At 35.8% G+C, this 288,358-nt stretch overlaps 1 protein-coding gene and 1 pseudogene across 2 annotated transcripts; both read left to right on the top strand.

Annotated features, from left to right (window-relative positions):
• The first annotated feature begins 59,123 nt into the window (after positions 1-59,123).
• Positions 59,124-239,097, top strand: Col11a1 (collagen type XI alpha 1 chain). Its single transcript, XM_048352067.1, has 67 exons — positions 59,124-59,566; positions 84,456-84,623; positions 86,694-86,907; positions 89,498-89,660; positions 105,655-105,783; positions 111,670-111,786; positions 112,412-112,504; positions 115,520-115,765; positions 116,388-116,450; positions 118,867-118,908; positions 119,815-119,877; positions 120,837-120,911; positions 121,960-122,043; positions 124,558-124,614; positions 128,258-128,311; positions 130,197-130,250; positions 130,355-130,408; positions 130,547-130,600; positions 131,702-131,755; positions 132,010-132,054; positions 133,854-133,907; positions 134,327-134,371; positions 134,596-134,649; positions 135,151-135,195; positions 140,181-140,234; positions 141,352-141,396; positions 142,784-142,837; positions 142,917-142,961; positions 146,275-146,328; positions 148,341-148,448; positions 153,934-153,987; positions 154,735-154,788; positions 154,916-154,960; positions 155,055-155,108; positions 155,212-155,256; positions 159,710-159,763; positions 165,159-165,212; positions 170,284-170,337; positions 172,836-172,943; positions 173,354-173,443; positions 173,797-173,850; positions 183,672-183,779; positions 185,661-185,768; positions 186,037-186,090; positions 188,462-188,515; positions 189,002-189,109; positions 191,309-191,362; positions 192,867-192,920; positions 194,367-194,420; positions 200,357-200,410; positions 201,103-201,210; positions 201,473-201,526; positions 202,227-202,280; positions 203,462-203,515; positions 213,337-213,390; positions 213,511-213,618; positions 214,392-214,445; positions 224,299-224,352; positions 226,690-226,797; positions 227,882-227,935; positions 228,034-228,069; positions 228,176-228,229; positions 229,842-230,091; positions 233,642-233,754; positions 235,149-235,217; positions 236,904-237,134; positions 238,387-239,097. Exons 1-67 carry the CDS (start codon positions 59,461-59,463, stop codon positions 238,531-238,533), a joined length of 5,409 nt encoding a protein of 1,802 aa, XP_048208024.1. The 5' UTR covers positions 59,124-59,460; the 3' UTR covers positions 238,534-239,097.
• A 24,039-nt stretch (positions 239,098-263,136) lies between these two features.
• Positions 263,137-263,665, top strand: LOC125354396 (annotated as a pseudogene). Its single transcript, XR_007211487.1, has one exon. The product of XR_007211487.1 is annotated as a V-type proton ATPase subunit G 1-like (transcript).
• Positions 263,666-288,358: the final 24,693 nt, after the last annotated feature.

Genomic DNA, 288,358 nt, shown 5'->3' with positions numbered 1-288,358 from the left:
TCGTATATTATATACTTGACTGTCATCAGAAATCCAAATTCTATGATTTATGGATTGCATTATAGTACAGCCTGGAATATAACTGTTGGAGTCAGTTGTAAAGCATAAAGGGGTTCCAATGCCAGAAGCTTCAAAGTCTCCCATTTTAACGTGTTGGACAAAAGGGTCTGGAGCTGTACCATATGCTGATCTGTTCACATGGACGAACACCTCAGCTCCTTCCCAAGTCGCAGGGTGCACAATGAGTGGATCTGGCACATAAGCCCAGTGGGTCAGCGCTTGTACCATTCTGATGAGTTTCCACAATCTGAACGCAATGCTCAGGTAGCCAGCGGGCATCATTTTCATCCTGTGAAAAAACATAGACATGTCTTCGACCCCATGACAATACCGGATCGGGCCCATGCCAAGCACTTGTTAAAGGATCTTTCCACTTAACTTGGGCAAAAGCTCTTTGCTCTCTCTTTTCCCAGAACCGCTGTGCTGCGGAGTGGCCATTGAAGTCCAAATTTTAAAAATTTAGTACGAATAAAGCATGAGAAAGTATATTAACAGGAGAGAAGGGGTATAATTCCCCCCCTTTTAATTTAGAAATTTGGTGTTTTAACAAACCATTGGCTCGTTCAACAATTCCTTGACCATGAGGATTACAGGGAATTCCTGTAGAGTGAACAATTTGGTAAGATTTGCAAAACGTTTGAAAAGCTTGTCCAACATATCCCGGACCATTATCAGTTTTAATTTGTTTAGGATGGCCCGTAGTAGCAAAGCAGCATAAGGCCTGGGAGATACAATGTTTGCCAGCTTCCCCGCTAAGAGGAGTAGCCATAATTAAATTAGATTAAGTGTCTATGGTAACATGGACATAGCAGAGCCGTCTAAAAGAGGGGATGTGGGTAACATCCATTTGCCAAACATGGTTGGCCACTAAGCCTCGAGGGTTAATGCCATTGGAGGGCACAGGTAGGAAGGTAGTACAGTTGGGACATGTTTTTACAATTTGATGAGCCGCCTCACATGTGATATGAAATTGCTGACGTAAGGCACGACTGTTTTGATGGTGGGCAGCATGTGATTGCTTTGCTAAGTCAATTTGAGTGAGAAAAATTTGAGTAGCCTCATCCGTAATAGCATTGCCCTCAATTAATGGTAAGAAGAGGCAAAGTGAAGTAATTTGTTGGAGGGACAATGATGTGAAATTGTGCCCACAAAATTGGCCCAAGCAATGGCCCAGGAATCACAATGAATATAAAGCCATTCTTGCTGCTGTAAAGTATAGAGGATATAAATAACCTGTGGATCTCATTCAAGATACTTACAAGATTCCACACAGCACATATGGACAATGGTGGCTACCAATTCATAATAAGGAGTTAACACTTTTGAAGGAGTAGCAGGCAATGAAAGCCATTAAAAGGGTCCCTTCTGCCAGAGGACCTCTGTTGGAGAATGAGGTGTAGTTAAAATATCTGCTTCCCAAGGGGCTGAGTAATCAATATAATTTACATGTTGGGAAGAAATGGCAGAATTTACTATCCTTAAGACTTTAGCTGCTTCAGTTGTCATTTCTCTGGGAGATGTAGGGTCAGGGTCCCCCTTTAATAGATCAAATAAGGGTTTTAATTCAGCTGTGGATAATTTAAGATAAGGGTGAAGCCAATTAATATCTCCCAGAAATTTTTGAAAATCATGCAAAGTACGCAAATGAGAAGTTTTAATCTGTAATTTCTGACTAGTAAAATAATAAGGACCAAAAATATGACCAAGAGGGAATTTTATTTTTCTTTGCCTGGGCTGGCTTTGAACTGTCCAAGGAGTCTTAGCCATAAAAGTCCTTTTTATTTCCAATTAAAGCAACAGGAGAACAAAAGGAGTAGAGTTTATCTGTAAGTTGTTAAGAATTGACCAACAAATAGTTGCCAGAGTTTTGCTGTAACACTTAAAGAACAGCAGACTTAATGGGATCCATGTGCCATTAAATCAAATCGTATTATTTAACCTTACCTTACTGGCATGTGAAAGAGAAAACAAATGAATAACAATAAGTCTCAGCTTCAGTGGATCTGAAGTGGCTGTGCCTTCTGTTCCAAATTAGCAGGCCAGCAGGAGAGATGGCTTGCATCTGGATAAGGCTGTAGTAGAGTTCCCTGGATAGGCTGTCACATTTCCTGCTTGTTGCCTGTAAATTTCTACACAGACTGGTTAAGGGCATTTTCAAACAGATTTTAGAAGGCTTGGGTCTTTAACCATCTTCCTAGTCACAAAATCCACACAGATCGAAGGCCAACCAAGTCTGCTCCCTGTAGCAGCCAGGACAGTTTGTGAGTCATGGAGGGAGAAGACATCAATGCTACCCCAATGCAACCCTGTGGTCGCCAAACACAACTCTGATGCTTTTAACCTTGGAATAAGTCTCGGTTGCAACTCTGTCATGATAGGCCTGCTATAAACCCAACTCTAATCTTGGGACAGGCAGAGCCAGGGTAGTAGCCTTTGACAGCCTGGGCAGGTCAAAATCCTCACAGAACTCCTAGATTTCCTGAGCAAACCAGGCAGTTTGCGAGCTGACTGTGGAGGCAGCTTTCTGTAGCCACAGACTGCCACGGTCCACTCAGCTAGCACACATGTCAACCTGCATCCTATAAAGCAAAATGTTAATTTTGGGTCAGGAAAATTTAGGTTAATAGTCGCATTTGTGCAGTTGTTCCAAAATGACTCTGGTCCCTTGATCTTAAAGAGTTTATGAGAGCACAGCAAAAAATAAAGGGAAAAAGAAAAAAATGGAGAAGCAAAATCTTAGTCTATACCAAAGAACTCTCAGGATTAGATGTACATAGATAGATATAAAGACACAAACATAGCATAGATAGACATAAAGAATAACACACTGGTTTTAAATCATTGCACTTGTATCATGTGCTGCATATTAGAACCTTTTGGAGTTTTTTTTTTTTTTTTTAAGACACATTTGTTTGCTTCCAAACATGATCAGTTTGGGTTTAAAACCTGTTTTTTGTTTTGTTTTTACGTTTTACCAACACATAGACATAGACAGACATACATACACATACAGACAATGTGCACAAGCTTTGGGGCGCGCTTAGAATTGTTCTTTAATTGGCCATGTAAGTTTTCTGGAATTCCAGTGGCAAATGATATTATTTTGCCTATATTCTAGAACCACGTGGTTATATAGTAAACAAAAAAACCTTTTCAGCAAACCAAAATTTTCAGATCATCCGAGAAGCCACATTTTGAGAAACCAGTTTAGCTCCCAAGGGGAGCTTATGAGAGACAGGACATGAACACAGACAGTGAGCTCACAGTAAGACACCTTCATCTTCCAACATTTGAATTGCAAGGCACCTTTGAAATGCAAGGCCACAGGACTCCAAGTCCCTGCCCAGCCTCCAGGAATTTGGCATGCTTGTCACCTGGGGGATGGGCAGGCTTTCACTCCAACCAATCCTATTGTCAACCATGTGCTCAATGCTAGAGAAAGCTTACGATTTAGCCAAACAAGAACAATTTAACTGAGTCTCCAAACTTAACATCAATAACAAGAATAGAAAACCTTTCTTTGAGTCTTTCAAAGTAGATGTTAAACAAATATCGATACCCCTCCTATGTCACAGGCAGGCAGGCAGAGTTTAGAGGGAGGCAGAAAAAGAGACAGAGAGAACTTTATCTGCCTGAGCACTCATAGAAGTTAGGTAAGTCCTGCAAAATATTCCAAATATATAAGATTGGGCTCAAACTTGAGCAGCTTTCCTGAAGCAATTTAGATTTGATGAGCAACCAGCTGAGCTGAACTAGAGATCAGTTGTCTCCAAACACCCACAATTGCTGATCTCCTTGACCTAGCCCAGTGGCTTTATGGAAAATATAAGCTCCAGGCTAATGGTCACTCACCCTGGTTGGGGTTTCAAGTCTGTAGTTGTCATGGTGGAAGGAAGTAAAGTGCTGGGTCAGGAGAAGTTACCTTGGTGGTGTTAGCATTTCCCTAGCTTCAGGTCCCTCTCCCCTGCAAGTAGCCTGCACCTAGGAGAGCTGTAAGTCTGCCAGGACTGTCTTCGGCGGCTCACCAGTATCACCCTATAAAGGAGTTTTTTGTTCTGGATGAAACTGTGACAATAGAGCTATACTGATTTCAACATATTCTCAACATGGGTCAATCTATCTTTAGTACGCTCATTGTATAATTTCTCTTTGGTGTCTGAGCCATCTGAGTCTTCCTTAATGTCTAGCCTAGTGGGTTCAGGTCTTGTTAATTTTCTCAGCTCTTCCCGGGCAGCAGAATACGCTCCCGGGGCCTCGCAACACTCATCAGGTCCATGTTCAGTTTCTCCAATCAACTGATTGAATATAATCTGTTCACGTCTAGGATCTAAGCAATCTCGGACCAGATACAAAGGAATAATAGCATCCAATGAGGTTCTTTCAGGGCCACTTGCATCATAATGTTGCCTTTTTTTTTTCTTTTCAAGTTTTTAGCAAGTTTCTAAGTTATTGGTTCCTTCCTCCAGGAACTGGGGGCATGCGTCCTCAATAAAGTAAAAGAAACGTTCTAAGTGACTTTGGCCAACTTTCACTGCCCAGGCATTAAGCATGCTTTTGGGGGCCTGCACGTATAGCATGCAGCCTGTACTTTATCCCATAATTTCTTACTCCCGACAATACTCTCTCTCTCCCACTCTCCTTCCCAAGTGATCGGACGTCCTTACCTGAGCAAGGGTCCTCTGCCGTCATCCCAGGAATTCAGGTCCCTGTTCCAGGCGCCACACCTGCCGAGCCAGCCGGCAGTGAACGGGAATCCTGAATGAGGGAGGCGAGGATTATGGAAAAGGAAAAATAAGGCAAGAGAAAGAAGACAAGAGACAAAGATGGGGTACGGGAGGTCTACATCTTGAGATTGTAACTCAAGACTGCAGCCATGTTTATTCTTAAATTCCAGCTTATATACAGTTTGACAACCAGGAAATAGCATAGGATTAACTAAGGTTTAAGAAAACAGGAAGGCCCTGAAATTGGTAAATAACAGACAGTAAAACAAGATATGGTTGAATGGTTTACATAACAGACTCTTGTTGACATAATAAAACATCTTGGGATTAGTACTGTCCTTCAAGTAAGCCATGTCCTTGCATGTCCTTGAGATAACAACATAGCCAGAGGTTAGGATGAACTTTGTTGTTGGCTCCCTAAGCCATGACCTTGCACGCCCTTGAGAGTAAACCAGAAGTCAGGGTGAATTTCGCTGTTGGCTCCCAACATGTTGCATTGGTTGGTCTTTTGAAGAGCACAATAGCTCAATAGCAATGTATATATGATCACATAAGATGATCCTAAGTGAACTGAACTACAAAATTTGGAAATAAGTAGTTTATCTTTGATGTTGTTATCTCCAATGTACCCTATGAAATTATGCCTTTTTATTTTGTCTTTCTTCCCCATGCTTTTACCCCTGTTGTCACTGTAACTGATTTTAGTATAGTGGGTATTGTATGTATGTTTATCATAACGAAGGAAAGGGAACACCAAAATGGGGAGATGAAGGGTAAAAGGTGAACCATTTTTCCATTCTTTAAAAAAATACTTGAAAATGCTAACCTTTTTTTCTGAAATTCATTTCTAGTCTGTTTCAGCAGCTCTGTTATTTAATATTATTTCACATTCAGTTTGAATTGTTTCAGCAGTTCTACTCCTCAAGAGATAGGGAATAATGATTTTTATCCTGCTTCATTCCAAGTAAATATTTGTACCTTATCAAAACTGGCAAGGCCTGAAAGCAATGAACAAACATTGATCAGAACAACCAAACAAAAATGACCATGATGATTTCTACAGTTCTTATCAGTAAAGAGAGAACAGTTTGTAATGAGAAATGAGAAGCTGATACATAATATTATTCAATATCATTGCCAGAGATTGCTCACATATACCATGCTTGTTAGGTATTCATGAAATTTCATTTGCTGGAATAAATTGATATTCGTGTGACCATGAGTCTGTCAGCTGATATTTCTGTGTTGGTTCTCCTCTGCTTTCCAGAATTCAGTGACCATATTGGTTTTCCATAGTGGAATTAGCTATAAATATGTTTCATTTTAGGATGTTTTATTTCTCAAACTGGATGGAACTGATGGAAGGGAACTAATGAAACTGAAAGGGAAGACATTGTGCACAAAAAGTCCTGGGAGCCATGTTGAAACTGGATTCTGTATTTCCACTGAAATGTCCAGTCTCATTTTCATGCCTGGTGGCTGCTATGTAGCACTTTCTGCTCCTGTGTGTTCACCTTATAGAGTTCTTACCATGTGCTGAATATCATCACAAATTCCAGGGTGTCTAAGGTGTCTACTTGCTGGATCTTCCCTGAAGGAACTTGTGTTTGATTGGGTATAATAGAGATATGTTTTGCATGAAGCAGGAAGAATGCCTCCATCATTTCTCCAAGGACTGGATTTCAATACAAACTTCCCCAAAATATGTATAGAAATTCTACAAAATTTTAACATGATATTCACATCTATCATAAAGGAAGTGTAAATGAGGGGTAATCAATAATGGATTGTGCTATCTAAGTGCTCTCTTGTCCTGTTTCGTTAAATGTGGCAGCTTTGAAATATAAAGATGCTACTCTCTTGGTAAAATATTTTGTAGATTAATGACGTGTTACTTTTTATTCTGCCTTAGAAATGTCATTATAATAATTTAGTAATTTGGATTGCATTTATCAAATAATAATCAAGATGCTTGATAATTTGGTTATTTGTCTTTAGTCTGTATCCATATTTTCTCCCTCTTTTCCTTCTGTTTTTCCTTTCCTAGTTATTCCTTGTCCTCTACCATAGAAGCAACCATCTCAGCACCTCTGAGTCTTACTCTGTAAGTACTGAAACCCCCTTTCAAAAATTCTTAATAGAGGAGGTCTGTCTAGAAAATCATTTGAAAAATGTTAGGAACAACTCTTTTTCCTGTCTCCTTGACATTATGAGAGTTGCCAGTTAGCCTCACTGTGGTTCCCTGAGTGGCCCACAGTTTCAAGAACTGAACTGTGGACCCTTGTTCAGTATTCCCTGCTGAAAATCAGAGTAAACAGCTCAGATCAAAATGGGCTTTCTGAACTCACATTTCAGAATGTTGAGCCACCACTATGGAATGTTTGAGATTCTATTAATACAGAAGCTTTGTAGCTTTAAAAGAAAGTGTGCTTTCAGTACTGAAAAGGTAGCTGCTTGACTTTTGAATATTCACAAATGACAGGGAAATCTGGTCTTAGAAAGACAAAGTTGGAATATCAGAATTTCTTAATTTAATAAAGTGAAGAGTCATTTTAAAACCTGTAATTCGAAGACATACTAAGACATTGGAGAAACATATATGTCTTGTGTTTAAAATCTGTGATCTGAAGATATAGTAATGGTGAGTAAATACATAAATGTGTGTATGCACGTATATGTATAAACATATACACATTTGCATGTAATAAAATGAATGTGTATGTGCATATATACATGCATATTTATGTATATACATTCACACACCTGCATGTACTTCTACATTAACCTATATCTATACAGCAAGAAAATGTGAAAATACTAGGACGTAGAGGAGAGCACATATTTGGATGCATATGTGATCTACGTGGAGTAATGACCTCTGGATTTCATTTTCCAGTACTTCTTAAAAAGCTTAAATAGCAAATACATATTTTTGGGCAATTCCTATATTGTCACATAATTACTGAAGTTAAAAATAAAATTGTTCTATACTTTTTGCAGAATATGGTATTAATACTGGTATTTCAGTAATGCAACTAGTCAACAAAGAGAATTGTATGTGATATCCACTGCTGGAAGTTGGACTATTCCTAAAATATTTCCATGGTATTTTATTGGTATAACATTTATCACACTTGTTATACATAAGTTCTACTATTTATGTTGATTTTATTATCTCCCTAGCTACTCTGCCATAAACAAGACAAAAATCTCCTGAACTTTCAAACTCACAGTGCCTACTTCAGTGCTTGTTTCAATCAATTATTGAACAAGCATTGGAACTGAATCAAAGGCTCATGGTCTGAGAAGGAATGAGAGTTCTAATTCCAGTCTGAGTGATACTGAAGCAGATATACACCCTCTAGTATGTAGTGCTAGAATACAAGACAAAAAAGAGGAATGGTGTATGTAATATGTTGTTCTTTGATTGGTATTGATAGATATTCTGGTTTGTGTCACAAGGTAAATAAAGTGAGATTTAGGATAAAAACAATTTAAGATTGATTTCCATTGGTCTATTTCAGAAATAGGACTGAAAATTACTATTGAAGGAGACTTGAATATGAACTAAAAGGTACACACACTATGAAATAATGTATTGTTTCTTTCTTTTATTTACAGATGGGGAAGGAAACCCATGATAGAGTCTAACTCTGTGCACACTTTCACATATTTTTCTTGGCAATTCTTTCCTATGATGTTAACTGGCTATTTTTTTAATGCCAATTATTAATTAACAGTTTTGTTTAGAATTTAGGGTCAATTGTCCTTTCTACCATCTGTCTCAGTGAAATCTTTCATAGTAGATACAACAACTGTTCATGTTAATTTTATGGCTGATCATCAATTAGTGGACTATTATATTAGGGACGAATAAATTCATTACGTTTAAAGCCAGACTTGAGGCTGGCAATACAGCAACATAGAGCTTTTGAGATGAATCTTAAGTCACATCAATAACTGACACAATTCTCGCCTTTGTGAGAATAGACAGGTTGGCAGGGCAGCCTTAAAACTCCTATGGTTCCCTTCAGTAGAGTTACTGTTGAAACATGGGTACTGTAGGAGGAGGTGAATTGAAAGAAAGCAGGCACATTATAGAGAGCATACTGAATTCTCCTGCTAGTCCTTCTCTGTGTAGTCTTAGCCATGTTGCCTAATCTCACTGGATCCAAGTTAAAAAGAAGACTGAAAATTGAAGGAACCAGTCTACCCTTTCTTACCCCAGAGATCTCAATTTAGTTAGAATAATTTCTGTGGGTAGAGAAATGAGTCAGCACATAGTTAGAAACATAGGATGATTCATTAGGCCAAACATTTAACGGTTAAACCATCTTGTTTCCCTCAAGTGGGATAACATAAACCTCAGTGCCGCAGATTCACTGCACATCATAGCATGTTATTATCTTGGATATTCGAGCACATGTTTGATTTGAGAAACATCATCTGGAGTTTTGTTTGTCTTAACATCAGAGGACATATTACAATCACCTGCCATTTATCTTGTATTTTCCAAAAGTTCTTTCAACAGTGAAAGAAGCAGCTTTAGAACTTTCTTTAATTTTTTTTTTTTTTTACAGTCCTGGGCCTTGGATTTGGGGCCTGAGCACTCTCCCTGGCTTCTTTTTGCTCAAGGCTAGCCCTCTACCACTTGAGCCACAGTGTCACTTCTGGCTTCTGCTGTTCATGTGGTGTTGAGGAATCCAACCCAGGACTCCATGCATACTAGAGACACACTCTAACTCTAAGCCACATTCTCAGTCCCTAAAACATTCTTTTTTTTTTTTTTGGCCAGTCCTGGGGCTTGGACTCAGGGCCTGAGCACTGTCCCTGGCTTCTTTTTTGCTCAAGGCTAGCACTCTGCCACTTGAGCCACAGCGACACTTGACACTTCTGACCATTTTCTGTATATGTGGTGCTGGGGAATTGAACCCAGGGCCTCATGTATATGAGGCAAGCACTCTTGCCACCAAGCCATATCCCCAGCCCCCTCGAACATTCTTATTGTGGACTTTTTGTTTTCTTTTTCTTTCTTTTTGCCTTCAACACACTTTGGAAACCACACAAGTGCTTTGGATATGTTTCACTGATTTATTGGTACCACATTATTTTAGTTTTATTTTGAGAGAAAGAGAGAGAGACAGAGAGACAGAGAGAGATAGAGACAGAGAGACAGAGACAGAGATCCTCAAAAAGACAAAAGTTGATTTGTGAAGAGTGAATTTTCTGTAGCATTCCACCCAGAAGAAGGTGGCCAATTGACTCCATCCACCACCTGAAGCCTCTGCCATATTAAAAGCACATGGGAACCATCCCTTGTCATTCCAAGAAGGCTGCTCAGATAAGAATGTAAGTTAGTGTGGGAAGGACTTGTAAACCTAAGTGGGTTTTGCTGTTATTAACCACAGCATATACATCCTGTTTCAAAGTCTCTGTTTTGAACAAATGTATGTGTGTTCACTTCGTTTAATTTCCTATTTCCATTCCAACACAAACTAAGTAGCTGACTTTAGGTGCCTACAGCTCTACAACTGCAGAGGAAGTGGAGCCACACTTCTGATGCTGTTTAAGTGTTCAGGTTCATTTCCTCTGCTCATCGAAGAACTACAGGACAGAAAAAATGTAGAAAGATGGAACAGATTTCTTTAAAAGTGAGAGTCCTTTGTCTTTCTTCCAGGACACTATATATAGGATCCCTTGCCTTCTCCCAGTTAGGGAGTCCTTCTGGTCTGATTGGTTGAAGGGTGGACATGTGCTGCTGCGTAGAGTCTTGTGATTGGTTCTTTTACCTCTGCTCAAGCATCTTCCCCTCCCTCCCAGTGGGCACATGGGTTTTTTTTTGTTTGTTTTTATTTTTTTAGTCCAATCCCCTAGTGCATGCAGCAGAGCCATGCCTCATATCCCACAGTGGAGCTGGTCTGTCTGCCATCTTTTACTTAAACAAAGAGGAGTAATTTCCTGACAACTTTTTTTTCTTCATCACAGACTGACTTTTGATGTGTCTGGTCTAACATCACCCAAGAAAACTATTTGTGCATGGGTTCATTTAATCCAAAAGTCTCTAAGTACACTACAGGTACCACTTTTCATATAAACTGAAGTTGTACACCTTAAATTCAACATAACCCACTGGTTATCACTTTAAAAGAATCCAGATTTCTCATTCCTGCCAAGACTGACTCACATTCCTGGCTGGAACGACCCAGTTGGAATGTCTAGCCTTATGAATTCACATTTTGTACAATTGTTTCTATCTCTTATATTTAATCCGCACTCTGAGTTTTGTAGAAAACAGCAGCAAGTCTGTTTCCAATTAGATGACACACTTAGGATTTGGTGAGAGACCATAGGAAAAATAGAGACAGAAATATAAAGGATTTGAAGTACAAAATCGAAATCGTCAGTGGGAAAGTCACCTCATTTTTCCAACTATCATTAGCTTAATTTTTGCATAAATCAATGTTACAAGAACTAGTCATCAACTAGAAAACATCAACCAATAAGCTGTCACCTCATTCCTGGTATACTAGTTACTCAGGAGAAAGAGAACTGAAGAATTATGGTTTGAAGCCAGTCTCCTTCCTAAATTCCAGCCCAGATTCCATCACAAGAGCATTAATATATGGATATATTGATATTTATCAAGGATAAATTCTTCCAGTTTCTAAGGCATTGGTTCACATTTAACCCAATGTTTTTTGTGTTTCAATGACTGTACACTAGTATTAACATAAAAGTTACAACTATTATATTTTAGAGTGTAAGTTTGAAATAATGTGGAGGAAAAAAAAAGATGTAGGAAGTTTAGACATTCCATTCAAAGGGACATAGCATTTCATTTGAAATTAAATTAAATTAAATATCTAAAATCTAATTGATTTTCTGTCTTTTCTTGGGAAAAAACAACAAAAAAAACCAGAGAAAACAGGTAATTTTTCATAAATAAGAACCAGTGAATCCAAACCAAAATAATCTGATGACATTTGTCCTGGGTAAGTAGGAGAATCTGAGTGTTTTCTGAGATTTAGAACCTTAAGACATGTTAATAGGAGGACAATGGCTTCCCTAAACTTTGCAATCATGTGCAGGTGGCTCCTTTATCCATTCAAACAGAAGAGATTGGAGAGAAGGGCTTTCAGACCCCTGAAAGCTTACTTTACAGTACATCCACTTTGTTGTGAAGGAGTGAAAAGTGTATTAACTGATATTAACCGCATATTTCTCTTCTGTAAACCTGCTTGCTGCTTGCTGTCCCCACGCCCCCCCCCCCCCTTTCCCCTTTTCCCTAGAAGCAAATAATACGGTTCTGATCGCTGGGTGACAAATACCATTAGAAACCCTTCCAGAAAGAGCCTCTGGACGAGTTTGGAGTTTCGAGAACAGCAAAAAAATGTTCGGAGAACTACCCCACCTCGGAGGAACAATCCGGAATGCTATCAGGTCGCCTTAATCCTAAAGTAACCCGAAGTTAGGAAAAACCAGATGCCGGCAAACATAGATGTGAGTCAAGTTATGGAACCAAGAGACCCCCTAGACTTCCTAACCAATCATGTAAGAGTACATTTTCCAGTAACCAATCCTGTAACGCCAAATGCATATGAAATCATGCGGCCCCTGCTTATGAATTTTTGTCTTTAAAAATCCCCCCGCTTTGAGAGATAGGGGCCGCTCATCCACATCCTCTGCGCCGGAGTCCTGGGGACAGCCCGCGCTTGCTTTCAATAAAGTCCCTTTGCCTGTGCATCGGGTCTCCTTACTCTGAGGGGAATCAAGTCATGTGAACACATTTTTGCATGGGATTTTTTTTCCTTATCTGTGGCTTTTTTTTTTCATGAATAGAAGCCAAAATTGTTCATAAATTCATAAATGCAATACTACAAAAAGATAACATAAATACATCATGTATTATCTAAATCAATAAAACACATTTGTAGAAGAATTCCTTTGGTTTGCAAAAATTTTAGAAGTCTCATGTATTCATGCAGGATATTTTGATTTCCCACTTAATTTGGGGGGGGGGATCTTTAAATCTTCCAACTCACCCATTTTTTATTTATTTATTTAATATTTTGCATAGATCAGGATTGAAAATTTTTTGGTTGAGACTTGAACAGGGAAATGATACTGATACAGAGCTAAGTCCACAGAATTTCATTTCCTTCTAGGTGTAAATCTCATCAGGTTACAAACAGGAATGACTACATTTCATTCAGAATCATAAAATCTATGTATGCATGTATTGTGTGTGTGTGTGTGTGTGTGTGTGTGTGTGTGTGTGTGTGTGTTTGGTGTTGGTCCTGGGGCTTGAACACACAGTCTAGGTCCTGTACCTGAGGTTGTTTTGCTCCCAGCTAGCACTCTACCACTTGAGCTATAGCTCCACTTCCAGATTTTTGGTGGATAATAGGAGATACAAATCTCATGACTGAACTTTCCTTCCTGAGCTGGCTATGAAATGGGATCCTAAGATCTCAGGCTCTTTGAGTAACTAGGATTACAGGTGGAAGCCACTGGTGTCCTGCACATGAATTGTTTCAACAACATATTCACATATTGCCTTAAAAGATAAAAGGTAACACTTTCCTTTCTTTCCATTTCCTTTTCCCATTCTTTTTACAGGGGCCTTGTGCTCTCACTTGGCTTTCTCATTCATGACCCACACTCTGTCACCATGGCCTGAGCGCTTCCACTTAAGCTACAGCTACCATCAAGCATTTTGCTGGTTAATAGGCAAGAGAATCTCATGGATTTTCCTAGCCAGGCTTCCTTCAAACCTAAATCCTACAAAATTCAGTCTCCTAAATAGCTCTGGATGTAAGTGTGAACCACTAGTACCAAACAAGCACTCATTTCTTAAAGAATGTGTAGAAACTAAAACAGAATTTTCATGAGCACCAGCAGAGTTGATGGCACACAATGGTCAAATAGTTCTTTATTCTAAAAATACTTTTAACAGCAAAATTAAAGATATGTGAATTAAAATATGTGATTAACATATATATCTGTAGAATTGAAACATTTATACCTGCATGTGGTTTAAAGTAATAAAATAAACATTGTAATGTGAACACTGACACCACAGATATAAACATTGCATTTTACTGAATATTGTAGCCATCTTGCTAAGAATTTTCACAGCATCTCACTTAATTCTTATTTGTAGATTTTCTTAAATCTTCATTTATGCTAATATTTATTCAGTAAATGGTTACATAAGACTAAAAACAAATTGAAGATGAATATTTTTTAAGTACTGGCCTGCATTTCCAGTTCACAAGGAGATCTTTGAGAAACTACTAATTATGTGTTGAACTAAGTTTTTCTTTTTCTTACATATTAAGCAAATGCCAGACATGTTCTTTCACTTTTTTGAAACCCCATATACACAAGTCATAAATTCAAGAAGACAAAATGATACTGAGAGAACTGATTATTTCTCCTGCTGTTTTCCAGGGGAAAATAATCTAAGGAAAATGTTATCAAAGAAAATTGACTTGATGAAAACAGTAGTTCATAATCTTGAGAATACATTTTTCTGTGATTACACATGGTAATTGCTTTACATTTACAAAAAACCTAGTCATGAGTGATATTCAAATAATGTCCCAAATTGGAATGCTTCTATTCTCATGTTTATGATAATTTTCCTGACTGATCCATAATTATCCTACAATGCCTTATGATATCTTACTATTCATTATGGCATCTTTCGCCAGTGTATTCATTTACATACACTCACCACGTAAAGTTTGTGTCTATATATGAACACATAGTAGGTATGGGTAAGGAAGCCATGTCCCTACCTTTCTAGTTGCCCATACATTATAGGAATGGATTGGCTTGCTAAAAAATATTACATAATTATACAAATACTCTTTGTGTTAACACCAGGGTTATAGCAAGAACACAGAGATCTTTTCTGAGAATTTTGTTTTTAATTTACTCTTGAAAGGAAGATAATTTCATGACCAGAAACAAACATAAATCATAAACATAATGTTTTCTAAGATACTCTCTGAGAAGAAACTCAACATCAGATAAAATTGTGTTCTTACAGCCAGGTACTACTGGTGACTTACACTGTAATCCTAGGTGTTCCTTGACAAGGCTGGGATCTGATGATCTTTGTTTGAGGACAGCCTAGCAGACAAATTCAAGAGATTGTAGCTCAAAATAACCTGTGAAGAAAAGAGCTATAGTCCTGAATCAACCATGAATCACCTAACTACAAAACTCAAGTCTCTGAGTTCAAATGCAAGGACTATGACAAACCCATATTAAATCAATATGGTTGGATTGTCAAATAAGATACTATTAGTAAAGATTGATAATAAATAATACATTCTAAGAAATAAGACTGAGGTTGTATTTAGGACATTTAGCATGTGATTTGATGTTAGAAAATAAAACAAAACCATCACTCATGGCTCTCTAATTAATGACATGTAAGATTTAAAAATAAAAATAAATGTAATGAGCATTCAAGGTTAGATTATTTTATGCTCACAAAATGCCAGTAGCTGAAAAAATCAGGAAATGAATGACTTTTTACTCTCACCTATTTTCACTCTCATTTATAGTTTATGGATATTAGAATTCCCAAATTAAGTACAACAAAATTAATTTCAATTCCCATAATAAAATGGGAATGAGTAAAAAGGAATGCTGTAAGAAAAAATAAATTTTTGTATCCCTCTTAATCATTGAAGAAGTTACTAACGCTGAGCTCAAATGCTTTGCTTTGTCAGAGCCTTTTCAGATCAAATTGGCTCACATTTATTTTCTCCTTTATAATGTTCTGTAACTATAACAGTGGATTCAGTGAGTGAGGTCTCATCGAATGGGCCTCATTATCTCCACCTTTGCTCTATCTTGGGCTCTCTCCCTTTATACAGAGTCAATTTTGGAAGCATAGTTGTCTTCACAGCAATTGACTTAATTTGGTCTGTGGCCAACATACCAAACATTCTTCACAGAAGCTCATAATGACTGAAACAAGAAATTGTAGGAAGTACAGCAGATTGTACAGGTGCTGGCTGCTCCTATAGTCCTCAGGTAGAGGTTGAATCCACACTCGTCCAGCATTTATTAGCCAGTCTGCAAGTACTATTGACTCATCCACTGTGTGTGGTGTTTCATTGTCGACTAAGGCTTTGCCTTCCATAAGTCTTATTTTCCCAAGTGGGACAGAAATAGTGATGATGAGGATATTATTTGTTCGGTTGGTGTGTCATCTTTCCATATTCTCTTCTAAACTATTTCCAAACAGCAAAAGGCAAGCCTTCTTCTTCTCTTTCAACAGGATTTCTCTCTATAACTTAGTAGAGAGATGCTAAATTAATCCACCTTCATAAAAACAAACTTGTGATTTCAGGAAATGATGCCATTTCTAGCAAATAATAAGAACACATTTCAAGACTCTTGGAGTGAAAAGATAAGCTTAGAAATAAAAAAAAAGATAGGATAGAAATGAAAGGAAGACAGGCAAGATTTAGAAAAATTCCACAGAAACCATATACATAAGGAAAAAAAGGCTGTGATGTGTGCATCAAATCAGAAAGGGAGAGAAGGGAGAAAGTACTCTTTCTAAAGTCTATTTTACAAGACAGATACAGATGACTGGATATGATTTGCATTGTAATCAAATGTCTGCCACAATACCAAAAAAGTTCCTACTTGTTCCATAATTAGAAAACATGATTTTAGAGTTAAATAAATGTCATCTAATTTAATTTACAGAAATAGAAATAGGCTAGAAAAAGTTAGATAGAAAAAGTTAGTGGCTATTGGGTATTGCCTGAATTAGCAGCAGATTTATGCAAACATTTGAGTAGCTTCTTAGACTCCAGGATACTTCTTGTTGTTTTCTTGTTTCGTCCTTTGCTTTTTTTTTTTTTTTTTTTTTTTTTTTTTTTTTTTTTTGGTGTTCCTGTCCTGAAACTTGAACTCAGGGCCTGGGCACTGATCCTAAGCATTGTATTCAAAGCTAGCACTCTAGCATTGAAGGCACAGCTTCACTTCCAGCTTTTTGGTGATTATTGAAGATTAGAGTCTCATGGACTTTCTCATGGACTGTTCAGACTGGCTTTGAGACACAATCCTTTGATCTCAGCCTTCTGAGTGAGGAACTAGGATTACAAGTGAGTTCCATTGACAACTGGCTTCAGTCAATATTAAATCATGTTGGTCTTGACTAAAATAAAGCAGATACATTTTTATGTACAAGTTGTAAACTTGTTCTATACATGCCAATGTCTGTCAGTGACACTAACTATGAGGTACTATCTTGGATTTCAGTATTCAAGAATAGCCTCCTGAGTAGTAATATGCCAAAAAAATCACTGCTATGATTTTTCTATGATCAGGAATAATGTTTAAGATATTGTTAATGTCTACAAGGCAGATTGGAAGGATCACATTATAGACCAGCAAAATTGTTAACAAGATACTATACGCCAGGTATGGTGACAAACACAGCTGTAATTCAAGGTAACAGGAAGCATGAGAAGATTAAAATCTTAGTTCAGCCAGGCAAAAAATGAGATCCTGATTAAAAAGTAGCCTGAAGTGGCTGAAATCTTGACTAGCAAACACAAGGGTCTAAGTTCAAACTCCATTACCATACATTGTGTTGAAAGTAACAGAATCTTCTCTAAAACAGTACTGTTTCTAAAATTAAGACAGGACCATAATATTTAATCCACAAAAAAGGACAGCCTTTGATGTAAATCTCCCAGTTTCTGAATTTTTTTCCCCTGACTGCTTGTAGCTTTTGACTTTTGGTATTATTTTTTCTTTTTCTTTTTGAAGGTTTACTCGAACTGTATAGAAAAAGAGTCATTTCCTCCCTCCAAACCCAGTAAACCAATTATTAAATGGGCAAGGGAGCTAAAGAGAGACTTCACAGGAGAAGAAATAAAAATGTCAAAGAAACATATGAGGAAATGTTCAACATCCCTGGCAGTAAAGGAAATGCAAATAAAAACAACCCTGAGATACCACCTCACTCCAGTTAGGATGGCCTATATTCAGTAACAACAAATGCTGGAAGAGATGTGGGGGGTATGGAGAAAGAGGAACCCTTCTCCACTGTTGATGGGATTGTAACCTACTCTGGACAACAGTATGGAGGTTCCTCAAAAAACTCAGCATAGACATATCCTATGTCCCAGCCAGACCACTCATAGGCATCTATCCTGAACAACAGGATCCAGGATACCAAAAAGACACCTGCACATCCATGTTTATCACTGCAAAATTCACAATAGACAAAATATGGAAACAACCCAGATGCCCCTCTACAGATGAATGGATTCAAAAACTGTGTTACCTGTACACAATGTAATTCTACACAGTGATTTGGAATGATAAAATAATGTCATTCACAGGGAAATGGTCAGATCTTGAACAAATAATGTTGAGCAAGACAAGCCTAGAACACAGAGAACAAAGGTGCATGGAAGGGGGAGAACAGTAGAGATCATGTCTTTAAAATATCAAACTTATTTACAAATGGTATTTCCACATGCTTTGGTCAGTGACTTTACATTATGTGTCTAAAACCAAACAATTTCTAAATAAACATAAAAGGGTATAGGATAGACCTATCAGAGGATCATAGCTCAACAGCTACATACATATGATTATATAAGATGAGGCTAAGAAAAATGAACTCCAAGAGATGGAAACAGGAGGATTCTATTGTTGTCATTATGTTGAGTGTACTAGGTGAATTTCCTATGGAATACCCCCTGTGGTTACTGTATATGATTTTGGTACACTGGATATTGTATATATGCTTATCTGAACTTGGGAAGGGAAAGAAAAATGAGGGAGGGTGTAACAATATGACAAGAATTATACTCACTACCTTAAGTTTGTGACTGTAACCCCTTTGTACATCACCTTGACAATAAAATTTAATAATAACAAAGAATCATCTCATTACCCGGTCATGATGGTTCATGCCTATAATTTGACCTACTAGAGAAGTCAAGAGGTGGAAATCATACCTGGAAGCCATCCTGGGTACAAAATTGAAAGGGCCTCATCTCAACCCATAAAAAAAGTTTGGTATACCATCCAAAACCTGTTGTTCCAACTAGACAGCAAGCATAAACAGGAGGTTCAAGGTCTAGGGTAGCCCAGGCCAAACAAACATGAGACTTAATTAAAAACTATAACTAAAACAAAATGCGCTGGCAGCATACCTTAAGTGGTAAAGTGACTATGTAGCAAGTACAAGGAAGGCCCCAAGTTCAAACGTTGGTACCACAAAAACAATACAAAACTTAATTCACAAGTTTCAACAGCAAAACACACACACACACACACACACACACACACACACACACACACACAGAAATAGTCCTCTTCTACAAATGAGGATGTTCTATAAAGCTATAAACTAGAAAATGACAATCAGGACACTGTGTGCCAGGGGCTTGTGCTTGTAATTTTAGCACTCAGGAGGCTGAGATCTGAGGATCATAGTTCAAAGCCAGCGCCTCTAATTAACCACCAAAAAACCAGAAGTGGCACTGTGGCTCAAAGAGGCAAAACACTAGCCTTAAGCTGAAGAGTTCAGGGACAGTGTCCAGGCTCAGAGTTCAAGCTCCATGACTGACAGGAAAAAAAAACAAAATGGCAACCAGAGCTTCCTGCCAAACACATCCAGTGCATACACACACATATCTTTTGGGCCCTTGTTTGGTTTAACTGAGCTGTTAGTAAGCATGATTTATGGAGTATATTTCCCATTTTTTTAATAAATAAATACTGATTCACTCAACTCATTAATAAGTTCTTGGAGAAGTATTATCACCATGCTAAAGACATGGAAACTAAGCCAGGTGCTAGTGGCTCATGCCTGTAATCCTAGATACTCAGTAGCTTGAGGTCAGAGAATGGCCATTCCAAGGCAGCACAGGCAAGAATGCCTATGAAACACTTATCTCCAATTAATCACCAAAAACTAAAAGTGGAGCTGTGACTTAAATGATCGATTACTAGCTTTGGACCAAAAAGCTAAAGGACAATGGTAAGATCCTCAGTTCAAGCCCCTGGACTGGCATCAAGAAGAAAAAAAGACACAGAAACTAAGATTAAAGGCATTGAGCCACTCTCACATAGTTTTTAGAATCAATTATATTAGTAAAGAAGTCATTAAAAGAGGATTTTAATAACATGGAAAAATGCTCTCAAAAATAAGTCAAGTTTTAAAATTAGCATTCCATGAATTGTATTAAGTGAATCCAATTTCCTTCCATAGGCACTGCAAATTTTTCACAAAACTTAAGCCTTCATTTGATTTGGCCAGTAATAGTACTCACCAGGGCTATGACTTAGTGGTCAGGTGCTTACTGAGTTGGTGTGAGCATGTTCAAATTACTGAGCAGACACTAAATCAGTCAGTGACCACCTACTTTCTTACAAAAATATTGTTATAGTTTTATGATCATAAGCAGAATACACTGAAAATAGTAAATTTAAGATTGCACATAGACAAGTTAAATTTTTCGCAAATATCTTATACTACATAAAATGAGCCAGAATTAGAAAGACAAAGGGAAAGTGTTGTTTTTTTTCCTCATATGTAGATCTCAGACACAAGATACAACTTCATGTATAAACACACATAGTACCATATGCTCGCATACAGTATTTATTTGACTAAAGTGTATTCTACACAGGAGTGAACCTCCACAGAGTAAAACTTCTAGACTATTAACAGTTTAAAAAATTATCCGGAAACTAAAATGAAATTGTAACTAAAGGATATTTAAAAGTGGATAGATACATGAAAAAAGGAAGAGGGGACTAATATAACATGACCACTGAATGGATGTATGTGATTTTTCAAGAAGAGGGAAATGGTTCTGGGGGAAAGATTAGATGAGATGGAGGAGAATGAAAGGGGTCACTGATCACAAGGCAACAGATGCTAAGATGCACACATTAGATTGCAACACCTTTGTATATTCTTTCAATGTTCAGAAAAAATATGCAAACAATGTGATTCCACAATAAAAATAAATTAGCACTTTTTTCTCTTCAATTATCATTTTAATAGTCGTATACTCTCCAGAAGATACTGTCTTTAGAGAACCAAATAGCTTCCCCTTCTACTGGGTAGCATGAAGGTTTTTAAATAGATAAGATTTTCTGAGTAATTATGTCGGAATAGATAGTTTATAAAATATTGTCCATGGATTAGACTTCCTATATCTGATGAAATCACTTTGAAACTGTCATATTTATTTGACAACTTCCTGACTGAGGAGAATGAATTTAAGATGATCTGCCTATTTTGATGACAGATATACAGCCCCCAAGCCAGGCATTTCTTTCTCCAAATCCTTATTCTTGTGTGGCTAATCCTTGTAAATGACCTTAAATTCTGTGGCAGAAAACTCTTGGCAAGGAATCTTAATTTATTCACTCTACTTGCTAAACCCCTGTACATTGTTTATTTTACACTTTAGAATCATCTACAGTTCTTGGTTCTGCTATTTATCAGACAGCTGTTATTTTAGAAATAAATTATGAATACACATTTCAGTGGCTTCCATTAAGCAGTCATCTGGAAAAGAGAACAAAGAACTGAGAAGTTCACAAACAACAAAAGCACTAAGTAATGATGACTTTACAATTTCTGAGCTTGAGAAATCTTGAAATTTTAGAGCCACTGGATTTTTAGATCCCAATTGAATTCATAGTGTGCAATTTGTGAATAGATTTTTTTCCAGACAAAAATATCTTTGACACGTCAAATGCTACAGAAGTTTCTTTTAATTCACTTGTTTATTTTTTTGTAATGTAGGAGTGCATCTTTTTGGAGCTGTTCTAAAGAGGGTATTTGGACATTTATTCAAACCATTTTGGCAAAACTGGGTTAATCTCCTTTGGTGGCAATCACTTCTGACTCTGCTAGACTCTCAAAAGTCACCGATTTATTATTTAAATTTGTTAGATTAAAAAAAAAAGTCAAGGGGCTGGGGATATAGCCTAGTGGCAAGAGTGCCTGCCTCGGATACACGAGGCCCTAGGTTCGATTCCCCAGCACCACATATACAGAAAACGGCCAGAAGCGGCGCTGTGGCTCAAGTGGCGGAGTGCTACAGCCTTGAGCGGGAAGAAGCCAGGGACAGTGCTCAGGCCCTGAGTCCAAGGCCCAGGACTGGCCAAAAAAAAAAAAAAAAAAAAAGTCAAATGTCATTACAGGACCAAACTGCAACCATCAAACAGGAAGCAACCAAACTGGGAAAAAGCATTTTTCAGACACTGCTTATTTTCTTTTGTTACATATGTAAAATAAAATCCTATCACCCTATTGTATCCCACATTTTAGTAAAACATTGCATTCACAAATGAATTCAATGAATCCTCTACAGTTAATTATATAGAATATATGGTACACATGATTTTAGAATTACATTCTTCTTAATAGTTCTCTTCTTTTCTCTGATGGAAGGCAAATGTGTCACATTTGTGTCTCCTTCACTTACATTCACTTAAGTAGAAAAACAGAACTTGTCAACTTTTAGGTTTTATATGAATTGTTTTACTTGTTAAAAAATAAAACATACTATATTATGAGATGATTGAGGATTCATAACTGCAAATCCAGATGTGCAAGCATGTAAAGATTTCATATGTGAGCATTCTTTGGTTACACAATACTTTATACTACAACCAATTAAAGATTATTCCTTTACTATGCACCTAATATCTTAAAAAACTGAATCCTATATATCAAGCCCAAAAGAATGTGTCAAAATAGAAACACTGACTTAAACTATTACAAATGACATCCATTATTCATTATAATTCATTTCATTTTCATTACAGTGAAAAATATTCATGGCAAATGTATATAATTTATAGAAGCCAGTGTGTGAAATAACAGCCAGGCTACTAAAGTTCAAGTCATAAAATCTGAGTTACCTTTCTTTTCCATGTGTGGAAGCATGAATTCACTCTTTGTTGTATACAATAAGGATATACTGCGGGCTGGGGATATAGCCTAGTGGCAAGAGTGCCTGCCTCGGATACACGAGGCCCTAGGTTCGATTCCCCAGCACCACATATACAGAAAACGGCCAGAAGCGGCGCTGTGGCTCAAGTGGCAGAGTGCTAGCCTTGAGCGGGAAGAAGCCAGGGACAGTGCTCAGGCCCTGAGTCCAAGGCCCAGGACTGGCCAAAAAAAAAAAAAAAAAAAGATATACTGCAAACTTTGATCTGATTAACAAGACAAAAATATTTGTAATCCCAGTGACTACACAATAACTAAAAGATCACCATATACATGATTTTAGTATCATGTTCAAAACAACAGTTCTTCCAAAAAGTTATCTAAAGTTTGATTTTCTTACTTAGTTAACATTAAATGGTATACTCCAAAATTGATTTATTTTTCCCCAAGGTGGTAAATCTGTCTTACTCCAGAAATGCTATTTTTATTACTTTCTTTAATTTCACAGCACTATAAATATTTTACCTGCTGAGATGCTTCTCTTTGCCTGGTAGCTTATAACTGTAGTTCCTATCCACCAAGACCACATTTCATTGTCGAGCCTATGCTTTACATTTTTACTACTAGGTCAATTTTATCCACTTTTTGATGCTATTTTTCTAATCATTTAGTCTTTTCAAGTTTTATTTTATAATTATTGTCAATTTACCAGAACACACAAATACCGTACAGATGACTGATGTAGCCTTCACTTAGTGTCCTGCAGTGGCAGTATTTAACATCCCTATGGTGCAGTACAAAACTCAGGACACTGCCACAAGCACAAACCCCAGATAGGTTTAACATTTTATTAGGATCCATTTTTCATTTTAAGTAATTGTGTGTATACTTCTATACAAGTTATCAAAATAGACTTGCATGACTACTACCAAAATTAATGGAAAAATAAACTATCTCAGCACTATAAAAATTCTCCTAAATTACTCCCTTGCATGATTAGCGCTGTCCTTCTTAGCTTAATTAGAACTGTCCTTTCTGTCCCAGATTGGTAACAATCACTAATTTGCTCCTCATTTCTACAGTGTGGTCAGTCTCAGAAGATTTTGTTAATAAAACTATGTGTTATGTATAATCTTTGAAAGTAGACATTATTCACTCAATACAACTTTATTGAGATCAGATCAAGTTTTTGTGTGTATCAATAGCACATTCATTGGTACTGTGTATCAATAGCACATCTGTTTTTACTATATGGCATAGATGTATCACAATTTGATTCATATTTAGGGTTAATACAGATAAAACACTTGTAAATTATTGTGCATATGTTTTCTGTGGATATACATTCAACTTTTTGGGATAAATGACTAGTAGTGGTATTGTTAGTTTGCATGTCAGGCACATCTTTAAAGGGAAATCCCAAGATATTTTCCAAAGTGGAAATCGCATTTACATGGTGTACTGGTAATTTCTAAGTAATTTCCTTTCTCCATTTCTGCACCCCATTTGGTATAGTAACTGTTTTACAAATTGATCTAATCATTGCAGCTTCAATTTCCATTACCGTAACATTTAACAATGTCAAAAAATCTTTTTATGTAATAATTTGACATGTATTCATTGTTTTTGGTGAAGTGTTTGTTTTTTACTCATGTTATAAATGGAGTTTGTGTGTATGAGTATGTTTGTGTGTGTGTGTGTGTGTGTGTGTGTGAGATGTGGGGGGGGGCTACTGATGCAACTTGAAAGTTCTTCACATAGGCTAAGCTGTTTTCTTTCATGTGTTTCACTACCATGTTCAAGAACATTTCACCTAGTCTTATATCCTAAATTTTAAAAAATATTTTTCTTCCATACATTTCACTGTTTTACCTACCTTCCAAGGACAGATCTTTTATCCATTTAATTTAGTATTTGCCTAAGTGTGGGTTCAAACTGATACTTCCTCTTTTAGTATATGGATATCCAGCTGTTCAGCAATATCTGGTAGGATTAGTTTTCTCATAAATTACCCTTATATTTAACATACTTTGTGCTTTTATTTATAAGGAAATTTGCATAAGCCTATTTCTGTGTTCTCTGTTTAGTTTTAGTGATCTATGTATGATCTTTGTTATAGTACACCGCTTACTGTACTGGAAGTTTTAAAATTGTGTAGAAGCAAGGAATGTGGACGATGGTTGTAGTCCCTGCTACTCGGGAGCAAGAGACAGAAGGATGTCTGGAGTCCAGGAGTTTGCAGTTAAACTTGTCATCATAGGAAGAAGATGGTATCTTGAAACCAAAAATTGAATGGTGATCCATCCCCCTTCATTTACAGTTTTCAAAATCACTTTGGCTATTCTAGTTCCCTTTCCTTTCTATGTACCTTTTTTGTTTCTACTTTATTTGGTTTCTGAGACAAATTAATGTTGTGTAATCACTAATGCTCTGGAATTTAATCCACCCACAAGTGTTCAGATTATAGGCTAGCACCTTGCCTGACCAGAAAAATCTTTTCATATCTACAAAATGTAAGACTGGACTTTTGACAGGAAATATATTAAACCTGAAATCAATGGATATCTTCACTGTGTAGTTTTTCTACATGATGAAAATAATATGTGTTCTCGTGCATTTATATCTTTGCTTTTATCTGTCAGTATTTAGTAATATTTGGTATACAAAATGCACAATATATTTTAAGTTCATATTTATTTATTTTATTTATATTTAAGAGGTATAGTCTATTTAAATATTTAATAAGTATTTATTATTTCCCATTATTGCTGGTATTTAGACAATACAATTATTATTGTATTATGTGTCAATCCTCAGCCTTGTAGTAGGGCTTGGATGTTGTCCTTAAGATTTTTTGCTCAAGTCTAGCACTCTACCATTTGGACCACTGTTCTACTTCCACCTTATCTTTTATTTTTGGTAGTTTAGTAGAGCTGACTTTCATGGGATTTTCTGACAAGAATAACTTCAAACCAGAATTCAAAAATCTCAGCCTCCTATTAGCCAGGACTACAGGTGTATGCCACCAGTGACCTGCTAATACAAAAAACTGTGGGTTTTTTTTTTCACTTTTAAAGTTATCTTTAAATAATTACACAAGAGTTGCCATTTAGTAAAACAATATAAATAAATATATATACATATATGTACATACATACTTATATATGTGCATATACATGTAGATATATCAACTTGACCCCTTTTAATATTTTCACACAAATTTCTCCCATCAACCCCCTCCCTCATCTTCTTAATTTTTTATTAGTAATTTTATTTTTTATTAGTAACTTTTGTTTTCATATTCCTTGACATGGTGCTACGTAGACTTACAATGTCTTCAACGAGCTATGGAAGAATTATAACTTTATTTCCTGTTTCATTTTTTTCTTTGCTGAATAATTAGCATATTTAATGCTAGGTTCCACAAGAATGATGGTTAAGAAAATTAATTTTCTGATTCCTCAAAAACTTCTTCAGAGATGAACTGCAAAACATTATTGTTAAAATTCATTTGAATTATTAATGAAAACTTTGATGCAGGCAGATTTTTATCCTGCCAGTTTTAACAAATCTGAAAAAGTTCAAAATGGTATTTATAAATTTTTTTAACTTCATTGACTCCATGACTAAATTTCACATTAGTTAATGATGACAAGCTAGTCATGGTAATGTCATTTCATCTGTTTCAAAGTGAAAAAACACATTTTTCCTACACAAAATATAATCATCAAAGAAATTTGGGTAGACCAAAAGTAAGTGTAAACACATTCAGCCTGCAACATGACTCTTTCAGCCTTACTTGCTTGTAACACTCTTGGATGTCCCATACTAACTCTTCATGAAGAGTGGCTCCAAATACTTACCACATGTCATAAACACCATGCTAGAAACTTCATGCAGACAAAGAGAATATCCACCACTACACAGTGATCATATTGCATGGCAAATCTAGTGTTTCTCTAGCAGATGCAAGTAGGTTCAATGTGGCCACCAGATGAATTAGTCAATGCATGTATTGTGAATGCACATGACTTGTTACTTTCAGATTTAAGTATGCATTTGTGGAAGTGCTCTCTCTTGGATGAAGCTATTCACAACTTCCAGTATAGTTGTTTCTCCACAAGGCTGTATTACAGTGAGTAGCTAACATGTAAAATCCAGGCAGTCCAGGCCAGACATGAATCTTAAATATGAAAGAGCTCTTCTGTTAAAAAACCACTGAGGTTGGCAGATTGTCTATTACTGAAGCCTAGCTATAGACTAATATTAACTGTCTTATTTAAACATGAAAATAACATACACAGCTGACAAAAGACAAAATGGAGACATAATTAATCAAGCCTGTTGCCAAAATACATATCTCCCCTACACATATTTGTACCCTCTCCTCCTTTCACCAACATGTAGACATTTGGTCAACAACATTTTGAGCCCTTGAAAATACCTCAAATACTTTGTGATTTCTGTAGAACACTAAGCTCATTTCTCTCAGAATGCAGTAAAATGTATAATTTTTCTTAGGCTTAAATTCAAAATTCTGCTACTGTTTAGATTTAGCATAAGGAGGGCATTGAAATTTATGTGGAACAACACAGCCTAGTTTTGATATTGCATAACACCCAGCTGCCCACCATATGACAGAGTCACACCAAGCACTGCAAACACATAACTGAGAGTTTCACTAAAATAAGTGAGCTCTACCATTTGTAGCAATTCTTCAGCTTTTTCAATGGCTTAATAATGAATCTTGGCAGCTTATGCACAGTAGACAATTCCAAATGTTTCTTTGTTTGCATAAAATATTATTTTCATAAACAGAAAATTTCTTGCTGTTTTTATCCATTTTCTCTTAAGATAAAAAATTGGAAAGAACAGTGGATATCTATAGCTATATATCTATATGTTTTGCTTTGTACCAAAACACTATACTAAACAGCAGATTCTTGAGTGATAGCATTCTGATGAATAAAGATTGAACTTTCATTATATTTTCTAAAATTAAAAATTTAACTCCTAAAACATTTAAGAGTTTGTTTTACACCTGTATGATCAGTGGTGACTAAAAATATTTGCTAAATACTACAAGTATTTTTGCACTTTGTTATTGTCCCTATAACTTTCACTGATATTTAGTGTGCTCAAGATTTTCTTCGTATAGATTCTTTGAGGTTTCACAGTTTTTAGATAGGGATTTATCAACAGTCATCTTTTTAATAAAGCCTTCACTTACAAATTTTTTAATTTCTACTTATTTTTATCTGTGCATGTATGAGTATATGTGGTAATCATTTATTTGTCATTTGCAGAGATTCCAGGATGTAAGAAGAATATAGACAAGACCTTTTCTCATTTTTGTTCCTCCACCAATACTCATGTAAGTCCTAGGCACATGGCTGCATTCATTTGGAATGAATTAGTTATTGCATTTTTTGTATTAGCACAGACATTACTACATACAACCATTACATTAAAAAGGAAAATACATATTAAAAAAGAAATTGTAGGAAATCCTTACACTCTGTTGATTGTATGGGAGCCCAGGCAAGAAAGTCTATGAGACTTTTATGTCCAATTAACCACAAAAACTCCAGAAGTGGCACTGTAGCTCAAAATGGTACAGTGCTAACCTTAATAAAAAAAAACACAGGAATAGTGCCCAGGCACTGAGTTCAAGTCTAGAACCATCACACACACACACACACACACACACACACACACACACACACACACACACACACATTCTATTCCCAGTTCAATCTCCTTTCATTTGTCTTTCTACAGAGATTTTTCACCGCGAGGTGAAATGATTTATTCAATGGCAACATTTTTACATGCTTTGGTGGTTCAAGTGGAAGTAGGAGCAGTGAAAACCATAAATACATTGTAAGCTATGTTGATTTTAAGCACATATTATTTTTGTTTCATGTTACATTGACAAATCATCATCTCCCTCCAAAAAAAGGAAGAAAAAAGAATATTCTTGTAAAACACAAGCTCAGAAGAAGCAGGAGGGAGTATAACTGTGATGGATCTCATACTGGTCAAATACATATATGTATGTATATGTACGTATATATGTATACATACGTATACATATACATATGTACATATATACATATATACGTATATATACGTACATATATACATATAAACATATATACGTACATATATATACATATATATACACACACACATATATAGTGAGTCATTTGGGAAACTGAACAAGAGGTTAGTCATTCAACTTAAAAATGTTCAATACACATCTTAAAAGCCAGACACCAGATGCCAGTGGCTCAGTGTGTTTTGAAGCCAGCCCAGAAAGGAAAGTTCCTGAGTCTCAGATCTCAAATTATCCATCAAAACAAATGAACAAACAAAGAAAAAAGCTGGAAATGGAGCTTTGGCTCAAGTGATAAAGTGCTAGCCATGAACTAAGTGACAGAACCCAAAACCTGAAGTCAAGCCAAGGACTAGCACATATATGCACAGGCACACGTGCACACACACATTATATATATATGTACATATATGTACATATACACACATACATTCGGACATAAACACACACACATATATACATACATCACATTTTATAGATACATTCTAAAGGTAATTTTGTACAACAGTTTTAGTGCACCTGAATTGTGCCTATGTCATCGTGTAAAACTCATGTCAACACTTGAAAGGTGTCTTATTTTGAAGCCTGTGGGATTTAGGGTTTTTAGATTACATGTGATTGGCCTATACTATGAGAGTTTTTACGAAGCTTGGTGTATATTCATAGTACTAGGGGAAGCAATATTCCAAATCCTTATACCTCCCTGTGATTCTTTCCTATTTTTGTTTCCAGAAAAGCATTTATAGTCAATTCCCCTTTTAATAATCGTCCTCCTGCCATGTTACAAAAGAAGGGATATTCCTATTCAGACAGAAACATTATAGACCCAGCTTCCAAAATTCTCCTGAGTATCAAACAAAGGAATGAATGTCTCTCTCAGTGAAAGCTTAGGCAAAGATTGGCTCATCAAGGCTCTGGAACTCTCTCTGGCCAACGTCCTGTGATACTATTTTCAGTTTCTTCTCTCTTTCCTTATCGGTTTAGAATTAGATTCAAAAAGGAAGGTTTTCATATGGATTTGTGTTTATGTACAGATGGATAGAAAACTATATTGAACTGAAACCTGTGTATGTATGTATTTGATTTGAATATAAAATATGATATAAAAGGCAAAATTGATTTGGCTATTTGATTCAAGAATTAAGATTGACTGCAGTTTGATCACATGGCAAACTGAGTTGAATCTGATGTTTGAATATTGTGATGAAACACAATTGAGTCATTAAAGTTTACATAGTATAAAGGAAAATATATCCCTTGTTATTTGCAGAAATTTTAAATGAACAAAAGATTGAATCATTTTGCTAAATTGTCTCCCATGATATACAAGCAAAAGTTTCACCTGCAATATGGGAATGCAGGAAAATGAACTGTCAGGTATGAAACCTTGATCCCATCTTCAACCCAATTAACAATTGCCCAAAAAGCTGGCCTGTCTATTCCTTGCCAGGAGCTAAAGATTTTTGACCGAGGTGTGAAATCTTCACACACAAAACCCTTCATGAAGGTTTTGCAACGGATGTCTCTCAAGATTTTAGTCTGATGAGCTGTTATAGGAACAGGATATCTGTCTGCTGCAATATAATCACAGGAAATGTAACATAATGATAAGGATATAAATGTCATAATAGTCTTCCAAACTTAAATCATGTAGTCAAGGTTTTCAGCATCTATATCCACACATGGTAACCACAGTTCAGTTTCGTTTTGAGCCTGTATAATAAATCACTTAGGCCTGTAATGATTGAATTACTGGGCACAGCATCACCCAGCTGAGAGTGTGATTAAATACAATCAACCTGAAAATTAAGGATCTATGAAAGGATCGCTACTGTCTGTAAAACAGTCTAAGTTTTCAGTGTCTATGGGCATATACTCAAATATTTTATGTACATATTTTCAAAATATTTTACACATGATAGAGTTCATTGGCTTAGATTATCGCCCCTCTTCCAGCCACACAATACTAGTCTTATTAGAAAAGCTGTATATTATAACAACTACCTTCCACTTTAAAGCTGTCCTTCTGCCTTAAATTTTTTTTCAAATTTTTATTATCAAACTGATGTGTAGAGAGGTTACAGTTTCATACGTTATGCCTTAAATTTTAAAATGTGTTCTTACTCTTGCTTTGGAGCCACTAGTTAAGACTCCAGTTCAGATACTACTGTCATGATGCACCTGATTCTATCATTCGCTTGTCCTGTGCCAAGGAGCCCAAGAGTTTCTCCTACTGCTTCTTGTAGTGTTTTCAGGGTATCTTTTTATTTTGAGGTCTTTGATGCATTTGGAATTGATTTTGATGCAGGGTGATATATAAGGATCTATTTTTAGTTTGTTGCAGGTGTTGAACCAGTTTTGTCAGCACCGTTTGTTGGTGGGAATGTAAACTGGTTCAGCCACTCTGGAAACTGGTATGGAGATTCCTCAGAAGGCTAAATACAGAGCTCCCCTATGTCCTAGCAGCCTCATTTTTGGGCATCTACCCAAAAGACCACAAACAAGAACACACTAAAGCCACCAGCACAACAATATTTATCGCAGCACAATTTGTCATAGCTAAAATATGGAACCAACCCTCGGTAGACGAATGGATCAGGAAAATGCGGTACATATGGAATATGGTACATATATAAAATGTGGTACATATGGTACATATGATACACAATGGAATTTTATGCATCTATCAAAAAGAATGACATTGCCCATTCATAAGGAAATGGGAGAACTTGAAAAAAATTACACTAAATGAAGTGAGCTAGACCCAAAGAAACATGGACTCTATGGTTTCCCTCATAGGGAATAATTAGCACAGGTTTAGGCTAGTAGTCACAGCAGAGGATCACAAGAGCCTAATAGTTATATGCCCCTATGAATGCACAAGATGACAGTGAAACAAACTCCATGTTATAGAAACGAGTGTTCTATCATTGTTGTAATGATTTTCAACATGCCATGTGAAACCATAGCTTCTTTTGTTGATGATCTTCTTGTATCCCCTTCCTGTGGCTGTACCCGCACTATCACTGTATCTCATCTGAGTACCCTGGATACTGGACATACTGATATTAGTACTAGGGAAGTGAAAGGTAATACCAAAATCGAGAGACAAAGAATAAAAAGACAAATGACTCCAAAAGCAATACTTGCAAAACCATTTGGTGTAAAACAACTGAACAACTCATGGGGGGAGAGGGAAAAGGGGAGGGGGTATGAGGGAAGAGGTAACAAACAGTACAAGAAATGTACCCAAGGCCTAATGTATGAAACTGTAACCTCTCTGTACATCACTTTGACAATAAATAAGTATTTTTTTTAAAAGAGTTTCTTGCTCAAGGCTAGAGCTCTAGCACTTAAACACAGCTCCATTTTTGGCTTAATGCTATATAAGAGTCTCATGGACTTTCTTGCCAAGCAGGCTTCTAACTGAGATCCTCAGACCTCAGCCTCCTATGTACTGGGAGCATAGGTATGAGCCACTGGTAGAATATTTTTGATAATCACACATTCTTGATGTTTATTTTTTAAAATCAGAGACACATTGCCTTAATATTGCTGGTATAGAACTACGAACTCTACCCCTTCATGGCTTTCTCTTTTTTTCTCTGAAGAAGATATCTCTCTGTTTTCTCACTTCTGTTATATATGTTTCTACTATGTATGAATAAGCAACCAGTCCATGTTAGTCACTTCTCTCAGTAGACTCAGGGTTGATTGTCATGGCCACAGAAATCATTTAAGCCACTTCAGGGCCACACTGCCCTCTTGTTTATCTGATTCTGTAGTAGAAGTATAATTATTTAAGAGTTAGATATACATGCTACTCACGTTGCTCTACATGGAAACAGACATCATTTCTTTTCGTTCATTCATTTTCACCACAGGACTGTGTAATGCCTAAACAAACAATTGGATTATAAATAATGACTGTGTTATCTCTAAAATTATAGCTTTCTAAATTTTACACATTCAAGGAGCTATCTATTAGTTGTAACCTTTGTTCTGAGCATACTGGTTATATGGTTTACTTTCTTCAAAAATTTAGGAAGACTATTTGTATAAACTAAAATTAACTGCTGACTAGTTTTAAATGGCTAGTTGATAAAAAACTTAAAACCCCCTGGTATTGCTGGATCATGCCTATATTTCTAGCTCCACTTCTGGTTTTATTGGTTTGTTGTTGCTTTTTTTTTTTTTTTTTTAATTTAACTGGGTAGAAGAGCATCATAGACTTTCCCACCTGGGCTGGGTTTGAACTGCAGTCCTCAGACCTTTTCTTCCCAAATAGCTAGGATTACAGGCATGAGCCACTGGCATTCCACTTCGAATTTTGTTTATATTTTATCCTTTAGAATCTTAGACTATATGCTGCTATTTAGGAAAACTCCAAAATGTAGAAAATTAGGATCTTGCTGTTATTAATTGCTATTTAGATTTTTTAATTTAATTAATTTATTTTTGAACCTCATCTCTCATTAATATATTTCCCATTGACAGGCCAACATGGTTTTTAAAGGGAAACTTTAGATTAATTTAACAGAAATTATTTGAGCAAAGAATGATTCATGAATCTGGCAATATTCAGAACCAGAAAATCAGAGTGCTCCACCAAGCTATGTAAGTAGTGAGCTTTTATAGGCCAAACACACAAGCAAAGCACAGACATCACCTGACTGGCTCCAAATAGGCATTGACCTATTTTGGCTGTGGTGTGAAAGGGTATGTGCCTAATTTGGGGCATGGTCTGATCAGCTGACTGCTTCTGATTGGCTATAGTTCAGTTATTTGTTACACACACACACATACACACAAATTTATAACAGGTTTTAATTTACCAATGTATTAAGTGAAGAAACAATTTGTAACTTAGAAACTCAGAGTACAGAGAAAATCTCAAACTGTGGCCTGCTGCTTATTAAAAGTGAGAAATAATAATATTGTCATTCAAAGGTTACCACCTACTGTGTTAAAATCTTGAGTCTGCTAATTACTGACTACATCTTGATTCCCGAATGTTTATCAGACAGCAGGGAGAGCAGAGACTGCTGCTGCTAAAAACTATATTGAGAACATTAGCTTTTTAAAAATAGTTTGAAAGCAAACTGGAGTGATACTGAGGTGCCTTTGTTTCCTTAGATTTTCATGGCAGTATTGATCTTCCTGCTTGCTTCCTAATAGATTCCTACAGTCAAGCAGATTTGGCTGTAGTTCTGCTCAGCAACCATCTCAGGAAAAGCTTACAATGCAATAGCACACACACACACATGCACACACATACACAGAAGTGAAAGTCCCCTAAAGGTTTTCCAGACCAGCTCATTTTATTTTGTTGAAAGATTACCATCACATGTCTAGGGCTGTATTTTCCTGCCGTCAATTCCTGTGGTTGCAATAGTTGGAAGGCAATCAGAAGAAGTAGGAAGGACAGCAGCTTCACATGTTTGAAATCATATTGCGGTTTGTTCTGTTTGATTTTTATTGTCTGTTTGGACTATATACTTACCACTCTCATTGTGAAGCTAAGAATAATAAAGAGCTGAGTTTCTACATATCACATTGCTTTAATACCTCACTGGTACGATTAATGCCATCCAGAAGACATTCAAAAGAAGGACCACATGGTCATGGAGCTCAGGAAAAGTTCACAGCTCCTCCAGGGTCCATTGCTGACTTTTAAAATGATGCTCCTGCAAGGACCAGTTGCTTTAAAAGACACTGCAGCTCACTTTTCTGAAATATGTGCAGGTAATTCTTTTGTTGTTGGCATTTCTGTATCATCTAGTCTGGTCATAAACTCATGTTATATGCTAAACTGCTTCAGCCTTCCCAGTGCAAGCATTGCAGACTTGCCCTACCATGTTCAGATTCAACAGGAGATTCTATTAACCATGATGATGAAAATCTAATAAACTGCACACAAACAATATATATTCATAATACCCTGTCCCTACACTCTTTTGTTTGCCCCAACTCAGGAACTTCAAATTTATATCACATAGATTAATCATCTGTACTTTTCTCTTTATTAGTTGTATAACCTAGTGGATACTACATTTACACTAACTTCATTGAGCATTGCTTTCTGATTATATAGAGTTATGGTCATCAAGAAGGGTAAGGGTGGCTCATGCCAGTAATCCTAGCTATTCTGGAGACTGAGATCTGAGGATTATGGTTTGAAGCCAGCTTGGGAAAGTCCATGGGACTAATCTCCAATTAACCAGCAAGAAGGTACAAGTGGAGCTGTGGATTAAGTGGTATAGCCCTAGCTTTGAGTGAAAAAGCTAAGTGACGGTGCACATGTCCTGAATTCAAGCTCCAATACCAGTGCAAAAGAAACATCAAAGATTAAGGGGGGCTAGTATTTTACCCTACTTGCAAGCCATCATATCAGTATACCTCCTTTGTAAGGATCCAGCAGAAGAGGCAAGACAGTGGTAAAAGAAAAAGGAGTGTTTATTATACATAGACAAGACAGTGTCTGAAGATGATCTTTCTCTTGTCTCAGCTCTCCTGAAGACCCAATTCCCACAAAGCAATGTTGCTTCAGATTTTAAGAAACAGAGGTATAAATTTTTACTTGATCACCTACATTTTTTACAAAGCACAATTATTTTGAGCTTACTCACATTTTCTGCTTTATCTTTGAGCACAGAGATTTTCATACAAAATCTATTCTAGTTTTGGGGGGAAGGTAGGCATGGTAGCAAAATCTGGAAATTTTTTATTTTCAGATGAAAGAAAGAATCAGGTGCTTCTTGTAGAACTAATGCACATTAGGATCCCTTCTGAAGAGATGCCTAGTGCCTTTCAATCCTTGGAATTCATGCATGATTAGAAATGAAAGCCTGACCTACTGGCTTTCTTTTCAGTCATAGGTTTTATTTCTTCCCATCTTCCAAATCAAGCAACATCTTTCATGCATTTTTTTCTGGATCCTAGAATATATCAACAAGGCATGATTGTTATATTCACTTTGTTTGTCTTTTTAGGTCTATGTCTATCTTATTCTCTCACTCTCATTAATTTAATTTTTAGGAGAAACATTATAAAAAAAACTACTCTAAGTATCTTTCCAAAATTCATATATTTTACAGCATTTTTATATTCTTCCAAGTACCAAGTTATGAATTTGAAAATACAAACTAAAAATTTTCTATGGTGTTTGATTATTGTATTGTATCTTTTCTTTCCTTAGAGGTAAAAAGAAAATTAAAACCACCCTCTTTGTTTTTTCAATGGAGGCCTCATGACACAAATATATTTTGTTTGTTTGTTTGTTTTTTGGCCAGTCCTGGGGCTTGAACTCAGGGCCTGAGCACTGTCCCTGGCTTCCTTTTGCTCAAGGCTAGCACTCTGCCACTTGAGCCACAGCACCACTTCTGTCCATTTTCTGTATATGTGGTGCTGGGGAATCGAACCCAGGGCCTCATGTATATGAGGCAGGCACTCTTGCCACTAGGCCATATCCCCAGCCCTCACAAATATATTTTTTATGTTACTTAAAGAACTACACTTATTTAGTCTTCAAAGTAAATTTAACATCAAATGATTTTATGTGAAAATTTATCCTGAGTCTTTAATTAATTTGTCAGCTTTTGCTGTGAGGCACATTGCAATTGAACAAAATCACAGCAATGTCCAGTTTTCCATTTTCCCAAGCACATGTAAATGGCTTATGGGAATTCAAATATTACTTTACTTGCATGAACAGAGCAATCTGTGTTAAATGAAAAATCCTGCACATCAGACACACTTAGAAATTCCTTCCTACCAGTGATATTTTAAATGGAACTTTGACCTTTAAGTTATGTATCAGTTATAGTAGACAATTGGACAGAATTGAAACTGTTATTTGATAGCATGCACTTTGAAACCTCTTTTAGTTTAAAACCTATTCTTGAATGTTCTTAAGATTGTGGCTAAATGGGATTTGAGAAGAGGGTAATGGAGTGGATCAAAAGCACTGGCAATTGAAAGGTCATAAATCTAGAATTTAGAATGGGTGGATATGAGGAATCAAGACTATCTAAACCTAAAGACACAGATTTTCTATAATTTATGTATATTCTAACATTTTACCTAAAATATTTTAAAGATCTTATCAAAAATGAGAGACAAGGATAAAAAGACAAACCAATGCAATAGCAATACTTATAAAACCATGTGGTGTAAACCAACTGCACAACTCATGGGGAGGAGAGGGAGAGGGAAATGGGGAGGGAAAAGCAGGGAAAAATAAGGGAGGAGGTAACAAGTTGGATAAGAAATGTACTCATTACCTTACATGTGAATCTGTAACCCCTCTGGACCTCACTTTAACAATAAAGAGGATAAAAAGGACTTTATTAAAGTTACATGTAATAATATGCAATATATACTATAAATTATATTCATTGTGCAATATTGCACAGCATTGTATTAAAAAAAAACTTAACAGATTAAAAACAACACTTACACTAATGAGATGGAAAGAGAATCAAAGGACTCTAGAATCAAACCTCTCCAAGGTGCTCGTGATTTTATGGAAGATAGGGATCAGTCTTCTCCAACCTATGGTTGAAAAACAAAGTAGAATTAATCTCACTCAGCTTCTAGGCTTCAATGTGTGGGACAAATCAGATGCCCAATTTCAATCAGATGATGAGAAATGAACAATCTTTAAGAGAATGATGATGAAAAATTTCTGCATCACTAAAGTAGAAAAGCACAAGATAAATACTGTGAGAAGAGGAGCAACTGGAGGTTATGCAATTAAAAAAATTGTAGTGTGAATGTTTCCCAGAAGATGAACAGGAGATAGAAGAACAGGTGAAGATTGTCAAACAGCCTGAAAGATTTTAAATAAAACTCTCAGTTGTTTCCTTGTCTGTGAGGTATCAGGGGCCCAATCTCTCAAGGCCCATAGAGATGTCAATTACATGACCATATTATGATTTTTTAGTTGTATAGTTGTACAAGAGTATTGTAGTTCTACAAGTCAGGTCATGAGTACAATACATTTTGATCATTATCTCTCTTACCATCATTCTCTCGATCTTTCCCTGTGCATGCCTACCTTCAAGTCACAATTCAAAGTTTGCATAGTGTACACTAAATGTAATAGCTACAGTTGCTCACCCTGCCTCCCACCATTCATATGTTTCCTCTTTTTGCTCTCCCCCAACCAATTATGTTTTAAAAAAAACTCCTTTTATACCTGTGATTCATCTTGCATTCACAAGAAATAAATATACAGCAGTTTCAGTTTCAGTTGTTTGGAAAATTTTATCTTTTTTTCTCTCTCTCTCTCTCTTTCTCAACCTCTTATTTTTTATAAAATTATCAGATCTGGCTAACTTTCACAGTGAGGTACCATAGTCTCCTTGTGTCTCTAAGGTAGATATCTTGACATCATTCATTATACAGTAACACCTAGCATGGATAACCAGGTAACCTCAAAAATCTTATCACATTAAATTAAAAAGCAACTAAGATGAGCTATTTTTTAAGGGTTTTAGCTCATTTTTTGTTTGTTTTTTTTTTGTTTTGGGCCAGCTTTTATGTGTGTGTTTGTATGTGTGTGTGTGTGTGTGCGTGTGCGTGTGATTAGATATTCTAACAATGTGAGTTCATAGCTCATTGTGGTTTTGAGTTGCATTTTCCTTTCATGATGTTTCTTCCACCTTTGTCATATAATAGGGGTACAATGGATTGTTACTTAACTGTTTAACTGCATAAGAAAATGCCACTATGTTATACTGACGTTCTAACCTAGCCATCTGTATTTCACATATAAAAGGAAGTCAGTGTGTTGGTGAATGACTGGATGGATGATAAGTACAATTGTAACCCACTATAGCTTTGTATTTAGAACTTCCTTCAGAAGATTGCCTGCCTTTTCACATACCTGGCTAGGATCACAGTCAATTCTGCTAGATCATGAAAACAACACCCTAATCTCTACAGCCAAAGAACACATCCTGAGATGGAGATGCACACATGGTTGTATCTATAAAATGTGGAATATGGAGCTTAGAGGAAGAGGCATGGAATTCATGACAGCAGACCACAATATTGGCAGTATTCCAATGGAATCATTTGTTACTTATTTTCCTTCCAAGAGCCAGAATATGGAAATATTTTATGAATCCTCTCATAAAGAATGAGATGGGTAGACAGATTAAATTAAAATTTAAAAAAAAACTTACAATCCTGTGAGAATCAAATTTTAGAAATACGAGCAGTCACAACATCCCTTTTTCAGATAAGCAACTCAGAATAAGCTTAAGTGTAAGTAGCCATCCCACACCCCAGGGTTTGCCAGGACCCAGCCAAAAATAGAACATCAGAATCTGAGCTAAGAGAGCCACTCTCCAACCACAGACACCGCTCCCTTCCTACAGTACATTCAGTGTGAAATAGTTTTTAGTTTTCTTTTCAGACTTCTAGTTAACTGAAGTAGGGTGGAAAAAATTAAAAACAGGTCAGGCACTAAAAATGCATTTTTCTCCTTTCCACTTAAGGTCCCTAAATTAAAAAGAAATAATTTAAGAAATTACATGGGAATTAGGCGCCTAAAGTGTACTTTTCTTTTTCCCTACCTTTTATGTATATATAAAAATACTGCAGCTCTCTAAAATTAAGCCGAAGAGACTTCATCAGAACATGAAACCAGACTATCTTTCATTTCATTGGGAAATAGCATCTTTCAGATTAATAAATGGATAAAGATCTTCATCTTACAGACTCTGGCCAGATTAATCTTAAAGAGCAAATGGATGTTAAAAATAACTAAAAACTTATATGTGTTTAGCTATATTGGACCAGTAATTTGTTGGATGTCTTTCCATTTTTTCAGTGTGAAGGTGAATTAGCATATTCCCAGGCACAGACACTAGAGGTAAAGGCAACTGGGTGTCTAGAAGTTCAGCAACTCATGAAAGAACCTCTTCCCCTCCCCCGCCCATCTCCTATTTTTCCAAATTCTTCCACTAGCACCATTCAAGCAAAATGGAATACTGTGCTTCAGCACAAATACCTGAAAGTGACATTAATTACTTTATTTACTAACTTTTTACTTTTCTGGACATCCTGCCTGGGAGATGATGGGATTTGGCAAACTGCATTACTTTGCAGACTTGCTAACTTCGATCTTCCTACCTTCCTTCCCTTCTATCCTTCCTTCCTTCCTTCCTTCCTTCCTTCCTTCCTTCCTTCCTTCCTTCCTTCCTTCTTTCCTTCCTTCTCTCTCTCTCTTCTCTCTCTCTCTCTCTCTCTCTCTCTCTCTCTCTCTCTCTCTCTCTCTCTCTCTCTCTCTCCAGAGATGATAGGTAAATGACCCTAATTTAAATTAGACAAGATCTGTGACTCTTGTAGTACTACTTATTATTTGTCTGACTCAAGGCCAAACATTTAAAATAATCTTTCTTGTGGCCATATAGTTATTGCATTTTGAAACTTAGGTGGAAACAAGTGATTAAATAGTATTTTTGAGATTCATCATTTCACAACTGTAGAAACAACATTAATTTAGTGGGTCACAAAGATTGATATTTTAAAGTACACTTCATTATGTAAACTGGTGCTTGTGTTCTTAAATTGAGCATCATGTTTGGTTATGCATGCAGATGCTAATATTAGCTTAGAGAATAAACTATAAACTAACTTTTAAAAATAAGGATATCTTCACAAATTTTATATGGGACAAAAACTTGTGATTAATGTAAAATAGGTGAGATTTAAGTGTGTCAATCATAAATAGTAATATTCAGTATATCCAGAGTCCATAAAGGGTCATTTTAGGATCTCTGTGATTTCCCAGAGTTCAAGCTCATGGTAAATTTCTTGGGTGTTTCAAACCTCACATTCTTTTCCTCACCTCAGAGCAGCTCTGCTTTCAAACCTTTGAATTCCTCTTTCATATGTTAGTTCTTCAGTTGCTTTGAAGTGCATATTTTCCAGAAATAGAGTACTAGAAACAAAGAAAGGACTTAGTTTGGTTTCATAATGAGAATCTCTCCCTGCCCCCCCCCCTATATTTAGGGTGTCCGGTAATGACTGAATGACTGATTTTTGAAGCAATGCAACTGAATTTTTAGGCTCAGTTCATCCTGAATGGAAATTTCCACCTCCTTTTACCTATTTGGACTAGTTTTGGAAACTTAGTTCAATTTAAAGCTTTGTTGTCCGCAACATATATATACTTTGGAGATAAAATATTTTCATATTGCAAGTTGTATTTTATGATATTATTCTCTCTGACCTACTTTCACAAGCATTTTCTGAACACGAAAAAGTTAATTTGTCAAGCAGGCCATCAAGAAACTCTGAACTTATTAAGGAAAGTGATTTTGTCTTCCTGTATAATTTTAATCTCTGGTAGGTATCTCAACACATGACATAGAGTCAGTCTGAAATGAATATTTGTTGAATTCTTCAATGAATAATAAATACATCAATAAAAGTTTCATTAATATTTTGGAGCATTTTTCAGATGGAGCATTTGACTATTGTGATGGTGGCTGTTGGAAAGTGTAAATAATTTACATATAAAATCTCAGAGCTAAAAGGAATATTTTAAATATTTGAAATTCAGTTTACTTTATAAATGAAAGAATGATCTTTACCAATGTTGAACAAGTACTACTTATATAACATTATATACTGGATAACTAGCACTGAACTCTGTCTCATTCTCTCTCCATCTCTGTCTCTGTTTGTCTCTGTCTCTGTCTCTCCCTTATTCCTCCCTCCCTTTCTCCCTTCTTTCTCTTTATGGTGGGACTGGGCTTTAGCTTGCTTTCTCACTAGAAGCCTACCACTAGAGCCATGCTTCCAGCCTTGCTTTTTACTGGTTAATTTGAAGATGGATTCTGCTGGACTTTTCTGCTGTAGCTGGCCTCAAACTGTGATCCTCCAGATCTAAGACTCCTGAGTAGATAGGATTACAGATGTGAGCCATTGGTGTCTAGCTAGTAATTTTGTTTTTTTGCCAGTCCTGGGGCTTGAACTCAGGGCCTGAGCACTGTCCCTGACTTCCTTTTGCTCAAGACTCGCACTCTGCCACTTGAGCCACAGCACCACTTCTGGTGGTTTTCTGAATATATTATGCTGGGGAATTGAACCCAGGGCTTCATGTATAGGAGGTAAGCTCTCTTGCCACTAGGCCATATTCTCAGCCCTAGATAGAAAACCAGGTTGGTATAGTTTCTACTGTGGGAATATTCTTCTTTTTTGTATTTTACAATCTAGCTAAGCAAATATAAAGCTACTTCAAACACACACACATACACACAGGATTTATAAGAAAACTAGTTGTAGAAATACATTCCTTTTACTTAAATCACATTTTCCTAGTGACTGCCTATGAATAAAACATTAGGGAACTTCTGTTTCTCTTAGGTAAATCATATTTTCGCCATTACCATAAATCAGTGTTTCCCAATATTTTCATTCCAAGACACATCTACGAACCTCCTAAGGCAAACACGAAAGAGAAGGAAAGTTACGTTTCCCGGGCTAGGTAGCTAAGAATAGAAAATGGCAGCCAGATTGCCTCCAATATCGCAAAGAAAAGTGATGTATCTAATAGTACTTATTTTGCTCATTTCAGGTCTTTGGTCCTGGCACATGAGCCCTTTGTGGCTGTGTTCTCGCAGCTTCCATCCAATCTGGAGTTCTTTCTTCGTCTGTGCATAGAGGTGGACATCCAATCAAAGGGAAGCTTTTAAACTTAAGCTCTAACATGCAGAAACCAATCGGAGGATTCTCATCAATGTGTGCTTACCCTTCTGGTCAGTCCAACCAGGAGCATTCCTTAGCAAGAGAACCTAAAAAATAGACCTAAAAAATAGGTATCAATACCGGGGAAGGTCGAGAGAATACCAAAATCGAGAGACAAAGAACCAAAAGACAAGCTTTTCAAAAAGCAACACTTACAAAACCATTTAGTGTAAACCAACTGCACAACTCTTGGTGGGAGAGGGGAAGGGGGAGGGGGAGGGGGAAATGAGGGAGAAGGTAACAAGTAGAACAAGAAATGTACTCACTGCCTTTCATATGAATCTGAAACCCCTCTGTATTACTCTTTGACAAAAAAAAAAAAAAAGAAAAGAAAAAAAGAAGCCAAAAAGAAATGGGGAAAAAAAATAGGTATCAAGAGGAAGTAGCATCACTTGACATTGTCTGATACTACTTCTACATTAATTTCAACTTGTAGTATTCCTGCTCCTACTCTCTTTGTATGTCTCTAAATTCTACCACATGAGTTACAATAATGACACTCTCCTTATTCTTAAGGTTAGAATATAGGATCAGTAAACACCAAGAGGTGTGCTTATGGATAGGAAAGGCTTTGTGATGAAAACAAAAACTGAAAGTTGAGAAAACTGTTAGACGCATGCATATATGAAGTTATCTTAATGCAATCCATGGTTTTGTATAGCTAATAAACACTTAGATAGTAAACCTCTATTAAGCACCTACTATTTTTTATTAAAACAAATATATTTTGCAAAAGACTGTATCCATACTAAAGAAATGTATAGATTTAAAATAATCTCAAGCAAACTGAAGCAAAATGTTTCTATTATTTACCCGGAAAATTGTATTAGATATCTTTGTTTTGAGGGATTATTATAGTGAATTGTTCTATATAGTATTGTAATGAAGTTTTAATATTTATTCATTTATAAAATCCTACCAATTACCTGTTTATGCAATGGACAAGGACCATCTGGTATGCCAGCTAGTGCCCTGATTAGAAAAATGTTAGATGAAGAAGTATAGGATTGGTGCCTTTGACCCAGAGCATTAGAAAATGATGACGTTTTAGGATATGTCTTAGAAAAAATGGAGAAAGTTATGATCCACATGAATGAAAAGACTGGACTTTTTTCTACTTCTACAGAAAACAGTGAAACGTATTTATCAAAAGACTCAGAGAAATAGGCATACTAAAATAGACAGTCTACACTGAAATATGCACCAGCCAACCATGCTTTGTGAGAAAAGACAAAGGATATTCCACTGACCAAAGAACTGACAAATGCTGCGACAAAGCTATATGTCCCAATTTTGTCTAGGCTCCTGATGATAGTAAAACATACGATTGCAGCCAGCATTTGAACACAGCTGCCTTATAGTAAGTGCAATAGTGAGGTCCAGATAGTGGCATTTTACCACCAAATGAAAGGTGGGAACCGATATAGGACAGTTAGGAAGTGCAGTTAGGAAAAAGACTGCAGTTTCTAATACGTTTCTGGCTTGCAAAGAACTAGACATGGCTTATAATGTATAGCATATGTAAAGGTAAGACAAAAAGATGTCTTGTTCAATCTTTAACAACGAAAATCAAGATGGATGGCTGGAGAGATGACCTAAAGACTAACAACAGTTCTCTTTCCAATAATTCTGGGCAATTTTGTAGAATTAAGGATATTTTTATAAGTGGACTTGATTGAAACACACACACACACACACACACACACACACACACACACACACACAAAATCATGCCTTCATAGTTAGAGAATGCCAAGTAGTTCACGAATCTGGAACCCAGTGTTGAGATTGCAAAACAAATGCAACAGTACCTCACATGTACCTCATCATGTGCTACAATTAAAGACAAAAGATGCAAGTAGATCTTGGAGAAGCCTATATCCACACCTACTACAGCATCTGCTGCTTCAGCTATGCTTTGTTCATTGGATAGATTTTTTGTGTTACTGGCCATTGAACCCAGAGTCTTACTACATGTGCTTTATAGGCAAATGCTGTACCACTTGAGTCATAACCCCAACCCCAGAAATAGCATTTTTGTTACAGTGCATTAATGTGGCCTAATCTGCAATCAGTGAACCAGGTGCATGGCTTGTAGTCAGTAATCTGATGAATCTATTCTTTCCATTTCTGTCAGTAAGAGTGGTAAAAATCATGGTGAATTCAGTGGGCATATAAAGTAGTATATATTTAAGGTTTATCCCCAAGGCCTTATTAACTCTTCTGCCTTCTGTCATGATGGAGCCAAGAATTCTGTGTCACCTGGCCATACCATACAGTGTCACACTGGCCCACTATCTTGTTTTGTTTTGTTTTTTTGCCAGTCCTGGGTCTTGGGACTCAGGGCCTGAGCACTGTCCCTGGCTTTCTCTTGCTCAAGGCTGCACTCTACCTCTTGAGCAACAGAGCCTCTTCCAGCCTTTTTTTTATGTGGTGCTGAGGAATCGAACCCAGGGCTTCATGCATGCTAGGCAAGCACTCTACCGCTAAGCCACATTCCCAGCTGGCCCACTATCTTGATAGCATTATATGAAACAGAATGACAGCGGCATGGTGCCAACTATGTTGGAGGTTTTGAGGAAAGGTGTGTAATCCAGAGGCTGTTATTAAAAAATTATATGTCCTGGAAGCCAGATATATTAGTACAGCTTTTAGACATCCAGTTGCCTGGAAATCTACTCCAAAGTATTACATAACTGATTGCATCTCATGCATTTCACCTTGAACAAGGAAGCTTAACACTTGGTTGGCTGTCCATTCCACCCTCATCTGGTCCAGCCAGTGACACAAAAGGCTCTGATCTTCCGATAGGGCCTAGGGCAGAAAGGATCTCTATAGTAGATTTAATTCCACATGCTTAGTACCTCAAAGTCTTCACAGTATTTGAATATTAGTAGTGGCAGAAACATTGTTTGAGAGTTTCATGAAAAGCCCTACTTGAAGAATCTGGAGCTATAGGGGTAGGAATGTAGTTTAAATATCTCTGTATTACATGTTAATATACACAAGAGAACATTCACCATGAAAAAAAATTATGTCTAATTAGACAAAATGACTTGGCCAGTTGACAAAAGCTGTCATCTATAATTTGCCCCCCCCAGGGCTGGCAGAGTGAGGACAATAATGAAAGCACTGTGATGACAGAAATGGAGGCTCTACACAGACCCAAGAGATGAGGCTTCCTCTAGCTCAGGAAGATAAAATTACTGTCACAGATGACATCCAATCAGAAGTATGGTCACTGCTGAGTCTTCCGAATAAGAACATCTTTCAAATAAGCCAATCAGGACTTGGTAGCATGCTAATTATATTGTACAGCTCCTATTCAGAGAGTCACTCAGAGATTTAATTCATCTCAATTGTGGTAAATCCCATCCCTCAGACATGAGTTTATCTTTCCTGCCTGAGTGGCGTCAGACAGATTATGGAGTAGTTGATCTGTCAACACTGTATCTATAATATTATGTCAGACAAGCTGCACAGAAACAAAGAAAATTTAGTGTCAGGTACATGAGTATGCAATCCACCAGTCTTATACATTACATTGCATGAAGAATTGCTGGCCTACAACAATGATGGCCCAACTTTGTAATGTAATAACTAGGGTAGCAATTTGAGATTGACCTCTGTGGAGATATTTGTATATATGTAAACTGAACTAATAATATGTGTATAAATGGTATATACAGACATATACATGCACAGATCTCATGCTACATATTTATGAAATGTAAAATAATATATACTAAAAGTTTTTATATATTAAATATATTTTATATATAAATATATATTAAAGCATTGTAATGGACTAAATAGCAAGAATTACCTAATACTTTCTCTCTCTCTCTCTCTCTCTCTTTGGATGCTATAGCAAGGAATTATTTTAATATGGCATGATAAATTAAGGACAATGAAAAACAATGGAGAAACATTTCTTGCTTTCCATGCAAGAAATAAATGTAAAGACTCCATTTTTGTTCTTTATTTTATATATTTAGTGTGTGTGTGTGCGTGCATGTGCGCACACGCGCGCGCTGGTACTGGGCCTTGAACTTGAGGCCTGAATGTTGTCCTTAGTTTTTTTTGCTCGAGAATGGCACTTTACACTTGAACTACAGCTCCACTTCCTGTTTTGGGGTAGTCAGTGGAGATACTAGTTTTGAGGACTTTCCTGTCTAGGCAGGCTAGCTTTGAACCTTGATCCTCAGCTCACAACCACGGAGTACCTAGGAGTGAAGGCGTGAACCATTAGTTTCTGCTCTACTTTTTTTTTTCTACTCTAGTTAATAATGAGATATGAACTCAGAGCCCAGTATTTTGCTCAATGTTTTTTCACTCAGGTTTGTTTGGGCTGGTGCTCTCTCAGTCACACAACCACTTTCATTTTTCTTTTTCTTTTTTCCCTTTTGTAGAATGACTAACTGGAGATAAGAGTTTCTCAGACTTTCTGTGCACGTTGGCTCTAAACCTTGATACTCAGATCACAACTTACCCAGTAGCTAGGATTATAGACTTCACAAGCTCTCAGCACTCAGATTCCACTTGTTATTGTTTATTCATGACATGCATTTTTCTCTATCATGTTAGTATTCAGTCTCTCCAAAAATATGAAAGAATGGCAGTAAAGTCAGTAAGACTCATGAAGTGGAGATCCATTAATTACTTTTGAAAATCTTTACTTCACCTGCTGACATAAAAACATCAAAGATATGATATTAAAATTGTCTTTATAGTTTCAAAGATGACAGTAGATGGTGTGTGGGAGATACATACTTGTCATAATTAATTATAATCATCACCTCTCAATCCTTTCTACAACTTCTAGGTTTTTTTAACTGATGATGTTCTCCATATTTCAGAATGGTTAGAACTTATTTAATTGTTAAATGATTTGAAAATCATTAAAATTCTGTATCTGGAAAATGTTAGACAGTAGAAAATAACAGAAGGAAGTTTCTCTTTTTATTTGCAGAACTGAGTTTTGCACCAATAGACATGTGTTTGCCAGGCAGTTACTCTCACTTGAGCCATGTCCCCAAACCAATTTTGTTTTGTTATTTTTCAGATAGTTTCTCAAAATTTTACTGGGACAGGCCTCAGTGTACAATACTCCTACATATTCTAATTTGTACTTGGAAGGGGATACTGTGTTGAAAAAACTAAAACACTTGACACTGACCTCAAGATGCAAGGTGAGACATTCTCACTGGTGCCCACAAAGCAGCTCCTGGAAGCTGTCCCTTCTCCCTTTGCCAGAGCAAAGTGCCATCTTTGACACTGGTATAGACCCGGTCAGACCAGTCTGGAATTAAAGCAGGCAAGGGAAAAGCAAGGACAAAGGGGCCATCTTTGAAAAGGGCAAGAGGGACTGAATTGTGAGAGCCAACCCCAACCAGGCAGGATGGTCATTACTGGGCTGAGGCTCACAGACTCAGGTAAAGTCAGCCAGAGGTGCCCCACCCGACCCTGCCCTGCTCCACTGACACTGCGGCTGCCAACTCTCCAGCAGCCGGAATTTCTGAAATCAAACTGAAAGCGGTGAGCAGCTACTGGTGGCACAGAACAATCAGATGGGAAACTAAACAGTTCCCAAGAAAGATAAACAGCCCCATTACAGAGGTAGCCCAATTCCCACCTGCAAATGGAGTTGAATTCCAGAGCCAGCTCTGCCCAGGAGAAGGTTGCGCCACCCAGGAGAGAGGAACCTCCCCCAGGGCAAGCAAATCTCAGCTGAAAAAAAAAAAAGAGTTGGTTCTTTGAAAAAATTAGAGCCTAACAGCTATGCCCCTATGAACGCATAGGTTGAACTCCATCTTATGGAAACGAGTGTTATATCTCTGTTGTAATTACTTTCAACAAGCCATGTGAAGCTGTAGCTTCTTTTGCTGATGATCCTTTTGTATCCCTTTCCTGTGGTGTACTCGTGCTATCACTATATCTCATCTGAATACACTGTATATTGTATATACTGGTAGAACTAGGGAAGCGAAAGGGAATATCAAAATCGAGAGACAACGGATAAAAAGACAAAAGACTCCAAAAGCAATACTTGCTAACCATTTGGTGTAAACCAAATGAACTTCTCTTGTGGAGAGAAGGAAAGGGGGAGAAGGGAGAGGGCAATGAGAAAGGAGGTAACAAATTGTACAAGAAATGTACCCACTGCCTTAAGTATGAAATTGTAACCTCTCTGTGCATCAATTTGACAATTTAAAAAAAAAAGATGCAAGGTGAGGAGTGTAAAGACAACAGAAAATTATGTAATGTTAAACAGCAGTGAGAAAATTGCTATGGGAGAAGGCAGAACACAAGTTTTGTGTTGAAAAAATTAGTGAGGTCATTTTCCATGATGATTAAGAAGATAATAACATTTTATCGATGACAAAGCTAGGAAGATGAAAACTTCTTTTCCACTTTCATATTCAAGCAACACAACCTGTAGGGCAGCAGATATGCAGATATTTCCCGCAAACACATGAAGTAAATGACTAGTTCTTTAGTGGAAGGCAAGGCAGTATCCTACACTTCAACTCGTTTTTGCTATTATCTGTCTGGGGATAACATCAGATCCCATTCATTGAGTGCTACAATTCTCAGGCCTCCTAATCAGATACCAGCTGCATGAGGTAGTTTGTGAATTAACTTTTGTTTATGATTCTGGGGTTCCTACAACCCTTTCTTTGGGTTCAGCTAACTTGTTAAGAGTAAATGACTCTGAGTTCAACTCATTTATTATAAAGCATATGGAGGAACAGCTAGATACAAGAGATGCATATGAAAAGGCCCAGGGGAAGGGCTTGAAACTTCCAAATTCTCACCTGGTGTGTCTAGGCCCTTACCGTTGCTCTTTTTTTATTTTGTAATTTATTTTTATTGTCAAGGTGATGTACAGAAGGATAAGGTAGTGAGAACATTGCTTGTGCAAGTTGTTACCTCCTCCCTGCCTCCCTCATTTTTCTCCCACCTTCCCTCCTCCCCAACCCCCCTTCTCCTGTTGTACAGTTAGTCTACAACATATTGTCTTGTAAGTATTGCTGTTGCATTGGTTCACCCGTTGTGTCACTATTCTGATGTTTCCTTTCCCTTCCCTTCTCTAATTCAGATACCCAGGGTACCAAAATCAAATACACTTTAAGTATAACTATTTCTAGCTTCTGGGAGAAAGTGACCTCTTTTACCTGGCTGAAATTTGTAATTTTTATGGGCGGATACTTTGTTTCTTTGGAATGAGAATGGCTTTTAACAATTTATTTATTGTCAAAGTAATGTACAGGGTTACAGTTTCATATATAAAGCAGTGAGCACATTTCTTATCAAACTTGTTACCTCCTCCTTCTTGAGACAGATAACTTGTCTTTTTAGTTCAGAAGACCCTGGATGGGTACTCAAATCCTACATGCATCTAGAACTCATTGGGATCCTAAGCTACTGCTTTGAGACCAATGCCATCACTGACAGAGACTGGGGAATTTTAGATAATTTGTACAGATGGCCAGCAAGACAAGTGAGTCAAATTGCCTTCAGCAATGGCTATGGTTAATTCCTGTTGTAGTTGTGTATTTCCTCAAATCTGGGCTTGTCTTACTGTTGGTTTTGAGATGAAGACTCTAGCAGGGGTGAGAATTGGGACCCATTCTTAGTTTAGTGTATAAGATGTCTACAGCTTCCGATTTGATTCTCTTGAAATAGAATCGTAGGCCCTAAGGAGCCCAGTCGGTGTAGAGATTTTCCTGCCACCACCATAGGAGCCCAACACGTGAATGTGTTCATGTTTTACATTTCAGCTCTAGCCAAAGTCCAATTCACTGCAGTTCAAGGAGTGACACCCTATCTGCTATCACTGTGAACGCAGGCCTGCTAGTTGGGTCTCCCAGGATCATGAGAAATGTTTAGTTGTCGCAAGCTCCTAAATAATAAGTTGGCTTGCAATGCCCTTCTTGAATCAGTGTCTCAGGAGACTCTTCCCGCCTCTAGCAGCTCTCCTTTCTACAGGCTGCCACCCATGTCCTCTTTCCTGTCTCTATGCAGTTTCTCCTTGTCTCTGTCTCCTAATTCCTTAGTATTTTGCTTTGAAGGGTACAATATTCTCCCATGCTGCCTGCTTTTCTTGAAAGAACATTCAGCTCTATACTCCTGAGATTTTGAGAAATGAGCAATACAAGACTTAGGAAAATAAATTAGTTGTCTATCTGGAATAAAATGGAATTAAACATGTCCCTATAACACACAAAAGACGGCCAGAAAGCTATTTTTCATGAATATGCCCCAATTTTCCACAATTAAAAAATATGATGTGTTATAGAAAATAGACAAAGTTGCTAAAATATAAAAATATCAACTTTTTTTGTTGTTAGGAACACAACACAAACAAAATATGTACCATCATTTTTCCTAAACAATATCATAAATCTATCTATCTACCTCTCTCTACCTTTCATTAAGGTATTTATTTGACCCATCAAATTACTGATTCTATTCATTTACATGTATGTGTATGTGTATGTGGCTAAAATATTTCCAATTGTCATTTTATTTATTTTTATTTGATAAAATATCAAAGAAAATTTGTACTTAAGACTGTATTAATGAATGTAGATTTTGTAAAATTTTCTTGCAAATCGAGACTTGTTAGAGGAAGTGAATTCTTCCACAGATATTTAATTAACTTAATAATAGAATATTTTTTAAATACAAGTAGGGCTAAAGATCTAATATTCTATTCAAATAATTGTGAATTTACTAGTTATGTAAGTGATATAGTATCAAGCATAACTAATGACACCATTTTGTTGTTACTCAAAGATGAATTTATTAACCTGTAATAAGCATAAGTACCTTTAGATTATTTGCAATTCAAAAGCTGAAAGTCCTAAGATGAATTCTTTGATATTTTCTCCCCTCCATCCTTAGCCATGTATCAAAATGTATTAAGAAGTGTGCAGTTTCTGAATTACTGGAATGAGCCAGAGAAAAATCATAGAGATTACAGAAAGCAATGACTAGCAGTTGTCAAAATTAAAGTTCATGCGAGCATAAAGAAATGCTGTGGGGAGTCTTTATGCCCATGAGATCCTAGGAATGAAGAAGAGATCTGAGTTCAATAGGACAAGTAGTGATAAAGTTGATCCTTCTGAAGTTATGAGCCCTAATTTCATTTAATATTTCCACCTATTTTGTTGAACAGAATATGTATTGATTTTCTGCATCTGAGCAGTCTAGTGTCACAGATAGCACAGGTATTTCTCTCCTATCTAGGTTGAGAGAAGCTTGAGACTGTGGGCCTTTCTCATCTAGAGGCTCCAATCTAGGCCCAAGTTTTAGGGACACAGCAATTAAGAGCTAATGAACCCATACTTTAAAATACAAATGGAAACATGAACTTCCAGTGGCTGTATTTTTTGCTTCAAACACAATTTAAAAGGACAAGTAAGGTCAAAGTCAAACACCCAGAGCATAATGTAGGGGAAAGCAGGACATTGGAGATAACAGCTCAGAATGAATTTGAAGGATAGAAAAAAAATGTTTTCTAAAGACTTAACCCTATGTTCCACTGAAAGTTTTAATGTCTTGGTTTAGAATGTGGTGTTTTCTCTCTCTCTCTCTCTCTCTCTCTCTCTGTGTGTGTGTGTGTGTGTGTGTGTGTGTGTGTGTGTAGTGCTTATGATTTTCAAGATGAACTGGGTATTTACAAAATATTAATGCATTTTTTATTTATATTTTTCCTTGTAAAGACTTGGAATACTTTTGTTTCCATCTTATTTTTGGAAAACATAGAATCACTTGAAGTTAACTTTGGTGAAATTTTCCCTTTGTCAAACCATTTAAGATTAATTTTAAGTTCCAGACTAGAGTGAAATTGAAGCTTGGTACTACACTAAAAACCACTCATGCTTATTTGTCTTTAAAAAATATGATGATTTAAAAAAATATAAATACATTCAAAAATTTAATTCTCTAACTATATTCATAGTTAAATGTTCAGGCTCTAAACATGGTTCTGACATTATATACTCTTAATAAAACTTTATAGTACTTTGGGATATTGTTCATATTAATAGATAACCTATATTTCACAAAATATATTACAAAAATATTATCTTTTTGTTGGGCACAGTTGGGTCACAAGTAATTTTAGCTACTCAGGAAGCTGAGACCCGAGAGCTGTCATTCAAAGCCACCTGGGATGGAAAGTCAGTGAGATTCTTACCTCCAGTTAACCAGCAAAAGACCACAAGAGGAGGTATAGCTCAAGTATTAGAACACCAGCCTTGAGTGAAAAACCTAAGGGACAATAGCAGGCCCTGGGTTCAAGCCCCCAAATGTGCATATATACAGAAGCATGATTTACAAAGACAATATCCACCATAAATATTTTCTATCCATTTCATCAAGTTCTGTACTCCTAATTTGAATTTTGAAAGTTGCAGAATTTAACCAGAAAATGAAAGTATTCAAATTGCTACATTCCTAACTCAGGAAGATGTTATGAAGACTAACCAGAAAAGAAAAGCAAATCTACTATGTATTACAAATAAAAATATATCCTTCCAGTAACAAGCAGATTCCATTTTTAAGCAAAAAATGTTCTAGATTAAATATTGATTACTTTGCAAACTTTTTTATCCAAAAGATTTATAGTGTTTGTAGATTAGATTGTGAACACTTTTTAAAATACTATCTATTGTTTATCCAGTATTTGAATGTGTAATAATTTGACTATACCAGTGCTGGCAGAAAATATAAAGGGTTATTAAACACTGAGAATCTGCAAAATAAACTATGTTGAAGTTATTCAATGCAGATGTTTTAAAAATCAGATCCATTTCAATAGTTAACTATATTCACCAGCCTTAAATCTTTTATTTGGCTTTTGCTGTGGAATATATAAGACGGTTATGTAAAAATAAAAAAAATGCATAGGCTTCACTCATCTGTTTTACATGAATCTTCAAACTTTTGGAGTATGTGCATTTGATTTTAGAATTAAATGAGTCCAAATGGTCGAAACATAGTCTAATTGCATATGATTGCTTGGAAATGAAAGTTTCCAATACTCTGAAATAAAGTTGGTGTGGATCAGCCTAAGAAGATTTGATGGAGTTGGAAAAGAGAAGTCTGGTCATTTTAGAAAATGCAATGATGTATTTGACATTGTGTTGCTTTTTATTTGTTAAGGAGTTGTATAAAAGGAAAAGTGTATATTATCATTTTTTTCTAATGAAGATAATTTTTAAACGTGTATAGTTTTCATGAGTAAATATGTTTTCAATACTTTTTTCAATTAAGGGACACACAAATATATATATATATATATATATATATATATATATATATATATATATATATCTCAGGATTGATTCTTGTCTTTGCCACCTGAGCATCTGGGATTACATGTACATCAGGCCTGGTTTGTTATGAATAAATTTTTATGAGTCAATAATACCTTTCAATAAGTTAATAACCTTATCTTAAGCAGCATTGCTTTTTTAGGGGTGGCCAATATGAATCAAGAAAATACTATTCAAGTGGTAACTGGATTTCATATAAACATTATAGTTAGGTGATTTTCTGAACCACTTCCTTTTTCTAGATAATGTGGCTCAATAAACAGTTAATGTGCTTTCCTTTGCTTCTTTTAATAGAGCCTCTGGATGAGAAAGGCCCACAGTCCAGATCTTCTCTCAACCTAGACAGGAGAGAAACACCTGTGCTATCTGTGACATGAGAGAAACACCTGTGCTATCTGTGACATGAGGTATGAGAGACTAATTTCACTTTAAAAGAGACTTTAAAAAAACAAAACGTGTAACAGAAAAAGTATAAATGAATAGCAAAGTGCTTAGTTATCCCTTCCTTGAAATAGTTGGCTTAAGAAAATGGAACGTGAGACAAACCATAAAATGCAGTATGATAAAGATCACATTCAAAAGAAATTTTCTTGAAAATATTTTATCGTGGCTGATAAGTACCAAGTCACCCCTTTCTTCAATTATTTCTCATTTAATGGTGTAATAACGTACCACTTCTAACATTTTGTTACCTAATTATGTTCTTCTTTCCCCTAATTGATCCTGCAATAATTTAAGGATTATTGCATAGGTTTCTCTGCTTCAGTTTTTTTTAATGTTGTATTAGGCACATATGCCATGGATGGCTCTTCAGTCCTCCAATGGATTCAGGTCTCTGTATTTTAAACATTAGTACTAAACTCGACCCCTAAATATATGAAAATAAAGGGGTCTTGTGTGATTTTCACAATATTTAATCAAGCTCCACAAACTCTGAAGATTGTTTAGAACACTCAACTTTTCTGATGTCCCAGTCTATTATCAAGTTATTACCTTATTTTCTCTGAAAACCAATATAGACTAATAGTTATTTTTAAAATATCGATACAAAGGGAACTGCTTTTCACTTGATTCCCCCTCCTTGCTTTTTTCCTCCCCCACCCCACCCCCCGCACCCCCACCCCCCAGTCCTGGAGCTTGAACTCAAGGCCTGGGCACTGTCCTTGAGCTCTTTTTTTTTTTTTTTTTGCCAGTCCTGGGGCTTGGACTCAGGGCTTGAGCACTGTCCCTGGCTTCTTTTTGCTCAAGACTAGCTAGCACTCTGCCACTTGAACCACAGCTCCATTTCTGGCCATTTTCTATATATGTGGTACTGGGAAATCGAACCCAGGGCTTCATGTATATGAGGTAAGTGCTCTTGCCACTAGGCCATCTTCCCAACCCCCTTGAGCTCTTTTTGCTCAAGGCTAGTACTCGACCACCTGAGCTACAGCACCACTTCCAACCTTTTTCTGCATATGTGGCACTGAGGAATCAAACCCAGGGTTTCATGCATGCTAGGCAAGCACTCTACCACTGGGTGAAACTCCTTGTCTCCTCCTTTTTTTTTTTTTTTTTTTTTTTTTTTGGCCAGTCCTGGGCCTTGGATTCAGGGCCTGAGCACTGTCCCTGGCTTCTTCCCACTCAAGGCTAGCACTCTGCCACTTGAGCCACAGCGCCGCTTCTGGCCGTTTTCTGTATATGTGGTGCTGGGGAATCGAACCTAGGGCCTCGTGTATCCGAGGCAGGCACTCTTGCCACTAGGCTATATCCCCAGCCCCACCTTTTTTTTTTTTTTTTTTTTTTTAAATAAGACTTGTATCATCCAATTCTCTAAAGCTGAATAAATGTGTCTCATTGACATTTTTTAAATGTGACAAAACACACATGATTGAACTTCAAATTATGCCAACTTGCGTCAAGGTACTTGTCACATTCGATTCCATGTTAAATCTATGTGTGCAAACTTAGGGAAAACTGTCTGAAATAAATCCCCCAGTATGAGGCTAAAGGCAGTGGAGATGGCTCTCTCCTGGTTTCCCTCTTCCACTTTTACTGTACAGTTCTATCCTTTCTTTGAATTCCTCTGTCAATTCTTAGGTTTCTGGGAGACTTTATAGCTTGTAGTTTGCTACAGACTACAGAAGTTAGACATAATTATACCTTACCATGAATCTCCTATGTTTCCTTCCACAAGTATTAATTCAGACCCAGCTTATGCTTAGTTGGGCAATGTCCCGAGGAATTTAGACCACAGGGTACAAGAGTATAACGTAGTAATAACTCTATTCACCCGAGGTGCTTTGCTTGAAAGGATCCTTTCACAGGCACAGAGAAGGTCTGAGATGTAACCAGAAAGTAGAGCCTGCTACCATGACTGCATCATCTCTTATCTTCTAAAACAGTATCAGAGCATGGAGTATTTTATACATCAGGGCAGCTATAAACAACTAGGAGTGTCAGCTCTACAAATTGAGGCCAACACTGTAACTCTCCCTAGCTACTGAATTAAGATTCTGACAACTTCACACATAGGTATTTTTCAACTTGCATTAATTTCATTGTTTTTTGTTGTTGTTATTGCAAAGGTGATGTACAGAGGGATTACCTGTAATGAGTATATTTCTTTATGAACAGTCTCACATCTTCTCTTGTTTTCTTCTACTTTTCTTCCCTCTTGACCCCCACAGTTTGTTTCCAACGTAGGGTCTAATTAGTATCACTGCTGCATTTGTTCACCCTTTCATTGCTTTATTTTTAAGAGAAGACCTAGACAACGATTTGACACATATACAAGGAATTAAAAAAGTTAAGTTTCCAAAAGTTTGGAAACTAAAAGCACATACAAATTTTCTCTTTGTGCACATTTTGAGGCATAAAAAAAGATGAGGAGGAAGGTGCCCGCTAGTCTGGTAGTGTTGGCCAGCCACTCCTTGAGACTACTCCGGTGGCTCTCAGGGCTTCCATTTTTTTCCTTGAACTCTGAACCTGAACATAATCCTTTATTTAAAAAAAAAAATTGTCCCTTATAACAGAACATCAGCCTCTTTTCTACTGAACATGAAAACAGAATATGTGCCTACATCAAGACTATTATTACATAGGCTTAAAAATTCATCTTCTTAATTTTGTTATGCACTGAAAAAAGTCACAACTTTCCTTCATGTATTTACATCATTGTATAGATGTATTACAGTATCATACAGACTGTACTCACCATTTTCTTACAATGCTCTGAAGGGATATTATTTCAATTTAAAGTATTGATAAACTTAAAAAGAGATGGTCAATTGATCTATATTTCCAGTGCAGAGATTTTAGTGTGATATTACATATTCTGAGTTCAAATGTAATATGGTATTGATTTATTTTAGTAAATGATGTTTACAATGTGAGGTTCTAATTTGAAAAGGTGGCCATATTTCTCTAATCTGATAATTGGATTAGAAATATGTGGTTCTTGATCACAGATCAAGACTTTTCTATAGAAGATAATTCCAGCTCTTTTTCCCTTTTTAAAATGTCTTTCTTCCAGTTGTTGAGGAATTCCATTTGGTTTTCAATCACTTCATTGCCTATTCCCCAACTCTTATGCCATATGGATGGCTTTGAATAATCTAATGAGTCATATGCTGGAGATGAATGGAAAAAGCGAGGTCCTAATGATTAGAGAGGCAAATACAGAATTAAACATTATGTGTCTGTTAAACTGAATTGAAGAAACCCCCTCACACATTCAAATGTCTTAAAAACTCAAAGGCTGTCCTAGACAAGCCTTCCAGTCTCCTCTGTAAATAGACAAGGGGTGTTCATTCACTTCTGTGCATCTTTACCGAGTGGCTAATATATGTCAGCATCCTGTTGGACACTCTTCTGATTGCTGTCCAATATGAGGCATTCTTTTCAATGTTTAGGAGAAATAGCTGTAGATTTCAATGGAATGGGCTCATTTAAATGTAGAAAAAAATGACCAGGCTAACTCAATTCCAAGTTTTAAGAGGATTACCTGGAGGCTGGAGGAAGTAGACATTACTTTTACTGTGGAGTGACCACGTTTTTCCTTCCTAGTTTCTACACAAGGCTAGGCCCAGACCCTCATGAGAAACTTCAGGCATTTGGCGGTGTGTGTGTGTGTGTGTGTGTGTGTGTGTGTGTGTGTGTGTGTGTGTGTGTGTGTGTGTGTGTGTGTGTGTGTGTGTGTGTGTGTGTGTGTGTGTGTGTGTGTGTGTGTGTGTGTGTGTGTGTGTGTGTGTGTGTGTGTGTGTGTGTGTGTGTGTGTGTGTGTGTGTGTGTGTGTGTGTGTGTGTGTGTGTGTGTGTGTGTGTGTGTGTGTGTGTGTCTCTTCCCAGTGGCTTGCTTGCATGAGGGATCAGGCAGAATCAGCCAGGAAATTGAATTACTCAGCCCTTACATGTCAGCTTTCATAAATATCTTTGTTCTCTTTCGGAGTACAGTTCACTCTTTAAGATGTACCTACGGCTGGGTTTCAGCTTTGAATTGGGAAATCTACCGGTGGTGTCTCTCCAATGAGGATTTACCTACAAGCTCATGGGTTTGAACCTCCAAGGTCCCCTCACCTCACCTTCAATCCTTTCTGGTTGTAGGATTAAAGAATAAAAAGACGTTTTTTCCCCCGGGCAGGGAATATGCCCTGAGTCTGCAGGTCCCATAGCCCTCGGAGGCCTCAGGGTAAGGTTACCGCAGCGCGGGCGGCGGGCAGTCCGGGACTCCCGTAGCGCGGTGGCTCCGCCCTCCCCCCTCGGACAGACAGAGCCCGGCATACAGATGAGTGGTACAAGACCAGGAGAGCTGTTTTCATTGAAATACAGAAGCTTCCGGACCAACGCCATGCGCCCCCGGACCACCAGGAGTCCCTTTCATTCCCAAAGTGCAAGAAGTGCAAGCATGCGTCCCGCCGAGATCCCTGGGCATTTCCTCCAGGGGTTTTGGGGAGTAGAGGCAAGGGGAGATGGGGGGTGGCCGGTGGGCTGGGCACACCGATAGAGAGAGGGCGGGCTCGGGCGGCCCTGAAAGCGTGTGATTGGGCCCGACCCTGAGCCTGCCAGTCCGTTTCGCCCCGGGTCGCTGAGGGGTGGGGTGCGCAGGAGGGCGGGGAGGGCAGTGGGCGGGGGAGGGGGCTGCCGCGCGCCTCTCGTCCGGCCCACTGACGGCATGAAGCCTTTAGGGGTACGCCGGGCTCTAGGCTTTTTGGTTGAAGTCCCTCATCGGCCTTCAGTGTGAAGGCAGGGCCCGGGAGAGGACAGAACTGAGGGTCGCTCCCCGGGACCAAGCCAGAGTGAAGGCAGGAGGCCGAGGAACAGGAAGGAAGCACAGCATTACATTTGAAAAGAAAAAAAAGAAAAAGAAAACTTTATTTTTTTTTTTTAAATCTTCTCCCTTCCCAAATGGCTGTGTAGCTAACACCAGCGAGATCTTGGAAGGGACGACCTTGCTCTGCAGTTGCAGTTTGTGGGGTTGGAGAAGGGCTCAACCATGGAGCCGTGGTCCTCCAGGTGGAAAACGAAACGGTGGCTGTGGGATTTCACCCTGACAACCCTCGCCGTGACGCTCCTCTCCTCAGCCAGGGAGGTCAGAGCAGGTAAGCACGGCCGGGCGTGGGAAGGTGGGCGACGCCGGGGGGTCTCTCTCCTCCAGGCGCCCCTCCCTCTCGGCCCCTGCCCCCTCCCCCAATTCTCCTAAATAGAATCCAGATTGCAGCTGCTGCCGCCAGGTTGGAAGTAAAAAGGGAGGGGGGAAGGAGGGAGAGCGAAGGAGAGGGATGGGTGGGGGGGGGAGAGGGAGGGAGAGAGAGAGAGAGAGAGAGAGAGAGAGAGAGAGAGAACAATACGAGGAGAGGTAGGTAGTAGAAAAAGAAAAAAAATCTGTCAGGCAGTGCTGGGTGAAAATGCTCTTTAATACTTTCCCCTCCCTTTGACAAGAGGGGATATTTATACATATATATTATATATATATATATATACACATACCTTGAACAGAAAGGACAGTTTACCAAGCTTTTGTTTGAGGTCCAGTGCTCAAATTTGCTTTTTGAACAAATCTTTTAATTTCCTCAGGGTCTAACAAATGGAGCTATCTTTTTAAGGGTGAGCTGAGGAGAAAAATATAGAGGAAGGGTATAAAATGAACCCTGATAAAGTTCTTTGTCTGCCAGGAAGTGAGAAACAGGCTGTTTTTGCTGATTTTTTTTTTTTTTGAGGGGCTTAAAAGAATGGAAAGGAGGAATGAATTCAGGATTTGAGAACACAAGTGTGTGTGTGTGTGTGTGTGTGTTTCTGAAAAGATTTTGCTGGAAAACATTGCACAGATTATAAAACAAAAGGTTTAGACTGAACACTTTCCCCTAAATTTCAGCACCCCCTTGCCCTTCTCTTTCTCTCCTATGCTCCCCCCGCCCCAAACATATACACAACTACTTCTTATTTCTCCTGGATAAAAAGTTTTTTAGCAAATGGAATGGGGGCGGAGGGACAGGGATTGGGAGGGGAGGGGAGGGGGCTAGGGGTGGGAGGAGAGAGGTAAGGAAAAGTTCCTACGTGGCACCATCAAATATTGAATGAGCAAGCAGACCTGCTTGGAAGACTGCATCCCTAACAGTACCAGAGGAAGGAGAGTGACTTCCCTCTCCCACTCAGCCTCCTTCCTCCCACTCCTGCCCTGTCCAGAAAGAAAGGCATCTGGCTGCAGCGCTCGGTGCCTTAGATGCTGTCCCTGGAAGGCCATAATCCCTGGAGTTCAGTGAGCCCAAGCAATGCAGAGTAGACCGGAAGCTTTGCCAGGTGGTGCAAAGAAACCCAGGAATAGAAAGGAGGATGGAGAGGGAAGGAGAGGCTACAAATGAGAGGGGGAGGCTCAACCCTGCTACTATGTCTGACCATTTGGCTTTCACCATCCCAAGTAGCAGGTAACTTCTAGATGACTAGTGAGTTCAAACAGTCTTATGGGGCTAGATTTGCATTGTGAAATGAGTTAGGTAAGGGATGTGGATATATTTATTTGCATAGTTTTGCGAGGATATATAAGTTATCTTTCAAAGTGGAATACATTAGAATTTACTGTTTCACCTTTGGTACCTGGTCACCAGCTAGACTAGTTCCCCTGGTCAGCAGCTCTGCCCTCTGCTGGTTTTGCTTATAGCCTGAAATTCAGTCCTCTGCCACAGCAAATGAGGTCTGTTAAAGTTCCTCAAACTAAACACAAAAATCTCTTAATGAAGAGTGGACATGTCATTTCTTTTTCAGTCAAACACACATAGATATAGAATTGTTAAAACAGCCATGTATTAAAAAAACCTGAAAATTCTGTAGTGATAATAGATGAAATATAAGTTGAAGAAACACTATGGTGTGAATTCTCTGATGGGTTATTTACATGTAGGTATTTATATTTCTTTCTCATATTTTGGCTTTTTATTAAAGTTCCAAAGAGAATATAAAATCAAATTTCTACACTTTTAATGCATCATTTTCTACTTTCAATGTTGCCCCACATCTGTAACCAATTTATCTAAGTACTACATCAAATAAATAGAGAAAAAAATAACAAAAAAAAGCCTTTTCATAATAAAACTTAAGGTTATGTTTTGTTGGGTTTCTGATTGTCATTTCAGGTGGATGCTGTGACTATTATGATACTTTAGATATGCATATTGTGAAGATTTTAGTATTTATTTTCTCAGGTTTTTTGGTGCTTATTACTCTGTGGGTGGTCACATATTGTCTTCAACATGTCCTTGCAGGCTTTCTATTCACCTAATAAATGCCTGAAAGAAAATAAAAATAGTGTATTGATGCTTGAAAAGTGAATAGTGATTTCAAAGCCTGAATGACCACATGGGGGAAAAATGAACTCAGCCTCCAGTTTTAAAATGAGCCTTTAGTTTTTCATTTGAAGGAGTAAGATTTTGTACCAGTTTCTGAATTAAAGTATTATATTCTAACATGAACCTATGACTTATTTCTTTGTGGTGTGGTGGTGTGCTGCAATTAGAAAACTTGCAACAAGGCCTCTCTTCATATAAAATTATCTTTAGATACGATTAGAACATTAAAACCTTAAACAAAAGTTCTGGGTTTTTTGGAACTATAGACTCTGAAGGAAATTATACAGAAGAGTTTTGTTTTTTTCCTTAGAAGTTTAAAGGATTAAAGATTTTTATTTTACATAGTCATATTGCTTTATTTTGGAAATCCAAACTCACATGGAAAAGTTAACAGGCATATTGAAAATACTTCAATCTCTTCTAGGACGTTTGCATGTAAGATGAAGTCTTATTTTAATAAATATCTAATAACATTCGATATAATGCTGTATTTTGTATAATTCATCATGACTTTATGGAATTATTTTAGTGTTAGTCCATCACTTACTTTAGATAGGATGTTAGAATTTAGCTGAAATTTATTGTAACTGTGCTATGACTATGTTATGATATATAGCTGACTATAAGCAGTTTAAGAAGTAATTTAAGCAACAGCCAGATTGAATTGAATACGAAGAAAGATATATTTAATAGCATCTCTTTTTGTTGTTTTACTGATTAAAACTTGTTTTTGCCTTTAGGCAGTAAGTCAAATGTGTTTTGCAAAATGTTGGTGTGTTTTAGGAGAAGCTTCAGTAACTTAGTAGCCATGGGCAGTCAGTCTTGCAGAAATACTGTTTTGAGTGCCCGGGATCAGCAGGTGAAATGGTGCTGTTTCCCAGAGTGTGCTTTATCCAACAGCAGAGAGCCAGTGTGTCCCTTTAGTTACTTAATTACAAGTCAGTTCAAAAGTCACACAGGCTTCTGCTAACAAAGGCAGCATTTGGTAAGGTTATTATTATTATCATATCTTTTATTAAAGCAATCAGAGGTGTCTCACCCTTTGTAGAGGTAAGCCTCAGTTGAGAGGGTGCATATTTAGTTAACTGCAGACATGTTAACTAGTTGCCATTTAATGTTAAGCTCATTAATACTGTAGAATGACAATTTGCTTCATAATAAATACTATACTGAGGTGTTATTTTGTGAAAGTTACTCTCTAAAAGGTTTTTGAGTAAGTTCAAGCAAAATACCAAAATCAGAAATATATTTATATATAATATGATGGGATTACATATAATTGAGCTAATTTCTTTTAGATTCTTTGTTTCTTTTTTGTGACCCAAATAAAAGGACCACATTATTGTTTATTCCTAAAGTATAACAAAGCATCCATCACCTCTTTTTGTATTTGTAGGCAGATATCTATCTGATGAAAAGATATATTGTAGTCATAAACTGCTTTGTTAAATGACCAAACTGTACATATTACCTTTCTTTTCTAAAAAATAATATTTGAGAAAAGATTTACTGTAATGGCTTTATTGAGGCTCTGAGTTATCATTTCTATTAAGTAACAATAAGAATTCAAGTTAAGATTGGTTGGGAGTATCTGTAACAAAATAATTTTCTTTCAAAGTAAGCAATGGCATTTTTATGAGATTACTCTCCTCAAAGTGCTAGAGCTATGTATGAAATAGATGAATTTCTAATTAATCTTACTTGTTCAGTTTATTAGTGTGAAAACTAAGATATAAAAAGAATATGCTTTCTCATAAAGTGTCTTTCATAATCAAAATTTTTCTGAATAGTGTAAAGATCTGTAATGATGATAAGAATAATCTTTGAAAGGTATAGGTCTGAGACTTGATGGATTAACCAAACTTTGTATATGGTGGATTAAATGGAAATGTCTGATTAAAAAAATAAGATCAGAAACCAAGTTGTAGATGCAGTTTCACAATTTCCTAAATTTGAGAAAAGTGAATTTTTATTATTTGATCTTGTCAGCATACCTAGTTATGTGATTGTGTAATATTATATGCTTTCTAGTAGAAATGAACTTTTTCTAAAATATTTTTATGTACATTTATGGCTGGATGGAGAATAAAGTCTTTATTCCTTGTGAAATTGTGAATAGAGAACCAAGCCAATTAAGACATATTGAAGATGCTATGAAAATTAGACATTTACTTCAAATGAGGACATTCTTGTCACATTTCTGATCTTTCTATCTTAACTTTAACTGGCTTTATGACATGTCATATGCATAATGTGGCTTTAATTAGTAAGCCTAATAATCGTTATGCATTTTCTAAGTATTAGCCATCTTTTTTCCCAACTAATAGTCAGATTTAGAAAAATATGGGGAGACTTTTACCATGCAAATTTTAATTTATTTTGGACTGCCAGAACATCTTCAACTACATAAATACTTTGTACTGTAAGACTTCGGAGACAGTTTGTTTCTAGGAAGCATTCAGTCTTATCAGATTGTCATGATTATCTTTTATGCTAGCAACATTGGGGAGAAACTTCATTGCACATGAAAAACTGCCAGAAAGCAGGGGAATTTAGTGTATATGATTACATTTATTTCTAGAAATCTAATCTTTAAGAGCAAGGATATGTTCCAAACACATAGTCATTCTATTTTTACATGATAAAAAAACCCAAAAAACATTTATTCTCTTAGGAACCTAAAGTTGATATGATGCTCTTGTCACATTTATAAGAAATTCTTGCAGTCATAAAGAAAAACTTGTATTAACAAGGAGTTTAATTATGAGCCATCCCTATCAATTTACATAATTTTTAAGGTTTTTTTTATGTTTTTCAAATCCTGCATTTCTTATATGAAATAGACTTTACTTCCCCCTTGGAGAAATAATTAAGGGCCATTGGTGTACTCATTAGAAATTCGAATCAGCCACAAAGTGGGGCCCCCAGACTGGTCTTCATTTCTGCTTTTACTCCTGTACTTCCCTCATTTAATTCAGGAGAAATGTGACCCGAGTTGGGAGTGCTGAGAGGAAACCCAGCTTTTTTATTCAACCACTGAAGTTTTGTTTGTTAGCAAAGAAGAAAGAGGTATACATAGATGCTATAAAAAGTTGCAATGTTCCCCAATTTTTTCTTTAATAGTCAACTTAAGAATAGTTTTCAAAGTCACTTTCCATATACTTCTTTGCTGTCCCATCCACAACTTGGGACTTTTTTTCCCCCTCCTAATTTCTCATGCATATTAGTTCAAAACTTAGGAGCATTAAAAATGTTAAACTACTTTTTAGATTACAATACATCTACTACATTTATGTCTCCTTATTCTAAAATCTTTGTGTGATTTTAAGTTATAGGTGCCTTTTATTCTTTCATTGTGTCGGGACCACATACATAATACTAGCTTGTAGAGAAGATGAAAGACAAATTTAAAGTGATTTAATGAGTAATATCTATTTACCAGGTGCAGTTTTTGGCCTCCTATTGACTTGGCTAGTGGGTCTTTAGACATTGGCTGATCACCAGAACTACTGTTATCTGGTAAAAAAAACCTCTTTGCTTGCTGCTCTTGGAATTAGAGACAGGGCTATTAATTTGGGAGAAAGAACTCAGAGAAAGAAAGGTTATCATATTTCAGTGTAAGAGACCAGCTTAAATACAACTTGACAGTTGAGAACTAAAACAACCTGTGTAAAAGTGCTCTGGCACAATCAACTTTTTGCAAACTCCTCAAACCTTTTTTTTTTTCCTTAAAAAGCATTTCTTTCTTATTTTAACTAAATTTAATTGCTCTTGAATGGCCCTGGACTGTACAGCAATTGAAGGTCTCTATTCATTGAGCTTATAGAGTATCAGTGGTTGCTTCCTTCCTCTGTCTGGCTGGTAAACTGACATCCGGGCTTAAAGGAATGAACATCAGACTGTGTGGGATACTTGGCTCTCCTCCTCAATTAGATTTTTCAAATACAATTTCCTGAAAGGATGACTGCTAGAAAGAGGTGGTTGCAGGCTTGGAGTCAGTGGCTCACACCTGTCATCCTAGCTCTTCCAGATGCTGTGATCTGAACATCCTGGTTTGAAGCCAACCTGGGTAGGAGAGTCTGTGAGATTCATTCTTACTTCCAGACAGAAGTGGAGCTGTGGCTCATGTGGTAGAACACCAGGCTTGAGTGGAAAAGGTAAAAGACAGCTTCCATGTCCTGACTTCAAGCCCCAGTACAGGAAGATGGGAAGGGAAAGAGGTAATTGCAAGGTTTGCAATCCTTGACCAGCCTAATGAAAACTCAGCTGCATATTTCTACATGCCCCTAGCAACTCTGCAGAAGAACAAGAGCCATAATATTAAAGAATGTGTTTGCTTCTCTTTTGACAAAAGTCTAGCGGAGCAGCATACTCCATTAACAGTTGGCCATTTTCCTTTTGAATGTACTTCATTAGTGTTGAGGACTGGGCTTACTGTCCAAATGATTTAGCATGATGTAGCGTGGTCTTCAGATTGTGCCCATCCTGTGTGTTCAGGACATTGCTTGTCATTTTTCACCTTTGCAGGCAGCTTGCTTCTACTCTGCACTTGAGTCTTGGTAAAACTTTCCATACTTTCCCTGTCACGAGCAGCCACCTGCCCCTTGAGCACTGTATACCTCAGTGTTTCTCTAAATGTCACAGCCCCATGAGGCCTTCTCATTCAGCTTCAGGAAGAGTACACAGTGGGAGTTTTGCAGTATGAGGTCCTATGGTAACTTTTGGACCCAGGGTTGAAAGGCAGTCTTAAACCCAGGCACCTATGGCTCATACCTATAATCCTTTCTACTCACGAGGCTGAGATCTGAGGATTGCAGTACAAAGCCAGCCCAGGCAGGAAAGTTTGTGAGACTCTTATCTCCAATTAACCACAAAAGAAAGAATGAAGGAAGCCTGAAGTGGAGATGTGGCTTAAATGGCAGAGTGGGAGCTTTGAACAAGGAAATGGAAAGACTGGGAAAAAATTTTACTAAGTGAAGTGAGCCAGATCCAAAGAAACATGGTCTCTATGGTTTCCTTCATAGGGAATAATTAGTACAGGTTTAGGCTAATCACAGCAGAGGATCACAAGAGCCCAATAGCTATGCTCTTATGAACACATAAGATGATGCTAAGAGAAATGAACTCCATGTTATGGTAACAAGTGTTATATCACTGTTGTAATTATTTTCAATATACTATGTGAAACCGTAGCTTTTTTTTTGTTGTTGATGATCCTCTTGTATCCCTTTCCTGTGGTTGTCCCCACACTATCACTGTATCTCATCTGAGTACCCTGGATATTGTATATACTTGTATTAGAACTAGGGAAGGGAAAAGGAATATCAAAATCGAGAGACAAAGGATAAAAAGACAAATGAATCCAAAGGCAGTACTACAAAACCATTTGGTGTAAACCAACTGAACAACTCTTGGGGGGAGAGGGAAACGGAGGAAAGGGGGGGGTAAATGAGAGAGGAAGTAACAAATTGTACAAGAAATGTACTCACTGCCTTAAGTATGAAACTGTAACCCCTCTGTACATCACTTTGACAATAAATAAGTAATTATTCAGGAAAAAAAAACTGCTTAGGGACAGTGCCCAGGCCTGGCACAAAAACAAACAATCTTGTTACAGAGCTCTTTTTTTCCTGACTCTTTGTTCATGCTTACTGCTTGGGTGTTCTAATGTCTTTAGAATATCTTTGTTTTGTCATATAATTATGAAGCCTCTGGGCCCCTCTAATGCACTACAATTATTTCTAATTATAATTAAAATGATCGATTAATTCTAATGGGTAATTTATTATTAATGAGTTAAAATTAACTTAGTGACTTAGTTTTATTGTACCACAATTAAGGCAGTTGTACCACAGTGAGCATTGTGTTAATTATGCCAGTAGAAACTTGAGCTTCAACAAGGAGACTTGTGAAATGGTTGTGGTAATGGATCATGTTATTCAGATAGGTTCTCAGCCTCCATGTAAGTCCTCTTATCCTTTTGTGGATAAACTAAGTTCAACAGGTGATGGAGAACCTAACAGCAGTTGTTGGGAGCCACTCAATGCAAGTTTGTGTCTCAGATAAGAAGTTAATAGATGGGACTGTAGGTGTTCAAGATTTTGTTTTTTGGCTCTGATTTTGTTTCATTAATTAATAAGGCCATGCAGAACTTGCCACTTGTTCTAATAAGAATCTGTTACAATAAACATCAGTTTGTATTCCACTTTTGGGTATCGATGGTTACAGTGTGTTTATTATCTTCAATATAAAAGTGCCAGACATGTTTACTAGAAAGCTATTTGGAAAGGAATCAACTAGAAGACTGTAACTGAATGACATTGTTTATCTTTACTAAGCCCTAAAATGAGAATAACAATGCCAATTATTTTGATAAGTAATATTATCTTTCTATTTAAAATTACTTCTTTATCTGGGTACTTGGAAGGCTGAGGCTAGAGGATCATGAGTTGTCTTAAAAAATAAGCAAATACCCCGTACTAGTGGCTCATGCCTGTAATTCTAGCTACTTAGGAAGTTCGGATATGAGGATTCCAGTATGAAGCCAACCAGGGCAGGAAAGTCTGAGATATTTATCTTAAATAAACTATTCAGTCAAAGCTTAAAGTTGAGATGTGGCTCAGTGTTAGCCTTGAACAAAATGAAGCTCAGGGATGGAGCCCTGAGTTCAAGCCCCAGGACCAGCACGCGCACACACACACACACACACACACACACACACACACACACACACACACACACACACAGAGATAAAATAAAGTAGAAAACAAACAAAAACATACTCATTTTTGTACCAATTTGTCTTTCAAAGTTGTTGGAGTCATAGCAACTGCAACATAGATTTATTTGTGTCACTGGTGTCTACCATGGTGGCTGAATGTACAGTATTTGAAAAGGTGGCTCTAAAGTGGGACAAAATTCAAATAGAGTTAACTTGGAGTCATGCTGAAAGTGCTGAAGGATCTTCTCATGGCATGGTATTAACAGAGATTCCATCCCCTGCCTATTTTTTCTTTTCTCTAAATGTAAATAAGGTGGAATTTATTTCTAAGCTTTTCCATCTGGAAAACTATTTTGCACATTCTTTCCAGATATGCCTCTGTATATTTGGAAATATGGATTGACTATATGACTGCTAAGGCTGTGCCTTGCTTTAAGAAAGAAAGTGATATTTTTAGTCTGACAGGGACATAAACCTTTTTTTTTTTTACTCAAGCACTGACAGAGAAATTTTAGGACAAGAATAATGATCTGGGAAATTGTTAATTGGAAATGTTCCTGTCACATACTCACTTTTGAATCTTTCATCTTCTCTGAATTTTCGTTGAGATAAATTAAGTTTGCTTAATAACAATTTGAAATAGGATCCTATTTATATGACTATTTTATTTTATTTGGTCTAAGACTGGGACTTGAATTTGGTACCTAATGCTTTTGCACATTGGCTAGAGATCTACCAACCCAGTCAAGACTCCAACCCTTTACATGATTACAAATAACATCTCAAAGTTGTGCCACATCTCAACTTTGAGCTTTGACTGAATATTTAAGATATTATTAACAAATTATTATTTTGGCTTATAATTTAATTTATATGCTATATACACATTATGGTCATCATATTGTGAAGTAGCATCTTCAAAAACAGGAATATGTTTCAAAAGTGTTATAAGATTGATGGACCATTTTTATTGAATTATTTTTGAAGAAAATCAAAAGTTTATGTTTTATTTCTATCATTGTACATTTTAGCTATTAAAATAATTATCTTCATCTGTCATATTCCATGTTCTAATCTAGACTGTATATGCATGAGTTTATTGAATGAAGTAAGGGTGTTTTTCACAGTTCTAATGCATATTCTTCAACTAAAACCATAGATCAGAAATATGTGGTGATGTGTATCAACCCAATCAGTGTTTGCAAAACAGTACTAAACCTATTTATCCTGGTATTATTGTGGCATTCTAGAAATATCAGGTTCTGCTTGCCAAGCTATGGTTTCATGCTGAACACACTTGCATTTTGCTGACTGATCACTGCTTTGTACCCAGGATTTACCTCTCATTTCCTTTATAAACACTACTCTTATTCTCATAAATTCAGGGATGGTTGACCCTGCTTGACATCATAAACCACACTGTACATACCTCAAATTTAAATACTTATAACAGGGGGCTGAGAATATGGTTTAGTCGTAGAGTGCTTGCCTGGCATGCATGAAGCCCTGGGCTTGATTCCTCAGCATCATGTAAACAGAAAAAGCCAGAAGTGGTGCTGTGGCTCAAGTGGTAGGATGCTAGCCTTGAGCAAAAAGAAGCCAGGGACAGTGCTCCGGCCCTGAGTCCAAGCCCTAGGACTGACACACACACACACAAAATATTTGTAACAATGGGTTTTGATTCAAAAAACAAAATTGTATCTATAAAAGAAATGCTGGTGCTTAGCACCATATCTGAAGCATACTAGATGGTCAAAAATATTTGTTGGATGAATGATTTTGAATGCACTCATAAGAAAGGGATTTTCACTACAAAGTAAAGAGTTGTTTCTGAATTAATATATTACAGCTATCTCTAACCACAACTTTGGTGATTTTGCCTGAGTAGATTTTGAATGAAAACCAAGTATAGATACTTGTGATGTTCTACAGGTAATTTTGATGCAGTAAAGAGTTTATAAACCCTCAGCCATAGTACATAAATGCCTCTAAAAATGGGATGGTGTCTGGCTTTCATAACATGACAAAGTAAGGTCAAGTGTACCGTAATCATTGCTCTGCTCAAGTCATTTTCTATATGTTCTACTGCCAAACAGCAATGATTTGGTAAGAACTGAATCATCAGACACATTGGTCACAATGAAGGATAACTTATGCTCATCCTCCTTTCCAGAACATGTAACGAGTCAGATTATCAGTAACTATAATTCTTTTCAACACTAAAGCCTGAAATTTATATTGGAAATAAAATTTCTTCATTAATAGTCCAGTTTAAAATAACCTTAACCATTTTTTAAGTAAGAAATGCTGTACTTTCCAAATCCTCATCCTCACTTGTTTATTTCATTTCTGTTTTTGGAATTTTGACATTATTTCTGCTTTCAGTTTTCAGTTCATATTTGCCTTTATTATATGACACATTTGAGGATGACACCTATCCAATAACATCAAGTATTAACTGACTACCATCTCCAGGGCACAGCCATTGTCTTGGGTGCTGAGCCACAGTAGCAAACAGCATGTCTATCTATTTTTCTCATGGGAAATTTCTGTTACTATGAGGGTGAATGCAGTGTATGCTTTATTTATTTTTTATTTTCTTACAAACACTTCCCTGTTATTTTTATTATTTTTTAATTTTTATTGTCAAACTGATGTACAGAGAGGTTATAGTTTCTCATACCTTAGGCATTGGATACATTTCTTGTATTGTTTGTTACCTCCTCCCTCATTCCTCCTTTCCCTTTTTCCTTTCGCCCATGAGTTGCTCAGTTGATTTACACCAAACAGTTTGGCAAGTATTGCTTTTGTAGTCGTTTGTCTTTTTACCTTGTGTCTCTCAATTTTGGTATTTCCTTTCAGTTTTCTAGTTCTAATGCCAGTATACATGGTTTCCAATGTACTCAGATAAGATACAGAGATAATGCAGGTACAACCACAGGAAGGGGATACAAGAGGATCATCAACAATAGAAGCTACGGTTTCACATTGCATGTTGAAAGTAATTACATCAGTGATACAACAGTCATTTCCATAACATGGAGTCCATTTGACTTAGCATCATCTTATGTGTTCATAGGGTATAGCTATTGGGTTCTTGTGATCCACTGCTGTGACTTGCCTAAACCTGTGCTAATTATTCCCTATGAAGGAGACCATAGAGTCCATGTTTCTTTGGGTCTGGCTCACTTCACTTCGTATAATTTTTCCCAAGTCCTTCCATTTCCTTACGAATGGAGCAATGTCATTCTTTCTGATAGAGGCATAAAATCCCATGTGTATATGTACCACATTTTTTTGATCCACTCATCTACTGAGGGGCATCTGGGTTGGTTCCATATTCTAGCTATGACAAATTGTGCTGCGTGAACATTGTTGTGCTGATGACTTTAGTGTGTTCTTGTTCGTGGTCTTTTGTGTAGATGCCCAGAAGTGGGGCTGCTGGGTCACAGGGGAGCTCTATGTTTAGCCTTCTGAGGAATCTCCATACTGCTTTCCAGAGTGGCTGAACCAGTTTACATTCCCACCAACAATGATGTAGGGTTCCCTTTTGGCCACATCCCCTCCAACATTTGTTATTGTTAGTTTTCTTGATATAGGACATTCTATTCTTACTAGGGTGATATTGAATCTCAATGTTGTTTTGATTTGCATTTCTTTTATGGCCAGTGATGTAGAGCACTTTTTCATAAATCAATGGCCTTTCTATATGCTAATGACCCGAGGCTGAAATCAGGAAAGCAACTCCTTTTGCAATAGCCTGAACAAACATAAATTACCTAGGAATAACCTGAACCAAAGAAGTGAAAGACCTCTATGATGAGGACTTTAAAAACATGAAAATTGAAATTAAGGCAGAACTAAGGAAATGAAAAAACCTCCCATGCTCCTGGATTGGGAGGATTAATATAATCAAAATGGCAATATTGCCAAAGGCTATCAGCAAATTCAATGCAACACCATTTTTTTAATGAAATAGAGGAAACAATACAGAAATTCATATGGAACAATAAAAGACACAGAATAGCAAAAACAATCCTAAGCAGAAAGAACAGTGCTGGAGAAATTACAATACCAAAGTTCAAGCTGTATTATAAAGCTATAGTAATAAAAACAGCTTGGTATTGGCACCGGAACAGGCCTGAAGACCAATGGAACAGAATTGAAGACCCAGAAATGAACCCACAGAACTATGCCTACTTAATCCTTGATAAAGGAGCTAAAAAAATAGGATGGAAGAAAGATAGCCTCTTTAACAAATGGTGCTGGCAAAACTGGTTCAACACATGCAACAAACTAAAACTAGATCCTTATATATCACCCTGCACCAAAATCAATTCCAAATGGATAAAAGACCGTGAAATTAAAACAGATACCCTGAAAACACTAAAGGAAGGAGTAGGATAAACACTTCGACTCCTTGGCACAGGACGGAACTTCCTTAACAAAGACCCAGAAATGCTACAAATCAAAGTAACTATGGACAACTGGGACTGCATCAAACTGCAGAGCTTCTGCAGGGCAAAGGACTTAGCTTGCAAGATAAACAGAAAGCCCACAGATTGGGAAAACATCTTCACTGGCCATACAATGGACATAGGCCTCATCTCTAAAATGTATTCACAACTAAAAAAATTACAGTCCTTCAAAACAAAATCGCAAAAAACCAGTAGCCTCCTCAACAAGTGGGCTAAAGACTTAAAAAGAGACTTCTCTGATGAGGAAATGAGAATGGCAATGTATGCTTTAACCAGTTGCTAGATAAAGACAATCACAATAATTAGTAGCATAAGGGTATTTAAATTTATAACGATGATAGATGCTTTAGAGGATAGATGTGTGGTTGTTGTAAAATACAGAAGAGAAGCTCAGTAAGGACAATAAACGTTGGACTATTGAAAAATCAAATGAAGAAAGCATGAAAGAACATTCCAGGCTGTGTCAGGACAAAAGACTTGAAGAAAAAATATTTAAGAGCATAGCTAAAGAAATAAAAGTATAAATGTGAGATAGTTTTGGTGAAGTAGGCAAAGGACAGAACCTAAGACCACATGAATATGTATTTCTACATACTGCAGAAGCATGTGAGTAATTGAAAAGATAGTGTGACTGCTAAGTTGATAGGGTTGATGCATACTTGGAATCTGTCCATGCAAGGTGGTCCCCATTGATGGTAACTATTGGATCATCTGACAAATAGACAGGGTCATGGGTCCATGAGACCTTTTCTGGAACAGTTTACTACTCTCAACACTGATTTGTACATTTCAGCCACACTTTACCTGGAGTCAGGTAATCAGAAACCTACAGATACATAAATGTGTTATCTTCTTATTTTGTAATGATGTTCATGAAACAAATCTGTATACACACTTAATCAAATCTTCTGTCAGAGAAATAATGCTTTACATGACTGTCCTTGTGATTATCCCAATACAATCTTTTTTTTAGAACACAAAATTGTATTTGTGATCTTTTGTTTTCTAAGCGTTGGACTATAGCTGTTATTTTAACTGAGAGAACAAATTCTTGTATTTTTAAGGAATAATGATTTCCTCCACTGATGTTAGGCCAGTGGTGCTTTAAAATAACTTCATTGTTGATGGAATGTTGGCTTGGGTAACCTTGGTAGATTACCTCACTTAAAGTTTTATTCTAGTTCAAATTTTTTCCCCTGAGTTTTAGACTCAGGAACTTGCCCGTCCATTTAACCTTTCCTAATGGCATTTAAGTTGTCATAAGCTTATCATGTCTCTAATTTACTTCCCTCTGAAAATCTGTTTTTCTCATTTTTCTCAATGTCATGGGTTTATGATAATAAACTCAATCCTGATTTTCAAATAAAAAAAACTTGAAGCCTTTCAAAAATTGGTGCAAACAGTTGGGCTTGAACTCAAGGCTTGGGCACTATCCCTTAGCTTTTTTGCTCAAGGTGCTCTGCCACTTGAGCCAGCTCCATCTCCAGCTTTTTTTATGCTAATTAGAGATAAGAGTCTCAAAGACTTTTCTGCCAAGACTATCTTCAAAGTGTGATCCTCAAATCTCAGATTCCTGAGTCGTTAGGAATATAGGCATGGGCTACCTATGTGTTGGCTTGCAGTCATTTTTGACTATTATTCTCATAGTCCATCTCTAATCCATGCACATCTCCTGTCTGCTGTGCCTTCAAATATCTTCAGAGGTCTACCCAGCACTTTACCTCATAGTAAGAGAGCAGCATTTCTTATCAGTAGGACAGCAAATATTTCTCACTGCTGTGTGATTCTGCTCCAGTGCCTCTCTGTTTTGTTTTCAACACAGTTTTTTCGGTGGTCTGAAAATATTAGTTTAATGGGAAATTTCTTCTCCTTCCTCTCAGTCTGTTTGTGAATCTAAATCTTCCCCGAAATACCGTCATTGAAAAAGTTGGTTCACATCACCTGTCTCCCTTTAACCATCTAGGGGGTTACATATCACTTGGAATGAAATCCAGCCTCTTTGTGATTCCTTAGCATTTATATCATCTGCCTTCATTGTGTCATTCATTTCTCTGGCCTAATTTTTCAGTTCCTTTAGATCTTTTTTCTAGAGACATTTATCTCTTTGCCTTTCCTCCAACAATCTGCGACACAAGATATAATAATGTAAACTATAAAACTATAGGGATTTTTATATAATTTTATTTATTATGAATATAGTAGGAAGCTCATTAATCCAGCTGTGCTGTTTGGTGTTATCTTCTGTTTTCTCTTTTTACTTTGTTGTTGTTGTTATTGGGTTTTGTGTGCGTTAGACAAGGTCATGCATTCTATCCCAGGCTGGCCTTAAACTCATGATTCTGTCTCAGTTTCCCAAGTTCTAGCATGTACCACCATGCCTGCTGTGCTCTGTTTCAACTACAAAAATAAGATTTTAGGATAAAAATAGAAGGTTGTTATATAGAACACCTACCCACATGACATCTGTTGAAATTATATATAGCACATGATCATCAAGAGATGAAGAGATGCTTCTTTCTAAATTTAGCTCAATATTCTTATTTTGCTACTAGTTCATTTTACTTTATAATACAATGTTCATGCATGGTTTATATACATATAAAATAAATGAAAGAGCTGGCTAGAATGGCTCACATATGTAATCCATGGTACTTAGGAACTTGAGGTCTAGACGATAGCTGTTTGAAACTAGACTTGCCAGGAAATTACAGATGACTCCATCACCTATTAACAACAGAATGCTGCCTGAGGCATGGCTCAAGTGGTAGAGAACCAGCTTAGCATGCAAATTGAGCAAGCCTAAGATCTGAGTTCAAACCTCAGTATTAGTAAATAAGTACGTAAATAAGTGCATAGTAGTGCCAGAGAATAATCAGCTAATACTCTAAACTATTAGACTATTCAAACCTTGTAAAGTTATGCACATCTGGGTTATTGTGTATAAGCTATAGTTGCAGCAATTTTATGCAGTACAATAAAAATATGAAAAGAATAAACTGCTATAGTGTAGCTATATTGACATTATATAATGCTGGATGTTGATACTGGAGTGCTGGACATAATTTTGGTTGTGTAAGCTAGGTTCCAGAAAACCTCTTTAGTCATATGTATCTGGAATAACAAATGAGTATACTGTATAAATTGGTAGCCAATACTTGCATTTTACAAATGATGTATAGTGACCATTTAGCAATAGATAGCTGTTGAGCTTCTATTCCTCCCCAGACCCGCAGAGAAAGCAGATACCAGGAATCGAGATAAATATGGCTCTGGGGAAACATGGATGGAGCTCAGTGGAAATATCCTATTGAAAATATCCTGAAACTGGTAATTCCATTAATAATATAGTTGTTATTTTTACTGAGCATTTCACTATGAATTAGAATCTAAAACTAATACTTGGAGGTTAAAGTAGGCTAGCTAAAGTCACACAGGTAATAAATACTGAGCTGGAGTTAGCAGTTGAATGGTTTCAAGTACAGAAACTGACTTGTTAATTATTGTATGAAAATGTGACAGATCCCAAGTTATAGACAATTTATGAAAACTTTTTATGAGTTCTAAATCTCGAATATTGTTGATAGTAGGTATATTGTAATAGTCCCTTTTCTCACTTGGTACCTGCCACTACTACATGCATACATGTAAACATTGTCTTGCCTTTGATACTCATATAGAATATGGAAGCATTTTGTGTCTCTGGTGGAAGATGACTCAGAATTCTTTCTCATTTTAAAAATTATGTATGTCTTTCTATAATGATGTGCTTTATACACTGCCTTTGATATGAGGTTCACAATCAGGAAAAATATCTGTATCAGAAAGGCCACTTCACATTTGATTTATTATTCTTACTATTATCTGAATTTTAGAAAAGGACATAATCAAATCTGGAAACTTCCACCCTTCTCAGGTGGGAAAGAAAGATGCTTTAGTTCAGAGGCAGGATGAAGCTAATCATTCATTCATTAAATACCTCCCTACTCATTGTGTTTTCAGTGTCTATACCTTGGCAACAGTTAAGATTACCAATACTACTACTATTCACTATTACAGAGTTACCCATCTAGCATGAAAGAGAGAAAAAGAGAGACATGGGGAGAGAGGTGGAGAGGGAGAGAATTAGAAGAAAATAGATTAGCATCTGTATGTAATTGGGAAAAAATTGTACAGGAATCTAGGAGCATATAACTTGCAACCACAATGAGACAATTTCACAAAAAATAGTATGTGGAATGCTTCAAAGAGTATAGGGCATTGTGAGAGGGCCACATGCCCACACGACAAGCAGAACTACAGGTTTCTTGGAGATCATGTTTAGAACTAGATCAAAAGTAGACTCCATCTGAATCGAACAGGTTTCATTCATGGCTGTGCACTGGATTCCTTTGGGAAATCATGAAAACACCAGGATGCTTGAGACCCACCCTGATCATTCTAGTTTCCTGGTTGTAGAGTAGGATGTAGACACTTTCCTCTTTAAAGAAAAAAAGTTATGTAGGTAAGCTGGACATAGTGGTTCATGACCATTAAACTAGCTACTTGTGAGGTGGAGATTGGGTGATTACGGTTTAAGGCCAGCCTAGACAGAAATTGGTGAGACTCCATCTCAACCCAAGCCTGAGTACAGTGGCCCAGATCTGTCATCTCAGCAACACTGAAAATCACAGGTAGGAGGTTCATAGCCTCATCCAAATCAGCCATAAAGTGAGACCTTACCTTGGAAATAACCAGTACAAAATAACCAGTACATAAAGGAGCTCAAGGAGTAGCTCAAATGGTAGAACACTTGTCTGTCAAAGTACAAGGCCTTGAGTATAATGTGTGCATATATGTATAGACACATTCTAAGTGATTCTAGTGACAAGGTTAAGAAATCAATTCTTAACTAATAGATAAGGCAGAATGGGGAAGCAATTCCCCCAAATAAAATTATCAAGGTACATTTTAGAACCTGAAAGAAGTTTGTTCTAGCTGGAGTGTTAAGTTTGGAGGTGGACAAATAGACAGGTATTGTGAAATGAAAAGCTTTAAGGCCCCAGTGTGCACTAGGAGTTTTCAGCTGGCAGTGAATTCATAGCAGCAGAGAGCTCTGCCTCTTTAGAGGAGCTCAGCAGCCATGGGTGAGGCTTACTGGGGAGAATTTGGAAGCTGAATTTCCTGGGTTGATGTCTTACTGGCAAGCTTGATGCTACCATTAGCTTAAACTGTGCTTTGTTACATCGGTGCTGTGGAATTTGGTGTGTCTTTCCCTTCCTCTTCACTGATTATTTCTATTTATCCTCTAAGACTTAGTTTATAAAGGACAGATAAAAGATATGTTAGCCATTGCAGGCTGTATAGACTCTACTGAGGCTAGACAGCTCTGTCATTTTAGTGTAGAAATGAGCTATGAGCAATAAAGAAATGAATGAGTGTTCTGAGTCCTAATAAAAACCTTACATAGGAATGCTCCAGTTAAAATGCTATAGTTTAAATGTCTCATAGAATATTTTTATTTTTGTTTATCATGGGGCTTGTACTCAGGGTCTGAGCTCTTCTGCTCAAGACTAGCACTCTACCACATTGAGCCACCACTCCATTTCTGGTTTTTCAGTGGTTAATTGGAGATAAGAGTCTCATGGGGACTTTTCTGCTTGCGCTAGCTTTGAACCATGATTCACAGGTCTCAGCCTCCTCAATATTTAGGATTACAGGTGTGAGCCACTGGCACTCAGCTTATTTTTTTTAATTCATTTAGAAATGTAAAACTATTCTTATCTCATGTACCTTATAAAACCAGGCATCAAGGAGGTCTTAAGTCAGAAATAGTTTTCTCAGAAACTGTTCAATGAATGATGTTGATAACCAATATCAACTCTTTTCTGGCAAAATCTCTTTTTAATTGTTCTTATTTTATAGATGTAGAAATGGAGGCAATCACATTTACCATCACGAAGTTTAGTATCTTAAGTGATAGGGGTAGAATTCAGAGGCAGCCTGATTTCCAACATTATGTGGATTCTGTTGTTCACATGTCATGGGGATGGGCCAAGAGACTGAGAAGAGCAATTAGAGGAAGTGATATTCTGAGTCTGAAATCAGTCACACATGTCAATGCTGAGAGCCACATGGTGAAGGGATCAAAGACTTGTGATTAAATGGGTTGATAAAATGGGGGCATTCAGAAGGTAAGTAGAACCCAACAGGAAAGACATCTGTGAGCCATGCAAATTCTTCTTGACTGCAAAAGCCCTGTAGTCTTCAAAGAAAGCTTACTACCATGTACTTTTACATGAGAAGTACATTCAGTCAGCATTTCCACAGTTCAAGTTATGTATGTATGTGTTGGTAGGTGTGAATGTGTATGTATGGGGGTGGGTGCATGTATGTGCATATGTGAGCAGACTTATTCTTTTCTAGATTGAGGGCAAATGAAAGAATCTGCAAATCATTAAAATCAAGAATGCATGATGCCATGCTAGAGGTTTTTGTATACTCAAGCCACCCATAGGAGATGAGGAAATGTTTGCTGGAGAAAATTGTGCATATAGTATAGACCATTCCTCAGGTAGGGTGGAACAAACTGCTAGAGAGAGGCAGAGTAGGATTTATAGAGGGCCCAAGGCAGACAAAGGAACATGGAGATTCAGTCTGAAATCAGTATTACCAGAGCACTGCACAAGGAAGGAAATATACAACAATGAGAGATCACGGCCATATTCCACATTCAGCTAAAGAGGGCTGCTATGGTAAGTGGGTGTCTCCAGTTCCTAGAGAGTTTATATGCAAGGAATGTGGAATGTGGATCCCATCTAGAAGTCAGTGGGTTCTCTGAAGGCATTTGAGTAGTAGAGTGACTTGAAGCCTGGAGTTTTGGAAGCTCAATCAAGCAGTGATATGCAGACTGGTGGGAAAAGATAGGGATCCAGTTAAGTGGACTGGTACCTATTCTCTATTTACTTAGCCTATAGCCAATAAAAGATTGAAGCCTCTTGCTCAATTAAACATACCCAAATTAGACATTTCTCACATGCTGTATTGAATTAGACATACCTGAAATGCTTAACTGTGGTCTGTGAAGCTATTTGGAAATAAAATATGAAGGCACTGATGGATTGCTTTGAATAGTGAACTTTTAAAAATATTTCCTACCCTCTCTACATCACCTTTATGATAATAAAAGTTAATAATTCTCATATCAACCACAATAAATTTTTATAAAATTTTTAATTTTTAAAGAAAGTTAACAAAATCTGAACATTAGTTTTCTCCACATACATATGTGTGAACATAAACCATAAGGTCCAGATTATGAGAATTTGTTCAACGCTGATTATGAGATTTGTAAGATCAAATAACAGGGAAAGTATCAGCTTAGCTTAGCTTAGCTTAATTTATTATTTCCTTCACTTGAACCAAAGAAGAGAAGAAATCTTTAAAATCCAATTAACTATTATTGCTTTGTAATTTCATATGTCTTTTTAGAACAATAATAACTTAGCTAAAACCTTTACTATGTGTCTCTATTTTCTTTTTTTGTTTTTTGGAGGGAATTATGATTTCAGATCATGTGTCTCATACAAAGTACTTTGTCAGACTTTAAAAGCAGTGCCCTTGTTTTGAACCCTGTAGAAGGAGTTCTTTTTTTTTTTTGCCAGTCCTAGGCCTTGGACTCAGGGCCTGAGCACTGTCACTGGCTTCTTTTTGCTCAAGGCTGGCACTCTGCCACTTGAGCCACAGCGCCACTTCTGGCTGCTTCTGGCTTCATGTATATGAGGAAAGCACTCTTGCCACTAGACCATATTCCCAGCCCAGGAGTGTGTTCTTATCACACCGATTTCAAATTAGATAGGAATAAATGTGACAAAGTCTGTGCTCTTTAAAAGGTCATTGTGCTCAAAAGGAACGTTGTGGTCTATTGTGGGTGCCATTTACCTATGGCAGGTTTTGCCCATGACCCTGTGAGGCGACGATCTTTTCTGTCAAACTTCATGGCTGTGCTTATGTCTGTGCTGGAGCCTTAATGCTGTCCAGGGCAAGAAGATAAAGTAGAATAATGCTGTGGTTTTTCAATAACATTTGCCTTCACCACAATTTATATCCTGCAACTTTGAATCAAGTTTAACTTAAAATTAATATCTACATCAAGCTCAAGATAGCTCAAGATAATTTTAGGCTATTATATGTATGTTTTTAAGTTCTGCTTTGCAAAGTTTTCATTTGTGGCATGTAGCAATGAAGGTGGTGAACTGGAAAAAGCAGACTGGGCATTTACACATACCGGGGAGGGTATCTTTACTTTGTTCTTTGATGCTCCATTATTGTGAATATTAATGTCTTCAAAGAGCCTACTCAGTAATTGACACATACTGGGCTATCTGACATGGAAGGTTCTATAGACATTATTTTCTCAGTTTTATGGTCTCAAAAATAAGGTAAGAATACTTAGGTTTCTTATTGGTCTAAACATGACCATTGCAACTAGGACTTGCAAAAGATATGTTCCAAAATACTGTTCTGATTTTTTAAAATTCTCCAAGATTGCACTAAATATGACCACATTCAACAAAAAAATACATTTTTTTTCTAAAATGTCTTATTTTCACAAAGTATCTGTTCTTTTCTTCATGAGTTTTCTTGGATTTTTTTTTTCTTGGTGGTATTGTAGATCCTGGGGCTTGAATTCATGGCCTACATGCTGTCCCTGAGCTGTTTTTGCTCAAAACTAGCACTCTACCACTTGAGCCTCAATTCTACCTGTGGCTTTTTTGTGGTTAATTATAGATACAGTAAAAGTCTCACAAATGTTTCTCATAGCTGGGGTTTGAACGGTGATCCTTGTCTCTCAAACTCCTGAATATCTAAGATTGCAAGTATGAGCTACAGGTGCTCAGCTTAAAGTATCTCTTCTCTTTCAGTAATTTGGAATTAGTATTCTACTCTATAATATGTTGACTTTCATTCAGAAACTTGATACACTAAATCGATCAGGAATTATTGTTGTAATTGTCACTTGTTTTTAAACTTATTCCTGGCAATGCTGGGGACTGAACTCATGGACTCACAACATATCTCTGGCCCTTCCCCCATCCATTTTTTTTTTTTTTTTTTGCATTGGTTATCTTCAAGGTATGTTGAGGATTCAGCTTGGCCTTAAGAGGGGAAGGGCAACTAGGGCTCCCTTAGAGACGCTGCCCTTCCCCCAGCCCTGGGGCTGTGGAAGGTAGTCCTGCCCACCTTCAGGCTTCAACCGGAAGAGAAGCAAAGCAGCCCCCGCCCCTGTGGGCCAGCACGTGTGCAATGGCTGGCATCCCAGAAACCCAGTCCTTGGGGGGCTGTGGTCTCCGCCCATAGAGGAAGTTCTATGACATCACCTTTTAGTCCTTTTAACCAATCATTAAGCCCCTCTCCTGTGCGCCTCTGGGGGTATAAGTTGTTGGCACCTCCTTTGAATAAACCAGAACACCCCTGAGGCTTTCTCCAGGACTCCCAGTCCCGTTCAGCCATGTGCACTGAGGCTTACCCGTGTCCCTTCACTCCACCTTGGGCGCCCGCTGGTCAGGCGCCCAGGGGAGAGGGTGAAAAGGTGAACACACTTAAGAGGGAGTAATCTTAGCATCCCCGGACCCAGGGGAGGTGAATCTAGCCCGGCAAAGGTATGATTTCTTTTTATGCTTGGGTCAAGCTGTATTGCATTTTCTTATTTGTGCTTCTTGTTGTCCCTGGGATTACAGGTTTATATCATCATAGCCAGCCAGTGGGTGAGATAGAATCATGTGAATTTACATTTCCAAGCTGACCTCAAACTGTGACCCTCTGATCTCTCCCTCCCAAGTTGCTAGGGTTATAGACTTCTTGGTAGGTCTTTATTATTAATGAGAATTATTATTTTTTTGAAGGTTCATAAGGAGGTTTATTAGTGGTACCATGGTTCCCACAGGAGAGGGAGCTACATGGTTTCTGCACCTTATCCAGGTCTAATGAGAATTATATGTGTTAAACGATATAAAGCATGATTTGCACATCTTCATAATTTTTTGTACATAAGTCAGTATCCCCAAAATGTATTATGCAAAAATCAGATGCACATGGTTCAAAAGCTCTCATTTCAAGATTCATATATCCTATGATACACTGCTAATTACTGTACATAAATACAGGTGAAAATGATCATTTTATCTCACCATACACATTCTTTTGGGTATATACCTACTAGTGGAGTTATGTGGTATTATTATATTTAGTGCCTAGGTGAATATTGCTTGATTCCGTTTACATGAAATTTCTAGAATATGCCACTTCAAGGGGACTGAAAGTATATTATAGATGGAAGGTGAGAATGGGAAGTTTTCGAAATTGAAACTAGTGCTGGTTGCACAATACTGTGAGTATAATTTATGCTAGAGAATTGGATGCTTAATATGCAGATTTTTATGTTATATACATTTGTCACAGTTGAAAATAATAACATTACAATATACTATAAGTCATTGAATTGTATATTTCAAATGGGTGTATGGTATGTGCATTATATCTCACTGAAAACCTATTTATAAAACTAAGTCATCTCTCTTTCTTTCTCTTCCTTCCTTCCTTCCTTCCTTCCTTCCTTCCTTCCTTCCTTCCTTCCTTCCTTCCTTCCTTCCTTTTTTAAAATTTTGTGCTAATCCTTAAGCTTCAACTCAAGGCTTGGGTACTATCTCTGAGCTTTTTTTGGTCAATGCTAGTGCTCAACTACGTGATCCACAGCTCCACTTACACTTTGGGGGTGGGGGGCAGAGAGTGTTGTTTATTGGAAATGAGTCTCACAAACTGTCTTTACAGGGCTGGCTTCAAACCATGATTCTCAAACCTCAGCATTTTAGGTAGGTAGGATTAGAGGCAGATAAGCAAGTCACTGTTCAAGCAGAAAAGTTGAATATGCCAAATCTATTTAATACTGATTATTCCCTGTTGCTAGAGGTAGGTGGAGTGATTTGGATTTAGGAAATATAGGCTTTCACCAAGAAGCCTGGTACTACACATTCTAAGGCTCTACCTATTAATGGGAAGATGTATTGGCTTTCAATGTCCATCCTAAAGCATGAAAAGTGTTCAGAGAAAAATTGGAAACATTAGTGGGTAAATTAAACTGCTTATATACATACAGGCTACATATTACACAAATATAATTACACACACACCACAGAATCTACATAGTCTCAAATATATTCATTCACAACTTCTGTTTTGCTTGCTGTAATTTTCTTTCAGATTTACTTTATTTTGAACTGTAGAGTATCATAAGCTTTGTATTCCTATCTATATTATCAACTCTAAATTGACTCAGATGTTAGGGAGGCATGGTAAGTGACAGGTTTGGAACATTAAATGAATTGCTTTTCCCTGTGTTACAAAAGCACTCATTTTTATTCTCATTTTACATGTTCAATTACTGATTTGTTTTTGTTTTTTTACTATGTTTCAGCTGCTCCAGTTGATGTACTAAAAGCACTAGATTTTCACAATTCTCCAGAGGGAATAACAAAAACAACAGGATTCTGCACAAACAGAAAGAATTCCAAAGGGTCAGATATTGCTTACAGAGTTTCAAAGCTAGCACAAGTCAGTGCTCCAACCAAACAACTCTTTCCAGGTTTGTTTACCTTATTATTACTATTGCCACTATTATTGTTGTTACATTGCCTTACTTATTACTATTTCTTTTGACCATGGTATGTAATACCCAAGTCTAAACAAGACAATTTTTATATATTAAGCACCAAATAAATTGCAATCATAAGATGAAAATCACTAATTGCCAGTCCTAGCCAGCCGTTATAGAAAATATGCTTCCTTGTATTTCACAATCCATTATTTCAAGATGACTAAATACAAAGATAATAAATAAGTTTGTGACATTCCTATGTGCAGAACATATTCAATGAACTTAAGTGAAGGTGGGGAAAATTTTCCCTTTAATGACTATGTAGGTTACTTTTACATGCATGTGAATTTTGGTATATTTAGTTCATACTTCTAAAGGCACTTGTTGAAAGAAACACTTGTATTGAAGGGGTAAGTTCTGCATTATTTTTTGTGCAACATTCTTACATTGCTGTGAGTTCTGGAACTACAGATATTTTAGGTCTTCACTTGTTAGGCTTGCTTATGGTACTAAAAAAAATGTAGTGTTACCTTCTCCTGTGAAAGCACTGATTGACATAAGACTGTTGATTATTTAGAAATCACAAGGAAATGGAGGTGAGATGTACATTTCCAAGCATCATACTTTCTAATATTTTACTGACATGAGTCAAGATGGGTGTCCTTACAGAATACATGGTGTTTCATGGACTTACTCTGATTTGATCAAGTTATGTTTAATCCAGGTCTGATTTATTTTTAGGCAAATATTTTATGCATTATTAAACATGGCTTTTTGGTGCCTTAGGGTCTTTTGTCAGCAATTTAGCTCCAGTTACATCATTAGCCTAGTTAATGGATTGGAAGCCAGCTAAGAATTATTCAATAATTTGCTTAGTTCATATGGTAAGGAGCCAAATGAACTGACAAAATCCAAAAATGGCAATTGAGATATTGTCTGAGCCTCCATCTGTCTATCTTATGAATACATTTGTAACTTAATATACATATATATACTTATTACTCATTATTGCGTTATTGTCCTTTTTATCATACATTTCTAATAATTTCCAACTCATAAGCATCTTTGTTTTACATTATTTTAAATGACCTAATTAGATTTTACTGGATAGGTATTTTCTGTTTCTTTCACCCAGCCTCAATCATTGCAACTCATTCTTAACATTTTATAATTATAAGGAGTGCTCTGATTAATTGACCAAAAAACTATTAATTCAAAATATTCTCACACATCTGTTCCCTTTTCTGCTTAGAAGCAGAATGACAGATATCATTCAGTCTCTGAATGTGAATCTGTGATGGTGATAGTCATAATATTTTTATCATCTTTTACTACTATCTGTAATAGAATTTTGGATGAATGGGTTGAGTAGGGAAGCTCTTGACCTTGGCCCAGATATTGTAAAATGCTCAACTTTGCAACTGGAAAATTTATGAACTGAGTTATCTTATGCCTCAAATAATGTATTCCATTTCACTTATGTGTCAGAGTATTAATAAGTTCAAATAGTGTATGTCATATATTATATTTGTTATAATGTGTGATATATAGTATATATTATGTCCATAGCTTATGCATAGATCTGTTTTGAAAAGTAAAATACATAATTTAATAAAGTTATGTGCAGTATTTTTTCTAAAAATGCAATAAGATATTGCTCAACAATTTAAAATACACTTGTAGTAATCTCTAAATGGCATGTTTATTAGATATTTATCAAGTACATGTGTAGTTAAGATAGTGTGAGGGATAATTGCATATTTGGGATATCCATTTTCAGTGTCAAGGAAAGAGAAGATGGAAGGATAATGGAGTATACACTTGTGAATTTAGAATAACCATATGTAAATACATAAATAATAGCATCTGATTTAAAGTGATATACACATTTATTAGCAAAACTGTATTGTGTGATCAAAAACTCATTAGCAGTTGTTGAAGGGAAAATAAATATAATACTTTTCATGGCACATCATTACAATGGCTCTTTACTGAAAGAATGTTTTGCGAACCATTTGCAAATCTGAACTTTCTAACTCTTTGTCCTTCTTTTCTCAGGGGAAACTTTCCCTGAAGATTTTTCAATATTATTTACAGTCAAACCCAAAAAAGGGATTCAGTCTTTCCTCTTATCTGTATATAATGAGCATGGTATTCAGCAAGTTGGTGTTGAGATCGGAAGATCACCTGTTTTTCTGTTTGAAGACCACACTGGAAAACCAGCCCCAGAAGACTACCCCCTCTTCAGAACTGTTAATATCGCTGATGGGAAGTAAGTAACAAATGTTTTGGCTATGCTGAAACTAATGCTTCCAGTCCATCATTTAACAACTGTGCATATCATTTATGATGAAAAAAAAGTAAAATATTGGCTATTGCTCAGTTTACATCACAAGGCAGGCAAACAAAGACAATTTTTAAATAAAATTATTGATCAGTTGTACATCTGATATAAACAAGAGTAAGTGGAGCACAGGAGAGGATAGGCAATGGCAGGGATAGTGCAGTTCTTGATTGTCAAAGTGAAGTGCAGAAGGGTTACAGTTTCATATGTAAGGCAAGTACCTTTCTTATTCAACTTGTTACCTCCTCCCTCATCCTCCCCCATCTCCCCCCGAGTTATACAGTTGGTTTACACCAAATGTAATTATTGTTTTAAAAAGAGAAACCAGTAAATTAATTCTTCACTAAGACAGTGCCCATCAGTGAGTAGAGGCATAGCACAGTGAGAATTGTATGCTATTACAGGAGGGGAGAATGCAGATGCAACATCCTTGTTTCTAGTGCTCCATTTGTACTTAGCAACATCAGAAAGAGTAGTGCAGCAGGATGATGAGAATGGCAAGCCAGTGGATAGCTAGATGGGATCAGGATGAACTTGATCAGAGTGCATGACATGCACATATGGAAAAATCACCCTTTACCCAATCCTTCATACAGTTTAACCCTTTATACAACTAATATACATTAATAAGAATTAGAAAAAAAACAATTGATTTTTGGAGGGTATAAATGAGTGCTATATGAGAACAATAACATGAAATGTTAAATGTTCATTTAACATTACGCATATTAAGTATGTGATGACTTCTCATTTCCACAATTCAATTATTCAACAAGAGGTCAAGTTTAAAGATCTAATCAGCTTTTACTAGTGAATCTATTTTTAATTTTTGCTAATGAAAAGCACATACCAACCCTACTTGGAAATATTTAAGTGAAGACACGGGCTTCTTGGCATTCACTATGTGTAAATTTGACTCTCGGTGTATTAAGTGGCTCTTTATATAAATCTTTGCTCTATTCAATGAAGCAGGTGTCTGCTTGTTGAATGTGCTAGTGGAAAGAGCAAGAGATTAAGTGTGTATGGAAATATATTTGGTCCTCATCAGTAGCTATGCCAACTATTGGGAAACAGACATTTGAGGAAGGTTCCTGCATTTTCGGTATTTCCTTTTATGGATCTAGTCCTAGACACTTCTGGAATATTAATCTTTTCCATTTGGAAATAAATAGAATATAAACCAGAAACGCTTACAGAATCCAAGTGAGCTGTACTTAGTGGTTTCTGTTAGCACCAGATATGGCTAATAAAACCCACCTTAAAAAAAAAAAAGGGCTGGGGATATAGCCTAGTGGCAAGAGTGCCTGCCTCGGATACACGAGGCCCTAGGTTCGATTCCCCAGCACCACATATACAGAAAACGGCCAGAAGCGGCGCTGTGGCTCAAGTGGCAGAGTGCTAGCCTTGAGCGGGAAGAAGCCAGGGACAGTGCTCAGGCCCTGAGTCCAAGGCCCAGGACTGGCCAAAAAAAAAAAAAGAAAGAGAACAGAAAGGGTATGAGCGTTTCCAAAATGTTGGCTTGGTTTTCCCTGTATGTTTGTCACCATCTCCCCTGAACTACACCCAGCAGTAGTTGCAGAGTGAATCTTTTCTGTCAGTCCACACACACCATGACCGTGCTTTCTTGCAGTGTCCCCCCACTGCCTGCCAACAACTCTGGAAAGAAGGAGAGATACTGTGTCTCAGTGTTGGATCCTGCTCACAGTCGTGATCTCTAACAGTCTGGAAATTGAAGTGGGAAAAATAGAAAATGAATGCCATGGAACTGGGAAGAAAGACAAGAGTAGAGAATTATGCTTTACAGTTAGAAATGTTCAGGAGCAGGAGATGGAGGGCAGTCATTCAATCAGAAGACTATCTTTGATGGGAAATCTCACGGGAATCACTAGAGTAGAAGTTCTTGTTTCCTTTTTCATAGTGGAATTCCACTTTGAAAGAAAAGCATTTACACACAGAGCAACTATTCCATATTGCTTGCTTTAATCTCTATCAGAATACAGCCACATTACCTCTTGTTACTGCCACAGAAAGTCAAGAAAAGGATAGACGCTTCCTGCTCAGCAAATCCTCTAGTGCACTAAAGGCATTTGTGCATTCTTTAGAATTTATCATTGTCCTAGATAGATGGCACAGTCATTGCTGACCAAACTCCTCCATATAGGAGCTGAAGATTTGTTTTATTTTTAATTAATTAATTAATTCATTCATTCATTCATTTGCCAGTCCTGGGGCTTGAACTCTGGGCCTGAGCATTGTCCCTGGCTTCTGTTTGCCCAAGGCTAGTACTCTACCACTTGAGTCCCAGCACCACTTCTGACTTTTTCTATATATGTGGTGCTGAGGAATCGAACCCAGGGCTTCATGTATATGAGGCAAGCACTCTACCACTAGGCCATATTCCCAGCCCTAGATTTGTTTTATTTTTTTAATTTGCGTTTCAGCTCAGTTTTGAACTGCACTGTATGCAGCATTTTAAAAGGTCTTGCAGACTTACCAAAGAATGACTTGACTCTCTTAGGTGGCATCGAGTAGCAATCAGTGTGGAGAAGAAAACAGTGACAATGATTGTGGATTGTAAGAAGAAAATGACCAAACCCCTCGACAGAAGTGAGAGATCCATTGTAGATACCAATGGGATCACAGTGTTTGGAACAAGGATTTTGGATGAAGAAGTTTTTGAGGTATCGATAAGTCAAACTTGCTTAAGCTCACCTTTGGGAAATCTGAGGACCTGCAATCAATATCTGTTATAAAGCAAACTCTGGAGCATGACCTACTTTCCTCTTTTGTGGGTATAGCGTGGGTGTTTTCCATTGTTGGGTAGGAAAATCTTTAGGCAATGGTGACTAAGTTCTAGGAAGACAGTTTAGCCATGGGATGATTTGAACACAGGCCTCCTGGGAAGAACAAATGACTTCACTCAGCACTGTGCATTATTTTCTCTGGAGGAAATAATGTTTTCTTCATTTCTTTGCGTGGAAGATTAATTCTAAACAAAAAGGCAGCAGTCATATATTCAGCCTTGCTTTCTCTTTGAATAGGTACATGGTAGAGATAACACTTGCAAAAGGTGAACTCTAAGTATTAAATTTTTCTTTTTTAAGTAAGGGGAATGTTATGGATAAAGCTTCTACTTATTTCACTGATTATTGCAGAGACATTTTTTCTTTCAATCTTTTAAAATTTTTATTTAAAGATTGGATATGGTGATTCATGCCTTAAATTTCAGGATTTTTGTAGCAGAAGAAATGAATCTGAGTCCAGGCCCATAAATGGATCTTCTTTTGAGACATTAGTCATTAATTCCATGATGGTTTTAGCACAATTTACAACTCATTACTTTTTCAGAGCACAGCAGAGAGTAAAGCTGTGCTCTGCAGTTTAGAATGAGAGTTACAGTGTATATGGAAGGATTGTTGTATTTTGCTAAATTGTGAACCAATGCATATAATAAACACACACATATGTGCATGGACATGTATCCACACATATAGGTAGTACGCATATTTATAAAAATAGTGTAAACTCACATTATCAACTAGACTTGCATTTCTGTATGTTTGTACATAACCTATGACACAAAGCTAAATGTAATTAATATTTATGACATTTTGCAGGTTTATATGACTATTTGTTTCTCATATGTTCCATTAGTATATGTAATTATGAATTGGATTACCAATAAAGTATTTTAATTCACTGCATTATGCTGAATGAAGTAATAAACTAGCTCTAGTTATTGTACAGATTCTTCAGCCATTCATTGACCATACACACATTGCTACATAATTATTTAGCAGATGAATGAACATTAGAAAAATTATTATATAACTTTTGGTCTTGCAGTCTTATTTTAAAAATCAAACCATACATAAACACTAGTTTCACAAGCTAGTAAATTTTGTTTCTTTTTTAATAATCCATCTAACATCTTCTAGGGTCATAAATCAATAATATAGAAAAACATCACTGAATTTCTTTGCTCTTCTCTTGAAAAACATCAGTGAGCTTCTTATCTTCTCTTCTGGACTTTGTTCCTCTCCCTTCCATCTACTGTTTCACTCTATCTATCTATCTATCTATCTATCTATCTATCTATCTATCTATCTATCTATCGGGGTTTTTTCAATGCCAAAATACTACATGAAGAAAACAAATGATTTAAATGCACAGGATTTTTTTGGGGGGAGGTTGGTCCTGAGGCTTAAACTCTGGGTCTGGGTGCTGTCCTTGAGTTCTAGCGCTCTACCACTTTGAGCTACAGCACCACATCTGGTTTTCTGGTGGTTAATTGGAGATAAGAGTTTCACAGACTTTCCTGCCTGGGCTGGCTTTGAACCACCATCCTAAGATCTTAGCCTCCTAAGTAGCTAGGATTACAGGCGTGAGCCACCTGTGCCCAGCTAAATACACAGGATTTTAAATTGCAATAATACTCTTCCATTTTGTGAAATTAGTTCATCCTATGAATATGATTTAATATATGAATATGATTTAACATATCTTCCTGTAAAAATGTGCTCAATTTTTGTGCTTGTTTTTAATCTTTCAAGTCATATATTTATTTGCATGAATGATTTTAACAAAGTTGTATAATATAAGATTTACCTAAAATATAACTTATTTCGTATTTATATATTAACAATAGATAATAGAAAGAAAGCCCTGAAAACAATTTTATTTTTCTTAGCACCGAAGAGGATGAAACATTTAGGAACAAATTATGTCCTAGGCATATATCCTACAAAGTAGAAGAAATCCAGAGAAAAAATTTAAAAAGCACCAATAAAACAAATAACGATAGGATATTCAGGAGATAGAAAGCTTATAATGTTTTCCCCAAATTTTAAGTAGTTGTGCAAAGAGATTTCAATTCAACAACTTAAATTATTAGTACAATATATTTTGAACAATAGAAAGAGTGGCCTCTCCCATCAATCTTCCCATCTTTCCTGATGCCATTGTACCCTCAAGTAAACCTGCTTCCAGTTTTATATGTACACATTGAATAAAATGTCTGTCCTTTCTCTATTCTCGTTGATCTGTAGTTCAAATGCAATACTAGCTCTCAAAAATCACAATTCATTGTCTGATTTTTCCCTTTCTTATCTTCTAACACAGGCAATTAAATGTAGTAAATTTCTATTTAAGAAGTGTTCTGTTTCTGTTTACATTTTCAACACATTGAAAAGTTCTTTGGTAATATTTACCTTGATTCATTTATTTAGTGGTATAACTTTTTTTCCCATGATCTTGCCATTTGAATGCAGAGGCTGGACTCTGTTCTTAAGTACTTTTGCTCAAATCTAGTGCCCTACAATTTTGAGCCACAGGTCTCTTTCCGGTTGTTGAGTGGTTAATTAGAGATAAGAATTTTATGGTGATTTTTTTGTCCAGACTGGTTGTGAAATGGAGTCCTCATATCTCATCCTCCTGAGTAGCTAGGATGACAGGTGTGAGCCACCAGCACCTGGTACAGCATAACTTTTAGTGATGAAGTGTTTGGGGTTTTACTAGCTAACTTTCTGTAAAACTATTCTAGATTAATTCCATTTTTGTCTGAGAGAAAACACTGATATCTTTCAAATTTCTTAAGAAGTATTTTGTTGCCAAGAATGTGGACTATATTGATGAATGTTCTTGTAAGTTGTAGAATGATGAGTAATTTTCAACTTTGGAATGAAGTGATCAATGACAGTCATACTAATGATCATTGTTAGTTACATTACATCTTTTCCATTTCTGCCTTTTCTTTTTGCTCTTTTATGATAGAAGGATATTAAAGTTCCGAGCAGCCAACAGTGTATCTATCTACTCATCCTTGAACTTCTGTGAAACTTGGTTTTCTGTATTTTACATCCCCTTGTTGCCCATATGCACTATAGGTTGTAACTTGTATTACAACATTGATTGATCTATTATTATTATTACATAATGACATTAAATAATTGTAATTACTATTTAAGGAATAATATACATTCTGAAAACTTCCTTTGCTGTGAAATCTGCTTTATCTGAAGCCAACACAACCACTTCTGATTTCATTTGATTAGTGTTAACATGTGATAGCTTTTTACTTTTGTTCTCTATATGTACTTATTTTTAAAGTTTGTCTCGTAGGCAGCATATAGGTAGCGTTCTTGGATCTATGAAGTTGATTTGTGTTGTAACGGGTATATTCATGTAACAAAGTTTTAAATTGATTAATTATATTTTGTTGATAGCTATCATATTTGTTTTTATTTCATATTGATTTTTCTTTTCCCACTTTCATCTTCTCAAGTGTTTGTTTTGTATATTTTGCAGTTCCTATTTTATTGTTAGCTCAGTAGCTTTGTCATTCTATTTCCTGTCTTAGTATGTCAATTATATTTTACAAACTTATTTTAGAGCCAGGCAAGTAAGTACATGCCTGTAATCCTAGCATTGGAGAAGGTGATATGTTCAATTTCAAACTCCCCACTATACTTCACTCTGGTTTTGACCCTGGCTTAATCTCCTTCAATTGTATATTTTCCTTTTTCACTTGCCTTGTAATTTTCTGTTGAAAGTAGAACATGAAATAATAGAGACAAAATAATTATGGTGAATTACTCTATTTTTTTAAATAGAGTAAGTGTAGGGGGAAAGTTAGAAGTAGAATAAGTGTAGAAAAAAAGAAATAGAAAGTGTAGATATGTCTGAATGCATGGACTGGAAAAATTCTTCTTTGTTCCACCCTCGTTGTAGATGGTATAGCTGGAGTGGTGATATTCCCATTGTTCCACGTGAAAGGCTAGAGGAGACTGCAGTTGAGCATTTCATTTTTCTGACAGAAGTATCTTATGCTGATCAGATTTGGTGTTCAACCTCCTGTGGTGATGAAACCCAGTTTGAGCTGGTGATGAAAACTTACGTGTTGGTAAAACCCCCATAGGTTACGCTGTAGTTAAGCAGTTTCTCCTGAAGATATGTTTCATTAAGTACAACAGAATATTTTTGACATACTTAAAATTTTATCCTTTCCCCCTCTTAGGATATCTTGAAAATGGAAACCTTTGAAGCATATTAATTCTTTCTGAGTGACATATATACTGTAGAAACTAGGGCATGAAACTTGGTCATACTCTTGCCTTACAAATTTCTAAAATGGGTAACATTTTATTATCTTAGAATTCTACTATTTTCTTCCTCTGATTTCACTGTGAAAGCTCTCTGAGTAAAAAGCATCCTGTCTGGATACTTTCTCACATAGAAAGTTACATCTCGTAATCATTTCCTTATATTTTATCTGTGCTGTGTCAATATCTAGAACATATAAACATTAAGAACAAAAAGTTGGAAGGGAATGGGCACTGATGATAAAATTGCAAATACTTCACTTGGGAAATTACACTGATGCTAATGGCATCAATTAGGATATAAGAAATGTAAGAATGATTAAGTGAAAAATAGGATAATGACAATACTTAAGCTTTGAAGGACAGAAACATCTCTTCAGTATTCCACATTTGAACAGTTTAGGCTGAAATCACCTGAGAAACCATTACTGCAGGAAAATCCATTTTCTCTGTGTTAGTGGGATGTGTCCCCTCCATATCAAGTTGAAGAAACAGCAAATGGGTTGTAATTAAATTCAGTATATAAATTCTTACCTTCTAGTAGGTTTTACACACTTCCATATACCTGGATATTGTAACATCCTGAGATCAATTTTCTTTTCCTTTTTCATAAATATATTTATTTTATGGGTAAAAATATCCCTATTTACATACATAAATTATATAGATATAATTAATTTACATGTTGTTTTAGCCCTTCTTACTTGTAGTAATTCACTTTTTAGAGAATGTGTAGTAGAGGAATATTTTTTCCTTCCTCAATAGAATTTTTAACAACATGCAAGGGAGGAAACTGTGTTGGCTATTGTCAGATAGCCCTAGTTCCCTGTTGAGAGTTAGAGATTATCTTGGAGATAATGGCGATATATTCAACTGCTGTCTTGCTCCTCATTTGCAACATCAGATGACTTTCATTTACCTCCCATAGTAATTTGAACATTAATGGAGATAATGTTTGTGTAGTATTTGTATGTGTGGCTGTATGTATTGTACTGATATTCATAATTAACATGCAAATCGTAATGTCAATTTTCTGTTTTAAGAGATGCTTAGTTTTTAGTCCAGCTGTTGGTGGTAAATGTACAACTTTGTTTTTTCCCTTTTTGAAAGTTTTCCTTAATGACAGCTGTAAGGAGAACCTCTTTTGCTTGTTTGATCTTCAGTTACTCTGTGTGTGTGTGTGTGTGTGTGTGTGTGCGCGCGTGTGTGTGTGTGTGACAGAGAGAGAGAGATGTTTTGGCTGGAATTATTTTAAGAAGCCAAATAAAGTATTTAAGAAATGTTCAGTTCTGAATTCTACATAGATCCAAAGTGCCACTGGGTACAAGATACTCTGCTACTTGTCCTGCAAAAGGCTCATTGATTTAATTTACTTTTTTGTGGATTAGTGCATTACTGGATCATCTCCTACTATCCTTGAACAATAGAGTATCACATTTAATTAAATGTGTGTCTTCACATGAATTAAAATGAAATCATTTGTTGCTCAGATTCTTTTTCACTTGCTTTATTAACACATATTGTTCAGAGGTAGAGGCATGACTTAAGTGATAGAGCACTTGCCAATTTTTCAGTCATTAATACCCGATAGACAGAGACAGACAGTCAGATAGACAGAAAAATAATTTATATAGATAACAAAGCCCCTTATTAATCTGTAACTTTTTAAACTTTCTGTACAATTGGCTGCCTTTCATTTAGATTCTTATTTTTGTCTCTCAGAGTACTATCCTGTTATATAATTATCAGTATAAAGCTTTCTTTTTTAGATTCCATATTCTTTGAATGTGTCTTTGTTTCTTAACATTCCATAGCACAGCACCAGGTGGAACATTTGGAAGTATTTATAGCCAATGAATAAATCTGTTGGAGGCATTGGAGTAGAAAGGGTGAGGAAAATGTAGGATAGCAAAAATTGTTTAGGAGTTACATGTTTATTTGCCAAACATTGTGTTTAAATAAGGGCCATGAAACTGTAATATAATAGTTGTGATAAAATGCAATTTTACCCATAAGAAGTCATAAAAGTGTTCAGAAGATGTAGCAGCTAATCCAGAATGATGAAAAATAACATGGTTTAAAAATGAAGACATGTTCATAGAAATGACATGTGTATATAAGTATGAGCATTTGGAATAAATAGAGTAGCTCTGAGAAATATGACTTAGAAACATTCAAGAGATGACCTGGTCTGATGCATAAGGATCTCATTGCCTTTTACATCATGCTAAAAGTTTGAACTTTAACCTGGAGGCCCTGGGATCTTGAAGTAGAAGAATTAAATGTTCATCTATATAGTGTGGCTGCATGAGAGTTTGCAGGTACTAGTAGCCCTTGGGTTGTGTTTGTTAGGCTACATAGGGTTTGGGTAAAGATAATTTTTTACTTTAGATTTCTAGCAATAATATATAACTATTACATAAGAGATACGGACACAAACTCCTTGGGAATTTTGCTAAGCTAAGGAGATTTAACTACCCTTTTATGATTTATGAACTGTGATTTGATTTGTAACATACTTTTAAAAGTGTTTTAGACAAAATATTATTTAACATGTCTTTTATATTTCCTGATTTTATAGTAAATAAATTATTATTATGAAATCATTATTAACTCAAGGAGTTATTTAAATTCTTGCTTAGATTTTTTTTTCTTATTTATTGTCAAAGTGATGTACAGAGAGGTTACAGTTTCATATGTTAGGCCTTGGGTACTTTTCTTGTACTGTTTGTTACCTCCTCCCTCATTCCCCCCTCCCCCTTACCTCTTTCTCTCCCCCCCCCCATGAGTTGTTCAGTTGGTTTACACCAAATTGTTTTGCAAGTATTGCTTTTGGAGTCGTTTGTCTTTTTATCCTTTCTCTCTCGTTTTTGATATTCCCTTTCACTTCCCTAGTTCTAATACCAGTATATACAGTATCCATGGTACTCAGATGAGATACAGTTATAGTGCAGTTACAACCACAGGAAGGGGATACAAGAGGATCATCAACAATAGAAGCTACAGTTTCACATGGCATGTTGAAAGTGATTACAGCAGTGATATTTTAAGATCTTTATATGTTAAGTCTGTTTCTAGTCTATTGTTTTTTTTTTTTATAATAATAGCTATGTCTAGGATTTTAATCAGTGGGAGATATACAGCAAGTACAGCCCACTAAGTGCTGTCTTTGAATGCAACTACTAGTCTTATCTGCTTTTTAAATTTCAAGAGCCTGTTAATTGATCTCACTACTTGTGCCTTATCTGTTGGTTTGTTCCCCAAGCAGCATTGTCTTGACCAGCAAGCCTGTACCTATCATGTAATGCACAGTGGCTTGCTGAATGATGTCACCTTTTTGTTCAAAACATCCAGTGACTTTTCCTCTTATGGGCATAAGTTCAGGATCTTCCAAAAGTGTGCCCAGGTTCTTTGTGATCTATACCACACCCTCTATGCCTTCTCTCCTACTTTAACAAGGGCTCCTTTCCACACTCTTCCCCTTAGCTCTCAAAGTGTCTCTTTGTGGAGTATACTAGTCACACTGCCATCAAAGAAAAGCTGCTCTATCTATGTGTGAAGGAATCTTCTTTCATGAAGGCCCTTTTTCAGATATGTGCATTTTCACTTCTTTTCTCTATCTTAATATTCCTTAATCCATGAAATGTCCAAGAGAAATTCCCACTTCACAGATAGTATCCTATCTTCTGAACATTCTCCCTACTCTTTAGTGATTTATAGTCTTTACTTCATTTGTCATTGTTTGACATGCTACAATTGGTTCATTTTGTTTCTTCCTCTAAAATCAAAGTTCCACCAGGGCAGGAGCATTATATTGTATCCTCAAAGTCTAAAGTGGTGTCTGCCATGTAATATTATTTTATTAGTGAATGAGAAATAAATATAATTTCCAGCTCTAACAAACAAGAAATATAGATTATGTATGGCCCAAACAGAAATGGGTGTGGATGGAGGAGGGGGCAGGAGTACATTAGTCTTTTTTTAATCATTATATTTCATTATCCTTTATTTTATTATTGTATTTTATTTGTTTATTTCATTGAATAGTACTATAGTGACAGCCTTGATTGACATGGATTGATTATTTAGAAGGTGTAAAAGACAGGTATACTTTTATAGAAGTGTTATAACATACTGTTAGGTGTTTTCTGTAAATATTGAATTAGAGATACATTGAATCAGTGTATGACGCTACTTTTTTCTTAACATTGGTGTCTTAAGTTGGTCTGAGGACTCTGGGTAACACGAGGGCTGTGTGGGTAGCATTTCTTCTGTGATTATGTGATTTCTTTCATTCTTTCCTTTGAATTATGGTTGACATACAATCTCTGATACATTTTTTCAGCTTCTAAGTAGTTTGGCAACTATCCTTTACCATACAAAATAGCTGAGAAAGAATCATTAATTATATGGAATGTTTGAGGGAAAAAAACTCTGAGGAGAGTTAATATCTTGGCAAATTCAGAAGTTTGAGTAGACAGGAACCATAGGTTTTCAATTAATCTTCTCATAATGGTAGTTATTTTAAGGATTTTCGGCCATGTTTCATATTCAGGATATGCAATCAAAAACCTCTATTAGGGCTGGGGATATGGCCTAGTGGCAAGAGTGCCTGCCTCATATACATGAGGCCCTGGGTTCGATTCCCTAGCACCACATATACAGAAAATGGCCAGAAGTGGCGCTGTGGCTCAAGTGGCAGAGTGCTAGCCTTGAGCAAAAAGAAGCCAGGGACAGTGCTCAGGCCATGAGTCCAAGCCCCAGAACTGCCTCCTCCCCAAAAAAAAACCTCTATTAAGACCCACTATGTTTCCAACAAAGCTCTAATATCAAATGTGAATAGAAATTTTGGTATGCAGGGAGTATCTTATGAATATCCTGTAGAATTGTGTTACACTCTGCTTTTACAGGAACACATGCTAGGCTACTTAGCTAAAGTAGTTTTCATTTTCATTCTTCTCCAGCCATTACATTTTTTCCCTTGATACACTTGGCTTACAGAGTAATGACTTTGAGACTCCTCAAAGTGAGGTCTTTTGTTGTTGTTGTTGTTGTTGTTCCAATACATGGACCTGAACTCAGGGTCTGGACACTGTCCCTTAGATTTTCCTCTTAAAGCTAGCACTCTGCCACTTGGGAGTTGAGCCACATCTCCACTTCTAGCTTTTTGGTGCTTAAATGGAGACAGGAATCCTATGGACTTTCTTGCTCAGACTGGCTTTAAACCATGATCTTCAGGTCTTAGCCTCTTGGTTAACTAGGATTACAGGCCTGAGCAACCAGTGTTTGGCTTTTAAAACTGAGTTTTCTTTATATTTTTACAACAAATATAAATGAATTCTATAGTAACATTTCTTACATTTTATAATACTGTTATACACATCATCTAGATGTCAATGATTGAAACTTGTGTTATCTTTTAATTGACTCCAAATGCTATGACTAAATATCATATTTTATATATAATTTTAAGTTTGCCAAATGCTCAACATTTCAGGACTTCTTGGGAACACAAGACTTCTATTAATATTCACTACTTACACATGCAGTGATTGAATCTTTTAGTTGTGTAATAATTTTTCTCAGAGAAGGATTCATTGAATGTCTACTGAGAATCTAGTAAATGCAAGCCTCATTAAGCACTATGGCAACTACAAAGAACACAACACCTACTTCCATGAACTTCATATTCCAGAGAACTTAATTGAGCCAAACAGATTGACTCATAGTTGAGAAAGCTTGGATTCTAAACACTTAACCTGTGAATTGACATACAGACTAACTAATCCTTTCACATAACTTGTGTACTTATGATGAAAAATACCAATTAAAATTTTATAGCTTCAAATTGGTGTAGATCTTTTGATTGGTGCCTCTCCTCCTAGGACACATAGGGATGAGGGGCAGGAATTTATAGCTATATTTGTCAACTTTGCAGTGCCATAGTGAAGTGCCAGGGGTAGTTAACCTATAAAGAGAAAAGGCTTATTTGGGTTAGTTTTGGTCCCATTTGTTTGACATCTGGTGAGGACAGCTGGTTCAATCTCATCATGGCAAGAATTCTAACTGAAACAGCGATTGAGAATGACCAGGATTCCATAATCTCTCTTGAAGGCCAATTCCCAAAAACCTAAGTACTTGGTCCCTTCTCCTAGAGCTGTCTTCCACCTCCTAGTTGTGCCATCCTGAGGAATAAACCTTTTTGGAAGAAAGGTGTTAATATTTAACACGTAACATTTTGCTCTGGCCTTCAGTGTCCATGCCCACATCACAACACAAAATCCATCCATTGTATCTCCCACTCACCCAGCATCTTAACTGATTTAGCATTGCTTTAGTTCCAAGGGCAAAGTGTCCTCTGAGGTAAATGCTCAGCTCTGAGCCCCTGAAAAACATGAAAATTGAAGACACATATTTCAAGGCAAAGGGTTCAAATTTAAGACATGTAGTAATGTGGAGTGTCTATCTCTAAAGAGGAGGAAAAGAGAAATTGGCTCACAGTAAAATTACAACCCAATAGGTCCAATGCTGCACATTCATTTTTCAACTATCTGGTATCTGGGCATCCTCTAAACATCCAAATCTGCTCCTGCTCGCTTGGCAGCCCCAGCTTTACTGTCATGCTGGTCACTGCCGAGGTGAAGGGATGGTTTAACAGAGCATTGTTTGCAGATATTCCCAACAGGTATTGCAAGTTCCTGGGACTTTTGTCTTTCTGGGGATTTTACTTTGTCTTCAGCTTCAGTTCACTCCTACTAGGGGCTGGGAATATGGCCTAGTGGCAAGAGAGCTTGCTTCGTATACATGAAGCCCTGGGTTCAATTCCCCAGCACCACATATATATAAAAAAAAATGGAAAAGAAAAAGAACTTGTCTAACTCCAACAGTCCTATTGACTGCTTATTAACTGTATTAGTTATTATACACTTAAGTAACCAAAATGTATGTACTTACAATTTGCAAATATGGGATGCTGATATTAAAACTGTCATTCATATTTGAATGCCACACAATTCTCACATTGGTGATAAAAAATGTTCCTAAATTTCCCTGCAAAAGACAATAATAAAACATAAATCGATTAAAAAAAAAAAAAGAAAGAAAGAAAGAAAACGGCCAGAAGTGGCACTGTGGCTCAAGCAGCAGAGTGCTAACCTTGAGCAAAAGGAAGCCAGGGACAGTGCTCTGGCCCTGAGTCCAAGGCCCAGAACTGGCAAAAAAAAAAAAAAAATTCTTACAGTTCACTCCTACTTCACTCCCTTTCTCTGGATCCAACAGGAATGATGGGGACTCTAACACTGCAGTAGAGTACTCTGCCTGTCTTTCTGTGTTCTATTATATTTTGGTGAAAGCTGCCATCATTCCATTACTCTTTCATCTGGTCAGTGCAAAACCAGATCCACATGGAGAATGGTAGTTGGTCTCCAGAATTAGCTGCATCCAGGCCCAGCTACAGCAGACCTGGTATACTCATTGTCAGGGCATCAAGATGACCCAGAACACGCAAAGTTTACCACACTTGTTCTTCAAGCATATTTGACTGTTTATTTTTATACCTTTCATGGTTGTGTGATAGAATTTAGGGCCTTGAGAAATGTTGAGAATGTCTCAAGGCACCTTCCCTATTGCCTTAATGATTAATGGTGAATGATTCCTGGTAGTCTCTTTAGGAAATGGCTGTCCAATTAAACCCTTCTTGGCTATATTTTTTTCCCTCAAACCTGCTTTTTCTTTTCAGCTTTCTTGGCTAGGCTGAAAATTTCCCCAAATCTTTCTTTCCTGATTCATTTTGGTCATTATTCATTTAACTAAAAGTAGCCAATAATGGCCAGTGCAATATGAATGCTTTGCTGTCTTAAAAATCACCTCTGTCAAATAAATTAGTCAATCAGCTTTTAGTTTAGCTTTTCAAAACTTTTAGATTATAAATGCAGTATATCATATATCTGGCAAGATGTCAGCAGGAAGACTTTTACTGCAGTCTGTAGTTGAATCCTCATATCCATCTGCATTCCACCAGCCATAACTTACCTATTTGTATTTCTTTTAGCATTTTGGTCCTGGGCCCCAGCCAGAATGATATGAAATGTTCAGTGTACAGAATTCTAGGCTTTCTTTACCCTGCTCCCTTAAAGTATTCCAGCTTCTTTCAGTTAACCTGTTTTAAAGTTTTCTCCTTCAGTATCGTTAATGACAGCACTCTTTGGTACTGAAATTTCTACTTAGATATCTTCATGTTATTAAAAGAAAATCCAGGAGGTAACTAATATATAGGAGGAAGGATATGTGCAGCTCACAATTTCTTGTAGCTCAAAGTCTTCTTGGGTGACTCTCTTGGTTTGGCATTTGTTGAAGGCAACTGTGGGCGGCCTATATAGGAGGAATAATCAAAAGGTGAGCTAAAGTGGGAAAGAAAGAGGGTTGGGGTCCTAAATTACTTTCTAAATCCTAAATCCTGGGTACCAACCAGGCTTTTAATGCATGGGCTTTTTGGATACATTGGATATCTGAACTGTGTCAGGAGGTCAGTGTTAGCTGGTGTTTGACAAAAATATTCTACTTCTGGCTTTTTGAAGTTAGTGGAAGAAAAGAGTCTTCAAGCCACCATCTTCAGATCTCAGCCTCCTTTGTAACTAGAAGAACAGGCATTAGCCATAGTTGTTAGGCTTGTTTCAATAGTGAAATTTCAGGTCTTCAATGATACAGACTGGTATTGGTAGTCTGTGGGAAATGCAGTCACTATTTGCTAGCTTGGCATTCAAGATGGACCATTATATTTCAGTTAGAGTTTGAAATGACCTACCTTCTGCATTAGCTATATAAATTTGCCTGCCTATCACCTGCCTTTCTTTCTTTTTTTTTTTTCTACATCATGGATCTTTACTCTATCACCTGCCTTTCTTGTGACACTATTATGTTCCAAGCCTATTTCTGTCTGTAAGGTTGTAATGTTCAATCAGATGAAGTGACTTTATCAGATGAAGTGAATTTATCAGAGCTGTGATCTTCATTGCATATTCAACAATCAGCTCCTATGCTTTCCAATTTAGGGAGGGTCAGACTGATGTCCATCAAGTATGGTTGCATTGGTAGGATGAGGAGCTGAATTTGAAAATCCACATACTGAATATTGACACCTATGGTCCAATGTTCTATGCCATAGTCTATCAGTCAATAAATATGATTTATTTACCCACATATGCATGCACAAAGTCACAATTTGATTTAATTGTGTCTTATATAGCATGTGAATCATCTTGTGGCATAGAAAATACAGAGCAGTGTTCCTTACAAATTCTCTGTACAAATAAGTGTGTTTGTGCATATAAATCAAAAGACACAGAAATTTACTGTGGGCTTTGAAAGAATTGTGCACTGTTATTCATTTGCTTGGCAGTGACATAAAATGTAGTGAGCTTCTTTTGCAATGCACATGACCTTCATCTGTATACACAGTTTCTTTCTGATTTTCTTTACATTTAGATGCCTATAAAGAAGTTCATAGCATAGACCAATTGACACAACTGTAGATCCTGGATGATTGTATCAAGTCAACCTTAAATCTTGGCGCTGTAGATTATTATAGGACCAGGATGGGTTTTTCATGCCTTGCATGTTGCAGATGCCAATTTTACATGGTAACTTCACCCATTTCCAGCTGTGGAAATTTCTATAACACTATCAACTCTGAGTATTTACACTTGTCATGATGCTCTTATTTACAGACTGTCTCACACAACATAACCTATGATTAAAACACTGTAAAATACACTGTGGGGAAAAATTAGTACAACTGATTTTTTTTTTACTGAATTTTAAAATTTCTTCCCAGGACTACATTTTATGGATAACTATTAAACACCTGAAATAAGAATTTATAGTGGAAAACTTGGCAGCTTTCCCTTTAATGAGGTCAAATAGCTTAAATAGAATAATAAGTATAAGCGAATGACATTGCTCTGAAAAATGCAGTAGTTCAAGAATACCATCTATACAGGTGCACATGTGTATATTTGCGTTATCACAACCATTTGCCTTGCTTCATTGTAATTTCTATTCAGTTAAGCAAAGAGGTCTAGAATTGGTGTGGTGAGGGAGCACCTTAGTTATTATTTCTCAAGGCATTCATTTCAGTTAGCTTAGAGGATTCAGAGTTCCAAGTCCTTAATGAGAAAGTTTAGGAATTAGAGTTTCCAATGGAAAACCATCAGTGATGCCATTAGCCAATGATGTAATGAATATTTACCGATGTCCCATTTTAAGCAGCAGAGTGGAGAACTGTATATCAAAATTCATTTTTGTTTCATGTGGTTATTCCTTTTCAATCATTGCTGTTTGACGGCTCGGGATTGAATTAAGTGGGGGTTGGAGAAACAATATCAGTATATTTCAGGAAGATGCATTTATTTACTTTGAGCAGATCCAGAACTTATAGATGTCAACAGTATTGCTTACCTAATTAGAACTAGGAAATTGAAAGGGAATACCAAAATTGAGAGACACAGGGTAAAAACAAACAAACAAACAAACAACTACAAAAGCAATACTTGCAAAACTGTTTGGTGTAAGTGAACTGAACACCTCATGGTGGAAAAGGGAAAGGGGAGGAGGGAGGGGGGTATGAGGGACAAGGTAACAAACAGTACAAGAAATGTATCCAATGCCTAACGTATGAAACTGTAACCTCTCTGTACATCAGTTTGATAATAAAAATTTGAAAAAAAAAATAGCCCCCATAGGGTAAAAAAAAAATCAGTATTGCTTGCCTACATAATTAACCAAAACTGGCCTGTGCAGGAAAATCTGTGAAATTGCTATCTCCAATTAACTAGCAAAAAGCCAAAAATAATAGAGGGCTAGTTTTGAGTGGAAACAGCTAAGGGAGTGTACCAGGTTCTGAGTTCAAGCACCAATACAAGTGTGCACACATAGACACACAAAATAAAAAGCTCTTGAAAACACTACATTATTTTAGTGTGTCATCTTATGAAAATTATAGATTTCTAATATGTGACTTTCAATATATGCTTAAGAACTTTTTTCATAATAAAAAGTCCCAAATTAACTTTGATACTTATAATTTCAATTTTTTCTAGTATTTGCCCTTCTCACTCTTCCTTGTCAGTAAGAATTTCTTTTTTAGCTAGTTGAATAGAGTTAATCGAGATTATTTATGTATGTGTATGTGTGTATGTATATATTTAGAACTGTCACACAGTAGTACCTAAATAACAAGTCATCACTCTTTTAATATTGGAAGTACCGTGATTTACTGATGTTTCATTTGTCCTTCTCTAGGGGAAGTTCACTTTGGATGTAGGGTATTGGGTTTTAATGAACGAATGAATGCATATCTCACAGATTTCTTGCACTAGTAAATAATATAGAACAACAATTTTCTATTGTTGCTGATTTCTGAAGTGTGAGTTTCTCTCATACTTTGTCTTTATATTAAAGTAATAGTGTGTGGGTTTTCTTCACATTTTGACAAATGAAAGACACACTGACTTTGGGAGAACTTGATAGTTATGCGTCCTTACTTGTTCTGATGATATCTGTGTCTGTTTGTTCGAAGGGCGACATTCAGCAGTTCTTGATCTCCAGTGACCCCAAGGCTGCGTATGACTACTGTGAGCATTACAGCCCAGACTGTGACTCGATGGCACCTAAGGCTGCACAAGCTCAGGAGCCTCAGATCGACGAGGTAAGGATTAACCCTGGCGCTTCCATCTAACGACTTGTACATAGATTTCACTTTCCGGCCTTTATTTCAATTAAACTGTACTTTATACTTAATACTTCTTTAATATTTCCTGCAAGAAAGGACTCCAAGATATTTAGTATTTTTTTCTTCTTGCTTAAATACTTTGCTGCTTCATTTTTATTAGAAATAGTATTTCATTTGGGTACATCCATAGACTTCAGTGGGGGGGGGCACTTTTTTTTTTTTTTTTTTTTTTTTTTTGGCAGTCCTGGGGCTTGGACTCAGGGCCTGAGCACTGTCCCTGGCTTCTTCCCGCTCAAGGCTAGCACTCTGCCACTAGAGCCACAGCGCCGCTTCTGGCCGTTTTCTGTATATGTGATGCTGGGGAATCTAACCCAGGGCTTCATGTATATGAGTCAAGCACTCTTGCCACTAGGCCATATTCCTAGCCCCCGGGGATACAATTTCTTACAGCTGTATTTCTCTTCTTTATACTTAAATAGTTACACACACTCAAGATAAAAGGAATGTATTTTCAAGGTGAAAATTGTGTCTGAGAGTCTTTGAAAATTACTATTGTAAAGCTTTCAAGTTCCATTGAATGAAATATTAGAGGTTTGCTTTTTCTCACGTTTTATTACTCATAGGGTGGCTAAAATGAAGGCAAAGAGATTTATGTTTTCATTGGTAGAAATAAAATTATGTTTTGAAATTTAGAATGGACGTGAAAATTTGAGAACACTCAAATGGTTCTAAAAGATAGCTCGACTAGTTTTTTTTTATTTCTTTTAAATATGAGTTCCCACCTTCTGAGTTTTATATAGTTAAGATAGCTGATGAAAGTGCTTTTAAAATGTATTGTTATTTCTGATGTGAACTCAAATTAGAGCTTATGCTTAAGCCGTGAAAGTATATCTTTGACATTAATACTTTATTTTTAAAGACAGAAAAATTTTTTGTAATCATTCATTCCATGGTTAAATGTCAATGTTTTCCTAAAACAGGTAATATCTTAAGAAGCCAGCAGGAAGAAAAATATTAAAGAGCAAAGAATAATTATTTGGATATTTTGTTCACTTGCTTCATGACTCCCAAGAACTTCATTCTGCTCATTTCCTTAAGATTCACTAAATGGTTTTTCTCTGTTCTCCAAGGCAACAGTGAAATGCCTATAGATTTGGGTTCTTGTTTTTCATGGGCTATGTGAAGGTTCAGTTTAAATGTAGGACATTTAGTGGACAAGGTCAAGGCTGATATATAGATTTACTTTGATATTTTCTCCTTTCTCTTTTTTACTGTCTTTCCCTCCCTCCCTCCCTCTTTCCCTCCTTCCCTCCCTCCCTCTCTCTCTACCTCCCTCCCTCCCTTCCACCCTCCCTTCCTTCCTCCTTCCTTCCATCTTTTTTTCTCATTTTTCTCTTTATTTCCTTCTTTCCTTCCTTCCTTCCTTCCTTCCTTCCTTCCTTCTTTCTTTCTTTTATTTCTCTCTCTTTTTTTTTTTGCTACCTCCCCTCCTCTTGCCTCCCCCCTGTCTCTTTTTATTCCTTTTCTTTCCCTTTTCTTTCTTGTGCCAGTTCTGCATGGAGCTTGAATTCAAGGCTTCATGTTCTTACTTATCTTTTTTTTTTTTTCATTCAAGGCTGTTACTAAACTATTTGAGCTACATCTTCATTTTCATCGCTTTGTTGGCTAATTGGAAAAAATAGTCTCACAGTCTTTTCTGCACAGACTGGCTTTTAACTGTGATCCTCAGATCTCAGCCTCTTGAGTAGCTTGCATTACAGGGGTGAACCACCATCACGTGGCTACTTTCTTATGGAAAATGATGCTTATTGTTTTCAGTGACAGCTGTGGCTCTGATTTTTGGAAGCAGGATGGTATGCACTTTTAATACGTCTTTGGATGATTTGTTCACATGTTTTTATTGCTTATATGTCATTTCTGCTGTACTATTTGAAATTAGCATAGTCTTTGTTCAGCTTGTAAATTTTATTTAAAAATAAGCTTTCTTTATTTCTGTTTTAGTTTAAATGTATATTTACATGCTTCTGTGATGACAAATTTGTTTTTACCAGAGAATTTGATGAGAAAAATTACACCTGGCTATAGTACAAATTGGTTGAGTAATGCAATAGAAAATTACATTTGTTACTAGTTTCTTTGGTGAATGTGTGACATGTTTGTTACTTTTTTTAATGAAAAATTAGTTTCCACTTTCTCCTATATGCCTAGATTCGATTGTCATTTCAAAAAAATAAAATAAAAACCCACTCTAGAACTTAAAATGCTAGTTAATTAGCTTAGTAGCCATCCTTACGTTAATTTTGTATAGTGTCCATACTGTGTCATTTCTGTACATATGTTTTTTCAGAATGGATAGTCTACCTAAGCAAACAACAAAACAAGTTACTTGGCAGTGATTAGTGAACATAAATTGCATAATATAATAATCACTCAATTTGTACTTTATATTCTTAAATAGTCCATCAATAAGTTTATGACATTACATTTTTGTAAACTACCCCCCTATGCTTTTCCTAAGTTGTATTTTTGTCCAGGTGCTATATTTTTATAACTCACTCTAGTCCACTAAAAAAATTCCACTGTGCATGTGCTTGACACAAGATTGTGTCATATCATGGAGTGAGATGTGTATATTATTAATAGACTTTAATTTTATAATTATGTCATCAATTTTAATTTTACTTGAACTTACTTGTCACCTTAATTACAATTGTAACTAGTATTGGATGATGCTATTTGTAGTCTTTACAGCACTAAGTTATCCTGTTACTCTATTAAGAAGTTACATGTTATATTTATATATGAATCATTCTATTACAAACACTACATATAATGCCATATATAATGTAATTTATATAATTTTTTACAAAGATTATAAAAGGAAAATAAAGCAAAGGAAAGACAATCTTCATTAAGACTGACTTCTCCAAATACGTACCTTAATCACTTTTCAGTGCATATAAATCTTCAGAGATATGCAGGATTTTACTGGTGGTACTGCTTATCTGATGAACTGAGGACAAAGTTTGCCACATTTCTAGCAGATCCTTTCCCATCATCTATTCTAATTTCTCCTAAACAAGTCAGAGCTCAGGGTTAGAATCAGTCTGTCTCTGTGCACCTTCCTGCATGTATGCATCAGCCATTCTCAAAATAATACTGTGATCAGCATAATCCCCAAGACTTATAATGCTTTCTGTATACCAAAGATGACCTACGTATACTAAAAATTCCTTCTCTCCCCTAAAAGTGATGCTGGGTAAATAAAAAATTAATAATAAGGAAGATGATTTTTTTATTGATTCCTAAATAAGCCCTAAAAGAAAGATGGTTTTTGCTATTTCAGAAAATGTGTATGCTCTGTCCTCTGTTTCCCTCATAACCACACTGACATTTCCTCATTCTGAAAGACTTCCAGTAGAAGAGAAGATTAGAAAGGTTGGAAGAGATTTTCCTCTCAGGATAGCAAAGCAGAATATAGTTAGTTACTCTCCTACGGATTTCAAGCTACAACTTTTCCCATGCTTTTGCTGGTTTAAATTTTTAAATGGAGTCTATAAGGGCTAAACTTAAAACTCTAAAGATTAAACTGGAAATATCTGCCCTCTTTCCCCTCCTTTCTCCTCCCTTTCAAGTCCTTCCCCTTTCTTCTCCTTCTCTTCCTCCCTTCACTTTTCCTCCTTCTTTCTCCTCTCTTCTTATTTATATTTGATATGGTCTCACTATGTAGCTGAGGCCTCAAACCTAACACCATCCTGCCTCAAATTTACCACCATCCTTCTTCAGTTTCTTGAGTACTAGAATTAGAGCCTTGATACCTGGCCTGCAAATTTTCCCCCATTTTATTTCAAGTTGGTACCTAGTAGTTATAGAAATGGAGTATTTTCTATTCCAGCATGGATGACTGTACCTATAGGAGAATTAGTTATTGGTAATTGTTCAGTCACCATTAGTATTTTTTAATATGTAGCTAAATGTGATGTTTAATTTTATTTACTCAGTAATGTTATCAATAATGATTTGTATTATATTCCCTTGCAATTCATGGCACTTTATTTTGCCTGAAATGAATGAAAACCCCCAAATCTTCTGTCTACATGCATTTTTCATTTTAACAAATGCAGGGAAATTCTAATAAGAATTTGTTGAAATTCTTCCCGAGAACATTCGTTGCAAATGAACTTAGCACTAAAGGGGAAACATCTCAGTCTGTTTATTAGTCATATCGAATTGGAGTTTTTGAGAACCATAAGGAACACAAAAGGAATGTCCTGTTTATTTTTCCATAAACTTTTAGATGGATCACCTAAAGCATTCACTCTGGTGGATTTGATTTCACAGAGCCCAGATGAGCAAAAAGGCTACAGGATCAGTTTGGACATATCTCATTATGTCTGTGAAATTTGTATTCATTTGCATTGCTTTCTCTAATATAGCCTGTTAGCTGGCTTTGTACAATACTTCCTAAAATACTTGTTATCTTGCTGGGGGATTGAAAGACATTGGAAGAAATGCTAAGAGAATTCCAGTGGAGATATTCATTCCTTTTTTTTTTTTGCATTTATTTGGATGTATATAATTTAATATTTATTTATTTATTTCAGTCCTGGGGCTTGAACTCAGGGCCTGAGCACTGTCCCAGGCTTCTTTTTGCTCAAGGCTAGCACTCTACCACTTGAGCCACAGCATCACTTCCGGCTTTTTCCTGTATATGTGGTGCTGAGGAATCAAACCCAGGGCTTTATGTATATGAGCCATGCACTCTACCAGTAGGCCATATTCTTAGCCCTGGACATATATAATTTAGTTTGAGCTTACTGAATTTACAGCTTAAATATTTATGCTGTGTATGACATTAGCATTTTTATAGTTATTTTAATTTAAACCAAACATTCATATTTATTAATATTTGTGTAGTTGATGGAAAATTTTTTTAAAAATCATGAATATATTTAGCATCATAAGTGAACACATTATTTCCTTCTTTTAGCATGTAGGGTGTTCTTTCGATTCACATGATTATGAAATATATTAGTTGAATTAAATTTTTTCATACACAGTATCTAGGATAAATTACTATTTTTCTAATAGGAATTCATTTTAAGGAGTTTAAGATACTGAAATGTTATGGTCTAGTTTTCAATAGAGAGAAAAATAACTAATTTCAGACTGAAACAATGTGCTAATTTTTAAACTTGAAATATTTTCATGCTTTGTAGTATTTTGTGTTCATTGTGAAATAGGTAATTCTACAAGAAATCAGAAACTTCTAAATAAATTTTATATCTCTCTTTTCCATTCGTTATAGTATCTAGAAATACTCTTTTTCCATTTCATGTTCTTTGTATTCCATTCCCTTCTTTTCTCATTCTTACAAAGCAGGCATGATAATTTCCTTTTAGAGATGATTTCTCTTTATGAATTCATTGTTAAACAGAGTGTTTAACAAAATATGTACCTATTGAAATTACTACAAAATCCTTTTAGTGGAATGTTGCCTAAATGTTTTTTGCATATCAAAACTAACATGAATATTTATAGCTATGTCCAAGAACATGCTATGTTGAAATTAATATTCAGTAACTAGACATTTTGAATTGAGATCCAAACTCATTATTTTCCTTACAATCATAACATCTGCTCTGCTCTTTGAAACCCTGCTTTTTCATTCCTGTGTTATTATACTCTGCAGGAGTCAGTATAATACTTCCTGTATGCATTATAAATTTGAAATAACAGTATTTCCCTGTCTGTCTCTTAACTTTTACCCAAAGTAAAATGTTAAGAACAGCATTCCCACTTTGTTAATGGTATTACTTGCAACTAACCGAGACACCTGGTATTTTTTCCTCTGCAACGTAGTATGCACCTGAGGATATTTTCGAATATGACTATGAGTATGGAGAAACAGAATATAAAGAGACTGAACTTGTAACAGAGGGACCCCCAGTAACAGAGGAGACAGTTGCACAAACAGAGGTAAACACAAAGTAGTGTCTTTGTATGTGGTGTTCCACTCTTCGTCGTCCTATGGTTCTTTGTGCCAACTATTCCTCAGACTTATCACAAACCTGTCATTCATCTTTGTATTTTTTTCTGTGAAATAAAAATGAGGATTTATTTTTTCAACAGTAGTTTCCCTGGAGGAGTGCTGACCATATTGGCCTTTGGTTTGCTCATCTTTTCTTTCAGCCATGTTCTTTATTTCTCTTCTTACTTTATTTATGTTGTCCATTCCATCTTTCATCACATTTTTACAGAAAAAGAAATCCAATTTCAAAAAGAAGACGAGGACAGTGACTACTTCCTCAAAGGAAAAATCAAAAAAGTTTACACCCCGCAAACCTGAAAATTTTTGCATCCAAGAAGAAGAAAAGTTATCAAGCAACAGCAAAAGTCAAACTAGGGGTAAAGGCAGCAAGGAAAAAAGCAATCAAGATCTATCCTAGATAAACTGAAGATCTCTGATAAACCATAAACTTAACCCAACTATATAAATTTTCACTTAGCTAATGCTATAACCCAATTAATTAATGACTTTTTTCACCTGTTTGGGATTCCTTTATATATTTACTAATTGTTTATCTTTTGCCTTTATCATTAGGCCAATATTATAAACGATTTCCAAGAGTATAACTACGGAACAATGGAAAGTTACCAGACATCATCTCCTGGTCGTATGTCTGGCACAAATGAGGTAATACACATAGGTAGCCTTACCTCAGCATTGACTTCTTTTCTTTTCAATGTTCAGTAATTTTTGATGTGCTTCACTCTGGAAGAATTGATAAGCTCTAAAACATGGGATGTATTTATAGTTTCATAAAGAGTCAAAGAAACCATAACATTGGTTTGTTTGCTCTTGCTATAAGCTATTCTCAGTGGCAATTCAGGATTTGCATAACTTTGCTTTATGTAAACAGAAATCTGGTGAAACTGAATTGGCCTATGATACATTTTCTCTGTGGCTTCTCTGACATTCTTACAATGGTTCTGAGAAGAGCCTTCTGAAGTGAAAATTGTATCATTCACTAATACGATATGTTTAAAATTTTATTTCAGCTGAGCAATAATTAATCATGCATAATTCTAACATCAGCAAGGATTTTGAGTGAATATACTTAGTGTATTTTGATAACAATTTTTGTTTTCAAACTTGTAAAGAATGTAAGAGCAATTATACTTGAGCAGTATATGTTAATAATTTCATAATTTTCTATGAAAAATATTTAAGTGCACACAGATATAATTCTTCTGTCTTGAATTTTGTATGTTACATGCATTTTTGTTGTTGTTGTTACTGATACTGTGCCTTGAACTCAGATTTTCCCTTCAGATTCTTTGCTCAAAGCTGATGTTCTACCACTTGATCTACACCTCCAGTTTTACCTGGTTGTTAGTAGATAAGAATCTCACAAACTTTTCTGCCCAAACTGGCTTTGAAGAACACTCCTTAGGTCTCAGCTTTTTGAGTAGCTAGGATCACTGGGAAGTGCTTGGCCTGTACACAGAATGTGACCATGAAAAAATCAGAATACAATCCAGTTTACTTTTCTTTAATACACGTTCTTCAGATTGTATCAGAAAATGAAATTAAGGAGTGTGTAAATAATTTACACACTTAAAATGTACTTAAAACTTATATAACAGGCTAAGAATGTAGCTTAGCGGTAGAATGGTTACCTAGCATGCATGAAGCCCTGGGTTTGATTCCTCAGTACCACATAAACAGAAAAAGCCAGAAGTGGCGCTGTGGCTGAAGTGGTAGAGTGATTGCCCTGAGTTCAAGCCCCAGGACTGGCAAAAGGAAAAAAAAATAAAGAATGAAACTTATATAACAGTTGTCCAATTGTGACAAATAATCTCAATGATATTTCATATGCAAGATTTTTTAGAATAATATTTTGAGTGTAATTTTAAGGTTTAACATTCAAATTCAACCAGAGCTTTTAATTCAGAGATATAAATATTTATGTTCTGATCTTCCCTATTCTTTGTCTAAGAGTACAAGATATGATTATTGGGCATTTTATTTTAATTAATAATTTCTAAATCAATCAAATTATGATAAATGTGTGCATATTTTTTATTCATATAACTTAATATGTGATTACTTATGTACTCAATATTACTATATCATCTGTTTTCAATTACCTTGATAAACATGCTATTTAAAAATAATTCAAAAAGTTATTTAAAATTTTCCTTATGAGCAGGGCTGGGGATATAGCCTAGTGGCAAGAGTGCCTGCCTCGGATACACGAGGCCCTAGGTTCGATTCCCCAGCACCACATATACAGAAAACGGCCAGAAGCTGCCCTGTGGCTCAAGTGGCAGAGTGCTAGCCTTGAGCGGGAAGAAGCCAGGGACAGTGCTCAGGCCCTGAGTCCAAGGCCCAGGACTGGCCAAAAAAAAAAAAAATTTTTTTTTCCTTATGAGCAACAAAAGGTGTAAAATTCACTATATATGTATGTATTTGTGTGTATATATAATATATATTGCAGAATTTATGCTATCCAAAGAAATTATTATGAGGAAAAGAAATTCATTCTACTTGTTATACATATATTTTACATATATGGAAACAATATGAAATTTACATTTACTGTTGACATATTATTTCTTTCCTTTTTTTCATTATGAGGTTGATAAATAAGTACTCTCTCACTTCAGCCATGCCCCTAGTCCTTACATTTTTTAATGGTGTTTTTGAGATAAGGTCTGTGATTTAGTACAAAATTGACCTCAGACCATTGTTCTCTTTTTCTTTCTAACTGAATATGTAGAAATAAAGGTGTGTACAACCATACCCAGTTTACTTCTGTAATTTTTGCTCATCCTTGTACTCAGGGCCTAGGCACTGTCCCTGAACCTTTCTGTGTTCAAGGCTAGCACTCTACCACTTGAGCCACAACACTACTTCTGGATTTTCTGAGTAGTTTATTGAAGATAAGAATCTCACAGACTTCTCATACTAGGCTGGCTTCAAACTGCAATCCTCAGATCTCAGCCTCCTTAGTAGCTATGATTACAGGCATGAGCCACTGGTGCTCAGCTCCCAGTTTGTTTTTGAAACTGTCTCAGGGTTGTTCCCAGGTTGATTTGAACCATGAATCTCTTAAGTTTTTGCCTCCAGAGTAGCTTGCATTATGAGATTATGCACTATCAGGTCTGTCATACTCTCTAACCCTTTGTGAGTTCATTTATAAATATTTTCTATTTTATTGTCATAAATTGTGAGAACTATCATTTATGTTTTGTTTACTTCTGGCATATTGCTTCTCTATATAGACTATATTCTGAGTAATCATTGCAGTCATAGATTTCATTTTATACTGCATTGGTATTTTATTTCAGGGACCTGAATATCACACTTATAGGCATTGTATTTCAAAATGATATCCTGTGAGATTTGAAAATTAAGCAACTTTTACTGATGCAACTAGTTAAAATTTTCAAATCTGACAAATTCCTAAAGTTGACTAACAAGTGATTTTCTGGGAAAGCAATATTTTTTTGTGCATCTCAATGTACAAAGGTATTTCTTTTAATGAGACTAAAAGACTGAAAGCCTTCCTGGCCTTCAGTCTTGCTTGAGTAGTAATAAAATCTCTTCTTGTCACATGCCATAAAGCTGTCATCGCAAATGCTTACCTTGCTTTACTAACAGTAAACGTCATATTCTCCAATCCCTTACAATATACATGAATAGCCATATCCTGTTGAAGAAGGTTTTACTGAAGAATATCTTACTGGAGAGGATTATGAACCCCAGAGGAAAAATACCAAGGATATACTTTATGAAAACAAAGAAATAGACGGCAGGGATTCTGATCTTCCGGTAGATGGAGATTTAGGCGAATATGATTTTTATGACTATGAAGATAAACCAACAAGCCCCTCTATTGAAGAATTTGGGCCAGGCGTACCAGCAGAAACTGATTTCACAGAGACCAGTGTAAGTCAGCATTAGGCTGTGTGTCTTTGTGTGTCTTGGTGGATTTGTCTGTTTCATGTTGATCTATGTCTAAATGTCTTTTCAGGTTTAGAAATGCAGGTTGAGTTTGCATGTCAATGACAAAAAAATTGTGTCTTAAGCCTCACTGGTAATTTCCAGTGGGAACCTTCAGGGGGTGTATGTCAGCCCTCTTCCTTTGAATGTATAATCTTGAGAAAACTTAAACCCACCATTTCTTGTCATTGATAAGATTAAAACATAGCCATTGGTACTATTATTAGTAAGCCTAGTTTCTGATTTTTAGATTACTATTTTTAATTTAACTCAATGATATTGAATCCATCAATCATTAATTAACCATTAACCAATCACAGTATTGTGGAATAATAATTGAGGTTACAGAAATCTTAATGTTTCTCTGATAAAACGTTACTCTTTTCTCATATTTAATATTCAGTATTTATGTTTATTTCCACTACTGGACTTCAATCAGTTTCTCTCTTACAAAAGTACATGCTTAATGATAATTTTAAACACATTAAGGTGATTAAATTTTTATTCAACTCTTGAAAACTGGATTGTATCAAAGTCATTTTGGCTGTTTGAAATTTTCATCCAACAGATAAATGGCCATGGGGCCTATGGAGAAAAAGGACAGAAGGGAGAACCAGCCGTGGTGGAACCAGTAAGTTGTGCTTAAATACCTTGTCATGTGTGTTTAATTCACCCAATAAACCTCTGCCATCCTTCATTACATTTGTATGTTCATGCATTCACAGTGAGAATATTTTGTGGCCTGATGTCAATACTCTGCCACTAATAAGTAAGTCAGAAATATCCCTTCTGGTAAATGCAGTTTCAATGAAACCAAAAGGTTATATAGGTCTGTCAATTTGGATTTTGAAAGTACCTGAGGGTTTTTGTTTGTTTGTTTGTTTGTTTGTTTTTACCAGTCCTGGGGCTTGAACTCAGGGCCTGAGCACTGTCCTTGGCTTCTTTTTGCTCAAGACTAGCACTTTGCCACTTGAGCCATGGCGCCACCTCTGGCCTTTCTATATATGTGGTGCTGAGGAATCGAATCCAGGGCTTCATAAATATACGAGGTGAGCACTTTACCCCTACTCCATGTTCCCAGCAGTACCTGAGATTTTTAAGAAGTCAAATTCTGGGTTGGGGATATAGCCTAGTGGCAAGAGTGCCTGCCTCGGATACACGAGGCCCTAGGTTCAATTCCCCAGCACCACATATACAGAAAATGGCCAGAAGCGGCGCTGTGGCTCAAGTGGCAGAGTGCTAGCCTTGAGCGGGAGGAAGCCAGGGATGGTGCTCAGGCCCTGAGTCCAAGGCCCAGGACTGGCCAAAAAAAAAAAAAAAAAAAAAAAGAAGTCAAATTCTCTCATTTTCCAGCAACAAAAAGAGAATCTAAATGATCTAAAACAATTTTCTTAAGTGAGGGAGCAAGTTGGTGACGGATAAATGAGGAAGGGAACAGAGGACAAATACAGTCAAATGTTCAGTGTACATATGTGGCAGAGTAAGTGTGGAATGTGAAATGAGTCTGGGGAAGAGAAGAAACAAGATGGGTCGAAAGATGAAGGGGTGACTCTTTTCAAGAATCAGTGAGCACTTTTTTGGATAAGTTAAATTGTGACCCCTCAGTGCAATCTCTTGAAGTTCAGATTAAAAAAATAATAAAAAGTATGTGTGTGGCTGAATATATACATCCTGGATATATATAATGTATGTGTGAAATCTGTCCATTCAAACAATTTACATTAATGTGTTTCTTTCAAAAATCCCCCCTACAAAATAAAGTTTCAAATGTCAAATAGAACATGACTTTTAGCTTTCCAAATTTTTAATCTTAAGATTTTTCCCTTTCAAATATATTACCATATTAGAAATGTATTAGTTGGTACATTTAATTCTTTCAGATCCAAACTGTATTTTGTTCTACTATAAAAAATTTTTCACTCACCTCTTCAACTTCTATGATGAAATAAAGCTCTATTTCCTTCCAAAGTAAAAATTTTAAAATTTAGATTGTTCTTGCCACTTGTAATATCAATGACGAACATTTGACTGAGAAGAAATTTTACTATTGTTCTTCTAAGGGCACACTTGAGGAAATAAATGGATTATCATTGGAAATAGCATATTTAACTCTGAGCCATGGTGTCATTGTAGAAACAACAAGGTTACAAATGTTAAAAATACAAACAACACAGATAAAGTTTAAAAACTTGCAAATTCTGAGGTCTTCCATTGCCCATATCAATGAAAGGCTTAGAGATTTTTTTCTCCAAGTGAATTTATCTCTGTAATAACACATCACCAATGATATTTAAAGGAGATATTATCATTTTCAACTTCAATTCAAGGATTTCTCTTGAATTTAAGTGCTCAGGGAGCACTTCCACTTGCTCCTTCACACACCCAGATTTGTTGAATTCTTATCTAGCTCTAGACAGTATTCTGAGACCCTGGGAAACCCCCAGTTGAAAAGTCTTTTTCTTGCGAACAATTGTGCTGTTATAAGTCCATCTCTATCATACCAGTTGTCCTTAGATACTATTGAGGGGAGGAACCCCAAGGCCCAATATTTCTGTCTTCAGTAATTCTCTCTTTTCCTGTGCAAACATGCTTGTAGTCAATTTTATAACCACAGGAATAGAAAAGTCAGGTTTTGTGTTTATTTTTGGCAACATTGAAATTCGAACTCAAGACACTTGTAGGTGTTCTACCACTTGAGCAACACTCACAGATTTTTCTTTAGTTGTGTTTTGGATAAGGTCTATGTTTTGCCCATGGTAGAATAGAACCCTACACAATCTGTGCCTACACCTTCCAGATAGCTGGGATCACAGTTGTGTGTCACCACCTTCGCTTGAGTAATTGATTTGCAGTGTTGCTAACTTTTTGTCCACTTGTCCTCGAACTTCGATTCTTCTGATCCCTGTCTTCTGAGCAGCTGAGGATTATAAATGTGCAACAGTTTTTTAAAAAAAAATATAATAGAGTAGTGTTCTCCTATAATTACTAAGTTAAGAGATTGCGGGTAGCATTTGGGGGTAAAGGCTGCTTGTCTTTTCTTGCTATAGGGAATGCTTGTTGAAGGACCACCTGGGCCAGCAGGACCCGCGGTATGTAAACCATTTAAAAACACTGTTGTTCTGTTATTTACAGATATTGGGTATATAAGATTCTTCTTGTATTATTAGATTTGCATGTTTTAGAGAAATCAGAATATCAAGTTCTAAAGACAGATCTTTTAGAGGACATGGTAGATTTGCCCTCTCTTCTGATTTGCTATGTCTTTGGCTCATTGGAATTAGATCTGACTTTTGTCACTTAGATTTTTTTCACTTAAATAAACCTACATCTTCTAACTAATTATCAAGAAAACTGTAAAAGTATAAAAAATGTTATTCTTTTATTTATTAAGAAGATATAATGTCTCAGTACTTGGAAATGAGATTTCTAAGTACACTGGAGCTGTTTTGTTCTTGTTGTTTGTTTTTGTTTTCTCCCAGTCCTGGGCCTTGAACTTCTACCACATGAGCACAGTGCCACTTCTGGCTTTTTCTAAGTATTTTGGAGAGGAGAGTCTCGTGGACTTTTCAGCTCAGGCTGGTTTCAAAACATAATCCTCGAGTAGCTAGGATTATAAGCTCAATGATATTTGACATGCTTAGATAACAAAGTATACAAAGGCTCACATTTCCAACATTCTATCACATTTTTCAGGTCACGGTTAGAGGTAAAGCATTTCTTTAGGAATCACTAGCAAGCAGCATTCCCCTCTGGGCCTGTAGGCTACCTTGCTCTTCTGTCCTGTTTTCCTGGTGATGTTAGCCTTCACCAGAGAGCCACCATGTAGAGGAGCAGCTGTGCTAAGGAAGCTAAGTAAGACAGGTGTTTCCCAGACAAAGCTCTATTTACAAAGTATAAATGAGAAGTATGCTGATGTTAGCAACTTGAATGTGCATGTATACTAATGAAGTGAGAGTGTGTACTGAGATCTTATTAATATGTTTTCTCTGCTATAGGGTCTTATGGGTCCCCCAGGTCTACAAGGTCCTTCTGGGTCCCCCGGTGACCCTGGTGATAGGGTGAGTGAAGAGGTTGATAGATTTTATACACAAGTATACTCATGTACCTATGTGTGATATTCTCTATAACACATGCATAGCTATGTCAAGTGGCATAAATGTCTCCAGGCTCCCATATGTTTCCATGCATTCTTCCACATACTAAGTATACTTTACAAATGAGATTTTGACTAAATTGGTGATGATCTGTGAGTAAATTTAACATATTCTCAATATTTTAAGATTAATGATTATATTCAGAAAATATCGGTTTTAAAGATGATGTATGATGTAACATAAAGATGAACATAAAATATATAGTCTATTAGATTCTCTCTATATATTAAAGAATATTTAAACATATTATAAACTCATCAATTTTATACATAATAAAATTTTTGTTTACTTAATTTCTGTGTTTGTTTTCTGTCTGATGTTTTTTGGCTTGGTCCTGGGGATTAAACTCAGAGCATGAGTGCTGATCCTCATAGTATTGCTCAAGGCTAGAGCTTGGACTTCTCTGAGTGTGTGTCTGTGTGGTTAATTGGAAGTAAGTTTTATGGACTTTCCTGACCAATCTGGCTTCAAACCATGATCCTAAAATCTCAGTCTCTTGAATAGTTTGGATTACAGCTATGAGCCTTTGGTATCCAGCTTAAATTTTGTTTTGAATTGTAAGTTTATTTGATTCCCTAATTTTCCAATTAGGGAAATGGTCCCCACTTTATCTTCTGCAGTTTGAAGCTAAATTCAGAACAGAATTCTTACATTGATTGCACTGTACACTAATAACCAAGGGTTAGTGAAATGTTGGAAACTTGTGCTATGAAACATGGTTCCTTTGTAGGTATATTAATGAAAAGGAGTTTTATTAATCTACCAACCTGAAGAAAGCAATTGAGAGTTCCATAATGTACACTTGTGTTGTTCCAAATTATTCTACTTCTGACAAATCTTGTTTATTTCATTTACTGTCCTAGGGCCCCCCTGGTCGCCCTGGCTTACCAGGCGCTGATGGCCTGCCTGGCCCTCCGGGGACCATGCTGATGTTACCGGTATGTGGTGTTTAAGAAGATAATTTGATGAGTTGTCATTTTTGTATCTGAAAAAAGTTTATTGCCTGTACCCTTGACAAAACAACCCCCCCCCCGACCATCACATTTTGTGAGATAGAAAAATAGGAAATCAAAGAGCCATTGGAAATTAGGATGATTGTAATATAATTCTGTTAAGCAGTCAGAATGTCTGCACTCTAAGTGTTAAGCCACTTGATTATGGCTTTGTCAAAGGTTTTCTTGGTATTTCTGGTAAGGAAGTTTGTTAAAGTGACCAGTGGCACTCTAATACATGTTTCCTATGTTATTGAACATCATATGACTAAACTATTTGCCATGATATTGACAAGAGTTGGTATACTTTTAAGAAATCATATCTTCTGTGCTATTTTTCATTGTTTAAATTTATATGTTTCACTGCATGAGTCCTTTGTAAAACTCTGGATGCCATCATGCTTTGGAGAATATTTGATTATTTTAAATGAAATAAAATACAAAGAAATAATTTCTTGGTGTGAAAAATTACTCACAATGAGTTTGCAATTAAATCAGATCTTTTAATTTTTATGAAGAAATGTAGGATCTGTTTTCCAGTATATTGATCAAGAATTAGCAAAATGAACACGTTAGAAGGAAAATAATACCTTTTTGTTTGTGAAGATACTTTTAGTCAGCATGGAGATCAACCATTACTTGAATTAGTTCATTAGGAATTTTTACAAGTGAAGGGGTAGCATGAGTAGAATTACTGTAGATAAAAATAGCACAGTGTTTTTTTCCAATATATCAGAAGTTAAAGAATTTAAACTTTGAAAATATTTTCCAGTCTCTTTTACAAATGAAAAATATTCTAGAAGATTTTTTTTTCCAGAAAAAAATAGGAGTTGAATTTTAATAGAATTTACATACTATGGTTTCCTACTATGAGTGTGTTCAGACTTTATAAAATTTAGCACATCAGATAAGTCGTTTTTGTCTGGTGATTAAGGCAGTGGACTTAAGTTCAGTAAAGGTCAGTTTTGACTTTTCATATGTTTTCTTATCTTAGTTCCGTTATGGTGGTGACAGCTCCAAAGGACCAATCATCTCTGCTCAGGAAGCGCAGGCTCAGGCCATTCTGCAACAGGCTCGAGTAAGAAACAATGTTGAGTCTCCTAACCTTACACTATGTCAACTACTCAGGCATGCCTATGGAAAATGTTACCATTATGAACAGTATGCATGCATAGTACATGGAGTTTAGGTAGAAGAATGGTAAAATTATATATTTATCTTTTCTGTAGTGATACATAGCCATTACATAATAAATAACTGACCTCTGTACTTTTGTAATTCTGAGAGTCTCCTTCCACACACACACCATTTGCATGGATTACTCATCCATTAGAATGACATTGTACCATTTGTAAAGATATGAAAAGACCTGTGAAAAATCATGGGAAGTAAGTCAAGCCCAGAGAGAAAAAAGAAGCATGTTTTCCCTTATATGTGAAAGCTAGAATTAGCTTATAAATTATAAGTAAGGGTCATTTGCAAATATATATAAATGATTTAATTGAATTATGGTAGATTCAAGGGTGAATTCAAATTATGTAATTCCTAGAAAATTAAAGTCAAAATTCAACAAATTCGAATACCAAGGACCAGGTACTTGAAAGGGGTTGAGTGGGATCATGAGAAGAGGAAAATGTCATAAAAAATTCAGTGTACAAAATTAAAATTAAGATAATTCTGAAAGTATGACATTGATTAGGATGCATTGTATTTACAAACTGGTTTGTTAAATTGCAACTACTTTGTATAGCTACTTAGAAAATGGAAATGTATATGTATAAACATATATATGTATATGAGTGTAGATAGATTTCCATCTAGTATTTGCCATCTTTCACACCAAAGTTTTCCATGTGAAGGCAAGAATCAGTGATTAATTGCTTGATGTAATTAAGAGAATACAGTCTGAAAGTCATTTCTTTATTTTATCCTTAACGGCTATTTAAAAGATGCAAGTAATCCATGAAACATAACTACTTTTGTAAACTAGCTAAGTTAAAAATATATTTAAATTAATATGTACATACTCATACATATATGTAATAAGCAAAAGAGTAAGCTAGAAAGGAATAAAAATTACCTAATATTTCATTGATATTGTTGTATTTCTTTTGAAGGAAAAAAAATAAGTGTAGAGTTTATGATTGACATAAATATGGCAACCATATTCACATTATGTCAGTAATTACCTCTTATTCCTCAAATTGTTAGACACCAGAAACCATGAGGGAAATTATAATTCATTCTCAATATTTGTTATGTACTTCCAAGTTTATTAATCTTTAAAAAAATCACTATTTGTATTATGTGTAAAGGTAGCAAAAATATTTTGTCATTAATATAATTTAAACATACTCGTGATGATTTATCAATGGGTTCTTATCACATAAGCTATATTATTTTTAAATGGATAAGGTGATTATTTGTGTGTACATGTTTAAAGGCCACAGAATTCCAAATTTTATTCTTATCTTACTTGAAAAATAGGTAGCAACCATATAATTCTAATTTTTGTAATATTTAATCTCAAGGACTAAGAAGTGTATTGTCAAAAGTCTTGGTGTTAGTTCTGAAATGTTGAAGTTCCCACTGTTTTCATCTCATACATGTTCTAATATAATGAGTCCATCACAGTATTTTTTTTTATTTGTTGTGATTTGCCTCAGTGTTCATCTTTTGGACTAATATTCAAAATACCACATCACTACATCATACTAATGTAAATTTTCCTTTCTACTCTATGTTTTCCAGTTTATTGAATATGCTGATTTCACATTCTAATAGCCAGTGAAACAATAGCATGCAATAATTCTATTATGCTTATTACTATATAAAATAAATACATTAGTAAATAATAATAAGTTGACGCATATTAAAATCATAGCATTATAACACTTCTAGTTCAGTCTTGTTTTGTGCTGCTTGATTTTAAATCATTTTTCATAATATAATTCTAGAAAAAGATTTTATTCCAGGAACAAATTTCCAGAAAAATTAAATATTTTATTTAAAATACTTAAAATTGTAATCCCTAAAAATATTTTCAATGACAATTCTGTCATACACTTAAGAGGAAAAAGATTTTTTTTTCCATTATACTTCATAGTCAAAAACTATCACTGGTTCAATTTGCTGTTGTTAAACCAATATTAACTTTTATTAATGATGGGAGACAGAAAGGGAGAGGGGGATGGGGGAATGAGGGAGGAGGTAACAAACAGTATAAGAAATGTATCCAATGCCTAACGTATGAAACTGTAACCTCTCTGTACATCACTTTGAAAATAAATAAGAAAAAAAGAAAAAAAAAAGAAAATGATAAAAAAAAACAACAGAACAACCCATGCCTTGTAAGTTTCTGCATTTTGAAACATGGTTGAGAATTTCATAGGATATTTCATTCCTGAAACTCTCACTTTTTGTGTAGCAGCCATTCTCAGTAGCATGTCGCCATAATACGTGTGCTGATCATGTATTACTTAATCAGCATAAATTAATTGTACAAGAAGCTGTAATTGTGTGCAAATAGTACAGTGTTTTAATATGTTTCTTTCTGAAACTGTTTCTGAACTTAACATGTTTTATTTTCTAGATTGCACTGAGAGGCCCACCTGGCCCAATGGGTCTCACCGGAAGGCCTGGTCCTGTGGTAGGTTTCTAATAAAGTTAATGTGATTAATTTTTCCCTAATGTTCTTATGTATACATTCAGCTCCAATATACCTCTTTATTAATGAGAAAATATGCACGATTGGTTCTAATACCAGTATATACAGTATCCAGGGTACTCAGATGAGATACAGTGATAGAGCAACCACAGGAAAGGGATTCGGGAGGATCATCAACAATAGAAGCTACGGTTTCACAACTAGGGAAGTGAAAGGGCATATCAAAATCGAGAGACAAAGGATAAAAAGACAAACAACTCCAAAAGCAATACTTGCAAAACAATTTGGTTTAAACCAACTGAACAACTCATGGGGGCAAAGGGGAAGAGGGACGGGGGAGGGCTGAATGAGGAAGGAGGAAACAGTACAAGAAATGTACCCAAGGCCTAATGTATGAAACTGTAACCTCTCTGTACATCACTTTGACAATAAATAAGGAAAAAAAATGTCTAAGCAAGAATATAAATAATTCCTTGAGTTAATAATGATTTCATAATAATGATTTATTTACTATAAAAATCAGGAAATATAAAAGACATGTTAAATAATATTTTGTCTAAAATGCTTTTAAAAGTATGTTAAAAATCAAATCACAGTTCATAACGGTTGGTCCTAGAAATAAATAATGTAGTGAAAAATTTAATTGTGGGTTAGAAGCTCAAGTTTACATACCTGAAGAAATTATGTTGGGTTTTACACTACTGTGAAATGGAAGAATTACCTAGGTATTTATTTTTCTTTATCCCAGAACATAGGACTATGACTGTATATTTTCACAATTGGAAATGATGAACTGCATTTTAATGAGTGCCTAGATTGACCCTTAAGGTCACACATATTTGTAAATCTTCTGTACCATCTCTAATTTGCATTCTATAATCTTGAAAAGTGAATTATAGAGAGGAAATTTATCATGGGACAATCACAAATAACGGCTTATGCAGAGTAAGGGCAGAGAGGACTATAGCCAAAAGATGCAGCCTATATTCAGTTCTTTACCAATTGCTAAGGGTTACTGAAACAAAATGATGTTTATAACCCAACATTATTAATCAATGTCCTAGTATAAAGGTAAGTAAAGTATCAATTTTAAGTCTAAATTCTGCAATGTTTGTCTTTGTGGGAGTGTTTCCCAATGGTAGGGAGAAAGGGAAAGGAGAAAGTGTGTGTGTTTGTGTGTGTGTGTGTGTGTGTAAGGAATATAATAAAACTCACTAAAAACACGTAACAAGGAGTGGAGAGCAGAAAAGGGGGTTAAGAAAGTTAGCATATTTTCTCAGTGCATTAGCATATAAACAAACTGACTCAAGAAGGGTATACTTAGAGGAGGAATCCAAAGGCATGACTCCTGAACAACTAAAGTACTGTTTATCCACAAAAGTTCCAGGGAGTGGAAATATGTTTGAGTGGGGGTGAGTGGGCAAAGGGAGGGCACACAAGTGGACGAAGAGTGAGCAGATGTCATTATAGTCAGCATACATTATGTAAATCATGAACTATAGTACAGGAGAGTAGGGATGGGGTTAGGGTGGGGGAAGACATGAGGTGGAATGAAGGAAGGGGTAAACATTAACTGAGAAGAACTGGACCCATAACCTGACTTGTGGATACTCACCTAAATGCTTGTGGTTTACTTTGATACAGTTAACCCCCTCTATAATAACTTTCTTCATAACATTTTGAGTGTTCTAGTACTGGAGTTTGAAAATATATTGACTTTATTTTTTGCATTTTTTTTTTGCTGTTGTTACCAAGTAGTTGTGAGTATCACAATTACAGCTTCTTGTACAATTAATTTATGCTGATTAAAAACATAAAAGAGAATCTTAAGTCTAGACATGGGGAGAAAATAAAATCACCATTTCTTTTCTGCATTATTACTTTAATAATGGTTATTATTTCACTTTCTATTATACTCTATACCAACACATTGTTACAGAGTTTCAAATATCTAATTTTAGAATCCAATACATGAATCCATTAAACTTATAAATGTCTGTCAACATTTTAACATAAATATATTCATTATCTTAATGTAAGTGATCTTTTATGCAACTGTTTTAGTCCAGCTATTTCAATACATGTACAGAATATGTAGTTTGTGTTTTTTCCATATTTTGATACTTTCAAATTTTATGTGGCAATTTTAAAGCCCTTTCTTAGGCAAGGGGCTGATCAATTATGGCTAATAAACAGATTATATAATGCAGCCAATTAACTATGAATAAACTGGTCATTAGAATATAATAGCTATATTCTATTCAGTGATTAATAATCTAATTTAAAGAAGAATTCTACTTTCCCTTTGGCAGAAAGTTGGGTTCAAGAATCCTAATTAGAAGGTAGAAAGTAATAATAATTTAAATTTTCAAGATTAGAAAACTTACACACCCTGACTTTCTTTATTTCTTGGGAATCATCGTAGTAGCTTTTTTACCTCAGAGCCAGTAGGAGGCTCCAGAAAGCTTTTCGTAGTTTTTTTCGTAATTTTTATTTCTGTTGTAGTTTGATACAATTGATTCAATCGTGTGTTGATTTTTTTAAGAATCAGAAACTACTGAATCGTACAAACCATGTCTTCATTTTGAAGTTACTGTAACTGCCATGTTCATTTTTAATGTTACAATGCTTTTAGAAAGTGTGATTAGCTTAGTGCATATTTTTGAACTCATAACTCCTGTATGAAACAGTTTATTCTTTTATATTGCTAATAAGCCAGATTTTTGTAGCACGTTTAAGTTATGTACTTTTGTAACAACCATTTATTGTCCTAAGTTATTTTCATCAGGAAAAGAAAAGCAAGGTAGGAAAAAATGCTTTGACATGTTTTTTAGGACAATTATAACCATAACATCTGTCCAGAAATTTTATTGTTATGCCTTTCATCATCTGAGAAATCCCTGTCTTCAAAATGAGCAGAATTTTGCCAATTTTTATATATATATATTTTATTGTAAAACTGAATTACAGAGAGGTTACAGTTTCATACATTAGGCATTGGATACATTTCTTGTACTGTTTGTTACCTAGTCCCTCATTCTCCCCTCCTTCTCCATCCCCCGCCCCATGAGTTGTTCAGTTGTTCAGTTCATTTTCACCAAACTGTAAGTATAGCTTTTGTAGTTGTTTGTCTTTTTTTACCCTGTGTCTCTCGATTTTGGTGTTCCCTTCCAATTCCCTGGTTCTAATACCAGTATACCCGGTTTCCAATATATTCAGATATATTCAGATAAGATACAAAGATAGTGTAGGTACAAACACAGGAAGAGGACTCAATTTAATATGAATCATAAAATATGTCACAAAACTATGTCACAGTATAAACTGATTGATTTAAGAATGCCTTATAAAAATGTTATAAAGGTTACAGAAAAATGCTGTGATACCATAGGAATGTCTTCTTATAGAAATGAGTGAACTATATTTTTGCTTATAGCTCACACACTGAAATTCAATTATTATACTGAGATGAATTGTATGTTGAGGAGTAGACTTGAAAACTTATTGCACTTATTAATGAGATCTTAAAAATGTGACTAAATATATTAATTTATTTCAAGTGAGAGTAGTGATTAAAGTGCTTAGTAATCGCTAAACCAGTTATGTTCTCAATTTTTCTCTATAGGGGGGTCCTGGTTCTTCGGGGGCCAAAGGTGAGAGTGGTGACCCAGGTCCACAGGTAAGACAAACAAACAAGTTCTTGTTCTTTAAACTTACTTTTTATTGACTGCATTTTACTTATGAAGAATAATGAAATATCTGTCTTTTCTTTTGCAAGAAAGGAATACATTTAAGTTACCTTTAAGCTCCTTAATTGACAAATCATATGGGTGACCATTGGCTGTCAATAACTTAGATAATTTAAACATTATTTCAATTGTAATTGGACCAGACTTGAAAGAAGTAGGCCTTCAGAATACTCAATTTGCTAGAGATTCTGTGAAGCAGAGCAAAACAATTACAGTTGTCCATGTTTTCTGTGGAGAGTCAATTTTGTGCAATATCTCATAAAAGTTGTTTAATGTATTTAAAAGAAGTCAACCAACCTCAAGCATTAAGAGTCATGAGGAAATTAAGAAAATGTAAACATGTAAGCTAATTTTTTAAGTATCCAAGATTTTATTTATAGGAGCAGCATTCCATTATGTACCTGAACCACAGCTTATGGCGAAATGAGAAAAAATTTCTGATGAAAATTGATGGAAGTATTGGACAGACTCAAGATAAGGCTGCCTTGTTCTCATGCTTTGGTACTATGTCTCTAAAAGCAAGGCATTTGTGGTTACAGACAATCACATGAAGATATTAACATTTTGCACATAAGGGACAGACATCATTTATTTTGCAAAGTTCATGAATGTTGCAGCAAATTATTCTTCATGGTGTATTCTTGGGCTCTAATTTATGTTAGCTCCTAGTTAATCTCATCATTGTATTTGAAGAATCCACATTTTGCAGTTATTATAAAATTATTTATAATTTCAGATTTTCATTTATTTATTTTTCTATTGCATTCAGTATATATGAATTTTTTATGTTAATGTTAAAGAGTATAAAAAGATAAATACAAAGAATACATAACACTTGTATTGGCAATACTTCTGATTTACTATTAGCTATGGAGTAATGTATTTTAAAAACATATTAATTCCAGTATGACATATCTATTGATATAACATTAGGATGCTTTGCTACTAAACACATAGCTAGCCCATGGAAAAATGAAAAAGCGAATTCTCTAGCATTTTAAAAATGATTGGAGAAACACACCACAAGAGTTGTGCTAAGTTGGAAGAGTATTTATTTGAAACAAATACTTGAAAACCATAGTAGTTAATAATCTAATAGAAACATTCTACTATGGGAAATGTTAATTACTGTTCAACACAACTGCAATGGGAAAGGAAATGACTAGAAGACATTTAAAAAATGTGAAGAGCTGGGAATGTGGTCTAGTGGTAGAGTGCTTGCCTAGCATGCATGAAGCCCTGGATTTGATTCCTCAGTACTACATATAGAAAAAGCCGGAAGTGGGGCTTTGGCTCAAGTGGTAGAGTGCTGGCCTTGAGCAAAAAGAAGCCAAGGACAGTGCTCCAGCCCTGAGTTCAAGCCACAGAACTGGCAAAAAAAAAAAAAAAGAAAAGAAAAGAAAAAAAAAGAAAGAAAGAGAGAAATAAAAGAAAATAAAAGAAAAAACATGAAGAACACTGAAGAAGCTTTGAAAAGAGAAGAGCATAGGAATTGGCTTTCAGTCAATGGAACTGTGAGATCCATGAGAAGAAAATGAGGAATTCTGGACCTTTGCAAGGTTTAAAAATATTCCATGATATTGATTTTTTTGTTTATATATAATCACATGTCTATACAACAAACTTAAATAGCAGTATTTCCATTCTTATAAGAATTTGTATGTAAAAATTTAGTTCTATTGTCTTCCCCTTTCTATGAATATTTTATATAGAAGTAAATTCCTAGAGGATATCAAACTCTAAAACCATCTCCCTTGAAGATACTGTGTTTACTAAACAAGAATTCTACCATTTGCTTTCCGTGTTTTGATTTAGGGTCCTCGAGGTGTTCAAGGTCCCCCTGGTCCAACAGGAAAACCCGGAAAAAGGGTAGGGTTAAGCTTTCTTGCTCAAGTTGCCATGTGAATTTGTTTTCTTTAGCTTCCTCTTGGTAAGAATCCCTCTGGCTCAATTTTGTTCTTGACTTTCGTCAGGGACGCCCCGGTGCTGATGGAGGAAGAGGAATGCCTGGAGAGCCTGGGTCAAAGGTCAGCAGTGCATCCTGGGTCATGGATTTGAATATACAAATCTTGTCTGTCATCCTGGGGAATGTGAAATGAAATTAGACACTCAAAGTGTAGCGCATGACTGCACGGAAAAGGTGGTGATGATTGTGATTTTTACAGGGAGATCGAGGGTTTGATGGCCTTCCCGGTTTGCCAGGGGACAAAGGTCACAGGGTAAGTTTCTACTACTACTTTTTATACTGGAATAATGCAAATGCTATGAAATATGTCAACACTAATATCTTCTAGGAAATCAGAAGGAAACAAATACTTGTGAATCCATTTATCAGGGCATTCTATCTAGGTGTGGGGCCAGACAGATAATATCATTTATATGGGATCAATGTTAAGTTCTGTAATTGTTGTGAGATATTTCATGTAAAGACACTCTTGCATGTATACATAAATTGATAGAGGGCCTTTATTTTTTGCAGATATGGGGAAATATGTCAATAGAAAGACTTTATGATCTAATTTTTTACCTTGTTCCTTAACAGTTGCTTTAATTTCTTTCTTAGTGTTTGTCCATGTAAATAAATTTAAAAGTCATCTGTGGTCAGGCTACCATTAGCAACATACTGTCAATTTGTTCTTACTTTGTGATACCATGAAATTTTACTCCAATGCAAGAGCTCATAATTTGCCAAAGCTAAACAAGCCATCGTTGTGAAGTGCAATCCAGTAGATATTTTCAGTAAACAGATATATGTGTGTGTGATATATATGCATATATATGATATATAGTTGATATTTGTTTTGTTTTTGATACTGGTGATTTAATTTAGAGCTCTTGTTAGAATCTAGTGCTTTAGTAGGCAATTAACTCTACCTACCATTTTAGCTCAACTCCCCGCACAATTTCTTTCAAAGTAGATCCAAAAATTCTTTTAGCTTTCTTAATTTGTGCCCAATGAATATAAAAGGTTGAAAAGTAGAACACAGTTACATTAAAACACTCAAAGTAAATACTTGCCTAACAATCTTTAGCAAAAAAGTTTCTTAATGCTTTAACATGTTAGGATCAAATGTTTAAAAAGTGCTTTTGGTGCTTTTTATACTTAACTTTTTGGTATTAAACAAAGGTTACATTTTTCCTAGCATAGTAATATGTAAAGCTAGGGAGAATGGCAAAGTTGTAATTATGTCTGAGGCCCTAGAGAAGCAAATAGAGCCGAAGTTTTCCCAGCCACCTGTACTGCTGTTTTTGTACAGGATGGTGAGCTGGTAGACTTATTTCCTCTGATAATTATAGTGTTTTCTGTCTTTTTGTGTTAGGGTGAAAGAGGTCCCCAAGGCCCTCCAGGTCTTCCTGGCGATGATGGAATGAGGGTATAGTAATATTTCATTTCTTTAAAACACACCTTTTATTAAAATATGAGAGAATAAAACTGTTTAAAAAAGAAAAGAAGATAAAAACTTGGGAGAGAATGAGGGACAAAGTGACACTGTTCAAAAAGGAATATACTTAATACCTGAGTCATGTAACTATAACCCCCCTCTATATCACCCTTACAAAAAATTATTTTAAAAAAACTTTAAAAATGACACCTAATTGTACTGCCCTTGTGTCTGTTTGATAACAGGGAGAAGATGGGGAAATAGGGCCACGTGGCCTTCCAGGTGAAGCTGTAAGCACTTTTTTTCCTTCTTTGTAAATAATAACATTCGTGTTTGGGGGAAATGGTGACTGATATTACAGTTGGAAAGGGAGTGATAAACTTAGGGAATTGTCATGTTAAAAAGGTGTGAGTGGGGCTGGGGATATAGCCTAGCGGCAAGAGTGCCTGCCTCGGATACACGAGGCCCTAGGTTCGACTCCCCAGCACCACATATACAGAAAACGGCCAGAAGCGGCGCTGTGGCTCAAGTGGCAGAGTGCTAGCCTTGAGCGGGAAGAAGCCAGGGACAGTGCTCAGGCCCTGAGTCCAAGGCCCAGGACTGGCAAAAAAAAAAAAAAAAAAAAAAAAAAAGGTGTGAGTGGCTCATGCCTAAAATCCCAGCTACTCAGGAGGCCAAGATGTGAGGATCATAATTCAAAGCCAGCTTGGGCAGCAAAGTATGTGTGACTCTTTTCCAGTTAATCAATATGAAGCCAGAAGTAGAGCTGTGGTTTAAATGTTAGAACACCAGTTTTGAAAAACCTCAGGGAGGGGTTGGGGATATGGACTAGTGGCAAGAGTGCTTGCCTTGTATACATGAGGCCCTGGGTTCGATTCCCCAGCACCACAAATACAGAAAATGGCCAGAAGTGGTGCTGTGGCTCAAGTGGCAGAGTGCTAGCCTTGAGCAAGAAGAAGCCAGGGACAGTGCTCAGGCCCTGAGTCCAAGCCACAGGACTGGCCAAAAAAAAAAAAAAAGAAAAAGAAAAAGCTCAGGGAGAGCACTGAGGTCCTAAGACAAAATTCTTGGATGAGCACAGAAAAAATAAATAAGTGCAAAAGGAGTAACCTACATAGAGCTCTTTTGTTAAAAACGAAAATCTTACACATGAGGAAGAAAATGAGGACTGTAACCTTTCACAATGGAAAGCACTGTCTACTTTTGTATTTGTTTCTTTTCATCATCAGTACCACCATGATCTATTTAGAATACATTAGTCTGAGGACCAGAAATAATGGAAACTGAGCCATTAGTAAATTCTAGACACTAAGGTGATATTTGTTTTTATCTGTCAACTATTATTAGAAAGGGGAAAAAAACCAGATTCAGGAATTTTTACTCAAAGCTAAGGGACAATAGCAACAACCAAAACTAGTCAACAAAAGGAATTCTGCATTTCAGTCATAATTTGCTCTGTGATAAAGCTTGTCAATTAAACTATAGTCTACCAGTTATGGGAGACAACAAAGGAAAGAAGGTGATGCAGTAAAGGGGGAAAAGCAAAGGACAAGGAGGAGTGATTCAGATTAAAGAGAAATAATTTAATAAATGGTCTGCCAAGAAATTGGTTTCTGTATATAAGTATATAAGTATCCATATGCTTGTTTCTTTTCTTCAATAGGCATTCTCTCAAGAGGAGATTTAGACTAGAAGGAAAATAAATGAGAAGCAGGCCTACTTGATATCTGTACATTCTATCAAATTGCATAATAAATTTCAGTGTTGCCTTCCAGATCAGAAAATGAGACAATGTGCCTTAATATAAGTATTAAACGATTTTATTTTTTTAAAAATTCCCTAGTGATTCACATATAAATGTAGAAAATCTGAATTTCCACACTAAAGACTTCATGTCATTTATTTTGGCTTTTGCGTCAAGAAAAACACTATGTATTCATGTTTCTTCGGGGGGCAGGGGAAAATGGTATTTTAAACATTGTTCAGTATATTAAGGGTGAATGAGTAAATACTTTCATTCTAAATGTTATCTGAGATGGTGTTGCAATGTGAGAGCCATGTTTGGAGAACATTTTCTTTTCCCTGTCAGGGCCCACGAGGTTTGCTGGGACCACGGGGAACTCCAGGCCCTACAGGGCAGCCTGTAAGTATGGCTGGAAATAGGCTGGAGTTTTTACAGGAAATTAATGGCCAAACTATTCTGAGAGACCATTGTACCTCTCTTAGCACAAGCCTAAGAGTTAACTGCCTCCTTCTTCTAAGTGCTATGAATGTGTCTTATCTGACCAGTATTCTCTCTCCCTGTCCTCCTGTGTGTTTCTTTAATTTATCTGTTTTACAGTTTTCATAACTATCCAGAACACAGTGGAAAGCCATGCTAGATCATCTGTAATATAGACTTGAATAGACTATAGCTCTCATTTCCCTTAAATCCTAAATCATTAATTATTATAATCATGGAAATGTGTTTTAGTCACCTTAGGCTGGTGAGTGGCAGGCCCTTTTACTTTCCATGTGAGATGTAAAAATTAACATCCATGTGTATCATTTTCTTCATTGCAGGGTATTGCAGGCATAGATGGTCCTCCAGGACCCAAAGGCAACATGGTATGTAACAAGCACCCTTAAGTATCTCACCCATCTCAGAATGAAACAGTTTTGTTGCTACATGTAAAATAAACTTTTCTAAAGCTACTGCTAGCTTTCCTCTTTTGCAATATTTTCCAGATTCTCTTGAGCAAAATCTGCTGTGGGAGATTACTTTTCAGTTAGCAAGGGAAAAGTGTTTTACATTAAACTTTAATTAAGGCTGTGTATTTTCTGTATGGCAGGGTCCACAGGGAGAGCCTGGACCTCCTGGCCAGCAAGGAAATCCAGGACCACAAGTAAGTTTCTGTGGGCGGATGGGGTAAGAGGTGTTTTTTATCAAGGAGAATGTACAATGCAACCTTTTATAGCACAGACCAACTAGAATGTTGTAAACGTGCATATAGGAAGATATTTCATATCCATTCTTTTTTCTTTAATTTAGCAAACTTTCAGAGAGACATCCCCCCCCTTTCTTCCAAAAGAAAAATGAGTCATTCAGCATGACAGAATGAATAGCCACACATGTAAAAATCTTTAAATAGAATCTCATACCAGTTCCTTTGCAAAAAGAGTAGCTTCTGTAAAATGCATGGTATTCTGCAGTCTCTGGAAAGAGTAAGGGATGTGGATGGGTGGGTGTAGGTAGGTATATGTATGTATTTCTGAGTAAATGTCTATATGTGTATGTTCATATACTCTTGTACATCTTTTCATGTTCAATAATAGAGTAACAATTAACTTTAAAAATATATTCTTGTGATGTGATTGCTAACATGAAATAAATTCTGTTAAAACAGGGTCTTCCTGGTCCACAAGGCCCAATTGGTCCTCCTGGAGAAAAAGTAAGTTACTAATAACTGCCGGAGCACAAACAAGGGCGACCTGCCTGGGGAGGTGTAGGTTTTGTCTTCTGTCCTTATTAAGATATCTAAATATCAGAACACATAAACATCAGGCAATCTGAAGTTAAAACAGGAGAATATGGTGTAGATAACATTCATTGGTACATCTTTAACCTGCTAATGATCAAATTTTGCAGGGTTAACATTTAACGAGCTTTCATTGTAACATGTTTAGGGCTAGTAATTTTAGAAACTTAATGATATGGTTGGATATTTTATCCTTTATTTTACCTCTTCCTTTCTTTTTGTTAAAAAAAAGTGACTATGCTGACTTGCAACAAAGAATTTGTTCAAAGATCTGACTGAGGGAAAATTGTGAATTTCTCATTGCCATCATGTCTTGTGCATGATGATAGATGATGTACGTATAATGTGGATTAAAAGAAGAATACATCTCTAATTAGAGAGATGTCTTTTTCTCAGCGTGCTATTTCATATTCTGGGACTAGCATTTCCTGTTAAATTTAAAACAGAGTTGTTACCCATCTTTCTCTAATGCTCTTTTCTCTTGCTTTAGTTTTTTCCATTAACATACCAATTTATTTTGTTTTATTATTTTTATTATTAATATATTCACAAGAATTCACTTCTCTTAAATGGTTTTCACTGTATTTCTAGTCCTACCACCATGCACATTTTTGGAATATTTACATCACTTTAGAAAGAAGGAATCCTTGCTCTCATTTGCCATTTATAGCCCCAAGAATAAAACAACAACTAATTTGCAGTCTGTGTCATATATCATTTCTGCAGATTTTCTGTGAATGTATAAATGGGTTTAATCAATGACTTTAGTCAATGATGAAGTATAAAGAAGGACTTTAATATCCTTCTTTTATTTTTATACGTTGGAACATCTGTCCATGTTTACTCTTTTCTGTTAGCCTAAATATGCTACATTCAAAGTTCTGTTCACTATCTGAGAAGTTATGGAAGACAGGAATTTGATACTTTTTAGCCATTAATTAGAAAATGGCAATGTTGTTAATATTTGTATTCTCGTATTTTCATAGTCATATTTTATTTCTTTTGGTAGGTTCTTAGAAGTGCTAATCATAGGGAAAAATGCATGTTTCACATTTTGAGAAGTGCATAGACTGTTATCCCAAGTGGTGGTGCCATTCTTTTCCTTTCTCCACCGAGGCAGTTTCTTCTGGCCACATTCATACTTCTTAGTGTCTGTCTTATGATAATTCTTGTTAGTGTGAAATGGTATTACACTGTGGATTCAATTTGCATTTCCCTCATCCATGGTTATCCTGTGTATTTTTCATAGCCATTTGCATAACTTCCTGTTACATTTCTACCCATACTGTGAGTAATATTCTAATTAGGTTACATATTTTATGAGGTTAAAGAGTTATTGAATTGATCATTGAAATACTTTCTTTTGGGGAATGATTTCTGTATCATTGCAGTAAGCCTGTTGAATTGGAATATGTCCAATAATTGTAGACCTTAGGTTCTAAAGATAATTCTAAACCTTTAGGCTCATGCTCTGACAGTGAGATGCACACTAAAATTGACTTTTGAGTACATATAATATATGTAGTATAAATGTGTAATTTAGGGTATCAATATGCTCATGAGCATATATACTTATATTTATGTTATATTCAGTGTAAAATTACACACAAAACACACAACCTAAATTTTGTAATATAGTATTTTTCCTGTATATGCTGGAGTATAAAGAATTTGCTAACCCATGCATATAATCCTAGAGTACCCAGTTCCTGAATTTAAATCCTAAAGTGGGAAGAGGGGAAGGAAGATTTACTTTTAGGTAACATTGATATATTTGAATTTCTTTTTCTGATCAATAGTGAAATACAGGGTTTAATCCATGAGTGTCTTATGTCAACAAATGTTGCTTCTGACTGAATACATTCAGCTTGTGCATTCAAGGCAATCTTATCCAATCAAAAACAAAAGGAGCTCAATAATATGAGAGAAAATAATTTAATCTCATTAAACCTATATTATAAAGTAAATATTATTTTGTTTTTCTTATGTACTTTGATCTATTTATTCTGAGTCAAATTTTGTTTTTTAAAAAAGCAGTAAAGGTAATTTTAACTATTTCATAGTATTATATAACATTTAAAGATAATAGGATCAATACTATATATGTGTAGCTCAAGAAGGTTACATGTTTTGTTTGACATTGCAGCTCAGATTCTATTTTATTTGTGATAAAATATCTCCTAAAGGTTAAGTTAATGATTTAAACTGGATAAGCCAACTATATTTTTTCTAACATTTCTAACATCCTATGTTATGTGACTCCAAATTCATATCTTTCATTTATTATTGTGCTTTTCACACAACAAATGGTCATCATGTAAGCTTAGTGTGAAACTTCAAGACACAAAATAAATGCCTGTTAAGGGGTGAGACTTTGAAGACAAGGGTGTGGGTCTGGATTCATTCAAACTGGACGTCTCACATAGAGATGCTGTTATTTCATGGGATTTGTTGAGACAAATTGGCTAAAGGCATATAAATTGCATAACACTGTGCATTGAAACTTTCCACACATTTAACTCTTTTATTAAAAACTAAAACATATGACATATATTCATTTTTATTCTCACCTCTCCTGAGAAACAGCAAGAAGTTGAAAAGCATTTAAAAATAATGTGCTGCCATAGAACTCATTCTCAAAGAGATGGATTGATTTCAGTTTTATGGAGAAATCATCTTACAAGAGTTTCAATATTTCTAGATTACTCTCAAATATATTACAAAACAAAAAAAATCCATGTCTTTTTATTGCTCACCAAGTCAATGTCATAGAAATATTGCATGACTAGTCCTGTATTTCTGCATGGTTCTGTTTTGAAGACAAAAGTCCAGTGTCATAAAAGTAAAAGGTAATTTCTATGACAAAATTGTCCCATGAAAGACGTAGTGTTTTGCAATAATTATTAATCACCCCATGTTCAATTACTTGACCTGAGTATGACTTTGCAGACTGATGAAAGGAATGGAAAACTTAGGTCCATTGAATGATAGGCAGTTAATTTCAGCTGCAAAAATCTAAATTTCCCATTTGAAGTTTATTTTTAATGTGTGTCATTGGTAGTGACTTAGTATTTTTCTCTACAACTCTGCAGCATGGCAGTATACATGCATAATGTTCATTCTGATTCCTCTCTGAGAATGGAAATACTCTAAATTATGCTCAGTATTTGAGCTCATTGAGGTATCCCTGCCTTTTCAATTATTTCTCAGTCATGGCTAATCATTTGGCCAGCAAACAATAATAACTGGAAGTAAATAACATTAATACTGTCAGAAAAATGGCTACTTTTCTATAAAGAGAGGGTTTTCTTCTTTCAATAGTGGTATTTACCATGTTCCAAACTTAGTAAGGGCTGAGTTAAATGACACTCAAACTCTATGTGGCTAAGAAGGGAGTAGCTGGGAATGTGCCTTAGTGGCAAAGTGCTTGCCTAGAATGCATGAAGCCCTGGGTTCGATTCTGCAGCTCCACATACACAGAAAAAGCCAGAAGTGGCACTATGGCTCAAAGGGTAGAGTGCTAGCCTTGAGCAAACAGAAGCCAGGGACAGTGCCCAGGCCCTGAGTCCAAGCCTGAGTCCAAGACTGGCAAAAAATAAATAAGTAAATAAGATGAATATATTTTACTGTTTGTGATTTGCATATTATTCTAATTTTGCATCAAATACATATTGTTATGCTATTCTATGAGTAACTATTACAAAACAATTTACTATGAATAGTAAGTTATTTTAATAATAACTGGGACTTCACTATTTCCATGGAATTTTAGTCACATGTCCCTTAAAAAGATGTATTAGGCCATTGTATAAATATTATACAAATATCACATGTATTCTCCCACAAACCTTGAAGACACTGTTCAACTACTTTTATGGCCTCTTATTCCAATCAAGTTATGTGGTATGCTGGTGCTAATGTCTCACACTTTTAATCTGAACTACTCAGGATGCTAAGACCTGTACATCATGGTTGTATGCCAGTCTAGGAAGAAAAGTCTGCAAGATTCTGTGTTTAATTATCTAGGAAAATGCTGACTTAGAAGCATGGCTCAAAGGTAGACTACCAGCCATGAGCCAGAAAGGTAGGGAGCATAAGACTGAGTTCAAGCTTCAGTACCAGCACACACACACACACACACACACACACAGATGTGGTAAATGGATATGTGTGAAGTTGCTGCCAGCATAATATGCCATGTTATTCACAGTAAACTTTTCAATAAGTACAAATTTACTCTATAAGAATTATAAAATTTATAGTACAGTAAATACCCAAGTAATTACTAGCTTTCTCTAAAATTATGTCTTCTATGTATTATATAAGCAATACTGTTATGCAACTGCAAGCATAGTTTGTGGAGAATAACTATCCACACCTGAGTAATGAGTTGTCCTATTACATTAAATGGCTGTGGTTCCATTTAGGTATTGGAGTTCTCCCATGGAATCATAATCGCTTATGTGGTCCATCATTTCCTGAAACATGACTACAAGGTTCATGGTTGTATCAGAATTTGCATATATTAAGGTTGTTGATAATTAACATATTGCATATTTAAGTCAATTGATTTCTAATGTATTTTATTGCTTACTCTTAGCTCAAATCAATTTATTATGGGATTTTAAAATTCTATGTTCATTTCAAAGGGACACATTTATGACTACATAAGCAGATTAAGACCTAGAATATTATTGGCAAAATTAAAGTCAGTGTTCATTTTATCTTTACGTTACCGTTCTTCTACATAAATTGTTAAAAATAGCATATATCACTTGCAGATAAAAACTACTATTTCAGGTTAAGCATGCGTTCAGTAGTATATTTTATATGTAATGTGAAGCTCTCTGTTATATTCTTTTTAAAGATAAAAACATTCTTCTTTTGTATTTGACTAGGGACCACAAGGAAAACTGGGGCTTGCTGGACTTCCTGGTGCTGATGGACCACCTGTGAGTAATAATTACCTGCACATGAGAATATTCATCTAGAGCCTTCAAAAGTAGATTTATTGTGTGTTTTAGAAATGATAAAAAGATATTATGTCATTGTCCAAACCCTGATCTCTCTAAAAACACTGTTCCATCATGTCATGTCTGTACTGCAAAAATTTTAGTGAGCCCACCACAATGACCTTTAGATAAACTTATCCTGGTGAGAGAGAATAGAACCTTCCAGAAACCCACAGTTTCTTTTTTCCTCATGATTCATGAATCCCAAGGAGAAATAGAATTCAATTCACAATTTCTTCAACATGTGCTCAATGGCGACACTTTTCCTTTCATTTGGATATTTTTAAGAAAATATCTATTCATCCTCTCTTCCTTTTTAGTTGTTTGCTAAATCTAGATGAAACTGTACAGGTTCATAAACAACGTTACATAAATTTTATAAAAGTATTTCAGTCTGTGGAAATACCACAGCATACATGGAAGTCAATCATACAAATATTTGCCCTTGTTTTTGAAAAAGTATTGTTAGTTGTGCAATTTTTTGTGCAATTTTTCCTCTTCAATCTATGTAGTCAGATATGTGAGAGTCACAATACAAAATTCTTCATCCTCCTTCAGCTTGAGTGTAATTGTAATGCAGTTATGTAGGTTTACTGATGCTACCTCAGTAATGCTATCAGTATTAACATCTTGCTATGTGTTTACTTTCTCATCCAAATGCTCATCTTGCCTTTTGATGATATGCATGCCCCCAATATGAAAAATATTTCATATAAGATACTTTACACATGCTCCTGAAATGGAAATGAGTTGCTTATGAAGAATGCATACTATCTTACATGAACATGAAAAATTTTTATCCAAACTAACTCAAAGCATTGCATATTTAATGAAACACATACAAACAAATCTAGAGCTATTATATGTCTTTCTAAATACATTACTTTCCAGTACCATTTTGAGCTGAAAACACTGAAGCAATTCTTTAAAATATTTTCTGAAAACAAGTTAAAAAATAACCTCAATAGATTTGAGCAAAAAAAATAGAGGAAGAAATTCATACTAATATCTACTCTATCCATTGTATTTTAGTAATATATGCCTTTGCTACATATAGGGTCATCCAGGAAAAGAAGGCCAGTCTGGGGAAAAAGGTGCTCTGGTAGGTGGCAAAGTATTTGTTTCAATGTCTGTCAACTTGTGTAATTTTATGTTAATAAATTTACAAAGTTAACTACCCTCTCCATTTTATAAATGTTATTCTCATACTCAAGGCAAAAGCTCAGCATATGTATAATTTGTAATTGTAATTATAATAATGAGATTGAATAAGAATTACTGAATATCATTAAATTCTTTATGTAGCCCTTATTTTATATCTATGGGTTATTTGTTCAAACACTTAACTAAGAGGATATCAATTTTTAAAGACAACAATTATCAAAGTATCTCAAAGAGATATCAAAATAAAAACTTCAATATTAGAATGATTTTGGATTACTGCAGTAATGGTATGATCATTTTTGTTTAGATTACACTACTTTAGTATTATAAACATAGCACTGAAGTGCTAAGTTATTCGAGGTTATGCCTTATTTCTTCCAGACCTACTAGGTAATGGAGTCAGTTATGGGAAATTTACTGTGTTTTTAATGATGAGAATGCTACAAATGCTTATGAACTCTCTATTAGAAAATATTGATTCTTTTGTTTAAATGATAGTTATCTATGGCAGACATTGAATACAATGAATTTTTCACCAAAAACGTGTTATTATCTAAATGTTGTTAATGTACCTAAAATTATTAATTGTGTAAATGTTTCATTAGAATGATATTTGCATCACTCTAGTGAATCAGTTGCATTACTGCACTGAAGTGTTTACTACTACTGTATAACTAAATGTTGCATACTAGGTATAGTATAAGGAAGAGGGGTTTGTTTAGCTTATACTTTGGGGATTGACTGTCCAAGGGAGTATAATCCCACAGTGTGGCCTCTGGGGAGGTACCCTGCCCTGCATCACAAAATGTTCATTTTCATAAGATGAGTGCAGTGTGTAAGAGACCAAGGGATCAAATGATGAAGCCCGAGGAGATTGAGGGTTTTTCGCCAGTTGCCTGCTTTCAGGGTTCTGCTGAGCACGGCATTAACCTCTTCTAAGGGCAGATTACAACTGCCCCTCACAATGAGCAGCCGCCTATTACCAGTCTTATACCCTTCAAAGATCCCACCATGTCTCTCAGCTTTGCGCCAGGGAGTCTGAGCCTCCAGTTCATAAACCATTTGGGGACATAGACCTCATCTAACCCAGGGTAGGGATCTTAATGTTAGCTTGAGTATATGCTGCAGTCATTTGGGAGTGGGTATGCAAGTCACATGATTTTCTGCTCACAACTGGCTATAACAACAAATGATAAACTAGCCAAGACATAGTATCAAATGTCAATAGTAGGAAATAAATAACATATGGGGTTAAAATTATTGTATTTGTATGAGTGTGTTATCAATGTGCCATATATCTAAATTGCAAATGAACTTTTTTGCAGGGTCCTCCTGGTCCACAAGGTCCTGTTGGCTACCCTGGTCCCCGAGGGGTGAAGGTAAATGGTCAACTATTTTCACTTTAGTCAGTTACAATATGACATGCCTAGACACTTACAACTCCCATTTCTTCCATAGGGAGCAGATGGCGTCAGAGGTCTCAAGGGATCTAAAGGCGAAAAGGTACACTTATCATTGTTAGGCCATTTTAATTCCTTCTTTTTATAGTATTTAAAATTGCAATGTATTCAACTTATAGTTTCTTCCCGAAATATACTGAGTGAATATTTACATAGCAGACAGTAGAAGGCTAGTTTTGTAGCCTGTATTCTGGACGCAGTGTAAAAAGTAACTTTTTGCATCCTAAAGGCTAAATTGTAGGACAGAAACAAAGGTTTGTGGTATATGTAGTTAGTCTTGTTCCCATGTTTAACTTTTATAAATCATACAGATCACCTCATGAATGGGTTTGCTTACAGTGTTTGGACAGAGAAATATTTCTTCTTTATTCTATACTCAAATCCTCCAAACTCAAAATGTATTGTAAAATAGAAAATTGAAAGTCTTTAAGTCAATTGGAGGAAAGGGAAGTCATGCAACACCAGGTGACACACAAAGTGAAAGAGTTATGAGGAGGGAAGTACATGGAAGCTAGGCAGGGGTAGTGAAAATTGACATCACTGTGCGTTTTTCAAGTGTTTATCAGGTGTTTACTAATCATCATAGTTTTGAAGGTTAGGAGAGTATTGGCTACCAGAGACTCAAGTTGTTTATGTCTCTTAGTTTTAACTTTTTTAAAAATGGAAACAAAAGTACTCTGTTATGTAATGTGTGCCAGAAGGTATACTTTTACAATAATAAGTGGATATTTGGGCAGACATATGGATAGGTCAATTTTAGGAGGAAAAAATTAAGGTTAGTGCGCGCGTGCACACACACGTCACGCTGGCGCATACCATGTGTCAAGGGGAAAACAGTTTCTTGTGACATTGAGCAGAACAGGCCTGGATGCTGTTATAAATGCAAGATGTGCCCTCTGGTGAGCCTGCCCCTCGTCAGTTGACAGTACTTCAGAGAAATTCAAACAGAAGGTCACCTGTTCTCATTCCTCTCTCCCTGTACTTCCCTTCTTTCCACCCCCCCCACAAGAAAAAATAAAAACACTAGAATTAAAAAAAAAATTAAGGTTAGGGAAAACCTAGACAGAAGGAGCAGAAGCCGAGACTTGAACAAAAAGTAAGATATGTAGAGAAGAGACAGGACTTAAAAGTGTGTTGTGAAGGAAATGAAAGTAATTCTATTTTTTTTCTAGAAGTCAATCCCCAGTCTTGTGTGAGAAAGGAGGGGGAATTCAAGACATAATGCCTGGAAAAGCATAAAAGGTTTAGATAATGGTTTGGGCAGGGGCAGAGTATATTTAACCTTACCAGTTTGGAAGTATGAGGCCTTTTAAAGGAATAATCTTAATCAGCTTTTGAGATTTGGAGAGTTGTGTTGGACAATATATAGATATGAAAATGTATGTGTGTCTGCTCTGCCTCATTTGGTTTTCATACCCAGTCTCTAAATTCTGTCCTCAAATTCTGCATATTGTATTCATTTTATTCGAGGAAGCAAAATACCAATCCTCCATCAAAACTTCTCTGATTCACTTCTTGTCTGACCACCACCAGAACCATCACCATCATGCTAATCTCTATTTCCCCATTCCATCTCCCTGGTACCACAATTAAAGCCAATGCTTTACTATTTTTTTTGTTATAATTGGTAAAGCCAAATTGTCAAAACACTTTGCAGTGCTTGGAAAATAGTAATGTTCATGGTCACTTAATATTATCCAATATACGACTTATTATCTTTTAGGAATTTAATATTTTCTTGAAATTAAAAAAATAGTGTTGATCCTGAAGCTTTCTGATTTCAGTGGGAATTATAGCAAGTATCTCTATACATACCTATATTAATTTAAATATTTGTACTATAATAATACTTAGGTATTATTATGTTAAGTTAATATTATTATTATACTTAAGTATTGTTAAAGTACAAATATTTATAGAAATGCCTTAAGTATTTTGCTCTTTTTTCCAATAGGTATCTGTTTCCAGCTTCATTGCTGGACAAGTGATATCGAAAGGAACAATCTCTCTAGAAAATATTCTATTTGCATATTCCTTACCTGAGAAAAGTTTGAAATATGGAGTATAAGGTGACCTAGAAGGCATTTATCTGAAAAATAAAATAGAAAAGAATGATTTAAAAACAAGCTGAAAATAACAAAGACAGTGATAAACCACTTGTTTCCATAATTTGGAGTTCATTTCACTTAGCGTCATCTTATGTGTTCATATGTACATAGGTATTGAGCTATTGTGCTCTTCTGTTAGGATAGTCCTAGATATATACTAATTATTCCCTATGAGGGAAGCCATAGAGTCTATCTTTCTTTGGGTTTCTTCACTTAGTATGATTTGTTGTTATTTTCAACATACTACTTGAAATTACGCCCTTTTTCTTTTGTCTTTCTTTCCCATGGTTTAAACCCTGATATCACTGTAATATCACTGATACCCTGGTTATTGTATATACATGTATTGGATCTAGGGAAAAGAAAGGGAATATCAAAATTGAGAGACAAATGATAAAAAGGCAAACCAAGGCAATAGCAATACTTACAAAACTATATGGTGTAAACCAACTGCACAACTCAAGGCGGAGAGGGAAATGGGGAGGGAGAAGGTGGGGCAAAATGAGGGAGTGGGTAACAAGTTGGATAAGAAATGAAATGTACTCACTGCCTTGCGTATGAAACTTCAACCCCTCTGTATATCACTTTGACAATAAAGAAATGAAAAAAAAAGATAAAAAGACCCTGGTAAGTATGAAAGTGCAAAGAAAGACATGACATTCTGGGAAAAATATTTTGTCTTTCTGACATTGTAATTAACTTGCGGAAAAAAAGGCAAATTGTATGCCTTAGAATATAATAGAAATGTCCACTCTCATGATATTACCAAATGCAAGGCCTCAAGGTGAAAAACAGAAATTTATTAAAAGTTTATTTTGAAAATTAGAATAAACTGAAGAATAAATTAGTGAATTAATGGTAAAAATATTTTCTTGGCTAAGGTTTTGTAATCCACTAAAATGAATTTAAAGTTATTTTAAGCATTTACTTTTTTATTTAAGTAACATCAGATAAATATTATTAGAGAAAGATCATTTTCTCCTTGAGATAGAGAAGCTATCATGGCTATATTTGTAAATAATTCCATAGTTTACAGCAATAGTACAGGGACAAGGAAAGAATCTGGGGGTGAAAGAAAGGAAACAGAGATGGAAAAGAAGGAAGCAGGTTTTCTACTAGCTTCCTATGGCTTAAAATAACTTTACCCTAATAAATAACACCTTATGTAGCCGTATTTTAGATACTGCCAAATGACTGATTAAACTCTTGTTTATTCTATTTTTGTTTGTTTGTTTATTGTTATTTTAGGGTGAAGATGGCTTTCCAGGATTCAAAGGTGACATGGGTCTTAAAGGTGACAGAGTGAGTAAAATAATCTGCACTGATATCTAAAATTGAAACTATGTATTTGCAAAATCTTTTCTTATTTTGAGTACAGCCAGCTCTGGTTATATAAAATCTTGATAGTACTAAAGAATTTGGTCATTTAAATATTTATGCGAAGATTAGTCATTACAATTTTGGGGAGATAGTGGCGTTCCAGTGGTTTTCTAGAAGTTACATAAATAAGTCACAACTGTACACTGAAGTGTTTATATAGGTCCTTCTCTCCTTTCAATAAACAGCTCAATAGGCCCAAGGTATTGGAAACATTGTAAGTTAAATATGCATTTAAAAGCTGGACTATTATGGCTCATGTTTGTCATTTTAGCTACTCAGGAAGCTGACATTTGAGGGTCACAGTTTGATGCCAAAATGACAGGAAAGTCTGAGAGACTCTAGTCTCCACTTAACCAGTATAAAGCCAGATATAAAGCCAGTATAAAGCTGTGGCTCAAGTGATAGAGCCACCAGCATTAGACAGAAAAGCAAGAGGAAGTGTGAAGTCCTGATTTCAAGGCTCAGCATCAGTGTATGAAACACACACACACACACACACACACACACACACACACACACACAGAATTTAAAGCATATACCTTAGCAACAGTAGTTCATTCTAGAGAATGAATAGTTCACCTCAGGATCAAATGGTGACTGAGATCTCTGTTCTCAGCTGCTGCTCAGGGTTGGCAGATATTAGCTCACTTCATGCGTCTATCCTCGAGGCAGATCAAAATTCAGAAATCCCAGGATTGTATCTACCTTATGCCAGCCTTTCCACTATTTCTGTAAATCAAAAAATCTGTAAAAGTTCCTCTGTCTTTATGAATACTTCTTATGTATATAAAAATAACCCCCAACTTGATTTTCTGACTTCAAGATTATTTTGTCTTCATGAGAGTCATTTCATATAACCATTGTTTCTCAGTTTTAGTATTATATCAGATAACTCACATAGTCAACACTTTCTTATAAAATAGGCTTCTTGTTAGATACTTTTCAACAACTGTAAATATTTTGAACATGGTTAAGGGACAGTTGGTTTAGCTATGAATCTCAGTGGGTTAGATGTATTAAATGTATATTGCTTTGGGGAATACTGGAGTTTCGATTGAGGTACTTATGATTGCAATTGCTAATAGAAACAAAACTCTACCATATCATACTTATCATAAATCATTGAATACTATCCTCCTTAGATGCTTTTAAAATGCTGATCAATTTAATTCAAATAAGTAATTGGGTAGGTTTTTTTCCCTGTATTTTGATCATACACAGTGAACCATGCATCCTCAAAACAATAGGTCAGCAATTTTCATGCTTATTCATTGTTAGAGTAGTCTGCAATTTCAGAGTTGAAGAATAAAATATATCTGGAAATGAGTTTTAGAAAACAAAAGAAAACTAAGTGCTTTCTTGTGAAGCTTTATTTGGTAACTTTCATAATAATACCTAACACACATGTTGTAAGAGACATGCTGTGAGATAGCTTTATTTCCCTAAAGTGATATAGAAAGTTATTTTCCAAATGGTAGAAAATAACTTTCTTATTAGTTCTTACCACATAAAAGGTAAGCACCAAGTCAGAATTAATCATTTTTGTGTGTAATAAATGATGGTTTTCAAATTGCCTTATAATCTTTCATCTCCTTTCATACTTTCTTCTTTCTTTTTGCTTACTTCTCCTTTTCCTTTTCTCCTTTTCTTTTTTTTCCACTTCATCATCTTTTCCTGGCTCCTGACAACAACATAATAAACAACTTAATTTTATATGTGGTAAGATTCTATTAGAAGTTATTCTGTTTCTTATTCAGTAACTAAATGCTGGATGAAGCCAAATACTTTCAAGCATTTGGCCTCTTTTGGTCATGAATGAAACATATATAAAAAGTAAGACTTCAAGAATATTTTTCTGATCATCTGAAATCTCTGCCTGTCAAAACATCCAACTACACTTGCAATGAGGAGAATGTTCCTACTTTACATTCCAGGGAGAAGTTGGTCAACTAGGTCCAAGAGGAGAAGATGGTCCCGAAGGCCCCAAAGGTCGTGCTGGGCCAACTGGAGACCCTGGTCCTTCTGGCCATGTGGGGGAGAAGGTTGGTAAAACGAAGTTCTCAAGTCCTTTTTTGGATAGTACTCTAGTGTCATTGTAGAATGGTTTTTACCTCAGACACCAGAAAAATCACAGGCTTCTGTGATATTGGAAGCATGTCCGTGTATTCCTGAGAATACACTCATGGAATGGGCACCTGTTGCATTTTTACCCAGGCTTGTGTCTTCTCAGCATCCTCAGTCATGTGGGAGTGGGCAGACTTGAAGCTCCCACATTACATATTAAGAATCTGAGTGTGACTGAGCATCAAAGAACCAATGGTCTGATGCTCTGTTTATTGTTTTGTACCATGAAGAACTGTCTTTATTGTACTTGGTCTGTAAATATCCTTTCTGTAAAATTAAATATGAACATATTTCAAGTAGTGTTTTAATAAGTATTTGCGTTCAGGTCCATTTATGTTACATAGTAACATAACATGGAATAAATAGTATTTATGTTAAAATCCCTTTAAGAGATTTCAGCATCGACACCAGAATGGATGTTTTGTATTTACAGCTTTGAGACACACTGGACCATATGTGTTAGGTAGAAAATGTTCACAAGATTTACCTTTACCTTCAAATGAAATATTAAGCAACTCTAAGACCTTTCCTTCTATAATGTGCAATTGTGTGTGTGAGTGTTTATCATTAGAAAGAAAAATGGAAAAAGACAAACTAGATCTATGATAAGTATTATCCCATTTGGACATTAAAGCAAGAGATAAGTCATTGTTATATGCTGCTGATTTATTTAAAATGATTTCTCTAAACATACTTTATTTATTACAATGAGCATACTATAAAATAAAGCAATTCCATGCTATTCAATAAAGTTGTCATTTCCTAATCCTAACCCTACCACAGGAGAAAAATAATGATAGGTTTTATATAGAGACTATCACTGTATCTTATCTGAGTACACTAGATACTGTATATACTGGTATGAGAACTAGAGAAGTAAAAGGGAATATCAAAATCGAGAGACAAAGGATAACAAGAGAAAGGACCCCAAAAGCAATACTTGCAAAACCATTTGGTGTATACCAACTGAACAACTCATGAGGGGAATGGGAAAGGGGGAGGGGGGAGGGGGGAATGAGGGAGGAGGTAACAAACAGTACAATAAATGTACCCAAGGCCTAAGTATGAAACTGTAACCTCTCTGTACATCACTTTGACAATAAATAAGAAAAAAAATAATTTCCTCTTGTCTTCTGATGTGACAGTTCCCAGAGGTTCGCAAGTGCAAAAGCTGAGATCTGTGATGTGATGAGCATTCCACAGAGGGGTGGGAAGTGGAGATGGGCCCTCAAAGCCTTGCACCCCTGTTCTTACTGCCCCTGTTCTGCTCTTCACAGCCTGGCTGCCAGCTCCACACTGTTGCTTGTTGTTTCCTTCCCACACTATTCTCAGGCATTAGGAATCACATCTGCCCACTGGTCTTCATCTTTCATATTTCATCAATATACAGTTACTAAAGTTATCTATCACCATATTGAGAATGCAAACACTTTTCTGCCCACATGTTTTGTAAACTGTTTCAAAAGTAAATGAGTACACATTCTAATGTAGCTATTATAACAGAACATAGATAACATGGTGATTATAATCGGAGAATTTCATTAAGCTTGACATCAATGACATAGAACAAGCTATGATAACTTACTATCCACAAGGCCATGTCATTGTCAGTATCATTCTTAGGGCTTGTTGGCATATTTTGCTTCTGAACATAGCTTAACTGTGCCTTACTAATCAGATAACCATACAACTCCTTTGCTCAGTCTATAACAAGGTCATAAACTATTGTCTGAATTTCTTGCTGTGCGTCATCCAGTAAAATTTTTATGTTTTTTATGTTCTACTCAGTTGAGCATTGCATGTACTACTTGTATTTGTGGGAGTAGCTTTTCTTATTTCATCCTTCATTGGATATGATGATAAACCAATGTTTATTAATGTTTAAGATTTTAAGGCATAAAATTTTGTAAAAATATTCTTGCATACTTTTATTGCAGAACACAATACACAGTAAAATATTACAAACATATCTTTAGTTCATTTATTTATCTATCTATTTGTATTTTTACTCATGTAACAACTTCTGTAGGACTATTTCTTTAGGATAACACTTTAAGTATTTTAGTATTTTTTATGAAAACTGATTTTGAATTACATGTTATTCCAGCTATTTTAGATTGAGAGGTAACTTCACAGTAGAATAACAAAGTGCTATTGCATATAAGTATCATTTCAAGGATCTATTTCCACATAAAGTAACATTTATATTTCTAGCATTCCACAGGCAGTAAATTTATAAACCAAGATTAATCTAATATTTGAACAAGTAAACAAGTTTTGTTCAAAGTAGAATTAAAAACTTCTTCATTTTATTTTCCTTCTTTCTTTCTTTCTTTTTTTTTTTTTTTTTTTTTTTTTGCCAGTCCTGGGCCTTGGACTCAGGGCCTGAGCACTGTCCCTGGCTTCTTCCCGCTCAAGGCTAGCACTCTGCCACTTGAGCCACAGCGCCACTTCTGGCCGTTTTCTGTATATGTGGTGCTGGGGAATCGAACCTAGGGCCTCGTGTATCCGAGGCAGGCACTCTTGCCGCTAGGCTATATCCCCAGCCCTTTCCTTCTTTCTTGTTTATTTCCCTTCCTCCCTCCCTCCTCATTTTCCCTCCCTCCCTCCCTCCCTCCCTCCCTCCCTCCCTCCCTCCCTCCCTCCCTCTATTCCTCCCTTCCTCCCTTCCTGCCTCTTTTCCTTTTCTTTCTTGTTCTTTTTTTTTCCCTTTTCTTTGTCAGTTTTAGGGTTTGGACTTAGGGCTTTGTGCTTGCTAGACTAATTCTGTACTGCTTAGTTCATGCCTTCATTCCTCTGGTTATTTGTTTAGATATGATCTTACTTTTTTTGCCAGTCTAAATGAGTGCAATCCTTCTATTTGGGCTTCCCTAGCTGAGGCGAGAGACATATGCCAGGATACCAGTGTTTTCTTTTTCTAAAATTTTTATTGTCAAACTGATGTATAGAGAGGTTACAGTTTCATACCTTAGGCATTGGATACATTTCTTGTACTGTTTGTTACCTCCTCCCTCATTCCTTCCCTCCCCCCACCCCTTTCCCTTTCCTCCCATGATTTGTTCAGTTCATTTACACCAAACAGTTTTGCAAGTATTGCTTTTGTAGTCATTTGTCTTTTTTACCCTGTGTCTCTCGATTTTGGTATTCCCTTTCAGTTTCCTAGTTCTAATACCAGTATACACAGTTTCCAATGTACTCAGATAAGATACAGAGGTAGTGCAGGTACACCACAGAAAGGGGATTCAAGAAGATCATCAATAATAGAAGCTACGGTAACTTACTTTGTGCCTGGGTTGGCTTGGAACCATGATCCTCTTGTTTGTAGTCATGAAGGTAGCTGTGGTAATGGATGCATACCACCACTCTCAGCCATTGGTTACAATAAAGTCTTGTAAACTTTTTGCCCATGCTGTCCTCCAACCTTAATCTTCCTGATCTCTGCCTCCTTCTTGTTACTAGTAGGATTATAGGCCTGAGCTCCTGGCACTTGACCAGAATTTCTTTTTTATTTTTTGTTAACTTAGTTTTTTAAAAATTATCCTTAGTTGTACAAAGAGGTTGCAGTCCAACATATCTATTTATTATGAAAAATTATTTATTAGGTGTTTAATACAGCAGTCATTTCCTTACAATCCTTTACAGGTCCTTTCATATCAATTTAAGTATATTCTGAGCATAAAATATTTTAACTGATAAAGACTTCTCTGATGTATATTTGAAAATGCTTATATGAAAAGACTAGCCATTTGCTTTGCCTGAAAGATTTAAACTTAATGCAGAAGTTTCTCAGCAGGAAAAAGCTCAACTTTCTCTTCTTCCCATCACTTCTGCCACATATGATTTCTCAAACTTCTCAAGCTTGTTCTCTACACCTTCACTGAGGATAAAAACCAGAGAACAAACAACCTAGGGCACCTGGGGTTCAAAAGACAAGAATATGGTATTAAACGCCAGTAAAAATTGTTAAATGCTAAGGATCAGCATGTTCTAATTGAGGATCTAAATATGACTTGTATTTCCTATTGGTTTAGAATATTTGTAAAGAATGAAGTGCAATGTAACTATGTATCCCCACTTGGTCTTCCTGGACATGCTTCATTCTATTATCATTTTCAATAATGCCTCAAGCACCTGGCTATTAACATACCCTCTCATTGCCATTTATCTTCTGAATAATGGATCCATTTATTTTAATGGTTGCCTTTTAATTTCATCTCTTCTTGTTATCTATCTATAAATGTAGTAAATATGGAGGGAAATCTAGCTAACTATTTCCATGTTAAAGGCATGCTAAATTTTTTTGAAGGTTTTTAATTGGCAAAAAAATAAAAATAAATAAATAGCCTAGGATAATGCCGTCCAGGGACGTAGTGGAAATTGCCCCTTTGAAGGTACCATTCATTAGAGAGTTTGGTGCTTAAAAGTTTACCTTGAGGGAATAACATGTAATATAATTTGAAATAAAGATACGATATCTTAAGAGAATTTTAATTGATAACATTGTGACTGGGGTGAATTTATTAAGTGAATAACTTTGATAAAGTTTTCATGCACAGGCAAAATGTATTTACTAGATTTCCTAGTAGTAATCTGCTTTTACTTTGTAATTTGTAGTCCTCAAAAGACATTTTTTAAAAAATAAAGTCCATCCTTTCACTTAAAAATTATTTATTAGGACCCATGTAATTAATACTTATTTATACTTAATTATATTATTTATTCTTAATAAGGAAAAGTTACATATACGTACCTTTAAAAATGGAACAATGGGGCTGGGGATATAGCCTAGCGGCAAGAGTGCCAGCCTCGGATACACGAGGCCCTAGGTTCGATTCCCCAGCCACCACATATACAGAAAACGGCCAGAAGCGGCGCTGTGGCTCAAGTGGCAGAGTGCTAGCCTTGAGTGGGAAGAAGCCAGGGACAGTGCTCAGGCCCTGAGTCCAAGGCCCAGGACTGGCAAAAAAAAAAAAAAAAATGGAACAATGACATAGTCCTCATTATATCTAAATATGTTTCCATCTATATAAACTGATATGAAATAATGGAGATTGGGATTTGTTTTTTAATTACCGTTATATCTCGGAGGTCTTAGAGGTATATTGCAGTATCTTTAGTTCAGAGTACTGTTTCTAAAAATGGTATTTTCCTTTCCCAACAGAGATTATTAAGCAACATTAAAGCATTAGAAGTGTGTCCCAGGCAATGATTTTCATTTCATGTGAAAATAATAACAAAAGTATATTATCATGAATACTTGGAAATCTTCCTTTCACCTGTACAATGTTGTCTAAAAACTATCTAAAAATGATTCAGATTAACAAAAGCAGTTCTACTTGGAGCATGTGTTTACATATGTGTGTATACACACATATATACATATTTTTTTTTCTTTAATTTTAGGGAAAACTTGGAGTTCCAGGATTACCAGGATATCCAGGAAGACAAGGTTCAAAGGTAAAATGATTCATTTGTTTTATATGGTTTATTAACTTTTTAGAAAAACATTAAAATTAATCACCTAGGCTTCTGTTATAGTTTATAGAAAAGAAAATGAGAATTAAAATACAGTTTCCCTCTGATCCTCAGTACTGAAAATAAAAAATATTTATATATTAAAATAAAATATAAAATATTTATATATTAAACATTAAACCTATGCACATATGTTTATTGTAGATGTGTGTATATATGTTTATGTGTGTTGTGTGTAATAAAAGGGCCATACATAGGGTGTGTGGACATTTAAAGTGAGGGATCATAGAGATACTGGCAATTTCGAATTAGAGCATAATGGGAAAGAGGATCTTGAGAAGGGCAGTTAGCTACTGTCTTGTAATTGGAATAGGCCTTCTGTGGAAGAAAACATATCTTGAATTCTATAGTGATGGCCTGCAATTGCTATTTAATAATGCGATTTAATATATTTGTCTTATTTTATTTTCAAAGTTAAAAAATGTATTTTTTAATCCATCCATGCTTTTCAGTGCTTCCAGGATTTCAGATATCATTGTAAGTTTGTAAATGTGTCAAAGGTATTTTATGGTATCCTAAACTTAGATATACACTGACTTGTATTTTTGGATCTATATTTAATATCAGCTGTGCCACAGTGACTGCGTTCCAAAAGAATGGCAGCCTATGATCTGTAAATTTGAATTTTCATATGGAGTGTTTTATTTTATTTTTTAATACTATTTTTAGGGGTCCACTGGATTTCCTGGATTTCCAGGTGCCAACGGTGAGAAAGGTGCACGGGTAAGACTCACTTTTTTTGAAGCAGTTGGTGTAAATGTCCCTGGATGAGCACCCGTCTCTCATGAACAAAGTGGCTATTGTGGTGTACCCACTGAGTACTGATGGCGTTTTCACCGTTTTTTGGCAGGGAGTAGCTGGGAAACCAGGCCCTCGGGGTCAGCGTGGTCCAACGGTGGGTACTGTGTTTCAATTTAATGACTTTCATTTGGGATTTAAAGTTTTCAGGTAGTGTTTAGATCAGACCCCTCTTGTGCTCTCATTTGCAGGGTCCTCGTGGTTCCAGAGGAGCAAGAGGCCCTACAGGGAAGCCCGGCCTGAAGGTACCTGGACAAATGGCTCATTGGATGTCTGCTTCATTGCCTCTTCCCGAAGTTGGAGGAACACATTTGTTCTCATTTATTTTCTCTCCTTTTTTGTTGCCAGGGCACTTCTGGTGGAGATGGCCCTCCAGGCCCTCCAGGGGAAAGGGTATGTAATATCTAAGAGGAAATCTCTGTGTGTGTGTGTGTGTGTGTGTGTGTGTGTGTGTGTGTGTGTGTGTATTTAAATTTCTGGGAAGACTATGGAAACATGCAAATGCATGCACACATTCATCCACATAATCTAGTTTGTGTTAAGAAATTCTTATTCTTTGATTTTTTTTAACCTCCATCAGTGAAAAAATTGAATCGGTCACATGCACTGTGTTTTGTTATAGAAATAAAAGGAATGTTGTGTGTAATTGGCCCAAGATAATACTCTTAAGTTCAGGTCTTAGTGAAAATTTTTATCTTAAATATGTTTTAAGTACCTTTACACATACCCTCTGTCTTCTTGTCTTTACTAATAGTCAATTTGGCCCAGGATTTGCAAGTGACATTACATTAGGCTGGTAACATACAAGCTACTACAGCCATTAACCCAGAATCAATACACATTCAAGTCAGGATAAAATATCTATTCCAGTAATTCGAAAAAAAGAGTAAATTGACTTGCTATTGATGTAAAATAAATCCAAATGCAAATGAGTAAGCACATCTTTTGTTTGATTTTTCTTTTCTTTTTTCAAAAAGCAGCATTTTGCTAGCCAGATGTTTTTTTCCAAGGATTTTCAATATTAAAATCTGTATTACATACAAAGAAGTTTGAAACTTTTGTTTATATTCTATTAAAATAAATTAAATATCATGAAGCCATTTTATGTACTTTCATATATTATTAAAGTATTTGAAACATAAAATGTTTGATGAACAGGAAATTGCAAATATTCTGTTATGTTAAACTTAAAATGGCATAAGTACATTTTTGTAAGAAGCAGTAGCCAAAACTGAGTTTCTATTGGTTGACAAAAATATAACTTGCTAAGACACAGAATACACATTTAATTAGAGTATCTTTATGGCCTCAGCTCATTATTAAACAAAATTAAAGTTTCTACAAAGTGTTTCTCATTCTCAAAAAAGTATTCTTAAATTAAGTCTATTCATCCCATATATTTTTAAGTCATAAGTAATACAAATATTTGATATGTTTATGGCTTAACACATTTTGATAGGAAGATACAGTTAAATTAAATAAAATGAATGAATCAGGGGCTGGAAATATGGCCTAGTGGCAAGAGTGCTTGCCTCGTATACATGAAGCCCTGGGTTCAATTCCCCAGCACCATATATACAGAAAACGGCCAGAAGTGGTGCTGTGGCTCAAGTGGCAGAGTGCTAGCCTTGAGCAAAAAGAAGCCAGGGACAGTGCTCAGGCCTTGAATCCAAGCCCCTGGAATGGGAAAGAAAAAAAAAAGAATGAAGCAAATACAGTATTATTTAGATTTTATTTAAAATAGTAATTGTTTTCTTCCTATGTCATTTTTTTGTGTATTTTATCAATGTCTTCTTAAAATTGAATATAAGGAATATATTATGATATTAACTTTAATGTGGAGCACATTTGTGTAGTCCAACACCTTGAATACTAGTAATTGTGAAAACACTTTGAAAGTTAGGGTTATTATAAATATAATCACAATAAACATTTGTACATATTTTCAGGGTTTGTTTTTTTTATAACCAGAACCTGTCTTGTATACTCTCCAAATCACATGGCCCACTTGCCTTCATTTACTGGCAAACATTTTTGAATATTGTTAATGATTTTAGGTTCTTAAGCACACAGTTAAAGAATGATATAAGTATTTTCACAACATAATATTTCTCAAAATATATGAATAGGGAGGTTAGGTAGAAAATTTTGTAGTCCCATTCAACTAGAGAATATGACACTTATTTTTGACCATGTAAATGTACTGTATTCTTAAATAATATATTGAGAATGAACTGTATATATGACATGTATTTTGTATACTTTTATCATTTGTCTACCTATAGACATGAATGCATCATGCATATATACATACATAGCTATCTAAATTCTTTAGGGAATTCTGCTCATTAAGTATGAGCCCTCATACTACCGATTTGTTAAACATTTATGTCTTTTGCTCAAGTATCAGTTATAGCTTTTAGTTGTCCTTAGTTTGCCAAATTGAGGAAATCAAAACCAAACCAAAGATCAAAATGAAGATATAAAAATAAATTTGAATTTAAATAGTGAGTCATTTGTGAAATAAATAAGACCCTTGAAAGATTTGCAGCTTGTAAACATTTTCACAATCTACTTACAATTCAACTTTAACTAGACACTGGTGATTCAATTGGGTTCCAACACAGTCTTTACATTGAGTTTTTATACATACATATACTAAGTAGATTAGAGCAGTCCTCTTTCCTTGAAAGTGGGTTCTGGAAACAGCAGATGGCACTGAACACAGCCACCTGAACTGTGTAATAAACTATGCCTTTCCATATTCATATGCACCTATGATCAAGTTTAGATTATAAATTAGGTACAATGACAGCTAACAAGAACAACAATAATGAATCAGAAGAACTGTAGCACACTACTTAAAAATTAATAATATTATTCCTCTTGTGCTTTGAGGTTATCATTAAGTAAAATAACCAGTGCTTGAACACAACCATAGCAGTACCAAGTCAGCCCTTGTGATGGTTGCTGAGTGGCTGACAAGTAGGTGTTAGATACATTGTGGACATTCTGAGTGGAGGCTGAGTTACATCTAGGGCTCCATTGAACCCTGTGGCATAAGATCTCATCATATTAATCACAGTGGGGCATAATTTAGAACATATTCATTGTTTACATCTAGAATTTTCCACTTATTACTTTCATAGTACAATTGAGAACAGGCACCTGGTACTGAGTAAAGTGTAATTGCAGGTATGTATGGACCACTATGTTTTGATGAATACTAAAGAACTGTGAACATTTTTCTATGGAATATAAAAATCCAAATCTACTTCCATAGAGATTTATATTTGTTTCCTCAAAGGAATTAAAGTGAAATTTAATCCATGTGAAACATAGGAAAGTTTTATAAAACAAGGGCATTTAAGAAATTAGGTAAAGGGCTGGGAATGTGGCTTAGTGGCAAGAGCGCTTGCCTCGTATACATGAAGCCCTGGGTTCGATTCCCCAGCACCACATAACATAGAAAATGGCCAGAAGTGGCGCTGTGGCTCAAGTGGCAGAGTGCTAGCTTTGAGCAAAAAGAAGCCAGGGACAGTGCTCAGGCCCTGAGTCCAAGGCCCAGGACTGGTAAAAAAAAAAAAAAAAGGAAAAGAAATTAGGTAAAGAGAGCTATTCACAAAACTTAGAACATTCTATCTTAAAATTTCATGATTAAAATAGATTATTGTTTATAATTTTTATGATAAGCTTTTGAAAATCAGTATTTTCTAGTTTAGTGAGATTTTTAACACATAAATTCTTAAAATTTCCCCAGTGCTTTGATGATTTTATGTCTCATTAATTTTCTTTAACTTTCAAAGTTCTTTTTGAAATTGGGATAAAATGCTGATAATATCAAAAACACTATGTTGCTTTCTATAGTAGAATTGGCTGAAAAATGGTAATGTCAATTTTCCTTATGCAGGCTTAATTAATTTATCAAGCAATAAGTCAAACGCAAATTCTGTTAAAGACCAATGACAGTAAATTTCACTTCCAATTAGAAAATAAGTAAATTCTATCCTAATTATGTTATTTAGGAAATTTTACTTATATTAGCATCCATTTTACATACCTTTCTTTGACAAAGGCTTATGTTTTGGGCACACGTGTGGTTATCTTTTTCTATTCTTTTTTCTGCAACCATTTCAATCATCGTAACAGAGTCCACTATAAGCATTTTAAAGTAATGTAAATGAGAGTTGAATAATATAGCTAATTAACATAAAATAGGAATAGTAATATATGTATATTTGAATTGAATCTTAATAAGAATAATTACACAATGAATTTTGTTTTTAGCTTGTCTAGAAAAATGGCTGATATATTAGTCACACAAGTGACAAATAATAATCGTAATGCTACGACATAGCTAGCCTAGTTAGAAACATCTTTTATGATCTTGTTGAGATAATTGCATACATTTCTTCGGGTCATGTGTTGCTGGAGCCAGAATATTTATGGAGGTAATTTTAGAGATCATTTTTCTTTTGGAGTGCTATAGAATTGAATTGAAATATATTACATGAATATTTTTATCTAAAGTTTAAATAAAAACCAAATCTGTAAAACTTTTCATTTCCATGTACATTCTATTCACTGTTTGTAAGAGCTGTAAATATCGAGAGTACTCCTAAGTTGAGAGTAATGTGATGGGGATTCCATCAGGTGAAAAAAATCCAGCCATAATATGTTTCCATTATCAGTGACAGTGAAGTTGAATAGCCACTTTTCTATTCCTCTGTAGAAGTTGTACACTGGGTTGTATTTAGTTTGTACCAATGATCTGCACATTATAAAGTATGGCTTTTAAAAAATGTTGGTAATTTTCTCCACTTAGTTTTTCATTGTTTGTTTTCAGGGCCCTCAAGGACCTCAGGGTCCAGTTGGATTCTCAGGACCCAAAGGCCCTCCTGTAAGTGTCACAGGTTCTCTTTTTCTTTGTTTGATAGTGTTTTCTGAGAGTTCACTTTACAATTTAAATAGATTTTAGGTGTAAAGATTGGTAAAATCTCAGTAAGATAAAATGCTATTTAAAGTGTCAAAGAATATATTTTTAATGTACAAAGTTCGTTTCCTGTATTTTATCTAAAAAGAGTAAGATATATTTACCTTAAATATCTCATTCTCTCTCTCTCTCTCTCTCTCTCTCTCTCTCTCTCTCTCTCTTTCTGTCCTGGGGCTTGAACTCTAGGTCTGGGTGCTGTTCTTGGGCTCTTCAGCTCAACGTTCTACCACTTGAGCCATAGCGTTACTTCTGGTTTCTGGTGGTTGATTGGAGATAAGTGTCTCGTGCACTTTCCTGCCCAGGTTGGCTTTCAACTGCTACCCTCAGATCTCAGCCTCCTGAGTAGCTAGGATTATAGGCATGAAACACTGGAACCTGGCTTAAATATCTCATATTAAATACTCTTTTGAAATATACCAGTAACTGGAAGGTGTCTATCTATCCTATCCTATCTATCTATCTATCTATCTATCCATCTGTCTTCTTAACCACTCCTCTACTACAATGAATATAATTTAAGACAGTAAAATTGTTATCAAATAGCAAATACTATTTATAAAACTCACTTTTATTGTTTATCATTAAGTGGAAGTCTCATGTCTTCCTTCATTTACTATTTCCCCAAGTTTTCCTTTTAACATTCTGGTATTTACGTGTGACTCAGATTCATTTGTTCATCCACCCATTCATTCATTTATATTGTTTTTGTCTGTGTAATGCATTGTTAGACAATACAAGGAAAACCCTTATTGAATAATAGTTTTTTCATAAAATTTTCTCGTGGAAATCTTCTTCTTTTGAATGTCATCATTACAGATCCTTACAAAGTTAAGTGTTGCATATTTTTTCTATACGTGCATGTTCATGGGAAAATAGCATCATATTGGATGTTAAGATGTTCTCTTTTACTTGTCTTTTCCTTCTTTCATTTGCAATCTATTCAGCTTCTTAATGCAAGATAGTCCTGCAGTACAGCAACATGTGAGACATTTAAAATATACCCAAGGTCGATTCCCCAGCACCACATATACAGAAAACGGCCAGAAGCGGCGCTGTGGCTCAAGTGGCAGAGTGCTAGCCTTGAGCGGGAAGAAGCCAGGGACAGTGCTCAGGCCCTGAGTTCAAGGCCCAGGACAGGCCAAAAAATAAATAAATAAAAAAATAAAATAAAATAAAATATACCCAAGGAAAACTGGAGAAGGATGTCTCCTTGTTTTAACAAATAACATTCTTTTGATTCACTGTATTGTTTGTGAGCTGTTGTACAAGATTAAAACAATACTATCTAAATTTGATGTTTGTAGGAAGCATGTTGGTGAACTATTAGCTTGAAATACGAACTTGAATTACATATCAAGTGTTGGGTCCATCTCTTATTTTTGCAAAACAGCTGCAGACAATGGAGTATAATTTAACATTAAATGCTTCAATTTTATTTGATAGTAAAAATAATTGTTATTTACATTACAAGGCTACAGAAAGGTTGATACAAATAGCTTTATTTCAAATAGCTTGGGTAGAGCTAGGTGTGTGTAGCACACACCTGCGATCTTAGCTACTGAGGCTGAGATCTGAGGATCTCTCTTTGAAGCCAGCCTGGGCAGAAAAGTCCATGAGACTTTTATTTCCAATAATCTACTCAAAAAAGCCAGAAGTGATGTTGTGGCTCAAGTGGCATAGTGCAAGCCTTGAGGACAAAGAGATTCAGGGACAGCGCCCAGATCCTGAGTTCAAGCACTGGGATCAACAAACAAACAAACAAACAAACAAACAAACAAACAAACAAATAAATAAATAAATAAAGAGACTACCTGCTTGCTGCACAGAATTTTTTTACTCATCCCCTGACATTCGTTCGAATCGACATAAAATCTCTACAAACTTACAGGAGTGATAACATAGTTCTATGTGTCTGTGCACATGTTTTCTAGTAACTAATTTGAAGCCATATGCTTCAATCATGTTTAGTGGAAAACATGTGATGGGATATACAACTTTATATTACCATTTATACTCACAAATGTGAGTATGGATTATTTTCCTAATATCACATGATAATTAAAAAACATTTGAGGCATTTTCCCTCAGACTTTTATCAGTCTGTCCTATATTATGTGTCTTTTAGCAGAGTGAACCATTGATCACCGTGCACTCATTCTTATTTCTCAGGGGTACTAGCAACATAATAAATACCTCCACTTCAGGCGCATGTAGCCTACTTGGAAAGACATGACATTGTTAGAAATGTTGCACTCACTTACACAGAATGGCTTTTATACTCTTTTCTGTCGAGTGAACTATTAAAGCACAAAATAAAAAGGACCTACCATTTTTCTGGCATTGTCTTTATGTAGACAGAAAAAAGCATGTTTATCTCTTTGGCATAAAAATAAAAAATGGAGGTGAAGGAAGAAGATTAATTTACATACTAAGTGGTATATCCTTATAGTACCAGGAAAAATGTACTCAGACAGGTACGAGTAGATTCACATGAACATGTACATGCACACACACACACAAATACACAAACACACCTGCATATGGAGTACTTAGCTTGTTCCATTTAAAACTTGTTAATCTGTGGAAAATGTAGTTGCCTCATTTAAGAAAAAAAAATAACTCACAGTGATTTAAGCTTATATATATCATGAGGAATATTCTATTTATAGAAGAAAATTGGAAATTAGAAGTGAAGAATTATTCTTATACAACTATTTATATTTTCTTTCTATAAACTATTGCTGACTTTTACCCAGAAGAAAAAGGGGCAGTAGATTTTAATGAATAACTATAGTATTTTAAATAATGCTTAAAGTTTTTGAAACTTCATGGCAGCTATTTTGCTTTATTTTATTAAATAGAAATGTCAAACTACTAAAATGATGAGTAACTGCTTAATATTAAAATGCATACTTAAGTCAAGAAAAATGATAGTAGTATTAATGTTTAAGCCATTAGTTCTATTCCCTGAAACTATCTAAGATCATAACTAGACATTATGTTATGCTCATCCCTATAGGACATTATTTACATCTATAATCCCTATTTTAAAGGATTAAATTTTATAAGGGAAGTACAAATGAGTTAAAAGTGGATTATCAAAAAAGGAGAAGTTATTCACTCACCAGATATCAAAGAACTATGTTTGAAAAACAAACCAATGCAAATATTGCCTTTTTAAAGTTGTGTGAATGAAATGCATTGAAACGTTTGATGTTCAAAATAAGACTTCCAAATTTTTCTTACGCTTAGTTATCGTGATAGGATATTAAAGACACATAGGCATATACAATCATGAATAAATTTAAATGGATATTAGTATATGTAAATGAGCATCAACCCAATGCCAAGCATCTCCATCAGTAAACAGCAGAGGTATTGAATTTACAAACGTGTTGGAAATGTGTATCTTGTTTTGTGATTACAACATACTTCACTGTAGAGCCATTTTCCTATCGTGGGCGGTATGGGTACTCTCACCTTTACCGTTCTTAAGAGGGCATGCTCTATATTTAGTAAAACCTTCAGCATTCACCCAAATGAGTATCACATACATTCCTATCTGACTTAAAGTACCAACAAAGAAGAATAGTTGATATTTGATGTCCTGAGAAACTTGCTGTAGATGAAAGATTCTCCTAATGAACAATTTCTATGTTTTATATCAAAACAGAGCAGAGATGCATATGACATTTTTGCCTACCTAATGACTAATGCATTGGTCTGCCCTTATGTTTTCGAAAGGAAGCCTAAGAAATGTGGTTAAACATTCTTCATTAGAAGCCATCCAGTCTTGGTAGAGGAGGAATTACAAGAGAATCACTGTGGCGGTCCTGAAAAACATGAACAAGCCATGCTTCTGTGAACTAGTATGGCAGATTTTAATTAGAGCTGATGATTCCCATGACAATGTGCAATGCAGATGTGATCAGAGAGCAAGTGCCTGGCCTTGTTCCACTTGCCACTCTGAAAAAGTAAAACTTGGGTGAAATAGGTAGAAGAAAGCTACTGTAAAAATGATATTTCAGAACAAAATCTTTTACTCAGACACACTGTGTGGAAATAAATTTTCATATATATATTAGATAAACTATATATAGTATGTATAATTCATATATACTATATATGCTATAGTGTATATATAGTATATATAGTATAGTATATAGTATATATAGTATAGTATATAGTATATATAGTATAGTATATAGTATATATGGTATAGTATATAGTATATATAGCATAGTATATACTATGTAGTATATATACACACTATGTATATATTATATGCGTATATATAGCATATAGTGTAGTATATGTATATAGGATATTATATAATATATACCATATAGTATAGTATATGTATATTATATATAGTATATATCGTATACTATATATACTATAGTATATATAAGTATATATAGTATATATAAGTTATATATACTATATACTATAGTATATATAATATATATGAAAATTTATTTCCACAATTGCCATATAGGAAGAGATTGGCCTCTTGTGATTTAAAGTGTCACTATTGAAGTAATCATCATTCTCAGTTATTCAGGGAGTTGAGAGTATGTCTTTTCTTCCCTATTAACCATGTTTTGATATTTGGATTGCTACATAATGGATTCTGGGGGAAAAGATAGTAAGTAATCTCTAAGGCATATCAGGAGGGATCTCTTGTTACTATGTAGTTAAAATACAGGAACTTTACACTTGTTTGCCTTAAGTAATTAATTACCAGCTTCAATTAATCCCCATATCATGACAAAGCATAGTAAATAGCACTTTGAGCCGTAATTGCAATAAATAGCAGACCAAGTTTACTCTCTAATACTTAAGCTTTTTCTTTCTAAAGGCAACTTTGAACAATCTGAAAGAAAAAAAAAACGGTTCTGGTGACATGTAAACTTAAAGCTAGCACATAGTTTCTGTTTCTGTTCTGGAAATCTATTAAGGGGTACAATGCATTGTTTCTTTACATTCTCATTTCGGTCAGAACTACAGATTGCCACTAGAGGACACTATCTTTCCCTGTTAACCTTAGTTCAATATATAAGGAGGCAAGTTACAAAAATGTTTGGAGTATGTTCTGTTTTTTGTTTTTCATTAGTCTCAGAGTTATAGAACTATATTAACAGACTTATGCACTTATATATAAATTCTCCTGAATATCTGTAAAAGAAACAGAACATTAAATGGTTGATGAAATAAAGGAAAACTGTTTGTACTGCATTCAAACCATGAAGTAATCCAAGGAATATTGATGGCATGGAATGTTGAATATTTGTGATTTCAGGGGCCCCCTGGGAAAGACGGGCTTCCAGGACACCCTGGGCAACGTGGGGAAACTGTAAGTAGGTGCATTATCTTGACTGAATTTTTCTATTTCTACTACTGCTGCAGTTCATAATAATCTCATCATGAACAATCAAATTACCCTTTGCAGAACAGTGAGTTGCATGGATTGTGTTGAATTTTATTAATATCTTTAAATAGATGTATAAGTAAGCAAGTGTTTGTACTCATTTGAAAAAAACCAAAGTATTAATTGATATTAATTTTCTTATTGTCGATACAAGCATTTTAAGATTGAACAGACAGAGGCTCCCCTGGTGTTTTGAATAGTTCTACCAGTTATTCTCCTTCACCCTTTTACTGATATCTGTTGACAGATACATTTCTCCCAAACCTATCACCCCTTCCCTTTTGAAAGGAAAAAACACATGTTGTTAACATAGCAGAGCACCATCACCCATTTCAAAAGGATGACATAGCTGACGATGCCAGAACCATCGGGGGACAAAGGACAATGAAACAGAATCAAATACTTAAAAGGATGAATATATGTGTATTATAAAATTAATATATATATTACATATACATATGTGTGTATTTATATAATTTAATTTTATCTACAAACTGTAAGCAATTATGTAAGATATTTCATTCCTGTGACAAAATATCTGACAAACACACTTGAAAGAAGAAGGATTTACTTTGGCTAGTAATCTCAGAAGTTTCCATCCATTGTCTATCCTCCCAGTTTTGGGACCTTGGGCATGATGTGGGGCAGAACATGGTTATCTCATGGTTATCTTATGGATGCCAGGAAGAAAAGAAGGGAAGGCTGGTCATTGTGAGCTCTCTTCTTTCTCTCCTCTTTTTCCACCAGTTCCCAAACTATGGGATGGTGACAACTACATTCAGGAGAGGTGTTACCCACATGAGTAATTTTAATTCTATTTGGAAATATTATTACAGATATACCCAACCATGTAATTGATCAAGTTCGTAGGTACTTCTGAATCCAGTCAAATTTACAATCAACAGCACAAATTTACCACTCATCAAACTTTCACTTACTTCCTTAAAATTAAGCCCAAAATAAGCCTTTAGACTTGAGCCAAAAGGCTCCTGTCCACTTCCTAATTCAATATTAATTCAGTTAACATCAGTGAGTCCTCGTAGACTTAACAGCTACAACACTGGTGAAAACTCGAGTTTAAAGTGTCATTTGACAACCAAGGCAGATTCTGAGCTGTAAATCTCTAAAAATACAAATAAGTTACACACTGCACGTGCACAATGGCACAGTATAAACATTACCACACAATGGCACAATGTAAACCCTACCATTCCAAAACTGTACAACCGGGGTACAGAAAAAAAAAAGAGATGAACCAAAGCAAGACCAACACTTTGTAGGGTAGACAGTAAAACTTGTAACTTTGTGCTTGACATTCAGGGAACATGCTGGTATGACTGTGAACACTAAATGACTTGGGCAGTTCACATGACCTTTGGTAATTTGCTGCTGGAAGCTTTCCTTGTCAGACATTCTGTGTTCTTGACACCTCTAGCTTGCTGAACTTTTTTTGCATCTTCAGCTTTACCCCCAAAGCTGGGTGATGTTGGTAGGGATTCTGACCATGGCATACATTACATGATCTCCCAGGCCACATGAAATGTGGCTGGAAATTACTACAACCTCATAACTTTATATTCTCTAAATCAGTATCACATGGATCCTTGACAAGCGCTACCACCAGCTTGAGTAGTTAGCTTTCCCCACATGGAGCACTGTACGTTGTCTTCTGAGTGGCTCAATGTCAGAATACAGAAAAAGTTTAGGTGTCTATATAAGTAGGAAGGCCCAGTCTCCTCAAGGCAAAGTCTTTCAAATGAGTTAAATTCTTTATATTTTATATATTGAAACTCAGATCCCTAGTCACTTTCCCTGAGCTTTCTACTGAAGCCATAGCTATACTTCTAGATTTCTGGTGGTTAACTGTAGATGAGTCTCACAGAGTTTCCTGCCTGGGCTGGCTTCGAACCACAATCTTCAGATCTTGGCCTCCTGAGTAGCAAGGATTATAGGTCTGAGCCACCAGCATCTGACTCTTTATATATACATATATAGTTTTTTGTTTTGTTTTGTTTTGTAGTCTGAGCTGAATGTCCAGATCATTCTTAAGATGGCCTCAAGGCCTCTTTGCTACAAAGCATTTTTCTTCTAGTAAGAATTCTTGTATTTACTAGGCTCTCATGGAGAAAGGCAATAATTTCTAGAAAATTGCATTCCCAACTTCAAAAATATTTTAAGTGAAGCAAATAACTCTGTAAGTAGGAATTACTCCTTATCTATTCCATGCTAACTGAGATTTAAAAGATATCCTTGTACAAGAGAAAGAATTTAACCTCGCTGTATTTTTATGTGTTGCTGGGGGTGGGGGGCAGAGAGAGAGAGAGAGAGAGAGAGATCTGATTTCAAAGAAGAAAATTTGGGGTTATATGTAGGGTTTGTACCCAGTTAGAAATCCTTCAAGCTTTCTTTTGACATTTTACATTTTTAAGCTTTTTCAAGTCAACTAGAAAAATTAAAACTAGTTTCTATTATACTGAAATAAGTCACATTTCTGTCAGAGATACAATATCAAAACCAATATTGATCCTAAAATTAACTTAATCCATTACAGGTCATTATAATTTGTTTTTCATTTTTATTGGTTCCCATGATAAATTTTCCAAACTAAACATGAATGTATCAAACTAATTTCTGTCTTTGGGTACTTCAGGAAGCATTATGACTTCAGTTATTCTAAAATTAAGTGGCACATGTAATCTTATTTGACAAAATTATAAAAGGAATCAACCTGTATTTTAAACTAATAAGTTTCCCATGTGCAGTTTATTTGTAGGACCTCCTAGTGTAATTTTATTAGATGACTTCCAACACTTTTGAGTGTCTTCCATGAGCACACCTTTGTGCAATGCACTCTTCAAGTGCCCCCAAAACCTAACCCCTTCACACATGGCTGAAAGATAAATGAATGTACAGGTACAAGTATGGACTGCAAGTTAATTGATCCATTAATTTTAATCAATCATGATAATTGTTTGTGTGTGCTATTGACCTTGTAGTTACTAAGACAAAAAGTGCTATAAAATTTTGAGCTTTTTGAGCTTGAGAATTACATCGTTCCCTTCAAGTCACACTTACTGAATAACTGTTGAAAGGAGGGTAGTGCAAATGAATTTAACAGTTCACACAAATATGTTGTGTGTAGCACTACAAAGACAAAGGGACAATCAGCAAAGCTAGAACCGAGGACACATTTTTAAAGCTGAAGATGTGACTGGACATGCCGACATGGCTCAACTTTGCCACTAATGTTGCTTGATGATACTTATTACTTGGTTGGACTGTCTTTCTGTGAGATGTTGATTCTAGCTAATGTGAACAAGTGAATGAACTTGATTGGAAAAATGTGATTGTCCTGAAGAAAAGAAAATTACCTTTTGAAGTCTGAGGTTCTGAAAGCATTTCACTAATGAAGGGGGCTGCCCAAGAGGAGAATGGAGAGTGACTTCAGTGCTGAGACATTAAAATGAGGATCATATGCAAACAGAAATATCCAATCAGCACTTACTGAAATATCTTTAAGATTTAGCACAGACTAGAGAATTAGAAATAATTTGACATTATTGAAAGAGTTTATCAGTATAGAGGTAATATTATGTGTCATTCCCTAGTCCACAGAATTGTGTATGTGTGTATACAGACATGTATATGCATTATACACAAATATGTATGCCTGTTTGTATTTGTGTATGCTTACAATGTAAATCTGAAATGGGTTTCCAAATGAAACCAGTGGATAAAATGTTAAAATTAAGCAAAAGCACTGTTTTGTCTATGAAATGTAAAGAAAATTTCTGATAATTTCCCTCAGAATTAATTGGTTTAGTTATTAAGAATACAGTTGCATTTGAACTGTAATGGTCAGAAGACTTACTTTTAAATATCTTTCTTGATCATTACAATGTATTTTGAAATCAGTCACCCTTTCCTTTCTCCTTTCTCGTGTGTGTGTGTGTGTGTGTGTGTGTGTGTGTGTCCCTTTCCTTTCTCCTTTCTCGTGTGAGTGTGTGTGTGTGTGTGTGTGTGTGTGTGTGTGTGTGTGTGCCAGTGTACCACTGTACCAGTCCTGGGACTTGAGCTAAGGGCCGAAGTGCTGTCCCTGAACATTTTTTGCTGAAGGGCAGCACCCTACCCCTTGAGCACAGCTCTACTTCTGGGTTTTTTGGTAGGTAATTTAAGATAAGAGTCTCAAGGACATTCTTGCCCCAGGTGGCTTTGAATTGGGATCCTCAAGATTTGAGCCTCCTGAATACCTAGATTTATGAGTGAGCTACCAGCACCTGGATTACCCTTTACTTTTTAATTAACTGATGGTTAAAATAAAGAAGACCTGGTTGAGGTACCTGTAACATTTGAGACAAATATGGTTAATAAGATTTAGCAAAAATACTGTCCCAATGGGCAAGGTGGTCAGGATAGTGCACACAGCAGTCTCAGCTATATGAGTGTCATCATTAAGAGGAATGCAGTTTGAGACTGGCCTGGACTAAAAGTTTGAGGTCATTTCTCAAAAATGACTAAAATGCAAAAAAGGCTGAGGCAGGGCTCAAATGGTTCTTGCCTATTCACCACAAACCCTGAGATTAAACCTCAAATATTAAGAGCAAAAAGGAAAAGAAAATAAAACAACATATTTAAATCATGAATTATTTCATCCTTAGATGATGTCACTAGGTGAAATTTTCATATATTCTTCTGCCTGGATTAACATTACTAAGGAAAAAATAAAGTCCATTTTTTTACACCTGCTTCTTCAGATTAACTTTTTAAAAAAAAAGTTTACTGAATGCAACAGTTTCATCATAATTTGGTATGTTGAAGACTAAAGCAAATTGAGGTTTTGGAGAACTGGACTGTAATAATTTATACTTAACATTTGAAAAGATGTGTTTTTGCCCAAAGGTGCTTTCTTTTATCATGAGAAATTCAATTATTACATAAAATCTCAGCATTTACTTTTTCCCTCCAGCTTTTATAGATTTATGCTTTTCTTTCTTAGGGATTTCAAGGCAAGACAGGTCCTCCTGGACCCGGAGGTGTGGTTGGACCACAGGTACATGGCTTTCCTTTATGGTTCTAAACATTCATTTCTTATGTGTATGGTACACCTTACCAAGTGCATAGAAATCTGTCCATTGATTACAATCAAAATGATCTCATGTTAGATTTCAGAGCACACTTCAATACATGGAAGTTACCACAGTTCAATGATTTCAGTACACTGGTATCACTAAAGTTATTTTTCACTTACCTGCATGAATGAAAGAGAATAATGGTAATGACACAGAAAAGTCACAGAGAAGTTGACACTCAAGCATAACCAGACTTACCTCTACATATGAAACATCCAGTTTTAATAATTAAAAGGTTTTTTAATTAAATAAATTGACCACAAATAGTTTAAAGTATCCTAAGAACTTTTGAGTATCAATTAGATCTAGAAATACAATTATAGTAATACAGAGTTTAATATAATATCCCACAAATATTTTAGTACTTGTAATGAATTACATGTTAAAGTTTTAAGATTTTGAAAATTAAGATTTTCGTCTTTGTAACTATATTTACATCAGGATAAAAATCTTAGATTATTTTGGGGGGTATGTGTGAGTAACTGCATTTTCAAGACTCTCACAAGATAGCACACAGTCTCAAATCAGGCACAATATCCTGAATTAAACTATTTCTTAGTAACAGACACAAATCATAGGAATAGGAAATAATATTTATATTCTTTAGCAAAACACATTGCATGGAAACAAGATTTAGGTTATTCAGTTGGAATTTTACCACTTCTTAATTATAAATTACAGGAAGAGTCAGCGAAATTAGTAAGTGTCTTATTTAATTGCTTTAAATATTCTTTCTTTACCCCAAGTTACTTCTCAACATGTTCTAACACACTCTCACACACATACACACACACACACAAAACAAAAACATGCACACACAGTGCCTGGGCACTGTTCCCATGCTTATTTTGTTCAAGTCTATCACTCTACCACTTGAGCCACAGCTCCACTTTTGGCTTTTTGGTGGTTAACTGGAGATCAGTGTCTTATAGGATTTCCTGCCCCAGATCCTCAGATCTCAGCCTCAGATTATAGCCATAAATTACCAGCAGCCAGCATATTTATTTATTTTTAAGTATTTGTGCAAAGAGTTTTAATTCCATCTGTAGAATTCTGAGTTACAATGCACCTGACTCATGCTTCTTTCAATGATGAACTATTAAGTTAGTATCCACTTTTAATTTTTGTTGTTGAAATTCTAATCTTGGTGTCCAGATATTTAAGAAAAAAAATCCCTTTGGGGGAATCTGTTTGCATAATAATGATAGCTTGAAGATTTTTCAGTAATTACTGAGATAAAATCATTTAAATTAAGAACTTTATGTCATCATTTCTACTGTTTCCAAGGCTGAAAGCTAGAAATATGTTGCCATTTTAGAAAAATATCAGGGGATGAGCAGCTTCAATCTTATATTCCACCATTTAACCAGCATCTGGAATATGTCCTTTTGTATATTTTTAACTTAAATCTTTTGCTTTGCTTTTCTGCTCTAAGTGGAGACAGAAAGTCTCTAGTCACCATTTCCTATTTATACTTCAAACGTTATTATACTTGAGCACCACAAAACAGCACCACTTGCGACTTGTAAACAGCCTGACATTTTTCATATTGGCATTGAGTGCAATTTAAAACAGTCAGCTATTTGTTGTAGCCTTCAGCCTGGAGGTACTGTGGGCCCCAACTCACTGCTTTCTAGATGTGGCTGTCCTATTCTTTAGGTTTTGTCAAATGGATATAAATTAACATACTGGAGATCTCCAGTTCATGGAGATCCCAAAGGGAACCACCTCAGGTTGTTTGGGTTCCCTGGTGACCTGGGCTTATTAGCAAGCAGGGATTCGTTGAGTACTTACCAGTGCAGAACAATGCTATTTATCTGTTTATTCTTAAATTAGTTTGGCACCTAGTAAAAGAGAGAAGTAGGATGAAACTGTAGTTTTAAAAAGATCAGTCTTAGCTGGGCACTGGTGGCTTATACCTGTGATCCTTACTGTGTAGGAAGCTGAGATCTGAGGATTGTGGTTCAAAGCCAACTGTGGCAGGAAAGTCCGTGATACACTTATCTCCAATTAACCACCAGAAAACTAGAAGTGGTGCTATTACTCAAACGCATTGACCACTGGGAGAACAAGAACAACACCCAGGCCAGTAGTTCAAACCCCATAAATGACAAAAACAAAAAAAGTTCATAGTCTTAATACTTGAAGCACTTCCTGCATTAAAAAAAAATCTCTTCAGATTTTGTTTTTTCCTTGGATATTCTGAGCAAGATAGAATATAATCCTGTGATTACTTCAGCAGATAGGATTCTCTCATTGTGTTATCACTGTGTTATCTAGCGTTGTGTCATCCTGTGCTTCAAAGGCGATCATGAAAATTAAATGAGAATAGAGAACTTTTGTGAAATGTAGTGCTCTTTATTATGGAAAGACCAAAATGGAAACAAAATGCTAACAGGATTTGATTGATTTAATTTAGGGACCAACGGGTGAGACTGGTCCAATAGGTGAACGTGGGCATCCTGGTCCTCCAGGACCACCTGGAGAACAAGGTCTACCTGGTACTGCAGGAAAAGAAGGTGCAAAGGTACTGGAGGCCTAAGGTCCCTTCCTGTCTCAGAACATCCACTCAATGTTCATTCTACTTCTCAGCACATTCAATAGATTCTGTGTCATTTGTCATAGTGTCGTTAAGGGTTGTCAAGAAGACGTTTAAGATTATTATATTTGTAGATAAGACCAGATAGTACTATACAACTAATCAGATCAGCTCACTGGCAATAAACTAATTCTTGCTTATTCTTGTCTAAAAATCATTTTCCTCTCTATATATGTGCATATATATGTGTACACACTAATGTGGCATCTCATAGAATATTATCACAATTAAATAATATTCAAGTTTTGGCTTATATGTTGTATGTGTAGGTTAGAAGTTATCACAGTTTTATTGTAGAAAATACTTTTCATTAAAAGATGTATACTGCAATTTTTTAGGGTGACCCAGGTCCTCAAGGAATCTCAGGAAAAGATGGACCAGCAGGGATACGTGGGTTCCCAGGTGAACGAGGTCTTCCTGGAGCTCAGGTATCATCAAATATACATAAACCATGGAATCAGATTTCTTCCTTGAAGAAATTTTCTTGGAGCTTAACTAAAGAGTCATGAGTAATTAAGAGAGAATATATAAACCTATATACCTGGATATCGTGTTATATGTTTGTATGAGTGTCAGGTAATATTTAGGTCTGCATTTTGCCAATCATATATCCAAATATTTATACTAATTTTTCATTGATTCTCCCCTCCCCTCCCCTTCCCTCCCCTCCCTCCCTCCCTCCTTCCCCACTCCTCTCTCTCTCTCTCTCTCTCTCTCTCTCTTTCTCTCTCTCTCTCTCTCTCTCTCTCTCTCTCTCTCTCTCTCTTTCTCTTTTTTTCAGGGTGCACCTGGACTGAAAGGAGGAGAAGGCCCCCAGGGCCCACCGGGTCCAGTTGTAAGTATGGTGATAATAAATAGTCCTGCTATCTGTGGTTGCAAATTATAGCTCTTCTTTCATTACTGTCATGCTGTGTTCCCACAGTACATGGGAGAGAAAATAAACACATGTCAATCAAACCAGTCAGTGCTTAGTTTCTACTAATTGCATTCACTAATGAGTGCAGAAAAAGGAAGGTTTAGACAATTTGAAATGTTTGCTTCTGCTTCTATCAGGAGGTAAAAGGAGCTATCTTTCCTGGTACCATTTTTCCAATGAAATAAATCAAAGCTACAATAACAGAAAGTCGTAATTATGAAAGGTTTGGAAATAATGTTCTTTGATTTTTAAAAATTCATTCAGGGGATTCCTCTCATTAAAAAACGTAACATAAAATAACATAAGATAAGGGCTGGGAATGTGGTTTAGCGGTAGAGTGCTTGCCTAGCATTCATGAAACCCTGGGTTTGATTCCTCAGGACCACATAAACAGAAAAAGCTGGAAGTGGTGCAGTGGCTCAAGAGACAGAGTGCTAGCCTTGAGCAAAAAGAAGCCAGGGATAGTGTCCAGGCCCTGAGTCCAAACCCCAGGACTGACATAAATAAAATAACATAAAATTAGACTCAATTTCTTATGTTTTGTATCCTGCCATTTATTTTTAGAAAAGGCTTAGTTTGCCTGATTCTAAGTAATTGGTGAGACTTGAATTTTGTCAGGGATGTAGAAAAACCTCACAAATATGACAAATAAATGCATTCTTTGCTCTCTGTGTTATTCTGTAGTAATTATCAAATACATAATGACAAGAAAACAGGTAAACATCATATTATCCCCTAATTTTGTGTTGTTCTTCAATAACCATGTTTTTATTACTTCAATAGTTTTACAAAAAGGTGGCAACTCATTAATTCAAATTTTCTTACCCTCCTCCCCCATTCTTAGGGCTTGAATTCTGAGCTTGGTGGTGCCCCTGAGCTTTCTGATCAAGGCTAGAGCTCTATCACTTGAGCCACAGTTCTACTTTTGGCCTTTTGTCATTAATTGGAGATAGTCTCATGGACTTCCTTACCTGTGTGGCTTTAAACCATGATCCTAAGATCTCAGCCTCCTGAGTAGCGAGGATTATAGACAAGAACCACCATTGCCAGGCTCATTTCAAATTTTAAGTACAACGAATGGTGGTCAATGTCACCTCTTCCATCATTCCCCCCAGCTGTTCCAACCACATCTATCCTTGGTCTAGTTGCAAATATTTACATTGAATCTTCTGATGAGTTTTTTAATACACTGCACAGTAAACCATGGAATACACCTTTGCTTTATCTACAAATTCACCTTGGTTTCAACTGGGCTCTGAAAGGTCACTAGAACATCCATACTCCAGTTTGTAATGGCCTACTCATTCTTGATTTCATCTCATCACCCTGAAGAATTGAAAGCTCCATCCACAGTGCTTTGAATCTCTATCACTTTTATCTCCACAGTGTTTGATTTATCCTTCTTTCTTCATTTCTGACCCCATTATATTTTTTCCAGTGCTTCATTCTTTCTCTGACAGTGTTTTCGTTTATCTCCTTGAGTCCATTGTCCTACATCTTGCATTCATTTACATTGAGTTTAAGATATTTCCTTTATTATGTGTTTATCTTTGATGCCAACAAGAAGAGTTTCTTATATTTTGTGGATATATTTACAATTCAGTGTCTGACACATAGCAGTCATCTTTCTTTTATCTATTCAAGTTAACACAAGGCTAATATGGAGGTAAAGCTTGAAAAAAGCGAGGTGCAGGGGTCTCATGCCTGTTATCCTAGCTACTCAGAAGGCTAGGATGTGAGGATATTGGTTGAAAGCCAGACTGAACAGAAAAGTCCCTAAAGGCTCTTATCTCCAATTAACTACCAAAAGGGCCAAAACTATAGCTGTGGCTCAAGTGGTAGAGAGCTAGCTTTGAGCAAAATAGCTGGAGGACATTGCCCAGGCCCTGAGTTCAAGCCTCAGGACCAGCACAGGAAAGGAAAGAAAAGAAAGGAAAAGAAAAAGAGCTTATAAAACATAATGAATCTGAGGATACAGCAACTAGTGCTTTTTGTAAGTGGATTGATATTGTCATGTCACAAAGATTGATGTAATTTTGGACATCTCTGAAGATTTTTAATAAAATATCCTAGCTATTAGATATGGAATTTTATGGGATTTATAAAATTGAGTAGAATATTTTAAATATAATCATAACTGAATAGTGATGGTATTATCAGGAAATGTATGTAGTTGCATAAGGAAAAGTTATTCTTCAAATTTTCTAGTAAAATGCAATCAATTTAACCAACACTTCAGGTTCTGTAGTAATCTCATTTTAATGATGAATGAGTTTTTAAATCAGGGATCACTGAATCATTGAAAGCTGAATAAAGCTGAATCATGACTGCAAGGATGAAATGACTTTAAGCCATCTTTTTAGGGATTAAGCAAGCAAATTGTCCTGGGTATTTGCAGAGGTTGTAGTCAATGTATATCTCCAGGAGATAGTTTTTCAAGTGTTCATGAACAATTATCCTGTTATAGACTAATGCATCAAATATAATGTTCTAATACATTGTCCATTTTATTGACTTCAGTAATCCTTTATTGGACAATTAGCAAAAGATAAGCACCACAGAAGGTAATGCTGACTCAATGTACACAATATTGAGGGAATTAATAACATACAAAAGATATGATAAATATTATTATAAGCTTGAGGGTGAGGAAAAGGCTAAAGAAAGACATAACAGTAGATGTTACAATTGCATAGAAAGGAATTTCTGGAAGGCTAGAGTTCACTAGACATTGTCCTCAACAGAAGACAGAAGATTACACAACCATTTAAGAGCAAGAACATGTGTGATAGAAGAATATGTTCTTTAAGGAAACATCTAGTCTTCTGAAAGTAGAACATGCTTTGGGAGAAGTAAGTTGTATTGAAATTTTTCAGGGAACAGGCATTTATCTATGTATTTTGCAGAACACCACGGCAAAGCAGATATATAACATAGCATATGGTTATCAAAGTTTTAAAGTGGCAGCTGTGAGTAAATTGAAGATTTGAAGTGATTAGAGCAAGTGAAGCAGAGTAAAAGAAATATTTAGGCATGGAAAGGTTTTCCTTTTCCGTTTATGTGTATTAAGTATAGATCAGTAGATATTGAAGTTCTGTGATTCATACTAGGTCAAGTATTATTTTTAAAGGAAAATTATATTTTCACTTTTGTTACTCACATGTAAGCAATGAACTACAGAGAAAGATTGCATTGATGGTAGCCAAAGATCAATGTCTATAGCATCTCAAGGCTTTGAAGCAATTTGTAATTCATGCCTTAAATAGTATTGAGGCTTGATATTTATTTAATATGAATTTTTAGCTTCTGTATTCTACAAACACATCCTTCAGAGAGTAGAATTACTTCATGCATTTTGTGATGAAGGTAAAGTTGTCCTTGCAAACAAAAGAACACCCAGGGTCTTGTCTTCTATAGAGCTTTGGATCATAGGACTTCTCATGCTTATTCCTCTGTTCTTTCTCTTAGGGAGATGGTGTTTAACTCAATACTGATGAGGTCATTTGCCTGGTTATTCCTTTCATTTACCTTGAAAATGCATCTCAGAATATGAGACACAGACTGAAATAACAGAAAAGGAGTTATTTTGGTGTCTTACCTTAGTAAAAGGGGAAAGAAAGCTAAGAACACGTGGGATGGCTATTACCTGTTTCATTGTCATTGCTATATAGACAGAGGAAGGCAAGGGCTGCACCATTTAGTGAGAAGGTTTTCAGAAGGGGATAAAATTAATATAAAAATGAAGAAGGGTAAGTAAAGAAATTGGCAATTCTTCATTTTAAAGTGCATGAACTTTTTGTTAAGTTGGAAACAAGAAAATAAAATCAAGTTTCTGATATGATTAATGATTTATGTTGAAATAATGGAATGATCATGATACTGATGTTCATGATGATCAATACAGATGCTGATGATTATGTGGTCATTATAATTCATTTAGTTCAACACATAATACTACATAATGGCCTTTGGAAAGCATGCTTAAAATAATTTATATTGGTCTTTACAACATGATGTTATGGATGAATATAGAGGGTAAAATTGTTCCTATAGTGAAGCAGATTATCAGTTCTCTCCTATGGTTACTTTTTTGTCACAAGAGCAGCCAGAAATCTACTTCTTTAACAAAAATCCCTAATCTAATGGAATTATGAACTTTAGTTTTCATATTGGTCAGGTTTCTAGGCTTTTTATTTTACATACTTGCCCTTAGGTAGAGAAAGGAGGTCAAATCGCCAACTAATAAAGGTATCTACTTTTTAACTAATAAAGATGTCTGCTCAGTGGTGCACTACATCAGAGATGTGGAGAAAACATTTAAGTTATGTGCTATCTGTTGCTATCTGAATCACAAATAACAAAATGGTATTACTGTAATGTTTAGCCCCTTATTCTGCAAATCCTTTCCAGATAAGCATTTTTGATACTGAAATATTCACGATTGCAAGTGATGGAAAGAAGATATAGAGTTCTGTACTGTATAGAGCAAGCCATCCTCTTTCTTAAACAATCAGACTTTAGCAGTACCATGAATCTCAAAAGATTTTAGTCTTTTATAAAATGTAACTCCTAGAATCATCTGAGATTATATGTCTATTTTTAAATGCATAATTTTCTAATATTCATTCTTCATACTCTTAAGCATCTTTCAAAGAGCAATATATGTCATAACATTAAGAACGACAAACACTGGTGGCTCACACTTGTAAACTACTCAGGAAGCTGATGTTTGAGGATCACATTTCAAAGCCAGTTTGGGCTGAAAATCCACTGAGACTCTTATTTCCAATTTACCAGCAAAAAGCCAGAAGTGTCATTTTTTATTATCTTATGCACGTAGCTATTGGGCCCTTGCAATCTTTGCCTAAGAATATCCTCCTTTGTTCTTACTGTGTAAATGTTTAGATTTCTGTTCAGTTAATCATACCCAGGTATAATTATTTGTCTTCTATTGTCCATTGAGTTTAGTTGTAGATTTATAAGCATATTCTAGTTATTACAAATGAGGAAAACCATGTAGTCTAACTTCTTTCAGTCTGGCTTACTTCAGTTAGTATAACTTTTTCCAAATCTTTCCATTTCCTTATGAATGGGGCAATGTCATTCTTTCTGATGTAATCATAGAATTCCATTGTATATATACACCACATTTTCTTGATCCATTCATCCATTGAGGGGCATCTAATGTTGATTTTATATGGTAAACAATGCTGCAGTGAACATGGTCGTGCTGGTGGCTTCAGTGTAGGCTGGTTTGTGGTCAATTGGATAGATGCCCAGACTGCTGGGTCATAGGAAAGCTCTAAGTTTAGTCTTTTGAGGAACCTCCATACTGTTTTTCGGAGTGACTGAACAAGAAAAGAAAGTAAGAGGTATTTTTTTTTTTATTATACTGTTTGAGGTTCCTTCCCCCACCCCTGCCGTCTACCTTCTTCTCTCCTTTTTTCTTTCATTTATTAATTCTGTTCCTGCTTTTGATTTCTGTAGCCTTTGTCTTGTATATAAGTTTATTTGATTTGAGCAGGGGATGGGGAAGCACGGAAAGGGTGAGACAAAGAGTGATCCAATTCAGCAGTGAAACACACTAGACACTATGTTGGAAATGAACTATTCAACTTTAAGGAGAGGGAAGTTGGGAGGGAAAAATCTGCGAGAGAATGAGGAAGGAGTGACACTTTTCAAAAGGAAATGTACTCATTACTAGAATAATATAATTGTAACCCCTCTGTATATCACCTTTACAATAACATTTTTTTAAATCCAGAATTAGAGATGTGGACCAACTGATAGATGTCTTACATTCAAGCCCCAGTACCTGCACATACCCAGGTTTAAAAAATATATGGCAACAATAGCAACAACAATGAACTCAATGACAGGTTATTTCTGTTCCTATTTTATTGGCAAGAAAAGTAGCCATAGAGAATTTACACAAGTTCAGGGAGTAATTCTTGTGTGAGCATGAGAATAATTACATCTTCATATATATATATGCATAAATGTGTGTTTGTGCATGTGCATATATATGCATATACATGCATATATATGGCTTCTTGGTATTGAAGAAATTTTTCTTTGGTGGAGCTGATTATTATCCACGTAATCTTACATTTAGATACTTTTACATACTTACCATTTATGGAAGAAAATTCATCTACACATTAAGTTTCTCAGTGCCAGCATCTACTATAATCCATTTTGTCTTGCCAGTCAGTGTCCTAAGAGGGAAGATTTCCACCGTATTTATTTTGAATCTGTAAATGGCACCATGTATATGTGATATGAATTTAATTTTACAAAGAATTAGATCTTCTCAGTGGTTCCAGTGAGTTTGAAGGATTTGAAAAGCTTATTCTTTAAAAAAGATTACCTGGGGATGTTTAAGATTTGCAAATTTGCTGTATATTATTTGCTTAATCAATAGGTACCATCAGAGATTTCCACTTTTCATTTACTTACATGTCAAATTAAATCACTGCAAAGCCTGCTGCTGTTACAGATATCCAGGCTTGCCAAATATTTGTAATAACTAGTTAGAATAGTAACTTTCAACTGCACTTTCTGCACAAACATACATAAAAATTTCTCTGTATTTTAATCACTTGTTTAAAAGTTTATGAGCTGTGACAAGATCATGAGCAATATTTTAACAACAGACAAGTAATACATTTTGTTATTAATTTTAATGCAAGGCCCAAGAGTAAGATGGTAATCTAAAAGAATCTAATCTTATGAATGCTCTAAGGGAGAAATTACAATAGTTATGCTTAGTAATTATATGTTGTAGCTACAAACTACATATGTTCTCAGCAAGTCTAATCTACATTCTGCCCCTACTTGCAATATTTTCTTAGATACTATTCTTTAGATACTATTTTAAACACTTTTAGTTATCTTAATTTTAGATATCTTAATTATTTTAGATAACTTGATTAACTCTAAATATTAAACATGTTTCATGATCAACCTAATAAGCATTGATTCCTTAAGTAAGACTGATGAGTTGTTTTCATAGGCTATTTAAATCATAAAACATTCAGCTAATGAAATATATACTTTTTTGGTAAATATTGATGCTCCATATTCCAGAGGAAAATGCACATTTGTTATAGTATTCTGCAGATATTGACTTGACATGAGACATTTGAAGACTATATTTTTAAAACTTACCTAACATCCTTACACTTACTTACATACTAATTTATTTTAGTTAAATATGCATTATATGTCCATTCATAGTTATATAAGTGACATACCAAAGGCATCCTGTATCATTTATCATCTTTTCCAGTATTGAAGATTAATCTTAAGTGTTTTGCTTTTAACCAGAGAAAATTGGAATATCTCCATTTGCATCACACATTGTCTTTTGCTAGTGTTTATTAAAAAGTGGAATATTTTAGTTATTGGACTTCTATTAGGAGAAATATATTTCACTCTTCCCATTTCAGGAAGTATTCTTTTGTTCTTTGTCTGCCTACCCTCCCCTGAATTTTCTCTCTCTCTCTCCCCCTAAAAAATGGATACAGATCTTTGTGTTATTTTAATTCATAGGGCTGTCCTTTTTTTTTTTTTTAGCATAAAACACTAAGAAAATCTACCAATTATTTCTCTCTTTTGCATTGTCCTCCAGATTCATTTATCAGAAATCTGTTATCTGGTTGTAATATACCACATGTGGTAGATTTTCCTGGTTAAGATAGTTTTATTATCACATTACATATAATCAGTATTGGCAGATGTATACACATTTGTTATCTAAAAAAAGTGTTATTTTATATTGTAACAGTGTCCTTATAATTAGTATTTGGTATATTTGGTTGGTAAAGATGGTATTTCACAAAATTATTCATGAATTAGTATGCAATACGGAAAATATTTTCTCTATATGTGTTAAGACATGTACATATAGATCCAAAATACCATTGTCATTTAAATCAAGTTTAAACTTATTTTTATCTTTAACCTTATTTTTAGCAAATATTTTTCAAATTATCCATTTCACCTAAATTTAAGGTTTCCCACTATAAGACAGTAAAAGTAGTGGTTTAGTCATAAAAACAATTTTTGGGGGGCTGGGGATATGGCCTAGTGGCAAGAGCACTTGCCTCTTATACATGAAGCCCTTGGTTCGATTCCCCAGCACCACATATACAGAAAATGGCCAGAAGTGTCACTGCGGCTCAAGTGGCAGAGTGCTAGCCTTGAGCAAAAAGAAGCCAGGGACAGTGCTCAGGCCCTGAGTCCAAGGCCCAGGACTGGCAAAAAAAAAAAAAAAAATTGGGGAGAGATCATCACATGTTCTCATGAGTCTCTTCTCTCTTACAATTTCCAATCTGTATCTACTCCATTTATTTGCTTTAATAATCAACAAAATTAATAAATAAGAAATATTCATATAGCTCGAGAATTAGGCCTGGAAACTTTCCTTAAAATATTTCTACAAGTAATTCATACCCAGACAATATCTACAAGATTATTTAAAAATAAACACCTTACATTCAGCATATACTTAAATTAGTAAAAAGCAGGATGCCAGTGACTTTAGCCTATAATCCTAGATACTCAGGAGCCTGAGGCTCGATTTGGGAATTCCAGTTCCAAGTCAACCTAGGCAAATTAATCCAAGAGACTCTTCTACTTCAGCTAAAAAGCCAGAAGTGCATCAGCCTTGAACATTAAAGTTAAGAAACAAATGGACCACTGGTGGCTTGTGCCTCTAATCCTAGCTACTCAGGAGGCTGAGATCTGAGGATTGCATTTTGAAGCCAGCCATGGCAGCAAAGTCCATGAGACTCTTATCTTCGATAATGTACTTTTTTTAAAAAGCTAAGAAATAGTTCCCAAGCCTTTAATTATAGCCTCAAAACCAGAACATACAGACACACACACACACACACACACACACACACACACACACACACACACACACAGAGGGAATTATCCTAGGGTTCCTTATAAGATCAAAATATCTCTAGAAACCCAAGATAAATTAGAAAACTTATTTTCTGAAAAAAAGTCCCAAGTTTAGATGTTCAAACTTCAGTTTTTAATACGTAAAAAGAAAAAATATGTACTTAAGAATTTCTTCTCATTCTAGATTTAGAAGTTTTCATTTGGCAAATTTGAAGGAAATATTCTGTCAATACCTAATAATGAAATAAAACTTTAAAAAGACATTATCTAGATACATGTTTTATGAAGCATATTCACCATCATGAGCACACATTTACATTGATAACATCTATCAAATATTAAAGGTTCGTACATTCCGAAGTACACTTCTTTTCATCAACTCTCCCTCACTTCAACATCTATGTTTAATATTTGGACTAGGAATTCATCTCTCAAATAGTGGGTATTATTCAGGAGTCTGAGATCAGAGAATCAGCATTCAAAGTCATTCCTGGCAGAAAAGCTTGTGGGATTCATCTCCAATAAACCACCAAAGAGCCAGAGGTGGGACTATGGCTCAAGTTGTAGAGAGCTAGCTAGCCATGAGCAAAAACAGCTTATATACAGAGCCCAGGATCCACCTATCGGCCCCCAACCCCGACCCCTACCTCCCCACACAAACTGGTTTGACTGTTGGGTTTTTGAGATTCGAAATTATCTCAAAATTATTTTTACGTTTTTTTGTGTGCTAAGTTGTAAGTTTACATGGTTATATAAGTAACCTGTAAGCACTTGCTTATTTTCCATCATTAGTAAAGCAAGCCTTTGTTTTCCTTGACTCTCAGGGCTCCCCAGGAGAACGCGGATCCTCAGGCACAGCAGGGCCCATTGGGTTGCCAGGGCGACCAGGACCCCAAGGCCCCCCTGGTCCAGCTGGAGAGAAAGGCGCTCCAGTAAGTAATATTTAGTAGAAAATGTAAAATATTACTTCCCAGCACAAGTTATTACATTTTATTCAGGAATATTAGCTCTTAATACCTCACTGCCTTCTAGCTGAGTATGTGCCTGGATGTAAAAACAACTTTTTTTATATTTATAATCAAGTCTCCAATTCAATTAAGTGAGGTGACATTTTTGCATACTTTTTGGGACCCTAATATCTGGGAGGGAGTTGAGTATTATTAAAGCAAAAGGCTTCTCATTTTGCTCCTTTTTAGAAATAAAGCTTGGAGTTTTTATTAAAAGTATACCTTCTTGCTTTATATTAGAAAGAGTGTGACCTTTTCACACTTCTAATACAGTGTTTGCCTTAGTCCATGAATGAGTCCAGAAGAAAGGAGCTGCTTTCTTCCTGTAGTTTGAAGTTTGTTCTCAAGTGATTCAGAAGACATCTGACCAATTATTTCAAGCTACTATTGTTAGATTTCAAATTTTTATATTTCAATGATTTTGAACTTTATTCACCAGGTTTACAGGATTGTTTTAGAAGTGGAATGGGGAGGTCTTGTTAGTTTTTGTTTTTACCTTTGATTCAATGGTGGCCCATTTAGTTATTTTTTTCAAAAGCAATCTCTTGTCCTCCAAGATAAAAACAAAAACTGATTCAATACATGTAGATTTAAAAAGTGCTGTCTATAATATAAAAAATGTAAGTTCAACACATTTGTATACTGGCATATACAATTGACTTACACATACAATTCAAAATAGTAGCAAGTTGGTTTAAGGAAGTTGAGATGGTTTACAACTATGAGAAAGGAATGATAAAACAGTTGAAATCATTTTGGGATGTGGAAAGAGAGACAGAGTGAGAGGGGTTGAAATTGGAATATATATGTAATATTTTTGGAAAAGTAACCAATTTTTCCAATTTGAAGTTTGGCCGTGTTCAGCTCTGTAAATAGATTGAGTTCATTGTCCCTGTGTTTTCTTTCATTACTGTGTAGTGAAGTTCTGATGGGTCTGGCTTTTGTGTTCCCATTACAGAATACAAGAGGCTGGGTAGTTTATAATGAATAGAGAGCTTTCTGCAATCAGTTCTGGAGATTGTTAAGTCTAAAATCTACATGGAACTAAAGGTCCTTGTCAGCTTACTTGTTCTCCCAGATTCTTGGAAAAAGTGGCAAACCCAAACCATAATTATCCACATGACTCATTTCAATACAGAAGACCTAATTAAAATCTCTAAATTATCGATCAGATTACATATCTTCGATGTGAGTCTGGATAGGGGAGCTAAAACATGCTACAAATTACTGCATTGATAGAAATATTTAGTAGCAATACTATTTCTAGGGGATTTCTGAGTCCTCATTAATTTTAAAGATCAAAGTTTTAGGAAAATTGGATTTGTAAGGATAAAAGTAGTGGGTGCCAATGGCTCATGCCTATAATCCTAGCTACTCAGAGGCTGAGATCTGAGGATAGCAGTTTGAAGCCAGACCAAATAGGAAAATCCGTGAGATACCGCATTAACCAGCAAAATTCAGGGAGGAAGTGTGGCTCAGTTGGTAGCACACCTGCCTTGAGCTTAAAAGCTATGCAGGCGTGTGAGACCCTGAGTTCAAGCTCCAGGACTGCCCTCCTCAGAAGTAAATAAGATTTTTAAAAATGATCAAATTCCTGGAGAATTCATTAAAGAATAATATGCATATTTCTCCAGTTATAATTTTCCATTTGACATGCAGTGTTTAGAAAGAATACTTTTTGCTGTTAAATACACAAACCAAATCGTATCCACATGCACACCTAAACTGCAGCTTAAAAACGAAGCAAGAAGCTAATGGAAAAGTTTCTTACAGCAAATTAATGATTTTTTGGGGTTCTCATTACAGGGAGAGAAAGGTCCTCAAGGCCCTGCAGGAAGAGATGGCGTCCAAGGCCCTGTGGGTTTACCTGGGCCAGCAGGTCCTGCTGGCTCCCCTGGAGAAGACGGAGATAAGGTGTGTGTTTATTATTCATATTACGTCCTTCAAGAAAATGTAGTTCTTTTTTCCCATGAATTTTATAATTAATTTTATAAGATTAGATGGGAAGTAGACTATTTCCTTTTTCAAAATTGTCTACAACTCACATATACTGGAAAGTTTTAGTTTAGTTGTTAGGAGTTACTATGTGTCCATAAAATAGTATATCAGATATAAATAGACAAAAGACAATTCAGTGGCTGGTATGGCACACTAGTGATTAATTTAAATCTTTCCCACACAGGGTGAAATTGGTGAACCGGGACAGAAAGGCAGCAAGGGTGACAAAGGAGAAAATGTAAGTTTCCTCCTTTTTACTATTCCTCATGGCATGTCCTGTATTCCTTTTTATGTTCCTAATCAAATATTATAACATCATCTTTGGGATTACATAATCTACAACAGTGTATACATCTGTGAGACTTCCTAGCTGTGTAATGAAGTACAGTGTGATGTTGGTGGATTACTGACTGCCTCATAGCTCCACTACGACAAATTAATACTGTAGTGAAATAGTCTCTTTTTCCAGATGATTCTGAGAAATAATGTGCATGTTTATATCCAAGGAATCATACTATTGTGATGTATATCTATACAACCATGTTTTTACATGAAAAAAAAAATCTGTTCTCAGGCACTAGAAATTCTTACGTTGGAAATTTTCCCTACCAAATCATGAAACTATCAAAAGATTTTTCTGATTTTCACTCAAATGGAAAGCTAGTTCATATAGTTAGGACTTTTTCCTTCACTGTTAAACATATTCTATCCTCTTCTGTGTATATATTTTAAAAATTTCCTTCCCTTTTAGATTAAATTATATGGTGTATACTCTTTAAAGAACAACTACAAATATTTTGTTCTTTAAAACTTTCATTACCTTTCTCTGTACATCATATGTTTACATATACTAATATGTCTTCTAATTGTGTTTTATATGATATAAAATTTACGTATAAGCAATTACAGTCTAAGATACCACTATAATTATTTCCTGAAGTACCTAGTTAGAGTTACTGTTTATTATTTATTTATTTAATGCTGGTCCTGGGGCTTGAACTCAGATCCTGGTCACTGTCCTCTGCTTTTTTTAAATGAGTAATTACTTATTTATTCTCAAGTGATATAAAGAGAGGTTACAGTTTCATACGTAAGACAGTGGGTACATTTCTTCTACAATTTGTTATATGCTCTACCACCTGAGCAACAGTCCCAGCTGCCCAGGCTTGGAACCTCAATATTTAGATCCTAGCCTCCTGAATAACGAGACTTACAAGCATGAGCTATTTGCACCTAGCAAGTTAAACTGAATTTGTAAATACAACATTTTGTTTAAAAAAATTGTAAGAACTGATTGTGTTCTAACTGAAATAATGACCAAAATTTCTCCAAGATTTTTTTTCTTTCTAACCAAAGAAAAAAATTCAGCTGCTTGTGCCAAGTGAAGTTGCTCTTATACATAAATTCATACATTACATTTCATCCAATAACATCTTCAAGTGTTTGCTGAGATACCTTCAGAGTAGGTGAATGCTATTTGTCTAATTAGAGTCTCTTTTGCACTTGGCAAAGTCAAGTTTGGAAATGTTTTTCTTTCTTTCTTACAGCCTATTACTGAGTATGATTGGGTGACTGTCATTTACATCATCAGTTCTCAGATATTTTTTGCCTCTAGATCCTTAACCCCAAACAGTTCCCTTTTTCTTTCCTGTACTGCTGATATTGTCTTAGCAGAATAATCAACAGGCACTTAGCCAGTCAGCCAAAGCAGGAACTTTTAAGCAATGCCCTTTGAAAGAAAAGACAATTTTTCTCAGGACAGTGCTGATTTTGTAGTTGCTTTTATCATTATAGTTAGTGGTAGGAGGGCAGTCCTATCAAGCAACAGTTCCACATTTTTAGTGCTGAAGTCTATGTGGCCTTAGAGACAATTAAGATCTTAGAACTGGGATGGAAGAATATGAATGGACAGAAACATGAAAGAGTTCCACGTACTCCACCATGTTCCATAGACAGCTGCTTTAAAAAGTCTTCACCCAAACCGGGAGCTATCATGAAGAGCAATCCAATCCAATGACTATTATTTCTTTAGCTGGAATTTTTTTGTAAATAGAGCTTGACCAGTTATTAATATCATAAGAAAGACAGATAAGAGAAGTGTTTATGCATAGCTTATTCATAATGCCTTTTAATATATATTTCTCTATAAATAAGGCATTCTGCACACTTTAGACATGACACCAAATTTACATGTGCAATTATAGACATTCTTAAATTTCATATATTTAATTTTTTTCTGTACAGGCACCTTAGAATCTTGAACTTCATCCCGAAATACTGGACAGATACATTTTTTCCTGTGCACTTTCTGACTCATGCACAGAAAGTCATTAGAACATCTTGGATGTTGAAAATGAATTTTGAAACATGAATCTTCATATTGACTATGTTGGCAGGCAAATGCATTTGCAGCTATCTACCTTAGATGCTTTCAGCCAGTGACCACTGTCAAGGTTTTCCAATGACCATAATACTCCTGGTTAATGTTCCTTTTCTCCCAAAGGAAGGTACAGATGTTCAATAGGTCATGGTGATACAAAGGTTTGTTTCATTTTGCTGAGACTTTTATGGCCTCACTTATTAAATCACTGATATTTGTCCTACCACAGGGTCCACCTGGGCCTCCAGGCCTTCAAGGACCTGTTGGAGGCCCTGGAATTGCTGTAAGTATTCATTCCACTTATTTCCACAATAATTTTTGAATAAATTTATAAACCATTATATAACATGTCCATTTTTTGTAGTTGCTGTTTCATTTACATACTGAGTTACCATTGAGTTCTATTTACATGATTTAATATAAGTAACCAAACAGATCTTTATTAAAGTAAAAAAAAAAACTTTATGACTGAATTTGAAAAACACAATAACTTGAATGTGAAAGTATCTTTTTACAGTATTTTATATATAAAGCCATTTTTTTTTTACTTCACTTAGCTTACAAATCAAAATCAACCATATTCCAGGACCCACGAACGTTGTAAAAGCAAACAGTGATATAATTTGCAGCAGATAATAGAAATTTTGTGTACTTTTCATGTGGCTTTCTCAAGTAATTTGGCTTTGAATCCATGAAAAATGCCACATTTATATAAGAGCATATCATACTGACTTTTCCATATGTGATAACTTTCCTTACTATTCCCTAGGGAGGTGATGGCGAACCAGGTCCCAGAGGACAGCAGGGCATGTTCGGACAGAAGGGTGATGAGGGAGCACGAGGTTTCCCAGGCCCTCCGGGTCCCATTGGCCTCCAGGTAAGGTGCTGATCGCACAGTTGGCTTGATCATTTTCACACAATCCTCATGCCTGGTTTCCTGGTAGTAATAAAACACAGCATATATATACTTTATAGAAGAACACTACTTATCCATAATGATTACTAAACATATACGTGTACATCTGAAGTATATGTACTGTACACATATGCATGTCATATGCATGTCATATACATCTGAAGTGTATATGTATACAGAAGTATGTGTATATCAGTTGTTCCTGATTTCAAACCAAGTATAATTAATTTCTCTGAGCCACCTCAGCCATATTCTTGTTTCCAGGTTGTACTTAACTTCTGCCTTCCTATTTTATTTAAAAAAATGATGAATTATAAACTTAAGGTCCTTTATACTTAAAAGATCTTAGGAATATATCTGGAGCACTTGGTACTTCAGAAGACATAACAAAACTTAAAAGCATTTGGAGGAGTGGCAAACTCAATTCAACAGCTATTCAACAGTAATCGGGAAAATTGTTTTCAGCTAACAGTAAATTGATGACTGGAAATAACTTAGTATTTAGAATAATTTATGCTTTATAAGTTGCTTTTCCCTTCTTTTTTTCCACATTCCCTTCCTGTGGCTTAACCCTGATAGCACTGTAACTGATTTTAATATCCTGGATATTGTATACACGTGTATTGGAATTAGGAAAGAAAACGGGAATACCAAAATTGAGAGACAAAAGATGAAAAGGCAAACCAATGCAACAGCAATACTTACAAAACTATATGGTGTTAACCAACTGTACAACTCATGGGGGGGAGAAGGAAATGTGGAGGGGGAATTGGGGGTGGGGAGAAATGAGGGAGGAAGTTACAAGTTGGATAAGAAATGTACTAACTGTCTTACGTATGAAACTATACCCTCTGTACTTCACTTTGACAATAAAAATAAATAAATACTGCATACAGGCTGGGAAGTTTTCATTCAAATATACCTGGACATAGGCAATCCAATTGGGGCCAGTTATCTATGTTATCTTTAAGTTATTGAATAAAGGGGTTTCAATTCAATATGCTTATTTTGAGTACCATGGATCTTGAACAGTGTCACCTTCTCAGCCATGCTCTCCTCTCCTATCTTTTACAACCATACTCATCCACTCTAGTTACCTGTTGACGTTTCTTTCTTTCTACATGGTTTCCTCTGTACTTTATATCTTCTGATTCCTACATACTCAGAAAATATCTGGATTTTTCCTCTCCATTTGGCTATTTTGTACCTTCTTTGCAGTCCTCTGAAAGACTAAACCAAACATCATACACTATAATGCCTAATATGTATTTTGACATTTATGTAGTATCTGCATATTATTTATGCTATATTAGCAGTTACCAACAATTTTACAAATGGTCCATTAAGCAATTAAGCCCGTAAAATGTATGTAAGATATTTGTTTTTGCAAGGCTTGGTGCCATTCCCAAAAGATTAAAAACAAAGAAAATGAATGCTTAAAAGCCATTACCATAAGCAGTCCCTGATTACCAGGTCACAAAGAAAAAGAAGAGGAAATATCACTAGTTGTGCACAGGGAAAACCAAATGAGAAATGAGAATGAATAAATAATAAAGTAACTTTCTAATGAAGACACAGCCAGGAAGTTCAACCTGTTGTGAGTTCACATTCCAACACAGATCAACTTGGACAGCAATTTCCATGTGACTAGATACAAAGAAAACAAAATCAGAGAAACTGAGGAAATAGAATACCATAGGTTCCATTATCTCGTGAATCCTCAAAATTCCAACAAATAACAGGTCAAAAATTTTCACCTTGTAACTGTATCAGGATATTTATTTTTCAGACAAAGTTTTGCTTCTTAAAATGACACCTGTTCAAAGTGGATGGCAGCAGAATTTTCAGAAGAATTATACTATGGCTATATCATTATAGTCTATTCATAAAAAAGAGAGAATGAATACTAAGGTCTTTATAAATTTCAAGATCTATTTATGCATTTACTTATTGCCATCCTAATAAAACAATACACTATTCAAGTAATTTACAGGTATGTCTCACTAAGGCTGGCATACTTTTTGAGATGGGTCCAAATTAACCATGCCTAGGGTGTCCTCAAACCATAATTCTGCCAATCTCTGTATCTCAAGAATTTAGGATGACTGAATTGCATCACTCACTTTTTTAATGACAAGATATTTTCCTACACTTTCACAGGGTCTTCCAGGCCCACCTGGTGAAAAAGGAGAAAATGGTGACGTTGGGCCCATGGTAAGTGGGATTTCTAGTGTTGCAAGGATACAGTTCATTTCCATAGTGCTCATATCTTCCTGAGACAATGTGAATATGGATAAATGGTTCAAATATTAGGATGGTTTTGTATTGACTGGTCTATTTTTAACTCAATCTCTGTGTGTGGATATTAAATATTGAAAATATTTATATCTGCTTATAATTTCTGAGTAATGTTGTATACATACACACACACACACACACACACACACAGCATGTTGCAAGCAGCACTATGGCTACTTTTATTTCTATGATTGCTCTGTCATAAACAGCTGCCACTGCTCAGTCTTCAGCTTTTGGCTTTGGACTTTGATAAGGAACAGCTTCAAGAATAAATGATCTCCATAAAGACTTGCAAAATTAGCAAATGTTTATAGAGCATAAAAAGAATTTTGTAGTAGGCACTGGTGTCACTTGTCATTCTAGCTGTTCAGGAGACCAATATGTGAGAATTGAAGTTCAAAGCCAGCCTGAACAGTATAGTCCATGAGATTCTTATATCCTAATAAACACCAAGAAGTTGGAAGTAGGGCTCTGTCTTGTTGGAAGGTAAATTATTCCATAAGCCACATTTTGAAGGATCGAATCTTGGAGTCATAAGCATTAGCAGTCTGCAGGCAGCCAGTTTTTACAAAAGCCTGAAGCCCGCTAGTACCCTTAACACTGTTAGAAAACAGGCCAAAGGCAAGAAAGAACAAGAACAATACCAACAAACCAATTCAGCTCCAATGGAGAGCCGACTCGGGATGCCACTGTGACCTGAAATGAGACAGGACACAGGACACCGGACATGAACACGGAGACATGTGGCATGGCATGATGGTGTCTGAGCTTGTCTGACCCTAAAGGGTCAAGTCAGAGATTAGGGTCACAAGAAGCTCCCAGTCCCAGGCACTTTAACTGACAGGTTCAGTAACCTGTGGGCCAAGTGCCCATCCCCTGTCTGTAGGGATTCAGGAATACCCATCACCTGGGGATGGGACTTCCTTTCCCCTAGGAATTCAGGCACACCCATGGATACAACATACCAGACCCTACAATTCACCATATGGCCAATGATGGTGCTGGTCAGATCTGACCTCCTTACTTCAGTCTCAAGTGGAAGAGGACTTGGTGCAAAATTTCTGGGACAGCACTCAGACCCTGAGTTCAGTGTCCAGGATTGGCACGCACATTCATGCACGCACGCGCGCGCACACACACACACACACACACACACACACACACAGAGAAAGCAAACTGCAAATTGTCTTATGAGTACATTCTTATACTAGCCATAGGCTTTCTTGCCCCTCCCTTTTGAAATGTAAATTTCCATGATGTATAACACAATGTTGTCTCTGGTAAGACTGGCTTTCACATTGATATGCTTCATAGACTGTGAATTCACAGTCTTAAACACTTTTATTATTCTTCCATACAGAATATAGATGTTAGAGATGCATTTCAGTTATGTCTTTGTAATCTTTTTTATCTTTCATAGGGTCCACCTGGTCCTCCTGGCCCGAGAGGCCCTCAAGGTCCTAATGGAGCTGATGTAAGAACCATGAAGTATATGCTATTCATTTTTGAAGTTCTTTAAGTATTGATATTAAACAGGGAAGATGTTTTCTGAGGTCTGGTGGGGATAATTACGCTGCTGTGGACTGTGAGAAGTAGACGAGGACTCAACGATCATCTCTTCACTCCACTTCAGTCTACAGGGTTCTGCAGACTTTGTAAGGAACTAGCCACACAAGTATAGACATGCTCCACAGTCAGAATACTGATATTACTTGTATTGTCTGGATTCAATCAATCACATTGTTCAGAGCAACAGTCTTAGTCTGGGCCTTGCATAGGATAACTGTTCAATAGTTCAATAGTAGTTGCTGAATGCTTTCAGACTTAAGCTATATCTCTGACAGTGACATGAAGATATGGTATGGTTTCTGATTGGTTAAACTATGCCAGCCTCTATATTCTAAACTTTCTTTACATCTCTATAAAGGCTTTAATCCAAGAGCTTTACCTTCTGCACTTGCAGTCTATAAAACATGTTAGGATAATAGGTAAATAACTGTACATCTTATCAGTTTGTAGGATTTGTAGTTGTTTAAAAATGTATTTCCAGGGCTGGGAATATGGCCTAGTGGTAAAAAGCTTGCGTCGTATGCATGAAGCCCTGGGTTCAATTCCTCAGCACCACATATAGAGCAAAAAGCTAGAAGTGGCGCTGTGGCTCAAGTGGAAGAGTACTAGCCTTGAGCAAAAACAAGCCAGGGACAGTGCTCAGGCCCCAAGTTCAAGCCCCAGCTCTGTCAAAAACAAACCAAAACAAAACAAATAAAAATATATTCCCTCAGTCTGAAATTATTCCTGCATTTTAGAGTTTGGATATGCCTTACCATTAAGGGATTTCTAGGTTGGTTGGTAACTGTACTTCTGACTTCATGTTTAGGTAATAATGAATGAGGCTGTGTCTCTTTTGGCATGGCTCCACTTGCTCTTTCATATCTGAGTTAAAATTCCAGGAGCTCAGAACTCAAACAAACATCCTAAGAATAGTTGAATTAAAAGGATCTTTTGGGGACAATTCCCTTGAAGTAATTAAAGGGTTGACAGTTTTTAAGTTTTTTTTAATATAGAATATGTAATTCTTAGAGGACTCACATGTTCATTCCTTATAAACTCATCCTGTGACAACTGACCTGACTATTCCATCGGCAGAGAGATGCAAATTATGGTCCATGTAACATTCTGAGCCATGCAGGAAACTGCTGTTTTATGCTCAAAGTTCCAGTGAATTTGAAAGTCAGTGCAGTCAAATATTGGCCATCAGTAAACTTGGGAACACAAAAATTCATTAGTTCATACCATTTCTCACATTGCATAATATTCTCACACATACTTGTATTTGAAAAATAAACTAGGCATGTGTTCACGAACTCAAATATTTCACTACAGAAATAAGGAATACTCCATTATATTTTCTACACTACAGGGACCTCAAGGCCCTCCAGGATCTGTTGGCTCAGTTGGTGGTGTTGGACAAAAGGTATGGAACTTAATATAATTTGAAGTATCAACAAGTAAGTGCTTTTGGTAATACGAGGGCACTTTTTTGCTTCTAATATTAGTATGGTTCTAAGCATCTTACATACACTTTAAGACTCACATCTCATCCATTTGTTGGTTTGCACTAATTAGAGTTGAAATGATTTGAGGGGTATCATAGATTTTTCATTTTGTACTGAAATGGTATGTGTGGGCTATTTTTGAAAGCAGTACATCTACTTCATGAGAAGGAGTAACATCATTATGCACTTTAGAAAGTTAGAAAGCTGAGACTTTGAGTCCTCTCATCAAGATTTTATATTTATCATTAGGATATGACTAAACCAGGATCCTTTCCATCCACCAATGTCTGAGAATACAGTGCCTCTCTGTACTAATACTCTCCGTACAGGAAAGCATATAGTTTGGTATAACTGACTCTAAGGGGAAAAGGAGTTCTTCACATCTCAGAACAATAGACCATTGATTTTTGTCATATTTTGAGTTATATTTCCATTACCGATATTACCACTTGACTTTGGCACTTCTAGAAGTACTTAACATGGACCATAGCAACTGACTGTCTCTTGCTTTTCTGGTAAACATGATTTCATTCAGAAAAATCTGGTCATCTTCTCATGGAAATGTTAAAGTGATTCACTGATTGCTTATTTATGCATCATGCTCACTTCCTAATGGAACTTCCAAGAAACCTAACATAATACTAGCTTAATTTAAAAAATAAATGGTCAGTTTGAGGTACAAAGAATTAAATGCCATACCATAAAACAGTAAGATAAGAAAACACACTAATATTCTGAATTTACTAATTACTAAAGTGATATAGGTTTTTCCAACTTCCTTAAATGTGTGCTATGTTTATTGTTCTCAAAAATTTTAGTGTATTTTATCATGCTTTTAAATTCACTTATTTTATTTTATTATACATTTGCCAGTCTCGAGGCTTGAACTCAGGACCTGGGGTGTGAGCTTCTTTTTCTCAAGGCTAATGCTCTACCATTTGAGTCACAGTTCTACTTCTGACTTGTTGAAAGTTAATTGAAGATAACATTCTCACAGATTTGAACCATGATGCTCAGATGTCAGCCTCCTGAATTGCTATAGTATACAGGCTTGAGCCACCAATACAAGCTAACTTCATTTATTCCAATTAAAGAATTTAACCTTCCAAAATACAATATAGTTATAATGTTACTTTGGTGTTAATTTATGCTTACTCATATTCATGTCATTGTAATCAAGTCTGTATGATTATTTAAACTAATTTCTTATTAAATTGGCAAATTGAGATCTTTTTGTTCTTGGTGGATGAAGTATAGTTTCTTTGACAGTCTCATTTTTATTATTATTTTAAATGGGAAGTTATGTCTTGAAGCTGCTTGGTATATAGGAATAGATAATTTTTCATGGAGTTCAGTTGTCTACGAAGAATGGCACAGGTGACAATTTTAAGTAGGTCTTTGTGAATACAGTTGTTTGAGCAAAGCAAGGCAACCTCACACCTTTTCCTCTTCCCTTCATCAGTTCCTCTTGGCTCCAACTCTGTCTAGACAGTTGTGAGAAATAGTCTATTTTAGTAGCTGTCTCAGCACATTTTACTCGTCTCTAAAGACTGAATGTCGAGGGAGTCATTTTAAGTGCTTCCTTTGCTTATTTTTATGCTTCTGTGAGCTTGAAGAAGATTCTGATGCCAGGTGTTTGGAGTTGAGGGAAATGTAGCTTAGATTCGTTCCCATTAAAATATGGCTTAATGACACTATCCTCACTTTGAATCGTAGGAAAATGATTCTATCAGGTGGGTGATTTGACTCCTACATCCTTAAATTCCTGTCTGAAATTTCTTACACTATAAGACAGTTTTCATTTTGCCCTTCTACTTTCAATTTTCCATGTAAAAGAAAACAGGATAGAATGAGATGTTGATGTTATGGAGACAATTGTTATATCACAGTTTTAACTACTTTCAACGTCCCATGTGTATCTGTAGCTTCTATTATTGATGATGTTCTTGTATCACCTTCCTGTGGTTGTACCTACACTATCTCTGTAATCTTATCTGAGTATATTGGAAACCGTGTATACGGGTATTGGAACTAGGAAATTGAAAGGGAATACCAAAATTGAGAGACACGGGGTAAAAAAAGACAAACAACTACAAAAGCAATACTTGCAAAACTGTTTGGTGTAAGTGAACTGAACACATCAGGGGGGGAAAGGGTAAGGGGGAGTGGGGAGGGGGGTATGAAGGACAAGGTAACAAACAGTACAAGAAATGTATCCAATGCCTAACGTATGAAACTAACTTCTCTGTACATCAGTTTGATAATAAAAATTTGAAGAAAAAAAAAGAATGAGATCTTGAATCATACAATTTTAAGAACCTGGGGAGGCTGAGCCTACTGTCATGTGCTGTCATCCCAGGTAGGTGACACATGTAGGGTTATTTTGTCTGATGCCAGTCCAGGCAAAAGGCATGAAACCCCATCTGGGTACAGAGTACTTGCCCAGTTACTGCAGCGTGCTGAGTTCAAACTCCAATACTTCAAAACAACAATAAGAAAAAGTCTGAGGTAGTATAATTTGCTACAGTTTATATAGATTTCTGATATCTCTTTTGGTTTTCATTAAATATGTGCTAATTCCTATTTTGGAAAATTAATTCCCTTTACTAAAACAGAAGCCTTTAGTCATGATATACTTTATGCAAGATACTCAGTTTCTTCCAGTGTAATTTATATTTGCTGTAGCTGGCTTCTGCATGTCAACAAGTTTCTTGAAACAAACATAGTAATACCTTTGTTTAATGTTGACTCCATGGTTATAATTCTAAACATACAAAATAGCTTACTGCTGCACCTAAAAGAAGTTACCTGATCAAGCATGTTACATAATGATATAAAATTAAATAATTGATAGGTAGTGAGGACTGTATAAACTTGTCTATCACTTACATACCAGTGCACCATCATAAGATCAATCTGGTATTATTCTTAAGAACAAGCCCAGGCTAATGGCTCATGCTTATCATCCTAGCTACTGAAGAGGTTGAGATATGTGGAAACTCTTTGAGACTCTTATCTCTAATTAACTACCAAAGAGCCAGAAGTGGAGCTGTGGTCCCAATAGTAGAGTACTAAGCTTGAGCAAAAATGCTCAGAGATAACTTCTAGACCCTGAAATCAAGACCAAGGATCTGCCCCCCAAAATAAATAAATAAAAATGATTAGTAATGTGTAATCTATTTGATACTGTAAACATACTCTTAATTTATACAATATAACCTTGTTGCATTTTTTTTTTATTTTTTTTTTGGCCAGTCCTGGGCCTTGGACTCAGGGCCTGAGCACTGTCCCTGGCTTCTTCCCGCTCAAGACTAGCAGCACTCTGCCACTTGAGCCACAGCGCCGCTTCTGGCCGTTTTCTGTATATGTGGTGCTGGGGAATCGAACCTAGGGCCTCGTGTATCCGAGGCAGGCACTCTTGCCACTAGGCTATATCCCCAGCCCCCACCTTGTTGCATTTTTTATTAAATGTTTTTCTTTATTGTCAAAGTGTGGTAAGAGGGGTTACAGATTCATATGTAAGGCAGTGAGTACATTTCTTGTTCAACTTGTTACTTCCTCCCTCATACTTCCCCCTTTCCCTTTCCCCCAAGAGTTGTGTAGTTTATTTACACCAAATGGTTTTGTAAGTATTGCTTTTGGAATGGGCTGTCTTTTTGTCCTTTGTCTCTCAATTTTGATATTCCCTTTCCCTTCCCCAGTTCTAATATCCATATAAACAGTATCCAGGGTATTCGGATTGTTTTTTAACTTGTAGTGCTGACCTACTTAGCTTTAAAAGATTTGAGAAAATGAATATTTTAGGAAACATTAATATTGTCTTCATTTTTTGCTATTTATATTGTAAATGATTGTTTCTAATACACATCATAGTAGTTTTTCCGAGTCCTTTTTGAGAAAGGGGGATTAACATTGTTCTTCATTTTTTAATACTAAGTATTTAATGCTCAGTTTTTTTCTTTTCTTCTAAATGTTTTACATAAATTATGACATCACTAGAGAAAATAATTGCAAATCATGCTGTATTAATCATAAAAAATTAACATTTAAAACAAACAAAGTATCTACAATTCAACATCAAAAATGAAATTTTAAAAAATGAGCAAAAGAACAGACATTTCTTCAATGATAGACAAGAATCATGGAAAGACATGAAAGGATCATTGACATTAATCAATCCTTTGATAAATTCATATCAAATCAAGCCAGAATAAGGTACCATCCCATACAAACTACAATGATCAATATTGAAATACAAACAAAAAGAAAACAACAAACATTGGGAAGAATGTGAAGAAATTCAAGCTCACATGTTGCTCTCGGCATGTAAAATGGTGAGACTTTGTAGTAAAAAAATTCATTCTTAAATTTTGACTATTTTTTAAAACATACTTCACCACTTTCTAAATATACTAAAAAAATTTTTCAGAATATAACTTTAACTTAGAATTTTCAAGATGAAGAGGCTGCCTAAACATATTTTAGCACTTTTGCCTTTAATTTTAACTTTCTGTGATAGTACCATGAGATTATATGGTACATGGAAATTATTTTGTACATGTTCAGTAAGTTCCCTGCATTTCTAAATACATAATTTATGGAATCCACATATAAAATATATAACATAGGTATTTTACAGTTGATTTGATGGCAAACTACTTATTTCAAATACGTAAATACAGCCCATAAAACATTACTTATATTCCACTATATGAGATAGCTGAGTGATTACTTTCCTTATGAGTAATAACTGCAACATTTTACTCATAAGAAAAAATATTGGAAGTATTTTCCATTTATCTTATTAGAGGCCAAATTCACACACAATAATACTACTAATAAATCTCTGCATGTCTTCTATCATGATACAGACATTGAAAGATAATGTAAGAAATTAAAATGTGATTAATTATTCTCAGAATAGGTACTTTTATATACAAAATTATTGTTAGAATCAAGTTTATATTTAATATGACAAAGAAATTTGATCTGGGAATATTAGAAATGCTGAAGTTAAAAAACTTAGAGAAAATTCAGTCCTTGAGTTTTGAGATTGCTAGAATTATTGATTTGGATTTTCCAGTCCCATGGTATTGAGAAGAAATGCAGAATGCTTGACTTCCCTGAAAGGTCATTTGAGAAAGTTATAGTTTCATACATTCTGATATGTGAGGCATTACCAATTGACTTTTATCACTAAGACCTCTTAGTCTAGGAGATTTCTTGTTAGTCAGCTGATCTAAAAAGTAACCATCACTGTCTACACAAGAAGATCATAAAAAACTATCAAATGTATAACATACATTACTCAAATAGTATAATTTTAATTTGCATTTAAGCACCTTTTAGATCTCATATTCTGTGCTCCATGTCCTTTAGTTTTCTACTAAACACATTTTACAAGAATATCAATACACTAGCAAATTATTTGCTTATTTAAAGAGATAGCAAATTTGTATTTGTATAAAAAAAGCACTACAGAAGGTTTGATCAATAAACTTGGTTATAATATGAATGTTCATGCCATAAAAAGGACATAGTTTGTTAGGAAACATGCAGACATCTACTATAATGGTATGGTGGCAACCTGGCATGATGGGAAGAGCACTGGTTAACCTACAAGAATTGTGGAATTTCCTGTCTAGTTCTGTCTCTTCACCTGAGAAACAGAAGTACATTGCTGTGAGCAAGGCAAAAAGTTCCTTTGCTTACTCAAGTTTGTCCATGCCTTTAGAACAGTATACTAATTGATGGTACCACCAGAGGTGAAGGAAGCATTTCAAACACAATTTATCATTGCTGTGTTCTAAGCCTCAGTTGATTTATTTATTTTTTTTATTTTTTTCCTTTGTAGGGTGAACCTGGAGAAGCAGGAAACCCCGGGCCTCCAGGTGAAGCAGGTTCAGGCGTAAGTGCTGGCTTCCTCTCAATATAGGATGGCAATTGTTACAAAGAATTGCCTTGAGAGCATTTGAAGCTTGTAGTTTATGACGTAGTTGTAAGTTAGTTTTATATTCCCCTTTTCCCACCTTAAACGTAATCATAAGCACAACTGCAGAGTCTTAATGTTCAATAACAATGCATTTGTTCAGTAAATTTGATCACATGTAGTTGAGGAAAACAAAAGATCACATTTGCACCCAAAGTATAAACATACTGTAACTTATGTACCATTTTCATTCTCATTGGTGGACTCCATGTTTTTATACTGAATTAATTTGCTGCATTTATTTGCTTGTTATAACATAAATTGGTTTAAATGAGGGGTGGATTTTCTAAGCCCCTCCCAAACCTCAGGACACAGTTGACCATATCCAGGGGCATTGTTGATTGGTGTACTTGAAGATATGGTGGCTCTTGGCATTAAGTGAATTTAGATTGGGGATACGCATAGAGATTTTACACTGATCAACATATATTCTTATGCCAAAGAATTGGTTGGCACAATGTATGTAACATTAAAAACTTGGACTTGAGGACTTCGTTGCACAAGACCTAGAGTTACAACCTCAGTGCTACTAAGGTGGGGAGGGGGCATAGTGTAGGGCGATCAGAGAATAAGAAGTGTTCAAAGTAACTTATTTTCTGTGTGCATGGTAGGGTCCCAAAGGAGAAAGAGGAGAGAAGGGAGAAGCTGGCCCATCAGGTGCTGCTGGGCCTCCAGGTGCGAAGGGGCCACCAGGTGATGATGGTCCCAAGGGAAACCCGGTGAGTTGTGCCGCCTTTCCTGTGGCGCTGATGCCAAATTTACCTTGAAACTCTAGACATTTGAGACTCCAGATCCTCTTTGATGACATTGACTTTTTATCCTTTCATATATTCACAACCGTCATTCTTGGAAGAAATATTCCTTCTAGTGAGAACAAACACGCTCACCCAGATTTTTGATGCCCGATATTTCATGAGATGTTAACATTATTAAGAAAATCTATTTGCACTTCATTGTCTTCCTCTCCACACATCATTCTAGGGTCCTGTTGGTTTTCCTGGAGACCCTGGCCCTCCTGGGGAGGCTGGTCCTGCAGTAAGTATCATGGAAAAAGACAAGGATGATCTTGCTGTTGGTTTCCCATTCTGATTAGGGTTAATAAATAAAGAAAAATCCCTTGTTGATTAAAAACAGAAAGGCAAATAATGCAAACAGGAGTCATAACTATGAGAACATCCACATCATTGGAGACTTAGCTGTAGAGTAAATTACATAATTAAAGTCTTCATGTGCATTAGCTTCCCACTCCTTTTTAACTGTGCAAATAACTCTGAGTAGAGATGTTGCAATTTTGAAGGTGCAAGATCTATGTTTTGATTCTTCCTCTCTCTTATAGTATAAACTCTCTCTCAAATTGCACCTTATCTGTTAGTGGTAAGAAGACTGGCACAAATCACATCTTTTTCCTTTCTTTGAATCAAGAGCCTCATGCATTTTTCATTTTGATGCAGAATCAGTTTTACAAATCATTATGGAGAATGAGAGGTACTACAATACTAAAAATATAACAGATGGTAATTTTCTTTGTCCATTTGACAAAACAAGTTGAAAATAAATGTACTCACTACCTTACCTATGAAAATGTACATCACTTTAACAATAAATAAGTAATTTTAAAAAAAGAATGCACTTAGGCTAGCAAAGTTTTTTTTTCCCCTAGGGGATGCGGGGCGGGGGGCGGGGGGGAAAACGTGAGAAATATCTGGGTTGATTTTCTATTGCCAATTTATTCCAGGGTCAAGATGGTGTTGGAGGCGACAAGGGAGAAGATGGAGACCCAGGGCAGCCGGTGAGCAAGCACCCTTATTTTTCCCATCTCCGCTAGTCTTGAATGTTATTTTTGTAAAGAAATAATCAGAAGCACTCAGACTTTCAAAAGCAGAGTTCAATGTGTTTACAATTTTCTAAAAGAATTGTGAAAAACGTTTGAATTTCAGTTGAAAATCAGTCTTTATGGAATGTTTCTTTCCTGATGCAAATAAAGAAATATAAAAACAAAGCCTTCATCAAAACCATACTTAGCCTCCTAATTTTTCCATAAGAAATACATTTTGTGGGCTGGGGATATGGCCTAGTGGCAAGAGTGCTTGCCTCGTATACATGAGGCCCTGGGTTCAATTTCCCAGCACGAAATATACAGAAAATGGCCAGAAGTGGCGCTGTGGCTCAAGTGGCAGAGTGCTAGCCTTGAGCAAAAAAAAAAAAAAAAAGAAAGAAAAGAAAAGAAATACATTTTGTGTTAAGTAATATTATTTCAGAAATGTAAGTTAGACTGACGAAGAAAACCAAGTTAGTAATTGAACATGAACATCTAATATTCAGTTAGGAAGTAAATGGAGGTAGTATAACATAGTCTTTTATTCAATATTTTCAAAATTAGAATGAGACATGTGTGTAATTTGGCCAAATTGGCTATTTAGAAAGAAATTAGAGGAAGGCATTAACTTTAGAATGAACTAAGTAGAACTCTATTCCTAACACATCTATACTGGATATTTGCAGGCAGAGATATAGGTCTGATTTATACAAGGAGACCTGTAGGTCAGTCACTTCAGTATAAAAATGTTGGTGTTTTACAGGTATAAATTTAGGGACAATGTGGAAATGGTTTCACTAATTTATGTGTTAAGAGAATTATTACCAACAGTAAGATTCTGTTAATAAATCTATGTGGCAGATGCTTGTGGGGTATGAATTAAAGGGAATATGATTTCTTTTCCTTTTTTTTTTCTAGCAATGAAGTTATTTTCCATAAGAGCTTACTAACTATATCAATAGATGTCTACAAAAAGTTTAGCTATCTTAAGCAGGGTTCCGGGTTTTTGTTGTTGTTATCCATTTCTGTTTTAGGAATGCTGGGTAAGTGGAAATGAGAAAAGGTTCATTTTGGCTGAGATGTTGGGAAAGTATGTGGGCCATGAAATAATCCTCACATGTTCGATTTTCACATTTGTGTGTATATTTTTATAGGGTCCTCCTGGTCCTTCTGGTGAGGCTGGCCCACCAGGTCCTCCTGGAAAAAGAGTAAGTTTCTTGAGTTCTTTCTTTGAACTATTTTCTTGTTAGCCAATGTGTATTTACACATGTATTTCCTATGTGAACTTTAGGCAGCAAGTTCTGAGATGCAGAAAAATATCACATGGTGCCTTCTTGAACAGGATGAAATACTTTCTGAAACTGAACAAAAACACTGTAGCTATTTCATTATTACAGTAGGAATTACAAGAGATGCATGTGTTCACCCTTTGTCCCACCCTATCTGGGCTTACCCGTACCCACCACAAAGCAGATAAACTGACATACAAGACAAAAGATACAGAAATTAAAACAGTGACAAAGGAGAAAAAATAAACAAAAACAATCAGAAAGTAGCAGTGATACTTACTAGCTACCATGTTGAAAATGAACTATACAATTTGTATGGGTCAGGGGTCAGGAGGGAAAAAACTGGGAGAAAATGAAGGAACTGGTGACACTGTTCAAAAAGAAATGCACTCATTAAGCAACTTATGTTAACTGTAACCCCTCTGTACATGAAAATTATAATGAAGATTAATTAATTTAAAAAAGAACCAGAAGCGTCAATTATACTCAGAACTTTGCACTTCTCTGCACTCAGTGAGCTGCCCTGTACTAATATTGCTGAGTTTTACTTAAAAATTCTAACTTTAAAAATTCATCCATCCATCAGGAAGAATAATACTGTGTCATTTGGAGGGAAATGTATGGATGTGAAAAACTTTAGTAAGTAAAGTTTATAAGACTCAGTGAGGCAAAAGATGCATGCATATATACCCAAACAAACTAAACTATGGCATACACTGGAGAGGATTCCAATGCTATTACTCCTTTGAACAATAAACTTTACGATTTATCCATATAAATACCAGGAAGTTGAGACATGTTTATTGGAAGAAGGGATCAATCAAGGGAAGGGGGACCAGACAAATAGAACAAGGAAGGGTAGGCAAATATAGTCATAATGTTCAATATGCATATATGAAAATGGAGCCAGGTAACTTAAGGGGATAGGTCAGATAGGGAGAATGGGGATGGGGAAAGAGATGATGGAAGAAGTGACATTGATCAAAATGCATTGCACTTATAAACTGACATGTTAAATTGAAACTTTTTCATATATACAATTATTTTAAAATAATTTCAACAAAATGAACATTTTAAGTGTATAATATGTATAAAAGTTCAAAAAAGAATTTTAAAATTTCTGGTATTCTATATGGAGATAAAATTCCATAAGCCTAATCTAGCTTGAAGAATGGTAAATAACTAAATACACTACCAATAGAAAGCTTAGCAATCACTATATAATTCCTTTACATGATCCAATTTCTCTCACTTAGAAACAAGATTTTTTAATAAAGTACAGTTTTCCTGTAGAATAATACTAAAAGAAGAGTAGATATTGGTCAAACTATTGATTACAGTGTAGCCAAGGGGATTATACACATTTATTTAAGTTAACTTGAGGTGAAAGTTCTGTTTTGATTAATGTGAAAGGATATCATTCTTTATTATGATTGAATAATATACTTTTGCATATAAATGTTTGTTTGTGTCCTGTGTTTTACTTCTTGACACCAAAGTTGATTCCTCATCTTACCAGTGGTGAATAGTGCTCTTTGGAACATGAAGCACAGGTATCTGTCGCTTGTAGGCTGTTTATATTTCCTTTGGATATATAAATTTAAAAGCAGATATGGGATCATATGCAAGATACAATTTTTAATGGTTTTGAAGAACCCCAACATAATTCTTCATCAAAATTTCAACTAGAAAAGGTATAAGATTTATTTTCTCTTATTTGCTTGAGGTCTTCTCAGCTTAGTGGATGACACTCTTCACATCATAATATCATCAGCAAATATCTGACAGTGAAATTGCATTAGAATCAGACAGTCCTGGTTTCAAATCCTTATTCTGTTAAAGAAAAAATATGTTGCATACAATAAGTTATTTTCTTTCAGTTTTGGTTTTTAAAATGGGAACAATAATTAATTTCCAGAGCTTTAGTGAGTTAGCTGGCTGTGGGGTACAGCGAAAGCAGAAAGCCAAATGTCTAGATTTGTCAGCTACACAGAGTGGGCGCTGCTCTTAAAACTGATGTAGAGTTTCAAATTGTGCCATCACAAGTTAAATAAATGTGTTACCAGATAAAATTGTGTGCCAGTTGAATCAAAACTAAAAACGATTTCTGCCTGTTTCCTGGTATGTAAGTTAAATGAAAGCTTATTAGCAATACATTGTTAGTAACTTTTGCCAACACAGTTTTTATTGTTGAAGTTTGCCTTATTTCAGCTCTGTAATTGTCAGTGTTGAAGTAACTGAGCAACACATATAGAAAATGTCATTTAAAAATTAACTAAATATTTTCAGAAAAAAATGAGGATAGTGTAAATCTGTTTAAAAAAGTCAGTTGTACATATAGAGAGTATCCCTAGATATAAATTCATGTAACATATTAAAAAGAGATTACCCAGACAAGTGGGAGCATTAAAATTTATAGTAATTGCATTTTTCAACTGAAATAGAGTTGCCAACAACAGCAATTTAGGAACAACTTGAGAACAAAAATAATTAAACAGAGTCATAAAGAAGAAATGTTTGGTAACATATTGTGTAAATGTATTGTATAATCCTAAAGTCACGCTGTTCATATCTGGGTGAATGTGAGGCACATAATCCGGTAGGGATGGTGTGCAGTTAATTTTGTAAATGGAACTTGAATTCTGATCTATCCTGTAAACAATTAGATTCAGTCTACTTCCCACCATGTCTGATGTAGTAGTAAATGTAATAACTCTTTTGTGAAAACCACAAACTCTGATGCAGTAATTATAGTATATAATATATAGTATATAGTGCATAATTATTAGTGTATATATTGTATAATTATAATTATATTAGTGTGTAATTATACTCCTATAATTTGGCTACAGGGAAAATTGCTGTGGACTAGAGGTATGGCTCCAGTGGTAGGGTGCAAGCTGTGAACAAACAAGCTAAGCAAGAGCACAAAGCCCTAAGTTTAAACTCCAGTGTCAGAGGAAAAAAAAAATTGCCTTAACATCCATTTATTCCTTGAGTCTACCTAGAACTTGCTGTCTTAACTGAGTTTTCAACATTGTGGAAATTGCCATTTATATCATGCTTATTTTCTTTCCATCAGAGAAAAACAGAACAAAGAGAACACAGTAATTTGGCTCTACTATGTCATGTAAACCATGCCTAGAAATATGTTCCAAATGTTATCACTGTTTTGTGAGTGAATCTTACAAATGAATGATAACAAGAGTTCTTAATAGAATATTAATCAGAATGCAGTAATGGCAGTGGTATTAAGAAACCACATTCTGATAGTAATTAAACAAGAAAATTAAATTATTTGCAGCATATTTTCCTTAGGTCATACATTTGTAATACTTGAGGTTAAATATGTATTTCCTTAAGAGTCTAGAAAACTTTGTAGCTTATATCAATGAGCAATTGAGTTTCAATACTAAAATTACCATAATTCCTACTCTTCTTTCTTTTATGGAAAAATATTCTAAAAGTGACTAGAATAATTTTAACATAACCTATGAAAATATAAATAATAGAATTTGAGTCCAGTTCATATTTCCAAACAAATCTCACAATAAAAATTAAAAGGATGATATTATTAATTGCAAAAGATTAATCTTTTATATATGATATATAAAATATGCAAACATATAGTGTAGAAAAAGTGACCCTAAATATATTTCAAATATATGTGCATTAGCAGTTTGTGCAAAAAACACACATAACACATATTGTTGTAAATGTTCTAGTCTATTTCCTATTCATTCAAATTTCAAACTAGGACATTTGCTTTCAGCCACTGACAAACACCTACATGTGTAAGTGGATAAGTATTTACCTTGTAATGATTAAAATAGTTTATAATCTACTTAAATTTTCTTAGTGATTTTCTAGTAAGTTTAGCATTGTTTATCTTGTTAATATTTTGAAAGCAGTGCCATCTCAATTCTCTACATTTTTTTCTGATTTTCCTCTTTCTTTTTCCACTTTCATGTGTACACACCAGCATGCGCTCTAATCTTCCTGTGTTCACCCTCCTGCAAGCATGGACACTAAGCTAGGAGCCTGCTTGAAGCATTGATTGTGACAAGGGTCATGCACTTTCCATCCTTATGTCTTTGGGCTTGCCTGTGAATGCTCAGAAGGTGAAATGTTATAAAGAATTATTCCTCCCTAGGCTACCCACATTATAGGATTCAGATTAAAAAATTAGAATTTTAGGAAAGCCTTCTCACTGCCCAACTACCTATTACATCATATTCATATAGTTTATGTCTTATGCTAATTACCATGTTTGCCAACTTTCTATGGTTTGTATGTATGTATGTATGTATGTATGTATGTATGTATGTATGCATTTGTCCTGGAGTTTGAACTCAGTGCCTAGGAACTGTCTCTGATCTTTTCTGCTCAAGGCCAGCAGTCTATAGTTTGAGCCCACAGCCCTACTTCTGGCTTTTTGGTGGTTGATAAGGGATAAGAGTCTCACAGCCTTTTCTACCCTGTCTGGCTTTGAACTATGATCCTAACATCTCAACCGCCTGAGTGGCTACAATTACAGACATGAGCCACTGGTATCTAACAAATTTTATTTTTATTTGCTATTTTCATAACAGCACATTTGTGGAGTATAAGTAACATTTTTAAATGTTTTGAGACATGAATACAAGAATGGATAATTATAGGATGTATTGCACAGCAGGCATAGGTGGAAAAATAATATTAGATATTTTATTTATCTTGGAAACATTTATATTTAGATAAACATGTTTATTTTTAGAAACATATTCTCTAGTAGTAACTACTAATGGAGAATTATCTGGAGCCTGTTCATGTATACAAATGAGAAATAACTAAGACAAGGTTTTTGTTTAGAGACACTTTTTCTTTGTGCTGCTTTAGCACAATATTACATAGCAGGTACTTTTTAAGGAATAAAAATATATTGTTTCATATTTTAGAATGTTAGAATATCTAAGATCAAACAAGAAGCCATATCTAATGAGGGCCTATTCCTGAATCAACTAGAACAGAAAGCAAAGAGAGGAAGATGGGGTGACAGAGAGGTAGAGAGATGGGGAAAATGGAGAGAAGTAGAGGAATAGAGAAAGAGAAAGACAGGAACAGAGGGGGAAGGAAGAGAAGAAGACGGATGAAGTGAAGGAGGCAAGAACCATAACCTACCTTTTATAATTAGTATTAACCATTTATGATATGGAGCCTTCATGACCTTGATACCCTAAACTGTAGTTAACATCACATCATCTTATGGATACATATCATATTTTCTTTTTACTTCCTTTTTTTGCCTATCCTGGAGCTTGAAATCAGAGTCTGAGCACCGTCTCAGCTTCTTTTACTCAAGGCTAGCACTCTACCAGGTGAGCCACAGTGCCAATTCCAGCTTTTCCCGTGTATGTGGTACCAAGGAATCTAACAAAGGGCTTTGTGCATGCTAGGCAAGCACTCTACCTCTAGGCCAAACTACTGGCCCCAAATGTACTACTGGTTTGTTTGTTTGTTTTTGGTCAGTTGTAGGGCTTGAACTCAAGGCTTGTCTACTGTCCCTGAGCTCTTCTGCTCAAGGCTTTAGATCTACCACTTGGAGCCACATTTTCTTGATCCATTCATCATAGCATAGAATGTGCTTATGAATCTATAAGGAAACACACTCCATACTAAAAGGCAAACAATATACCAGGAAATGATAACTTATACAAGTCTCTAGACATTCACTCAGTGAAACAAAAGGAAGATATCTTAGAAGAGAATCACCAAGTCTCAATAGCTATGTGCATATGATCATTTAAAATCATATTAATCACAATGAACTCCAAGAAATGGAAAGAAGGGTTTTTTTCCCCTCTTTTTTTTTTTTTTGTCCTGTTTGTAAGTTTATATGTTTGGGGAGGGTAATGGGAGGCACAGAAGGAAGACAAAGAGTGAGGAAATGCAGCAGGGGTACTCACTACCCACTATATTGAAAATGAACTACAACTTGTATGAGGAGAGAGTAGGAGATGGAAAAACTGGGAGAGAACAAAGGTGACACTATTCAAAAGGAAATGTACTCATTATCTGAGTTATGCAACTGTTATACATTTACAATAACAATAATTATACCTATTTTAAAATTATCACAGTATCTACCTTTTCAAGACACATTCAATGATATGACAATAGATTTTACAAAAGTGATTTTCAACTCTCTTAGAAAGAGTGTTTCTACTTTGATCTTAGTTAAAACAAACAAAAAAAAACAACAAAAAAACTACCATCAGGGAAAAAGAATATAAGGAATAAACTTAAAAAGGAAACATGAAAATATAAATAGAAGAGTCCTTTAATATGGATTCTCTGCATGAGTGCTCTTTGAAGTGGAGAACCTCTTCATTTTCATTACATTTTTGTTAGTACTGCCCACTCAGATTGTTTTCATCTTTTGGTGTAAAGAGATTTTGTTTTTTTTTTTTCTGTTTTTGTTTTTATTTTATTTTTCTGTTTTTAGTTAGTAGGTGTCCTTTTTAATACCAGATATTCATAAATCTTACATTTAAAGTTCATGTGTTTAAGTACAATCTTTTGAGTGCAAGACAACAGACACTTATTTCAATATTTATTATTGAATGTTATTGACTGTTATTGAATGTTATTGAATATTATTATGAATGTTTTCTCATTACTCAAATATTCTTGTCTGGTAGAGTCCATTACCTAGGTTAGGAATTTCTCTTCAGTTCATTCCTAGATTACATTGTTCCAATAAATCATAAATTTTTTTAAATTGTATAATGTATTTTATTATAAATAAAAATATAATAGATAATTATATGCAAATATGTTAATATACTAATACATATTTATGTGATTATACATATAAGAAATGTAAATATACATATTTTACCTATATAAATCCATTACTGTGATTGTGTGTTAATTTTGCACTTTTGTTACTAGCTTACTTTCGAGTAATTAACTTTGATCCAGTTCTATTATTTTTTTTCTTTTATGATATATGAGGTTTGTTGGTTTGTTTTATTTTGCTTCAGTGTACTGATATCTCTGTTCTGAATATTTTCATCTATATATTTTTGCTTCCTTCTGAATAATTACTTATTTATTGTCAAAGTGATGTACAGAGGGATTACAGTTTCATACGTAAGGCAGTGGGTACATTTCTTGTACAATTTGTTACCTCCTCCCTCATTCCCCCCCCGCTCCCCCTCCCCTTTCCCTCTCCCCCCATTAGTTGTTCAGTTGGTTTACACCAAATGGTTTTGTAAGTATTGCTTTTGGAGTTGTTTGTTTTTTTTATCCTTTGTCTCTCGATTTTGATATTCTCTTTCCCTTCCCTAGTTCTAATACCAGTATATATAATACCTAGGGTACTCAGATGAGATACAGTGATAGCATGGGCACAAGTGTCATCTTTGCTGAATAGTCACCTACTCTTTCATTGAATTTTATTATTTCTATTTCCAAAATAGTAGTCAGTAGAATGGTTTTATTTATTTTGCATTGGTTAATATTTTATGGCTCAACATTTACCACTAGAAAAGTTCAAATTTTGTATTTTAATACAGAAATCCTTTTGCATAAATAATACAGAGTTTATAAAGAGTTTTTATGGGTCTGCTTTTGTTCAACATATTGCTACCACCTTTATAAACCTATTCTTCATAGCATTTATACATTTATTCCTTTTGGGTTAAGGACCAGTAAATTTTGATACAGAAAATAAAGTAATCACTAAAGATGTTGTCATAAGTCTGCTAAAATAAAACAAGTACCTGGAATTCTCTGGGTTTGGTGAGATTCTTGATATTCATTTTAAGTAGGAATTTAAAAGATGATGTGAAAGTCTATAGTGTATTCACCATGTAACATGTAAAACATATGACACTTTCCTCAACTTTTTCTCAACAAGTGACATAATTTTAATTATTCTCTCCATTCTCTCACCCCCATTTCAGTTAATGACTTTGAGAATAACAGATAAGGTACAAGAATTATGTGTGGAGATTAAATGCAATTTCTTTGAGATCATTAGGTTTCTAACTAGTGTCCCAGTGCTGAAGCTTGTATGTTATATCTTAAGTATAAAGGGTTTTTTTCCTCATTTAATATCCTTACTCTAATACTAGGATTTAAAAAGTGCTATTTTTTCTGTTAATTACATTTGTGTATTACATAGTTCTACAGAAAATGAATAGATATGTTGCCATCATAATTGTAAATGCTATTTTATTTAGCTGCAACATGATCCCATAAGAATGAGCATCTAGATCTTCTTAGATTAAGAAAGGGGCTATTCCTAAAACAAACATGAAATTTTATATATTCATTTAGTTTCTAGTAATTACTTTGTTTCACATAATAAGTGATAGCTCAGTATTTGTACTCATGGGAACTATTTTAATTCATTAGTATTTTTAAGATTTATTTTGTGTTGGCTTATGCTGATATTATACAATTATCTGTAGTGCAGTAAATTCTGTACTCTGATTTTAGTACTCTAAGTGAAAGCTTATACATAAAAGTACTTCTGAGAGCCAGATATTGGTGGCTTATGCCTTTAATGCAAGTTACTTGGGTTGCTAAGAAGTGGAGGATTGTAGTTGAAGGCCAGCCTGAACTATTATCTTTTCCAAGGCAGAAAAGTTTGTGAGACCTGCTTTGCAACCCATAGCTGGGTTCAGTGTCATATGTTTGCCATCCAAAACTATATGAGAAGTTGAGATTTGGGAATCATATGTTCAGGCCAGCAAATGCAGAAAATTCCATGAGACTCTGTTTTCATAGAAAGGCATATGGACATACAGGCACATGCCTGTGATCCTGCCATTTGGACACCTGAAAGTAGACAGATGACACTTTAGGCAGGTGGCACTGCTTTACATGCATGCCACGAAGTGAGACGCTATCCTTAAAATTAATCATTAAAAAACCAGACAGTATATCAGGTTAGCAAGCTTGGGGTTCTGAATTCAAACCCCAATTTCATCAAAAAGTAAGCAAGAGTGTGATATTCACCATTGTGATTTTCATTTTATTTATTTTTTTATTATCTTCAAATAGTTGTGTGAAGGAGTGTCAATTGAACAAATATAAACACGAAGCATTACAAATACAATGCAGGTTGATCTGTGTAATTGTCCACTGTGCTCAACCCTGTGCTTTATTATTTTTCATTTTTAATCATGTTGATCTTTCCTCTCCTTTTTCATTATCTTAAAGTAGTTGTACAAAGGATGCGCCATATGACAAAGAAGTTTATGAGTAAAATGCTTCTTGACGAATGTCGCTCCCTTCAACATTCTCATCTTTCGACCCATCCTTTCTCTTACTTTTCTTAATTTTGTAGTATATACAATGAATTCCTGACTAGATTCACCCTTCCCTTCCCACTTCGTTCATCTTACCCATATCTTCTTGGGCCCAGACCCCTCTTTTGCATGTACCTATTTCCTGGTATTGGTTTTGTTGGGCTTTGACCTGGTGTTTATGAGAGATTATACTATTTGAACTCTCCACACAATCTATTCTACTTCAATAAATTCATTTGTAACCACTTCCATACCACCGGTCATCTCTACTTACCGATTTATAGGTATATTCTAACTATCACAAATGAAGGAAACTTGGTCAAGAAAATCACAACCCAAGAGTCTGTTACAAATAAGAGTACTGTATTTGTCAATCAGTCCTCAGTGGCATTCATTTCCTAGTTGGCACTTGGCTAAAATGTACCTTTGTCTTTCTAGGGTCCTCCCGGTATTGCAGGCGCAGAGGGACGGCAGGGAGAAAAAGGCGCTAAGGTAAAGGCTGGGTCTGCAGTCTGTCAGAATACTGCATGCGAACCATCCACAGTTCATTTCCCACAATGCCAAGGGGACTTTTTCTCACCGTGATTCTGTTCTCCTTTTCTTTTCCGACAGGGAGAAGCAGGTGCTGAAGGTCCCCCTGGGAAAACTGGTCCAGTGGGTCCTCAAGGCCCTTCTGGAAAGCCTGGTCCCGAAGGTCTTCGCGGCATCCCTGGGCCTGTGGTGAGTATCCCTAATGAAAGATGCTAGTTGGAATAGAACGTTCTAGTTATACAACAATGGAGGGTAATGTTTATAATGAAATGACTTCCTAAGTGGTAGTGAAGTTGTTTAATGAGAATTCAGTAAACATTGGAAAAAAATAGCAGATGCCCTTACAATGTTTAATGTGACATCTATTTTAAATATTAACTTACAAATACAGAATAGACAAGTAAACCTAACATCTCAAAGACATACATTTTGTATACATGTCTGTCTGCCTGCAGGTGTATGTGTATATATATATATATATATATATATATATATATATATATATATATATATATATACATTCATACAGTCAAAAGATACAACACTTAAGCTGTGTGCTGGTGGCTCACGTCTGCAATTCTGGCTATTCAGGGAGCTGACATTTGAGGATCATGATTTAAAGCCAGCCTGGGCAGGATTAACCACCCAAAAAGCTAGAAATGAAGCTGTGGCTCAAATGGTAGAACACTAATCTTGAGCATAAAAGGTCAGGGACGGGATCCAGGCCTAGAGTTCAAGCCCCAGAATTGCATGCTTGGCTCATGTACATGTGCAAGCATGCATACACCCACCCCCCCCCACCCCCACCCCCACCACCATACACACACAATCCTTACAGCCTATATATTCTTAAGGTAGTATACATTAGTAGGTGATGTTTGTTCTTTTCATTTTGACTTTTCAAAATGATAAAAGTAATATTCTTTTGTTAATTAAAAAATAATCATTTTTCTTTTCTGTAGGGAGAACAAGGACTTCCTGGAGCTGCTGGCCAAGATGGACCTCCAGGTCCCATTGTGAGTACTCATCATTTTATCATGAGACAAAATTGCTTGCAAGTTGGAACTCTTAAAATTTTACCTTACAAACTAGGTTGTACATTTTACTACATTCCAAGAAATGTATTCCATGCTCAGGCCTACAATAGGGAAAAAATGATCATAACTGGTCAAACTGGACTGGATCCACTGGATCACAGTGGACTAGAGTTTTTCTTTCTTGTACTCTTTGGGGGAAACATATTATTTTTACTCAAAATATAATGTCACTAATGGCCCAGCTTATCATTTTCCTGGTACAGACAGTTCCCCCAAATGCATGCAGTTAAACTTTGTTTCTTGGCAGTCCATTTGAAAGAGCAATGTTGGCACGAACAGGCAGTGACTCCTTGACCAAACAAATGGTTCTCTTTATGAGAGAAATAAGGTGGGAGATAAGACACTAAATCTTAGGACTAAAAGGAAAAAAAATGATCATTTTAAACAGCATAGTTTGCTCACTCTCTGATAAACTTTACATTTGAGAAAAGCAATAAAGCATCTGTTGGTTAGCAGTTTATGACAGGCTCCCAAGGTAAGCTTATTAAAATGTGGACAGAAATGGAGAATGAAAAACCTGCCCTATAAAACACTTGTTTAATAGGTAGCTAGACTGCATTATAAATGGATTCTATTTTGTCGTCACTTAAAATTGATTGTTCTAAATTATTATGCACAATAGACTAATAAAAAAAGCAATACTTGGAGTACTAAGCATGCATGCAAATAGTTTAAATGGTCAAGTAATCCATAGAGTATACTAAGCTTTATTCAAATATCCCTTATGAACCCACTAATTACCTCACTGGTTCATAATACATACTCAGAAAGCCATCAGATCTGGATTCAAAATACTAGTTAATTAGGAAGAATTTCAACTATTCTTCTTAATAAAGATTCTGTAATAATTTCCTCTAACATACCACATATTTCATAAACATTAAGGGCTTATTTTTCAACTTTCACTGAAGTTATTAATGGTTATTTATTTGTAACTGGATAAATGTCAGCTCCTAATGGACTGAAAATGGAAGGTTATCCATAATAAGCCTTGCCTAAAAATTCATCATCATAGAAATAGGGCTCTGACTAAAACAATCTCAGCTCAGGATTATCAACATTATTTACAGAATATTATCCTTAGATATTGTGAACTCCTAGCTGCAGAGTCAGAGACTGGAAGAAAAAACAACACTTTACCATAATGCCATCCTAAAATTTGCCAGGAATTTTCTTTCCCTTGTTATTTTGGATTTTCCATTAGTATTCTGACCTTTCTGCAGATGAAAATATTTTTAAGTGCCATGTTGGAGATTTCCTTCAATTAATACTAAAAAATAAATAAAAGCGTCACACATACCTGCTGATTCCAGCTTTGCAAGTTTATGTTTCTGACTCAAGTAAATGTGATTTTCCTGGATGAGAAGGCTAAACAACCCACATCCTTATAGGCAAAGTGGAATTCTAAACACTAGAGAGAGCAGCATGGGTGCGGCCACTTTTCTGTGAGTTTTCTTGAGGAGAACATGAATGTACATATTGCAACTTGATTGCTCTGGCTGTAATGAGTATGATATCTAATCACTCAGAAAATGCCCCATAGGGCTTGTGAGGTGAGTGTGTATGGAAAAACCATCCTCAAATGTTATTCATGGCAATATAATGAGCTTTTCAACTCAGCTAAGAGTAAAGTGAGTGGGTTAATTTGATGAGTGAAAAGTAATTTACTGGTTCAGATTCTCAAGTCTCAAGCCAGATCTTTGTTTTTTCAAAACTGAGTGCAGTTGCCTAGTGAAATGGCGTTAGGAAAGTCTCTCTCTCTCTCTCTGTTTACCTTTAGTTTCTTTATGTGTAAAGTGGGAGAATTCTGAACACCTGTCAAACGAAATTTTATGAAGTTTAAACAAATTAAATTGATATATTGATGCATTCTATGTCATGGGAGTTATTTGTAAAAAAATAGTTAAACCATTGAGCATCAAATAATTATTAAGTGAAAGTATAATGACAAATATTGTTTAAATAATCGATTTTGTATATTGGTGCAAAGTAACTTCAGTGCATGCTTGTGTATATCCAACAATCTGGTTTAGAAATGAAATAGTTGACTATAAAAGTGCCAGTGGCTCATACCTGTAATCCTAACTACTCAGAAGCTACTCAGAACCACCAAAAGGCCTCAATTGCAACCTGTTGCTCAAGTGGTAGAGCACTAGCATTAAGTACAAAAGCTCAGGTACAGCACCTAGTCCTTGAGTTCAAGCCCCAGGACTGTCAGCAAAAACTAAAATAAAGCAAATGAAAGAGATAAAACAATGTAGACTTAATGGCAGAGCACAGTATCAATAGCACTATAATAGATTTTCAGCAGATGATTCTCTACCCACAGTAGAACCATTTAAATGTCATCCCCAATGGAGCAACTTCCCTGATTGGAATTAAGATCAGATCATTTAGGATGGGAAAAAATGTCATAAGTGTGGATAAGATGCAAGAAGTAAGGCTCACGAGATTTGAAACCACGTACAAGATACAAGTGGCCATTAAACTCAGAAGTGAAGCCACCTGACATTTGTGATTAATACTTCCTCCACAATTTATTTTTGCTTCATTGTACATATAAATACATTCCCAGTCACCTTCATATCCATTCAGACTACAACTTGCTAATCACTAGAGATAAGCAGCTTCCTACTGGGTCTCTTTTTCTTCTCCAAAGCACCTACAATTTCTTTCAGTAATGGTCTCTTCAAAGATGACATGTCCCTCCATTTCCCTCAAGTCTTAAACATAATCTTCGCTATAAGTAAAGTTACCTTCTCACATCTTTCCAGATCGGCTGCTGCCTGATTAGACAACTAAATTCTATCAAATGAAGCATCCATACATGGCTAACAGTCTAACAATGGTATCAGAAACTTCTGGAGAACAAATTTAAAAAGAAAATCATTTTCTTCTTGCGGAATGCTCACTCTGTCATTAGCTCTGTTTGAATTCTGCAGCACCTATATTTTTGCTTTAAAAGTTAATTTTTTCTCATGAGAAAATGTCACTGAAATCTGTCCATATGCATTAATCTGTTATGCATATGGACACACATTTAGAGTCATTTAGAATCATTGGGTGGATATTCTAAATGTGTAGGTGAATAGTTTATATGGCATGAACAGAGAGTTAAATATAATGATGAGCATGGATAAAGAATTCTGTTCACATACATTTTTGAAAGGAGAAACTGATGGTTTCTGGAGTCCATCATCAGCAGACAAAATGGGAATAATACTATTTAAAAGGAAGAATAATGCTGACTATATTTGCATGTGCTATACCAAAAAATTACCATAATTGAATAACTTAAAAAACAAACATGTCTGATGACATTTTTTAGTCTTATGCTTTTATTTAATATTCTTTTATTTGAAGAACCTATTCATTCCAGTGTAAGTGAAAACAGTATTGTTTTACCTTGTGACAAGTTTATCTTAATATTATCATACATTCTTTCTTTCCACAAAATAATAAATATCTGAGAGCATTATTTTTCAATAGTAAAAGCCTGAATAAAAGGTTGGATGCATTACTGATTATTTTAATGCTACGTGAAAACAGGGTTGAGATAAAAAGTGCTTCATAATGACTAAATAGTTGTATATAATGAAGCATTTGCTTTTCAACAAAATAAACAATTTGCAACAATTTTATCTTCTAAATGAAGTGTGAGATCTGTACTTTCTTTAAATTCCACTGCAATAGAGTTTTGAGATGCAGATCAAGGCAAATATTCCATAATTCATAGTGCTTGTGGGGAAATATTTGATGTGTATTCTCAAAACTTAAGAATATATAATCCTTGTTTCCCTTTACTCTTTATTGCCTATGAATTCTGAATTTCCCTAAGGGTTTTCAATTTTAAATAACTTTGACAGGAAATAGAAAACATATTTGGAATTATATTTTAATATACAGAGCTGATGTTTTTGGTTTGTTCTAGGTTCAGAGGGGTATTTATATGGTTCTCAATATTATAATATTACCAATTCCTCCTTTTACCTATGGAAAATTTAAAAAGCTGGTTTTGCCCGGCAAATTCATCATTATATGAGACCATACATACCCTAATTCCATGAGAGCTTATCAATTAAAATTCTTTAAACTCCATTAGCAATATGTATGGAAAAACTTGAAAATGCATTTACAACTCAAAGTGTAGTATGTTTTATATTAAGCCTGAGCACTTACAATTATGGATTCTAGTTCCTTCTGCTAGAATAGCATGAGAAAATTGATATATGTATCCATCTGTAACATGACTAAAATGAAGGAAAATAATTAATGTGTATTATGTTACATTGTTTGCTCAGTTTTTACAATCCTGATTTTGGATTCATTATAATGTTAACACACAGTCATTTTTAGAATAATTTTGTGGATAAAACTGAGATATGTATGATATATTTCACTTGAAAATCAGTGCCTATGGCAATGGCTGAAATATTCATGCTCATCAGACAACATGCCCCATTGATTCTCACATTGCTAAATGTATCTGGTGTGTGGGAGTTTGAACCTAAAATGATGAATGACGAAAAGAATATGACCTCTTTCACAGATTTACGTTTTCAATCTAGAGAAGGTGTTGAGTTTTAATGTATTGATTTTTAAAATTTGCATAGGTCAAGTTTAAATAATATTCCTAAGTGTTTCCTCTTTTTGGTGCAAGTATGTAGTTCTATGATGTGATTTCACTTTTCTTAGAACTATTTTCTCAGCCCATTTTAGGCCTATTTGTTGTGATGTAGAGTCTGACATTTACCTGATGTTGCTGTGACCTTGGGAAATTATGCTGATTTAGTTTCATTAAAAACATGCTACTACAACTCACAGAAAGATTTTGTTTAAATGCATGATATTGGGAAGTGTTATTTTCTTTTCTCAACTGGTGATTCTCCAAACACTTCTGATGAAAGCAGAAAACAGTAAAGGTAAAACAGTACTATTTTAATCATACTATTAATAAGTTAGAAAGCTAATTAGGCCATGTATTATTTTAAGATGCCTCAGATCCTTTATGCTCCTTATGTTTGCATATTGAAGTGACTGAATTTGGCACCTAATACCATTGCTGTCTTGAAGCTGTGTTTGTCACACCTTAATGAGCAGCTAAACTGTGGGACAGACAGCTATTCTCTTGGTCTGGTGAGGTGGAAGAAAGTGCTACCCAAGATTTTTACAGCTGCCACTGCTATTTGAAAGACTACAATTTGAGATCAAATAACAGGGGTATTTTAAATCTAGTTGGCAGTTGTAGTGCTTAAAGACACCATTAGCAAGTACTTAAACATAAATAGGTGATTTTCTCAAAGCATCATTTTTTTGTCTGTGGATCAAAAAAGTTGCATGATGGTTTATTTTAATAGAATCTGAAGGCTGGGGATGTTGGGCACAAAAGAAAGAACCTCATGGGAGCCTTTTTTCCTTCAAACCTTTTGAAGTTTAAATAAGTCCACTTCCTGGGAGATGTATTTTCTTTATGCTTTGCAAAATTGCCTTACTTTTCTATAATATACTTCATATTTATTTTCTGATTGCTATCAGATCCTTGCTCACTTTTGCCACGCTTAACAAGTCCAGTGTCATATGGGAAAAGAATTTTACACATCAGAGACCTAGATTTAAAATGGAGCTTTGATACTGAAGATAAATGACTCTGTTACTTACAAGTCAAGAGGAGCCAATAATCTACTTTATCAGTATTGTGAATATTGAAAATATCATTAATACGTAGAATGTTGTTGGGATTACTAAGCATTCTTAGTGTATATTTCTCTCTAATAATTGTAATAAAAACTGTCCATTCTCAAAAGAATAAGAAACAAAAATTGATATCAGAATCCAGAAAGTTAACTCTTACCTTTTCAGAATTACACAGCACTTGGGAATTCAAGTTACTATATACAAAGTTATCATCCATACTGATTCCATACAGTATTTACAAATACTCAAAAATGTGTGAATAAAGCTGCTGTTTAATTACATAAACACACCAGTGTATTAAAATCTCTAGTTTGTCCCGTCATTAACAAAAAATATCAAATAACTGTTAGAAATTAAAAGAGTTTGCAATCTTTTTCTTGTCTTTTTTTTCTTATTGTCAAAGTGATATACAGAAAGGTTACAGTTTCATACGTTAGGGCTTGGGTACATTTCTTGTACTGTTTGTTACCTCCTCCCTCATTTCCCCCACCCTCCTCCCCCTTTCCCTGCCTTCCCATAAGTTGTTCAGTTGGTTTATACCAAATGGTTTTGTAAGTATTGCTTTTGAAGTCATTTGTCTTTTTATCCTTTGTCTCGATTTTGATACTCCCTTTCACTTTCCTAGTTCCAATACCAGTATATATAGTATCTAGTGTACTCAGATAACATAGAGTGATAGTGGGGGTACAACCACAGGAAAGAGATCCAAGGGGATCATCAACAAATGAAGCTATGGATTCACATGGCATGTTGAAATAATTACAACAGTGATATGACAGTCGTTTCCATAACATAGGGGTCATTTCACTTAGCATCAACTTATGCGATCATAAGGGCAAAGCTGTTAGGCTCTTGTGATCCTCTGCTGTTTATTCCCTATGAGGGAGACCATAGAATCCATGTTTCTTTGGGTCTGGCTCACTTCACTTAGTTTAATTTTTTTCCAAGTCCTTCCATTTCCTTATGAATGGGCAATGTCATTCTTTCTGATAGAGGCATAAAATTCCATTGTGTATGTGTACCATATTTTCCTGATCCATTCATCTACTGAGGGGCATCTGAGTTGCTTCCATATTTTAGCTATGACAAATTGTGCTGCGATGAACATTGTTGTGCTGGTGGCTTTAGTGTGTTCTTGTTTGTGATCTCTTGGGTAGATCCCCAAGAGTGGGGCTGCTGGGTCATAGGGGAGCTCTATGTTTAGCCTTCTGAGGAATCTCCATGCCATTTTCCAGAGTGGCTAAACCAGTTTACATTCCCACCAACAATGAAGTAGGGATCCCTTTTGGCCACATCCCCTCCAACATTTATTATTGTTAGTTTTCTTGATAAAGGACATTCTTACTGGGGTGAGGTGGAATCTCAATGTTGTTGTTGTTTTTTTTTTCGGCCAGTCCTGGGGCTTGGACTCAGGGCCTGAGCACTGTCCCTGGCTTCTTTTTGCTCAAGGCTAACACTCTGGCACTTGAGCCACAGCGCCACTTCTAGCCATTTTCTGTATATGTGGTGCTGGGGAATCGAACCCAGGGCCTCATGTATATGAGGCAGGCACTCTTGCCTCTAGGCCATATCCCCAGCCCCTCAATGTTGTTTTGATTTGCATCTCTTTTATGACCAGTCATGTAGAACACTTTTTCATATGTCTCTTGGCCATTCTCATTTCCTCATCAGAGAAGTCTCTTTTTAAGTCTTTAGCCCACTTGTTGAGGGGGCTGTTGATTCTTTGCAGTTTTCTTTTGGAGGAATGTAATATTTTTAGTTTTGTATATATTTTAGATATGAGGCCTGTGTCCATTGTATGGCCAGTAAAGATCTTTTCCCAATCTGTGGATTTTCTGTTTATCTTGTGAACTATGTCCTTTGCCCTGCAGAAACTCTGCAGTTTGATGCAGTCCCATTTGTCTAACCTTTCTTTGATTTGTAGCATTTCTGGGTCTTTCTTAAGGAAGTTCTGTCCTGTGTCAAGGAGCCCAAGTGTTTCTCTTACTCCTTCTTTTAGTGTAAGCAGGGTGTCTTTTAATTTCGATGATTTTGATCCATTTGGAATTGATTTTGGTGCAGGGTGATATATAAGGATCTAGTCTTAGTTTATTGCAGGTGTTGAACCAGTTTTGCCAGCACAATTTGATAAAGAAGCTATCTTTCTTCCAGATAATTTTTTTACCTCCTTTATTGAAGATTAAATAGGCATAGTTCTGTGGGTTCATTTCTGGGTCTTTAATTCTGTTCCATTGGTCTTCAGGCCTGTTCCGGTGCCAGTACCAAACTGTTTTTATTACTATAGCTTTATAATACAGATTGAAGTTGGCTATTGTAATTCCTCCAGCACTGTTCTTTCTGCTTATGATTGTTTTTGCTATTTGTGGTCTTTTATTGTTCCATATAAATTTCTGGATTGCTTCCTCTATTTCATTAAAAAATGGTGTTGGGATAATAATGGGTATCACATTGAATTTTTAGAATGCCTTTGGCAATATTGCCATTTTGTCTACAGTAATCCTCCCAATCCAGGAGCATGGGAGCTTTTTCCATTTCCTTAGTTCTGCCTTAATTTCGTTTTTTATGTTTGTTTGTTTGTTTGTTGTTTGTTTGTTTGTTTTTTAGCCAGTCCTGGGCCTTGGACTCAGTGCCTGAGCACTGTCCCTGGCTTCTTTTTGCTCAAAGCTAGCACTCTGCCTCTTGAGCCATAGTGCGACTTCTGGCTGTTTTTTGGTGCTTGGAAATCGAACCCAGAGCTTCATGTATACGAGGCAAGCACTCTTACCACTAGGCCATAATCCCAGCTTCGTTTTTCATGTTTTTAAAGTTCTCATTGTAGAGGTCTTTCACTTCTTTGGTTAAGATTATTCCTAGGTAGTTTATGTTTTTTGAGGCTATTGCAAAGGAGTTGCTTTCCTCATTTCAGCCTCGGTCCTTGGGTCATTTGCATATAGAAATGCCATTGATTTTTGAGGGTTTATTTTATATGTGCTATTTTGCCAAAGTTATGGATCAGCTCTAGTGGCTTGGGAGTAGAGTTTATGGGGTTCTTTAGGTATAGGATCATGTCATTTGGGAAGAGAGAAAGTTTAACTTCATCTTTTCCTATTTGGATCCCCTTTATGTTTTCTTCTTGCCTAATTGCTCTGGCTAGGAATTCTAGTACTATGTTGAAGAGGAGGGGAGAGAGTGGACGGGATATCCCGGTCTTGCTCTTGATTTTAAAGGGAATGGCTTTAGTTTTCACCATTTAGAATTATGCTTGCTGTTTTTTGGGTTTTTTTTTTTTGCCATAGACTGGCTTTATTATATTCAGGAATGTTCCCTGGAATACCAGTTTTTCCAGGGCTTTTATCATAAATGGGTGCTGCATTTTATCATACGCCTTTTCCCCATCTAGAGATATAACCATGTGGTTCTTTACCTTGCTCCGGTTGATGTGATGGATTACATTAAATGACTTGCATATATTGGATTCATCCCAGGGATGCAAAGTTGGGTATTATAATCTTTGAAGCCAAGGTTTAACATAGAAACAATTGATTATCTCGGTTTATAATTTAGAATCCACTTCTGCTAAATCTAGTATACTTAAAATTTTGTACTTTCTTTTCAGCTGCAAATAAACATTAAAATATGTCACATCTGATTTCACATTTCTTTAACCAAAATTACCAGTACTGTGATTAAACATTAAATCATTTTTTGGTTGTTGTTATTTTTGTGCTTTTTCTGGTGCTTGAACTCAGGACCTGTGCATGATACCTGAGTTATTTTGCTCAAGGCTAGCACTATGTGACTTTTCCCAAAGTTCCACTTCCAGCTCTTGATAGTTTATTGGAGATAAGAGTCAAATGGAATTTCTTGCTCAAGCTGGCTTTGAACCATGATCCTCAGATCTCAGCTCTGCAGTAACTAGGATTATAGATGTAAGCTAGGATTGTCAGCCTAAATCATGCTTTCTAAAACATGAATTCATTCAGAGTTCTAATTGCTAACTTGTTTGAACTCTATTTCAAACACTGAACTAGTTATTGGACTAGTGACATGCTTTTGAAATCTGTGCTGACTCTATCCGTGTTTGTTTCTTATTATTTAGGGGCCTCCTGGCTTGCCTGGCCTCAAAGGTGACCCTGGCTCCAAAGGAGAAAAGGTAAGAACAGAGCTGGTGATACAACTGTTATAATCACACACACATACACAACACACACATATATATGAGAAAAGCATCAGGTTTTGCTTTTTTTCTGATTAAAGCCACACTCATGGAAATTTAAAACAATTTTATTGTGATTCTGGCCACAGGAAAGCTACCTATTCTTAGCTTCCCAAATGTAGTCAGAAAAGTGTAAGGATGTAAGGCAATAGTGAGTGGTATAGCAAGATTTAGAAACCATATGGTGAAAACATATGGTTCTACTAAAATAGCTATTCAGAAAATAAATAGAACAACAAAATGGCTACTTTTATGTTTTCAAAAATGGAAACAAAGTATAAAGATCTTTCAAGGAATAATTTGATTTTTCACCAAAATTGCTCTTTATTACAACAAATACAGAAATAAGCCTTATTTATCATGCCATTAATATTGGTTGGCTTATTTTTAAACCTGCAAATGTCTTTTCAAAGCAGTAAAATCCATAAACAATAGAATTTGTTTTATATTAATTCATATTTTTAAAATAATTTTGTATTGCTTATGTCATTTATATGACATATCCAGTTTGTTGGTCTGTTAAGTTGAAAGCACTTCAAATGCAACTTGAAGATGATATGATGATGATGATGATGATGATGATGATGATGGTGATGATGATGATCGTGGCAATGATAATTTTATATAATTTAGAATGCAGGTTCTCATGCTTACTTTGTCAGCACTATACCTCCAGGGTCGTTATTCCAGCGCAGCATTTTGATGGTTGCTTTCAAAATGGAGAATTTTGGACTTTTCTATCCAAATTGGCCTCAGAGGACAATCCTAAAATTTCAGCCTAAAGAGTAGCTAAGACTGTAGGCATGAGCTACTAATGCTTGTCTTTTAAATGGTAATTGTAGAAATCATTTTGCTTAAAAATATTCCCAACTCTTAGTAAAGTCCTTGTAGTAATAGTGAATGGTCCACCAGAGGAGATTCTTTTTTTAAATTTAATTGTATTGTCAAGGCTATTTACAAAGGGCTTTCATACGTAAGGTAGTGAGTACATTTCTTGTCAAACTTATTACTACTTCACTCATTTTTCTCACAAAATTTCTTTACCCCCCAATCCCTCCCCCCTACATGTTGTACAGTTCATTTCCAACATACTGTCTTTTGAGTACTGATGTTGCATTGGTTTTCCCTTTGTCCTTTGTCTTAACATTTTTGTTGTTTCTCTTCCCTTCCCTCATTCAGATAAACATATATACAATAAACAGGGCACAGAAATCAAACACAGGGACAACATGAAATCATCTTATATGATCATATGTTCAAAGCTATTGAGCTATTGTTATGCTCTGCTAGGACTATCCTAGACATAGATACTAATTACCAAAGAGGGAAACCATCGATTCTATGTTGCTTTGGGTCTAGCTTTACTCTACTTAATATGATTTTTTTCCCAAGTCTTGCTCTTTTACTTTTTTTCTTATTTATTGTCAAAGTGATGCATAGAGAGGTTACAGTTTCATACGTTAGGCCTTGAGTACATTTCTTGTACTGTTTGTTACCTCCTCCCTCATTCCCCCCCTTCCCCTTTTCCTGTCCCCCCATGATTTGTTCAGTTGGTTTACACCAAACAGTATTGCAAGTATTGCTTTTGTAGTCATTTCTCTTTTTATCCTTTGTCTCTCGATTTTGGTATTCCCTTTCACTTTCCTAGTTCTAATACCAGTATATAGTTTCCAATGTACTCAGGTAAGATACAGTGATAGTGTAGGTACAACCACAGGAAGGGGATACAAGAAGATCATCAACAGTAGAAGTTATGGTTTCACATGGCATGTTGAAAGTAACTACAATAATGATATACCAATCATTTCCATAACATGGAGTTCATTTCACTTAGCATTATCTTATGCATTCATAAGGGCATAGCTATTAGGCTCTTAGGCTCTTGTGATCCTCTTCTGTGACTTGCCTAAACCTGTACTAATTATTCGCTAGGAGGGAGACCATAGAGTCCATGTTTCTTTGAGTCTGGCTCACTTCACTTAGTATAATTTTTTTCCAAGTCCTCCCATTTCCTTACGAATGGGGCAATGTCATTCTTTCTGATGGAGGCATAAAATTCCATTGTGTATATGTACCACATTTTCATGATCCATTTGTCTACTAAGGGGCGAGAAGTTTAGTCTTGCTATTTTAAAATTTCCATTCATAGGTTTAGTTAATCTGTGCTTTCTATCCTTGTTTCATGAATTTAATATTTAAATATATTATGACTAAGATTTAATGGTACTTTATATGTTACTAAATTCCTTCTCTCCCTCTTTCTCTTTTGCAAAGGGACATCCTGGATTAATTGGCCTGATTGGTCCTCCAGGGGAGCAAGGAGAAAAGGGTGACAGGGGACTCCCTGGAACTCAAGGATCTCCAGGAGCTAAGGGAGATGGAGTGAGTGAAAGGACAAATGATTTTCCTCCTTCTTTCCAGTAATACATATGCAGGCCCTTATATTTCTGCACATCCATTCAAACATTGCCAACCAAGTAATTTTAGGTCATATTTATATTGATGGACTTTTTTTTATTAATTAAATTTTGTTGACATGGTGTTGTGCAAAAGGAGTACAGTTACATAATAAGGCAATGAGTACATTTCCTGTGATATCTTACACCCTCATTTTTCTTTCCCTTCCCTAAATCAGGTAGGCATAGATACAATACCCAGTGTACCAAAATCATATACAGTAGCCACGTGGCATCTGGCAAAGGAAATTCACCTAGAACTTTAAATATAATGTCAACAATAGAGTTTGCTTATCCTTGTCTTATACATAGCTGTTGAGCTATTGTGATCCACTGAGAGGTCTATTTTAGACCTTTTTATGTTTAGCAATTGTTTGGTTTTAGATTGATGGACTTTTGTCAGTGACATTTTAAAAAATATTCTCGAGGGAGTATAGTTAAGTGGGGTGGAAGAGAATGAGAAAAGGGGTGATATTGATCATGAAACATTGTATTCATAAATGGCAAATCATTTGTACAACTACTTAAATATAATAAAAACATGTTAAAAATAAGCAGACAATAAAGTCTGCTGAGAATTGTTCTTGCTTTACTAAGTTAAAAATATAACCTATGTTAAGATAAAATAAGAGTTCCTTTGTTGCTTATTCACATGCATATTGAATCCTCATTATATGCAGATCTTACACTGAGTACTGCATATATAGATAGACAGACGGATAGGTAGGTAGGTAGGTAGATAGATATAAAGATAGGTAGATAGATAGATAGATAGATAGATAGATTATATTTATACGTCAGGATTACAAAGAGTCAGATAAATAATAAAGAGTTTTACATCAGGGCAAATAGGATTACTTTGTAAAAGTTATTTCTTAGATTCACAAAGGAGAATTAGACTGTTCTTAATCATGTTAGCATTATCAAATTTTATACCTGGTATTGTTATGAAAGACATGAAAATGGAATAAGTAGACAGGCTCACTAAAATTGGATGCTTCTCTCACTAGGGAATTCCAGGTCCTGCTGGCCCCATAGGGCCACCTGGCCCTCCAGGATTACCAGTAAGTACACAACAAAGGAATCACACAACTCACATTGCAAATGTACCACAGGCACACATGCTACAGACTTTTATCTGTGTTTTTGTCATTCTTTCTAGGGTCCTCAAGGCCCCAAGGGTAACAAAGGCTCTTCTGTAAGTACTTTTCTCTTTGACATTTTAGCTTTCCCATGAATCATGTTAAATTGTTTTGTTCCTTATTTATAGTCTGTCCTGTCATTTTTGTTTTTTTTTCTGATAGGGACCTGTGGGCCAGAAGGGTGACAGTGGTCTCCCAGGGCCACCTGGACCTCCGGTAAGTGTGTCAACAAGAATGTTCTTCTCATAACTTGTATTTGAAGACTGGAACAGATTTCTGTGAATTTGTAAGGCGAATGAAAAAGCACAATCTGTCCAAGGTGCTGATTTCATAGAAACACAATTATGCCAATTAAATAATAAGGTCAACTGGCCAAGACTTACCTTTAAATTTATTCTTGAACCTTGAAATACCTTAATTATATGTGATCATTAGATTGTCTTACTGTTTAAAGAAAATTATATACGTTTGGTCACATTTTAATGAAACCAATAGGTTATATGCCAAAGAGATACATTTATACCTGCCAAGAGTTTAGGTGTGAGGCAACTATTTCGTATAATGACAGTAATAAAAAGCAATAATAATAGCTCCCCTTTATTAATACTGACATTTCCCTAGCTTCACCTTCTATTACATGGGAGATTTAAAATATGACTCCTGGGGTTGGGGATTTAGCTCAGTGGAAGAGCAACTGGCAAGGGCAGGACAATAAGCTCAGTTCTCAGCTCAACACAATAAGTAAGTAAAATAAATGAATAAAATACTGCTCTGTGAAAAGAGAACTTTGATATTTATTGAGTTAAATTAAAATCTGCATATGGATAAATTTGCTTAGGCCACCCCGATCTAATGAATGGGTACTGAATGTGTTATCTCTCAATTCTGGGGGCTGAAAGTCCTAAATCCCTTTGCCCTCAGTCTTGGTTCCTTGTGAAGTGGTGGAGAGGGAAGGGTCTGTTCTGAATGTTTCCCTTTCACTTCCAGATGGCATTCTTTTTATGTGTCTCTTTTTGTAATCACCCTAGGATTCGTTTTTCCATCATCAGGTTTTCCTTTTTCATAAGAATATTAGTAAAGTTTGATTAGTGTCCATGCCAATTACTGCACCTTAACTAATAATCCTGTTCATCTGTTCCCAAGTGAGATCACATTCTGTTGTGCTGAAGGTTTTGGAATTCAACATAACACACACACACACACACACACACACACTCATCTTATAACTATTTGGTGTGGTTTTACTCTTACATGTGCATAAAGTCAACCGGTTGCCTTTATGTCAACTGTTAATGTACAAAGATTTATGTTGCTAATGTATGGAAGCTTTAAAAATAAGCTTTTAGATTCTATACGTATTAGATAGCTAGAAATAGATTATAAATATATGAATATGTATGAAACATACATTTCATAATATATTAGTATGAAATATAATAGCATTCTGCAAAACATAGAGCTTTCATATGCTATTCTAATCCCCAGAGACAAGGTTGTATAAATTAGGACTGCTCAGTACATAAGAGTAATGTATGTAATACTTCAACACAAATCTGTGCTGTATGATATGATGCAGATAAAGTACTAGAAGTTACTAGGGTTTTAGAAAAGAACTTACAAAGGTTTTCACATATAAAACACATTTATCTATATCTAGATATCTGTATCTATATAGCAACATATATATATATATCTTTACAAAATTTTTATATATTATGTATTTTGGAGCTACTGAGAAGCTAAATAATTTCTTCTAAAAATAATAGTAATCACTATATCTGAAGAACATTTTACTTTATGGAATTATGACACATTATCTCTTCTACAGGGTCCTCCTGGTGAAGTCATTCAGCCTTTACCAATCCTGTCATCCAAGAAAACAAGAAGACATACTGAGAGTGTGCAGGCAGATGCAGTGGATAATGTTCTTGATTACTCAGATGGAATGGAGGAGATATTTGGTTCCCTCAATTCTCTGAAGCAAGACATTGAGCACATGAAGTTTCCCATGGGCACTCAGAGCAATCCAGCTCGAACTTGCAAAGACCTGCAACTCAGCCATCCTGACTTCCCAGATGGTAGGTGAATAATACATGGCAAAGCAAACATACTGAGTCGCCACGTTCCTCAGGTGCCTTGTCAGGTTATGAATTCAAGTTGGTATAATGAATAGAGTCGCTCCATAAAACTAAGGCAAACGTGGTTATTTCTAACCCTATAGACTGAAAAAAGTATTTGCACTGTGTAGCTCATGATCTGCTTTTAAAAAAATCCTTGTCTGTTATATTAGGTTTAATTAAATTGTGACAGGATTATTCTGGATGATTATAGCTAACACAGATGTATTTTGATTTAAATATAGCTTACAGAATAGAACTTTTATGTGCACACATATTTCCACATTACTGTACTGTACTGTACTAACATTAACTATATCAGTGGCTGTTACATTAAATTAAACTTACAATTGTATTATTAAATGTTGATTTATTATATTGATGTATTAATTCATTAATACTGATGGTTACAACTGCGCACAGACATCAATAAAATATCATAACAGATAAATATTTGATCCATTAAACAATATTTAATGATTGGTCATTTAAGAATCAGAATAGCATCAGAAAAAAAATCTCTCATTAATGAACAAATAACCCAACTATGCACAGCTTACACAGGAGCAATGATCACCATAATTTATTATGTGCACAGTTTGAGAAGAACTTTACATTTCTATTTTTTCTGAGGAGAAAACAGTTTTGGGTATGCTAAGATAATTGATTAAGTCATACATTTACCAAGTTGACTAGCAAGAAATATTTATCTGATCTTAAATTCTCTATTTTATAGTGAAATAATTTGCCTCTCCTTTGCTCATAAGAAAATACTGTTTTGCACTAGCAGCTATAAATGATGGTCCTAACTATGATTTAATAAACTTAATGCAGGAGTAGGAAAGTGAAAGGGAATACCAAAATCGAGAGACACAGGATAAAAAGGCAAACGACTACAAAAGCAATACTTGCAAAACTGTTTGGTGTAAACCAACTGAACAACTCATGGGGTGAGAAGGAAAGGGGGAGGGGGGAATGAGGGAGGAGGTAATAAACAGTACAAGAAATGTATCCAATTCCTAGTATGAAACTGTAACCTCTCTGTACATCACTTTGACAATAAATAAGAAAAAAAACAATGCAGATACAAAAGTCCAATGTAAGCTCATATAAGGAGCATCTTAATGTGAAAACATTACAAATTAGGAAAGTATCACACAAAAAAAATAATGTTAAGGATCCTATGTGTACTGTTAGCCAACATTTTCAAATGTTGATATGTTTACTTCAGTGACTTACACAGAGGTGTGTGTGTGTGTGTGTGTGTGTGTGTGTGTGTGTGTGTGTGTTTGTGTGTGTGTATTTGTGTGCCAGTACTGGGGCTTGAACTCAGGCCCTGGGTTCTGTCCATAAGTTTTTCTGCTTGAAGCTAGAGCTCTACCACTTAAGCCACTCCCTCTATCTTCCTGGTGGTTAATTGGGATCAGAGTCTCAGTACTTTCTTGCTCAAGCTGGGTTAAAACTGCAATCCTCAGCTCTGTTTCGTGAGTAGCTAGGATTACAGGCATGAGCCACCAGCACTGGGTTGAGGTTCTTATTTTTAACAGGAATTATACAATCAAAGGTTTAGATGGTTTTGTTTCAGTCTGTGCTGGAAAATCTTTCAATTCCCCAAAATAGAAATGTTTATGGATCCTGTTGAGTTTATATGGCATGAGAATACAGATGAGAATACAGAATATATGACTATATAGTATGATCTTTTTTATCTATCAGAACTCAATAAATAAGGTAATCATATGTAAATGAAAGTCAAATGTAAAACAATGGCATTATAAGCATGATTTTAAAATAGAGCAGATTAGAAATCTCTCACAACTTTAGTAATGGTAAGTATACTGTGGACTATATTTTCCAGTGCCTTCTATATAATAACCAGATTCATTTTCCTTCTATGTACTGATTAAATAAGATTAACTATTTAATCACTCACACCTGTATTTGCATATTTGTAGGCACTGTTCTTTATACGTGGATTAATAGATGAATAGAAAGAATAATACCCTTATCTGACAGAATAGAGAAGGGAAATAAACATAAGTAATATACATAAATGTTATAATTATTATACAAATAAGAATTGATTGATGTAATATTGGGATGCTTCCTTGAAGAAATTTTATTTAGTATGAAGCCTTAAAGAGACAGGCATACTGAGATTCCAAAGGTTAGTTCAGGCAGTGTGTAGAGAATAGTTGCAGTGTTTTGAGGAAAACAAGTCCTTGAAGTTCTTGGGGAGTTGAATGATCAGTGTGGCTGAAAGTGAGACTAACTTGAAATGATTTGAGGGAAAAAATAATGTAGTTAATGGCAGCTAGTTAAGAAGCTGATAAACTCAATAAGAGATAATGGTAGCCTGGAAAAGAAATGAATATATAGCAATAAAGTAATCATATTAAACCACCTAACTGAACTTTAAAATTATATTTTACTATTTGTATGCTCATATGTATATATAGGAGTGTGTGTGTGTGTGTGTGTGTGTGTGTGTGTGTGTGTAGCAAGATGACACTATGTAGCCTCACTGTCTTCGTCAGCCTTCTTCATCTGTCTCTTCAGAAATGGGATTCAAGTTTATTAATAAATTATTTGAAAATATATTTAGGGAGACTATTAAGTGTGAAAAAGAAAATGTGACATAAAATTGTTGGTTGTGGGCTGGGGATATGGCCTAGTGGCAAGAGTGCCTGCCTCATATACATGAGGCCCTGGGTTCGATTCCCCAGCACCACATATACAGAAAATGGCCAGAAGTGGCACTGTGGCTCAAGTGGCAGAGTGCTAGCCTTGAGCAAAAAGAAGCCAGGGACAGTGCTCAGGCCCTGAGTCCAAGCCCCAGGACTGGCCAAAAACAAAACAAAACAAAACAAAAATTGTTGGTTATATGATTCATATTTAATATCCTGAAAACCCTGTAACAATATTGCAGAGTTAGTGTGGTTATCATTGATTAAGTGATGGGTAATTTGGGCATCCATGTATCCATGTATAGAGAATTCCAATTTGTGTGCTGATATTCTAAGTTTTTTTTTTTAAACTAAGGTGTTTGGTAAATAAGGTGTTCAAGGTACCTGATAAGTAGCAAATTTGTTGATGTTTACTTTTCCCATTTATATATGTGTAGTAGAAGATAATTCATGTTTTGGATTGCACTTTTGAGTATTCCAGGACTAAACAAATTGATTTGAGCTTTAACATTTTATATGTTTAATGCTGAATGTTTATTACATGGAAGGCTGGTGCTAGAAGCCAAAATTTAAAAAGGATTAACATCTAAGGATTATAAAGAGTATCTCAGAAAGACATTTGGGACCTTTGGCAAAGATTTGGAGCTGAGAAATGTAAGATAATTTACTATCTAAATGAAAATCTTCATATGCCCCAAAACATAAGGAAAAGAGATGTCTAAAAACTCATTTACCTTCTCTTTCTGATACAATCTGGTATCTACAGCATTTGCTTTTGGTATCAGTGGATTCTCAAATGACTTATCTTTTTTCCTCCCTTCTAGGTGAATATTGGATTGATCCAAACCAAGGTTGTTCAGGGGACTCCTTCAAAGTTTACTGTAATTTCACATCTGGTGGTGAGACTTGCATTTACCCGGACAAAAAGTCTGAGGGAGTAAGTAGCAATCTGTTTTGGTGGTGAATGTTGACAGTTCCTGCCGTGTTTTTGCAATATTGAACTAAACAGGAAAATTATACTGTCATAGTTTCATTTATCTGCTTTTCTTACAAGGCAATTAGAACATTTCATTTGCATAAACCTGAATACAGCACGAAAGTGATACACAGAGTTAACAAATACTTCTTTCCTTTGTTTTCACCCAGATGTATTCTGGAGGCACCTGCTTGCTCTCTGAAATGTTGCGCCTTTCCATGACACAGCTGAATTTCACATTGTAGTGCGTGCATCTTGTTCTTCTCAATTACCACATGATAGACCCACAGCTGCAGAGGATACTCAAAATGAAAGATTTTACAAAGAAGAAATCTCATTATCAAATGATTGTTCTCTAGTTTTAGATGTATTTTAAATTGTTGATCTATTCAAATGAGGTTTTTTTTTACACCCAGGACTAGCAGCATACTTGAGTTGTATCTCTAAAGCCTCCTATGAATCATTAATTTTAAAAATGGATTTTCATTAGCATGATTGTATTTTTTAGGTATTTTTAAAGGAAGACACTCTTATCCTTTTATTGTATCCATGAAAAAAATATCTCTTTTGTAAAAAAACGAAATAGGAATATAAGGCTACAGAAGCTCCTTAAGGCAAACCGAGTGACTTTATGTGGCTAATCTTTTCCAGGAGAACAATTAAGTTTGTGAATGAATAATGGGGGGTAAGAGAAAGAGACACAGGATTTTAATTTCCAAACATATGTGGTATGTGGCAAAGCACAGTGCTAGTTCTCTAGCCCCAAAGAAATGAGAAATGGCCTGCCTTGGACTGCTTATTCAGACTCCTACTGAAAGGTCTCATAAACTTTAGTTTGCTAAGTTTTTCAAAATTAAATTACAGTAGCTAAGTAAGACCACGTTGTAAGATTCAATGTATTCCTTCCAGTAGGGAATTTTCAGTCTTGCTCTCTGCCAATGACTTTTCCAGATCATCCCACCCTTCCCAGTTAAATATTTTCATAATTCCTCCTCTGCCTGCCAGAAATCTGATGCTATTTGCTTTGGTGATTGATTCTGAGTGAGATTTTGAGGTTTCTATGGTTGTCCTAGGAGCTCTTTCATATTTTCCCCCATGTTGTTTCTCTTTCTTCATTTTTAATTTAAGAAAGATATCAAAAAGGAAATGACTCAATCTTCTTTACAGGAAATTCACAGGATCTATTTAAAATTTTGCTCATTATCCTATGCTGCATAAAACAGAACAGACATTATCTTCAACAAGGTTCAAAGGCTGATTTGCTAATTAATCTTCATCAATTTTACTGATCAGTACTGAACAATACTGTTTATTATCTTAATTTAGTTACTGATTGCTCTGTTCCTTTTCAACAGGTAAGAATTTCCTCATGGCCAAAGGAGAAACCAGGAAGTTGGTTTAGTGAATTTAAAAGAGGAAAACTGGTATGTTTTAACCTCAACATGAAATGGCTTATCTTAACCCCCACCTAATTACGTATCCACAGATTTGACTGTGGACGTATAGATTACATCAAACAGGCTCCATGTGATTTTTACTTTATCCATCTGGAATCATCTCTTAAATGACTGTGCTACCTGAAAACAATCTAAAGTTGATAATATTAAAGTGCAGGAAAATACATTAAATATACTAAAAGTCAGCTCTGATCAAGGATATAATCCACTAGCTAGCTGAATATATATCATTAAATGGATTTTGTTTAAAGTATCAGACATAAGTATTATCCTTTCCATTTAGGTTTCTCCTGTTTTATTTTATGTTTATGTTAAACCTAATTTATTCTGTTTTCATTTCCATGAAGAATGTGTGTGTGTGTGTGTGTGTGTGTGTGTGTGTGTGTGTGTATACTGGGGCTTGAAGTCAAATCCTGGACATTGTTCTTGAGGTTTTATTAGTCTCGTTGTTGTTATTGTAGCATTGATATATAGAGGGGCTACAGTCACATGAATCAGATAACAATTAATGAGTACAATTGTTTTTGAACCATGTCTCTTCTTTCACTCACTCCTTATTTTTCCCTTCCTTTCCTTACCCACAAAATGTAGAGTTCATTTTCCACATAGTTTCTAGTGAGTACCACTGTTGAACTTTTTCACCCTTGTTCCACCTTTCCTTTGCCTTCCCTTACCACCTAATATAAACAAAGTAACAAGACAAAAAGAAAACAAGAACAGCAACAATGGCAACTAAAAATGTTTTTCATTTCCTTTTCTTGGGGTTCTTTTCATAGAATATTATTTTATATGATTATCTGCACATTGCTATTCAGACTTTGTCACCATTCCTATTCATGTCCTCCTTTGGCCTCCATGTGTGAATGTCTATAAATGGATCAAGAAAATGTGATATGTAGGCACAGGGGAATTCTACTACTCCATCAAAAAGAATGATATTCTACTCATAAAGAAATGGAAAAACTTGGAAAAAATTATATTAAGCAAAGTAAGCCAGAGCCAAATAAGTACAGGTTGAATGTTTCCCTTCATTTGTGATAACTAGAATGTGCCTATAAATCTGCAAGTAAACACACTGAATGGTTAATACACACACATATTTACACATACACTAGGACATGAAATTATATAGGATTCTTAGTGAGTTTTTGTTCAAGGCTAGCACTCTACCACTTGAGCTACAGATCCACTTCTGGCTTTTTGGTGGTTAATTGGAGATAAGAGTCTCACCAATTTTATTTCCAGGCTAGCTTCAAACTGCAATCCCCAAATCAAAGCCTCCCAAGTAGCTAGGAAAATAGGCATGAGCCAGTGCCTGACTTATTTACCACTTCTAAACAGATGTACACACATGTATTATTTCTGGCAACCAGAAACACTTGTTCTCTTGTAGTGTTTATTGATGAGGATGCCAGAGCATGCAGATAAAGTAGTTTTGAGTAAGTGTTACAGTAGATGGGGAAGGGGGGCTACAGTCCTAAAATCCTGTCTCCAGGTCTTTTCTCCATAGATGAACACATATTTCATCACATTACAATGGTCGGTTGCTTATCTGAATGCTTCACACTTCAATGTCAGCAAGTGATTGATTCTTCATTCCATCAAAGAAGAAAATAATCTTTTTGTGCTTTTTGTAAACCCTTTTCTTCCCAGCTTTCCTACTTAGATGTTGAAGGCAATTCTATTAATATGGTGCAAATGACATTCCTGAAACTTCTGACGGCCTCTGCACGGCAGAACTTCACCTATCACTGTCATCAGTCAGCTGCCTGGTATGATGTGTCCTTGGGCAGGTATGACAAAGCACTCCGGTTCCTGGGATCCAATGATGAGGAGATGTCCTATAATAGCCCTTACATCAAGGCTCTGCATGATGGCTGCGCGGTGAGTGTGATCTCTGCCACCTTTATTCACAGGGCTAGGAAGCTGCTGGGAACCACTCAGTTACTTAGGAAGACAGCCTTCTCTCAAGGAAGGGATGTCTGTCATGATTAAGATTTGATGTTTATCACTGGCATATGAATACAGAGTGTTTACACCACTTTGTGCACATGCAGACACTCTAAAATAGCTACCATGGTGTATTTTTAAGTGATAGTGGAAGGTCAAATTTAAAATGATGTAGCATAATACTCCCTTAATCTATGAGTTTTAAATGGACAGAAAAACAAATAACCACTATGTATGTCATTTATACAGTAGGGCTTATTAATTGTCACTTTGTTATATCAGCTTGGAAGCTACTCTCATTTTTATTCCTATACTCTAGAACACTGGATGGGAGTACATGGGTAGCTAATTGCATAAGCTCTGTAGTATTGACTGAAGAGAAATTACTTGCAATTAAGTGAGCCCTTGCTTTTAAGAAATGAGTAGATAAACAAGGGAGGAGGTAACAAGTTGGATAAGAAATTTATGCACTGCCTTGCGTATGAAACTCTAACCACTCTGTATATCTCTTTGACAATAAATAAATGAATAATATTTTTAAAAAGTTTAAAAAATGAAATGAGTGGTGTACAAGTAAAACATAGAAAAGAAAACAAAGCAAATTAACAATTCTAAAATTGTAGACATTTTTCCTAGAAAAGTGTATTGGTGAATATTTATAAAATCAATATATATAGCAATAGAAATGTTTTGGCTTTTGACCTCCTAGACTGTTTCAGTTTTCCTAAGGATAATTTAAATGTATGTGTGTGTATGTATAATAATATTGTAAGCATAATTCATATGTATTATAGGTATACTTATATAATAGGCATAATTTGTACATTATATTATAGGTATAATTACATCTATCTCTAATAGTGAGATTGCATTATTTATATGATAGGATTAGAACCAAAATCAATTTTAATAGTAAACTATATTAATCAATTCAACAAGATTCATTTTAGCTGTGAAATAGTTTGAAGTATCATAGTTACATAATTAAAGCTAAATACTAAATCACCAACAGTAGACTCCTGTCAACTGTTATAACAAGAAAAGTTACTACATAATAACCAGGAAATCTGACTTTTCATTCTCTTCTCTTCCATCTTCCTACCCCCACTAAATTGGTTAAGAAGAAAATAATGTCTAAGCAATATTAAATGGTGGTGTAACTTTAAATTTCTTCTTAATTTTACAGTCCCGAAAAGGCTATGAGAAGACTGTGATTGAAATCAATACCCCCAAAATTGATCAAGTGCCTGTCATTGATGTCATGATCAATGATTTTGGTGATCAGAATCAGAAGTTTGGATTTGAAGTTGGTCCAGTTTGCTTCCTTGGCTAAAACAAAGACAAAGAATAGACAAAAACAACAGAAAATATGCCTTGAGGCCACCAAACCCTTTCATGCCACATGTAAACTTTCAGTAATAATGGTATAGGATACCATTTGGTATGCACACATGTACCATTTAGGAATTACTGATAACCCCAGGAAAGCTTTGGTCATCAAAAAGAATTGAGCTAAGGTGACTGGCATGGCAACAAGGCTAAATCTTGATTCTTGACCTTCATCTCTCCTTTCCCTATTTGGATTTTGGTGCTGTAGAAAAAGAAAAGAGAGAAAAGTTTATATTCCTTAAAATAATGGTGCTCCTTCCTGTCCATCAAGAATATGCTAAAAATGTGTATTAATAAATTGTAATTATTTTATGTACAGTTCTCCACTGTTTTCTGTGTCCATTTCCAGAACTCTAAATCCCATCTGACTCTTACTTTTTATGACAGTGACGGAACTGTGAGGGCAATGAATATTGTAAGACAGAAACCAAAAAAAAAACATTAAAAGTTGCAATTTCAGATGACTCTAATTCCCTTTCTTTGAGTAATAATAAAATGCTTTTATATATTGATGTTGAAGAGTTCAATTATTTGATGTTACTAAAAGATTTCTCAGAGGGCAAAATCCTGGAAGACTTGGAAACACATTTCAATCAATTCTTATTGTTGGCAATGTCTTTGTTGAACTTCAGCCAAAAATATCATGCATTTTGATGCTTTATTCAATGCTATACCTCAAACTTTATTCTTCAGAACTTACGATCTCACAGAATACTTGTATATATGGAAAACAAGTGAGTTTATATTTGGACAGGAAAGTATTGCAGAGAATTTGAACAAATTGATGTCTCCAGTGAACAATGAACCATATGTACATTTTTTTCTCTCTACTTTATCTTATTTCATTGTCTTTAGTGTGTTTCAATACTTCAATGTTTCAGGTTAATATTAAAGATGGAACTAAACCATTATTATGGATTTGTGCAATATTAGACTTTTAACCAGCCAACTTCTTGATTTTGATTTTAATTTGCATACTATAATAGCCTCAACTATTATTTTACTTCCCCAACAAATACTACTTATTTTTCCTTTCCAGATAATTGCATTTATTATTTGACCAACCTAATAGCTAAATACATATGGGTGGACTGTTTTACAATTCATACTTATTCAAGACAATTGAACAATTTTCTCCACTAAAATATGTTCTTTCAGGTAGCTTGAAGTAGAAGAAAAATTAAAATATTACATTTGAACTTTGTATCTATTTTAAGTAATATATGTAAGACTGGGAAATAAATGTTTTGTATTTCTTATATGAAGTGTTAAGTTAATACCAGATTCCACTGGAATATTTTCAACTGATAATTTTTCACAAAAGGTCATCTCTGTAATACTGAAATTCAAACATGCACATTTGTCATTCAGAATTTCTTTTATTTTTGAAATTAATTGTGTAAATGTCCTTTCAAAAAGGGAGATATGAAACTTATAAATAAACTCAAGTCTTGTCTATCTGGATTGGTCATTTTCTTTCTTAAATAACCTTCCAGTTATTTTTTTGTAGAAAAATCATTTGATTCTATTTCATGACCATCCAGATTAGAATACTTTTGTACTTATGCAAAGGTTATCGGCTTTCAGAGACAAGTTGTTTAAATTCTCCACATGTGTAAAGTATTAAACTATATGTTGATGCTGTCTTTCTATAGAAGAACACTAGATATTTCAAGATAAAAAAGAATTTTTTTAGAAATAAACATTTTATGTCACAAACAAATGTTCTTGATTTTAATACTAAAATAAGACCCAAATATTTTCTCTTAAATATATTCTGTAAGCACACATGAAACACCATGTTTTATCAGGAAGGATTCTATCCATCAATTATCATTTGATGAAATTATCAATAAGTGAATATTAACTTTTATCTGAGATGTATCATCATTTCTCTAAATGAATTAACAAATTGGGCATAAAGTAAGTTAACAGACATGTTCTATGATTTTTTTTCCTATTTGTACATTGATATTACTTTCTGCATAGTATCAGACATTTTTAATCCCTTATAATTAGCTTAATCTGGAAAAAGTAGTTCAGTGGAATAAAGACTAAGGTTTCTTGGGAAACATTTTAGTACATTTTACTCTTACATGCCCTATTATCTGTAAGTTATTTGCATGAAAGTTAAGAAAATTGATATTGGCCTTACAGGCAGAAAGAGATCATGTATATGAAGCTAATATTTTGATACCTGATAAAAAGTAAATGGGAAATAAGAAAGTAAAGGCAGAACCTATATACAGTTTTTATATATAATAAATTCACCAATACTCTAACCAGTTTTTTAACACAAGTAAGAGAAAGGTCACCAAACCCAATGAGCATTTTGTTTTCCCCAGTTGACAGCTCGTTTCAACACTTGCTCCCTTGCCTGAGCTCCATCTCCCACTGCAGACTGTTTCCAAAGACTTGAGCAGTCACTGTGTGTCTTGGAGTTCTTGTGAATCAGCCATCTATTTCTGTCACTTCCTTTTCTCGAGTATCTTTCTTGCCTCTTCTCTCCTCATCACTACCCCTTCCCAAATTTTTGTAGTAATGACATTTTTACCACAAAATTATAAAAGTATTCATTTCTTTCAAAACCATATCTAAACTTATTCTGAGAAAGACTTCTACAAAAAAAATGCCAATATAAACCCTTAAAACCTATACATAAACTCTTCACTTACTTTCCATACCTATAATATTGACTTTCTTCATATTATTTTTCCATAAAACAAACATTTCATTATCCCTCTCCCTCTCTGTCATCTAGAGAAAACTCATACAAAACAAATAACATTTTCTAAGTCCATATTGATTGTGATGCACTGTAATATGTAATATTCTATTCTATGCTACTGTAATTCATTCTAAAAGATATTAATTATACTCATAGGAGTGATAAAAATTTGCTCTTGAAAACATTGGGAAATAAATACCAAACACAATAAAATGAAAGGATATTTAAGATACTGTTTTCCTTTTTACCCTTGTGTTGAATAATTCACACACTAGAACTTCAAATTAGCAAGGGAACTGAGCTCAGTTCATAGTAGCTCACTCTGGTCTCATTTGTAGAACTACACTGATTTCCCATGGCTGTGCAAGCTAAATTATGTCAAGCTATAGTGAGCATAGAGATTACACTTAAAAATTCAATAGTCATGCCAATGTCAATGAAAACAATTTTCATGCTTAGTTGGGGGAATTTGCTTTTGAAAGAAGATAACATTGTACATGTGTATACTGGATGATAAAACTGTAAAATACAGGTTTAGAAAACTTAGATATCAGATATTACTTCTCGTATGCTTCAATGTGAAAAAAATGTAAAAGTCTAGAAGAAATCTTTCATAGGTAATTTTGCATATCCTGAGGATAAATGATATTTCAGCTTTATTTTTGTATTTTTCTTTCTTAATCATTTTTTGCATCGGCGGAATAAACTGCAAACATCCCAACTCTTATCATGGAAATCAGTTCTTTCCAAGTAAAACTCTTCATTTGCAACAACAGCAAAACAACAAGGCATGAATCATCAAACACTAAAGTTAAAACAGAAACTCTTCATGATAATTCTAGATAACGATATTCACATAGATATCTGGAGTTGGGCTCAGTGGTAGTCCCATTGTATAGTGTGCAAGTTAGTGTGTAAAGATTCTTAGGATCTTTGGCCTCCTTCATAGGAAGGCAGATTTGAGTCAAATCTACATTTTAATCAGAAGTATTAGGATTTCTGTACTAAGGAACAAAGATGTTTAATATATAAAATCTGATATCCAGAAGTTTGTGTCTTAGAAAAATCACAAGAACCAAAGAACTAAGTGTGTGTGTGTGTGCGTGTGTGTGTATGTGTAAGTTTTATACAGTCCTCCTTACTAATTTCACCCTGAAGTTTTGTGTTTTATTGACTGCTTTATCCTTTATCCGAGATGAGCGTTTTATAAGCAAATACTTTCTAAGCTTTCTAAGGATAATTGATTTTGAAAATAAATTTGAAAGAATTTTGATATGCAAAGGAAATTTGCATTACATATGTTCAAAGACGCTTAAAGCAAACAAAATTACCTGGTTAGTAATGATGTTTTTAAATTACCTAACAGTTCCATTTTCCTGTTCTTAAGAAACATATACCCATTATCACTATTCCAATATTAAATACTTATCATCATTTCTTGATATCCATAACCATTAAAATTAAGAAATCCTAGAGGAATATTATCCATACTTCTATTGTTTTTGTGTACATTCTGTGCACCCCAGAACTTGCTTTCAGAACTCAGATGGCACTTTTTTTTTTTTTTTTTTGGCCTGTCCTAGGCCGTGAACTCAGGGCCTGAGCACTGTCCCTGGCTTCTTTTTTGCTCAAGGCTAGCACTCTGCCACTTGAGCCATAGCGCCACTTCTGGCCATTTTCTGTATATGTGGTGCTGAGGAATCGAACCCAGGGCCTCATGTATATGAGGCAAGCACTCTTGCCACTAGGCCATATTCCCAGCCCCCAGATGGCACATTTTTAAAAAATAATTTTAGGGCTGGGAATATAGCCTAGTGATAAGGTCCTTGCCTGTATACATGAAGCTCTGGGTTCAATTCCTCAGCACCACATATATAGAAAAAGCTGGAAGTGGCACTGTGGCTCAAGCAGAAGTAGTGCTAGCCTTGAGCAAAAAGAAGCTAGGGTCAGTGCTTGGGCCCTGAGTTCAAGCCCCAGGACTGGCAAAAAACAAAACAAATCAATTTTAGGAAGAATTTAATTTTGATTAGAGGATTGTAAGTAAGCAGTAATACACTAGTAAAAACCAATGATCTAGACTAGAAAACGATTAAGCTGAAGTTAGCCTTGATTTGTTACAACAGGTTCTTAGAAACAGCTCCTACTAAATAAAATACACTTATTTCTCATTTGCACGCTCCAAAACATAGTTTAAAGCAACACAAAAATCTTGGCATCTCTGTCTCCATTTTCTTTCTTTTTTTTTATGTTTAAGGGAGTCTTTTAATTGCACTAATGGTAAGTTTTACATTTATGATATAATTTCTGTAGTCTTATTTTCGAGGCTAAGGAAGAATGGGCGATGGGAATGGGAGGTGATAAGCTGAGAACAAGATGGGATAGCAGAGGAAAGGGAGAGCATGGCCACTTGTTTTGTCAGGGCCAGTGTCTCTCAGTTCTTGGACAACAAAGAAAAAGTCATGAGTCTTTACGAAACTAGAACTCCAGGGCCAGGGCAGAGCTGTCTGGACAGCAGGAGAGGAATGCAACTTTGAGGGTCTGGCCTCACTCTATCCACTGGCTTGCATATTATATTTACTGCTGAACAAAGCTGAGTTCTTGGAATGGTCAAACCCCAAACAATAAGCACAGGCCATAGGACAACTCATTTAGGTGGTGGAAGGTTCCAAAGCTCAGGAGAAAAAGGCCAAGTAGATAATAAAATCTAAGCACATGAGAAGAAAGCCTTTTGTTTTTGCAACTTTGGCTATGCCGGGTTAAAAATTCATTTCAGGGGCTGGGGATATGGCCTAGTGGCAAGAGTGCTTGCCTCGTATACATGAGGCCCTGGGTTCGATTCCCCAGCACCACATATACAGAAAATGGCCAGAAGTGGCGCTGTGGCTCAAGTGGCGGAGTGCTAGCCTTGAGCAAGAAGAAGCCAGGGACAGTGCTCAGACCCTGAGTCCAAGGCCCAGGATTGGCCAAAAAAAAAAAAAAAATTCATTTCAGAGTGGAAAATTTCTTCATCCATGCTGCACAATTGCTGGCTTGAATGCCTAGCCAATTTCCAGCAGATTAGTTGAACAAGTCATAATTCAGTTTTCAGTGCAAAGAGGAAATAGGAGGCCATTTCAAATTTTAAAGAAATACCGAAGAAATCCTCTGGATAAAGGTGCATAAGGGATGGATGGAAGCAGAGACAAATGAACAGTCTCCATCCCATCTACAAAACGTATTGTTCTATTTGTATATAATTTATCACCTTGGATTTGGGGAAGAAAATTGATTCTATTTCAAAAGCAGTGAAGTTGACATGACTTATTTCATTCTGAGCTGTAGATGATCAAGACAAAGAGAAGAGACTGGACTTAAGATGAACCACTCAAGAAAATTGCACCAAGAAGCTACCATTGACTAACATAGAGAACTATCAGTGTATAGATTTCTTCTAATTGTATTTCCTTTACATCCTTTGAGAAAAGCCAGTAGAAGTAAATGTCATGGCTCTCCAAGAGCTCTGGGGCCCATCAATATTTGAGGGCTTGTGTGAGTGTGCTAATGATAAAGCTGCAAGAGGAATGGGGAGAGATGGGATCATGTCAACTACTTCTGTCACAAAAAAATGGAGAGGAGCATGGCTAGACCTCAAAGCCGGAGCATTTCTCTTCTCTGTGAGTACAGAAAGGACCCTGAGAGGCTTCCAAGGCTGGAGGGATTCAGCACAAGCCTATGACTTGGATCTGGTTCCTTAGTGCATGCTCTAGTCAGTGTTCTGGATGAAGTGTGGAGAGGCCAGGCCTTACAGAAAGCACAGAGCTATGAGGACAAACAGTGGTTGAGTGTAGGCACCTGAGCTGGATGACCTGGCTTTGTGATTTGGGGCAAATGCCAACTTCTCCAATGCCTCTGTTCTCTTCATATTTAAACCGTCTGTCTCCATTTTCTATCTATCTTTGGTGGGAGATGTTCTCTCTCAAGTCACCTTTCAATGACCTTGGGTTCCAGGAAGGATAGGACTAATGAATAACATCCCTAGACACAGGTCAAAAGATTCACCAGCTGGCAAAGTTGTTGCTTTCTCTTGGTGACCAGGCCCTACCTGACCACTCCCTAGATGTCATCTATTGGATCACAGCTCTAACCAGCAGGCAACACCTGTGACCAAAGGAGTAGTACTTATGAGTATATTGTACCACCTCAATTCTTTTGTTTAAACGTAAAGGTCATATCTGTAACTCAACATGTACCCAAATGCTCCCTTTCCCTCTTCCTTTCTCAGGGCCATGTGATGTTAATAAATCTCCTTTCTCTGTTTTTAACAACAGCTCTTATTTTGTGTGGGGGTTGGGGTGACATGCGTGGGCCTGAATTGTTGGACTTTGGGATTCAGTTACTGGCCTAGAACTTAGTTTATAAACTATGGAACTGGAACATGTGAGAATCTTATCATTTGATAGACCAAAAACACCTTATGCAAGTTGGTAACTGAAAACTGTCTTAAGCAAATCATAAACAAATAAATTCCCTGGGAAAGGAACAGAATCTATCTCCTAATGGGAGAAGCTGGAGAGTCCTATTACATTGCCTATAGTTGAGGGAAGAAGGCAAAGATTGGGCTAATGGTTGTTTCTCCATTCTACTATGAACTCTGTCACTCCCCTACACAAAATCCTCTCCATTTGTATTATGTATTATTTGTATTATAGATGATCTTCCCTCTATTATGTTTCTGAGTTAACTTTCTTCTCAATTTTTTTCTTAGTGTGCTCCCTCTACCTGACTCAGATGCCCTCATAATTTGAAGAACAGCACACTCCCTTACTTATTTCATTCTTGCTCTGTGCTTTCACCCAAACCCCATACAAGAAATGCCTTTTGCTATTTTTAGCGACTTTTTCAGATTCTGTTTTCATCAAATTCCAGCTTTGTCTTAAACCTCTGCCTTTGTTGAAATTTTGAATGATGTCATATTATTCCTTTGGACAGTACTACTTACTTACATTTATTTATTTATTTATTTATCTATCTATCTATCTATCTATTTATTTATTTATTTGCTTTTGCAGCTTGAAAATGAGTTCTTCACTATTCCAAGCCTGTCTTATCTACTGATTTTAATGAGTGTTTACCCAATCTAAGTAAAACATGTATTTGCCTTAAAGACTACAATTTGTTAGTACAATGGATATGTTTTGGATAAAACTCCAAAATGGAGTTGTATTTGGAAAATGACCCTTACAGAGATAATTGGGTTTGTTTGTGTTGTGTGCCAGTACTGGAGTCTGAAGTTAGAGCCTGGGCTCTTGTTTGGATTTTTGCTTGAGGTTGTTGCTCTACCACTTGAACCACAGCTCCACTTTAGGCATTTTGCTGGTTGATTGAAAGTCTGTCTTTGAATCTGGATCCTCAGATCTCAGGCTCCTGAAAAATTAGAATTTTATATGAGACACCAGTGAATGGAGAAGTAAACAAATTTAAATAAAAAAGTAATCATGAACCATTATGACTGAAGTCAGTAGAAAAAGGGGAAATTTGGACAAAGACACTGGAAAGCTATGTGAAGAGACACAAGAAGAGGAGAGTAAGCTATATGCCAGGAACAAATGTTGCTGCCAATCTACCTTCCAAAAGTATGAGACAATAAATTCCTGTTGATCCAGGCACTCTGTTTTAGTACTTTTTACCAGCATCCTTAGTAACTTACCAGCATTCTTAAATAATTATTAAATAAACTCTTATTTGGTTTATAGAAGAGTTGAAAGACACATAATATTAACTGATAAATTACGTGTTCTGTACCAATTTTTGCCTGGATTCCCAAGAACTTACAAATTATGACTCTCACATCCCGGTATATGAGAAATTTTGCTTGCAGTTCTAATCATCCAAAATCAAAGCTACAGACTAGTATGCCTTATATAATAAATATAAGGAGAGACATCTGTAACAAGGAAGAAAAAAAAAAAACAACAGTGACCACATAATATTGAACTGCCAGTGGTATGCTCTGGTTTGCTTTGAACAAAGGTGCTAAATCTAAGTGACTTAAACATTGAATATTAATGTAGGTACATACAAGGGCAATAGATTAAAGTGAGATATTTATGCATTTATTCTTCTCCTGGGGAAGCATAGGAATATAAAAGAGATATAATCTCTGACTCTTGAAACTTGAAACCACAGCCAGGGGACTAGCAAAATAAAAAGAAAATCAACAACATTAGCAATGACAATGGTAATTTTAAAAAAGGAATGCAACTTACAACAGCCAAAAGACAGAGACCTGAAATAATAAATTAGTCTGAGACCCCAAAAATGTGTAGAAGTTTTCTATCTTGGCAGTAAAAGAGATATGAAAAGAATGGAGAAAAACAGTGATCATATTGCTATCTTGGAGGAATTTATTTTTTCTAAAAGGAAAAAAGCCTGCGTAGACTTCTATTTCTTTTGAAGAGGAGCTAAAGACTCCCTCTGTCTTTCTGTCTCCTACTTCGTGTGTGTGTGTGTGTGTGTGTGTGTGTGTGTGTGTGTGTGTGTGATTAACTCAGAGCTTAAACACTATTCCTTAGCTTTTCTTTCTTTCTTTTTTTTTAATCAAGGCTGGCACTTTACCACTTGAGCCTCTCTTCTACTTCTAGCTTTTGGGAGTTTTTTTGGAGATAAGACTTCATGGACTTTCCTGGCCATGCTGGATTCAAACCATGATTCTCAGATCTCAGACATCTGAGTGTTGATGATTACAGACATGAGCCACCAGCCCCAGGCGTCATTGTTGTTTTGAAACTTCCTGTTATTGCTGAATACTTCCTGACAGTTGCTGACTATCCTAGCCTGACATATTAGAAACAAGGAGTCAAATAAGAAGATATGCCTCAGAGACTTGCTTAAATTTCTGTAGTGAAGGAATATCCAAGTCTGACCATTAACAATGAAAATCCAAAACAGTACTTTAGAGATGAAATGAAACCCAAAATAGAAGCAAGCCATCATCAAGAGAACATTTTAAGGCACTTGCTGATGATTTAGTCTTCCCTACCAAACTCAGGCTGAAGAAAATTCAATATTGTTCAATGAAGTAAATAAAGTATTGAGGAAAATAAATCCCAGTTCCTAAGATAACAATGCTATTGATGTCTGCAGTCTGTGTGACAGATGCACTCAGCTGCTATAGCAGAGGTGGCTGCACAGCTATTTATTGGCTTGTGGAAGAATAAACTATTAATATAGACAGACTCATGCCCAGGATGGGGGGATTTGGGCAGATATCCTATGCTCTGTTCTTTGGAGGTGCACTTCCCTACTGCCAGCAGTCAGTTGGACAATGATTCTCTGAACCAGTTGGGAGCCATTCGCCAGATGGAACTGAAAACAGTCATGAGTCATGATTCTTCCGTAAGTAGGCTTCATATTGGTCAGATCTTCAACGCCACCCAGGGATATTAATATGAGCCACAAGAGGCCTATTTGCATGATAACCACTAAGATCCCTTTGAAAAAAAATCATTAAAGAGAATAACAGCAGTAGTTCTCAACTGGGCACCAAGAGCCAAATTCATCTCTCAGATCTATCTTACCTTGCCTGAATAATATTGGCTCACATATATCTGTCTGCATATTTTTCTTTTTTAATTAGTTGCTGACCTTTAAAAAGATGATTTTCATGCTCCTCTTTTTGTAAATATAGAGGTTCAGATAAAATAAAAACATGCATCTAGAGCAGCTTTTACACAGACCATGAATATTAGCTATGTTCTATATTTATCTGATTTGCATTATTTTGGGTAGCCCTTCTAGTCATTTGATTCCTAAACAAAGTGCTGATTTGGGCCAGAAAAGAAGCAAAGAGAAAAAAAAGGAAAAGTTTCGAAAAGGCATATTAGTAAATTCAATGGAATTACTGAAAAAGAAAATTATACCTCAGGAGAGAGAAGTAACGGATATAAAGCAGGCTATATTAGAGGGTGGTTTATACTCTTTTTAATTCAAATAGTAAAGATAGCTAAGAACACAAGAAAATCTCATCAATCTGAAAGTCTCCAGATAAGGTTTGATACTGCATGACAATGGCCTATGACAGTATAATGTGAATATATTTGGGAATGAAATCATCAGTGATTTGGCATTCTTAGTTGAGTTATTTTGACATAGAGATAGAAATGGGAAGTGTGTCCATAACAAGGAATGAAGAAAATGACATGAGACTGAAAATAAGACTCACAAAGCCTGAGAAGGTATCAGAGGCACTGGAAGCAATTCATGATACTGTTGAGTAGCTTTCACTCCTTGTGCTTTGAAAAAGTCAGTGTAAATGGAAAAAAAAATCACTGACATTTATAAAGAAACCTAAGACATGTGAGATTCAGCCTTGAAATGAAGGGAAGATCCTCTATTTTCTGGTTTCCTAGAGAAAGACTTGCAGAAATCTTTATACAATGCTTGCATTCTGCTCCCCATCCCTAAGATCAGCTGCTTGAGAGAATACAGTCAAATACAATTGTGATGTATAAAACGACCTTTCCTAAAATCAGGGGTGAACTTGATAAACTGTCATTGAAGATCATGTGCCTGAGAATTATGATCCACTCCATCATCTGGGTTAACATTTTAAAAGTAATGCTATTTTTGCTTACATTTCTTAAAATTTATTTTGCTTGGACTACCCTAAGGATATCTACAGGATATTGAAAAGAAAATTGCATGGAAAAAGTTTGTACAGATGTTCTTGAAATCCAGGATTATTTCTGATAGTGGAAACATAGACTAAGTGGGGTTTCCTCATTCTATCCACTGAGTTAAAGTCATGTAATTTGTGTAGACAATTATACAAAGACTTAAAAGATCAGATCAGATATGGAAGGTCCTCTAGAATACAGGGATGGGAGTGAGCTTTTCCCTCCACCCAGGAAGTCTGCACCAGTGAGAGTGGAGGTGAACTTGCTTCTGCTCATGAAGAGTTCTGACTTTAGACATTACTCCAGTGGAGAAGATGTGTTCATTCCACATTTGGTTTTCATGACACCAAGGGGATGAATGTCCCTACAAGTCACTTGACTTGTGACAGTACTTGAGGGAGGTTCATTCAGAGCCTGTTTGTAGCCTCAAGAGACTGGAAATTTAGGTTCCTCTCTGAGACATGCTTGGTCTAAGTGGTGACAATGAGAATGGGAATACTTTTGATTGCAGTAGAATAGTTAATGTCTAGAAGTCATCTGCATGTTAAGCTTCTCTGTCCTTTTTTTGGTAAAGAGATAAGGCTTCTCTCTCTGTCTCTGTCTCTGTCTGTCTGTCTGTCTGTGTGTGTATGTGTGTGTGTGTGTGTGTGTGTTACTGGGGCTAGAACTCTGGCCCTCATGCTCTTTCTATAGACGGCACTCTCCCACTTGAGCTATCACTCTACTTAGAGATTTTTTTCAGGTTAGAGATAAACATTCAAAAGGAAATGTACTCTTTACCTGACTTACATAACTGTAACCACTCTATACCTCTCTCTCTCCATATATATGTATACATGTAAACATATATATGTGTATGTATATACATATACACACATTATATACATATGTGTGAGTGTGAGTGCCTTAATGGAGCTTATTTCCTGGCAGATGCATATACGTGTGTGTGTGTGTGTGTGTGTGTGTGTGTGTGTGTGTGTGTGTATGCCAGGCACCAGTTGCTCATGACTGAAATCCTAGTTACTCACCTGGGTAGAAAGTCCATGAAACGCTTATCTCCAATTACTCACCAAAAAGCAGGAAGTAGAACTATGGTTCAATTGGCAGAGAGCTGGCCTTAAGCAAAATAGCTTAGGGACAGCACCCAGGTCCTGAATTCAAGCCCCAGGATGGGCACCAAAACAAAACAAACAAAAATAACACAAATGAAAGACCTAATGATGGTTGTTAAAAATATCAGGAAAAAAGACATACATTCTGTATGGTTAAAAAGAATGAGTTCTGGAGGATGATCTGGGTCCTGCTGCTCATCCTTTGTTTAGAAATCAGTGTGGTTCCATTGAGTAAGGAAGGCAAAAAGGGTGCCTAGGGGAGCTGAACAGCACTGCTTCAAGCAGCTCTTTCTACAGATGGAAGAACCACTGGAAGCCATTAGATCTCTGACTTTTAACCAAGTATAAGCTGACAAAGGGAAAACATCCTAACTCAGTATGAGAGGATGCTATCGCAAAGCATTATTCGTATTCTATTGATGTGTTGGCATTCCATGCTCCTTCACTCTAAGAAATCTCTACCCCTCCTAGAAACATTATCTCAAATGCTTCCTGTAACAAGTTTGTCAAGGGAGATTACCTTTTACTGATGTTTGAAAGAGAAAACTCTTCTAAAATTGCCTTAATGGAGCTTATTTCCTGGGAGTTACTTTCTAACTTTAGACTGTTTTTTGTGGATATTCTGAGATGAAATGGAGCAAAACTTGTCTTTGTAAACCTCAGAGGTTAAATAAAATAGGAAGATAATTTTTCTATCGGTACATCCATGAGCAAATCCATGTTTAAAATTCATCTTTAAAGTGGATAGATGGTTGGGCTGGGAATATGGCCTAGTGGCAAGAGTGCTTGCTTCATATACATGAAGCCCTGGGTTCAATTCCCCAGCACCACATATATAGAAAACGGCCAAATTGGCACTGTGGCTCAAGTGGTAGAGCGCTAGCCTTGAACAAAAAGAAACCAGGGACAGTGCTCAGGCCCTGAGTCCAAGGCCCAGGACTGGCAAAAAAAAAAAAAAAAAAAATGGATGGATGGATCTGACCTATCAAGGAGAAACTGATTTGGGAGTAGGGGTTTGGTCTAACTTGGAAATGTATGTCATACCAAGAGTAATAAGAGGTTACTACTCTAGTGACTGGGAATATTTTATGTGGTAAAATCACAAGATCGTTTCTTATAATTCCATGATATGACATTTCATTTTATAGATGTTGAGTTTTAAGAAGCAAATTGTCGTGTTGTAAATTACTAATGCAGATGACCACTAGGTGCTGAGAAGTTCAGCAGTCTCCAGTACCTAAATGCCAATGTTCTCAGTTATACTCAGCAAGGTTATTCATTCTTCTAACAACATGAATGAGCTTGGAAGCCAATTCCTTCCCAGTCTATCTTCTAGCTGAGAGCACAGTATAGTCATTATTTTGACGCAGCCATTGACAGTCTGAATGGTGCTTAGATTTTTTTAAACCACTAAAATGCTACCATATCAAATGTTATTTGAACCTGCTTGGTTTGTGATTCCTAACTGTATGAACACATGGTTGTGGAATTAGCACTAATTTCTGAGAATTCAGAATGGTATCAGTTTTCATAATCCTGAATTACAATAGTATTATAAAATGGGTTAATTCAAGTGATTCAATTATTTTCAGCCTAAAACCAATGATGTGAGAAGAGTTTTAAAATGTTTTTGTGGAGTACTTCTGATCAATCTTTAATGTCTATGTTTTTAGATAAGTTTTAATAGGTTAAGGGAAAATGTCTTGTAGAGTAATATCTATCTACATGAAAAATTGTGGTTAAATAAGAAAGCTGCTTAATTGAAATTAAGAGACATGATCTAAGTTAAGGGAAAGAATGAAGCACAGAAAACAGAATAAAATTGAAATAAGAAAGTAGATATCAAAAAGAGAAAAATTTTAAACAAAATTTACTAAATATTTACTAAATATTTGAAAACTCTGGTATCTCAGATGTTATGTTTATTAGGGGAAAATAATTCTGGTGTGTGAAAGAGGATATGGTTTCATTATCTTTTGCTTCCAAATTTTTAGGATATGATCTCATTGACTCTGAAGTCATTTGAAAGGCAGCAGACGAGATCGGGCACGTTTAGGGTGGTATGGGATTGTCACAGCAGAGGCTCACAAGAGCCTAATAGCTATGCCCTTATGAATGCATAAGATTATGCTCAGTGAAATGAACTCCATGTTATGGAAACGAGTGGTATATCACTGTTGTAATTACTTTCAACATGCCATGTGAAACTATAGCTTCTATTGTTGATGATCCTCTCGTACCCCCTTCCTGCGGTTGTACCTGCACTATCACTATACCTTATCTCAGTACACTGGAAACTGTATATACTGGTATTAAAACTAGGAAAGTGAAAGGAAATACCAAAATTGAGAGACACAGGATAAAAAGACAAATGACTACAAAAGCAATACTTGCAAAACTGTTTGGTGTAAACCAACTGAACAACTCAGGGGGGCAGAAGGAAGGGAGAGGGGAGAGGGGGGCATGAGGGAGGAGGTAACAAACAGTACAAGAAATGTATCCAATGCCTAATGTATGAAAGTGTAACCTCTCTGTACATCACTTTGACAATAAATAAGAAAAGAAAGAAAGGCAGCAGATAGAATAGATTTTTTAAAAGTGAAAAGAAAAGAGAAATTACAGGTTTCAAAATCTTGAGGGGAAATATTGGACTTTTAATATAGTCTTTGATTGAAAGTATGCTTACAGTTGCTAAATTTCCTAATTGAAAATAGTTTTTAATGCATATACAGAAGTAAAACAAAACAGATCTTGATAAGATTGTAAATCACATTTATTAATATTAATCCATGCTTAAAAATAGAGATTTATGTTTTTTCTACTGAAGCAAGACAAAGTAGGGGGAAGGATGGCAGCAGGATTGCAGGCTTGTGCAGAGATGGATCCAAACAAAAGCAAGAATAACAAGTGTGGCTACATAAAGGGGAACACTGAAAAGCATTTTCACGTCTGAAGAGCATACACTGGGAGAGAGTAGTGCAAGTGGGACCAGAAGCAGCAGAGATACTGAAGCAGCCGAAGCAGGGCTTTTTCCACCAATTGCTCCCATTCCATAATTAGTCAGATTAGACCAAAGTTGCTCCATGTCAGTATGAGGTGGGTTGAGGGAAATGGAGTCCCAATGAGTATCCTAAAGGAAGAAATGATATGCTATGGAGATATGCTATGAAGGGAGATATTAACATCCAGTGTAAACACCTCAGTGCCTCTTGAAATCACATACACATTTAGCTGGGATAGCATCATTGTTTTAGAGTATGGACTTCAAAACTAGACAGCCTTGTCAACCCAGTAGTTGGCAATACTCAGGCTACCAGGCCTGTAATATTTGGGAAGACTCTTTCATTTTGTTGGATCAAAGATTTTACAGCGCTAGAAAGAAGTAGTGTGATTGGTGCTTTATCATCATGGTAGTGGAATGCGTGGTGCTCCTGTAGGTTTCCCAGGTACCAGAGCACATGGGAAAGAAAGAGTTTTGTGAACTTCCCATGCTCCCTCTTGTACACTTTTCAGTCATTTGCTTCCTGGCATTGTATTATTTACCTTCAGAGTCACTTCCTGTGAATGTTTAGAAACAATCCAACTCTCATTTTGAGACTCTGACTGAAATCAATTATACTATTATTAGAATTTCATGATATATTTAGTTTTGCATTTATCCGTTTCCTCACTTGATTGCTAATGTTTTGTAAGTCAGTGATTGGACCACTCACATTTGTATCCCAAATAACAAGACAGAGCCTGGCATACAGAATGTATTCACATTTTGCTGAATTGACTTAAAATAAATTGACTTAAAATAAATGCATTACAAATTGTATCAAGCAATTTTGCTTACTTTACAGTTTTGTACTGCCTCTGCTTGGCTCATTTGGGGACTGGCATCTTTACTCCACTCATTTCTGTGTATGTTTATGAACTGCAACATTTTTTATTAATTTTTAGCCAATTTGAGGTAACACAGCACCCTACTGAACTGTGGATTTCATGTTTTGCACTGTGACTAGTACTCAGCATATATTCCATGAAACCCAAAAGAATTGGAGAACAGAGTTGAAAATATCAACATTTTAAACCTTTGAAAAAGATCATGTAATGCTTACCTGTTAAATAAGCAATTCTCAAGTACAATTTCTTTATCTAGCTTCTAATACATCCTATTATCTTCAGATCAGGTTTTATTGTGAATATAATTCTTGTTTCATTACTAACATATCTTATGAGAAAGTTATTTTCATGACCAGATAATAAATGTAAATGTTCTTGAGTTTACAAAAGATTAACTTGATTAAAAAGATAATTCTTGCCATGTTTTATAATAATAGTATAGACTTTAAAAAGGCTTCATTTACTATTCAGAGGTTAAAGATTTACCATCCATCTAGATCATCTTTCATCATTTAAATGATTGCTCAATAAGCTAAATATGATCTTGTCAGTGGTCTGATTATACCTCACTCTGATCTCATTATTATCTATGGGAAAAGGATCAATACAGGCTTCAAAATGTGTGTCACATGCCTTACACTATCTTGTCCAAATGCATTTTCAGCCTATTCTCACAAACCTTCTATTCTTTCTTTGGGATTGTCTCCCTGTAGAGCTCACCATTCTCTGTGTGTACCGGAACCTTCCAAAAAAGGGTCCATTAATTCCTCCCATACTCATTTTTCCTTCTAGTGCCAGGATCAGGCTTCAAGGAATTCCTACTGCCTGCAAGAGAAAGAACAACAACCTAGATCATGATGTAATGTGAATCCTCTTATTCTCCAAATGCACATCTATATATTTACTATCCTCCATGCTTTATCATCTTCCTCTCATTATGTCTGCTTTTTTTTTTTTTTTTTTTTTTTTTTTTTGGTACTGGGGCTTGAATGCAGTGCCTTGAACTCTAACTTCCCATTTTCTATCAAGGCTTGTATGCTATTATTTCAGCTACACCAACACACTGGCCATTATAGCTGGCTAATTGGAGATAAGGGTGCCCTCCCTGATTTTGTTGCCCTAGCTGACTTCAAATCAGGATTCTGAAGTCTCAGCCTCCTGGTCATCTATATTATGGGCATGAGCCACTGGCATCTGGTTTTATTTAATTATTTTGCAGATCCTGGGGCTTGAACTCAAGGCCTGTTAAATATCCTTGAGGTTTTATGCTCAAGGCTAGCACTCTACACCTGAGCCACAGCTCTACTTCCAGCTTTGGGGTAGATAATTAGAGACAGAGTCTCATGGACTTTCCTGTTCAGGCTGGCTTTAAGCTTTCATTCTCAGATCTCAGCCTCCTGAGTAACTAGGATTAAAGGGGTGAGCCACCAGTTCCTGTATCTGGCTAGGTATTAGGACTTCCATTTCCTTGAAAATATTATGTTCTCTCAAGTGATACTTGTATAATACCAAATGTTCTTCACATATATCCCTATTTATCTATTTAACACAATTCATCTTTCAAAACTAACTTAAAAATTACTACTTTTTATTGTATGCCTAGGTGGCATTTGTAAAATTATGTACATCATAAGTTTTTTGTTTGCTTATTTGCTGTGTTTAGTGTAATTTGCAATTACTGTGTGTAGAAGCATACTATCTAGAAGCAGCTGTGATCTGGTTTAATTCCAAATTAACTATAATTATTATGATAAAGTTAGCTGCAAGACAGAGTCAGGTATAAGATTTAATTTTCCTTATAATCATAAGCAATGGATTCATGTACACATGTAAAACTGATGTTTATAGGATTTTAAAAACTTTGTAATTGGGGCTGGGGATATAGCCTAGTGGCAAGAGTGCCTGCCTCGGATACACGAGGCCCTAGGTTCGATTCCCCAGCACCACATATACAGAAAACGGCCAGAAGCGGCCCTGTGGCTCAAGTGGCAGAGTGCTAGCCTTGAGCGGGAAGAAGCCAGGGACAGTGCTCAGGCCCTGAGTCCAAGGCCCAGGACTGGCCAAAAAAAAAAAAAAAAAAAAAAAAAAAACTTTGTAATTGATACTTCCTTTCTTGTTGGAAAAAATAACAATGGACATGCTACAAACAATTGGGATAGGTAGACAATATTTTTACCCCTTCCCTCCAATGTGCAAGGTCCAGGAGCAATAATATAAATGACAACTTGCTGTACCATTCATTGCATAGTATTTCTCTTACTTGTATATTCCTTGTATATTCCTAGTGTAACTACGAGTTCAAACAATCCATAATATATTATGAAGAACTAGAGGAGTTGAAAATTCCCAACCCATGAAAATGATTAACATTTCAATACTTGGAAAGAGTGAAATTATGCCATTTTGAGGAAAATGGTTGGAATTGAGCTCATCATATTTATTGAAATAAGCCAAGCTTAAAATGCTAAATGTTGTGTGTTTTGTACATATGCAGAATCTAGGTCTAAAATAATATAAAAATAATTAATAATGAAGCTTGAGTACCAATAAATTAGAATCGAGTGATAAAATGGATCTCTTACATTTTTAAAAAATTTATTCATTTCTTTATTATCAAAGTGGTGTACAGAGGGGTTATAGTTTCATACTCTTAAGGCAGTGTGCACATTTCTTATCCAACTTGTTGCTTCCTCCCTCATTTTCCCCCACCTTCTCCCCTCCCCATTTTCCTCCCCTCGATGAGTTGTACAGTTGATTTACAGCTTATACTTTTGTAAGTATTGCCATTGCATTGGTTTGTCTTTTGATCCTTTGTCTCCTGATTTTGATATTCCCCTTCCCTTCCCTAGTTCCAATACATGTATATACAATATCCATGGTAGCAAAATCAGTTACAGTGACATCAGGGGTAAAACTATAGGAAAGAAAGACAAAAGTATAATTTCACATGGTATGCTGAAAATAACAACAATGGTAAATCACTTGTTTCTATAACTTGGAAATAATTTTGCTTAGCATCATCTAATGTGGTCCTATGTACATAGTATTGAACTATAGTGATCTTCGGCTAGGAATACCCTAGCTGTGTAGTAATTATTCCCAGTGAGGAAAACCATAGAGTCTATGTTTCTTTGGCTCTGGCTCACTTTTCCAATCCTTCCATTTCCCTATGAATGCGGCAGTGTCATTCTTTCTGATAGAGGCATAGAATTCCATTGTGTATATGCACCGCCTTTTCTTGATCCACTCATCTACTGAGGGGCATCTGGGTTGGCTCCATATTTTAGCGATGGTACTGGCACAAGGACAGGCCTTAGCACCAATGGAATAGAACTGAAGACCCCAAGATATCAAAAAGACATTTGTAGGGGCTGGGGATATAGCCTAGCGGCAAGAGTGCCTGCCTCGGATACACGAGGCCCTAGGTTCGATTCCCCAGCACCACATATACAGAAAACGGCCAGAAGCGGCGCTGTGGCTCAAGTGGCAGAGTGCTAGCCTTGAGCGGGAAGAAGCCAGGGACAGTGCTCAGGCCCTGAGTCCAAGGCCCAGGACTGGCAAAAAAAAAAAAAAGAAAAGACATTTGTACTTCCATGTTTATCGCGGCACAATTCATAATAGCCAAAATATGGAACCAACCCAGATGCCCCTCCACAGACGAAAGGATCCAAAAAATATGGTACTTGTACACAATGGAATACTACATAGCGATTAGGAATGGTGAAATATTGTTATTTGCAAGGAAATGGTCAGAACTCGAACAAATAATGTTGAGTGAGACAAGCCTAGAACACAGAAAACAAAGGGGCATGATCTCCCTGATATATGACTGTTAACAAAGGGAGATGGAGAGACAGTAGAGACCAAGTCTGTGAATACTCTATATGTTCTTGATACATTGTATATTGCATATATGTCTACCTAACCTAGACAAGGGATAGAAAAACAGGTCGTAAGATATCACAAGAAATGTACAGACTGCCCTACTATGTAACTGCACCCTCTTTGCACAACACCCTGTAAAAAAATTTATGTTCAATTAAAAAAAAAAAAAAGAACTGAAGACCCAGAAATGAACCCACAGACATATGGCTACTTAATCTTTGATAAAGGATCTAAAAAAATAGGATCGAAGAAAGACACCCTCTTCACAAATGGTGATGGCAAAACTGGTTCAACGCCTGTAACAAACTAAAAGTAGATCCTTATATATCACCCTGCACTACAATCAATTCCAAATGGATCAAAGACATCTAGGTAAAATCAAATACCCTGAAAACATTGCAAGAAGGAATATGAGAAACACTTGGGCTCCTTGGCACAGAACAAAACTTTCTTACTAAAGGCCCAGAAACACAACAAAATTAAAGAAAGGTTGGAAAAACAGGATCCCTTACAATTTTATTTTTGCCAGGCCTGGGCCTTGAACTCAAGGACTGAGCACTGTCCCTGGCTTCTTTTTGCTCAAGGCTAGCACTCTACCACTTGAGCCAAAGCACCACTTCTGGCCATTTTCTATATATGTGGTGTCGGGGAATCGAACCCAGGGCTTCATGTATACGAGGCAAGCACTCTTGCCACTAGGCCATATTCCCAGCCCATCCTTACAATTTTAAGCAAATATTTCAAAAATTTTAAAGAACTAAATGATTTCTGTCATTTTTTACACAACTCATTGTTATTTTCTACCTTTTCCTCTGAATTGTGTAACTGATTTTGCTTTTGATAACAATACATATTGTGTAGCACAAATTTAGACATTTTATGAAGTTGATCAATTTTCAATTATTTCTCCCATCCACTCAAAGTTGATATATTCAAATCTATAATTTCCTCATTCTTTAAAAATGCCATGCATTAAATGGTGCATAATACAAGATTTGACAAGGTGGGCAATGTAACAGGAACATGCACTTTACAAGTAACTCTAGTTGGGGCTGGGAATATGGCCTAGTGGTAAAATGCTCGCCTCATATACATGATGCACTGGGTTCGATTCCTCAGCACCACATATATGGAAAAAGCCAGAAGGGACGCTGTGGCTCAAGTGGTAGAGTGCTAGCCTTGAGCAAAAAGAAGCCAGGGGTAGTCTCCAGGCCCTGACTTCAAGCCCCAGGACTGGCAAAGAAAACAAAACAAATAACTCTAGCTATGGTTATCTTTTAAATTGATCACAATAAATTAACAATAACTTTAAAATTAATGAAGATATTTGCAAAATAAGGGAAATTGAAGAAGCATGTGCTGCTACATTCAATATGCCAAAAGTTAAAACTAATTGCTACTTCTACCTACTCTTCCGACCTCATTTGCCACAACTACTTATTTCACCAGTGGTATTTGTAATGTTGTCTATTCTGTGACAGACAATGACTAAACCAATTCAGCAAAAATAATTCCCTTGTTTGCCAACCTCAGGCTCTGAGCAATCAAAAACACTATGAACATCTGTCTAGATTCTGGTTGCCAAGTTCATTGACTCAGTGCACCCAAATAAACAACAGTCAGTTCAGCATGTGTCAAAAGATTCATCAAGTTAATTCAAATTAAGTCAAAATAAATTGAATCCAGTTGGCTCACACATATATGTATGTACAGCTTAAAGAAACATCAACTGCACTATTATCTTTTATTTACAAGCCAAACAAGAATATAATACATTGTTATAAACATCCACAAATACCCAATCCCTATTCTAATTTCACTAACTTCGATGTCTGAGCATGTTGTCTTGGGTTGAATTTGTTTTTCTAGTGTAATTTAGTTGACTTTTGTAATGTATTAGGTTAAAATGATATTTTTTCTTGGGCTCATTTCTGTCCTTTTCATTCATGAGTTCCTAGGTATAGACATGGTTTGCATAGATAGAGATATGTAATCTGTTATCCATTACATTTTCAAAAGTGAACTGTCCTGAGGTCAAAACATAACTGTTGGGGTCCATTTTTCTCGCCTTGATGGAAGGGGCTTGATGCACCTCCCCCAGCTGGGGAATGCGGCCCTTCCACCCTCTCTACATTGGAATCCAGAGAAACCAGTTGGGCAAATAGACCCCCGACTTAGCTGGCAGCCAGCCCGGCGCCTACCAGCCCCGCCCTGGTTTGGCGCGCTCAGAGTGACGCAGCCCCTTGGGGGTCACGTGACAGCTCTTGGCCTATCGGAATCCTGGCCAACCCCCTTCCTTCGGAATCATCTCCCCTTGACCTTCCCTCAATAAAGTTAGTTCGCTCTCAGAAGCCTACTCCGTGGTCTATGTATGCTAGCTCCCCGGAAGGATAGCGGCCACATTACCACGTAGGTCGCGCGCACGCCAGGCCGGAGTGACCCCTACGTCTCACTCTAACTTACCTGCAGATCGAGGGTTAGGGGAGAGGACGATACGGAGGGTAATAAGAGAAAAAGAAATAAGCATCCGAGCCGGGTCAGAGAAAGAACCCCAACACATAATATGCATTTCTTAATTAATGCCTTCAGCAGTCAACTGATATGCTGCTATCCCATTTATTGGAGTAAAATTTGTAGAATGAGCTACCTATCTGTACCTTTTAAACTGATTAGGAGAATCTGAATAGTCAGAGTTAGTGATACTCTTGATGGGATCTACTCACCTCCCAAGAATCTGATAAACTCTGCATAGAAGAGGGAGGACCACAATGGTATTAATTTTTTTCTGCTCTGTTTTCTGGTGGCCACAACCAAATAATGCCCATGTGCCATCTGTAATGATGTCTGATTTGAGTCATGTAGAACACTAAATATGCCATGCACTGTTGAATAACTAAGAGGAATGACAAGGTACTGCTCTAATGCCAAGGAGCATACCCTGTGGAAAGTAACATTGTGAAAATTACATAGTTTCTTAAATCAAATTCTTAAATACTACTTTAATGAGTAATATTGTTCTGGATATCATAGTGCTGGGTGAGATGAACCAAAGTCAGAAAATCTAGTACTGCATACTTTTGCTTATATATAGAATCTTAGAGCAAAAGAAATGTATAAGACATGGTGGTAAAGAAAAAAAGGGGATTAATTATTTTGAGGGTAGGGTATTTTTTGGAAGGGAAACAAGTATGGAAAAGGTATGTGTATATATGAATACATACATATATATCACATGTATATGAGGTATATATATGTATATATCACAAAAATAACTAACTTCCTTCCTTCCTTCCTTCCTTCCTTCCTTCCTTCTTGGTATCAAAGTTTGAACTCAGGGTATCTTGCTTACTTAGCATGCTTGATCTACTTGTCCTCAACCACTTGATCTATACCTCCAGTCCATTTTGTTTTTACTGGTGATTTTAGAGATGGTGTCTCAAAGATGTTTTCTTCCCTGATTGGCATCCTCAATTTTGCAGATCTTGTGTTCCTGAGTATCTACCATTAAGGGTGTGAGACAGCCGCATTTGGCTTCAAAACACCTTTCTTTCTCAGACATTACCATATGTGTAGAAATGTCTATTTTTGTAACTATTTAATGCCAATTTTGAATCTAAGTTTGACTCCTTTTCCTCTGATATTATAAATCCTTTCTAATTTTTGTCAGTTTCAGATTTCTGAAATGTAAGTCCTCAGATTTATTATCTTTCTCAATCAAAATTTGTCAGTAGAACCACATCCTATTCCCCAACCTGCTTATCTGGCTAGACTGACACTGACGTACTACTCGTAATCACCAGCTTCAGAATAACTAGGTTTGTAGGCCTGAGTCATTGGAGCCCAGCCATCTCTTATTTTTATTCCTGTAATCTTCTTTCTTTCTTTCTTTTTCCTTCATAGCCATGCTACATTTTAAATCTTGGGGAAGATAGCCCCACAGTAAATTATTCCACTCATTAGTTCAGGTATCAGTAAGCAACAGTCCACAGTTTTAATTTCCTGTTTTGCAGACTGAATAATTGTTATCTAGCTCTTGCTGTTTATTATAAAGTTCTGGAATAAATTTTTTAATGCCCAAACAAAGTTTTTAAGTGTACCAATGTGCTGTTGTGAGTATGTGTGTATCTGTGTGTTCTTCCATTGAAGGCTTGTATTTTTACTGTTGTTCTTAGTAATTTTCTTTATTTTCTTTCTTTGTGTACTTCTCAAAACCCTGTCTCATCATGATTCTGGTCATGGTGCTTATATATAATAATTTGAAATATCGAGGTGACCTGAGCAGCCGTCGCGCGGACCTTGGCTCCCTCGGCTCGGCTTCCGAGTCCCCGCCGCCATGGCTAGTCAGTCACAGGGGATCCAGCAGCTGCTGCAGGCCGAGAAGCCTGCCGCCGAGAAGGTGTCCGAGGCCCGCAAGCGAACGAACCGAAGGCTGAAGCAGGCCAAAGAAGAAGCCCAGGCCGAAACTGAACAGTACTGCCTGCAGAGGGAGAAAGAGTTCAAGGCCAAGGAAGCTGCGGCCCTGGGATCCCATGCAGCTGCAGCAGTGAGGTGGAGAAGGAGACCAAGAAAAAGATGACCATCCTCCAGAACTACTTCCAGCAGAACAGGGAGGAAGTTCTAGAAAACCTCTTGGCCTTTGTGTGTGACATCCAGCCAGAAATCCACGAGAACTACCGCATAAATGGATAGGACAGGAGAAGCGCCTTTTCTTTCCATGGGTTGGTGTGGTAGACGCCCTCATGGACAATGGAGTGTTAGCAAAGCTCTAGCTCTGTTCTGTGAAAGACATTAAATTATTTCTGTATGCTGCAGTAGGTTCCTTCACTTTTTGCAGAGTAGCCAGTCTAGCTTCTTGGTATAAATTTAGTATTTATCAAAATTCATCTTTATATCTCTTCTTTGTTAGGGATTTAATGAGTATATGTTGTCTGTTTTCCTATGCCTTTCAGCTCAAGCAATGTGCATCACCATTTTCTTTCTTAGATCTTAATAGGATCAAACAAAAAAATTATAATTCTTTGAAGAAAGAAAAGGGATTAAATAATTTTTTTCCCTTACACTTTCTTAAAGGTCAGGGGCTTTATGAAAAAGTAGTAAGTAGTTATTTGTAACCTGTACAGAGCAGCAGCCAGCCTTAAAACAGTCCATTCTGGCTAAGTGTTTAGAGCAATGAATACTAATGTACTTGTTTTAGCTGCTGTTAGTTTACATTAATTAAGATGACTAGATGAGCCAGGCGCCAGTGGCTCACGCCTGTAATCCTAGCTACTCTGGAGGCTGAGATCTGAGGATCGAAGTTAAAAGCCAGCCTGGGCAGGAAAGTCTGTGAGACTCTTCTCTCCAATTAACCACCAGAAAATTGAAAGTGGTGCTGTGGCTCAAGTGGTAGAGCACTAGCCTTGAGCTGAAGAGCTCAGGGACAGTGCCAAGGCCCAGAGTTCAAGCTCCACCACCAAAAAAGACTAGATGATAGGACTTAAGAACTTGCTACATGTTACTTGATGTACTGATAATCATTTAAGAGTAAAACCTTTGTCATGTAAAAAAAATAATTTGAAATATCTGTGCTTCTTTCACTGGCCTTATGCTGTGAGAAATACATTTAGCTTAATGTTTTATGGGTATAAATGCCACTTAGAGATATTTTATTGGATTCAGTAAACTGTTAAGGATGCCATTACCATCAAAGTCATAATAATATGGTACCTTAAGTAAACCCTATGGGTCAGCCAGTCAGTGCACTGCAAAGGATTTAGCTTCTGTATTCGTTTCATTTTAATTTGAAGCATTAGAAAAGTCTTTTCCTTTGCAGAATATGTTGATGCTGGATTTCCTGCAGGTAATCTATCTTCGTTTAAAATGTCGCTCAAGTGCTTTTTGTACTCACTGCTGTTAATAAGAGTGTGGGCTTCCTTAATCCATTGTCAAGAGAACCCAGGGAGAAGTGACAAAGAGGACAGGAAGAAAATAAAAAAAAATAACATAGAAAAGGTAATGAAGAAATCTACTTATATTTCTTAGTCAGCAAAACAATTATCTTTACCCAATCATCTCCTAAAACAGATTATATATATAAAACTCATTTTTTTTCAGTTCAAGGGCCCATTGATCTTAACCACATACAATTACTCTTGACACATTTTCACAGGTTGATTTTGATTTTTAAGACTGCTTTTATTGACCATCGAAAAATGACTTATGACATAGGAACACATTTATAGGAATCAGTGACTGACATGGTGAACACATTATTTTCTCCCTGCTCTTTCAAGGTGCATCCATGCTATGGTATTTTACATGTCCTTAAAGTGTTTCATGCTTCAAAGTCCAAAGGAGTGCATTTCTAAGTCAGAATAGTTTCTTGCCAGACTTTGATCTCTGGTGAATATTTCCCAGTTGCTCCTGAAATAAGACCTTCTGACGAAGTTGTTGAAATGTCTGCACCGCTGCTCCTGGAAGCCAAGAAATGATGCTGAGCTGATCAAGTGAGCTCTTCTAATCGTTCCTGTATGAGCGCCCAAGGAGTTCTCACAGATGGGTTTATCATAACACTTTGTTAGCATTTTTGTCAAACAACTGCCTTTCATCCTAAGCAAACCCTGGAGAAAAATACAGCATTTAGGAAGAGGATTGGAATATTAATTAACTTATGCTTCAATTTTTTAAAGTTTCTTTCTTTTTAAACATGCAAATTGTACTCAGTGAGCATTGTGGATGAAATTAAATAATTTTTTTCAAGTTATGAACAGTGTCATGAGTTTTAGTGAACTATTTCATGTATATTGAAATTTTCCTGAAGATTTCCCTTTAATAGCTACTAAAATATAAATGATAATTCAGGAGATTTTTGCCCATTGCCCCTAATATTTCCAGCTAATATCTTTGAGATGACTTTAGACTACATGTAGATATTTCAAAAAAGATTTATTGACCCTGGCAATATAACCTACTAATTACAAGCATGATCTAGAAATCAGAACTTCAGTTTGTTTTTGACTACAATTTATGGTTCATTTATTGTTACTATATTTTATCATAATAAAATAGTTGTACAAAAGACTTAACATTCAACAAATCAGTTTATGAATACAATGCATCTTGATCAATGTCACCCCTTTCCCCATCTTCCCCATTTCCTTTCAACCTATCCCTATCCCTCAATTTTCTTAAATTTATAGGATATATATTGAATATCATGATTCTATTCTTCTTTTCTACTTTACATTAGTTTAACCTCTTCCCCTTGACCTCCCTTCATTTTCAAGTACTAGTTTGCTGGTTAAGTTTTGAATTTTTTTGCAAAATTCATTTTAGAAAATAATATCAAAGATATTAATATCCATTAAGAAAAGTGTTAAAGAGTGTTATTTTTGTATTTTATTTTACAACTTCCATGTGTTCACTGTTATTTCTAATCACAAAAGAAATATACAATTAGTGTTGATTTTATGTGGTACAAACCTATAGAAAAGACTATAGCAAATATTGTTTTTTTTTTCCACAATGATCTATTGTTTATTCCCTGTTCACTGATTGGACTCTATGTTTTAAGCTTATTCTACTTCTGTAATGGTGGGGAAAATAATTTTAACTTATGATTGATTATATGGATCTTCTATCACTTCTCTTACACCTCGTAATATTTGAAATGTTAATAAATGAACAATTTTAATGTGAAATTGACTATAATCTATCTGTTCTGTTTCTTTTCAGTGAAAAACTATGATTTATTCATTAACACATTTTCAAATAACCTTTGTGGTTGACCCTTTTATATTACCATTGTGCCAATTAATACTTTATTTATAGTAATAGCTTACTTTTAATATTCTTTCTCCATGGTAGTTCTTTTTTTAAATTGTGTTTGATAATTTATATAACTGCCCAATACACAACTATCTTTTCTTCGGTACTACTCCTGAGGCTCAAACTCAGGGCCTAGGCACTGTCCCTGAACTTCTTTTGCTCAAGGCTAGCATTCTACCACTTGAAACCCAGCACCACTTCTGGCTCTTTCTGAGTAGTCCATTGGAGAAAAGAGTCTCAAGGACTATCCTGCCTGATCTGACTTTGAACCAGGATCCTCAAATTTTAGTCTTCTTGCTAGCTAGGATTACAGATGTGAGCCACAAGAATCCAGAGGTAAACTACTTTTAATAGTGGTGAATTTGAAATGCTTTCATATGTAAAATCTTGGTAGTCTGGTCTTTGTGTTTCTGTTCTACTAGACAGTTGGAAAAATATTTAAATTTTTAAAGAAGTGCTTTATTTTGAGCACTATAAAGTGCTCTCATGATGGCCAAAATTAAAATAATTCATATTCAGCAGCATGAAAAACTAATTATTGGGAAATACTACACTTCTGTGGAATGCAAAATTTGAGGTCTACTCTATTCAACACAATAAAAAAAAGGAGCCACAGAAGGAATGACTTAACCAGAAATTTCCAGATATAATATAGTACTTAAATTACTAATACCTTTTAAACATTTACAATGTTTCTTATGCAATGCATTTGACCTTTCAAAAATAATTTTAATAAGAAGGATTAATCATGATTAACCATGATTCTCAGATCTCAGCCTCCTCAGTAGCTAGGATGACAGGCATGAGCCACTAGTGCCTGGCTTCTTTTATTTCTTATTATCAAAGAGTTGATTTTCAGGAATTTAGAGGCTGACAAATGAGGCTACAATTTTGATATTCAAATTTTTATTTCATGATTCTGTAAAAATATGATTTGTTTTCAAAACTGAAATTTTAGAGTGTTTAATACTTGGGACATTTGTATGTTTCACTCCAAATTTCATATGTGACATTATTATTGTCATTTTTAGAAAAAATTTCTATAACTTTTGGCTGTATTATCACATACTAAATGACATAACTAATGAGCAAAGAGGGCTGGGAATGTGGTTTAGCAATAGAGTGCTTGCACAAAGCCCTGGGCTCCATTCTTCAACACCACATAAAGAGAAAAAAGCCAGAAGTGGTGCTGTGGCTCAAGTAGTAGAGTAATAGCATTTAGCAAAAAGAAGCCAGGGACAGTGTTCAGGCCCTGAGTTCAAGCTCTAGGACTGGAAAGAAAATGAACAAGGTAGTCATCTTTTCCAATATAAATTTCTTATGGCATTTTTTTCTAAATATCTATCTAGAATAAGTAAAAATCACAAATTTCAAGTTTAATTTTCATACTACGCATTACTAATGTTGTATTTCACACACAGTTCATGCCATATGTGCAGATGACAGTAATGGTAACCATGTTAAAATTCTGAATGAAGATTATGTACTGTGAGCCAATAGGAGCAGCTGCTGATTTTTCTAAGTAATGAAAAATTAAGGATTACATTCCATAAACTCAATTTCTTGATCAAATAAATATGGACCTTAAGTATGTTGACATAGATGTAAAAATAACTAGTCATCGGACGCTGAGCATTAAGAGGCTTATCCATTATTATTTTCTGTCTGAGTAGTCAAAAATATTCATCATGTTATCCTGCTTATGCATTATATTTTGTATTTTACCTGCATTTCATCTTTTTGGAGACAAGGGACATAGACAATATGTTAGTTTTGTTAAATCCTTTCTTTTCAGTTTTATAATTTATGTTTTTAAATATTAGAGCCCCCAATGTCCAATTTCACCTTAAGAGCTCTCAAAATCTTCTTCATTGAAAACATGAACTCCTTTTCATTGTGTGTGGAATATCATAAACAGAGCTATAGGTGTTAGATCTACGTAGATGCCTTTATTTCTTTTATAAGACATTCCATCTCTGTGTATCTTCCTTCTAGGCTTATATTTGTAATCGGTTTTGTTTTGGATAAAGGTAATTTTTTAGTTCTGCATATATTTTAGATATGAGGTCTTTGTTTGTTGAATAGCCGGAAAAGATCTTCTCCCAATCTGTGGGCTTTCTGTTTATCTTGCGAGCTATGACCTTTGCCCTGCAGAAGCTCTGTAGTTTGATGTAGTCCCATTTGTCCAACCTTTCTTTGATTTGTAGCCTTTCTGGGTCTTTGTTAAGGAAGTTCTGTCCTGTGACAAGGAGCCCAAGTGTTTCTCCTACTCCTTCCTTTAGTGTTTTCAGAGTGTCTGTTTTGATTTCGAGGTCTTTGATCCATGTGGAATTGATTTTGTGCAGGGTGATATATAAGGTTCTAGTTTGAGTTTGTTGCATGTGTTGAACCAGTTTTTCCAGTACCATTTGTTAAAGAGGCTATTTTTCTTCCAGACTATTGTTTTAGCTCCTTTATCAAAGATTAAGTAGGTATAGTTCTGTGGGTTCATTTCTGGGTCTTCAATTCTGTTCCATTGGTCTTCAGGCCTGTTCTGGTGCCAATACCAAGCTGTTTTTATTACTATAGCTTTATAATACAGCTTGAAGTTGGGTGTTGTAATTCCTCCAGCACTGTTCTTTCTGCTTAGGAATGTTTTTGCTATTCTAGGTCTTTTATTGTTCCATATAAATTTCTGGATTGCTTCCTCTATTTCATTAAGGAATGGTGTTGGGATATTAATGGGTATTGCATTGAATTTGTAGATAGCCTTTGGCAATATTGCCATTTTGATGATATTAAGCCTCCCAATCCAGGAGCATGGGAGGTTTTTCCATTTCCTTAGTTCTGCCTTAATTTCATTTTTCATGTTTTTTTTAATTTATTTATTAATTAAACAGAAATTTTTTGATAAGGTGTTCAAAAAGGGTACAGTTATATAGTAGGACAGTGTGTACATTTCTTGTGATATCTTACACCCTGTTTTTCTTTCCCTTCCCTAGGTCAGGCAGACATATATACAATACCCAATGTACCAAGAACATATACAGTAGTCACTTGGCCTACGCCAAAGAAAATTTGCCTAGGACTTTAAATGTAATGTTAACATTAGACAATATGTTGACAGTAGTCTTATATGAACGTACATACATAGCTTTTGAGCTATTGTATTCCACTGAGAGGTCAATTTTTTACCTTTATATTTTGAGTAGTTGTTTGGTTTTAGTTACATAATGTTGGGTCGTTGACCCAATTCTGTGGGAAATACCATTTGACAAGCAGTTTTTGGTTTCACAGACCTGATCTCTACTGTCTCTCTGTCACCTCATCTTAACAGTGATATATCAGGGAGATTATGCCCCTTTGTTTTCTGTGTTCTAGGCTTGTCTCGCTCAACATTATTTATTCAAGTTCTGACCATTTCCCTGCGAATAACAATATTTCACCATTCCTAATTGCTATGTAGTATTTCATTGTGTATAGGTACCATATTTTTTTAATCCATTCATCTATGGAAGGGCATCTGGGTTGTTTCCATATTTTGGCTATTGTGAATTGTGCCACGATAAACATGGAAGTACAAATGTATTTTTGATATTTTGGGACTTGCTGTTTAGGATAGATGCCTAGGAGTGGTATGGCTGGGTCATAGGGTAGGTCTATATTGAGCTTTTTGAGAAACCTCCATACTGTTCTCCAAAGTGGTTGTACTAATTTGCACTCCCACCAACAATGGAGAAGGGTTCCTCTTTCCCCGCACCCCCTCAGCATTTGTTGTTGCCTGAGTTCAGAGTATAGGCCATTCTAACTGGAGTTAGGTGGTATCTCAGGGTTGTTTTTATTTGCATTTCCTTTACTACCAGGGATGTTGAACATTTCCTCATATGTTTCTTTGCCATTTTTATCTCTTCTCTTGTGAAGTCTCTCTTTAGGTCCTTTGCCCATTTCCTAATTGGTTTATTGGGCTTGGAGGGGCTTAGTTTTTTTGAGTTCTCTGTAGATGACACGTTTTAGGCCTTTATCTGTTGCTGTGCTGGTAAAGATCCTTTCCCATATGGTTGGCTGTCTATCTATTTTGGTGGCTATGTCTTTAGCTGTGCAGAAACTTTTTAATTTGTAGTAGTCCCATTTGTTGAGTCTCTCCCCTATTTGTTGAGCCCCTGGGTCTATATTCAGGAAGTTCCTTCCTGTGCCTATAAGTTCTAGTGTCTTTCCTACTCTGTCCTTCAGTAGTTTCAAGGATTCAGGTCTAATATTGAGGTCCTTGATCCATTTTGAGTTGATCTTGGTGCATGGTGATAGGCTTGGGTCTACTTTGAGTTTTCTGCATATGGCTGCCCAGTTCTCCCAGCACCAGTAGTTGAAGAGGCTCTGTTTATTCCATTGTATGTCTTTAGCTATGTTGTCGAATATCAGCTCTCTGTAAGAGTGCAGTTTTATTTCTGGGTCTTCGAATTCTGATCCATTGGTCTTCTGGTCTGTTTTTATACCAATACCAGGCTGTTTTTGTTATGATGGCCCTATAGTAGAGCTTGAAGTCTGGTATTGTGATACCTCCTGCACTGCTTTTTTTGCCTAGAATTGTTTTGGCTATTCTAGTTCTTTTGCTGTTCCATATGAATTTATGGATTGCTTTCTCTATTTCAGTGAAGAATGTGACTGGGATTTTGATAGGGATTGCATTGAATTTTATAACAATTTGGGGAATATGACCATTTTCACTATATTGATTCTGTCTACCCATGAGCATGGGAGGTCTTTCCATCTCCTTGTGTCTTCTTTGATTTCCCTTATTAGATTTTTATAGTTCTCATTAAATAGGTCATTCACATCCTTGGTTAGGTTGATCCCTAGGTACTTTATTTATTTTATTTTTGGCTACTATAAATGGAATTGTTTCCATAATTTCCTTTTCTGCTTGTACATTTTTGGTGTACAGATAAGCTGCTGAGTTTTGTGGATTGACTTTGTATCCTGCTACTTTGCCAAAGTGGTTTATTAGGTGTAGGAGTTTGGGGACTGAGTTTTTTGGGTCTTTCATATATAAGTTCATGTCGTCTGCGAATAGGGATAGCTTGATTTATTCCTTGCCGATGTGGATCCCTTTGATGTCCTCCTCTTGCCTTATTGCTATGGCTAGGGATTCCAGCACTATGTTGAAAAGAAGTGGGGATGGTGGGCATCCTTCATCCTGAGTTTAGAGGGAATGGTTTAAGTTTCTCTCCATTTAATATGATGTTAGCAGTTGCTCTGTTGTATATGGCTTTTATTGTTTTGAGGAATGTTCCATCTATTCCTGTTGTCTCCAGAGCTTTTAATAGATATGGTTGTTGTATTTTGTCAAAGGCTTTTTGGGCATTGACTGAGATAATGTGATTCTTGATTTTAGTTCTGTTTATGTGGTGAATTACATTGATTTACGGATGTTGAACCATCCTTGTGACTGTGTGATGAAGCCTACTTGGTCATGATGTATAATTTTCTTAATCAGTTTCTGGATCCTGTTAGCTAATATTTTGTTGAGAAGTTTTGCGTCTGTGTTCATTAGTGATATTGGTCTGTAGTTCTCTTTTTTGTTGGATCTTTGCCTGGTTTGGGAATGAGTATGATATTAGCTTCATAGAATGAGTTTGGGATTTCTCCCTCTATATCTATTTCATGGAAGAATTTGAGGAGTATTGGTATTAGCTCCTCACTAAAGGTTTTATAGAATACATTGGTGAATCCATCTGGGCCTGGGCTTTTCTTTGTTGGGAGGCTCTTGATTACCCCCTATATCTTGCTGTAAGTTTCTGGTTTACTTAGTTGATTTCTTCTTGGTTCAGTTTTGGAAGTTTATACTTCTCTAAGAATTGATCCATTTCTGTAAAATTATTGTTCTTTAGTGAGTAGAGGTTCTGGAAATAATTCCTTATGATTGACTGAATATCATGTGTATTTGTTGTTATTTTTTCCGGTGGAGTCCCTGATTTTATGTATATGAGTCTCTTCTCTTCTTTTTTAATAAGACTTTCGAGGGTTCTGTCAATTTTATTTATTTTCTCAAAGAACCAGCTTTTAGTCTTATTTATTGGTTAAATGATCTTTCTATTTTCAATCAGATTCATCTCTTCTTTGATCGTTGTGATCTCTCTCCTCCTAGTCATTTTAGGTTCGATCATTTCTTGTTTCTCCACTTGTTTCAGTTTAATCGTGAGGTTATTCACCTGCTCTGTTTCCATTCTTTTAATGTGAGTGCTGAGGGCAATGATCTTGCCCCTCAGTACTGCCTTACCTGTGTCCCATAGGATTCTTTGTGATGTATTTTCATTGTCATTGTGGCTTATGAATTCGTTAATTTCATCTTTAATTTGGTCTGTGGCCCAAGTGTTGGATAACAGTGTGGGGTTTAGCCTCCAAGAATGTGTATAGGCTCTGTGGTAACTGTTGTTATTGAGGGTTACCTTTATTCCACTGTGGTCAGATATAATACATGGGATGACTTCAATACTTTTGTATTTGCTGAGGTTCTTTGTGTGGGCTATGACATGGTCTATTTTGGAGTATGAACCATGTGCTGCTGAGAGAAGGTGTATTGGGTCTCTGTAGGGTGGAAGATTCTGTATAGATCTGTCAGATCCATTTGGGATATGGTGTTACTTAGGTCCTCAGCTCCCTTGCTAATCCTCTGGGTGTTGGATCTGTCCCTTGGAGAGAGTGGGGTATTAAAGTCACCCACTATGATTGTGTTTGGGTCTATCTTGTTCTGTAGTTCTGTGAGAATTTGCTTAACATATGTAGGGCCTCTTTTGTTCGGTGAGTATACATTTATCACCGTGGTATCTTGATTCTTGATTTTTCCTTGTATTAAAATATAGTGGCCTTCTCTGTCTTTTTGAGTTGCTTTTAATGAGAAGTCCAGCTTGTCTGAGATCGGGATGGCTACTCCTGCCGTTTTGGTAGGTGTGTTTGCTTGGAAGATCTTGCTCCATCCTTTCATTCAGAGCCTGCTTTTATCCCTTCCTGTAAGGTGGGTCTCTTGTAGACAACATATGCCAACTTTTTCTGCCAATCTGCTCCTTTTTATCGGAGAGTTTAAACCGTTTTTATTCAAAGAGATTAAGGATAAAAGTGTTTTTCTACTTCCATTTTCTTGCTGGGCTGTCTTTCCTCTTTTTTTTTTCTTATCTTTAGTGGGCTGCTCTTCCTGTTGGGCTCTGGCTATTGTAGTTTCTTTCTGTTTCTGTCTGTGTGTCCTGTACAGTTTCTGTTGGGTGGGATTCCCCTCTTAGAATTCACTGTAGGGCTGGTTTTTTATTCACATACTTCTTTAGATCCTCTTTGCTATGGAAAGATCTGGTTTTCCCCTCGAATGTGAACTCCAACTTCGCTGGATATTTTATTCTAGGTTGGCAGTTTTTGGCCTGTAGAACCTGGATGGTATTCTTCCATTCTCTTCACGCATGGTAGGTTTGTGTGGAGAGGTCTGCTGTTATTCGGATCCTCTTCCCATTGTAGTAAATTTCTTTCTTTGCTTTGCCTGCATTCAAATTTTGCTCTTTATTCTTGGGATCTGAAGTCTTGAATGTTATGTGCCTTGGGGTGGCTTTTCTGGGGACTCGTCTGCCAGGTGTCCTATAGGCTTCTGTTACCTGGATGGGGTCCCTTGTGAGATTGGGGAAGTTTTCTGCAATCACTTTGTTGAGAATATTTTGAAGCCCCCTGCTCTGGTATTCAGCTCCTTCTCCTATTCCAATTATGCGCAGATTATATCTCTTGTCTTTGTCCACTAGCTCCTGGATTATTCTGCCCTGGAGCTTTACCGTTTCTTGGAGTGTGGTAATTTTCTGGTTCTTATCAGCTGCATCATCGTCCAAGAGAGAGATTCTGGCTTCCATATGGTCAATTCTTTGTGCTGTGGATTCAATTGCAGAGTTTATGGATGTCAGAGAGCTATTTATAGTTGCCAGATCAGCTCTGATCATGGAAATTTCTTCCTATAAAGAGTTGTATTTTAAGTCTATTTTTTCATGCATTTCACGTCTCAGGATATTAATGTCTTCTTTAAAGAAGGTTTGCATTGTATCCATTTTTGCTTTCATTTCTTTCTTGGCTTCCTGGATGTCCTTCGAGACTTCTACTCTGAACTCCTGGAAATGTTTTCTGATTTTGTTTCTGACGCTTTCCATCATTTCTGCTAACAAAACCTCAGTTGTTTTTTATTCTCCATCTCCTCTTCAGTCGTGCTGTTTTTTGGAGCTGGTGAGTTGGCTTGCCCTTTGACAAACTCATTATACTTCTTTGTGATTTACGCATCTGGAGATCTGTGGGTAGCTCCCCTGGTTTGGCTTTGTGCTGGTTCAAGCTGGTCCGTCAGTGGGAGACTAGTTTGTGTCCTGGCTCTGGGTTTGAGTTTGGCTGTTGAGGGGCGGTCCACCCACCTGTGCAGAGATGCGCCTAGCAGAGCAGGTGCTGCTGCTGGGGGGCCCTGCCTACCTGTGCAGAGTGTGCCCACCAGAGTGGGCGCTGCCGCTCCGGCCCCACCCACCTGTGCGAAACTCCTGTGGAGGTTAGGGCAGGAGATCCTCTTGCTGGAGGGCTAGCACACTGGCCCACACTGGCCCTGGGGGGGGGCCTGCGTGCGTGTGCACTCCAGTGCTTCCTCCGGGGGTGTGCTGCCCCGAGCTGCTGGGGGGCGCTTGTGCCCTCTCGCGAGTCTGCTGTGCAGGGAGGCAGTATGCACAAGCCCCAGCTGGGCCAAGTGTCCGGGCACGGGTTGGTGCCCACAGACTCTGTGCCTCAGCTTCGGGGGGGGGGGTCGTGTGTTCGGGCTCAGTGAGTCTGTGACTGCTGTTCAAAAAGTCCGCGAGTACCACCGGTCTCCGGGCCCCTGTTGGGGAGGGGGCGGGGCTGGTGCGGCCCGGCTCTGGCTCCTCTGCTGCCTCAGGGCTGCTCTGCCTCTGCTGGCTCCTGTGTCCTCCCAGAGACTGCAGGGGCCCCTTGCTGCCTGACTTGTGACTGACTCCTTTGTTCCCTTGGGGTAGGGAGGGGGAAGGAGGGAGATCTAGCCCACTTGCAGGCCTTGGGTCTCTGCTAGAGCTGGTCTCCCATGGAGTAATGGGGAACTTACTGGTCCCAGGTTGTGTGAGCGTCCCGCGCCACCATGGGCTCCTCGGGGCTGTGGTGCTAGGGTTCGGTGATCGGTCTTTTGGTGGTGGCGTCCCTGGCTCTCCTCGTCTGTGTCACCTGGTTCTCCTGCTGTCTACATCTGATCCTGGCCGTTTGGTCTCACAGCTCCGGTGTCTCTGTCGGTCTGCACTCAGTTCTGGGGTCCGTGGAGCTTCTGCTCTCTGGACTCTGTGCTCCTGGCATGACTTTTCGGCAGTTGGTTTTCTGGTCCCCTTTTCCAGCCTGGCCCTGTTTGGGCCACGGTCGGCGGCGGGGGAGGGATAACCTGGAGATTTTCTGGCTCTATGGAGGCTACAGGCTCTTCTTTTTTTTTTGTTTTGTTTTCTTTCCTGAGTTCCTCTGTTGCTTCTGGTTGTTGGGTTTGCTGGATTCTTGATGGGGTGTTGGGTGCTGGAGTTCCCAGCTCACTATTCAGTTGGAGCGAGTTGGGGTGCCTCCCTACTGTGGTGGCGCCATCTTCCCTCCTCTCATGTTTTTGAAGTTCTCATTGTAGAGGTCTTTCACTTCTTTGGTTAAGGTTATTCCTAGGTATTTTATGTTTTTTTACGCTATTGCAAAAGGAGTTGCTTTCCTGATTTCAGCCTCAGTCTTCAGGTTGTTAGCATAAAGAAAGGCCGTTGATTTTTGAGGGTTTATTTTATATCCTGCAACTTTGCCAAAGTTTTGGATCAGGTCTAGTAGCTTGGGGGTAGAATCTATGGGGTTCTTTAGGTAACTCCCCTATGACCCAGCAACCCCACTTTTGGGTATCTATCCAAAAGACCACAAACATAATCACACTAAAGCCACCAGCACTACAATGTACATCACAGCACAATTTGTCATAGCTAGAATCTGGAACGAACCCAGATGCCCCTCAGTAGATGAGTGAATCAGGAAAATGTGGTACATATACACAATGGAATTTTATGCCTCTATCAGAAAGAATGACATTGTCCCATTTGTAAGAAATGGAAGGACTTGGAAAAAGTTATACCAAGTGAAGAGAGCCAGGCCCAAAGAAACATGGACTCTATGGTCTCCCTTATAGGGAATAATTAGTACAGGTTTAGGCAAGTCACAGCAGAGAATCACAGGAGCCCAATAGCTATACCCTTATGAACACATAAGATAATGCTAAGTGAAATGAACTCCATGTTATGGAAATGATTGTTATATCACAGTTGTAACTACTTTCAATGTGCCATATGTAAATGTAGCCTCTATTATTGATGATATTCCTGTATCACCTTTCTGTGGTTGTACCTACACTATCTCTGTATCTTATCTGAGTATATTGGAAACCAGGTATACTGGTATTAGAACCAGGAAATTGGAAGGGAATACCAAAATCGAGAGACACAGGGTAAAAATAGACAAACAACTACAAAATCAATACTTACAAACTGGTGAAAATGAACTGAACAACTGAACAACTCACGGGGGAAGAAGGGAAAGGGAGAGGGGGGAAGGGAGAATGAGGGATGAGGTAACAACAGTACAAGAAATGTATCCAATGCCTAATGTATGAAACTGTAACCTCTCTGTAATTCAGTTTGATTATATATATATATGAAAATCTAACTGTTTTGCTTTGGCCAGGTCAAACAATGTAGAATAATTTACGCCCCAAAGTTCACCATGGGATAGGACCGAAGTTGAGATTTTTGCTTTTCCCTTTCGTTTTCTGCTTTTCTCATTTCTTATAAATTTTTTCTGGGAGTAATGCTTTAATAAATTACTTACACACATATCGTTTCATAAAATATGCTTCTGGGGAATTTGACCTAAGCCAAGAGATTTTTGGTAGCAATTTAAATAACATAAATAAAAACTACAATCCTACAGGAAAATAGCTTTGTGTAGATAATGGTGTGTGTGTGTGTGTGTGTGTGTGTGTGTGTGTGTGTGTGTATTGACAAACATGATACACTGAAATAATAATACAGAAACCTGTCTCCTAATGTGTAAGATCTACAGGACAAAATGTAGGATTAAATAGGTTATATTTGTAGTTGTACATAAGAATAGAATTAAGGAATACAAGGGAAGGGGTGGGTGGAAGCAGAGTGAAGATGTTGAAGTGATGACACAAATCAAGAAGCATTGTATACATAAACTATTTTATTAAATGGCAAACAACTTAATACATAATTTTACAATTAAAAAAGTCAGGGAGCTGGGAATATGGCCTAGTGGCATATACATATACATATACATGAAGCCCTGGGTTCGATTCCCCAGCACCACATATATAGAAAACGGCCAGAAGTGGCGCTGTGGCTCAAGTGGCAGAATGCTAGCCTTGAGCAAAAGGAAGCCAGGGACAGTGCTCAGGCCCTGAGTTCAAGCCCCAGGACTGGCCACAAAAAAATAAAATAAAATAAAATAAAAAAAGTCAGGGAAGGGGTGGGTAGGAAGGAGTGGGTGGGAATGTTGGAAGGGACAACATTGGTGAAGATAGTATGTATTCATAAGCTGCTTTGGTGAATAGTAACTACTTTGTACAAGTACTGAAAGATAAGAAAAATATACTAAAAAAGTAAAAAAAAAAAAAAAGTATGAACCCACACTAAATGGAAAATATGTTCATATGCCAAAAACGTAGTCGTGGCCAAAGAAGATACTGACTTCCTTTCACTCATTTTTTCTGACTTCATGTGAAAACTAAATTCATATTTTTACAATGACAAAATTTAAAAATCCAGAATCTGAATTTGTACTACCAGTATTATCCAAGAATAAGCAATGAGTTTATGTAATGTTAGAAAGACACAAGAGTAGGTATATGTCAAAAACAAAGAGCAGACTAGCTATGTGTAGAAAACAAAGAACAAGTAGAATACTAACTTATTTGGTAAATAATATTGCTACAGCTTTTGAATCACAGACTAAGGTATGGCTGGTTTATCAGAAGGAATTCTGGAATCCACTTTTACAGAAAGGAAGAGAAGGAAGTGAGATAAAAGTGGGAAAAGTTGTTCTGTGAAGCAATCTGAAAGGAGACTTCCCTATATGGGAAACCTAAGCTGGGAACCACCTTCATGATTATCCTGACTGGAGAAAATGTGCTCACCCAGCTTCTCTGTCTATGACAATCAAGCTTCTAATAAAGAATGTGCCTGGAGGAACGTACTTGGAGCCAGGTGTTTTTCACCAACCATAGCCATCCAGATAAGATTTTAACAGCTAATAATGGGCTGCTAACAAAAGTCTTAATAGCCTGGAAAATGAACAATTTATTTCTACAGAAAGAGCTGGACACAGTATCATGAGGTAATTAATGTTCTTAGCAATAACTCCAAGAAATGTTTATGTTAAATGAAAAAAAATCTAGTAGGTACCACTAGTGGCTCAAGCCTATAATCCTAGTTACTTAGAAGGCTGAATCTGAGGATTGTGATTCAAAACCAGTCCAGGCTGGAAAGACTATGAGACTCTTATCTCATCTACATTAACCACCAAAAAAGTGGAGCAATGGCTTGAGTGATAGAGTGCCAACTTTGAGCAAAAAGGATCAGGAACAAGATACACACCCTGATTTCAAGTGCCAGAGCCAGTACAAAAAGTAATGATAAAAACCTAGCTAGAAATATTTTTAAAGTAAATAAGTTAAAATGTGTCTATTTAATACTTTCATTAGTGTTATCCTGAAGACAGTAGTCAGTAGAACAAGAATATGAATAATAAGAATTGCAGAAAAATAATAGGCATTAGTCATGAGTGACTGGAATATCTGTGTGTGTTTTTTCCATTTAACCTTTAACTTCTAATATTCAATATTCTTCATATGCAACATGCTTCCCTAAGTCTTCTTCTGTGTCTCAGGTAGAACACATTTTTGTTGTTTCTTAGATCATTACACTTACCTGGGATATTGACACCGTAAACTCTATCCTTCTATGGGAACCTTCCCTCTTGCCTCACCTGATTCTCAGTGTTCTCCCCTGACCATTCAGATTTTCCTTCTTCTCTTCTGCTTATATCCATGGTACCATTATTGGACCACTATTCTTCCAGGTTTACCCCCTGATGATATAGCAACATCCTTTTTCATCTATATGCTAATGACTCCCAAATCTCCCTGTCAGTCTTGTGTCCTCTGTCCTGACTTTATCCCTGTTTAATCAATTGTCTTCTTATTGCTTTCAACATCCTTCAGTCACTTCAAATACAGAATGGATGGAAATAAACTTCTCAACTTTTCTCTCAGATAAACTTCCTTAAAAAAAATTACTACATTGAAAACTTAATTCTGGAACAAACCATGAGAGAAACTTGCTATTAAATCATGTGTGCCTCAATGTATGCATAACTTTTTAATAATAAGGAAATTAAAATTTATATCAAGAGAAATATATTTGTGCCCTATCACAAATCATTTACATAGAGAAGTCACTCTTTTTGATTACTTTAAAGTTCAATGAGATATCTTCTTAATGCATCTGACCACATATTTTGTGTACATTTTTAATATATTTTGATGATTGCCATTCTCCAATATATTACATATTGGTTAAAAATAGTGAATAGAAATTTATTTTTTTATCACACATTGAAGTTCAAAGGTAAGTTTATGTCTTTTAATCATCATATAGTTGAGAAGAGTTTGAGTCAAAATGACACATATTACTGTGTTATATTTGATATATATGTGAGATAATATAATTTATATGAATTATATGTGTGATAATATGTATATATATGGTATTTAGTGTATATAGGTATGCTATCTTCAAAATCTCACTTGACCTCCTTATTCTCACAAATTTACTATATATTCCTGTATATATAATTAGGGAAAGGAATTAAAGTATATGTTGGTAGATAGTAGTTTTAGAAAACAAAATTTTGCTACTGGAACCAATCATTTATTTGAGTTTCTTGATTGGCAATTTCAGAACCAGATTAACAATGGCTCACATATACAGCTTTGTAGTAGCTTATACATATTTGAATTTCTTCATTTGAAAGAATTATGATGGCGTTCACTAGCTGAAATGGCTACGTGATAAAGTCATAAAGTACCTAAAGATATTTTCTATCCTCAGGATAAACTCATAAAGTATCTCAAGATTACTCATTAGCCCCTACTCAAGAATTTTGAGCTTGTGTTTTTATAGTTTTTCTGAAATCTAGTGAAATATTGAATTATCTCTCTTACCCCAAAACTTAGTACTGTTCTAGTTTAAACTAAATTCAGGGTTTCTTGTGGGCATTGGGATCTTACCTTTGAAATAAAAAAATTCTGGATGATCTTTTCAATTTTTCAATAAAATATATTTTCTTATTATACAACATTAAGCATAATTTATATAACAGGATGAAAGCAAATAGTAATCAATTTTCTTCCTTTTATTTTATTATAGAAACAAATACTCAGTATTTATTGTAGGCCATTTTAAGTTGTCCTTCAAGAAGAGCATCTTTGAAGTAAACACATCTTGAATTTTAAGTAGTGAAAAACAGTGAAAACAAGAAAGGGCATGGAGATTAAAAAGAAAGTCTCATTGATTCTCCTGACCACCTTTTTTAAGAGGCTATTCACGCTCTCCCTATGAATTTATGAATTGTGGGGGAAGGCCATCTATGTGTACCACATGAAAATAAAATGGAGAATATTGTGCCTTTATCACACTTAATGGAAGAGAAATAATACTAAATCTTTTTTTTTTTTTTTTTTTTTTTTTTTTTTTTTTTTTTTTGGCCAGTCCTGGGCCTTGGACTCAGGGCCTGAGCACTGTCCCTGGCTTCTTCCCGCTCAAGGCTAGCACTCTGCCACTTGAGCCACAGCGCCGCTTCTGGCCGTTTTCTGTATATGTGGTGCTGGGGAATTGAACCTAGGGCCTCGTGTATCCGAGGCAGGCACTCTTGCCACTAGGCTATATCCCCAGCCCAATACTAAATCTTTTGAACATAGAATTAAAACTGAATCAAGAATTTCAAGTTGTTTCTCACATAAGAAATTAGGTTTACACCCTAAATGCTATCTAACACATTCAAGAAAACAAAAAGAAGCACACAATTACTTATAACAGTTTTCAGTAATAATTAGAAATGAAAATCCAAACTGTAGAGTTGAGGGACTATGTGGGAATAACTCTTAGAGCCTTGATTATCCATGCATGCAGTTATATGATTTTTATATCTGAATAAATGATTATCAGGAAGAGGGAAACTTTCTATTATGACTTAAGAGCTTTTTCCTTCAAAGTACGTAGTCATTGGCAGTCTCTTTCAATCCACTTAAGGTTGAGTAGCCCTCTCTGAAACATGTCTTTTCACCTGATAAGTCAGTATGTTGGTTTCCTCGCATCTTGCTGGCACTAGTTGCACATATTCCTCCTGGAATATTCAGAATGGCACTTTTCAGCCCCCAAAACATACAAAGTGGTACTAAAGAAGTTTGAACTGAGTGTCTAGATTAACACATAAGCTGAAATTTCCTTCTCAATGTCTTTAATATTTGTAGTAGAAAGTGTTTGTATGATAAAGCTTCCATTCAATATTTTTAAATTGCTATACAAAAAGAAACCATCAAGTATAAAAACAAAAATGGAAAAAAGCAAAACTCCATGTTTAGTACCTCACAAAGATTTGTGAAAGCTGTGAAATTATTCATACTAATATACTTCAGCTATAGATGTTCTATCTCTTTCCCTGTATATATCAATTTATTATTATTAATAAAATGTATTAAATTATAATTATTACATTAATAAATGATAATTCAGTAATTAATATACAAATTGATGCAAATACATAATTATACTATATTTTATGTATGCACATATTCCTCTTTATATGTATAATTTCAGAAGATGTAATACATTTCCTATTCCTTCTATTTATTTATTTCTCAATCATCACAAAGATCCTCTATGTAAAATGAAGCCAAATTTCATGATCACCAGTGAGCTGCCTTAATAAATTGGGGAGGACAACATACATGCTCTTTTAATATTAATCCCTACACAGGCAGTTAACCAGAAGCTAATTAGAGCTTCATACTTGCTAAGCCAGTGCTCTACCACTCATACCATACTTCCTCTGTCTTTTTTGGATCAGTTATATTTGAGAGTCACACTTCATGTCTAGGTGGCCTGTTCTGTGACTGACTTATTTGTGTTTCCCTGGTGATGACAAAACACAGTGTGCCCAGCCATTGGTGGATAAGGGGTCTTGTGAACTTTTATTCCCAGACTCCTGCAACCATGATTCCCTAGTTTCTACCTTCCAGGTAGCTAGCATTCCAGCTTGAGCTAAGTGAAAACAATCTTAATGAATGTTTGCATCAAAAGTTCAGAAACAAACATATGATGCAGTGTCATGGAGAAAACCATCATGTACTGTATGAGTACGGCAAAAGTTATTTTTCTCTCTAAATCAGCAAACAACCTGCTGACATTTTCTAGCAACAATAGTATTGCAAAAATACATGAACAAATGTGTATGTTTCAATACATTTTAAATGCTGAAATTACCAATTTTGTGCGGTTAGGACATTTTTTTACCATTCAAAGGAAACAAATGTAACAAACAACTTATTAGCAAAATAGAATATGTACCCTGAAAAAAGAAAGTTAATTGCTTGTATGTTCTAAATTCTCCCCTTTAATAAAAATTTTCCTCTTATTTCTTTCTCTGATTGGAAACTCATTTTTTGGTCAGGAGTCTACCATGGCATGGTGTCAACCTGATTTTATCATGTGACCATAACTTTGCCTCCTGTAAATTTTTCTGAAAACGTTTCTGTTTCATCTCTAATTTCCTCTTTGAGGCCTCTGTTTTACCACCTTAATTAGGAACAGTCTGTCTTTCCTTTGTTTCTGTGACTTATAATATTCATACTTTTATTTTCTTACTCTCTCCTCTCAATTGGAAATTTTATCCTACAAATTACACTTTGACATTGTTTCTACCACAAGCCTTTGCTTATTTGTCTATGCTAATTTGTATCACATTGTTTTGCCACAAATCGATGTTCAGTGCTTAGCTAAGTTTGCCTTCTCTATCTCTGAAAATGTCATTCTGTTTAAAATTTTGCACATTAAGTTCTTAAATATAATTGAATTTGACAGTTTGTTGCTGCTTCTAAAACGTTTCAGCTTTGAATTTCTAGAGTGGAAAGTATTGAGGAATTCTAACCACTTATGAGCTAGATGAATCTTATATATTATTTCCATTTTCCTTGATTTTATAGATCCTTGTTTCCTACTGTGAATAAGGTTTTTGTATTTGGAAAAGCTGATAAATAACCACCTGTATCATGTGAGTACTTTCCCAAAGAGAGTTCAATACAATAGAGAATGAACTGTCTGCTTTCTGGAATTTCCAGAAATTCACTACTTTTTAAGCTTTGTTAGGGCTCCACTTAATGAATGTAATAAATAATAATATTTGTTGGCCCTCAATATCACTGTCTTTATAGAAAAAAAATAAAGCTGTAATCCCATATTCCTTATAATTTCCTTTCTGGACTAAATCAGGAAGATATATGAGAAAAACCTTCCCTAATTAAAATATCAAAGCCAAAAATACTTGCTTTTCCATGCTGGAAATCCCTTATTTTATTACTTGATTTGGATTTTCAATTAAAACATAAAAATTAAATATAGAATTAGAATCACCAATGATTTTCTATTTAACTTGTCCGGTTGAAATTAGCTTTAATGGGAAGAAATATCTATTAAACAAATCATTCTTCCAAAAAATATTAAAAAGTGTTATAAAATATCTCTTCCAATGTTGTTTTGGTTTGCATTTCTTTTATGGCCAGTGATGTAGAGCACTTTTTCATGTGACCCTTGGCTATTCTCATTTCCTCTTCAGAGAAGTCTCTTTTTAGATCTTCAGCCCATTTGTTAAGAAAGCTGTTGGTTCTTTGATTATTTGTTTTGGAGGAATGTAACTTTTTGAGTTCTGTGTATATTTCAGATATCAGGCCTTTGTCTGTTGTATGGCTGGTAAAGAGCTCTCCCAATCTGTGGGCTTTCTGTTTATCATAGAAGCTATGTCCTTTGCCCTGCAGAAGCTCTGTAGTTGGATACAGTCCCACTTGTCCAGGCTTTCTTTAATTTGTTATGTTTCTGGGCCTTTATTGAGGTAGTTTCTTCCAGTGCTAGGGAGTCCTAGAGTTTCTCCTATTCCTTCTTTTAGTATTTTCAGGGTATCTGATTTTATTTCTAGGACTCTGATCCATTTGGAATTGATTTTGGTGCAGGGTGATGAATAGGGAACTAGTTTTAGTTTGTTACAGGTGTTGGCCCAGTTTTGCCATCACCATTTGCTGAAGAGGCTGTCTTTATTCCAAGCTATATGTTTAGCTCCTTTCTCAAACATTCAGTAGCTATAAGTTTGATGGTTCATTTCTGGCTATTCAGTTCTGTTCCATCGGCCCTTGGGTCTGATCTTGAGCCAGTACCAAGCTTTTTATTATTATTATTATTATTATTACTATAGCTTTGTAATTCAACTTAAAGTTTGGTATTGCTATTTTTCCACATAAATTATTTTTCCTCTTTGGGGTTTTTTATTGTTCCATATGAATTTCTGAATTACTTCTTCTATTTCATTGAAGAACGGTGTTGGGATATTGATGGGTATTGCATTCAATTTGTAGATAGCTTTTGGTAATATTGCCATTTTCACTATGTTAATCCTCCCAATCCAGGAGCTTGGTGGGTTTTCCCATTATTTAAGTTCTGTGAGATTCCACCTCATCCTAGTAAGAATGTCCATTATCAGAAAATCCAATAATAACAAATGTTGGAGAGGATGTGGCCAAAAGGGAACCCTACTACATTGTTGGTGGGAATGCAAACTTGTTCAACCCATTTGGAAAGCAGTGTGGAGGTTCCTAAGAGGGCTAAACTTCTCATGATATTACATTCTGTCCTAGAGCTCCCCTACAACCCAGAAGCTTCACTTTTGGGCATCCACCCAAAAGACTACAAGCAAGACCACACTAAAGTCACCAGCAAAACTATGTTCATCGCAGCACAACTTGTCATTGCTAAAACATGGTACCAATCTAGATGCCCCTCAGTAGACGAGTGGATCAGAAAAATGTGGTACATAAACACAATGGAATTCTATGCCTTCATCAGAAGGAATAACACTGCCCCATTCCTAAGGAAATGGAAGGACTTGGAAAAAATTATATTAAGTGAAGTGACCCAGACCCAAAGAAACATAAACCCTATGGTGTCCCTCATAGGTAACACATAGTGCATGATTAGGCTAGTCAGGGTAGAAGATCAAAATACCCCAATAGCTACACCCATAGGATCACATAAGGTGATGCCAAGTGAAATGAACTCCACGTTATGGAAACAAGAGTTATACCACTATTGTAATTATCACCATCATGCCATGTGAAACTGTACCTTTTGTATTTTTGTTGTTTTTTTTTCTTGTCTGTTTGTTTGATTGTTTTGTTTAATTTTGTTTCTCTTGTATTCCTTTCCTGTGTTTGTACCCCTGCTACCACTGTATATCATCTGAGTACGCTGGATACTGTTTATACGGATATTAGGACTGGGGAGGGGAAAGAGAATATCAAAATTGAGAGACAAAAAGACAAGCCATCCCAAAAGCAACACTTACAAAACCACTTGGTGTAAATCATCTTCACAACTCTTGGGGGAGAAGGAAAGTGGGAGGGTGGAGGTGGGGAAAAATGAGAGAGGAGGTAACAAGTTGAACAAGAAATGTACTCACTGCCTTACATATGAATCTGTAACCCCTCTGGTTGACAATAAAGAAAATAGATTAATAAAAATATATCTTTCATCTATGAATGCATTTATTAACATGACACAAATATTAATATTTCATTTCTTTCTTTCTTTCTTCCTTCCTTCCTTCCTTTCTTTCTTTCTTTCTTTCTTTCTTTCCTTCCTTCCTTCCTTCCTTCCTTCCTTCCTTCTTTCTTCCTTTCTTTTTGAAAGGAGGTAGTATGTGTAATTGAATCAAGGCCTCACTTTAGAGCATGACACTGTACCCCGCAAGTCACTTCTTCATCCTCTTTTAACATTGGTTATTTTTTGACATAGCCATTCATTTAGGCCTGGGTGGAATTGGGCTAGAATTCTCCCCATTTGTTCTTCCCCAATTACCTTAGGATGACAGGCACATTTTACTGGGGCTATTGGTTGTTTAAGATAGAATTTCATGAACTATTCCTTTTCCTCCAGGCTGGTCGAATCTTTTCTTTTAACTATTTAGTATTTCAGGCTTAAGCCATCATATTAAGCAAGAACAAAAAGTATTAATTTTAGTCATGCCTGTGTGAAAGCCTGAATTACTGAAGTTAAGAGGGATACTATTACATAATCTAATATTTTATCCTCCACTTCCACTCAAGATGAATCTATGAATTTAAGGCATTTGGAAGTTCAATGTCAATGACACGTCTAGTAATAAATGGAAATAATACACCTTTGTTATCTACAATAATGCTTAGGTGAGCACTTACACTGACAAGCAATGAGCTCAAATCCTTTGAAGCTGTGATGGTGACAAATAATTTGGTTGATTTCTGTGATGATGGTAATGAAGATGATGACAAAGATAAAATCACTGGATGTTTCCTTTGCTTTTTGTCAGAAATGACATCCACCTAAAGAGATGATTTATTGTGAAAATATGATGATTCACTTTCCATGCAGGGTTTACCTTATCATTTATAAATCAGCTTAAAAATATCATTTTGCTAGGCACTGAGAATCACATTTTCAGACAAAATAAATAACACTCAATTTTATCCTTCAAGTAGCTCTTCTGAAACTCAGAACTGATAAACCATAATCTCAAAGATAAAATATAGTCTCATGAGATTTGATTTACCAGACTGTCCTACCATGAGTCAGACTTGAGCATATTTGGTCTACGGATTGTACTGAATTTTTTAAAAGACTGGATAGTTCCTAAAACAGCTCTACATATCAGGTGCAACCCAATCTACAAGATGACACAATCTTTACCTATATGAATTGAATTGAGTGCAAGAAGACACTTTCATTATTTAATACATAGTTTATCTCTGCAACAAGGTCAAGTTATTTAGTTTGAATTATTTGCACTTCATTGTTCCTAAAAAAAAAACTCTATATTCACATGCTTTATTTGTTATGTAGCAAGTTGTAACTTTCCTCAGTAAGCAAAGAAAACCTAATTTAAGAATTTGGCATCAATTTGTAAGGAAATGGAAGGACTTGGAAAAAGTTATACTAAGTGAAGTGAGCCAGACCCAAAGAAACATGGACTCTATGGTCTCCCTTATTGGGAATAATTAGTACAGGTTTAGGCAAGTCATAGCAGAGCATCACAAGGCCCAATAGCTATACCTTTATGAACACATAAGATGATGCTAAGTGAAATGAACTCCATGTTATGGAAACAATTGTTATATCACAGTTGTAACTACTTTCAACGTCCTATGTGTATCTGTAGCTTCCATTATTGATGATGTTCTTGTATCACCTTCCTGTGGTTGTACTTACACTATCTCTGTAATCTTATCTGAGTATATTGGAAACCGTGTTTACTGGTATTGGAAGTAGGAAA

The sequence above is a fragment of the Perognathus longimembris genome, chromosome 7 (assembly GCF_023159225.1).
Source record: "Perognathus longimembris pacificus isolate PPM17 chromosome 7, ASM2315922v1, whole genome shotgun sequence".
Classification (NCBI taxonomy): Eukaryota; Metazoa; Chordata; class Mammalia; order Rodentia; family Heteromyidae; genus Perognathus; species Perognathus longimembris.
The sequence above is the reverse complement of the archived record's forward strand: the minus strand, read 5'-3'. Positions and strand labels throughout refer to the sequence as shown.

Bases quoted from the DNA above. Each gene is read 5' to 3' on its own strand.
- Col11a1 (XM_048352067.1), top strand. From the start codon at position 59,461: ATGGAGCCGTGGTCCTCCAGGTGGAAAACGAAACGGTGGCTGTGGGAT. The intron at 111,787-112,411 runs GTAAACACAAAG...CTTTATCATTAG, and splicing joins AGACAGTTGCACAAACAGAG to GCCAATATTATAAACGATTT. The intron at 124,615-128,257 runs GTAGGTTTCTAA...TTTTCTCTATAG, and splicing joins CCGGAAGGCCTGGTCCTGTG to GGGGGTCCTGGTTCTTCGGG.